Source organism: Neofelis nebulosa, chromosome 13, assembly GCF_028018385.1.
Source record: "Neofelis nebulosa isolate mNeoNeb1 chromosome 13, mNeoNeb1.pri, whole genome shotgun sequence".
NCBI lineage: Eukaryota > Metazoa > Chordata > Mammalia > Carnivora > Felidae > Neofelis > Neofelis nebulosa.
The window spans coordinates 823,651-1,052,932 of record NC_080794.1 but is presented as its reverse complement, the minus strand read 5'-3'; the positions used below and the strand labels follow the sequence as shown (position 1 = coordinate 1,052,932).

The following is a 229,282-nucleotide window of genomic DNA, read 5'->3' as shown; positions in this document are numbered from 1 at the left end:
GGCCAGGCTCATCCTCAGTCATGTCAAGTGGGGATGTGAGCTCACTTTCCATTCCTCGCTTTTAAGAGCAAGGAAAATGTATCTGGAAGCTCCAGCAAACCTCTCCGATTTGCATTAGGCCTGCTAATCATGGAACCTGTCCCTGATGAGGGCAAGAGTCATTAGCATGTAGTTGGAATTTGAAAGCTCCCGAACAGATGTGATTACCAAGGTTAAGAGCATAGAGTAAGAAGAGATGAGGGCCTACAACTACGTCTTGACGTTCCCCAACATGTACAGTTTCAGAAAGGAGCAGCAGCCAACAAAGGAAGGAAAATAGGAGAGAGCCCTGTCTCAGGAACCAAGAGAATAGAGTACTTCACAATGGAAGCAGGGGTGGCCTGGCTGGCTCCGTTGGTGGAGCGTACGACTCACTCTTGATCTTGGGGTTGTAAGTTGGGTGTAGAGATCACTTAAAAATGAAATCTTTAGGGGCACCTGGGTGGCTCAGTCGGCTAAGCATCCGACTTCAGCTCAGGTCATGATTTCACAGTTCATGGGTTCGGGCCCCATGTCAGGCTCTGTGCTGACAGCTCAGAGCCTGGAGCCTGCTTCAGACTCTGTGTCCCCTCCTCTCTCTCTGCCCCTCCCCTGCTCATGATCTCTCTCTCTCTCTCTCTCTCTCTCTCTCTCTCTCTCTCTCTCTCAAAATAAGTAAATAAACTTTAAAAAAGCGTGTTTAAAAATTACTCAACCTTGTATTACTCAGGGAAATGCAAATGTAAAACAATGAGATACTGTTAAACACCCGACCGACTAAGACTAGCAACAATGTAAAAGCCTAACAGTGCCACGTGTTGGTGCATCTGACCCACCTACACTGGTGAGAATGTAAATTTGTAACCTACTTGAGAAGCCATATGGTATTGTGCAACTAAGCTGAAGAGAGGTGAACTCTGTTTTTCCCGGCATTCCTTTCAGCCGCCAGGATACATATATGAAAATGTCCATGGCAACATTGCCTATCATTTCCCAAAGCTGGAAACAAACTAAATGCCCATGAATAGAAGGGATAAATACACTATTGCATAGTCATGCAACGACAACCTTGACTCTAAGAAAACACTAGAGCTAGGGGGCGCCTGCGTGGCTCAGTCGGTTAAGCATCCGACTGCGGCTCAGGTCATGATCTCACACTCCGTGAGTTTGAGCCCCGCTTCGGGCTCTGTGCTGACAGCTCAGAGCCTGGAGCCTGCTACGGATTCTGTGTCTCCCTTTCTCTAACCCTCCCCCATTCATGCTCTGTCTCTCTCTGTCTCAAAAATAAATAAACATTAAAAAACAATTTGAAGGGAAAGACACATCGTTCCTATAGAATGATTGCATTTACATAGGCCTGAAATCAGACCAAGCTAACTGTATAGATGTTAGTGTGTGTTCAAAGATGACAGAGCTGTAAAGGGGGAAGGGTCCTGATCAGGAGGAGGCGCTGGAGGGCCAGGAATGTTCTACTTCTTGACTTAGGTGGTGGTTACCCCGGCGTGCGCTTGAGAACTCTTCGTTATGTGGTACAAAGAAGTTTTATCTCATTATAATTAAAACGTTTCTGAAAGTAAAAAGTAGATGAGAAAGTGGAGTGCGGGGTGCAGATAGCATGAGACACTTGAGAAGGGGCAGAGAGTGAGACCTGTTTGCCGGTTCGCTTTGGTTCGCTCTCTAATGGAAGTTCCTCGGGCAGGGGCTTTCAAATGTTGAGACCTCAACAGACAGTAAAAATGTATTTTGGGGCTCCTGAGTGGCCAAGTCGGTTGAGCATGCGACTCTGGATTTCGGCTCAGGTCATGATCCCAGGGTTGTGGGATCAAGCCCCTCATCAGTCTCCTTGCAGAGCATGGGGGCTGCTTAAGACTCTCTCTCTCTGTCTCCCTCTGCCCCTCTCCCCGCTTGCGCTCTTTCTAAGAGAAAAATAAACCTGCTTCAGGTGAACACGAACCCCGTTTTGGGTGAGCTAGTGCCCCTCTTTGGATAAAAAATGAGCCCTGGGTGAGATCCACTTCTCTCTCTCTCTCTCTCTCTCTCTCTCTCTCTCTCTCTCTCTCTCTCTCTCCTCCCTCCCCTCCCTTCCTCCCTCCCTCCTTTCTTCCCCCCTTCTCTCCCTCTCTCTCTCTCTCTGCCCCTCATGGTATTCTTTCTCTGCCCCTCACTCACTTGTACCCCCTCTAAATAAATAAATAAATGAATAAATAAGCAAATAAATAAAATAAAATATCATATATACAATGTATATACAATATATGTTATATACATGTATAATAATGTATATATGTACATATGTATGTATATAGAAAGACAGATATACATATATATGTACATATATACATACATACATATAATAATTATATAATGACATAATAATATATACATATATGATATATATTTATTTATTAAATAAATATATATTTTATTTTACACTGTGACCTAGTATGCACATATACTGGGTTTTATTAAATTAAGACTCCATTGACTATAAGAGGCACCATTCTTTCATACACCATTTATTTTCACTGCCATCAAATGTTGAACAATGCTTTCTTGTCACTTAGAAGTTTTGTCTATTTCAAACGTTATGTTCATTTAAAAACTTTAAGACTTGCATGGTTCCTCTCCCTTGAGTGAAATGCATTGCGATTGTGTTCTGGAAACTTGAGCTTCGGTTCAACTTTTTGAGTCAGCCATCAGGATTGAAGTTTTCCCTTCTGTGCCCCTAAATAAATGTTGGATAAGGCATCCTAGAAGAGGGCGGGCACCCTTGTCCCCAGGATTTCCTTCCAAGCTGTTCTGCAAGGTTTGAGGTTGGCCCCTTCTTTCTCTTAGGTGTCAACAGAAGGCTTCCAGAAAACACCCAGGCTTCGCATCCCTTCCTTAAACTGTCCTTAAATAGTCTGCTGATGGAAATAATGGGCGGTCGCGGTGAGATGAGACCGTCCTGACACCGGGACTGACTTCATGCGTCACAAGTGCCACCTGGCCAAGAACAGCTATAGTGTCATCCGGCTGTAAGTCCCATCCTCTCTTGATTCCAGAAATGTTCCAAAAAAATTGTCTTAATTAAATCTTAGACTCAACAGTGTAGTGCGTAACAACTTTCTATGTGTATTGTACCGTGATATATAATTGTTAGTATTGGTCACAACCTACTGGTTAATTTCATGGCCCACTAATGAGGCCGGTACATAGAAACAGGACAGCACTACCCAGGGCCCCTCTGAATGCTGGGGAGGGGAGCCCAGATTGGGGGTGGTGGAGGCAAGGGGTGTTGCCCATGGAGATGAGTAGGTAGGAGGGCTGGGATCAGAAGTCCTGGCTCCAGGCCCTTCCCCAGTGCTTACAAGCAGGAGGAAAGAAAAGAAAAGGAGGAAGAGGAGGGAGGTTATAAATAAAAGAATGAGCTTATGAACCAATATGATTTTTTTGGTTCACTCGGGTTTGTATTTTTGCATTAGGTTTTGTCCACAACACTCAGCTTTGACAGAGATGTGATAACCAGAGCAAGCTGCTTAGCCTCTTTGAACTTGAGATTGATTTTGAAAACATGAAGAAGGAAAAACAAACAAACAAAAAACCCGGAGAGTTCAGTGAATGCTGGCTATTTTGTCTGGGTACAATCCCAGCAGCTAGACCTGATCTTCCCCTAGCCCAGCGGTGCTGCTCAGTCTAGCTTCCTGGAGAGGCAGTAGGATGTACAGCTTACTCCCTCCAGCAGTGTAGACACCGAATTCAGATGCTACGAAATGCACATACCTGTCAGAAAGCAATCTGGGCTTTTATTGGGGGATGGGGGGAGGGGAGAGGGTATTTTAATTGGCTTGCTTAGTTTGAGCTGGTGCAAAGGAGGGAGCCCAGGGTTTATTTGCAGAATGTGGAACACTGTGGCCTGAAGAGGTGAAGGGTGCTGTTGATTCCCAGCTGCAGTGAGGTATGCCATGGGCATGGGTAAGTTACTTGGCTTCTCGGAACTTGTTTCCATCCTTGAATGTGGAAAAAAAGAATTGAATTGGAATTTAAGATAGTTAAAATTTCATAATCAAATGGTGTCATGATATAAACTTAGTAATACTAACCGAAAAATCTAATTTGGTAAAATATCTGTTACCAAAAATATGGAAAAGCCAACCAGTTTGCCTAGGGAAATCAAAGATAAAATCAAAAGGTAACAAGGGTTGATGAAATTCGATCATGATGATTGCACAACTCTGAATACACTAAAAACCATTGATCTGTGCACTCTAAATGGGTACATTGTATGGTGGGTGAATTAAATCTCAATTGTTACCAAAATTTTTTTTTTCAAAAGATACGATGTAACTGGCCTATAATTGGCACTCAAACGTTTACTAAGTGAATCAGTAAGTGAATACATAGCAAATGATAGCTACACAATCATGGGAGAAAACATGGCTCCTTTGGCCCTTGACAAGACTTCAACACAACTGCCTACAGGATTTTTTAGGCTCACGTCTTCACTGGAGCAGAGTCACAAATATCAAGTCGAGGCTTCAAGTTTTATATTTTGAATTGTTCTAGTTTCTTTTGCTATTTCCAAAACACAAGATTTATGCTTCCTAAAAGCGTCTCTACAATTGATTGGAAATGTATTTCTTGGCTCAGCTAGTATCCCTAGGTTTATCAGTGAGAATAAAACCACAGGTAAGTATACCAAAAGCAACTTTTACTTGAGAAGAATAAAGTAAAGTGATTTGCAGTGATATCAAGCTAGAATTCAGTGCCCAGAAACGCACTATACTCTGCTGTGCACTTAATCTACCTCCTAATCATAGTCTTTGTTAAGGGCTAGTCCTAGAAAACAGAGAAATTGACAAACCCACCTCTTAAAGGACAGAAAACTAGTATTTCCATAATTAGAGACATTTCTCTTTAATTGTAAACTCTTTTTAAATCCCCCCCCCTCAAAAGAATCCGATCCCTAGATTTCAGAGCTACTAAGAATCTGTCACCCCCAACATTTTGCTCACTCTTTGGAGAACCTTCTCCCATCTTAGCTTATCTCATCTTTCTCTGTTAGCCAGTTTTCCCACATTGGTTATTATTATTATTATTTTAATGTTTGTTGCTTTTGAGAGAGAGAGAGAGACAGAGTTGGGGGGGGGGGGGGCAGAGAGTGAGGGAGACATAGAATCCGAAGCAGGCTCGAGGCTCCCAGCTGTCAGCACAGAGCCTGACGCGGGGCTCGAACTCACAAACCGTGAGATCATGACCTGAGCTGAAGTCGGACGCTTAACCGACTGAGCCACCCAGGCACCCCTTCTCCCACGTGGGTTCCAAGCCTTGTCTCTTTTCTAGACTTGCTAAGAGTTCCCAAACTATGACCATCACTTTGACTCTGACTCGAGACTGTATGACCAGTCAGATCCCACCACCTGAGCACACAGCAGGGCCAGGATCAGGCATGTGGCTCACAGCCGGGGCTCTGAAGACATCTCGTCCTCAGCACTCTGCCTCACAGCACAGTGCCCTGTGCGTCCTCAACAGTGAGGACAGAGCTGCTCGGGCTTCCTCCCAGCCACAGTCAGAGCACACAGAGGGCCTGCCGACTGCCGCTGGGGAGTCCTGAAATGGCCTTCTATCTGTGCGCGGTGCCCATCTGAGCTGCGGTCCGAAAGCGTGCCACGACGAGGCCACCTGGGAGTCTCCCATCAACTGCAGCAGACAGCTTACTGTCCGCATCCCTCGTCTCCCTCTGCTGGGCGCTGAGCGATATTTACATGAATTAGAGGCAGGCCATGAGTTAATTTCCCCTCTCCTTCGCTCTATTTTTGGACTTGTCTCTCAGGGCTTCTTGTTCTGATGACATCGTTCTTACAGCCAGTGGTTCGTACATTCGTTCTGAAGGTCCCATAGATCTTCCCTCACTCCCCCATTCTCTGACCTTCTTTGTGAATAATGAAGAACGTGAAAAGTGAATCCCTTGAGGAGCAGGGAGTAGCCTCTCCCTCTCTCTGCCAGCTGTTTCTTTTCTGTGGGACACCCCCCCCCCCAGTGTAGCAGCAGGATTCAGAGACACTTTGGGGGCAGTGTTCTTCTTTTGGTCTCTGGGACATTTGGAGGTGGGGAGGGGAAGGGGGGGCTGCTAGAAGCCTAATAGAATAATAATAGAGGATAATAAGCACAGGTGTCACTTACAGAATATATACCGTGTGCCAGGCATGGTGCTAGATGCCAGAAACTCCGTGAGAAACTAGATAGAGATGCTCCTTCATTTTTCAGTTAACAGGGAGGCCTTGCTCACGGTGGGTGCTCAGACATCATTGATCTGAAATGTTTGCCTGTAGGTTGAACGTCAGCATTGCCGCTCAAGATCTGCCCAGCTTCTCGTAAGTGTGCACAGCCCCTCAAGAAGTTCCTGAGAACAGTAATGCCATGGATCTAGCCTATGAGCAAATGACAATAACCTAAATTACTTTTCCCCGGTCAGGTGGGGTGACGCAGCATGGCGCCCCGTCCACTGATGCGATATTCTGCAAGTTCAAAGAAGGTGATGTTAAGTGTGGCCCAGGAATTTTAAGATCATATACAATGTTTCATGACACTGAGCCCTACTTCAACTGTGCCCTCTAAGCAGTCATAGGTAGGACCCACTTCTAGAAGTTGTCAGGACTGTTGGATGTAGGGTGAAGATTTTACACTTCCGGGTTTGTTCAACTGGTTACCTCCAGTTTTCAGGTAACAGAGAGGCCAGGCTTCTTATAAGTGCTCAGACACAGGAAATGTTTGCGTCTAAGTTGAATACTAACAATGTGTGCTGAGCCTGCCTGGTAATGTTTTGTTTTGTTCTTGGTGAGTGTGCCCAATATGTCAGGAAATTCCTATGCACATTAATGCCCTAGATCTAGCCTATTAAGGAAAAATTTCTTCCTTTTTTTAAGTTCAATTTATTAAAACAGTGCTCAAGAGGTGCCTGGGTGGCTCAGTCAGTTAAGCGTCCAACTTCGGCTCAGGTCATGATCTCACAGTTCATGGGTTTGAGCCCCGCGTCGGGCTCTGTGCTGACAGCTCAGAGCTGGAGCCTGTTTCCGATTCTGTCGCCCTCTCTCTCTGCTCCTCTCCCGCTCACACTCTGTCTCTGTCTCTCTCTCTCAAAAATAAATATTAAGAAAAAAAGTTTTTTAAATAAAACAATGCTCAAAATCCAGGGTGGTTTGGTTAAGCATCCAACTCCTGATCTCAGCTCAGGTCTCACGTTGTGAGTTCAAGCCCCACATTGAGCTGGGCATGAAGCCTACTCAAAAAAAAATATATTTTTTTAATAAAAAAAAAAAAGCCTCAAAATCCAGTTTTATGGCAAATTTCAACACTTTGTCTAAAACTTAAGGCTATTTTTACTGTGTTATATATTACCTGATCTGATGATTTGGTCTCAAACAAAGCCAGAAAATTGGCAGGGCAAAATGTCTTCCTTAATCATTCTTTTATTGCTTTAAGACCACGTATTTTTATATTGGAGGTCTATATCATGGTTTTCTACCACTTTATGTGCCTGGCCCAACACATGGGAAGGTAGCCGACCTTTCTAGGTATATAACCGTGTACAATGCTGACATCGTGCCGGATAAGCTTAAGCAGGTGCACTGCTCGATGTTCTGCCCATAGGGAAGATTTCCCCTGTCTGCTCTCCAGGTTGTCCCTGAGTGTTGCTACAATGTGCACTGGATAAGCAAGAGATTGCTATTGTGCTGGAGGCTGTTTAAGCCACGTGATCCCAACAGGCCCGAAGCTACTGCAGGCATCAGCGGTAGAGAAGATACAGTAAGAAAGTGATGGCAAGCTCCAGAGGGAGAGTCACAAAGCAGGCTCAGGGTCTGGAATGAGGCTGTCCAATCTGCTACTTAAAAAAAATCGTTCTTGGGGCACCTGGGTGGCTCAAGTCAGATGGGTGTCTGACACCTTCAGGTCATGGTATCATGGTTCGTGAATTCGAACCGGGCTCTGCACTGACAGTGTGGAGCGTGCTTTGGATTCTCTCTCTCCTCCCTCTGCCCCTCCCCTGCACACACACACACACACACACACACACACACACACACACATGCTCTCTCTCTCTAAAAATAAATAAATAAAACATTAAAAAAAAAAAATAGCTCCTGATGTGCTACAGGGCTCTGGAAGAGATCAGATGTTGACCATGGACACCAAGTGGCCATGCGTTCAGAACTGCCTATCATAATAACCTGGCTTCTGTCGGACTCATTAACTCACAGGATCAGGTGAGCCCAGAGACAATCCATCATACGATGGAAATGGTACATCCAAATCGAGCCCAAACAGGACAAGGGAGTATAAGTAAACCACATGAGCAAGTAGCCAGACCCCTGCCACTCACCACGGTTGCACCTGTACCCCTCCCTCAATTTACGTGAATAGCCATTGAGGTAGAGGGTCCCCTATGATCAGGTGAGACGGGAGAAAATACCCAAAACGTGATTTATGATGGTTGCCTCAGTGAGTAAGTTCAAGCCAAAAATGGCAGCTACATTGTAGCCACACTCAGGGGTGACCTTGAAAGTAGACAGGGGAAATCTTCCCTATGGGCAGAACATCGAGCAGTGCACCTGCTTATGTGTGGTGTGTGGTAGGAAGAAAAGCACAAGATGAAAATACACATGGGCTTATAGGTGGTGTTGAATGACCTGGATGATCGTGTCAGGAACCTGGAAGCCCATGACGAGGAGGTCGTGGATGGAGGAATGTGGACGGCCATGAGGGAGTGGACACAAGGTGGGAAGATCTCTGAAGTACATGCTAGGCTCAGCAAAAGTATCCACCTCAGAAGAAGGGCCATTCAACTACGCAGACAAAATGACTCGGCCGGTTGGCGCTAACCAGGCTAATCAGCCACCCCAGAGCAGAGGGGCATAGTGCCAGAGATGGATGCCCGACGTGGGCCCAGTTGCACGGATTGTCACTTACCAAGGCTGTTCTAGCTACCATTGCTTCTAAACGCCCAACCTACCAGTGATTGAAAGCATCTCTGATCCCCCAATATGGCACTATTTTTGATGCAATCAACCACCCACTTGGGAGTTTCCAGCATTGGGCCTATTCTTTTTATTTTTTTAAGTTTTTTTTTTTAATGTTTATTTATTTTTGACGGAGAGAGAGACAGAGCATGAGTGGGGGAGGGGCAGAGAGAGAGGGAGACACAGAATCCGAAGCAGGCTCCAGGCTCTGAGCTGTCAGCACAGAGTCCGAGGCGGGGCTTGAACCCATGAGCTATGAGATCATGACCTGAGCCGCAGTCGGACACTCGACCGACTGAGCCACCCGGGTGCCCCAGCATTGGGCCTTTTCTATCCCGGAAGGGTCCACAGTTTGTCCTCACAGGAGTAAACACTTATTCCAGCCAGGATGGCCTTTTCTGCCCACAGGGGCTCAGCCAGCACCACAACCAGGGAATGAGGAAGTACCTGATCCATGGAGCATCCAACCAGGAGGCCCACTTCACCAAACCCATCCCAGAGCAGGCACAACAGGGCACCAGAAGGCCTGCTCTGGCATTGCTGCTAAGTCAGTATGGAAACAAGGATGCTGTCTTCCAGGTCATACGCGCTGAATCTGAGGTCTCTGTACTGCGTTATATCCGATAGAAAGAATGCAAGGGTCAAAGAACCAAAGGACAGAAGTGAGAGTGGCCCCCTTATCATCTCTTTGACCCAGGGGGGATCTTTGTGCTTCCCATCTCTCCTCCTCTGTGCTCTTTGGGGGTTGAGGGACACATTTCAACCCATGCACCTCCCAATAATCTGCTGTACTCAGCGTCTGCTTCTCAGAGGCCCCAAGTGACACAGAAGGGAAAAAGGTGGGTGAATTGGCCACCCAATTCAGTTTACACAGAGGATTAAGTTAGTTGTCTAGAGGAATCCATTGTCTGATTTCATTGTTTATTATTTCCTTACAGCCCAGAGTCTTTGAAGCATTTTACTACATAGATATCTCTGTCAGGTAGAAAAGATAATCCCAGAGGTTAGAAGGAAGGAGATTTGTTGCCAAACTAGAGCTGTCTGTTACCTGAGAAAAGTGCTGACTTTTCTTCCAGGAACAAGGAAATTTACTTTTTCTCAGCAGACTTTATAAGTGTTGTGGGAGACTATTGCAAAATCGAAACAGATCCATAGATACAGAGAACAAACGGATGGTTGCCAGAGGGAATGGGGTGGGCACAAATGAGTGAAGGGGAGTGGGATGTACAGGCTTCCAGTTAAGGAATGTAGAAGTCACAGGGATAAAAGGTACAGCATAGGGAATACAGTCAATAGGATTGTGACAGCATTGTATGGTGACAGATGGTCGCTACACTTGTGGTGACCACAGCAGAATGTATAGACTTGTCGCATCACTACGTTATACACCTGAGACTAAGGTGGTGTGTGTGTCAACTATATTTCAGTTGGATGGATGGATGGATGGATGGATGGACGGACAGATAGATGATAGATAGATAGAATTTTTAGCATGTTAAAATACTGCTTGTTTGACATACCAGTTATATGCACATTAACATATTAACTGAAGACATCCAGTGGGAAAGAAACCTGTTTAGCTTTGGTTTAACTTGCTCCCAAGAAAAATGATCCAAAATTTGGAAACAGGCAAATGGGATCACTGGGTATCCTTTCAGTGTCCCACTCAAAGTTGGTAGCAAGCTTGCTGGAAGAGCCTTTGTTTGACTTGCTACTCACCTTTGATTAGGATATTTGCAACTCTGAAGGAGATTAACTTGAAGACAATTGATGGTACAGCAAACAATATTTGTCTTATTAGAGTAAAGATAACCTCCAAAAATACCATGCATTGCCTTGTGGGAAATCAACCATGTTAACATAGTAATCTTATTCTACATTTTTAAAAAAAACTCTTCCTTGTTCTTCAATACTTCTGGAACTAGTTTCACCATCCTGCTAGTCCCTCATCAACAATGTAGTTAATAGATCTTCGACACATTTTGATTCTATATTTGTAAGAGGCAGTCATGCTTCGTAAATTATTGGAAATTGTACTTTAACAACTGTTTCCAAAAGTTACTTAGTTGCAGGAACACCACTGGTTTTTGTTGCTGTTGTTGTTGTTGTTTTCTAATCTCTTGCTGCCCATCCCTACTGTTTTCTTTAGGCTAACTTCCTAGAAGTGAAACACTAAAAGGAAGTGCATTTTTCTTTTTCTTTTTTTTTTTGGGGGGGGGGACATTATTGCTAAATAGTCCTCCAAAAGATTGTACAATTAAGAATACCACTGGGGCGCCTGGGTGGCTCAGTCGGTTAAGAGTCCGACTTTGGCTCAGGTCGTGATCTCACGGTCCGTGAGTTCGAGCCCCACATCAGGCTCTGTGCTGACGGCTCAGAGCCTGGAGCCTGCTTCGGATTCTGTGTCTCCCTCTCTCTCTGCCCCTCCCCTGCTCATGCTCTGTCTCTGTCTCAAAAATAAACAAAACGTTAAAAAAAATTAAAAAAAAAAAAAAAGAATACCACTAACAGGTGTATGAGTGTGCTGTCCCTTACATTCTCCACAATAGTGGGCACCATATTTTTAAATACATTGATCCATTTAATACATTGGTTAATATAATTGGTTAATTTAATAGAGAGATTAGAATCTCATGGTTCTGATTAGCACTTAATTATTAGTAAGGTCAATACTTGTTCATATTTTTTGGCCCTGTTTTTCTAGGTGTGTGTTTATTTTTCCTAGGAATTTTAGTTCTATGGAAAAGATTTTTGGTATTTTTATCGAGATTGTGTTAAATTTGGAAACTGACCAGAGAATTTATGATACTGAGATGTTTTACCTAAGAATACTAGATATATTTCCGTTTGTTTTAATCTTTCAGAAGTGTTTTAAAGTATCCTCCTATAAACTTTGAACATATATGTTTATGTTTATTCCTAAATGTATTTTCTATATTATATAATTGTTGCATATCTGAAGGCTTTTAATTTTTGTATGTGGATATTATATTTTGCTATCATAAGGAAACTCTGTTGTTTCAGTTAGCTTTATCATTGATTCTCTGAGACTTTCTAGGGATACTATCATATCTTCTGCAATAGAGATCATTTTACTTCTGTTACCAATTCTCCTAATAGATTTCTTTTCAGAGTTTGCATTGACTAAAACCTCTAGTAGAAAGTGAAATCATGTAGATAGTGGGCATGCTTTCTGGTACCTGATCTTAACAGAAATGCCCCCTCATGATTCCTAAGAAAGATGTTGGGGGGGTACCTGGGTGGCTCAGTCGGTTAGGTGTCTGACTCTTGACTTCAGGTCAGGTCATGAGATCGGGTCACAATCTCACGGTTCGTGAGTTTGATCCCTACACCCAGACTCTGCGCTGGCAGCACGCAGCCTGCTTGGGATTCTTTCTCTCTCTCCCTCTTTGTCTGCCCCTCCCCTGCTTGTGCAATGCGAGGTTCTCTCTAAATAAACAAACTTAAAAAAAAAAAAGAAAGAAAGAAAGAAAATAAAATGTATCCTTCTTCACAGTCAGTGCTTTTTTTGGCTTGAATTCTATTTTGTCTGCCATCAAGATCACAGAACTTGCTTTTTTGTTTGTTTCCATTTTTCTGTCCCCTTTTTTTTTCACCTTTCTTTTATATACAGACTACAGTTGATCTTGCTTTATTAGACACATTGGAAACCTTTCTGTTTCATAGATCAACCTTATCCATTCACATTTATTTATCCATCTTGCGTTAAAATTGCTTTGTATACGTATAATTAGTTGAAATGCTTCTCTACATGTGTTTTCTTTGCTGTTTTATTTTTATTTTTATTATTTTTTTAATGTTTACTCATCTTTGAGAAAGAGAGAAAGACAGAGTGTGAGCAGCTAAGGGGCAGAGAGAGAGAGGGAGACACAGAATCTGAAGCAGGCTCCAGACTCCGAGCTGTCAGCACAGAGCCCGATGCGGGGCTTAAACCCACAAACCGTGAGACATGATCTGAGCTGATGACTGAGCCACCCAGGCACCCCCGCTGTTTTATTTTTTAATTTTCTTTTTTTACTTAAAATGTTTTCATGCTTGTTTCTTTATTTTGAAAGAGAGAGAGCAGGGGAGGGGCGCAGAGAGAGAGAGAGAGAGAGAGAGAGAGAGAGAGAGAGAGACTCAATCAGGCTCCAAGCTGTCAGTGCAGAGTCAGACACAAGGCTTGATCTCTTGAAACATGAGATCATGACCTGAGCCGAAATCAAGAGTCAGATGCTTAACTGACTGAGCCACCCAGGTGCCCTTAAATTTTCTTTTGATATTTAGGAAACTTTGTAATTTTATACTAATGCTTAGTTTTGGGATTCTCTCCTTTATGTTCTTGTTTTTATTTTATTATTCTTTTTTAATTTACATGCAAGTGAGTTGGCATATAATGCAAGCATGATTTCAGGAGTAGAATCTAGTGTTTCATCCCCTGAATATAACACCCAGTGCTCATCCCGACCAGTACCCTCCTCCATGCCCTTTATCCAATCAGCCCATTCCCCCATCCCAGAGCCCCCCAGCAACCCTCCGTCTGTTCTCTGTATTTAAGAGTTTCTTATGTTTTGTACCCTCCCTGTTCTTATATGATTTTTGCTTCCCTTCATTTATGTTCATCTATTTTGTATCTTAAATTACACATATGAGTGAAGTCATATGATATTTGCCTTTCTCCGACTAATTTCGCTTAGCATAATACCCTCCAGTTTACCATGGAATTCTCTCTTTTCTGATGCCCGTCCCCTTTTACTTTCTGATTTGTCCATTTGTATTCATCTCCACTGTTCCCATCTGTTGTCTAGACGATGAGTTTGTTTTGCTTTTTCTTTCTCTCTTCCTTCCCCCTCCTATTTTAGTTGCTTAAGTTTTTACTTAGAACATATCACATTTATATATTACTATTTTATTCTCATTCCCAACTTTGTTTTGGCCTTAAATTTAATTTTTATTACATGCTCATCATCAGCTCGTTTGCTAACAATCTCTCAATCATCTCTTAGTTGAAGGTCACCCTCTCATTGACTCCTCAAGAAAGATTCATAAGTTCCATATTTCCCAAGCTTTTCCATGTTCAAAACGATTTTCCTATACTCTTGGTACTCAAGTATATTTGCAGATACAATCAAGGATCTAGGGATGAGACTCTCCTGGATTTGGCATAGGCCCAAGGTCCAATGACTGGTGCCCTTATAGAGGAAAGAAGGTGAAATTTAAAACACAGAGGAACCTAGGGGAATGCCATGTGAAGACAAAGATAAAGACTGGAGTTACACAGCCCCCAAGGCAAGGGATGCCAGTTTTGTCAGAAGCCACCAACAGTTCAAGGCCAGCCATGGGACAGATTATCCCTCAGAGCCACCAGAAACACCAATGCTGCCATCACCCTGAGTTCAGATTTCTGGCCTCCAGAACTCTGAAAGAATAGATGTCCATTTGTTTTAAGCCACCAAATTCCTGGTAATTCATTATGATAGCCCTGCGAAACGAACATAGACAGCTTGGCTGGTTATAAAATCTCTAGTTCATGCTTTCTTCCCTCGAGTTTCCTTTCTTTCTTTTAAAAACGCTGCTCCATAGCTGCCTACTTTGCATGTTACTTTTGAAGAGTCTGGAGGCTGAAAGCTGTCTCATTCTCTTGCCCTTACAAGTCATTGGATCCTTTTGCCTGGAAGCTTTGAAAACATGTTTTTATTTTTAACGTTTAACCGTTTTGCTATCCTATGTCTGAGAATTGATTGTTCAGTGTCCATTTTCTCCAGTGGCTGTGGGCTTTTTAAACAGTAGACTCAGATTATTTTTATTTTTGGAATGTGTTCTTAGATTATAGGTTTTAATGTTAGTTCTGGTCTATTGTTTTGATTTGCTTCTCCATTATAAGAATCTTGGACCTTCTCAGCTATTTGTTCCCTTTTCTTTTATTGTTTTGCTGCTTCTTTCCAATGCTGCTCTTTAAATTTTTTATTTAAAACATTTTTCCTTGGGTACTTAACCATTTAGTCAATTCTTTTTTTTTTTTAATTAAAAAAAATTTTTTTAAGTTTTATTTATTTTAAGAGACAGGATGAAAAGGGGAGGTGCAGACAGAGGAAGAGAGAGAATCCCAAGCAGGATCTGTGCTGTCAGTGGGGAGCCTGATGTGGGGCTCAAACTCATGAACCATGAGTTCGTGACCTGAGCCAAAACCAAGAATTGGACGCTTAACCGACTGAGCCACCCAGGTGCCCCCTTCATAAAATTTATTTTTTAATATTTATTTTTGAGAGCGGCCTGGGTGGCTCAGTCAGTGAAGCATCTGAGTGCAGCTCAGATCATGATCTTGTCGTTCACGAGTTCGAGCCCCGTGTCAGGCTCTGTGCTGACAGCTCAGAGTCTAGAGCCTGCTTCAGATTCTGTGTCTCCCTCTCTCTCTCTGTCCTTCCCCCACTGGCGCGCTCTCTCAAAAATAAATAAACATTAAAAATACTTAAAAATAAATAAATAATAAATATTTAAGACAGCTCCAGGGAGGGGCAGAGAGGGGGGACAGGGAAGAGGATCCAAAGTGGGCTCTGCGCTGACAGTAGAGAGCCCAACACAGGGCTTGAACTCACGAAATGTGAGATAACGACCTGAACTGAAGTCAGACGCTTAACCAACTGAACCACCCAGGTGCCCCAGAATCTGGCTCATTTTTTAGTTCTGTTCTTTTGGTCACTGGTTTGGCCCACAAGAACTTTCTCCCCACCCCACTGCCCCGCTCCATATTTTCATCTTTAAATTCTCCTTCGCTCTCATGACCTTAGGCCACTTTGAGACCCTTACATCACCCTCTTCTCTTGTTTTCAGTTTTTTAGGAGCCCTCCTGCCCCAGGTATGTTCAAAGCCTTGTGACAGACCTGGACAGATAGCTCTGGTAGAAACTGGTGTTGATTTTTCTATGTAATGGCAAGATGAGGTCTGTAATTACATTATAGGTAAGAGATTTGTGTGTCTTTATTTGTTCTTTTTGTTACTCCATAGAGTTTTGGGGAGCAGGTATGAGAAGCTTCATATTTAATCGGCTTCAATTACCAGACGTTTCCCCTGGCTGCTTTATTTTTTTTATATCCTAGATTCACTTCAGCAAGTTTAGAAATTGCTTCTCGTGGGTTTAGTTGGAATTATGTTAGATCTATAAATTAACGTGAGAAAACCAACTTGGCTGCTAGGCATGTGCTTTGGAAACTGATTGCCAGAATTCAAATCCTGCTGTGCCATCTACTATTTGTGTGATTTGGGGTAAAATGCCTCGCCTCTGGGGGCCACAGCTTCTTCATTTGTTTAAAAACAAAAGACAACAAAACAAGGGATGCCTGGCTGGCTCAGTCGGTTAAGCATCCAGCTCCTGATTTCGGCTCAGGTCGGGATCTCATGGATCATGAGCTCGAGCGCCGTGTTGGGCTCTGCATTGCGGGGAGCCTGCTTGGGATCCGCTCTTCCTCTCTCTCATCCCCTTTCCCTTAAACTAAATAAGCAAACATTAAAAAAAGAAAAAAAAAAAAAAAGACCCACCCCCTAAAAATGTAGTGCGATTATGTGTATAAATTGCTTAACATAGAACCTGGTACATATCGAGTAGTATTCAGTCTACATATCCAGGAAAATATTGCATTTCTTCATTTTATTTAAGTCTTATTTCTACCTAAGCACAGCTTTATTATTGTCTTCACATTTGTCTTCTACATTCTTTTTAATTTCTTAGGTGTTTTACCTTTTTACTGCAATTATGAATGCCATTTTTTGGTAGTGAATTCTCTACCTTCATACCCAGGAAGTGAATTCTCTACCTTCATACCTATTTTTTGCCAATGTTGGGTTCAACGGTCTGGTAGAATTCTCTTATCGCTTCATTATATTTTCAGTTGACTCTCTTTGGTTTTTTTAAGTAAAGAAGGATATAATTTGCCTGTAATGACAATTTCGTCTTTTTCTTGTCCGTAACTACACCTCGCTTATTTTTGTCTCTTGCATTGGGTAGGACCTCCAGCACCACGTTTCACAGTAGCGGTGATAACTGGTATCTATGCTTTATTTCTGGTTTAGATAAGATGGTCTCTGTTGGTTCACTAGTAAGTATGATGTTACCTAATGGCTTGATCGAGATGCTTTTTCTCAGGGCACTGATTGTGCAACGTGGCAGTTCTATTCTTATCATGTTAGTTTAGTAATAATGTGTTTTTTCTAAGTCTTTTAATATTCTGTCGGATATGATTTGCTGTGGTTTTATTAAGGATTTATATGTTGATATTTTCCTGTGTTTTGCTTTTGGTGGTGATCTTTGTTAGATGTAAATATTAAGGCTAATGAATTTCATAAAATGGATTAAGAAGTCTATCTTTTTCTTATGCTTCGGAATAGTTTATATACCAGGGGAACCATTTATTCTTGAAAAATTTGAAAGAAAAGCCCTCGACACAAGTATTTGTAAAACTAAGCAAAAAATTAAAAATAAAAATAAATAGCCCTCAACACAAGAGTTTGTAAAGATAAGAAAAATAAATTTTAAATTTTTCCTCTTTTTTCTACATAGGAGGCTATCTTTTATTGTTTTCTTAACTTTTTAATAAATACTTTTAGCATATTTTTTAAAAAGCTTTGAATGTTTTTCTTTTGTTTTGTTTTGTTTTTGAGAGAGAGAGAGAGTGTGAGCAGGGGAGGGGCAGAGAGAGAGGAGACACAGAATACAAAGCAGGCTCCAGGCTCTGACCTGTCAGCACAGAGCCTGATTCAGGACTCAAACCCACAGACCGTGAGATCATGACCTGAGCCAAAGCTAGATGCTTATGCGACTGAGCCACCCAGATGAAATATTTTTTAATAGACGTTGGAAAATCCAAAAAGACACATACCCTAATACCCTGGCCATTCACTCCTCCATAGAGAAAACCACTGTTCCTTGTGTATCCTTGCAAAGATACTCTGTTAATATATGAGTGTGTGTGAGTATATATATTTTTATTTTTTACTCAAATAGAGCATACTATACATGCAGCTCTGCACCTTGTTTTTTTCATTGTATGTCTTACGGTATGGTTCCAAATTAGCACATGTAGAGTTGCCTCATCCTTTCTAAAGATTGCATGGCCTTCCACTGCCTGGATGTACCCCAATTTATTTAACTGATGCCTAATGCTAGACTATAGTTTCCAGGCTTTAAAAAAAAATTTTTTTTAATGTTTATTTTTTTGAGAGAGAGAGAGGGAGAAAATAGGGGAGAGGGAGAGAGAGAGAGGGAGACACAGAATCTGAAGCAGGCTCCAGGCTCTGAGCTGTCAACACAGAGCCCGATGTGGGGCTTGAACCCATGAGCTATAAGATCACGACCTAAGTTGAAGTCGGAAGCTTAACCCATTGAGCCACCCACGCGCCCCCCCCTTCTTTAAATTACTTTTCCAGTCTTTTGCTATTATAAACAATACTGCAATGAATCTTTGTATAAATTTATCATTCCATACATGTGAGAATGTATATAGAATTTAAATTCCTAGAAGTGACACACCCATTGGAATGGCTAAAATCCCAAACAGTGACAACACCAAATTCTGGCAAGGATGTGGAGGAACAGAAGCTCTCATTCATTGCTGGTGGGGATGTGAAACAATGCAGCCACTTTGGAAGACAGTTTGGCAGTTTCTTACAACACCGAACGTACAATCCAGCGATCTCTCTCCTTTGTGTTTACCAAGAAGAGGTAAAAACTTTTGTTCGTATAAAAACCTGCATGTGGATGTTTATAGCATCTTTCTTCATAATTGCCAAAACTTGGAAGGAACCAAGACTTCCTTCTGTAGGTAACTGGATAAACTTCAGTACAGACGAGGGATTATTATTCAGGGCTGGAAAGAAATAAGCTATCAAGCCATGGAATGACATGGAAGAAACTCAAAGGCCATTACTAACTGAAAGGAGCCAATCTGAAAGGCTACATACTGTACATAGGACATTCTGGAAAAAGGCAAAACTATGAAAACAGTAAAAAAGATCAGTGGTTCCTGGGGCGAGGGGGAAGGAGGGATGGATAGGCAAAGCAGAGGATTTTTAGGCAGTGAAACAATTCTGTATGATGTTGTAATGGTGCATACGTGTCCTTATACATTCATCCAAATGTACAACACCAAGAGTGAACCCTAATGTTAACTATGGACATCCATCAGTGGACTCTGGTGAGGGTGTTGTTAGTGGGGGGATGGGGGGAGGCTGTGCTTGTGTCAAGGCACGGGGCAGGTGGGAAATTCTGTATCTTCCTTTCAATTTTGTTGTGAACCTAAAACTGCTCTGAAAAATAGTCTATTTTTAAAAATCCTGGAAGTGACATTGTGCGATCAAAGGATATATGTATTTACATTGTTAATAGATATAGCAAGTGCTTTCGTGCAGCAATTGACATTTTTCACCAACATGTGGACACCTCACCCTCATCAAGGCAATGCAGTAAAACTTTTTGATCTTTATTCAAATGATTGAGGAGAATCATGGTATCTGCTTGTCATTTTAGTTTTCATGTCTTCTATTATAAATCAGATAGGGACACCTGGGTGGCTGAGTTGGTTAAGCATCCAACTCTTGGGTTTCAGCTCAGGTCACGATCTCAGGGTTGATGAGTTCAAGCCCCGTGTCGGCTCTGGGCTGAGAGCTCAGAGTCTGGAGCCTGCTTCGGATTCTGTGTCTCCCTCTCTCTCTGCCCCTCCCCTGCTCGTGCGCTCTCTCTCTCTCAAAAATAAATATTTTTAAAAAATTGATACCCTACTCCTACTCCAATATGGCTTCATCTTACTTTAATTTACTATATCTGCGACCACTCTGTTTCCAAATAAGGTCACATTCTGAGATACCAGGAGTTAGGATTTCAACATATCTTTTTTGGAGGAACACAATTCAACCCATAACAACCTTCCTCTAGAGTCTTTGGGGAGGGGGTGAGAGAGAACGTAAAAGCGAAAGATGCCGAAACCTTCTGCTTACACTGCATTCAGCCTGCCTGACTCATATTGCTGAGATAGTTACAGCCTCAGCCTTCACTCTAAGCACACAATGCAGATGAGTTACCAAAAACTTCAATCTGGACTTCAGAGGAATTTACAAAACACTTCTGCCCCATGTAGATTGCACCCCTTCCTGGTTCATGCTTGAGGGAACTGTAGGCTCATCTTTCAGCCATTGCCTCGCCACTCCGGTCCTTGACTGGATAACCTGCAAGCTTGAATTAAGAGAAAAAGAAATGTACAAAGAAAGGTCAAATGACAGCCCCACCTCCATCCTTATCAGATCAGAGACCTCACACCAGGAAGATTTTTGTTTGCTTCTTGTGCTGCCCATGGGGCGGGGCAGGGCAGGGCAGGGGTCCTGCTGTCCACATGAGCTCCCTATTCGCCCTTTGAGAGGTACAGGAACCCACAGGTGGAACTGTTCTCGAAGTAATTCCACTGCTCTCAAGTTTCCGTCAAAAGACATCCTTTTTGAATTCAACACCTGTTACCCACTAAACCTATTAAGAGTCTATTCATGGAAGGCCAGATTTTACTGCTTGGTTCAACCACACCTCTACCAAGAGCCTTTCTGTCTGTCATTGGTCAGGATTTGGACTTTTGTTTGTTGTCTCAGGATTAATGCACAGGCTTTTCTTGCTTTTCTATGGTGTTTTATACTATACCCTGCATCCTAGAATTTAGACACCGATGAGAGGCTAACCTAAGTCATGGTTAACTTGGGTGGGGATTCCATGCTCCCCTGGGTCTAAGAGGTTGGAATTTAGAGGAAGGCATGCTTCCTGCTCACTTCCTGCTCATCAGGGCATTTGAAGCACTATTTAATTCCACACCACCTTTCTATGATCAATCAGTACTTCCTCTCAAAAGTCCTACACTCCTTACCTACCCGGGCCCCAAGTAGGGTGAGGTAAGTGAGGGGGTGAAACTTAAAGGGGCCTAAAAAGTGTCCGTAATCAAGATAAATAACACTTTCATGCAAAAATAGAATAATTGGCAAAGTAGGCCAGCTGCTAACTGCCTAATTTTGTGAATAAGGTTTTTAGGGGTGGGATTAACGTGGGAGGAGAGAGGCAGGATTGTGCAAATGCAGAAATGCATTTGAAATTTTGATACATTGCTCATGATGGATTTTTTTGCATTAATTTTGATTTTAAAAAATATTGCATTAAAATATTTATCTTGATTATGGGGGTTTAGGGGTTTTTTTCTCGAATCCATACATTTTGCGATTGAAGCACGTGTCTCTCACTAGCCTTACCCTCGTATCGGCTTTGTAAAATTACGAGTCAACAAAAACTCAAGCCACCTTCTTCAGCCACGCCTCATACATGTTAGAGAATCAGGCTGGTCCCATCCCTAATCCCCCAGCGTACAGATGCCTGCACCTTGAAGTCTCCTTGCGTCCCGGTGGGTTTTAAGATCCTCTCCTCTGGCTTTCCTTGCACGTGCATTAAAATACTACATTGCATTTAGATTGGTCTTCTGCACTCTCAGCAGCCGGGGTGTCTCGACCATGTGTTTTTGCACTTCGGCTCAGGTTAGGAAATGATCTCTTCCTTTCCTCAAAGTTACCCCAATTTCACGGCTCGCCAACCACCTCCTCCAACCACGACGCCTTCCATAACCGCGCTGACCCGCAGCGGTGTCCTCTCCAGCAATGTTCTGCGTCTCAGTCCGTGCTCGGCCCTGGGACGTAGGGTGACAGGACCGGCCCCAGCCAGGGTCGCCGGGGCCGCGGACCCTCCCCGAGCCCAGACCAGCTCGCTGTCGGGCCGCCGCATCCCTTCACCGGTCATCGTGTGATCCGGTCTGCGCGCTCCGCCGAGTCGTCCGGCGTGAGAAAGGGCTCGCAGGCTTTTACGGGAAGGGACTGAGAAGCGCGAAAAAGCTCCCCGCACGATAGTGCGCAGGCGCAGCAGCGCCCGACGCTTTCTTCAGCCCGGTCTTTGGCGCCGCCGGCTCCGCGCCCCGCGCTCGGCAGCCCGGTGGGGGGCGCTGCGGGGAAGGACCCCCGAGGCGGGAGGGGGCTCCTTGGAGGGGGTGTGGTGCGGCGCCAGGGTCGCCGCCCTCGGGGGCGGGGACCCGTGCGGGCGGAGGGCCGCGGCTAGGACGGGCATGGGGCGGGCGCGACCCGGGGCGTGCGCGGGGGCCGGGGGCCCGAGGAGAAGGGTGACGGCGGGTGACAACGGGCGGGGCTGCGGGCGGCGCCGCGTTCACGCCCTCTGCTCGGCCGGGCCGGGAGGGTCCTCGGCCTCTGTGCGCACCGGGCCGGGCAGGCTGAGGCGCACGGGGCGGACGCGGCGCCATGCACGGCCCCCCTGCTTGGCCGCTGCGGCTGCTCGTGTGGCGAAGCCCGGCCGCCAGAACGTGGGCCCCGGACGCCCGTGTCCCGGGGCCCCGGCCGCAGTTGACGGGCCTTTGGCCGGCGCGGCCTTGGGGCGCGAGGCCGCGGCTCCTCGGGGATGCCGGAGCCGCGCGAGGCCCGCGCCGCTGGACTAGCGGCTACCCGAGCGGGGGTCCCCGCGGCCCCGGGGGCGGAGCAGGCCTCGCGCGGCTCCTGGGGCTGTGGGCGCGGCCCCCCGGCGCCTGCAGGTGCTGGGGGCTCGCCGGGCCCGGCGCTGCGCGGCTCCCGCGCGCCGGGCTCCCGGGCGGCCCAGCAGTGGCCGCCCGGATCGGGGACGAGGCCAGGCAGCGCGGGCCGGCTTTGCCTGCGGCCGCGGCGACTCCCAGAGACGACTCGCGAATGCGCTCCGCGGCGGCCAGGCGTTCGGATGCCCGGAAACTTCTGGGGCTGGCGTATCCGGAGCGCGGGAGGCTGGCAGGTAGGGTTTTTTTCTCCGTCCGTTCTCTTCCCAACGCTGGTCAGCACCCCTTACTAAGCGCGTGGTCCCGCGACCGCCGAGAGGGGACACCGCGGGGGCTGCAGAGAGACCCTGGGCCACTTGTAACACTGGGTGTAGGGACGGGCTGGCTTCTTACCTGGAGATCTCCACCAAGAAGGGCTGGGTGGAGCGCTCACCTCCCGGTAACACTGTCGAGCGTTCAGGTTGGCCGAGTTGTGTTTTATGTTTCTCAGCTTGACACATGATACGAGTGGAGCAGTATTTCATTATTGGAAACTTTGGGTCTGTTCTGCTTTGGCATTGCCAGTATTCTCAGAATGGGCCGCGTCCCCCGCCCCCTTCATTGTGAAATTTATTCTAGCCAAAAATATACCTATTTTGTATTATACACTGATACTACTTAAAAACATTTTTTGCCTTAGACAAGTTTATTAAACAGCATTTTTTTTTTTTTGCTATGTGAAGTAAAACAATCTAAACCTTTCAGATTTGTCTCATGTGCTTTTTGCCTCCCTCAATGGTAAGCAGGAAGTTACTAGCTCTTCAAAAAAAAATCAAACACTGCCTACCATCAGTGATCTGTAAACTCCAGAAACTTTGAGCAAACTATAGACCAAACCCCAACTAAATCATAATTGAATAATTTTTTAAAGAAATAAAAGTGAATGTTTTTAAATGTGTATTTTTTTGAGAGAGAGAGCGTGAGCCGGGGGAGGGGCAGAGAGGGGGACAGAAGATCTGAAGCAGGCTTCTTGCTGTCTGCACAGAGCCTGACTTGGGGCTGAACCCACTAATCGAGGGATCACGACCTGAGCCAAAGTCAGACACTCAGCCGACTGAGCCACCCAGGCGCCCCAAAATGAATGTTTCAGAACAATTTTCTATAGCTCCTCGTTTTTCACCATAATTCGGGAAATGTTGGCCTTTTAAGATTTAAAAGTTTCTGAGATTTCCCTACATCTTCATTTCTTTAGTAAATATTTATTGAGCCCCTTCAGTGTCTGGTGGGCCATGGGGTTGCGTGGGTGAGCAGAAAGAAACACAGTTCCTGTTCCTCCTAGGGCTTTCAGCTTAGTGGGGAAGAAACATAAATGAAAGAATCATATGACTGGAGAGAAAACTGCAACCGTGATGAGGGCTTGGGATCGAGGCCTGTGAGGTTGTCAGATGCAGCCCTTGAAACAGTGAGAATCCCACACGCTTTGCCGCAAATCCACTGCTTTAGAAAAGATTTTCCGAGAGAGTCATTTGCAATGTAGGGCAGGTTGGTGCTACGGAGGAGGGCAGCTAGGGAGAGAATGTTTCTCTTCTTACTGTTGAAGCTTAGGGGAATTCTTGGTATCACTGAGGTAGACAGAATTTATGTCATGGCTCAGTTGATTGTATGTAGATTTTGATGGAAATAAAGATCTTTTACTCTATTAAAAGAACATTTTGAGGGGCGCCTGGGTGGCTCAGTCGGTTAAGCGGCCGACTTCGGCTCAGGTCATGATCTCGCGGTCCGTGAGTTCAAGCCCCACGTCAGGCTCTGTGCTGACAGCTCAGAGTCTGGAGCCTGTTTCAGATTCTGTGTCTCCCTCTCTCTGACCCTCCCCTGTTCATGCTCTGTCTCTCTCTGTCTCAAAAATAAATAAACGTTAAAAAAAATTTTTTTTTAAAAAAAAGAACATTTTGAGACTGGAAGATCCCACTGGACTGTGAGATGCTTGAGAATGGCACTGGGTCTAATTCTGTCTAGTTCTTAGCATGTGTGCTGCCTAGAGCAGGGGCTCCGAGTGCCTGAGGTGGAAGAATAAATAATGGTACAACCAGGCCCAGATTGAGGCCCAAATGTAGAGACCCTGAACCCTACAGGGTGTGTCTGCCATTCCCATATGCAACTCAAAGTGAGTGCCAGGAAAACCAGGGGTTTTTAAAGTTTATTTATTAATTAAGAGAGAGAGAGAGAGAGAGCATGCGAGTGAGTGGGGGAAGGGCAGAGAGCGAGGGAGAGAGAGAAGCCCCAGCAGGCTCCACGCTGTCAGCACAGAGCCCCACGTGGGGCTCGATCTCACAAACCGTGAGACGACCTGCGCCGGAACCAAGAGTTGGACACGTAACCGGCTGAGCCACCCGGGTGCCCAGTTTTGTTTTCTTTCTGAGATATGAGGCGCTGAGAAGGTTTTTTAGGTGTCAGGCTTTGCTGGTGCCCACGTGGGCTCGGCACCATGGGTAGCCTCGCCCCGCATCTCGCGTGCCCATCATCCCTGTACCTTCTTACTCTGTTCCCACATGTCCCACCACACTGGTATGTGGAGAAGTAAAGCAAGGGCTGCACCGCCTTTTATTATAAGAAGAGCTGGTTTGATCTGCCTCGCTGAATAATTGTGAACATTTAATCCGAGAAAGGCTGAGGTTGGTTCACTAATTCTTCTAAACAGACAATCAGCACATGTTGTACCTTATAAGGAAATCTGATGGAAAACCCTTACTAGGACATACGGTTTCCTCAAAAGTCATTGTGTATGATATATTGAAGCCAATCTGGATGTTGGCATTTGTGGGATTAAAAGGAAGTGGGGTGTCCTGTCGTCATTAATTTGTAACTTATCATCATAAGGGCAGCCTCAGATGTTGGCACAGCTCTTTGAAATGCTACAGATAAAGAGCTGTGTGCGTGTGCGCGCGCGCGTGTGTGTGTTATAATCAAGAGACCCAAAAAAAAAAAAAAAAAAAAAAAAAACCCGAGTTGCAGAGAAGGAATTCCAATGTTAACATGCTGGATTTTAGGAAAACAAACGCAAACGTCCTTTTTTTAACAATTCAGCCGTACATCTGATTAACGACATTTTCCTCTGTCTTCAGCAATTTGCTGAGTATGCCACCTGAAGTGCGTGACCGGGAGAGTTGGATCTTAAGTAACTTGTGTCAGAAACTGTAACATCAGGGTCTGCCATTTGAACTGTTTCCAGATGTGTGTGTGCAGAGAGCGGTCGTAGCGTCACCCCCCCCCCCCCGGGTCTTCTAGAGGCACTGCAGCCCCTCACCCGCCCCTGTGCCCCCTCCCCTGCTACCCACTTGCTAGAGGAATCCGCAGCCCATCTTCCTACAGCTGTGGCCCACAGCGGTGCTCTCCGGTCTCACTGATAACTCTTCCTCTTATCCCCTTGGCCAGAAGGAGTCTTCAGAGATACAGGAGCTCACTGAGGAGCCCCTAGTGGACTGCTGGGATAAGAAGTCATTTGTCAGAGCCCCTTGCTGCGCCTGGCAGATAGAGGGGGGCGGTGGAGGGCTCTGACCATCCCATTGAGTTAGGGGCAGGGAGCACTGCGCGAGCTGATCTCAGCCGTGAGGTGTGTGGGCCGTTGGGGTCCTGTGGGGTCGTGACCACAGTGCCAACCTGGAGGTGCACACAGAGACACCTTGCCAGGCAGGTTCCCGGTTACACTGTGCAAGATACACCACACCCCTCCACCCACACTGTTCAGTTGAGGCCTCTGTGGAGGACCTGGGAGGGTGCCTCTCACTTAAAATACTGATAAGGGCTGTGTGCTTTGAGATTAGGGCCATTCTGAGAACCCCGTGCCCACCGGGAGCTTTTGCTGAATGTATAAGTTATATTTTATGAAGTGACCAAAAACAATGAAGTGATAAAGCCAGTGAATACGGTAAACAAGGAGCGGATGAGCCGTGCTGAGAGCGACTATTCCCTGAAGTCCCCAGTCAGGACAGAGGCTCTGACAAGGACAGTACTAACTGGCACATGAGGCTGTACCTTTGAAATGAGGATTGCTCCAGAAAGCGGGGGATGTTTGTTTGCTCTGGAGACACCATATATTAGAGAACGCCTTAACGTTCTGTAGCTGTGCTATGAAACGTGTTAGCATTGATTTAAGTGGAAAGTGCATACCAGATTTTAAAAGAACTTGGTATGAAGGAAAAAAAAAGTGAAGTATCATTGTAGGGTTCGCTATTATTTTTATGTAGATTACATGTTGTTGAATAACTTGGGTATATTGGATCAAGTGTGTTGTTAAAATTAATCTTACCCACTCCCTTTTACTCTTTTAATGTGGCGATTAGAAGATTTAAAATTACATAGGTGGCTCAGTCGGTTAAGCGTCCGACTTCAGCTCAGGTCATGACCTCGTGGTCCACGAGTTCGAGCCACATGTCGGGCTTTGTGCTGACAGCTCGGAGCCTGGAGCACCTGCTTCGGATTCTGGGTCTCCCTCTCTCTCTGCCCCTCCTCCACTGGTGCTCTGTCTCTGTCTCTCTCTCTCAAAAACAAATAAACATTAAAAAAATAATAAAATTACATAGGTGGCCATCATGTCCACTGAGCAGAGAGTACTGGAAGCAAAGGCATCCCCCCCCCCCCCCAGTTGCAAATATGACCCAGATGCCTCAGTCTTCAGCACGTGCTGACAGTCTGGAAGGTCTTTGTTCTGCATGAACCTAAGAAGTTTCCTAAATGCTCTGCTTCCTGCTAGTCTGCCAGCCCCTCGCGTCTTCACTTCCTTCCCTATCCAGTTTAGATGCCAGGCTTCTTCACCTCACCCTCGAACCTGGAGTATCTTCTACTCCTTTGTTCCCCATGATACCCACCTTGCATCCACGAAAATGTCTCCCAGATGCCTGAACTCAACATGTCCAAAATCCAAAGTTGCCTTCCTCCCCCAAACTGCCTTTTCTGCTGCCACTTCTCTCAGAGAGTGGGCTGCTGTGTGAACCCCTTTGCCAAAGCCAGAGACATTCTTGACTCCTTGTGATGAGGACAACGGAAGTGATATCTACTATGTATTGTTTGCTAGATATCGGGCACCGTACCAGATGCTTTACATGTATGTACTGAATTTTCTCCTTGTGGTATCTCTATGAAAGAGGTATTATTCTTATTGCCATTTTACAGATGAAGAAACTGAGGCACAGAGAGGTTGAGTGACTCACTGAAGGTCCAACAGCTAGATGGCAGAGCTAGGTCTCAGTTTAGAACCTACCCGCCTAACACGCTTCCCAAATCCGGTCAATTCTCGGGTCCTCTGGAGCCTCGTTCCTAAAAACATCTCCAGTCCTTGTCACCTTCCTTGTCCCCTCTGTCCCCACCCTAGTTCCCCCAGTCCCCCTTGCCTGAAACCCTGGAACACCACGCCCTAAGCAGTCTCCGTCTGCGGTCATGCTGGCCTCCAGTTCTCTCCTTTCACTCTGCAGCCAGAGCGGGACATTTAAAATGCAAAGCTGCCTGTAGCTCTCGCCAGCCTGAAGCCCTCTGACAGCCTGCCATACTGCAAATTCCCTGTTCCACTTCATAATCTGGAGCCCCCCACCTCTCCACTTTATTTCTCAGGGCTGCTTTTGTGTCACGAGGTCCCTATTCCAGCTCTGTCCTGCAGCCCTTCTGCTGCTTCCTGGCCTGCCCCAACCCCAGGCTCATGCCGATTTCTCTGCTTGGAATGTAGGAAGAAGAGGAAGGCTTTGTGTCAGAACAGGGTTCTGTACTATATGAATTGGGTGACCTTGGGCAAGCGCCCTCACCTCTTTGCTGGAGTTGCCTCTAAAATAATGAGAGTAAGAGGGGTGCTGGGAAGATTCAAGGAGATAATGCCTATCAGAGGCTTCAGATCGTGGTGGGGGCTCGTTTTTGTGCTTCGTCTTTAGTCCTGGAACGACACTGGGGATAGCTGTACCGGCCTGATGGTCTAAAAGACTAAATGGTCTAACCACTAAAAGAATGGTTCTATGTCCAGCAGCTGGGGGTCATGCTGTACAGCTTCTTCCACCCACCCCAAAACCTCTGTGCTTTCATGAGTAAACTCTGCATTTTAGGATTTCTTCCCTCCTCCCTTTGAAGAATATTTCTTGCACTTTTTGGATGCCGTGGTTCAGTAGAACGAGGATAATAGGAAGATACCTGAAGAAATCTGTCAAGAGATACATAACAGTTGCTGGGTCCCATCAGGCAAGAGGCTTAACCATGGAAAACAGTTGAAGAATTTCAGAAGGGTTACAGTGTCCTTGGCATGTTGGGTTTAGGGAGGAATCTGGAACGATAGTTCTGGTTCAAATCTAAATTATTCACTAATGTCAAAGACAGCGGTATGTAGGGAAGACGTCCATTAAAAAGAATCCATCTAGGGGCACCTGGGTGGCACAGTCGGTTGGGCGTCCGACTTCAGCCAGGTCACGATCTCGCGGTCCGTGGGTTCGAGCCCCGCGTCAGGCTCTGGGTTGATGGCTCAGAGCCTGGAGCCTGTTTCCGATTCTGTGTCTCCCTCTCTCTCTGCCCCTCCCCTGTTCATGCTCTGTCTCTCTCTGTCCCAAAAATAAATAAATGTTGAAAAAAAAAATTAAAAAAAAAAAAAAAAAAAGAATCCATCTAACTGAAAGCTGAAAAAATCTTTTATTTTACTTTTGTCTACGTTCATTTACTTTTGTCTATTTTATTTTACTTTTGTGTCCTGCATTGTAGGAGAAGGACACAAATGGCAATAAAACAGGCTGATAATCTTTTTTTTTTTTTTTAATTAAAAGGAAAAAGGGAATATCCTGGAATGAGTTTGGATTCAACTAAATTCTTTCCTCTTCGTAATCGTTATTATGACTGTGTCAGAACTCGGGTTCAGAATCTAAATCATGGGGCATTTCATTCACGAACTCCAGATCCTGATTTGGAATCATCCATTTGAATGAAAAGACGGGAGGAGGGAGGGGGAAATGGACCCGTCTGGCACTTCACATGCATTGCACCCGTGGAGGCGTTTGCCAGAGCGAAAGAGCAGACTGGAGAGACTAGCTAGCTACTGATGACAGATGAAACAGAAAGGCCTCTCGGGTTAATCCCTCGTTCCTCAGGACGCCTCTCTCTGGAGCCCACCAGCTCCCTGAGGTTGTGCTGGGCGGAATCCCGAGTAAACGTTCTCTGTGCCTGGTGGGCTTTCAGTCCCTCTGGGCTCTTGTCGTCAGGAGCGTGGCATTTTGAAACAAGACCCCAGGTCTTGCATCAAAATGAAACGGCCCTTGACCAGGTTCACATTATTCAGTTAAACTGTGGTTGTGCGGTAGGAAGCCAGACACAGGAACTTTCTGGCTCTGTGCAAGGAATCATTTCCATGTGGACTTTCCGAGGCGCCAGATATTCCGTTCCTAGTTAGGCTCACTGAGGCGCTTCGGCGTGATAGACTTTTGTGCCTTCTTTGCCCCAGTTCAGTTTATTTGTTTATTCATCCAGCAGATGTTTATTGAACTTCTCCTGTGTCTCTGTCCCCTAGGCGGTGGGGGGATAGCAGTGAACGAAACAGACAAAAATCTTTTAGGTCCTAGTGGAGAGTAGACAGTAAACAAGTGACACTTTTCGTTTAGAATGCCAGAAGGTGGCAAGTGCTAGGAGAAGAAGGAAGGGGGAGTGATGCAGGCAGTGTTTGGGTATTTGTAGTTTAACAAAGGTTGTCAGAAGGTTGTCCGCTAAGGTCTTCTCCAGAACAGGATGTCAGGAGGCCTCGAGGAAGGAAGAGAGCCATTGTGGGAAATGTTCCCTCCCTGAACGCCTCCCCTTTCTCCTAGCGCTCTGCCAGCCAAATAACCGTTGGCACTGAGTCTGCTCTTTGCTCTTTTTTAAGTCTAAACAAATATTTTTGATTGAAGTCTAGTTGATGTGCAAAGTTATATTCGTTCCAGGTGTAATATATTGAATCATCAATTCTGCCCTTTACTCCGTGCCCACCACGATAAATGTAGTCGCCATCTGTCACCAAACAGCATTTAGTACTGTATTATTGACTGTATTCCCCAGACTGTACTCTGCATCTCTGTGGCTTATTTATTTTATAACTGGAAGCTTGTTCCAGTTCATCTCCTAAATCTATCTCTCTCTTTTTTTTTAAATTTTTTGTTTAACGTTTATTCATTTTTGAGAGACAGACAGAGACAGAATATGAGCGGGGAAGGGGCAGAGAGAGAGGACACAGAATCTGAAGCAGGCTCCAGGCTCTGAGCTGTCAGCACAGAGCCCGACACGGGGCTCGAACTCACGAACTGCGAGATCATGACCTGAGCCGAAGACCGACTGTGCCACCCAGGCACCCCTGTATCTGTCTCTTAATACTCTCTCCCACCTTTCCTCTGGTAATCTCCAGTTCTCTGTATTTAAGAGTCTAAAATATTTTGTTTGTCCATTTGTTTTGTTTTTTATGCTCCAAATGTAAGTGAAATCACGTGCTGTTTGTCTTTCTTTGTCTGACTTAAACTTACTCAGCCTACTACCCACTCGGTCCATCCATATTAGAGCAAATGGCAAGCCCTCGTGCTTTTTTATGGCTGAGTAATATTCCACTGTGTGTGTGTGTGTGTGTGTGTGTGTGTGTGTGTGTGCGCGCGCGCACGCACGCGCGTGTACCACACTACCCATTCATCTGTGGATGGACACTTGGTATTGTAAATAATACAATCTGTATTCTTTTTATTGAGGTTATGTGAAAGTAATACCTTTAACTGCAGTGTTAGCATTAGACAAAACACCAAGAGAAGCAATTGCTACTTGCAGGGTGTGAGAGCTCCCATCTCCTGGGGTTCAGTCCATGTCGTGTTCATCTAGGAGCCTCGCCATTGACTTTATAGTGGTGGTACTAGGTGGGTTCCTAATAGGACCAAGCTCAAAAGTACGCAGTAGCACATACCCTGTCCCCCAGTCACCCTGGTCTTAAGAAGGAACTTTTGTTGCCTGCGTCTGATTACTCTCCTGGAGTTGTCCTGTGTGTATGCAAACTTCGAAACCAACAAGAAAATGTTAACATCCGGGTCCTGGGCTGCTTTCACTAACATTGTAGCTTGGTGACGTCAATACCTATAGAGTTGACCCATTCTTTTTAATAACTGTGTAACACTCAGAAAATAAATGCTCCTTTATTGATCTAACTTGTTCCCCATTTGTGGATGTTCCGCTGGTACAAGTAATGCTGTAACGAACATCCGTGAGGGTACATGTTTTGCATACACATAGGGGAGTATACATAGAAGTTAGAATCTTAGAGGCAGAATTGCTGGATCAAAGGGAATGTACATTCACATTTTAACCGGTATGATCGCATCACTCTCCGTTGCATTTGTACCACTTTGCACACCCACTAACAGTGCAAATGCCCCTTTTCCTACAGCTTCTTCCAGCACGGTGTGTTATTGATCTCTGATTTTGCCAATCCAGTAGATGAAAACTGGAATACCTTTGTAGTGTAGATTTGCACTCCCTTATTATGAATGCACTTACCTGTTTTATGTGTTGTTCCTGATTGGGTTTTCTCAGTATCTTCCTTTCTGTTAAGACTCTATCCCACTGTTTTTTAGACGGATGAACAATTGTGTTATTATCTATTGTCCTATCATGCCAGTACTCTGGCGCTTTATTCCCCAAAGCAGTAAGATTAAGAGGGAACATACCACATGTGTCATGGATGACAGCAACTGCTTTCCAAAGGTTATTTAAAGTTTTGAAATACTATACATAATTCAGAGATTTACCTGCGTTGCTTGATCTTCAAGCAAAGATACAGTTCAGATGCCAGGGAATAACCATGTGTAGCATGAATGTAGGAAAAATCTCACCTGAGATAAACACCAAGATCAAGCGGCAGGGAGGGAGGCCAGAACGGATTTTCAGATTTTCACAGTCAGCTCTTGGATATTCCTGGCAAGGAAGACAGGATCAAACCTGGGTAAAAGCAAAAGTCATCTTCTCTGGCTACTTGGGTATGCTCGGTCACCCTCCTCACTCTGTCCCTGGAAGCTCCTTGGTTCTTGCCTTTAGTCAAGGGTCCGGGAGCTGAAAGAAGGAAACCCGCAGCACCTGCTCTGCGCAAGCTCTGAGCAGCGCACGCTCTGAACAGCTGCTGCGGGCAAGATGCTTGGTGAATTCGGCGCCCCGCCCCTCGCCGAAGCACCCCCGGGCCTGAGAACTTCCTGTGTTTTCTAGCCGCAGTTGGGTTTCTGGCCATGTCCAGTGTCATCACCATGTCCGCTCCCTTCTTCCTCGGGAAGATCATCGATGTCATTTACACAAACCCCACCGTGGACTACAGCTATACCCTGACCCGCCTCTGCCTGGCGCTCAGCGGCGTGTTCCTGTGCGGTGCTGCTGCAAACACTGTTCGCGTCTACCTCATGCAGACTTCAGGTAAAAGGGCCCTCATCTTGCCGAGCAAGGCGTTCCAGAGGATTCGCACTGGGGCTCACGTGGGGTTTCGTGCACTCCGGGCCCCCTGTTCCTCTTTTCCCACAGTCCCATCCAGCGGGGACAAAGCCCCATGTCTGGCCAGACGTGGGAGCTGCGAATATTTTTCGATCCGGCACTCACTTCTCAGCTCCCCTGGTACGTGGGTGGAAGGGAGGGAAGCCGCCTGTCTTACGGGAGGTTCGCGGGCGCAGCCCGTGGACAGGAGGCTGGAGTTCTGAGCCTTCTCCAGGGAGCTGTGGAAATCTCGCATGCTCCGTGTTTGTGTTTCCCCTCCAGTGGGCACTGGGGCGATGGTGTTTTACAGCCTTTCCGTGATGAGGCCTAGCTGTTAACAGGCCGGTGACAACCACAGAAATCACAGAGCCCGGGGTGCCCGACTCTTCCGTCGGCTGCTCGCCACTTAGCTCATAAAACGCTCTGCGGATGATTAACCGGCCCTTGCCGTTGCCGAGCTCAGTACAGAAAAGGATTGCCAAGGGGGAACAGAATCAGCTTTGAAGAAGTTAGCGTAGGAAGCCTCATTTGTAAATAGCACTGTTTAAAATGTCTCTCAGCGATCAGCGATCCTCTGTTTTATCCCCGGATCCCCTCCTGCGCATCCACGGTCTCCGCACGGTTCCTGAGGCAGAAAGAGTGCTCGTTACCAGTGTGTGCGTGTCAGTGTGCTGGGGCTCAGAGGGGCCTGTTGCCGGCAGGTGGATGCAGGGCCCCAGACGTGCTGGGAGGAGGTTGACGACAGCGGCCCGAGCCGCTGCCTGTTAGCTGGCTCGACCCAAGCTGATGCCGTTCTTGTTTGCTTTTGCAGGTCAGCGCATTGTGAATAGGTTGAGGGCTTCGTTATTCTCCTCTCTTCTGAGGCAGGAGGTTGCTTTCTTCGACAAGACTCGCACTGGAGAATTGATTAACCGCCTCTCCTCGGACACCGCACTCCTGGGGCGCTCAATTACCGAAAACCTGTCGGATGGGCTCAGGGCCGGGGCCCAGGCTTCCATTGGCATTGGCATGATGGTACGTCGGCCTGGCTGGCATCGGCGCCTTCTGGTCAGGGCTTTGGCCTGTGCCGGGCCTCTCAGTCAGGGGATGAGCTCTAGCTGAGCTGTTCTCATCGCCCCGTAAGCCACTTAGCCAGGAGTGCTGCCACAGAGGCACGGGGGATGTGGGGCTTGCCTCCTGCACCCTTCATTTTTCCAGGATGACTTCTTATCTGGAGCATGCACCATTAACATTTAGGAAAGATTGCATTATTGCCTGGGTTTTCTAAGAATGTGTGAAAGAATGTTGCTGAAAAAAGCAACAGGTGGAAGGAGCGCTTTGAGCGCCAAGCTGTGTGTTAGAGGAAAGGTAAGTAAGTTGCATTCCACCCGCCTCCCCCCGGCCCACACCAAAAAATGCAGTAAAGCTGCTATTGCTGTCTTGACAAGACCAAGGGATGGTTTCCTTTCCTCTTCATAAGGAAGACGATAAATTCTATCCTGTACACGAGTGGGTCTGTACTCCACCGAAGTGAGCCCTCTCTACTCCCGCAGCCCCTTTTCCTGCCTTAACCGGGTGGCTTGAGCACCGTCGTCTGTTTGCCTCGCCTCTTCAAACCCTGTTTCTGTTCAGACCTGTGCTGCTGGCCACTAGAATGTAATGCAAACTACATAGGTCATTTTAAACTTTCTAGTAGCCACATTTTATTATTATTTTTAAATGTTATTTATTTATTTTGAGAGAGAGAGAGAGAGAGTGCGAGCAGGGGAGAGGCAGAGAGAGAGGGAGAGAGAATCCCAAGCAGGCTCTGTGCTGTCAGCGCAGACCCCAAAGCAGGGCTCGATCTCACACACCGTGAGATCCTGACCCGAGCTGAAGTCAAGACTCTGACACTTAACTGATCGAGCCACCCAGGCGCCCCTCTAGTAGACACAATGTAAAAAGCAGAAAGAAATGATTTTTTAAATGTTTATTTGTTATTCTTAAGAGAGAGCGAGAGTGAGAACAAGCAGGGGAGGGGCAGAGAGAGAGGGAGACAGAGAATCGGAAGCAGAGTTTCCACTGTCCGCGCAGAACCTGACGTGGGGTTCGAACTCACAAACTGTGTGCCGAAGTCAGATACTTAACTGACTGGGCCACCCAGATGCCCCAAGATGAGATTAATTTTAATAATGTATTTTACTTAATCCAGCATAACAAAGCATCAGTTCCACATGTAATTTTTGTAACAATTATTAATCTGATATTTAATATTATTTTTTCATGTTAAGATTTCAAAATCCAATGTGTATTTTATACTCATGGAGCATCTCAATCCGGATGCTAAATTTTCATTGGAAATATTTCAGCTGTATTTAGATTTCATAACATTTGCCATTGAAAAGGTAGATTGACATGCCAGAACTTGACCTAAACTTGACCAATAACTGAATAGAAATGAAATATTGGTTTTTAAGTTTAAATTTTAGTGAAAGCTAAACAAATTTAGGGATTCAGTTTCTCAGTCACACTGGCTCCATTTGCAGTGATCAGTGGCCATGTGGCCCTATCATTGTGAGCAGTGCAGTCCTAGATCCCCAGAGTGAAGATTCTAATTGATCCCATCTCCCAGGTGGAGCAGCTTGGGTTTTTGTCCTCTTTGCAGCCACGCAGCGCTCAGTCCAGAGCAGAAGGACGTACTGCCAGCCTGAGCCGGTAAGATCTGATTTATGAAAAGCCGCTGTGAAATCCCGTGTTTTCTCAAGAAGACCCATCCTGCACTAAAGCATCATTCCTAAATATCAATAGTTCTGGGGCTCAGGAAAAGTTGGGAACCTCTTCCTGTAACAGTTTCAGACAGTTCAGAATAAGTCCGATGGCTAATCAGAAGGGGCCTTAGTCTGCTCAGGCTGTCTTAACAAAGTACCACAGAGCGGGTGACATAACCGACAGAGATTTACTTCTTACAATTCTAGAGGTTGGAGTCGAAGGTCAAGGTGCTGGCCAAGTTGGTTCGTTGTGAGTCTCTTCTATTGGCTTGGCTTGTAGGTGGCCGCCATCTTGACGGGTGGTCACATGGCCTTTCCTCAGTGCTTGCGTGCAGGTTCTTAGGGGTCTCTTTTCTTAAGGACCCTGATCTCATCAGGGCCCCACCCTTATGACCTCATTTCACTTTACTTCCTTAGAAGCCCCATCTCCAAATATAGCCACACTAGGGTTAAGACTTCAGCATATAAATTTTGGGGGGGGCACCAACATTCAGCCTCATGAGTTGGCATCACCTGGGACCTGGTCTTTAGCCCTAGAGGAACAAGAGTAGCCTTAGTTTCTCACAAGCTCCCTGGACCTGACCTCTGATGAGTCTGCTGACAAGAACCTAGTAATGTCTATACCAGACTGCAAGTTTAGTAATTTACATTACGGGATCTTCCTTCCTACAGTAAGATGTGTGTTCCTGGGGCGCCTGGGTGGCTCAGTCGGTTGAGTGTCCGACTTCGGCTCAGGTCAGGGCCTTGCAGTTTGTGAGTTCGAGCCCCGTGTCGGGCTCTGTGCCGGCAGCTGAGAGCCTGGAGCCTGCTTCAGAGTCTGTGTCTCCCTCTCTCTGCCCCTTCCCCACTCGTGCTCTGTATCTCTACGTCTCTCAAAAATGAATAAACGTTAAAAAAAAAAAAATGTGTGTTCCTGCTCTTCCAAATGCTCCTTTTTTGGTGACAGGACCCTGCGTTAGGCTTCAAAGACTTATTACCGAGCACGGAACCAGAGCAGAGAGAGGTGGGTGGTGCTGAGACATTCTGATGGCTGTTCCGGCCCCACCGCAGAGGACGCCCCATGCAGTTGGTTTGCTTGAGCTCTGTCAGATTCAGGCCCCGGAACTGTGAGGCCTGCCTTGATTGCATCCCTGCCCCTGCACATGGCCTGCAGGTGACCTGCTGGACTGCACGGCCTGTGTGCTCAGGGTGGATCGGTCCATAAGTGGTCAAAGGTGCCAACCACCTTCCTGCCTCAGGGCCTTTGGGCACTTGCCCTTGTAAGACCCTATTACACCTGCAGTTATCCTCTGTGTGTCTCTCTCTTTTACCCATCTGCTATCTAGCTGTCACTCTGATAAAACTCCACATGGATCAGCTGTCTCCCAGGGGCCTGGAATAGTGTGAGCTGTCTGTAGGCGTTCAGTAACGGGCTGTTGAATGAACGATTGGCTGATCCATTTATCACTGTACGTTTCGGTCTGCGACTTTTCCTCAGCGTTTTAAGAAAGCCTCATGCTGACTATACTATTTCCCGTGCAGATGAGATTTGGCGGATTTTAACCATTTGTTGAAGAGACGCTGGTACCATTGAAAATCCAATCACCGAACTGCAGGGTTGGCAGGAACCCCATTATGTTATGTCTATAGAAGTTGATTATTTCCTCCTTGAGCAGCTCCAGTTGCTAGAAACTTCTTAGGTTGAGTCCACATCCCTCCTGCCGAGACTTCAGTCCTCTGAGCCCTGGAAACAGCTCCAGCTCTTCTTCCACTTGTTAGTCCTACTTTCACCTGATCGTCGATTGATACAGGGTTTTGTGGTGTCTTTGCCGTCTTGGCCATTTCAGTGCGACGTTGCTCTGGTCATTCAGTGCCTTAGAGGGGACCCAGACTTGAATACAGAATTCCTGGTGTGGTCTGGCCAGTGTGGAGCAGCCTGGGCCTCCTTCCTTCACTCCTGTCCTGCCTTCCCCCCCCCTCTCTCGTTGGACAGCATGGTCTAGTGTGCACACAGCACTGTACCGGCTGTGGTCCAGCACTGGACGGTAAAATATTTCCATCCTTTCTTCAGCAGCTTTGTCCGTATTACCCCTGTGTGGTGTGCTCAGTGCTCAGGGGGTTTTATGAAGCTTGAAGGTGTCTGAATAACACACACACACACACACACACACACACACACACACACACACACCTGTAGTAGGTAATGAAAGTGTCTTGCTGCTCTATGTAACAAACACCTAACACCTTTTGGCTTTTGTTTTTGACAGTTTTATGTCTCACCTCAACTGGCCACTTTTGTGTTGAGTGTGGTGCCTCCAATATCCATCCTTGCTGTGATTTATGGACGTTACCTACAGAAGCTAACCAAAGTTATGCAGGATTCCCTGGCACAGACCACTCAGGTAAAAGCCCCTCCCTTACGTGGTCTCCGCTTGGAGGAGATGTGCTTCTGCTTTTCAAAAAAGTACTTAACTTTTCCTTAAGGGAGCCCTCAAGAAGGCTAGAAACCCAGACTAGGTTTCTATAAGCTAGAATCCTATAGATTCTATCCTTCTAGAATAGGCTAGAATCCTAGAAACCTAAAATACCCTGCCTTCTAGACTAGATTACTACACACACCTTGAAGTAGATCCCACTTGACTAAACATTGTGTGAACTCTCTAGTTCTTTACCATCACTGTTTCTTATAGGATCAAAAAGCTCATTATATTTTGAAAATAGTGTCTGTGTGACATTCTGTCCTTCGTTAATTGATAAGTGAAGCTTTGCAATGCTATCCAGTATTGCATTTTTTAAAAACTAAACATAGCTGTTACATTTTCATGTTGCAAAAACCATGGGTGTTTATAATTGAGAACTTGAAAATATCACGAGAAAAAATAACACATATAACTCTACCTATCAGAATGAACGGTATTAACATTTTTGGAGTCTATCCTTTTTATCTATCTTTTTCTCTGTATAAAAATATATTTCACAGGGCACCTGGGTGGCTCAGTCGGTTAAGCATCCAACTCTTGATTTCGACTCACAATCTCACAGTTTTGTGAGTTCGAGCCCCGCACTGGTCTCTGCACTGACCACACAGAGCCTACTTGGGATTCTTTCTGTATCTCCTCTCTCTCTCTCTCTCTCTCTCTCTCTCTCTCTCTCTCTGCCCCTACCCTGCTCGTACTCTCTCTGTCTCTCTCAAAATAAGTCAACTTTAAAAATATATATATACTTCAGTATCTATTAGCCCCCATTTGCCTTTCTATCTACATATATATGGCATTTAAATGTGTAAATATAACAAAAATATATTTGTTTCCAAAAATAAAATTGTTCATATACTCTGCTTTGTAATCTATTTTTAATGTCTTAAAAATGAGAGCCCCATTTTAACTTAGCTCTAGAAATCTTGGAATGTGACTTTCCTCCCCTGAAATGTATTCATTATTCTCCCAGCTAGCTGAGGAAAGTATTGGAAATATAAGAACTGTTCGAGCTTTTGGGAAAGAAATAACAGAAATAGAGAAATACACCAGCAAAGTGGACCACGTGATGCGGTTAGCAAGGAAAGAGGCATTTGCTCGGGCTGGCTTCTTTGGAGCAGTAAGTAGATCATTTTGAAAAGAGTGCAAAGGACAGATGTCACGACTGAAACAGATTTGTATTCCCTTGACTTTGCCGTAAATAGAAAATAATTCTATTCCACTTCAAGATTAGGTCTGAGAGTTCATTTTTGTGAAAGAAGAGGAAACCACTACATGGGACTAAGCGGCGGTGGGTGATGAGACCAGCACGCGTGGGGGCAGGCAGATCCCCAACATGGCCCAGACCAGCCACGTCCGCCTCACCGGGGAACTGTCTAGAAGTGTAGACCCTCAGCTGCACCCCAGGCCTACAAATCCAATGCTCTGGGGCTGCGCCCAGCCACAATCTGTTTTAACAGGCCCCCAGGTCGCTTCTGATGCAGGCAGTTTGAGACCCACTGGGGATTAACCGAAATAACTTCAGTGTGTTTCAAGAAAAAAATATGACAAAAATGATCGCATTGATCACAATGAACTCAAATACAACACTGAACTAGAAAATCACTGCGGGCGGGAAATCTATACCATGTTCAAATGGCAAAGAACTTCAGAGGTGATTCAATAATGGTCATGATTTAGGGACACAGAGGAAACAGGCCCAGATGAGGCAGCATTACCAAAGACCATGTACCTAACAAAGCTCAAGGCAGATCAGAGGCAGGACTCCAACTTCTTGTCTAGCCTTTGCTCAGGGCATCACATTAAGATACATAAATGTAGGGGCGCCTGGGTGGCGCAGTCGGTTAAGCGTCCGACTTCAGCCAGGTCACGATCTCGCAGTCCGTGAGTTCGAGCCCCGCGTCGGGCTCTGGGCTGATGGCTCGGAGCCTGGAGCCTGTTTCCGATTCTGTGTCTCCCTCTCTCTCTGCCCCTCCCCCGTTCATGCTCTGTCTCTGTCTGTCCCAAAAATAAATAAAAAACATTAAAAAAAAAAAAAAAAAAATTAAAAAAAAAGATACATAAATGTATATGCTTGCTGTGCATTCGTCTTGTTGTTAGGCAGGGAGGCCTTAATATCGTGTTTTCCTTTGCAAACCGAGTCCGTTGAGTGAAATAGGAATCTGATGGGTGACTTAGCTTCTAGGTTTTCACGTTGATGAGATCATTTCCTTCAATACTGTGATCTTTCCAAAGTAGTTTTTTATTTGAAATTCAGATTAAAACTTAGTGTTCTGGGAAAACCTTGTTGTGATAGTTAAATGCAAAAAAGAGACTATAGGCCATATTTACGCTTTTTGCATTTAGGTTTCTGGCTCCTACCTGAGGTGTCTTCATTTTCTTCATTTGACAGACGGGGCTCTCCGGGAACCTGATTGTGCTTTCTGTCCTGTACAAAGGAGGGCTGCTGATGGGCAGTGCCCACATGACCGTGGGTGAACTCTCTTCCTTCCTAATGTATGCTTTCTGGGTTGGATTAAGCATTGGAGGTATATAATTTAAATAGGCTTGGGAGTTACAAATTAAAACTCAGCTTATTGTCTCTGCAGTAATAATTTAACTTTGCCATTACACCACCTCTCGTCAGTTAACTTCAACTGAAAAAAACATTTCCTAGAATGTTAGTCCAAATTGCCTCTGAAAGAAGATGTAAAGATATGGGTGCGATCTTGCCATGTAGGTGAGCAGTTCCTTGGCTGGGAAGGTGAGGATTTTCATAGGCCTCTTGTGGCTCATTGAGCTCAGGGTCATACTGGAGCCGTATTTTCCAACTTGTATGTTAACACAGCTTGCTGGCTCTGGTCCTAGGAGGTGGGATCAGCAGGTGGGGGCTCTGGGACCTAGGAGGTGGAAGGAAGGACAGTACTGAACAGGTGTGCACACAAAACCCACGGTTCCTGTGGCTCTGGTAGTTACCCGACTGACAAATCACCGTGAAATAAAATTCCTTTTGTACCAAGTCAACCACATTCAAAACTGATGAATAGTCGTAAGTATAAATCAGAAAGTGTGTGAAGCAGAGTCGCTTGCCTTGGTCAAGAATCTCTCGAAGTTCAGCTTCTGTTGTTGAATCCTGGCCAAAGGGAAGCAAGTTCTTGGAGACAGAGCTGTGTGAAGTCTATGAAAGTTTTCTTTCCTGTACCTCGCCTGCATGCCCAGCCAACAGGGGACAAATTATTTCCTGCCTTTTGTTTTCCTCCTTCCCTGAAAACTGAGATAGAAAGGTTAGATAAATAGCTTGAGGTCTGGCCAGCGGAACTCTGGTATCCCACCGTGGCATCTCAACCCAAGACTTTTATTTTCAGGGTTAAAGCTAGAGGCTTTTCCTTAGACGTTGGCAGGCAAGTGAGGATATTTTCTGGACTGAGATTTTGAGAGATCCCTGAAAAGAGCATGTTAGTTCTGCGGGCTGCTCTGGAAGAAAAACCTGATTCAGACCGGTCAGGGTGCTAAGTGACTTGGGAAGTGAGAGGGTCAGTTCGAGAGGACCCGGTGAGGTGGGGTTGCTCTCCTCTCCACCCCTGGGATGAGCCTGCTGGGCCACAGGGTCTCACACCTGGGTGGTCGTGTTCCTTCAGTCTTCTGTCCTGCCCAACGGTGGATTTACCTTCTACCACGTACCCTCTCTGCGGCCTTTCTTTCACATCCCACGCTTGACTGCAGTCTGCTGTCCTCCCCAGCCTCCCCCAATCTTCTGTTTTCTGCCACAAGCTGCTTTGATCTTTCTTAGTCCCTCCGCTCCTCGCACCTGCTTTTCTCCAAAATTCTTGACCCGACAGAAGCTTTGTTTTGGGGTCTTCACTGCCTTACTTTTTGTCCTGACAAGTTCGCAGCTGTGTCTTATACAGGAGTAGGTGGGAAACATGGTGTACCGGGTGACTGACTGGGAGTTAATTCCCTCCCCCAGTTACGGAAGCTGCTGCTGAGGCTTTGTCTGTGCTCGAGGTTTGAGGGTAACTTTGCTTTCTGAACCACAGGCTGTCCCATGACCTCTGGTCACTGCCTGATACAATACCTGCCATCTGGGGCCAGAGGGAGGAGAAAAGGTGCGGGTGGATGGGTGGGGATCTGTGACCACACGGTTTCCCCACATTTACAACCTAGATAGGTACTTAAGGCTATAGGAACTTGATTCAAGAAGCTGAAACAGATTTTAAATGTTTTTGTGAAGCTCACTGTTGAAAATAATCGCATGATGAATCTGTAAGCAAGAAATTCTATTTTGTTGATTAGAATGTATTTAATAATTAAATGTTAAAGAATGTTTAGATGTTTTCTGCTTAGAATAGCATACTGAAAAACAAATACAACAAATTCTATGTATATTCGAGAGAGGATCAGAAGGGCTGTTTGAAGAAAAGCATGCTTGTTTGTTTTGTGCCAGAGAATGCCCTTACATCTACCTAGCGAACCCCAATATCTCGTTTCTTATTTATTTCTATTGAGGTGAAATTCACCTAACGTAACGTGAACCGTTTTAAAGTCTACAGTCCGGTGGTATTTTGTACATTCACAGGGTTATGCAACCACCGCCTCCCCTTGGTTCCGAAATATCTTCGTCACCCCCCACCCCCAGCCCAAAAAGAAAATCCCATACTCGTTAAGCAGTCGGTTTCCATATCCCTCCCTCCCCCAGCCCCTGGCAACCACAGTTTGCTTTGTGTCTTCCGGTCTTTACTGGAGTTCGCATAAAAGGAATCACATAATATGCGGCCTTGTATGTTTGGCTTGTTTCACTCAGCACGTTTTCACAATTCGCTCACATTGTAGCGTGCTTTGGTCCTTCCTTCCTTTTCACGGCTGAATAATACTCCGTTGTATGGGTGGACCACGTGTTGTGTATCCGGGGCCATTTTGCTTTGTTTTTATTTTCACTATGTTGAACTACCTCCAACTCCTTCCCTCCTTTTTTCTTTTTTTTTTCTTTTTTATTAATAGAAGATTTGTTAGAGGAATTTTAGGTTCACAACAAGATTAAGCAGAGATTATAGGGAGTTCCCACATGTTCCCTGCCTCTATGTGAGCACAGCCTCCCCATCAGCATCCCCCACCAGAGCGGCACATTTGTTATCATTGACAAAGCAACACTGACAGGTGATTATCACCCAAAGTCCAAAGTCCATCGTTTACATTACGTTCACTGGTGTTGTATATCCCATGGGTTGGAACATGCATCTATCATTACAGTATCATACAGAATACTTTCACTGCCCTAAAAGTCCTCTGTGCTCTGCCTATTCCTCCCTTCCCTTAACCCCTGGTGACCACTGATCTTTTTACTGTCTCCATACTTTCACCTCTTCCAGAGCATCATCTAGTTCAGATAGGCATCTTTCATTTCGTAGGTGGCATTTAGTGTTCCTCTGTGCCCTTTCAGGACTTGATCGCTCATTTCGTTTTAGCACGGACTAATATTGCATCGTCCGACGTACCACGGTTTCTTTACCCACCCGCCTACTGAACGACATCTCGATTGCTTCCAGGTTTTGGCAATTATGAATAAAGACGCTCCAAAGATCCACAGGCAGGTTTTTGTGCCGACGTGAGTTTTCCCCCTCTCTGGGTAAACCCAAAGGAGTGAGATTGCTGGGTCGTAGGCAAGAGTATGTTCGGTGTAAGGAACTGCCTTCCAAGGTGGCTGTGCCATCTCGCATTCCCACCAGCAGTGAATGAGAGTTCCCAATGCTCTTCGTCCTCACCAGCTTTAGGTGTCGTCAGAATCTTGGATTTTCATCCTTCCGCTAGGTGTGCAGAAGTATCTCGTTTTATTTGCATTCCCCCGATGACATGTGATGTCACCTGTAGATCTTTAGTGAGGTCTTTGGGTTCAGGTCTTCTGCCCATTTTGTGATCGGGTGGTTTTCTTACTGTTGAGTATTAAGAGTTCTTTGTATATCGTGGATACCTTTGTCAGCTAGGTCTTTTACAAATATTTTCTCCCAGTCTGTGGCTTGCCTTCTCATTCTCTCTGGAGAGCACAAGTTTTTGATTTTAATGAAGTCTAATTTGTCAGTTCTTTCTTTCATGGATCATGTGTTTGGTGTTGTGTCTACAAAGTCATCACCAAGCCCAGAGTCACCTAGGATTTGTCCTATGTTAACTTCTAAGAGTTTTATAGTTTTGTTTTTTACGTTGAAGTCTGTGATCCATTTTGAGTAATTTTTGTGAAGGGCATGAGGTCTGTGTCTAGATTCATTTTTTTTTTTTTTTTTTTTTTTTTTGCATGTGGATGTCTAGTGTTTCCAGCACCACTTGTTGAGAAGACCATCCTTTCTTTATTGAATTGCCTTTGCTCATTTGTCAAAGATCAGTGGACTATATTTATCTGGATCTTTTTCTGCCCGGTGCATTTTTAATTCAACACGAAGAATTTAATCCACTGTATCTTGCACAGATTTCCACAAAAAATGCACCAAAATACCTTAGAAAGAATAGTTGAATTGCATTTTTGTGGCATCCTTACTGCATGTTACAAGTATATGTTCTTGCGGTTGGCATGGCCTAGTGTACTTGGAGTTTGTTTGCTTTAAGTAATTAATTCATTCACAGTTCAAAGGTGACTTTGGGGTACCTAGGTGTCTCAGTCGGTAAAGCATCTGGTTCTTGATCTCAGCTCAGGTATTGATCTCAGGGTCTGAGTTCAGGCCCCGTGTTGGGTTCCGCGCTGCGTGGGGAGCTTATTTAAAAAACAAACAAACACGGGGCGCCTGGGTGGCTCAGTCGGTTAAGCGTCCAACCTCGGGTCAGGTCATGGTCTCACGGTCCGTGAGTTCGAGCCCCGCATCGGGCTCTGTGCTGGCTGCTCAAAGCCTGGAGCCTGCTTCAGATTCTGTGTCTCCCTCTCTCTCTGACCCTCCCCCATTCATGCTCTGTCTCTCTCTCTCTCTCTCAAAAATAAATCAACATTAAAACAAACAAAAACAAAGGTGACTTTAAAAAGAGATTGTTGGAAAATTTAACTTTTCCAAATTCCTTTTCAGTTTTTAGCCTAGTAAAAGTTGTATTTGTCGAGTGCTTGAAATGGGGTTTGATTTTGCAGATATGAATTTAAAATGAATATTGGGATGTTTTATATTCCTTTTAAGTAAGCATTATATTCTATTTGTATTGCTCTGTTTTTTCACTAGGTAGCTTTTCTCTGTAACGTTGTGATTTTAACTCAGTGGTTGATTACTGTGGCTATATGCATTTGTAAATTCCCAATCAAACATGAAATCTGTATTAGAAATCAGTGAAATCGGAGGAGGAGAAGCTGAAGGCAAACAAGGGTATGAGATAGAGGGAATTTTGAGTACAGATTCCCAGGCAGTTGCCTCAAATCCTGTTTGAGAGTGAACAGATGTTATATTAAAAGCAAGTTACCATTACTGTTTGCAGAGGGCTGTAGCAGATGGTTGTTTCCTGGCATTGGTGATGAGTATGTTTGCTTCTTGTCCTTAGGTCTGAGCTCTTTCTACTCGGAGCTGATGAAAGGGCTGGGTGCCGGGGGACGCCTTTGGGAGCTCCTCGAGAGAAAGCCTGAGCTGCCTTTTGACGGTGGGTATCCCACGGGTTTGTTCTTTGCTGGGATTAGACAAATGTTGCTTTGGGGGTGCCTGGGTGGCTCAGTTGGCTGAGCATCCAACTTTTGATTTCAGCTCAGGTCATGATCTCGCAGTTCACGAGTTTGAACCCCCTCCCTTCCCCTCTGTGCTGGCGGCTCAGAGCCTGCTTGGGATTCTCTGCTTCTCCCTTGCTCGCTTGCGCTCTCTCTCTTTCTCTCTCTCAAAATAAATAACTAAACAGTTAAAAAAAAAAAAATGTGGCTTGGGACAGTTAGACCAGCTCTACCTGTGAAGGCTGAGCATGACAAGGATGTTGTCCTTGCCACGTTACAGAAAGGGTGATCAGAGGGGCAGGTAGTGGGAGGGGAAGGACAAAGGAAGCGTGGGGGCTGACCATGCAGTGTGTCAGTCCTGCCGGTGATTTGTTACCACCAGCAGCAGGAAGGAAGCGAGTACCACCCGGGGGTACAGATGGGAAGGGCCCTGGCCAGTCCGCCAGATTTGTCTTCTGTAGGGCTTTTGATGTTTGTGTTGGGGCGAGGGCGGGGCGGGGGGGAAAGGAAGGCAGGTCACATTAAAAGCCTCCAAATTTCTTGGCTTGGGGAGGGGGGTAGGGCTAGCGGATGCTGGTGTTAATTGGCTAGAGCCATCTCCTTCGTCAACTCCTTCTCTAGAAGCTAGTGCTCCGGGGAGCTACGTGACACAGAAGCAGTGGCCACTCCGTCACTCGCTGACTCCCAGGACACTGATTGCTGCTCAGCCCCAGTATTCTCCAGTGTGACAGGCTGGAGGAAGTAAGCCCGGCTGAGGGAGATGGAGTGGCTTCTCCCGAGTCATCGGCAGGGTGAGGAATACGAGGACAGAGCAGCCCTCGGATCCCTCTGGCTCTGCGGCTGGTGTACAATGCTCAGCCCTCTGTCATCCTTCTCTCAAGACATTTAGAGAAGAGAAGATAAACCCTGCACCCGAGGAACTCGAGGTGGCGGCACAGAGGGGGAAGGCAATCGGGTTCGAAACCAGACTGCCCTACGGGTGGACGGTAGCTCCGCTGCCCGTTGGCTTGGGCAGGTGGTTGTCTCTGAGACTCCGTGTCCCGTCGGTAAAACTGGGACAGTCAGCTCTGCCCATCAAGGGCCATGAGGCTCAGACGAACGCAGAGGTATCGTGCCTCGCACAGAGTGCGTGCAGAGCAGGCTCCGGGTGAGCGTTAGACGGAGGCCTCTTCCTGGCTTGCCCGGGAAGGGCTCACAGTCCGGGGGAGTGTGGTGGCCGTGGCCCGGCACCGCCTGGAGTCAGACGAGTGGGAGAATGGAGTTCCGCTGTCCGTTCGATCTTTGCGTTAAGTAACTCGTATTCTGTCTTGTTTCAGAAGGGGTCGTTTTAAACCAGGAAAGTTTCCAGGGCACTCTGGAGTTTCGGAACGTGCATTTCGCCTACCCCACTCGCCCGGAGGTGCCTATATTCCAGGATTTCAGCCTTTGTATCCCATCAGCGTCGGTCACGGCGCTGGTTGGCCCAAGTGGTTCTGGCAAATCAACGGTGCTGTCCCTCCTGCTGAGGTTGTATGACCCCATTTCTGGTGAGTGGGTCATCGCCTGGTAGGGTGGGAGGCCTCTCCAGAGCCCCCCTACCCCTGTGTTCTGGGAGAGGACCAAATTATGCAACGACTTGTAGTGCGAGACTTCTGGATGCCAGAGGGTTTGTTCCCAGGAAAGGAAGCCCCTATACAAATGGGTCCCTCTTAAGAGTACACAGAAGCCCCATCAGGCAGTTTGTAGAGTTCCTGTCTGGCCTCTTCAAGTCCCGAGCGACTTCCTGAATTCTGCCTCCTCTCCTGTGCCGGTGTCTCCTTCTGACGCCCCCATCCTGGGAGAGGACAGGCAGGGCTGCCCCGCAGCTACGGGAAGGTGCCCCACGTGTGGCAGAGCATCACTGCCCAGCAGCCGCGGAGTAAGTGCCTCTCTGTGCCAGCCGCTCAGCTTGTAAAGCTTCTCTGGAAGCCTTCGGGCTGCATCCGCCCGTGAACTGCCCCGTGGCCAGCGTGCAGACGGGTGATCTGGCAGTCCGTGGTTCACTTCTAGTTTGTGACTGCTTTCTTGAAGTCATTTTGAGGTAGTAAGAATTTTTTTAATGGATTTTTCTCGCTCTGGTTTTTATTTTGTTTTTAACTGGATCATAGCATCTTTTAGAGCGGAGAACATGTTATTTTACGTCCTTATGTCCTTTGTCAATTAAGATGTAATTGACATATAATATTATATTAGTTCCTGGTGTACAACCTGATTTGCTGTATGTATATCTTATGGAAGGTCTAGTTAACATCCATCACCACACATAATTATAAAGTCTATATCCTTCTTTACATCAGAGCCTGAAGTAGATAGTCCTTATGTATGGCTTTCATTCTGGATTGAGACAACAAGGATGTTTCTCAACAAGAAAACAACCGCTTGTTAGTAAAAAAAAAAAACCACATCATTAATTTAAAATGAATACGTCTCGTGGCTTTTGTAGCTGTGCTTTTTGGTTAAAACAACGAGAGAGCTGGCTGTGTGCCAGATAAGTATTTGACTTGCGGATCCTGACCCACAGAATAGCCAACTGCATTAAAATGGGTGTTAGCTCCACTGTTTGCCTCTGGAATCCCCATTTTGATTCACTCTACTTGCTATAAAATTCTGAATTGAGAAAAATCCTAGTGAAGTGAATGCAAAGCAAGTCAGAATATTAAGCCTGTGGTTTCTTTATCATAAACTGCCTTATCATAAATCCCAGCCTTGGGTAGACTATATATAAATATATATACACTTGTACTTTTTAAGCCAAAGACCTCAGATGTTTGCCAGTTGGCGAACGTTTACAGCTGGCTTGTAGAATCCCACACCACTGAGAAGGAATGGCATTTCTGAGTCACCATCACCGTCACCACCAAGCATTACTGAGCGTCGTAGAATTAATTCTGTTAGCGAGGGTCGCAGGGTTACATCTGATTATTTAGATGTTCTGCTCTGGTATCAGATTCTCGGTGGCGGATAATGATTCTCCTCCAACTGCGTTTATGCAGGAAGAGATATTTTAAGGAAGAATAAAAGAGCCAAAAAAAAAAAAAAAAAAATCACTGGCGGGGTTAAACTCCCAGGACACGTCTCGTAACTTCACTGCAGAACCAGGCCTTCGAGGTGGTTGCTGACGCTGACGTGGCCCGCAAGCTCCCGGATGAGGCAGCCACCGTCACAGGTGCCAGCTTCAGAGCCGTGCCACCACCGCCAGCGTCTGTGACAGCCAGCGGGCACCTCGCTGCTTGCCCCCTTCCATGCAACTCTCTCCTGAGTCAGTTTCGCACAGGTGCATCTTCTTGCGGGGCCCTGAGTCACTCCAGAAAGGAAGCCATTGCAGCAAAGTGAGCTGCGTGGATGAGCGAGGAGACGGGCCGGTCAGCTACCCGCCGCAGGGAGACGGGAGACACGGAAGTTCCATGAAACATGTTGATTTTAGATTCCGTTTGGAGATTTTGAATGTACTTGTAATCTTTAAAAGAACCGAGTGTGGAATTTTTCCACCAGATCCTTTCTCTGTTGTCATGAGTCATTGGCCCCGTGACACTCCGTGACTTTCCTCTCCTCTCTACAAGGAACTATCAGTCTCGATGGCCATGATATCCGTCAGCTAAATCCAGTCTGGCTGAGATCCAAGATTGGGACAGTGAGTCAGGTAGGAAGAGAGGTTTCTACTTTTATTGTACTTGTCCTTTCACTTTGCTTTTATTATTTATTTTTGCCTTAGACTGACCCTCCCAAAGGAGAAGGAAGTTTTCCAGATGTACCGAACTGAGCTCACCCACGGGTTTTGTAGATTTGGAAACAGAGCTGTATCCTGCAGACCTTAAACACTCGATCCAATCGAAACCGATTTTTATCAAAAGCTGGGGACTAATGTTACTTTGTAGAGCAGATAGTCTAGAGGGTGAGGAGAAAACAATAGAACTTTTCTGCGTTTTACTGACTCCTCCACAGTTCCCGTCTTTGTCACCAGCACAGTCTACGGTTTCCCACAATGGGCTTCAGGGATAGTAAGCAAGCCAAGGTTCGGGCGAGAGCCGGTGTCTCCTTGCAAAGAGGTCGCGGATTTCGAGGCAAAATTGTTAGTGTGATACGGCGGCTTTGATGGGGCTGTTTTCCCGAGACCCTTTGGCGCGGGGAATTTTTGACGCAGCTGTTTATATTTTTATTACCAGGCTATGTGCACAGCAGGCAAATCTGAGCCTCCCCTCAGACCTTACCCCTGCCCCCACTCCCCTAGGCGAGGAGCAGGGGCGGGGGGTTGCTTGGTTGTATAAGTATACCAGCAGTGCATATTGTTTAGGGATGAAGTAAAGAAGCTGGAGGTTTATTTGCTTCTCAGGACTGTTCCACAGGGTTCTGTGAAAATGTCATGTCCCCACCCTGGTTTGTGTATATTTCTAAAAGTAATGAAGAGAGATGGATTCCCCCCTTGATTCTCAGTGGGAAGCCCCCAGCTGGAAAATTCAGGTGGACTCGGCATCTTCCATACCTGACAATTCCTAAGGGGAGGAGCTTGCATTTATGAAGTATCTACCGTGTGCCAGGCACCTGCTGTGGAATCTCATTTCCTGCAGTATAATGATGAAATCAGTCCTGTTCGTGGAACAACATGAATTTTTTAGAAGTCGGCTGGGCGAATTTATGGAGAACGAGGGAGTAGAATTGAGAAAACAGTATACAGCTGACCCTTGAACAACATGGGTTTGAACTGCATGGGACCACTCATATGTGGATTTTTATAGTGCAGGACTGTGAATGTGCTTTCTCTTCCTTATGATTTCCTAATAACATTTTCTTTAGCTTGCTTTATTGGAAGAATACGGTATGGAATACATAGAACATACAAGATACATAGTAATCACCTGCTTTATGTTATCAGTAAGGCTTCCAGTCAGCAGTAGACTATTAGTGGCTAAGTCTTTGGGGAGTCGAAAGTTATACTCAGATTTTTGACTGCACGGGGATCAGCACCCGTCTAACCCTCATGTTACTCAGCGGCCGACTGTGTGTTCTTGGGGAGCAGTTTAATAGTTTCTTAGATATAAGTACTGTATTAAGCTTCACTATATTTACTAGATATGTTTGAAGTCTGTGTTGAAATTTGCAATAAATATGTTGTATTTCCAATTTGCAGGAACCAGTTTTGTTTTCTTGCTCAATTGCCGAGAACATTGCTTACGGTGCGGACAACCCCTCCTCGGTGACTGCCGAGCAGATAGAAAAAGTGGCTGATGTAGCCAATGCAGGTGCTTTCATCCGGAATTTCCCCCAAGGATTCAACACTGTGGTCGGAGAAAAGGGCGTTCTCCTCTCAGGTACCTTTTTGTTACTGCTTTGTAGCGAAAACTTGCTGTTCCAAAGAACTCTCCAGCATTTCGTATGGCAGTATTAATTTCTAATTAGGCTCTTGTCCTTAGAGTTTATGCAATTTGCCTTTCCATTTTCTAAAATTTCTTCTGTATGTGGACTGCTCCCCAGTGTCCTTCACTTTCCACCCCAAAGGTGTTCCCAGATTCCCACGCAGTGTCCCACTGAGTAATAGCCACAGCAGCTTTTTTCTCACCTGAGAAAAAATGTGTTTTGCAACTTGAAATCCTTGAATTTTGCAGAAAAGAAGACAAACACAGGGTAGCAAGATGATCTGTCCAGGGAGGCAGAGGCTGTGAATCAGGAACAGAACTGAAATTGAAGAATTCTTTATTCCCCACTCTGTACTTTGCCCGTTAGACCAGGAGTTTCATTAAAGGGCCAGAGCCAGAGAGTAAATATTTTTAAAAAAGATTTTTTAATGTTTATCTAATTTGGATGGAGAGAGAGAGACAGAGAGAGAGACAGAGAGAGAGACAGAGAGAGAGAGAGAGAAAGTGCAAGTGGGGGAGGAGCAGAGAGAGAGAGGGAGGGAGACACAGAATCTGAAACAGGCTCCAGGCTCTGAGCCATCAGCACAGAGCCTGATGCGGGGCTCGAACTCACAAACTGTGAAATCATGACCTGAGCTGAAGTCGGACACTTAACCGACTGAGCCACCCGGGCGCCCCGGTGGTTTATTCTCTTGGTTTTCTCCTGTTCTGTGCACACACACAGACTGCTCCCTGTGCCTGTTGTCCCCCAGGAAAGGAAAGACAAGAGGACAGCATGAGGACGGAAGGTGTCGGGAGTAGCGCCCTGAGGTAGAACAGCAGAATGACAGGCCCCAGCACCACGGATGCCCTCTGCTCCCGTATCGGCTCCCATCCCCTTCACATACTGTTCAGAGACCCCTTGATGTCTTGAGTTTCTGGTTTCCTTGCCACACGGGATGTTCTGCAAGGGAAGCGGTGCGTGTAGCGGTTAAGAGCATAGGCCTTCGCTGTTGGTTCACACCTCCGCTCTGCCACCTACCAACTATAGACCTCAGACTGATTATTTTCTGCCTTGGTTTTTTGTCTGTGAAAAGGGAATGATTACAGAATCTACTTCATAGGGTTTTTTCAAGATTGAACGAGATAACATCGTAACACATTCAGACAATGCCCGGCACATCGGAACTCCTCAGTAAATGTTAGCTATGATAATAATGTTTGTTACTAATTTTGAGGCTGGTGAGGCGACAGTATATTTTAAACAGAGGTCTCTGTCCCCCGACCCACCTCAGCTGTGACTAACTGGAAGAAGCTGTCTTCAAACTGCCGCGTAGCTGATCAGAAAATCCTATTACCAAGAATTTTTGTTAAGGCTTTCAAGTTTTTAAAAAAAAAAAACATTGTCATTGTCAGGTGGACAGAAACAGCGGATTGCAATTGCCCGTGCTCTGCTTAAGGTAAGCTTCAAGCCACTTGGTCGGGATTTTTTGTTGTTCTTGTTATCATTTTTAATTAGAGAGCTTATCATTTGTAATTTACTACTCTTCTTCCTTTTGTTTTTTTGGAGGGGGAGGCGAGGTATGTGGTTGAGAGTTCTGGTGAAAGATGGGTGGGGAGTGTTCCACCCGGTATGTCTCGTCCCAATTTAACAAGTATTTCTTGGGTATAAGGAGCCCAGGACTATGCTAGAGTTGTTGGAGGGAGAGAAGTTTGGCACATGAACCTTCCGTCCTGAAGTATACAGTCTCATGAGTGAAACCGTGATTAATTCAAAATATCAAACAATACAAGTATGATTCCTTGTATTGTCTATAGTCACCTGTTCAACTTAATAGTAGTACAGACTGGAAATACTTATACAGGACTCCTAAGAAGAGAGGGAAAGCCATTTTAGCTTAAGGCCCCAGACATTGTATTTCTTAGCAAATGATAGCCTTCCCCTTTGTTGTATAACTGTTCTCCTCAGGGTTATAGGTGAGGTTTTACTTTAAAACTTTTTTTTTATGAAAAAAAATTTTAAGTTTACTTATCATTTATTTTTTGAGAGAGAGTGAGAGTACATGAATGAGGGAGGGGGCAAAGACTGAGGGAAAGAGAGAGATTTGTAAGACGGCTCTGTGCTGACAGCACTGAGCTCGATGCAGGGCTGGAACTCACAAACCATGAGATGACCTGAGCCAAAATCAAGAGTCCGACATCTAACCAACTGAGCCACCCAGGTGCCCCTAAAACTTTTTTTTAAATGGTTACTTATTTTGAGAGAGAGAGACAGTGTGTGTGAGTGAGGGAGGGGTGGAGACAGAGAGAGAGAGAGTGAGGGAGGGGCAGAGAGAGAGAATCACAAGCGGGCTCCAGCTGTGAGCTCAGAACCTGATGTAGGGCTCGATCCCACGAGTCGTGAGGTCATGACCTGAGCCAAAATCGAGTCAGACACTTAACCGACTGAGCCACCCCGGTGTCCTCTTAGGTAAGGTTTTAAAAAACAGCTATATTGAAGCATACCATAAAATTCACCAGTTTTAAATGTACTTTTCAGCGACCTTTAGGAAATTTACAATTGTTCAACTGTCACATGGTCCAATTTTAGAACATTTCTATCACCCCAGATTCCCTTATACACACTTGTAGATTTTCTTCTCCCCACCTCTAGTCCCAGGCCATCACCACTGTAATTTCTATTGCCTTGCTGGACATTTGAGATCAATGGAGTCCTACAGTTTGTAGAATTTTGGGTTTGGCTTCTTTCACTTGGCAGAATGTTTTCAAGGTTCATCCCCGTTGTGTCGTATATCAGTACTTTTTTTTTTTTTTTTATTCCTGAGAGTTTGTGTTTTCCTAGTAAAATTGTGTTCCTTTTCTTTTTAACGTTTTTCTTTCTTCAGAATCCCAAAATCCTTCTCCTAGATGAAGCAACCAGGTGAGGATATCTTAATCGTATGTATGATTGTATAAGCCACATTCTTCCTTTACCAAATATTACTCCTTACTTCAAAGTGATACAGCTGAAAAATGCCGTTTTCCCCCCTTCCACTTTAAAGTGACCAAGTGTGACTTAACGAGGCCAGTGGACAGGCTGAGTCGTAAGTTGAGTGTTCTAGTCTCAACCTAGACACGCTTGTGACGAGCCCCGAGTCACTCTACTCAGCAGCGGTCCCGCAAGTTGTGTGGAAATCAAGGGTTCCGAGCTTCCTTTGTAGTATCTTTACACTATAAGAAGTAGATAGTAGACCCAAGAGGTTGTCATTTTGATCGCAGTGAAAATTCACTGCCGGTTCAGGACAGCTGTGTGTGCAACAGGAAACACGTAAATGCGCAGTATGGGTGGCACTGACAGCTTTGCTTTCTCATGTGGGTTTCCTGTTTAAGTGCCCTGGATGCTGAAAATGAGTACCTCGTTCAAGAAGCTCTAGACCGACTCATGGAAGGTAGGACGGTGTTGATTATTGCCCACCGTCTGTCCACCATTAAGAATGCTAATACGGTGGCTGTTCTTGACCAAGGAAAGATCACAGAACGTGGGAGACATGAAGAACTTCTTTCAAAACCCAACGGGATATACAGAAGATTAATGAACAAGCAAAGTTGAGTCCGCATAAAGAAGTAGTTCCCGATGAAGTGAACGCGAGAGACTTTAGAGCGAAACATGGTCACAGGAATAAACGAACTTAGAGAGAGGATGTGAAATCTGGGAGTCACACTGCAAGTTATCTTAAGTATGCCGATTTGTTCCCAGGGTGGGTAAAATATTGTTTTGAGATGCACCTGTTCTCAAGACCTTTTTATTCAGAGTTTTAATCACGGTAACTTTCTAAATGTCTCTAGCACTGAGGTTATTTTCAGGTGTTTTACTTTCTTTTATCTTGGAATACTTTAGTTAATATAACGTGGCACCTCATTTGTTTTTTCTTACCTGCCATTACAGATTGAAACTATTGTCACATGACAATTTTTAAAAGGGGATTTTAAATAAAAGGCTTAATCATTTTAGGTGAGTTTTCCAATCACTGTGTAATCCTCTCGGTAGTATTCTACCTCCTTTGTGTCTAATTTTACTAGAAGATGAAAATCTTCCCTTTTTTTAATTCTGATAATCTCATGAAGTGAACCTCACATACAGACCTACAGAAATCGTAAACATCACATGACAAGATGGGAACGTTTACATTCCATACTTCCTGTATTTTCAGAGGTATGAGAGTTTAGGAATATGTGTTCCTTTGGGATGAGACTGTTTGAATGTGTGTGGCTTTCAAAATCCTTAGCACGCGAAAGCCTGACGAGTTTTAAAAAGGGTTAAGAAGCCTATCCTTTGAATAAGAAAACTTCTATTTTCATTATTCACGCATTTGTTACTGTGGGAAGTGAGGCATGAACTGCCAGGTATTATTAAGAGGTAAAAATGAATTCTACCTTGAAGTCACCCAAAGGCATGTGTTTTGACAATTATCTTTAAAAAATGTATAATTCCTAACCAAATGTTACTTTTCATCAGTCAAATACATTTGAAATTTCACTCAATGAGGCAAAAACCTAAATAATTTTCAACCCTAAAACATTTGAAAAAAGCTTAGTTCTTTCTATTCTGTACAATGTCATGAAACGTTAAGAACTTGTCACTCTTCTAAAAAGAGGACAATAGTCATTTTTATTTATGGTTATAGTTTTATGCACCCAAATGCCTCGGAACTCATAAAGCAATGCTGAGAGCCGTTAGATTTGCCATATTTCAAGCCAGTGCTGTTAATTTGCTGTCGCCTCAAGAAAAAGTGGTTTTTTTTTACATCGACAATGCCAGAATCTAAGAAATAACTATGTTGATGTAATGAAAATAGAGGTTTTCCCTTGTTCTACATATTTATTAGTTCACTGATTATACTGGAAGGAGAAATCACTACTTTATGACAAGCACAGAGTATTAGATTTCATTCTACATAAAGGAGTTTATTATTGAATAAAGTGAACTCAGTGAATGAACGAACTCCATGTTCTTTGAATTAGGAAGCAGTACATCTGTGACAATCATTTTCACAACCTTTACTTGCATTCTTTATACAATTTGCTGTTAGGGTGTGGTTCTCAGAAAGCAGGCAAAACACAACGACAAGGGTGGATCTCTTTGTGCCATAGAGGTATTGACAAAATTGAATTTGATCATTACATTTTATTCTCTAATACAAAAATGTTCAATTGTGTCTTTAGGGAACATTTTATATCCTGGATTAAAATTTATAGTGAACTTTATCTGTGTCTGTCACTTCTTATAGAACTTTATCACATTCAGTTTCTCACTAGAATTTGGCTTTGGAGATTCAGAAGTAAGGAAAAAAACTGACATTACAAATAAAGTAAGTAGTAATTACAAGTTCCCTTCATTTCCTCTTTACCTAAGATTGTTACTGTCTTTTTTATTTTCTATTTATAAACTGTTAGAAGGTGAGGGAGGGATAGTAAAGTATCCCCCAAACTGAGACAGCACTGAGAGACTGGAAAACGAAGCAGGTGACTCCATTCAGTTTACACACAGTTTTATTCAAGGTAACTTACTGATGGGAGTTCGGGTGGACGACCATCCAGGCAGCTGCACAAATATTCTCCGCAAAGTTGAGACCTTAGTCTAGAGATTTTATAGGGCACTATAGTGAGATCAAAGGGCTTGCATGCACCTGACCTCGAACCTGTAATTAGATCTTGTGGCACCATCCGGGCATCGCGCAGGGGAAAGACTATGGTATCTCTACAAGATTTATGGGAGCCCAAAGCAAGCCTCCATCCCTCCCAGCCTTGGCGGTCATTTCTAAGGTATGTATGTCAATCTTCAAGGGGCCTGGAACACAAGGGAGGTCATTGAGCAAACATGAACAAGATGGAGGGCTAAAGGGGGAACCAGTATTGTCAGTAGTCCCACAGAAACATTGTAATTAGTTGCTTCCGTGCAAGAAATAAGTATCCCCTGCCCCTACCACGGACAAGGAACTGTGTGCTATGGAGTGGACAGATTAGCACCTGCCCTCAAGGGGCTTCTGTTCAGAAGGAGAGATGAGGCAGATAAAAATTAATTACAAGAAGCTAGCTAAATATCACAGACGTGTCGCTGCCCATACCGTGGTGGTTCCTACCGCTTTGTCTCCTGAGTGTTTGCACGAGTTACCCCGTTTGATACTTTGACGGTCCTGTAATTTAAATAAATACCTATCGTCCCCTTTTCACAGAAGAGGAAATAAGAATAGGCAAGTTGTAATTAATTCAGCGTTGATGCCATATACAAGAAAAAATTAGACAAATAGGAGCCGGATCATGGCGGGGGCGGGGGGACCTTCAATATCATGCTGAAAATCTTAGTTTTCATCCTACATGTATGGACAGCCATGGAAGGATGTGTATATTCATAGGGGCAATTTAGAAAATAAGCAAAAAAGGACATTTTAGTCACCTGAAATTTTACACGTGAAGATAAAATATCACGTTAATGAGCTTAACATTTTGTTGTCCGCCCTCCCAGGCTCATCTCTATGTGCAAGGCCTTCTCTGACCGCGGACCTGACTGCTGCTCAGGGAACAATCACAAGCTAAATAAACCGTTATAGGCTAAACCCTTGCAAATACAGTTTTATAAATTAGGGCTCTGTTTTGGGAAATCCATTTTATTCCATAAAAATGCCAAAGTGGCTAGAAAATAAAACAAACGTAAATGTTATAAAACATTAAGTATATTAATGAAAGGAGTATAGGACAACTACCTTGTAAATGTTCCTTTGGGGGTGTTCTCCGTGATTTATACATCATGGTAGCATGGTAATCTATTCATTCAACTCATTCGAGAAACATTGATCATCCTCTATTTTGTTAGGTCCTATGCTAATAAAGGACCAGTGCCCCCCTCCTGAAACTAACCTGTGGGTCACCAAAGTGCAGCCTGCTGCCTGATTCATACGGCCTGCAAGCTAAGGATGGTTTTTACAGTTTTAAATGGTTTTTAAAAATTCAAAAGAAAAACATCTCATAACACATCAAAGTTCTCTGAAGTTCAAACTTCAGTGTCCATAAACAGAGTTTTATTGGACCACAGCCAACTTGTGAGCAGTTGCAACAGACCGTACGGCCTGCAAGCAGGTGCTCTCTGGCCCTTGACAGCTTGCTGACTGCAGAACTAATGGAAACAATATGCGTGCTTCCCCGCTCGAAGGACTTGGAAAGCTGCAACGAAATTTAGCATTCTCTCAAGAAGTTCCACTGGCATTAGAGGGCAATTAAATGAATACCTTGGACACTGGCTGGGGCATGGATGATTTCCATGATGAGTTCTCCATTGTTTCCCTGCCTTTCCATTTTAATATTATCACCATTATGTTGGTGATAATGGAAGTCTAACAATTCCGCCACAGTCACGGGATGTAGTTCTGGCTACTATCCTCTTGTTCATTGCAGTGATTACTACCACATAAATCAAAGTTTGGTCTTAACTGGAAGGGCAGTACTTTAGGAAGGGTGTACAGAAGGGAGGAACGGGTTGAGGTTGAGCATCTCACACTTATACTTACATGTCTATACTTAGGAGGTACTTTATTTCAGTTAAAAAAAAAATGGGCTCGTATTGGACATACTATTTTTTGACCAATCTGCTTTTTAAAGTTTGATATTTTCCTATATCCTTTAAGTATTCATTACACATATCTACATGTAGTCTTTTTAACCATATAGAATTCTATAATGCGAATATACTATAAATCTATCATTGGGTATCCTTCTATATTCCTTGCTATTATAAACAATACTATCTTTGTTATGATGTGATTTGTTCAGATAAACTTCTAAAACTTCAGATAAATTTCTAATTGCCAAGTTTAAGGAGCACATACAAGTTATAAGGCTTTTTGATAGACTGTCTGCTTAAAAGACTGTACTAACGTATAAAAATCTCACCAGAAGTGTATACATCAGCGCCTCTTCCCCCCACAGCCTTTCAACATGAGCTATTTTCATTTTTTAAAACCTTCCAGCTAATTCAACTGGCAAATAATACTGATGGATGGTTTGATTTGCATCTCTTAATAATTACTAGTGAAGTTGAAGACCTTTTCATTGTTTTTGGTCATTTGTAGTCTTTGACTTAATGCTAGCTCATGCCCTTCGTACATTTCCATCTTTTCCTATTGGGGTAGCTTGCTTTCTCTTACTGATTTTCTTTAAAGAGTATTATTTATTGGAAATGCTGGTTTTCAGCTTGTTTGCCCTCACTATGTTTGTGTTTTTTGACATCCACAAATATAGTCATATCTATATTATCTAATTCTCACAAGTGAGTACTATTCGTAATCTAATAAAGGCTCAAAAAGGTGACACAGACAGCAAATAGCAGAGGTGATTTGAAGCAAGTCCCATTTGATTCGAGTCTATGCACTCAATTACTACACCAGTCGTTATCAAAATGTCCCCAGATGGCAGCATCACCAACACCTGGAAACTTGTTAGAAATGTAAACACGCAAGCCTTAGCCCAGACCTAGGACTCAGACGCTGTGGGTAGGCAGCAATGCGGCTTAACAAGCCCTCCAGTTGATGAAGCACCCTTGAGTGTGAGAGCCACCGCACTACGCTATCCCCTCCTTCTTGATTTCCCCGTATGAGAGACTATACTATTTAAAATGAGGCCCAAAGTAAGGAAATGAATTTTTTTTTTTTAATTAGGAAATGGCAGCCACTAGGAAAATGTCGCATCCTCGGTAGTGATAAAGAAGCACTCCGCTGCCCCCAAGGCATAGTCCTGAGTATCTACTGTTTCACTGGCCCTCCCCACCATACACTGCGGGAGGCTGACATCCATGGACTGTACTCAGGAGCCACAGTGTACCAGCCTGTTGCAGTGGCGGGAAGTGTGAATGACTCTAGGGTAGCGCTCTTATTTTTGACTTGGGTGATCGGCCAATTTTACCAAGTAGGGCAGAGGTGGTAGGAGAGGGGTCCAAAAGGAAAACAAGAATTTAGCAGGTGTATTGTGAGGAGTCTGCAGGACATGCAGGGCAAAGTGTTAGGAGCCCTCAGTTTTTGACCAAGATCCGGGATAGAGGTGGACTTGGGGTGTTACTAGCGTGGATGAGACAGTGCGGGGCTGAATGGGGAATGACAAACCTAGAGACCAACAAATACAACGCTAAGAGTGAAACCAGTGACAGCTTTTCGGTTTTTCTCCCTTCTCAGCGACGGACACTTTCCAGTTCCCCAAGAGGCTCAGAAAAGACCAGCGTGCAGAGAGGCTTTGCCTTCAGGGTGCTAGCGGGCCAGCCCCACCCACCGGAGTCGAGAAGGGCACCTGGCTTTCCAGTTTCACTTCTCCGGAGGCTAGAGACACCCGCCAGCTGCCTAGAACCCTCCACACTAGTCACCGCTGTGATCACGCCTCGCGGCGGGACCCTACCCTCTGACGTCATTACGGCGCGCCCCCTTCCAAACAGCCCCCACCACGCCCCGCGCCTCGGCGCTGCCCTTTGACGTCTGACCGCGCGCTCTCCCCCGCCACCTCGACCACGCCCCGCGGCTCGGCGCCGTGCTTTTAACGTCATCAGCGCGCGCCCTCCCGCTCCCGGGTGTTCAAGCTCCGCGCGCGAGCCGAGTTTCAGCCCGACAGGCGGAGTATCCGTCGCCTCTCCTTTCCGTCATGTTCCCGGCCGTCTCCTCTCCGCGGACACCGGGGCCCGGGACTCGAAGGGGCCCGCTGGCCGGAGTCGGGCCGGGCTCCACGCCCCGGGCGACAAGCAGGAAAGGTCTATCCCTGGGGTCTGCAGTCAGCTCCCCGGCGCTCTTTTCGCCGGTCGGCCGGCGTAGCTCGCTGAGCTCGCGGTAGGTGATCGTCCCCGGTTGGGTCTGGTGAACAATAGACTTAGTGGGCCTGATGGGGTAGTGTCTCCAGACGCCTTCGGAACGCGGAGGAGGGGGCGGGGAGGTAATGCCAAGGCTGGGGGAACTAGACCTTCGCCATCTTTGCGAGCCTCAGTTTAATTCATCGCTTAAGCCTTCACTTTGCACTTTTCATGGAATTACCTCTGTGTATAAGTGAACAAATTGGATTTCAGTCAGTGGTTACCTGCCTCCTTACTACCCCCGTCTTCCATTGTAAGTCAGTCATGATTCATCTGGTGAAATGGCAATAATAGGCGACCTGAGCCTGCTTCTCTTAAGGCCAAATGAATCAATACGAAAACCCTCGACGACGGTGGGAATGAGGATCTCCAATTCTGGAAAGTGATGTTATGCCTAACATAGTTACTGCCATTAATATCTGCTGACTGATAATTACATGACTTTTAGCAAATGAAGTTATCTTTGCAGCTAAATTAATAGGGGAAAGTCTTTCCTAGCAGTGAGATAAGAATAGTAGTTTTGTTCCCAAATAAAAAGTGTGGCACATCAGTCCACGTCATTCCTTAAACCATACTCTGCATCCCGCTTTCATAATTAATCTAGAACTTTAGAAGGTAACATGTTTCTGAGTAGTTCATCTACGAATTCATCTACGAAAAAAAAATTTTCCTTTGCAAGAAAAGTGTAATATTGGGTCTTGAACTTATAGTTAAAATTTATCTATAGATGCTTGCAATACTTTAAAGGAGAAATGATTTTTAATTTTTTTTTTAAATTTTTTTAACGTTTTATTTATTTTTGAGACAGGGAGAGACAGAGCATGAACAGGGGAGGGTCAGAGAGAGGAAGACACAGAATCTGAAACAGGCTCCAGGCTCTGAGCTGTCAGCACAGAGCCCGACGCGGGGCTGGAACTCACGGAGGCGAGATCATGACCTGAGCCGAAGTCAGCCGCTTAACCGACTGAGCCACCCAGGCGCCCCGATTTTTAATTTTTTTTAAGTTTATTTTACTTACTTTGAGAGAGAGTGTGCACAGGAGGGGCAGAGAGAGAGAGAATCCCAAGGCTCCACACTGTCATCTCAGAGCCCGATGTGGGGCTCAAACTCCCCAACGGTGAGATCATGACCTGAGCAGAAAAGAGGATTCGGTTGTTTAACCCGCTGAGCCACCCGGGTGCTCCAAGGAGACATGATTTTTAAAGAATTCACTGCATCTTTGACTTTTACATCTCGAAAGTGCTCTTCAAAGTGGTGATCTTGTCAGTGTTTTTTTTACTACCTTTGAGAAAAGTAAAGCTGTACTTTATTTAATGCGTTTTGTTTCAAATCTCTTTTTACCTTCCAGTGATCATTTAAAGAAAAATCTTTGTTGTAATACTCTCAAGAAACAAAGCTCACTTAATCCTCATGATAAGAGATGGAATAAATTTTATACTGGTAACTTTACATTATTTTTTGAATGTTGACAAGGTGAAAAGATCTAATTTCTACACTGTATCTGCTATTAAAGAACAGGTAACAGCAGATACTCATGACCCTATTTAATTTCTTAAGTACAGAAATTTGGTAGATTTCATGTAATCCTAGAGCTGATGAGGGCCAAATGGGTGAAGGGGAGCGAGAGGTACAGGCTTCCAGTTAGGAAATGGGTAAATAATGGTGATGAAAAGTACAGCCTAGGGAATATAGTCAACAGTACTGTAATAGGGTTGCGTGGTGACAGATGGTAACTCCTTGTGAGCATAGCATAGAGTTTCGAATCACCATGTTGTACATCTGAAACTAAAGTAACGTGTGTCAGTTATACTTCAATTAAAAAAAATTCTAGGGGCACCTGGGTGGCTCAGGTGGTTAAGCATCTGACTTCGGCTCAGGTCACGATCTCATGGTCTGTGAGTTCAAGCCCTGCGTCAGGCTCTGTGCTGACAGCTCGGAGCTTGGAGCCTGCTTTGGATTCTGTGTCTCCCTCTCTCTCCGCCCTCCCCCACTTGTGCTCTGTCTCTCTCTCTCTCTCTCTCAAAAACAAATAAACATTAAAAAAAAAATTCCAGAGCTGATGAGAGCTGAAAGATGATCTAATCCAATGTTTGTAAAACTTTTTGGCCACAGTGTAGGATAAATTCTAGTTTATATTCTATTTTATTTTTCAGAAATGTTAATTGAGACCCTCACAGTGACCCACAATTTGGAAAATGCTGATCTAGTCCAACCTTTGTATTACATAGCGAAGGATACAGTCATATAAAGAGTTTAAGTGAATGGAGCATGCATCTGATTACTAGAGCATAAGAGTCAGAAGCCAAATTTTCCTATATCCTGTCAGTCTTTTTTTAATGTAAAATATATTTACACAGTACACATGAGCCAGAGTTTTCTTTTACTGCTACAGCTCATTTTTTTTCTTGTTTATCAAAGATCTTTTCTTTATATGAAAATAGTACATAAAAGTAAGCATAACGGAAAATTTTAAATATGATGCAAGTTGTATGGTCTCTTTTCTTTAGAGGAACACCTACACGAATACTGCCACACCACTGTGTAACTGAGTCTATGAACTATGATGTGAAAACATTTGGATCTTCTCTCCCTGTTAAAGTAATGGAAGCCCTAACATTGGCTGAAGGTGAGTGTCATTTCCATTTGCCTATATTAGCAATTCAGAATGAAGCCTGTCCCTGGGTCCGAGATTGAAATTTGTGCTTTTTCTGGTATACCTTCACTTAAATGGGGTAGAAACAGGTAACATTTGGTTTTCCATGAATTGCAAAATATAATAAATTTGAGAAGCAGAATGAGTCCATTGTTAGCACAGATTACTTCTTCAGTGGTCGTAAACACTGCATATGCAAAACTCAGTCCAATTTCAAAATTTGATTGCGAGTGTCATGTTATGAGTATGGGTATAATAACCACTCCGTCATGTTATGAGTATGGGTATAATAACGTTATTGTAAGATCAAGTCTTACCTCCATTTCTGGATCCTTTGTAGTATCCCAGAGGCTATATGTACACATTTATGTTATCAGCGTAAAGTACCTTCAGGAGATTCTGTTGGCAGAGAATTAGAGTGGGAGTTTGGAAGATGCAGTCACGCAAGCGTCAGAAAGGCAACAGTAAGGATAAGGGGTTGGGTGACTGGCAGAACAAAGTTCACAGCATCCTCCATGATCTGCCCAAGTCATTTTTATTTATGATTCAATTCTAGATTTCTGTGATTTTTTTGGAACAGTGTTTTTCAAACTGTAGGTAGTGACTGAAATCAGTTTAGTGGTTCATGGCCAGCACTTAAAAAAATTGAAAGCAAAACATCAGAGTGCGTTTTATGTCATAATGTTACATAAGTTTTGTGTGTTTTACTTAAATTACATGTGAATGCATCATGATATAAAATATATTTCATATTGTGAATGATGGTCAAATAAGTTTAAAGTACTCCATTCTAGAAGGAATATTTCTCATCAACTTGAACTACGTATCTTGCCTGTGAGACCTTGGGAACCCAGGTACAGAGGTTTCCAGACAACTAAACTTCCACTGTAACCTCCATCATGTACTTTTCTTGTTTTAATTATATATAGCATGTATTATATTTTTCTTTAGTCCTCTAAAAATTTCAGCTCAAATAGTATTTAAACCTTTTAACATACTCCTGGTTCATGCCACCAGACTGTTAATAACAAATAGTACACAGCCTCAGAGGAGAGAGTCCCTCAAAATCAAGATGTGTAAACTTAAGGGTGTGTAAACTTGAAGAACTTTTCCGAATATGGAAACCTACCAAGTGCTGTGTGTTAAGTCAGGGACCCCACAGGTTTACCAGTAGAGTCTTTGGAGCTGCTATATTGCTTTCAGGAAATGAAAATATTGAACAGATACTCTAGTTCAGCAAAAGCCCACACTTAGCCTAGGCATGATTTAGTATTTTAGCTTGTAGATTATTGATGCCTTTTATTTTGCCCTTCTACCCTGCTTTAGGCAAAGAGCAGAGATCAAATTAATTAAGTTTCCAGGGCTAACACACTTAACTGAGGTTTACCACCAGTGCTTATGACAGCAATATACTAATTTAGTTTTGTCACTTACTATGGAATGCAACCCTTGATGTCTACGTATAATGAAGTGATTTATCAAACTTTTAAAGAAGGTATTTGAAAGTCATGTTCTTTTGAAGGAATAATTTTTTCTTGAAATTCTTTATATATTTAATGAGAGAGATTATTATTTGCATTGCTGTATCAAAATAAAATTATGAATGTTACTAAATATTGTAGAAAGTAAGATACTTGTTTATGGCCACTATTAAAAGATAGTAAACCTAAGGCCAAAATATAAAAGGCTAAAAGTGGTTATCAAAGTTAAATGGCTCTCTTGTTTTGGATATTAATAACTCTAACTCTTGAATTACTCAAGGGCATTTTTTTCATATGAATGAATCTTTTTTATCTGTGGTAATTACTTTTTTTTTTTTCAATAAAGAATGTATCCATAAAGAAGATCTTGGTATAAGGAATTTTAACAGTTTTTCTTTTCTGTTTCTTTTTTTTTGTTGTTACAGTTTTTCTTACTCGTTCTTTGAGGTTAAATATGTAAGTTATGTACTTTTTTTTTTTAGTTGATGATCAGCTGACTGTTCACATAGATGAAGGTGGATGGGCTTGTCTGGTCTGCAAAGAGAAACTCATTATTTGGAAGATTGCTCTGTCACCTATTACTAAGGTAATGGCTCTTGAGAGAGCTAGAAGGAGAAGAGGAAAGGATTACCAGTTGGCTCTTAATTTTTACTCTAAATTTTTAGAGTTGTTGGAGGACACAATCTGAATTTACTCATTAGATTTGCATTTTCGTAGTGGTATGAATTACAGAGCATACATTCACATTTTTATGTTGGGAAAAAAAGTTTCTCCCCTTTCATAATTTTAAATAGGATCCATGTTATTAAAATTTTTAGTGAGTGTTATGAATGCCATGCCAGTCTGCCTAATGAAGTTGAAGAATAAATACTGCCCACATTAGCTAATGAACTGAGCTTATTTCTTTTTTTAATTTTTTTCTTTTGAGAGAGAGAGTGAGGGAGAATCTTAAGCAGGCTCCATGCTGAGTGCAGAGCTCAGTCCCACGTGATTGATGCTGGGCTCAATCCCATGAACCTGGTGTCATGATCTGCGCTGATATCAAGAGTCGGATGCTTAACTGACTGAGCCATCCAGGCGCCCCTGAGGTTATATATTTCTAAGATAGGACTATGATTCACTGAGTCTACTGAATGGTGTTTAATGGGAAAAAAATGATACCAATTTTAGCAATTGCTAGTTTAACTTTCAGTTGTCGGTTTCTCACATGGGATTATCATTTGCGTTTCTAGGAACTTATCCTCAGCAACCTATTTTCCTGTCTGTTCCAGATGAGGCATACTCTCTTGCAACCACTCACTGGTCACTGTTACTGGGCCATCGTTCTGTTGGACCTGGGGATTCTTGCTTACTTAAACTCTTCATGTCTGCTGGCCTCTGTACTTCTGCCTAGAAGATAGTATTTGTAGTTAAGAGCATAGGTGAGGGAAAGTTGTGGGGGCCATGAAGAGTTAGCAGCAGGAGCCTGATATTTGGCTGAGGCTAAGAAATATTTTCTAGACACCTTGGTATAATTAATTGCTCTGTAGTCATGCTGATTTTAGATGTCAAATAAATCAAGACTAGACTGGGAAAATTCCATAGGAAGCCTACATACTTCTTTAAGGGAAGTATGACTTCTCTTAAGTCTTGCAGACTTTTTTTAGTCTAGAAAGATACTGGGCTAGTTGATGTTCAGAGTCTGGTCTAGCTCTTAAGTTTTTCTGATTCTATATCTCTTAAAATATTTTGCTTTAAAATGACTGAAGGGCCTGATGAAAAGCTGATCAAAAAGATGTGAGAAAAAAGTACGTTTGTAGAATGATATTTCCAGCAATGACTCAGATTCTGAAATGTACAGGGAAGGGAAATCATGAAGTCGGGGTGCATATGCAAAGAATCGGTTTGATGTGAAAGATTTTTTTTTGTTTGGGTTTGTTCTTTAGTTATCTGTTTGCAAAGAGCTTCAGCTGCCACCAAGTGACTTCCACTGGAGTGCTGACTTGGTGGCTCTCTCTTATTCTGCTACCTCAGGTGAAGCACATTCTACTCAGGTAGGTGACTTAAATGCTTGATGTGTGTGTGTGTGTGTGTGTGTGTGTGTGTGTGTGTGTATTTTTTTTTTTTTAATTTAAATAAGGGAAGTTGTAACATTGGAGGAATTATCCAATCAACATTATCCAAGTTGATTCAGAGACATAACTGTAAAGCTACAGGAATCAAGATACTAGTATTGGCAAAGAGGTAGACACCTAAGGGCAACTGAACAGAATAGAGAGTGCAGATACAGATCAACAAAGAGGTGTCCCTTTGGTCTTTAACAGAGCTGCAGTAGCAAGTCAGTGAAGTAAGGGTAGTCTTTGCGGCAAATGGTGCTGGGACCATTGGGCATCCTTATGCAAAAAACAAAACAAAAAAACACCTCATACCGTATACAGAGGTTAACTCAAAATGGATCATAGGTCTAGATGTAAAATGTTTAGAAGAAAACAGGAGAAAATCATGACGTGGCGTTAGACAAAGAGTTTTGGGAAATCACCGAAAGCATGATTCATAAAAGAAAAAAATAGATAAGGCAGACTTTATCAAAATTAGAAACTTGGTGTCAGAGACACTGACAAGAAAATGAAGAGACAAGCTACAGACTGGGAGAGAATCTTTCCAAGTCATATATCCAACAGAGGACTTCTATCTAGAATGTAAAACAAACTCTGAAAGCTTAATAAGAAAACAAACAATGCAGTTTAAAAACAGGGCACAGGACTTGAACAGACACTTTATCAAAGAGGATGTAAGGATGTCACAGAGATGTTCACATCATTAGTCATTAGAGAAATGCAAATCAAAACTAGAGTGAGATATCACAGTACTACATTTTACAGTGGCTGAAATACAAAGTACTTGAACTGGCAAGTGCTGACAAGGATGTAGAGCAACTGGAAATTGTGCATTGTTGGTGGGAACGCAAAGTGGTACAGCTACTTGACTTTCACTTTCTAGTAGTTAAAATACACTTGCTGTTTTGACCCAACAGTTCCATTCTTGGCTGTTTACCTCAGAGAAATTAAAACTTACGTTTACACAAAAAACAGTACATGAATGTTACAGCATTCATATCACATTATTTATGATAGCCAAAGGTGGAAACAACCCAAATGCCCTTTAGCGAGTGAATGAATAAACGAATGGCTTCATCCATAGAATGGAATAGTACTCAGCAGTAAAAAGGAATGAGCTCTTGATACAAGTGACAACCTGGATGTATCTCAGAGACATGCTGAGTGAGATCAATTAGTGCTTAAAGGTTACATTCTGTATAGTTTCATTTGCTTGACATTCTCAGAAAGATGAAACTATGATGATGGAAATAGTGCTTGCCAGGGTTAGGATAGGGGAAAGGTCTGATCATAAAGGGATAGATAGCACTAGGGAGTTTTGGGTGTTAATGGAACTGTGCTGTATTCTTATTGTGGTGGTAGTTACGTGGATCTTTGTGTGTGTTAAAAGTTATAGAACTGCACAGCAAAAGGAAAAGAAAGTCCATTTTATAGTGTGATAATTTTTAAAATACAAAAAAAGAGGTGGTTTTTCCCTCCTAATTTCTCTTAAATAATAAATTGCCCTGTTTTCTTTTTATCAGTGTCACCAGATTGCTAGTTTTAGGGTCCTTCTTTTTACTGTGATTGCTGAGCGTTATGATCTTGTTTCAAGGCTGTTGCTGTCATGGTTGCCACCAGAGAAGGATCCATCCGCTATTGGCCAAGCCTCGCCAGTGAAGACATCTACACAGAGACCTTCGTGGATTTAGGAGGTGATAAGACTTACAGTTTCCTAACAGCAGTGCAGGTATACAATAGATATTCTTTTATATTTATTGGAAAGCTGTAATTTGACTTGGAAGTGAGATGTGAACAACTAAAAATACAGGGTTTTGAATAGACCGTACAGGCCAGAGAGGAATTCAGGAGCCAAGAGAAGAACGTAAGGGTCTAGGATTTGAACAGTTGGGCAAAGGAAAGCCCTTCTCCTAAGACTCTGAAATACCAGTATCGGATAGTAGCCAGCGGTATTCATTTCTTTCAGAAATATTTTCTGATGGTGGCTTTGAAGCCCTTAGACGTTATGAAGTCTGGTTTGCTAAAATACACTCTGTAGGTCGACCAAAGAATAAAATGTGGTACTTGATTTGTTGAACCTGTAATGTGATGAACCTGTAATTTAAAAGTCAGAATTCAGACACTCAATGAAAAAAACAGAATTGCAACTGAAGGTTTCCTATGTAGAATTAGTAGTATTATGTGAATGGATTCGTAAGTAAATCATTTTAATAAAGTTTTCTTTTATTCTTTTAAATCTGTTTTAAGGGAGATGCTAGATCATTTATCTCTGTATCAAAGCATTTTTTGTTAATGTTCTTCATCTTAGTTATAGAAGCTTACTTAACGAATTTCACAATATTTGTTCATAGGGAGAAAGTTTTATTTTGTCCTCATTGGGAAGCCAGCTGATTCGACTGATACCTGAAAGTTTAGGAAAGATTCATCAACATATCCTGCCTCAGGGACAAGGCATGCTTTCAGGAATTGGTCGGAAGGTTTCTTCTCTTTTGGGGATTTTATCTCCAAGTACTGATCTCATCGTAAGTTGATGAAATGACGTTGTTTTATGAGCCTGTTTCTTCATGAAATCATTAAGTTGGAAGTTTCCTATGAAGTTGATATTGCCTCCATATGAACACTAGTGTATGTGAAATAAAACCTTTGATCTTTTCAATGATGCATATTTATTGTGATCAAATGAGATGCCATACTAACCCTCTCACACTGTAACTGTAATATTCTTAAATAAATCATATGGATTCTTTTGAATCTTCGAATTAAAACTGTTTGGTAAAATTATAAATGTGCTTAAGGACCAGTTTTGCTTTTTAGACTTAACCAAAAGTGTGTTCACTCCCATTACTGCAGCTGTTTGTGTGGATGACTCAAATCTGGGTCTGTTGGTTGGGCTTGTGCCTCAGGCTCTGGACTAGTGAAGGGAGGCGGATGGGAGCTCACATTTATGGAGTATGGTGGGTGCTCTGTATTTGTTATCTCAAGTAACAATTACAATCACCTATGATGGAGAGAGCTTTCTCCCCAGTTTGCCAATGAGAATACGGCCTCAGGGATGTCATGTAAGCTGCCTGAGGTTATGTAACGACTCCGTGCCCAGGCACATTAGAATGGAAAGCACATTTTCTTTCTACTGTGCTCTTCCCTTCTAACTTCAGGTTGCTCTCATCATCTGCTTTCTTGATGCTCTTTGAACCTAAAACCTGACCTGTCTGAAAACAAATGGACCATATTCCTTTTTCTCTCCCATTTTCTATACCAAAAGTGTATATAAAACTTACTTCTCTTTTGACCTGTTTATTTCTGTCCATGACCCTGTTTTTTCAGCGACCCAGGTATAAACCTTGATTGTGTGTGTGTGTGTCTCTGTCTCCTTCTTACTTACCAGATACTGTAGATTTGATTTCTGTCATGTCTCATTTTCATCCCTGTCTTTTGCTTCCATTGTTATGCCCTAATCTGTACTCTTGCTAAATTTCCCCTAAGCTCTTGGTGCCAGTTCCGTTCACTCACCGTCAACCTCCTTACCCATTAGTGGCCAGAATCATGGTGACAAGAGAAATGGAGAAAATTAGGGCTTCAGCTCAAAACAGTCGTGTGCCCACCTTAAAAAAAAAACACGTCTGTACTTCATAACCAAGTGTATACTTGAAAAGGCAAAATAATCTGCCTACATGTAACTAACTATACACATCCCTGCCACATTCACTTTCCTGTAACACAGCTCTTGAGTTCAAAAGCCATTGAGAATATCTCCCTTGCTTACTAGGTTTACAAACTCATATTCCCGACTCTCTGCCGTGTGTCCCTCATGTTTCATTTGAGCATTATTTCTACTTGTAACATTGAGCATTATTTCCAATGTGCTGGTTGCTCTTTGAAAGACCTAACAACTTTCCTAACTCCCAACTGTGCTCTTTGTGGGCTGTCTGCTTTCATATTTCTGCCTATGAAAATCTGACCTGGCTTTCAAGGTCCATTTGAGGATCACTCCTTTCTTTGAATCCTAAATGAAGAATTCTGCTAAGATTACTAATAGAATACTCACAAAATATATAAAATTTAGATTTCAGAAAAATAGTTCATTAACATTAGAACTAAAAAAAATCTATAAACTTAACCTTTTTCTTCTCTCCATACAGCTTTCAAGTGTCCTTTGGGATAGAGACAGAGCAAGTTTTTATAGCCTGACAAGTTCAAACATCAGTAAATGGGAATTAGATGATTCTTCAGAAAAACAAGCACATAGTTGGGATATAAACAGAGCTCTGAAGGAAAACATTACTGATGCTATTTGGGTAAGGAACAATAATATTCATTTCTGTAATTCACATTTATGGTTATATGAGAATGCTAGTTTCTCTCATTATTTAGATGACATTGCAATGCACTGTTTTTAGCCATCAGATAAACAGAGAGGGTGCATTCAATCTCTAGAAATAGTGGAACTCACTGATTTACCTAATAATTTTTAAAATGCATCCATTGGGGCGCCTGGGTGGCGCAGTCGGTTAAGCGTCCGACTTCAGCCAGGTCACGATCTCGCGGTCCGTGAGTTCGAGCCCCGCGTCAGGCTCTGGGCTGATGGCTCGGAGCCTGGAGCCTGTTTCCGATTCTGTGTCTCCCTCTCTCTCTGCCCCTCCCCCGTTCATGCTCTGTCTCTCTCTGTCCCAAAAATAAAAAAAAAAAAAAAAAAAAAAAAAAAAGTTGAAAAAAAAAAATTAAAAATAAATAAATAAATAAATAAAATGCATCCATTATTTATTTAATAACTATTTGAACTGTTTAGTAGGTGCTGGGAATACAAAGTTGAAAAGAAATCCTTACACTCCAGGAACTTACGTTATTGATGTTTTCACATAGGGATCTGAGAGTAACTACGAAGCTATTAAAGAAGGGGTCAACGTTCGGTATTTGGATTTGAAGCAGAACTGGTAAGCAGTTAGTTTGTCTCATAAAGAATATAGATCGTTGTTTGGGAAAATAATGTTTATTATAAAATGATGAGCAGTCTTGCTGTCTGTTCTTCTAATGCTAATCCTTTCATACTGTTATACCTCACTCAATGATTTTATGTTTTTTATCTAGAGATGCTGGTTCATTTGACAAATGTAGGCAGTTCTCAGCCTTCAGCTGTGTATTCTTATATTACTTGCCTGCCCTAGTTCAAGACTCATCTTTCCTGCTCTCATGGCTGGGGCTTCTCTTTCTTCGTGCTAAGAAATGCCCTCCCTGCTGCTGTGGGTGCTCCGTGCTGTCCTTCTTCTCTTCTCAGTGGAGATACCAGGCATATTTGTCCACATCTTTTGCTTTAGTAAGCCTGTGTTTGTGGCTGTATTGGAGAAAGGAAGGTGGGGTGAGGTTTTGTCTTGGCAATACACATTAGAACTCAGTTTATAGTCCCAGTGAATTTCCTCTTAGAAACAAGGCTCTAAGTGGTGCTTAAGATCCCAGGTTAGTCTGATAAAGTTAATATATCCTGTCTTACTTAGTTTTAATACCAAAGGTGATATGGAACTTAAAAATCATTCGTAGCATGGCTTCCATGAGAAAGTTCGTAATCAGTGCCAATGTATGACTTGGAATCCTTCAAAACACAACTTACCAGAAGTTAAGGGCAGTTTTTATGTGTTTTAGGGTAATTTAATTTAGTAGAACAAATTCTTATTTCTTGGAAAGATATTATAGTTTTGCTGTATAATTTTTCTCTCTCAGGCTCTTGAGAATGTCAGTAAGATCCTTCTTTATAGTTTCTGAAAACCTTATATAAACTATCAAAGAGGTATAAACAATAGTATATACTGAATTCTCATGTATGGTTCAATTAAATATAGTTTATCTGTTTTCCTTTATCTTTACCAGACTTTCAGAGATTTAGAACTGCTGGTAGGACGCAACCCACGTGGGCATACGATGCAGACATTTTTCCACATACACTTTTCAGAATGGAGACATGGGCTGAAAACAGAAAAGAGAAACATACTTAGGAATTGCTCTACTGGGCCAAACCCGAAGCTCCTTTCCCCCATTTTTGTCATGCTAACAAGATGCTTGTGGGGTTTGCAAGACACGGCTCTTGTTCTCCTTCTGGACCCTCTAGTGATCCATATGCAGTATCTGTGTCTGCATATGTTTCTTCATTTAAGAATAGTGTTTGTTGAGGTGCCTGGGTGGCTCAGTCGGTTAAGTGTCTGACTTCGGCTCAGGTCATGATCTCACGGTTTGTGAGTTCGAGCCCCCGGTCGGGCTCTGTGCTGACAGCTCAGAGCCTGGAGCCTGCTTCGGATTCTGTGTCTCCCTGTCTCTGCCCCTCCCCCACTCACACTCTCTCTCTTTTTCTCTCTCAAAAATAAATAAAAACATCAAAAAAACTTAAAAAAAAAAAAAAAAAGAATAGTGTTTGCCTTCCCAATGCTTATGGATGCTCCTTGATCTGTTGCTCGTTTTGGCCAGGTTTGCAACCAAGGCTTATATTTTCCGTGAGCAGGCTTATAAATTCTTTTACTAGATTATTACTGACACAACTCAGATTCATTTTATTTTATTTTATTTTATTTTATTTTATTTTATTTTATTTTATTATTTTATTTACTTTATTTTATTTTATTTTATTTTATTTTATTTTATTTATTTTATATTTTTTAAGCTAATTTATTTTTGAGAGAGAGGCACAGGTCGGGGAGGGGCAGAGAGAGAGGGAGACACAGAATCTGAAATAGGCTCCAGGCTCTGAGCTGTCAGCACAGAGCCCAGTGCGGGGCTCTAACTCACAAACCATGAGATCATGACCTGAGCCGAAGTCGGACCCTTAACTGATTGAGCCACCTAGGCTCCCCTCAGATAGCTTCATTTCATTCCATTCCATTCCATTCATTTTAATTTTTTTTTTAATGTTTATCTTTGAGAGAGAGAGAGACAGAGTGCGAGTGGGAGAGTAGCAGAGAGAGGGAGACACAGAATCAAAGCAGGCTCCAGGCCCTGAGCTGTCAGCCCAGAGCCCAACGTGGGGCTCAAACTCATGAACCGAACCACAAGATCATGATTTCAGCCAAAGTCGGACGCTTAACTGACTGAGCCACCCAGGTGCCCCTCAGATAGCATTATTCTAGATATGAAGTTGGATTTTTTAAATCATAAATGTATTATGTATGTACTCACATAAAAATTTGTTAAATTTTCGCTGGTTTGCAAAATTTTCATTATCTATTGTTCTGTCATCTCTACTACCTAAAACAGCTTCATGGTTTTTAGAATGTGACAATGTTTTTCTAAAGATGTCAAACCTGGCCTAGCACCACTCTCTAAGGAGTTCTGTTAGATGTGTCTCCATGACTCGGTGGGCGCTCCTTATCACCCAATGATGTAGTCTTTATTTTATTTTTATTTATTTATTTTTTAATGTTAATTTTTAGAGAGAAGGAGAGGTGGAGAGAGAGGGAGAGAGAGAATCCCAAGCAGGTTCCACACTGTCAGTGCAGAGCCCAACACGGGGCTCGAACTCATGAACTGTGAGATCATGACATGAGCAGAAACCAAGAGTTCGACACTTAGCTGACTGAGCCACTGAGGCCCCCTGAGGCAGTCTTTAAAGTAACTTCAACGTAGAGTCTTATCATCGGTGTAACCAACTGTACCTCTGTCCTTGGTATTTTTAAGACTGTATTCTCCAGGAGCTTGCTCGGTTCCTTTTTCGTGTTGTGTTTTGGCAATACTTTTCATCTCTGTGACTTGTTTATTGTATAACTGAAAGTTTGTACTTCCTAGCCCACTTTATGTCACCCATTCCCTCACCCCCCTCCCTTCTGGGGAGTCTTCTTTTGTTTTTGTTCATTTGTTTTGTTTTTAAGATTCTACATGTAAGTGAAATTGTATGGTATTTGTCTTTCTGTGTCTGACTTATTTCACTTAGCATAATACCCTCTAGTTCCATTCATGTTGTCACAGATGGCAGGATCTCATTCTTTTTTATGGCTGGGTAATATTCCGTCGTCTTTATCCATTCATTTGTTAATGGGCACTGGGGTTGATTCCATATCTGAGCTGTTGTAAACAATGCTGAATTAAACATAGGGGTGGGGTGCCTAGGTGGCTCAGTCAGGTAAGCATCTGACTTTGGCTTAGGTCGTGATCTCACCGTTCGTGGGTTCGAGCCCCACATCGGGCTCGCTGCTGTCAGCACAGAGCCCGCTTCAGATCCTTTGTCCTCCTTTCTCTCTGCCCCTCCCCTGCTTGCTCTCTCTCTCTCTCTCTGTCTCAAAATAAAATAAACATAGGGGTGCATATATCTTTTTGAATTAGGGTTTCGTTTTGTTTGGATAAATACCCAATAGTGGAATTATTGGATCATATAGTATTTCAATTTTTAATTTTTCAGGAAACTTCTATACTATTTTCCATAGTGGCTGCACCAGGTTTGCATTACCACCAACAGAGTTTGAGGGCTCCTTTTTCTCCACATCCTCACCAACACTTGTTAATGCTTGTCTTTTTGATTTTAGCCATTCTAATAGGTGTAAGGTATTATCTCATTGTGGTTTTGATATGCATTTCCCTGATGATTACTAATGTTGAGCATCTTTTTATATGGCTGTTGGCCATCTGTGTGTCTTCTTTAGAAAAATGTCTATTCAGGGACACTTGGGTGGCTCAGTTGGTTAAGTATCCATCTTTGGCTCACGTCATGATCTCATGGTTCGTGGGTTCGAACCTGTGTTGGGCTCTGTGCTGAAAGCTTGGAGCCTAGAGCCTGCTTCGGATTCTGTGTCTCCCTCTCTCTCTGCCTCTCTCCCTCCCACACTGTGTCTTCCTCAAAAATAAATAATAAACATTAAAAAAAATGTCTATTCAGGCCCTCTGCCCATTTTTTAATTGGGTTTTTGGGTTTTTGGGTTTTTTGGTGTTAAGTTGTATGTCTTCACATATTTTAGATACTGACCGTTTATCAGATACATTATTTGCAAAATTCCATTCAGTGAGTTGCCTTTTTGTTTTGTTGATTGTTTCTTTTCTCATGCAAAAGCTTTTTATTTTGTTGTAGCCCCAATAACTTTATTTTGCTTTTGTTTCCCTTCCCTGAAGAGGCATACTCATAAATATGTTGCTAAAGCTGCTGCCCCGGAGATTACTGCCTGTGTTTTCTTTTAGGAGTTTTATGATTTCAGGTCTCACATTTAGGTCGTTAATCCATTAGTTCCTTTTTATGCGTAACATTCTTCCATGTCCTGTATTAGCTCTTCAGGTCATTGCCCGTATGTTACAAATTTGGACCGATATTTTTAAATTTCTTTCAAGAGTCCAAGTAGAAGTGATAAAGGTTCAGGAATTGGGTGAAGAAAACAGTGGAAAAGGAGTCAGAGCCACGTTAGGACTGCTTGGTTTGGAGTGGTGTGTCACTGAGTCCCTGGCTGCCACTTTCTTGGTTTTTTTGTTTGGTTCCCCACCCCCCGTTTCTTGTTTTTAGTTGTCAGTAGAGGGCGCTTACCCCCCTGTTAATGTTTCTGAGACTTGAATGGAAGTGGCTAATAATTAACACTACTGAAAGTTCCGGAGGGGTTAAGGGTAGAGACCATTTAATTCTTTTTGAGGGCAACAATTTTGATAGACTTGAGAGGAACATAGAAGCTTTAAGAGAGAAAAAGGTTTGTCTTCACATGAAGATTTCTGTAACTGACTATTACAATTAAAAACAAAATGTTCTTCTGGACCAAAGTAAACTTCAAAGAACAGATTAGGCCAGGGTTTGGCAACCTTTTCTGTGAACGGCCCCAAACTGGCTGTTTCAGGCTTTGGGGGCCATTGTGGCCTTCACTGCAATTATTGTACTCAATCAGTGACAGCACAAAAGCATCCATGGACAGTATAGAAATAGGTGGACGTGGCTGTATTCCGGTAAAACTTCATTTATAAAAACTCACTTGGGCACAGTGCAGCTTGAGGGTTATGCTTTGCCAACCCCTGAATTTGATGATTTGATTTTTTTTTAAATTTTTTTGTAATGTTTATTTTTGAGAGAGGGAGAGAGAGAGAGAGACAGCGTAAGCGGGGGAGGGGCAGAAAGAGAGGGAGACACAGAATCCGAAGCAGGCTCCAGGCTCTGAGCGGTCAGCACAGAGCCCGACATGGGGCTCGAACTCAAAGACCGCGAGATCATGACCTGAGCTGAAGTCAGACGCTTAACTGACTGACCCACCCAGATGCCCCAATTTGATGTTTTTTTAAGTCAGATTTATTGAGCTTATTTTATATACAGTAAAATTCATCCATTTTAGTGTATAATTCAATGAGTTTTGACAAATGCATACTCATTTGGGATACAGTCAAGAAGAGGAATAGTTCCGTCACCCCAAGAATTCCTTCGTGCCCCTTTGTAATCAACCCCTCCTCTTCTTTCAGCCCCTGGCAACTATTGATGTGTTTTCAGTCGCTGGAGTTTTACCTTTTCAGAATGCCATATAAGTAGGATTATATAGTATTCGAGCCTTTTGAGACTGGCATAATGCATTTGACATTCATTCAGTAGTTTCTTCCTTTTTACTGCTGAGTAGTGGCACACTGTGTAGAATTACCAGGGCTCATCAGTTCAGCAGCTGAAGGATCTTGAGCTTCCAGTTTTAGGCAGTTACGAATAAAGCTACTCTACCTATTGGCACACAGGTTTTTGTGTGAACTTAAGTTTCTGTTTGTCTTGGGTAAATATCTAGGAGTGGGATTGCTAGGTCATATGGTCAGTGTATATTTAACTATATGAGAAGACAAGCTGTTTTCCAAAGAGCTATAGATCTTTCTTTCTCATTGATTAGTGATGGGCTCCTGATTTTGGCAGCTGCATGGCACCCGGCGGACAATCCATGTCTCATCTATTACTCTCTGATAACAGTAGAAGATAATGGCCACCAAATGTCTGATGTAGTAACTGTAGAAGTCACTCAGTATAACCCACCTTTTCAGGTAAGATTTCTATCGTAAATTACAGATGACAGTAACATACTCATGAGTAACTCAACTCATACGAGTTGTTTGTCTTAACCATTGCAGGGTCAAATCTTTTTAGGAGATTGATCTGTGGGGCTTGGAAATATTTTTAAATAGCCAGTGTTTAGGCATTGCATTTTGTTTGCCATCTTAGATTTGTTCCTTTGTGCAACCTTAGCTAAATGAGAGTGGAAGCAGCTGACAGGAAGCAGTTGTTTAATATTGTAAGTATTGTTTAATAATGGTGTCTTAAATCAGGAGACTATAGATGCTGGAGAGGATGTGGAGAAACGGGAACCCTCTTGCCCTGTTGGTGGGAATGCAAATTGGTGCAGCCACTCTGGAAAACAGTGTGGAGGTTCCTCAGAAAATTAAAAATAGACCTACCCTATGACCCAGCAGTAGCACTGCTAGGATTTTACCCAAGGGATACAGGAGTACTGAGGCACAGGGGCACTTGTACCCCAATGTTTATAGCAGCACTCTCAACGATAGCCAAATGATGGAAAGAGCCTAAATGTCCATCAACTGATGAATGGATAAAGAAATTGTGGTTTATATGCACAATGGAGTACTACGTGGCAATGAGAAAGAATGAAATATGGCCCTTTGTAGCAACGTGGATGGAACTGGAGAGTGCGATGTTAAGTGAAATAAGCCATACAGAGAAAGACAGATACCATATGTTTTCACTCTTATGTGGATCCTGAGAAACTTAACAGAAACCCATGGGGGAGGGGAAGGGAAAAAAAAAAAAAAAAAAAGAGGTTAGAGTGGGAGAGAGCCAAAGTATAAGAGACTCTTAAAAACTGAGAACAAACTGAGGGTTGATGGGGGGTGGGAGGGAGGGGAGGGTGGTTGATGGGTATTGAGGAGGGCACCTTTTGGGATGAGCACTGGGTGTTGTATGGAAACCAATTTGACAATAAATTTCATATATTGAAAAAAAAATAAGAAAATGAAAAAAAAAAATAATGATGCCTTAACAGGGGTGGCTCTGGTGGTTGAGCATCCGACTTCGGCTCAGGTTCATGGGTTTGAGCCCCGCATCAGGCTCTGTGCTGACAGCTCAGGGCCTGGAGCCTGCTTCGGATTCTGTGTCTCCCTCTCTCTCTGCCCCTTCCCCGCTCATGCTGTCTCTCTCTCTCTCAATTTATATTATATTTAATTCTCATTAAATATAATCTTTAATTTTCAGTCTGAAGACTTGATTATGTGTCGGCTGATGGTCCCAAACTTTTCAAACCAGACTGCTTATCTGTATACTGAGAGTGCCGTCTATGTGTGCTCCACTGGAACTGGGAAGTTTTCTCTTCCTCGGGAGAAAATTGTCTTTAATACACAAGGTATAGTATCAGCTTTAGAAAGGATGATTAACGACTCATTAGTCATTCCTAGCAGTCTTTATTGTCTTTCCATAAGTGTTATTTTAAGCATGATACCTCCAGGTGTTATTGAGACATTCATTCTGTACGATACCAGTGGTAGCTGAAGTCCTAACCCTACGGAAAAACCAAAAGGGTAGTAAATTCCCAAACTGTTTTGGGCAAAAAATAGTAACATTTTCTCCAGAAGAAGCCAGGAAGGAAAGAACCAATGGTAAGAGAAGTAATTGCTTATTCCTAGTTATAATAACTTATCCTGAGTTGCTGTTCTTTAAGGAAGTTTGTCCAGATCTCTGGATAAGAAGAATCCCAGGTGCTGGACTCAAGCAGGGGGACTGGAATGGGGGCGAGGGGAGCCAGCCAAGAGTGGAAAAAAAAAACAGCCAAGTAGGTAGTCTAATTAGGAATTTTAATCTAACGAGATTGGGCATAATGCAAAATCCAAGTTGGGCAGTAAGATGGAACATAGATTTTCTAGTTTAAACACAAGAGCCTTGACTTTGGGTAGGGAGATTGTTATTAAGGCATTGAGCAAGCGTAGACTTTTTTTTCCCCTCCCCTTTGGCTTACTTAGTAAGTAAAAATACAGGGCACCTAGGTGGCTCAGTCAGTTGAGCATCTGACTCTTGATGTTGGCTCAGGTCATGATCTCTCAGTCGTGGGATCGAGCCCTACATCAGGCTCCACACTGGGTGTGGAGCCCGCCTGGGATTCTCTCTCTCCCTCTGCCCTTTCCCCCTGCTCATTCGCTCGCTCTCTCAAATGAAGTTTTTAAAAAGCTGAGTTCTGAGTAGGAATATTGTAAAGGAAAAAAATGTTTTTATTATAGCAAAATTTTTTTTTGCTTAAGGTGGTAGATTGTATTTTATTTTTTTAGAGAGAGAGTGTGTGTGCATGGGAGGGGCAGAGGAAGAGTGAATCTCAAGCAGGCTCTGCGCTGTCAGGGCTCAATCTCACACCCCTGGGATCATGACCTGAGCCGAAAACAAGAGTCAGATACTCGACTGAGCCATCCAGGTGCCCCTAGAGTGGTAGATTTTAGAAAACATTTTTTTTGTTTTGTTACGTATTTTTGTATATTTTTCTTTCTTTTAGGAGATAGTATTTTAGGAGCTGGTTCCTGTGGTGGTCTTCCCATTCTTTTTTCTAGAAACAGTGGGTTGGTGTCTATTACATCAAGGGAAAATGCATCTATATTAGCAGAAGACCTTGAAGAATCCCTAGCATCTTCAGTTGCTGGACCCAGCAATGAGGTAATGCAGTTCCATAAGACTTTCTAGTTTTTATTAGAGTATTCCTTTTAAAAAAAATTTTTAATGTTTATTTTTGAGAGAGAGAGCGTGAGCGGGGAAGGGGCAGAGAGAGAGGGAGAGACAGAATCCGAAGCAGGCTCCAGGCTCTGAGCCGTCCGCACAGAGCCAGACGCGGGGCTCGAACTCATGAACCACAAGATCGTGACCTGAGCCGAAGTCAGATGCTTAACCGAAGGAGTCACCCAGGTGCCCCTAGGTATTTCCCACAAATGTTTTAGTTGAACAGCTTAAAAGAGTTGTGATGAAACATAGTTCTTTTATCTCCCTCATCTCCTCTGTCCTCCTTTCCAGAAGCAACTCCCTTTAGGTCTTTGAGCCGTGTCTTCTGGTGTTTTTTTCCATATTTCTAAGTAACATCGTATGTTGCTATCTCTTAATTTACCGGTTTTAGACACCTCTTGATTTTCTATTATGGAAGGTAAGGATTTAGGGTAACTTACACTCCTTTCTCTGCCTATATTGTCCCAGTATAAATTTTTTTCCTTTAATGACAATGTGAATATTTATGGTTCACTGAGTCAAGTAATGTACTGATTACATTTCCTTCGTTATTCAATTTTATGTGATTCTTGGAGTTTTTGATGGACTAATTTTGTATTTGCTTTCATTCTTTAGTATCTGGCCCATCTTCTAACAGCCTCCAGCAGCGGTTTAAGTGCCTTTCAGTATGGTTTTCCCCATAGTCAAATCTCTAGAAATTCTGTGTCTATGATCACCTTGGAATTTTTCTTTTCATTGTCCACAGATCCCCACCAGGATCTGTCCCTGCACCACCCACACCGATTTGCTTTGTGTCCTCTCTGCTCTGTCATCTGCCTTTCCTTCTGGTTTTTCCATCGCCATGCGTTGTAGTTGGAATCACAGATGTTTGGGTGGTTGTGCTTCCTGCTATTGTGGGATTATATTGAAAGGGAGAGTGGGATACAAATCATCAGTTTTTTTTCTGTCTTGAAACACGGAATACCCTGATCTGTAGATTTGTATCATTCTTTTACAGAAGACTAAATTAATATCATGTGGGGCAATTTCCATTTGAATAGAATGTGAAATATATAGACTATTTCTGTAATTCGAAATTGGAATGACTTGGTAGTTTCAACGGGAAGTAACAATTTTTTTACTTTTATTCTTTTGTAGCCTTGTGGTTTTGTAATACTGCCTTATGTTCTGAAGCTATCTTAGAGCATTCTACTTCTTTAAAATTTTTCTAAATCCCTGTTTAAGCCTGAAATCAACTGTTATTGTTAGTAATATACATTGTGGTGAACTGTGTACGAGCAAACCTATGAAAGGTTGTGTGGCTTATGATGAAACCCCCAGATAGTTTTACTCACAATATAGTCCCTGAGTTATATATATCTTTTTAAAAAAAAAAAATCGTATGAGTCAATTCATATTCTTTATTTTTATTTTTATTCCAGGATAGTTAACATAAAGTGTTACATTAGTTCCAGGTATACAATGTAGTGATTCAGTAATTCTATACATTACTCAGTGCTCCTTATGATAAATGTGCTCTTAATCCCCTTCACCTGTTTTACCCGTCCCCCCACTCACCTCTCCTCTGGTTACCACCAGTTTGTTCTCTGTAGTTGTCGAGTCTATTTTTCACTTTGTCTCTTTTTTTTCTTTGTTCGTTTGTTTTGTTTCCTCCACGTGAGTGAAATCATATGGTATTTGTTTTTCTCTGACTGACTTCATTTAGCATTATACTTCCTAGATCCATCCATGTTGTTGTAAATTGCAAATATTCATTCATTTTTATGGCTGAGTAATATCCCAGTGTGTGTGTGTGTGTGTGTGTGTGTGTGTGTGTGTGTGTGTGTGTATACATCTTCTTTATCCATTCATCTGTTGATGGACACTTGGGCTGCTCCCATAATTTGGCTCTTTTAAGTAATGCTGAACTAAACATAGGAGTTCATATACGTTTTTGAATTAGTGTTTTGTATTCTTTTGGTAAATATCCAGTAGTGTGATTGCTGGATTGAAGGGTAGATCTCCAAGTGTGCGTGTGAGTGGGAGAGGGGCAGCAGGAGAGGCAGATCTTCAGCAGGCTCCACACCCAGTGCAGAGCCAGACTCAGGGCTCCATCCCACGAACCGTGAGATCATGACCTGAGCCGAAATTGAGAGTCAGACACTTAACTGAGCCAGCCAGGCACTCCAGGGTAGTTGTACTTTTAACTTTTTGAGGAGTCTCCATACTACTTTGTACAGTGGCTGCACCAGTTTGCATCCCTACCAACAGGGCACGGGGGTCCCTTTTTTGTCCACATCCTTGCCAACACTTGTCGTTTCTTGTTTTTGATTTTAGCCATTCTGACAGGTGTGAGGTTATATCTCAGTGTGGTTTTGATTAGCATTTCTCTGATGATGAGTGATGTTGAGCATCTTTTCATGCATCTGTTGGCCATCTGTGTGTCTTTGAAGAAATGTCTGTTCATGTCTTCCGCTCATTTTTTTTTTTTAATTTTTTTTTTTTAATTTTTTTTTTTTTCAGCGTTTTTTATTTATTTTTTTGGGGACAGAGAGAGACAGAGCATGAACGGGGGAGGGGCAGAGAGAGAGGGAGACACAGAATCGGAAACAGGCTCCAGGCTCCGAGCCATCAGCCCAGAGCCTGACGCGGGGCTCGAACTCACGGACCGCGAGATCGTGACCTGGCTGAAGTCGGACGCTTAACCGACTGCGCCACCCAGGCGCCCCTCTTCTGCTCATTTTTTAATTGAGTTGTTTGGTTTTGGGTGTTATATCAGTTCTTTATATATTGTGAATAGTAACCCTTTGTCAGATACGTCATTTGCAAATGTCTTCCGTTTAGTAGGTTGTCTTTTAGTTTTATTGTTTCATTTGTTGTGCAGAAGCTTTTTGAGTTAGTCCCAATAGTTTATTTTTGCTTTTGTTACCTTGGCCTCAGCGTACATATCTAGAGAAATGTGGATGTCAGAGAAATTACTGCCTGTGCTCTCTTCTAGGATTTTTATTGTTTCAGGTCTCACGTTTAGGTCCTTAATCAAATTTTGAGTTTCTTTTTGTGTTTAGTATAAGAAAGTAGTCCAGTTTCATTCTTTTGCATGTAGCTGTCCAGTTTTCCCATCACCATTTGTTAGACTTTTTCCCATGCATATTCTTGCCTCCTTTGTCAAAGATAAATTGATCATATAATTGTGCATTTACTTCTGGGCTGTCTATTCTGTTCCATAGATCTGTGTGCCTGTTTTTGTGCCAGTACCATACTGTTTTGATTACTACAGCTTTGTAATTTTTTTTTAAATGTTTATTTTTGAGAGAGAGAGAGACAGAGTGTGAGCAGGGGAGGGGCAGAGAGAGAGGGGTCGGGGGGGGGGCGGGGGGGACACAGAATCTGAAGCAGGCTCCAGGCTCCAGGCTTCGAGCTGTCAGCACAGAGCCCGATGCAGGGCTCGAAGCCACGAACTGTGAGATCGTGGCCTGAGCTAAAGTCGGACACTCAACCGACTGAGCCACCCAGGCGCCCCTGATTACTACAGCTTTGTAGCATAACTTGATAACTAGGATTGTGATACTTCCAATTTTTTCTTTTCCAAGACTGCTTTGGTTATATATACCATTTTGATAAGATTTTTGTTGACCATTTGGCCCATTTTATCTTGTTTCAATGTCTTAAGTATATAAACCACTGGTATAAAGTGTATGGTAAACAGTTTGTGCATCTGTGTTGTTGCTGTCATAGGTGGGTCCAGTTTCTATTCTAAATTCCAGTAATTTAGAATATTCTGATACCTTCACCTCTAAATTACAGTTTTTTATTTGACAGAGTATGGTTTTTGAGGCTTCTACAAAGAATGAAACCATAGCCCAGGAAGATAAAACTAAAGTGTTAAAAGCTGCTTTTCTGCAATACTGCAGGTATGAAAAGTTTTTTAAATTATGGCTTAGTTGATGTCTGAGCACACATTTTACTGACGTGCATTCCTTATTTGTTGACTGGTGAGCAAGTTGGAAGAATGCTGCCACCAAGGAGCAGATGTTTTTCTGAGCTTCGGTGCTTTACCAAACTTACTGTGAACTTGGTAGGCACAAGAGGCTTCCAGCTGGTCTAGGAAAAAACGTGGTGTGACATACCCTCTCCGCTTAATGGATAACAACGTGCTGTTAAAAATGGTGATCGTGGGGGGCGCCTGGGTGGCTCAGTCGGTTGAGTGACTTCAGCTCAGGTCATGATCTCGCGGTTTGTGAGTTGGAGCCTCACGTCGGGCTCTGTTCTGACAGCTCAGAGCCTGGAGCGTGCTTCGGGTTCTGTGTCTCCCTCTCTCTCTGTCCCTCCCCTGCTCATGCTCTGTCTCTCTCACTCTCAAAACTAAATAAATATTTAGAAAAAAAGTTTTAAAAAAAATGGTGATCATGGAAGACCTCTTGCAAACATGTTTTATGTATACTGTGAAGGCAAATAAGTTGCATACAGAGGTTTAGCGATGTTATAAAGAAGTGAGACTTGGCCTATTCATTGGGTTTTGTTCTGTACAAAATCACCCGAGAACTTAGCAGCTTATTTAACATAGCTCATGATTGTGCAGTCTGGCTGTTCAGGGGTTGGGCTCATGTGGACTCGCTGTCTGTGATCAGCTGCCAGCCACCCAGGCTAGACTTGCCCACATTTTGGGGTCTCTGGCTGGTCATCTCTCTGCTCATGTGCCCCCTCATCATCTAGCAGGCTCTCCCCTCTGGGTGTTCTCCTCCTCCCCGTGGCCTCAGTTCTTTCCTAAGATGCAGACATTCCTGCTCATGGGGGTGAGGTGTGCTCTCTTTGCCACCGTGTGCCCTTCCTCATAGTCCCTTGGCCTCGCTGCTCTTCTTCCTTGGCTACAGGCCTCTGCTTATTCATGCCTTCCTCCGGGAGGTTTTCCCTGCCCCTTGGACGGTTTTGGTTTCCCTTCGGTGTGTTCTGTAGCGCTCCCCTTTCTTTGTCATGGGGTACGTGTGACTGCTTGTTTAACTCTCCGGCTCCTTGTGATACCGTATCCTCTATGAAGCCTTGGAGTGTGTTCTCAGTGTCTTGTCTTTCTGCCTCCAGTCCCTGGTGTGTTGTAAGTACTCAACATATATTTGTTGAACTAATAAATGCATAATAGGTGTCTCTCTTTTATTTATGTTTTTAATGTTTGTTTCGAGAGAGAAAGAGAGAGCAAGCGGGGTGGAGGAGAGAGAGAGGGAGACAGAGAATCTCAAGCAGGCTCTGCACTGCCAGGGCAGAGCCAGACGTGGGGCTCAAACTCACGACCCATGAGGCCATGACCTGAGCCGAAATCAAGAGTCAGACATATAACCGACAGAGCCAGCCAGGCGCCCCTCGTGTCCCTTTTAAACAAATGTTGTTAACTTTTAATAATGTTGTTTTAATGTTTTAATAATGTTATTAACTTTGGGCTAAAATACGGGAGTTTCCCAATTAATGTTTATGTGGTGAATTTTGAAAATGTTTGCCTCCTTTAATACTTCTATGTTCCCATTTTATTTCAGAAAAGATCTGAGTCATGCTCAAATGATGGTTGATGAGCTCTTTTCCTCCCACTCTGACTTGGATTCCGACTGTGAACTAGACAGAGCTGTTACCCAAATCAGCGTGGACCTGGTGGATGACTACCCGGCCTCAGACCCACGATGGGCTGAGTCTGTCCCTGAGGGTGACAACTTCTTTTCATATTATGAGTGATCTGTGTTGAGAATATTCTGGTTCCTTTTTTAAGCATCTCTTGAAGCATGTCTTTTTTAGTTTTTAAAACAGTTATTAATTTATTATGTTTTAAAAGGTTGTAATTTACCTTATAGTAGATTTTGGAAAGGGCTCAGAACAGATCTGCCTAATAAAAACTGAAGGAATATCAGAGCAAATCTTGCTTGTTCTACCTGAAGCAGATTAGCCCTACTTAGCTTCCTCTCACATTTTATTTCTAAAAAATTGGTAGCATAGGTAAGCATTTGGCATCTGTGTGCGTGTGTGTGTGTGTATATATATGTATATATGTGTATATATATACACGTATATGTATATTTTGTATACATATATATTTTTTATATATACGTATATATTTTTTAAAGTTTATTCATTTATTTTGAAAGAGTGTGCGCAAGCAGGACGGGGCAGAGAGAGAATTCTGAGCAGGCTTCACTCTGTCAGTGCAGAGCCTGATGCGGGGCTCAGACTCACGAACTGCCAGATCGTGACCTGACCTGAAGTTGGACACTTAACCGACTGAGCCACGCAGGTGCCCCTTTGACACCTGCTTGTTAGCCCCCAAATTAAATGATAATTCTGGCATAATCACTGTATTTGCCTAATAGAAGGTATACATTTTCCTAAGAGCTGCATTGAGCAAATCTCAGTGTATAGAAGTGGGCGTGTCTTGACATTCGGCCCAGGGTTTTCCTCCCTGCCCTGGGGGACCATCCCTCTTAGACTTCTACTGCCGCGTCCCAGCAAACTGTCTCAAACCTCCATTTCTCTCCCTTATTTCTTACTTAGCAAGTTTGCTAAGCCTTATTAGAGGTTTCGGAAGGAAACTTCAGTGCTTACCTTTTTTCTTTGACTTTATTTTGATCTGTCGAGCTTAGAATGATATAAATGATTAAGCTATTGTTAGCTTAATGTTTTTGTGTTTTGAATAAATACACTATAAAATGTATCAAACTCCCAAAATTTCCCTCTAAATTTTTTAAATTCTTGGGTAATGTTACAAATAATTGCATTGAAAGATTGGTGGTTTCCTTTTGTATAGATTTTTTTTGGTTTTATTTTGTATAGATTTTTTTGTATAGATTTTGTATAAGTTTATTTTGTATAGATTTTATTTTAATAGCAGTAGTTATTGTAAACCCAGTATATTATGTGTTTAAATTTTGTTATTGTGTTTCAACAGAAGCACCTGGGTTTAGCAATACGTCGCTGATTATTCTTCACCAGCTAGAAGACAAAATGAAAGCCCATTCTTTCCTTATGGACTTTATTCACCAAGTAAGCATCTAGTCGCTGTGAACAGGGATGGCCAGGACCCTGTGTCTTTTGTCAGCTCTAAGGCAATGGGAGATCCTTGCTTATTGTGAGATGTTTCATTGGGTGGGGACATGACCAGTGTTTTCATTTTCTTTGCTGACTTAAAAGTAAGTAATTCCAGGGCTGGGGGGGGTGACGGGGGCGAGGTATTCAAGTATAAATAGTGCATTGAAAACAGGGTGAAAAGAAGAAAAATAGTGTCTTTCAGCAGAAATGTTTCAGTTTTTCTTATCACTTTCTGTGATGTCCCGCCTTTCATTCAGATCTGTTGTGTGCTTTTATGTAAACTTAGGTTTTCACGAATTGACTTTGTATTATTAAAAAGACCGAACCATATTAAGGTGATGACAGATTTTGATACATGGGCTTTTAATTTTGAAGTGCCATTAGAATCAATTCCCTGTTTAAAGTGTTTTCTTTCAGGAGTATTCCCGTTTATATTGGGTCTAAAATTAGAATATTAAAATTTGCTGCTAGACAGAATTGTTATGCAGAATCATCCACCTCTGCTTTGTTGATCAGTAGTGGCTTCCACGCATATTGTATATATCCACATGAAGAAATTCAATCCCACTTTTGCTTACTTTTTCCAAAATCAGTAATGCCTTGACATTAAAGAGATTCTGATGCTGTCTCAGTAGAACTTCCTGTGGTGACGGGAATGTTCTGTATCTGTGGTCTTCGGTAGTCACTAGTCACAGGCAGCTGCCGAGCACTTGAAATATGACTGATACAGCTGAGGAACTACATTTGTCTTTAATTTAATTTTAATTAACTTAAATTTAAATCACCATTTGGTGGAGAGTGGCTCTCTTATGATTCCAGAAATAGCTTGATTGTTCTTAATTCCACATTCTGCTTCATTATAATGCATGGTTTGGCTCCTGACTACTTTTATTGTCTTGGCAAGAGAACTCCATTTAAGTCGCTCTCTCTCTCTGTCTCTCTGTCTCTCTGTCTCTCTTTTTTTTTTTTAGGGGTTTAGGTGGACTGCAGATTAATGGGGAAAATACAACATTTTCTCCTGATATAATTGTTTGGTCAAGTGTACTAATTAACTATTAGTTAACTATTAGTACCTAACAAACCACCCCCAAATCCTCAAAAGGTGGTGGATTAAAGCAGTTCTTTAGGGTACCTGGGCGACATTTCTGTTGATTTTGGCCGGTACCACGCCTTGAACTGCATTTAGGGTAGGCTGGGCTGGAAGGTCCCCAGGCTTCTCTCGCCTGACGGACAACTGGCCGTCAGTTGGGCCACTTGGTTCTTCTCCATTTAGTCTCCAGTCCTCCTTTCGCCTGGACTGGCTTCCTGTGGTCTCGGGGCAGCACTCACCGGGGATGAACTTAGAAGCTGTGGTCTTGCTCAGGTCTTACCTTAGATGTCACATCGTGTTACTTCCACCAAAGTGACATTGGTCAAAGCAAGTCACCAGGCCAGCCCAGATGAAAAGGATTGAGAAGTGGATTATACCTCTTGACGGGAGGAGTGGCGGTCACGTGGCAGGAAGGTGTCATACTGGGATGGAAGGAGTTCATGCCTTAACATGCCACACCGAGGACACACTGACTGATCAGAGGGGGAGGGAGCCAGGGGGCAGGAGCAGTTACCGCCTCTTTTGGCACAGCCTCCCTGGGCTTCAGACTCCTGCTGGAGTCACTGCGCTCTTGGAAGCAGTGTGCATTGCAAGGTAGTGTCTAGCTGGATCTAAAAATCCCATTCCGGCTATGTGTTTATACTTGCGTTACCTTATTAACGCTTATTATTAATTTATATTCATAATCAGGAAAAACGTGTAACCAGATACTTGTATCTAAGGAAATAATTCTGAACATAAGGCTCTCCTCCTCGGGCCAGATTCAACACCAACAAGGCCGTATCTCATTCCAAAGGGGAGGAGAATTAGTATCCGGGCCTCAGGACAGTATCTTTGCCTCTGGGTTTCCGGTGTTGAGGGAAGCATATATCCTCACACATAGTGCAGAGAACCTTGGAAGCGGGGAGTTAACGTGCTCCTCTTTGCTGTGTGGCTTGAGTGACGTTACTGTGTCGTTACCACTTCACTGGCCGTGCTGCTGCACTGAGGCAAATAGAAGCAGACGAGCAGAACGCCCTCATGTAAAAACTACATTTGCGGTATTTGTGAGGGAGCCAAGAAGGGAATTCAAATCAGAAAGGACAATGGAATTCTTATTTTAAAATAGCCAGGTGAACAGGTTGAATAAATTAAGACAGATTGATTCAGTGACCTGTTCCACGGTCACTAAAAATAATGGGTAAAAAGAAAAAAAATGAATATCTAAGTGTGTTGTGAAAAATAAGATGCTGTCAAAACAAGGTACAGGGGCCCCTGGGTGGCTCGGTTGGTTAAGCGTCCGACTTCAGCTCACGTCACGATCTCCCCATTCGTAGGTTCGAGCCCCACATTGGGCTCTGTACCGACAGCTCAGACCCGGGAGCCTGCTTCAGATTCTGTGTCTCCCTCTCTGTCTGCCCCTCCCCCACTTGTACTCTTGTGTGTGTCTCTCAAAAATAAATAAACAATTTAAAAAAACTAAAAAGCAAAACAAGGTGCTGAACAACATATATAATGTGACTCCTTTGTGTTACAGAAACCAAAATGTCTTCCAGAGTAGAAATGCCACAAAAGCATATAAAGATATGAAGGAAACAACTGCAGGTCCAGTAGGGAATGGGCGGGGGACTTGTACCTCTCCACGCTATTAAGTTTCCTAACCATGTGCAAGTCAGGCTCTCTGCTTTCACCGTGGACAGTGTGGTGGAGAGATTTCCGGAGTGGTGACCCACACCTGCGCTGTTAGTTGAGCCTTAAGGGGAGGAGCATGTTGGGAAGAGAACCCTTTGTTATATATTTTGTATTGTTCTCTTCCATGGGTTAGAGCTTCACGCCGTCTTTCCTGACTTTGCTATTCATTTGGGATGGTAGAGAATGTTCCTGAGAGCCTTGAGGTCCAACCTACAGTATTATCCTTCCTTATGGCCCTGGTTTATCACACCCACTCTCTTTTGGTTGCATTCTCTGAAGGAAGGGTTCTTGGGCGCTGTCCTCTTAGTCGATGTGTCTTTATGTATGATTGCTGTACGTTCTCAGAAGTAAGGGTGTGGCTTTTCTTTAAGCAGTTTAATGAGTGAATTTGGCAGCAAAGTGGCAAGAAATGGTTCTCCAGCCAAGAGAGGTCATGTCCGTCCTCTCGTTGCCCAGGTTCTCTGCTCGCAGAGGCAGGCAGTGAGAGGTGCCGGCAGCACCCTGGACACACAGCATTTCCATGGTCATTCCCAGTGTAGAAACCATCTTCTCCCATTTAGAAAAAGGGAGGAAAGAGCATTTTTACACAGAGAAAAAGGAAAAAGACGCATGAATGTCATCTTTTGTCTTTTGTTTTCAGTTGGCTGATGTTGGAGTGTTTGTTCTTGACATGTGCTTGTTTTTGTGTTTTTAAAAAAAATTTTTTAATGTTTATTTTTGAGAGAGAGAGAGACAGAGACAGAGACAGAGTGCAAGCAGGGGAGGGGAGGACAGAGAGAGGCATAGAATCTGAAACAGGCTCCAGGCTCTGAGCTGTCAGCACAGAGCCTGATGCGGGGCTCAAACTCCGATCGGCGAGATCATGACCTGAACTGAAGTCTGATGCTTAACTGACTGAGCCACCCAGGCACCCCTTGACATGCACTTGTAAACCAAGTTTGTTTACAAAACCAAGTCTTGCCAAGGCACAAGTTGTTTTGGCTTTTCACTGTAATTACCTCTTGTTCTTCTTGTCTTGACTGCTGATGCTCCTAAATGATTCTATTTTGTGGGAAGCAGCCTTCCGCCCTGGGTTTCCTTTTACACACTGCAGGGCTGTCTTTATACTTTAAAAAAAAAAAAAAAGAAGACTAACCTCATGGGGTATTTGCAGAAAACCATTTAGCAAAAGGTAGATTCCTCATTGTTTTTTTGAGCTCGTTGTAATAAATCTAATTCAGAAAAAAAATTTTTTTCTTAATTTTTTTTCTTTTCTTAAAACAAAAATTTTTTTTAATGTTTATTTTTGAGAGGCAGAGTGTGAGCGGGGGAGGGGCAGAGAGAGAGAGAAAACCCCAGAATCTGAAGAGGCTCCAGGCTCTGAGCTGTCAGCACAGAGCCCGACACGGGGCTCGAACTCACAAGCCGTGAGATCATGACCTGAACCGAAGTTGGACGCTTAACCGACTGAGCCACCCAGGCACCCCCCAAAATTTTTTTTTGTTAACCATGTGCATTCATCACGTCTGTCCATAGGAATTCCCTGGGGATTTGGGTTACTGTTTATTTTTGTTTTCTCTGTACTTTATTTAAAATAAACCTCAGCATATAAAAACCAAGTCACTTTGTTAATGAAATAGATCACACTTAAAATGTGGAAGAGTATTCAGTATTTAGATGTCTCTTGGCTTCCTAGTTGGGATGTAACGCTTCATCAAATGAGAAAGCTTAGAAGTCCTGGAACCTAGCAACGCCTGAAACAGGCATCAGGCAGACCAGAGGTAGATGGTGCACAGGATTAAAGACTCTCCCACCCTCCCCATGGCTTTAAGGTTCTGGGAATCAGGTGCTGAAGATGGAAACTGCTGAGTGTCTAGTTCCTGAGGATCTTGAATGTAGGGAAGTTATGTAGAAAAGAGCAATTTTACAATTTTCATAACCATAAGTAAGAAATAAGATGGAGTGATGGAATGGCCCTAATCTCAGAAGAGGAACCATCTGCCCTTTCTTATAGGTGCTCACAGCTCTGGCTGAAGGGTGTGTGTGTATGTGTGTGTGTGGTGTGTGTGTGTGTGTGTGTGTGTGTGTGTGTGTGTGTGTGTGTGTTCGTGTTCAAAACAGCAAAAAGGAGAGGTAGCTGAGGTACTTTTTTGGGGGCAGATGAGGCCAGTGGCTCTGTACCCAGTGTGCTTCTGGGGCAGATAAGACTGCATTACTTTGTACGTTACTGTAAATGCTTTCTAAGAACATGTGTTTGTGTTTTCACCAGGTTGGCTTATTTGGACGTCTTGGCACTTTTGCAGTTCGAGGGATGCCCATGGCAACTCGCCTGTTGCTCTGTGAGCATGCCGAAAAGTTATCAGCCGCCATCGTTCTCAAGAACTACCACTCGAGGCTCTCTGAGCTCGTGAACACAGCAATAATGATTGCTTTAAATAAGAGGGACTGCGAAATCCCATCCAACCTGACCCCCGCAGACGTCTTTTTTAGAGAAGTAAGAGTTGTTATTTTGCCCTTAATGTGGCTTTGTAGAGCTGGGCCCTTGGCCGATCATGCCCCCAACAGAGAAAAAGCTTGAGGCCAAAAAAAATATCTCATTGAAATTTTAAACAGGACTCCATATTTATTCGTCACTTTCCCTACAAATTAGAGCTTGCAAACTTGACTAAGAAGTCTTCCCTACTGTCTGCTGGGTGTTTTCCTTTTGTCTCTCCAAATCCACTCTTGACTCTGCCTCAGAGGACACCTTCGCCAGTGGGTTCCTTTGCCCTGTGGCTTCTTGTTGCCTTTAACAGAGGTGAGGCACTGTTATTCTCTGTTCTGTCATGTCCCCCTCCCCCCAGCCTCATTCCCTCCCTGCTTCCACTGCAGTTTGCTGTGCCTTCTGTCAGAGACTGCGGCTTCCGTCTGGCTGCTCTCCGCGTTCCCGGTAACTGCTGCTTCCCAGTGCCCCTTCACACCTGGGCTTAGTGGTGGCTTCCCTGTCGCTAGCCCTGGGTGCCGCCCCTTCCTCTGCAGATCCCCTTCCTCTGCCAACCGTCCCTTCACTAAACTCTTCTCAGGCACCTGCTAGGATCCTACTATCTACCTTGCTGTTAAAGTCAATTTATTTTCAAAGGAAAAGAAAAACCTGCTGTACACTTTGGAGGGAGAAAAGAGGAAGATGCTGGTCAGCTGGCCATTGTGAAAAAGAGTACTTTTTGGGAGGGAGAGGTTAGATCTGATGCCAGAGCTTGTCCAAAGAGTTGGGGTCTATCCCTAAAACCCTGCTGGAGAGCTGTCCAAGTTAACTGTTGGGAGTGTTGGGTGTTGGGGTCAGTCTAGGTGGAGGTGAAAAGGTCTTGGAATTCTGAAGAGATGGGAATAGTGAAGAATGTGTTCTTAAGATCCGAGTCCGTGAAGTACATGGTGAGGGTGGCGTGGTGGAGAGGAGGGTATATGGATTGGGGCCAACGGCCTCAGGTGATTCTGAGATCCCGAACTAGTCTATAAGAACCATCCGGCTTTTGGAATGGAGGGACTGGAGTATTGTAAGGAGAGTTAGTAGGTTTTAATACATTTGAGGAAGGAAATTCGGAAATGGGTCGTAAGCCTCGCAAGGCCTCAGCTTTGAGAGGATGTTGGGGTTTTGAAGGGACAAAGATAGGACCCTTAAGGCATATAGGTTGCTTTCACAATCAAAGTGTTTGTTGTAACTTTTGTGTCTTTTTTTTTGTCTTTGTTCATACTTAATCTTATACAGCAAAACAAAGTTTTTTTAAAAAAATTCACAAATTATTTGAAAGAATTAAGAGTCGTGTTCTTTTTTCTGCATTTGGATCAAAGTGGAAAGCATACTAGTTAATTCAGTATATATTTTCCAGATAACTGGAAAATAAAGGAGTGATTTGGAAATGAGAAATGATTATCAGTTGGATACATAATTCAGGAATAGTACCTTAGGAATAGCATAGGACAAAACCAAAAATGTGATAGGTTTTTCAAAAAAACACTCCATATGGGAAATGGTAATGTTTAAGACTATGACGTTTACTGGCCTTAAGCTTCCTTTGGGTGTAGTTCTGAATCCCAGGGTTCCATTAAAGCAGAGGTAACTGTTTAAGGGTCAGACTTTCAGGTTAGCATATGAACAGAATTTGAGACCGCTGAGTATGTAACTCCTATCCTAAAGGTGTTGAGCAAATGTTTTGACAATAATTTTCTGCTATCATATCATATATCATATCATATATGCTTTCCCTATCGTTTTCACGTTAACAGTATTAAAAAAAATTCTTAAGTTTGGGGCACCTGGGTGACTTAGTCAGTTAAGCATCTGACTCTTGATTTCAGCACAGGTCATGATCTCATAGTTCGTGAGTTCAAGCTCTCATCGGGCTCTGCCCTGGCAGTGCAGAGCTTACTTGGGATTCTCTCTCTGTCCTGCTTGCTCGATCTCTCTCTCTCAAAATAAATAAGCAAACAAACATGAATTAAATAAATAAGTCAATATTGCACCCTATAAAAAAAATTCTTACACTTAATCTTTTAAATGAAATGAGCCAGAAGTCTCTTGCTAGGGCTGTTAATGTGCCTTTGACTAACATCTGAGAAGGCAGAACAGGGTTTAAAAGACAGTGATTCTGTTTGGGCCACGGTTTGTGTATAGGTCTTGCTCCTTCAACTAGTTTGTATCCTTAAGGGCAGCAAGCCTGATTTCTGTTTTTCCTTATCTCTGAGTGCCCAATGCTATGCAAACTCTGGTGTATTAAGTAGTAAGGTAGGGAAAGTTTAACTGTGGGCTGAAACTGGAAACAAGGGTTTCAGTGCTTTAAGAACAGTTTTGCACCGTTACCTCCGTGTGTTAGTAATGACAAAAATTAGAAAAGAACAGTTAGAAATTATATAATTGACCCTTGAACAATGTGAGGGTTAAGGGTGCCCGAGCCCCCATGTAGTCAAAATGTTTTTTAAAAAATCCTGAAGAAGAGAAAATAAATTCACAGTACTGTAAGGTATCAAAAAACATCTACATGTAAGCAGACCCACGCATTTCAAACCTGTGTTGCTCAAGGATCCCTTGCACAATATTTTCTCTCCCTACTTCTTTTTAAATGTATTTTTTGCCATCAACTGTTTTATTCTGAGTAATGAGCTAAGAATATGCCTTTCTGAGAAAAGCCCGTTGAGTAGATTCTGGGCAGTTGTGATTATTACCCATCGCCATGGTTTTTGTTAAAAGTAGTTGCCTTCTCTGTACTCCCTCAGGTGTCGCAGGTAGACACCATTTGCGAGTGTTTACTGGAGCATGAGGAGCAGGTCTTAAAGGAAACATCTTTGGAATCTGTTGAATGGGCTGAAGTGGTGATCAATGTGAACAGTATTCTCAAGGTACAAAACCACGGTGAAGATTTCAGCAAATCAAAGACCAGAGTGTGGCTGGAAGAGAAAGTGGTTTCCATATTCCAACTCTGTATTGCCAGTAATTTAAAAGTGTTTAGCATTTAATTCAAAAAATGTAGAAAAGTACAGTCGTTTTATTTATCAAGCATTTTGAATGTCTTATGCATATTAAAAGTTTCTATAATCCTGTGTTCTGGATTATAATAAAATAATAACCTTTTATCTGGAGAAAGATACATATATCATGGCAAATGTATTAATGTTATAGTAACTAAGTGTCTTAATTACTCAAGAATTTAATAGTTACATTATTGATTAAAATGTTCCATTTAATCTTAGATAATGTTCTCTATAGCAATGGTTTCCCTACTTTGGTTAGTAAGTTTTCCAAAATTAAAGTTAAGTTATGGAGTAAAACAAATTTCAAATGCAGAAAGAACCAAAAGAATAATTCCTACAGACTTGAGCTGAGTATTTTTTTAGTACTAATAGACTTTGATGTTTCAAATTATCTTTAAGAATTACTGGGACTCATCACTTTCTGCATATGCTGATGCATTTTTTTCTAGGACATGCTACAAGCTGCCTGTCATTATCGACAGAATAGAAACTCCTTATATAGAAAAGAGCCGGTAGAACAAGAACCTGAGTATGTTCCTTGGACAGGTGAGATTGCAAGCTCTGAGCGCAAATGTACTGGTTTATTATTAGCAGTCGTTCAAAATATATTTCTAATGGCGTATCGTTTCTGGAAGCTGTATTATTCCATTAGTGTGGGTTTGTGAGCGAAATGAAAAATAAGTGCCACCTCCAGAATGAGTAATTCTTGTGAAAATTGCTTTATTCTCTTAGAATAATTTGTAGATTTGCCTGTAATTTATGTAACTGATACTTATTATGCGTCCACTAGATTTAAAAAAAAAAATTTGTAAGTAATCTCTACCCCTGACGTGGTGCTTGAATTCACGATCCTGAGATCAAGAGTCACATGCTCTACTAAGCCAGCCAGGCGCCCTTTGTCTTCTAGATTTTAGTGCATATGGTTATTCAAAGAAGGAGGTCCTGGCCCTAGAGGTATTGACAATAGTTAATGTTGATTTAATACAAGAAAGTAAGTGGAGTTAGCACTGAAGGAATTTAGAAGGGAGAGGATTATGTTCACCTGGCTGTGTTGAAGTCTCCGTAGAGAAGATGGGATTTAAGCAGGACATAGCGAGGGATCAGCTGAACCCCTATTGGTTTATTTTTTCCAGCAGCGGTGACATGATAGTTCTTAGGCAGTTGGTCTTTCCCCTAGCCATTGTAGAACCCTTACTTACCATATTACTTTATGTGATCTCATAGCAACGAGTGGTCCTGGGGGCATCCGAACAGTAATCGTGCGCCAGCATGGGATTGTCCTGAAAGTGGTATATCCTCAGGCAGACAGCAACCTCCGAAACATTCTGACAGAGCAGCTGGTAGCACTGATTGATTGCTTCCTGGATGGTTACGTTTCCCAGCTTAAGTCTCTGGACAGATCTGGTGATCAAGAAAGATACAGCAGTCTGGAAATGGAATACCTACAGAAAAGATCAGATCTCCTATCTCCACTTCGTAAGTGCATGATATTTAGCAATGGCTATGGGTCTTTGACGTTGCGGAACGGGTGACGGAGTCCAATCATTAATGTAGCATATTCAGTGTAATATCATTAATCCAACTGTAACCAAGAACGTAAAGCAAAGCATGTATGTACAGCTTTCTGCATTCATTCATTTGTTCGACCTTGTCTTCACACCTTTCCAGGTACGAGTACCATAGATGGTGCTGAAGATGATTTGAAAATGAATAAATTAAAAACAACTGGAGACTGTGCTCAAAGAGCTTATCTCAGACTTTTACATGAATAAGTCGACTGCACAGTAGAGCACGATGAGGGCGGTTAGAGGGTACAGACGGAACAGTGTGGCTGTTCGGCAAAGGACACGTTATTTTCATAGCTAGAGTTAGGAGAAGTAGCTCGTTTTGCTAGTATACCAAGGAAGGGACTAGCATCATGGGTAGGCAGTGATGAAGCAGGGGATTAAATTTGCCTCTCTAATGAGTTTATAAGGATTATGAAACTAAATGCCAGTAAGTGGAAAGGTTTCTATTCCGTTATTTTTTAGAATATAATATGAATTAAAGGTAAAGTTTCAAGTAATACTTTCTATCACATAATAAGTTTTCACTAACAGAAATTTTTTCATCTGTTCTCATTTCTACAGTCACACTAGGCCAGTACCCGTGGGCTGCTTCATTAGCAGAAAAGTACTGTGACTTTGATATCTTAGTGCAAATGTGTGAGCAGACTGACAACCAGACCAGACTCCAGCGCTACATGACCCAGTTTGCTGATCAGGTAACGAGTGTTGGGGACGTAGGAAATTGATGCTGTTGTAAGGTTTTACCATTTCAAATCTTTTTTTTTTTTTTTTTTTTTTTTTTTTTTTATGTTTATTCAAGAGAGAGAGCACGTGTGGGGAGAGGGGTAGAGAGAGAAGGAGAGAGAGAAGTCCAAGCAGGCTCGGAACTGTCAGTGCAGAGCCTGATGCGGGCAGGGCTTGAATTCATGAACCGTGAGATCATGACATGAGCAGAAATCAAGAGTCAGACGCTTAACTGACTGAGCCACCCAGGCGCCCTCGTTTCAAAACTTACTTGGGTGTTTTGTTGGAAGATGATATATAGTTGTTTTGTAGTTACCTTATATACTAATTTGTGCATTAGGGTTTTTTTGTAAATTGGCAGATGATTCCAAATATTGTTGAAAGGTTCTGTGACCTTTGACGAATAAGTTAAAATTTTCATTTCTATTCATATATTTCCAGTCATAATTAAAAAGTACTTAGGTATATGAAAATTGAGAGAATTTTTAAAATTTGAAAAGAAGATCTTAGGAGCACAGGATGCTGCAGCTTTTAGAGAGCTCAGCTTTCCATACACCAAAGATTTGTGCTCTCCTTCTTTGACATCATGCTTCTTTTTTTTTTTTTCTGATTTTTTCTTTAAATGTTTATTTATTTTTGAGGGAGAGAGAGAGAAAGAGCATGAGCAGAGAAGGGGCAGAGAGAGAGAAGGAGACACAGAATCTGAAGCAGGCTTCAGGCTCTGAGCTGTCAGCACACAGCCTGATGCGGGGCTTGAACTCCCGAACCATGAGATCATGACCTGAGCCGAAGTCGGATGCTTAACCGACTGAGCCACCCACGTGGACCACAGGCTTTTTATTTTTCAAAAATCTTTTCACTATGACACTCTCTAGGTGAATTTAAGCTAGTTGATTGTCAAGTAAGCACTGACTTTTTTCTTACTATAAAAGTGAACATAGTATAAAATTCAGAAAGCCCCTATAAACCAGAAAGATTTTAAGAATCATTCAAAATTTCACTACCCAGAGAGGAAGGACCCTTTGTAACATTTGGTTTATGTTGTTCTAATCTTTTCACGCTATATTATTGTGGACAAATATGTTTTGCCAGTTGCTAATCACAAACATTTGTCCTGATATCATTAAATATTTCACAATGTTTTGATGGTATTGTGGTATTTCATGGCCTGCATGTAACTTGCTTTATTTGATCAGGGCCTGATTGTTTGACCTGGCTTATTTAGTATTTCACGATAGCACTAAAGTAAATATTTCTGCGTCCATCATGATTTCTATTCTTTTGTGGATTCTAGTTCTTTGTTGACATTTTTCATCCATTTTTTCTTTCTTTTATTTTCTTTAATGTGTTCAGTACTTCTTTAAAAAATCCTTCTGTACTACCTCTAAAATCTGATCATCCTCAGATTTGTTTCTCTTGCCTACTTCTTGGTCATATTTTTCTGCTTATTATGTCTTATGAATTTCTTGTTGTATTTTGGATATTGTGTGTAAAGGAACCTTAAAGATGAAAATAATGTTTGTTTTTTTTTCTCCTGAGAGGCAGATAAAGTGAGAGGTAGGTCACTCAGTTCATCAAGAACAGAGGTGGGCCAAGATTTGGTTGAGGCTTTTGTTACATTCATTTCATTTCTGGTTTCAAAGTCTTGTGGGACTGGTGTGTTCATGGCAGAATTTCCTTTAGTGGAAATACCTCTTAAATACTGTGTGACTGTAGGACATTTTAATCTTCCCTTCCAGCCTAGCCTTCCATGCTACCCCAGCATCCGGCAAACATCAGGTGGGGAAAACTGGCTAGGCATTTAGACCCTCTCTAGAATCCTGTTTATCATTCCAGTGCACATGGCCTTCTGGCACAGAATTGAACCTCTGGAGGTGTGGAGGCAGCACCTGGGTGGCTCAGTCAGTTAAACGTCCAACTTGGGCTCAGGTCATGATCTCACAAGTTCGTGGGTTTGAGCCCTGCATCGGGTTCTATGCTGACAGCTCAGAGCCTGGAGCCTGCTTCGGATTCTGTGTCTCCCTCTCTTTCTGCCCCTCCCCTGCTCATGCTCTGTCTCTTTTTCTCTCTCAAAAAAAAAAAAATGAATAAACATTAAAAAAAGAATTTGACCCCTGGGAATCTTTCATTCTGCACTGTTGCATAGAACTTTCCTGTGTGTTTTCTAAGATAGGACATGGGGCACGTTGAGCACCTGATGTGATTAGTTTGACCGAGGAACTGAATTTTAACATTTTAACTAGGTTTAAACAGCTGTACATAGCTAATGGCTGTCAAACCATACCACGCACATCTAGAGTTTACATGATCTTAAGCAAGATCCCCTTTCTGAATCTGCATTCCTCTTTTGTTAAACTAAGTTAAGGGTTTTTTTTTTTTTTTAAGGATCCTAGTATATAGAAAATAAATGTTTAAACAGGATCTCTGTTCTGGAATCTAAGACCTTTGAAAAAAATATTAATGTTTTATTATCAGAAATAAACTTTTAAAACTGTATTAATAAATATTATTGGATTCTTTGCTCTTTTATTTGTAGAATTTTTCAGACTTTCTCTTCCGTTGGTATCTGGAGAAAGGAAAGCGAGGCAAATTATTATCTCAACCCATTTCTCAGCATGGAGAGTTGGCAAATTTTTTGCAAGCTCATGAACATCTCAGCTGGTTACATGAAATTAACAGCCAAGAATTAGAAAAGGTAAGAATTGAGTTACATGGAGCAGGTTTAGGCAGTTTTTTACTTAGTTGTTTGGTTTTTTTTTTTTTTTTTACTAGTTTTTATTTTATAGAGAAAGAGCACAAGCAGGGGAGAGGGGCAGAAGTTCAGAGAGAGAGAGAGAATCCCAAACAGCCTCCATGCTCAGCACAGAGCCCAATGTGGGGCTCCATCCCATGACCCTGGGATCATGACCTGAGTTGAAATCAGGAGTCAGACGCTCAAATGACTGAGCCACTCAGGTGCCCCTTTAGTTTTAATTAGTTTAGTTTATAGTGATTAAAATGCTATTTAGAAATTATTTTAAGCATATGTCTCCTTTCTCTGACATAATTTGAATAAAGTATTCTTGTTTATTTATGATGGCATTGCTCTTATTTTTAATGTCTCAAAAAAATGTAGCCTGTTGTGTTTTGACTACTATTAGAGTAAAATAAAGCACAAAAATTGTATTAACATGTAAATAACCATTGACCTTTATTTGCAATGAGTATTAAAATGTTCAAATTATGAGTAAAAACAATACACGAATTAATTTTAAAATTTGTCCTTGACAGGTCGTTGAAGTGACTCTGTAATTGTTACAGAGCAAATGTCTTATACATGTTTCTTTTCCCAATAATTAGTGTCGCTGGTTGGTATTTTATTGTGTAATTACTCTTGGTATATAGAACCAATTAGTTTTTAGGTTTGCTAGTACTGACTTGATCTTTCATTGATACAAATTAGGGGGGAAAACAAGTTTAGGTTGTGCATTAGCCTGTATTTCAACTTGAATTAGCACGCAGGGTCTTATCACTTTTCGTGTTTTGTTGTAGGCTCATGCAACACTTCTGGGTCTGGCAAACATGGAAACACATTACTTTGCAAAGAAAAAAACCCTTCTTGGCTTGAGTAAATTGGCTGCCTTGGCTTCAGACTTTTCAGAGGATGTACTGCAAGAAAAAATTGAAGGTAAAAGAAAGAATTTGAGCATCAAGCATGCTATCAGTGAACTTGTATAATGCACTCCTAGTATTGTTCAATGGTATTCATTAGACACAGGACCCATCTCTTCTTTAAGAGGAATGCTTTCTATTCAGTGGCTTTAGACAATTACATAAGTACATATTTGGGATTCTATTTTTTAGAGAAAGTTTGTATGTTAAATAAGAATTCCTAAAGAATAAAAGTAAATGATTTGACCAGTGCTTTGATTACACCCTTAGTGACTCACATTCTAAGAACAGGAAGAACTGCAAAGAAATCTTTATTCAGTGGGTTTGTTGTAGATAGTAGTTTGTTAAAGCTACTGGTTTCAGAATTCAAAGCTTTTTGGTGTCATAATTGTGAGACTTTTGTTATGTCGTCAGTTAAGAAAATGTTTGGATATATTCTTATTTTTGAGAACCAAGGGGAAGAGGGAGATAGAAATCTAGGAGGAGGATGAGGAAGGGCCCTGGACTGTACTTGAATTGGAAATTTCAGATGGAATCACGATTGTTCAAAATTAAAGTATTTCTTGGGCTGTGTCCACTGAAAAGGCCTAAAAGCAGTGACACCCCAGTGGCAGGAGCGTACCTAGTCCTGTATCATGGCTTCTAACTACTATTTCTCAGTAAAAGGAGATGAGGGTTATTGAGGGAATGATCCTGGGGAGTCTTGTTGGGCCAGAAAGCAAGTTTAATATAGAGATGTCAATACGACAGCCACCACTGGCCAAGTTTGGGGATAATCTAAACACCAAAAAGAATGATAGTAAAACATTTTATTTCACAGTTTAGAAACAAAAAAAAAAATCCATAAATCTACAGTGAGACCCACAAGGGGAGGGGTCAGTGAGAGTTTCCTTTAGGAAAAAAAAGAATACCAACTAATAAGTGTAGAATGGGACTTGGCAGATCACCACCGGCAACCATGGTGACTAATGTGTCATCCAAGGACGCTAAAGCCATTGAGTTTAGGGGTTAGGGGAAAAGGATGGCCTCATGTTTTCAGAGTATCGTGACATGGACCTGACAGGTACCATCATCAGCACTGAGACAGGCTCACCGTAAATACTTCCCAGGGTGATGTCACGTAGCAGTGTGGAATACCACCTTGTGCTATTGTCGTGTCAGAAATGTTCGACCTGAATCTAACCCCAGGGAAGTGATTAGATAGATCCTGTTTTGGGGCATTTTGCAATATAATTGGCTCCGACTCCCAAATTCAGCAGCATGAAAGACAAAAAACTTAAAAAAACAACAAAACAGGAGGCTGTTTTAGATTAAAGTAACCTGAGAGCCATGACAACCAAATGTAGGGAGAGAGGCTGGCTCAGCTCCTCGATCATCCCCCAAATAACCAACCGTGACGCACGTTTTGGGGACAACTGAGGGGATGTGAACATAATTAACATTAGATGGTATTTCTGTATTTGTGTTAAATTTTTCAGCTCTGATAATGATATTGTGATTGAATGCCCTTAGGAGGTACATCCTAAAGTATTTAGAAATGTCATGATGTTTGCAGCTTTCATTTGATTTAGGAGGAAAAGCAAATAGGTAGATTGGGGAACAGGTACATAAAGCCAAGATGGCAGAATGCTAACAGGTAACTGTAGGTATACAGGGTGCACTGTATTCTTCTTTAATAGTTTCTCTAGGGGCGCCTGGGTGGCTCAGTCGGTTGAGCGTCTGACTTCGGCTCAGGTCACGATCTCACGGTTCATGAGTTCGAGCCCCGCGTCGGGCTCTGTGCTGACAGCTCGGAGCCTGGAGCCTGCTTCGGATTCTGTCTCCCTGTCTCTCTGTCCCTCCCCTGCTCGCACTCTGTCTCTCTTTCTCTCAAAAATAAAAAAACGTTAAGAAAATTTTTTTTAATTTTCTGTGGTGTTAGAATTTATTTTTATTTTTCTAATGTTTATTTATTAAAAAAAATTTTTTTTTTAATGCTTTATTTATTTTTGAGAGAGAGAGACAGAGTACAAGCAGGGGAGGGGGAGACACAGAATCCAAAGCAGAGCCTGACTCAGGGCTCAGACTCACAAACCACAGGATCATGACCTGAGCTGAAGTAGGCTGCTTAACCAACTGAGCCACCCAGGCCCCCCTAGAATTCTTTTCTAAATCGGCTGCATGCCCAGCATGGAGCCCATTGTGGACTTGAACTCACAACCCATAGATCAAGAGTCATACACTTAACCAACTGAGCACCCAGGTGCCCCAAGTTTGGAATTTCTCAAAGTAAAAATTGGAAGGGGATCTTAACTCTGTGATCAGGGGTGAAGGGTATACAAACATAGATACTTGTATTTGGTTGCAGGGCTTATGCACAGAGGCCAGCCTTTGAGGTATGGATTCTATTTATACTACCGTCTTTTTTTCTTCAAGGAATGGGAACAATGGAAAGAATCTTGACAGAAATTGGACAGATCTGGTTTCATATGTTTTCTCTGGCTTACTAGCTTTGTGACCTTGGATACCCTCTGAGCCTCAGTTTCCTCAGCTATAAAATGGGTAGTTGTAAGGAGTGGAGACACTGTGTTCCTTGAAAAAAATGTCTTATACGTATTAAGTCCCCAATAAAGTGTAGGGTTAGCATTTAACTTTTATTATTAAAACTATTTTTCCCTGTTTATAAAGGAGATTTTCAATCTTATTTTTAAGCACTAGTAGTGTTTATTGTTCTAGAGAAGTGTGTATATATTCTGCAAGGTTGGCTGATAGTCTGATATGGGAAGTCATATTTTACCTAGTCACCAGAGATAGACCGTGTTATTCAAATCCAGATGGTTGTTTTATCTATTTATTTATATTTGAGAGAGAGAGAGAGAGAGAGAGAGAGCGCGCTCGTACAAGCTGGAGAGAGGGGCAGAGGGAAAGAGCAAAAGAATCTTAAGCAGGCTTTGTGCTCAGCTCAGAGCCTGACACGGGGCTCAATCCCACAAACCGTGAGGTGACCTGAGCTGAAATCAAGAGTCGGACGCTTAACTGACTGAGCCACCCAAGTGTCCCTCAAATCAAGGTTTTATTTCTTGCTCCCCCCCACAACCCACTCACCAGAAATCATTGGAACTGTGGTCACCATTTTACATTTGATCACTTCTTAACTTTTGCTTTCTTAACACAATGGGAATGTTTTGGGGTGTCAGTAATTACCTGCAGACTATCATCACAGTGTATCTAATCCTAGGGAGTAGATTTTTTTTTTTTAATTTTCTGGTTATATAAATAATTCCTTACTGAAATTTGTAAATTACCGGGAAAAAACATAACAAACAAATAGTCTATGTAATCTCACTGCCCCAGAGAGAACTATGGTCACTGTTTCGTGTACCCTCCCAGTCTGCTTCTCTGTGTATGGAAATCGCACAAAAATTATTTAATTTTTACAAAATTAGGATCACATGGAGGGATGTCAGTATTTGAATGAGCATATTTATGCTTTGGTCATTGTACCTGGCGGTGACAACTGTGTTTATGAGAATACATAGCGGTTCTCAGTCCTTGTCTCCTGCAGTCCACATCTTCCTGGGCAAAACCGGGTAATGGGCTGCAGCCTGGATGGCTGATGTCACCTCATCCAGTAGAGCTCACCATTGCTAATTAATAGGTTTGGTGCATAATCTTCCAGGCTTTTTTTCTTGTAATAACTCATGGCGGCTTTTAAATAGATCATTTCCCTTAGTGCAAGATTCTACTAGAAACTGGTGGGAAGAAGCACCTTCTTGAGTTAACATAAAATGGGACCGGGTGGCCCCAGATTTGGGGGACTTGTGTCTTGTGAAATAGCCATCTGTTCTCCAGGCAGTAGGTGTATTTTCATAGCTCTTCTCTTCTCTCCTAACTCTGTCTGGTTATTATGACTGTTTATATGACTTGGATCAAATCATGAATATGTTTTAACATAATCAGGAATCAAAGGCAAGCAGAATTAATAACATTTTAAGATCATCAAATAACGATGAGATTACTGTTAGAGGTGTTCCTTTTTTTTTTTTTTTTTTTAATTCAGATTTGTTTTATGACAGAGCAGAAGTTTACTCCTCTCCCTGCCTCTCATTTTGAATTCTAGAAATGGCTGAGCAGGAGCGCTTTCTACTGCACCAGGAGACCCTGCCGGAACAACTGCTAGCAGAGAAAGAGCTGAGTCTCAGTGCGATGCCGGTGCTGACTGCACCACAGCTCATCAGCGTACGTCTTTGCGAATCCTTGCGCCATTCCTCAGTCTCAAAACAACGTCAGTGTTTCTTGAGTCAGATGGACATTTCCTAAGAGTAGTCCTCTTTCCATTTCCATTTTTCCGGTAACTTTCCCCTTCCTCTAAAATAAGTTGTTAGAAGCTGCTTGAGAACAGGATGCCAGTTGGCAGGAAGCAGATCAGCCTCTGCCTCCCATAGATCTCCAGCTGTTCCTAGAGATGCTTATCCAGGTGACCAGAAGGAAGTACTTGGATTTTCTTTTCTAGCATAGGACATATACATACCATGAGGTACAGTTCAGGCTCTTCCATAAGAAAAATAGTTTAAGGAACTAGATTTACATAGCCTGTGAGTACTGTCCTCCTGCTTTTGTCTGGAACACAACACATTCCTGAGGGCAGGAACACAACAATTCCCTAGATTATGGGCTGCAGCCTCCATGAGACAGTCTCCTTGTTATGTACTGTACTTGTAGCCTTAACTCTGCTTCGCTCTTTGCCCTTCAACAGAGCATCCCAATACAAGAGTGATGTAGGATCACTTTGACATTGCTCTAATTATAGTAACAGAAGACAATTCCAAAACTTCAGTATTTTAGTCATTATTGGTAACATTTCCTGTAATTGAGCCCACAACAGCCTCTCTTTATATAGCATATTGCAAAGAATATGCCCAAAAGAATACTGAAGTATGTTACATTATATTGAACCTAAGAATATGAATTTACTGACGTTTTTAAAGTATATATACCAAATTACACAAATGAAGTACTGTTGAGTGTAGGCATGTTTTAAAAGAAAGTTGATCGTGAGGATAGATGGAATGTGATTTCCAAATGTGACAGTCTTCTTCGTATAAAATACAAATACCTGTGACTTACTTGGAAGACATAATGACTTATTTTCTCCCTAAATTTCTCTAGTCTTAGTTATATGATTACTTAAAATAATCCTCAACCTTATTTGAATTTCCCATAGCTATATATCTGTGAAGAAAACAGAAGAGCTAATGAATATGATTTCAAGAAAGCTTTGGACTTGCTGGAATATATCGATGAGGTAAGGAAAATCACTGGAGATGATCAAAGGCAAGTATCACAATTATATATTTGGTTTGCTGTAGAATTGAAAACGTATTAAAAAAGAAAAGGTAACTTCTTTTAGCCAATCATGACAGTGTGTTAATTAAAAAAGACTTCCGGTGGGGCGCTTGGGTGGCTCAGTCTGTTAAGCGTCCGACTTCGGCTCAGGTCATGATCTTGCAGTCTGTGAGTTCGAGCCCCGCGTCAGGCTCTATGCTGTCAGTTCAGAGCCTGGAGCTTGCTTCGGATTCTGTGTCTCCCTCTCTCTTTGCCTCTCCCCCCTCACACTCTGTCTCTCTCTATCCAAAAATGAATAAACATTAAAAAAATTTTTTTTTTTTTTTTTTTTTTAAATAAAAAAAAATAGAAAAGACTCTCGGGTGCCTGGGTGGCTCAGTCGGTTAAAGCGTCCGACTCTGGCTCAGGTCGTGATCTCACAGTTCATGAGTTCGAGCCCCACATCAGGCTCTGTGCTCACAGCTCAGAGCCTGGAGCCGGCTTCAGATTCTGTTGCCCTCTCTCTCTGCCCCTCCCCCACTTGTTCTCTCTCTCTCAGTCTCTCTCTCTCTCAAAAATAAATAAATGTTTGTTTTTTTTAATTTTAAAAAAGACTCTCTGGTTCAGCTATTCCTAACTCTTGGAATGTGTAGCTCTTTAGAAAAGTTGTCAGGAGAGTCCCTTTCCTGATAATTCTCGCATGTTCCCTGGTGTCTTTTTCTGTGCACAAATAAAAAACACGGCTTTTCAGAGTCCTGAGGTATTTTTTTTTTCTTTCATTTATTAAGTCATTATTAGTTCTTCATTCTGATACGTTGCTTTATCAATATATTTTTCATAGTATTCACCCTAAGAGGAGCTGTTTCTCAGCCTTCTTTGGGGGGAAAAAAAGATTATGATGATAATTCTGTAGGATAAGAATTGGCCTTGCAATTGAAAGTAGTTTGGTAGACTTAAAAAATGTAATGGATTGGCTTTTATGTTACCTTGTTTAAAATCTTAACCTTTTCAGGGTTCCTGATAACATCAGATTATCACAGAATAATCAGAAACTGATTCACACAGAGTTATTAATTGGCTTACTCTTCTGCGTATTAATGTCTTAAAAGGAAATTTTTTTAAATTATGAATCAAAAGTAAAACAATATTTATGTAGAATTAGAAACTGATACAACTCAAATGTAAGCATGTATTTCTTAAAATCAGGACTTAATGAGAATTTTTTTGTTTCACCATAAAGGAGGAAGATGTAAATATAAATGATCTAAAACTGGAAATCCTTTGCAAAGCTCTTCAGAGAGATAAGTAAGTTCTCATAGCATGAATCTAAGGTACGGTTTTGGGAAAGGATCCTTTAGGAAGATTATGATACCATACATCAAACGGTCTTGTAGCCTAATTGTTTTATAACATATATTATGAAAATTGTAATGGTTGCATTAGTAATCTAAATTTTTCATTCAATAATTAAGGGAGAGTTTAAGGACTTAGGACCACTAGGTTAATACGTCTCTACTTTCGATTTTAAAATTTAGACTGTCAGTTCGCACAGAAATGCCTATGTTCCTGATTTTCACACAAGTTGGGCCAATTCTGCCAAACAAGCTGCTGTTGTTTTAAATAAGAAGGTTATTAGAGTATCAGTACTGTCTTGTAAGTTATTGAGACCTCTCACATTATCTCCTTCTTAAGCGGGGAGATTTCTGCTGGAAATGGTGGCAAAGAAAGGTGGTGGCTGTGAAAGACTGAGAATCAAATTGCTTCGGGGAAAAAGAATTTTAAAGAGAACGTGACTTGAGTGTTAACGTCCTTCCCTACCCACAACTTTCCTTTTTATATCGTGCTGAGAAATGACAGTAGAACTATTTTTACGAAAGCATTTCTTCCTCTGATCACTCCCAGATGGTTCACATTGTTCTGCTTGGTCTTGGAGGTCACGCCCTGAAGCATCTAGCTCTGCCACTTGATTCTCCTTCCTAATCTCAAAAAAAGTATGCCATCATTTGGCTGGAATTCTTTTCACGGCTTTATGTTTAAAAACTTTAAGGCATCGTGCGATATATCCATTGATGATACAGAGTGGTGGTTCTGTGTGTGTGTATTTCAGCGGTAGATAATCTCATCTAGATAAGACTTACATAGTATTAGACACCAGTTACCCTTTTACTTTTATGAAAAGCAGAATCTGTTACAATATACTGTAACTATTGTGCCCCGAAGATCATACTTTGGAGTCCTTACTAGATTTGTTATATATTTATAGCGTTTTTTGGGAACAGATACCTCACTGCTTGGTTTTGACATCACATAGGTATGGTTACGTTGGGCAGGTAGCTACTTGAGTGTAACATCTTGTATCTACTATAAAGACTCTAAGTGTGTTCAACATTTAAAGCTCCCTTATTTTAATAATTTGAAACAGTATCACAAAAACTTAAGATTCTCCACCTGACCCCCCAACCCCTCCCCAGCACAACCATTAGAACAAGACTGTGGCAGCAAACAGAAGTCCTTTATTTCAGATATGTTCACGATTTCATTTTCTTCCCATTGCACTTTTGTTTTCTAGCTGGTCCAGTTCAGATGGTAAGGATGATCCAATTGAAGTATCTAAAGGCAGTATATTTGTGAAAATCTTACAGAAACTTTTAAAAGATGGTAAGCAGTTTGTTGACACTAGAAATTCTGGTATCGCTCCTCAGTTTTAGAAATCTGAGAATGGGATTTGCCAAGGTGTCAATGCGAGGGCAGTTTAAGATTAAACAGTACCGTACTCAGAATTCGATTTGTTTAAAATGAAGGAAGGGTTGGGGTGCCTGAGTGGCTCAGTCGGTTAAGCGTCCGACCGACCTCTCCTCAGGTCATGATCTCACGGCTCATGAGTTCAAGCCCCGCGTCAGACTCTGTGCTGACGGCTCGGAGCCTGGAGCCTGCTTTGGATTCTGTGTCTCCCTCTCTCCCTGCCCCTCCCCTGCTCACGCACCCTCTCTCAAAAATACACAAATATTAAAATGAAGGGTTTTTTCCTTTCCTCTCCAATTGGGGGAGCATGTGTCAAGGTGAAGTCTCCATCCACATGGATCCTGGGGGACTCCAGTGGGCAAAGTCTCCGTGCTGATTGGACAAGGAATAGATTCAAGTGTTGGTTGTGATACCAAACATGTATATGATAAATGAGATGTAACTTTTTGTTATATAACTGACCATACTATGCTTAAGAATAAATTACGAATGCTTTTTCAAATCCATTTTGGATGTTAATACTCTAAAATTCATTTTAGGAACAAGATAAAAAGAAACAAGAAGGGAATGTGTTCTGCACATGCTCCCATACTAAAGCAGTGAGCAAAATTCCATTTGCTGATTGAGACACAAATTAGGTAAAGAAGCTTTTATGGACAAAATGCTGTTCTTAGGGAGGTATATGAATTAGAGGATGCAGTTGACCCTTGAACAGTGTGTGGATGAGGGGCACTGATCCCCAGCACAGTTGAAAATCTACGTATAACATTTGACTCCCTAAAAACCTAACTGCTGATGGTCTGCTATTGACCAGAAGCCTTACCAGTAACACAGTTAACACATATTTTATATGTGTGTTATGTACTGTATTCTTATCATAAAGTAAGCTTAGAGAAATGAAAATGTTCTTAAGAAAATCATAAGAAAGAGAAAATACAGTCATAGTACTGTACTGTATTAAAAAAAAAAAATTCGCGGGTAAGTGGACCCTTGCAGTTCAAACCCGTGTTGTTCAGGGCTCAGCTGTATTTTTACTTTTGCCATTTTTTATATTACTGGGAGCTTAATATATGGAGAATGTTAGGTAGAGATGAGCAATTTTGCACATTTTATACCTATGTGACTCGTATTATAGAATTGTATCAAAACGTATGCTACTAAATTCAGGCAATGTGCAAAATAGGCTAACTTAGTGTTCACCAATCTTTTCAAATATAAGGACACTCTCTTTTATATCAAATGGAAAAAATACACAGTGATAAAAAGTTGTAAATTCAGTAGTCCTTCTAAATGGATGGGACTTCTATCCATCATACTGACATTTACACACATTTGAAAGGTTTCTATATATACATATGCAAGATACATTATTTAATCTACGAAAACATGCCAAATCCAGTCCCTGATACATAGTAGTCACTCAATAGACATTTGTCCTTTGAATGCCTGGAAGTATTTTGCAGATTCATAGGACTCATAGCCCCAACTCCTCTGCAATAGATTGTATTCTGCAGTCCTGTGTTTTAATTTTTTTTTAACGTTTATTTATTTTTGAGAGAGACAGAGCGTGAGCAGGGGAGGGACAGAGAGAGAGGGAGACACCGAATCCGAAGCAGGCTCCAGGCTCCGAGCTGTCAGCACAGAACCTGACATGGGGCTCAAACTCACAAACTGTGAGATCATGACCCGAGCCGAAGTCGGTCGCTTAACTGACTGAACCACCCAGACGCCCTTACAGTCCTCTATTTTAAAAAATCACTGGCTTAACCAAGTGAAATGAAGGAGGACCCTTAGAAAAGTTCTATGGAATTAACCACACCAACCAGTATTCTGAGGTTAAAGAGAAGCAAACTCTCAGTGTTTGTGTTTCAGAAGGCTTTTTTTTGGTTTTTTGTTTTTTTTATAGCCCATCTGTATGGGTCTCCTATCCTTAGTTTTCAGATTTTTAGTCTCCTTTTATAAGTGATCCAAAGAAAATGTAATTCTGTGACTAGATTACTTGGAACTTGCTCAGAAATGATTTGAACTTTTCTTCATGAAAAAGGAATACTTGATTGCTCCATATTGACAGATTTAATAGTACATTCATTTTCAAAAATGAGCAAATAATACAAAGGTTGATTAAGACTTTACATTGTCACAAAATAAATAAAAACTAAAAATGAAATAAGGAAGGAATCTAGCAAAAGAACCTATTTTTTTGCTTGAAAGTATTTGAAATGCTTGAAATTCCAAAAGAGCTAAAACGCACCAAAAGGCTTTCTCTTTTCTGTATTTGGAAATGAAGAAATGATATGGCTGACTTCTATGTATGGTTGAAGAGTTGGAAACCATTTGGACCCAAATCCAATGCTGTCCATGAAATTTGTTCTTCTAAAAGTGCCACAGAGGGGCACCTGGGTGGCCGTCGGTTGAGCGTCTGACTCTTGGTTTTGGCTCAGGTCATGATCTCGCAGTTCGTGGGTTCAAGCCCCACTCCGGGCTCTGCAGCTGGTAGCGTGGAGCCTGCTTGGCTTCTCTCTCTCTCTCCCTCCCTCTCTCTGTCCCTCCCCCGCTCAAGCTGTCTCTTTCTCTCTCTCTCAAAAAAAAAGTAAAAAAAAAAAGTGCCAGAGAATTGAATTGTGGCTAAATAAGTGGTGCTCTTTAAAGGTGACTTTGCTGTTTTTGTTATTCTTAGATCTTACTCATAAGGACAACAGGAATGTAAAGTTGTGAAGAATTATTACATTGTGACCAAAGGACAAAAACAAGTAGAAATATTATATTATAGAAATATATATAAGTATATATAAATATATATAATATATATAATACATTCAGACACATTTACATACATACATGTACAAATTAAAGGTATATATATTTATTATATATAACAAGAAGCCAAAGACATTTATTTTTGGAACCTTTTTAATAATATAGTTACTATATACAGTGGTAAATATTTTTAAAGACAGATCCTGAAGATAGTTATAGATAGCCTCATATTTCATAAACTCTGACAACCAACAATTACTTTTGCTTGTGGAAATGTATTCATCCTACAGATATATTTAACTTACCCATACAGAGCTTTTCAGTTTGTTTGGTTTTTTTTTTTTAATATATGAAATTTATTGTCAAATTGGTTTCCATACAACACCCAGTGCTCATCCCAAAAGGTGCCCTCCTCAATACCCATCACTTCAGTTTGTATTTATATATTATTGAAGTGCATTATCCACACAAAATAAAATGCACGTATCATTAAATATGGAGTTTAAATTTTTTTCTAATTAGTCACCAGTATTTAATAGTTGAGAAGAGTTCTTACAAAAGTCTTCTTTTCTTTTCTTTTTTTAATTTTTTTTAATATTTGTTTTTTTGACAGAGAGAGGGAGACAGAGCATGAGCGGGGGAGGGGCAGAGAGAGAGAGGGAGACACAGAATCCGAAGCAGGCTCCAGGCTCTGAGCTGTCAGCACAGAGCCCGACGTGGGGCTCGAACTCACGAGCTGTGAGATCATGACCTGAGCCGAAGTCGGACACTCAACCGACTGAGCCACCCAGGCGCCCCACAAAAGTCTTATTTTCTTAATTCTCTTAAGAATCAAACTCTTTGCCTAAACTGAACTGATCTATTTATCTGGCAACAGTAAACTGGATCTGATGAGCACTGCCCCCTTTGGATGAGGCATTGGCTCTAAGTTTACCAACGTCCCCGAGGCCACCTTCCTCATAACCACCTGCCGGAGTTTTTGGCCCCAGCTGAAACGAAAAGAAATCCACCAAATATTAGTTCTAAACAGAGGGCGTGCCCCGTAAAAATAGAAGCCAAATAAGATGTTACATTTTTTTAGAGAATTGATCTTTTAGAAACTAATGTATTTTCACAAGTTTAATACTGTTTTACAGATAAAAAGTCTTTATTGAAAGTATTTTAATTATAATAAATGATGTATAAATATTTTGAATTTAGCCTCATAACATTCATTAACCAGATTTTTATTATATTACAATTAAGTACAAAAAACGGTGCTAGGCACTTTGAGGGCCTTTGATTTTGAGACCCTTATGCTAATGTAACGGATTATAAAATACTGTCTTATATGAAAATTTTTTTTCCAGTTTTCTTTATCAGGCGAGAAAACTGTACATGCCTTTTTGTAACTACACAGATCTTGATTTCAGCAGTTCTGTCTCATCAGTGCTCATTGGCTTTCTGGCTTTTAGAGGACTAATGAAATGGTTCTTCACCTATCTCACTTTTAACTATAATATATATTTTGAGAGACTGTAGCTAGCTTTCATGACATTGCATTTACTGAATTATTTCCCTATACATATAATTGGATACATATTTAATATATATAACTGTCGAAATATTGGAATATGTAATTATAAGATACTTGAAATACCTGAATACATAATTGTTGGAATATATAATTGTTTGAAGTATTTGTTCTCAGGTGATTGTTAGTTAAAAACTCCCACGTTGAAGAAATAAATGACTTAAACTGTAGAGAAAAATGAAAATATTTCAGGTCTTATTAAAGACTTGAATTAGATTGGCTGTTTTGACCACTAGGGGGAAAAAAACACTCAAGCAACCTCTTCTAAGTAAAGCATGTCGTGTTGTTAGATCTGCAAGTATGTTTGACCCTGGAAGGAATTTAGAACAGAGTATTTCCCAATAGTGGAGTGACATTATATTTTAAATAGAAGCACAGATGCTGTTATCATCAATCATCTTATTTCATTTGAGAGTTTTATCAAAGTAAAAAAGGACTTTCTGTGTTTGTGTTTATAGGCATTCAGCTCAGTGAATACCTGCCAGAGGTGAAAGACCTCCTACAGGCAGACCAGCTTGGGAGCCTCAAGTCTAATCCTTACTTTGAGTTTGTTTTGAAAGCGAACTATGAATATTATGTCCGCGGACAAGTGTAACTTCTGAAAATGGTCACTGCTGCTAACAATTTGTACAGGCTCGTCCTTAGAAAAATCGTAGACCTTAAATATCTAAAAGTTTGTACAGTTTTATAACATGAATCACTGAATTTTTTGTACTTTATTTGGAAACAGCCGTGTGACTGTAGTTTTTTGTTTTTTAGTTACAAGATCTTTTCTCCTTTTGCCGTCGATTCATCACCTGTTATTTCCCTGCTGGCTACCCTTCTCATTCCATCGAGGGCTCTGGAGTTCTTGTTCTAGTTGTGGCTGTTTGTTTGCACAAAGCACTTCTAGGCCTCAGTCCCTATAACTCTGAACATGACAGGATTGCACTGATTGTCTGTGAGATTGCTGTCGCTCTGGAGACTGTGCACTGAGGAGAATTGGGAGTCTGGTATCCGTTTGGGTTAGGGCTGCTGCGAAATGTCCAGGAAGACAGATGTCAGATTTGGTGACTTGCTGTAGGACCGAAAGACAAAACAAGTGGGCATAATTCCTGTGAGTTTGAGAACTGCTTAATTCACTGGGAAAATACTATCCATTTCCATGTAAATAGAGTATTAGAGTAGTGAGTAAAACACTTAAGTGGTAACCTGCCTGCAAGTTACCATATGGTAAATTTGTAGTATTAAAGTTAGTTATGGCCTTTCAGTATGGGGATTCAAGCTGTATTTTCAAGGTGATTTACACTGAATTCCTGCTTTGCCACAGTCTGGCTAACATAGAGCATGTGTTACGCTAGAAGCCGTTACGGGTTTTCTTAACACGGCATCTGATTTACTGAAAAGTAGTGGCTCTCAGAGCTTCATTGTTCTGACTAGTGTCATTACTCAGTTTTTCTCAGCTTTAAATAAAGACTAGAGGTTGGACAGGGTGTTGCTGGCGTATTCAGATTCTGGCCCAGTTGAATGCTCACTAAACAACTCGCTCCAACAGCTGAAAAGGTCAGAAGTTAAATATGGTAAAGAGTCCGGTGCCTGGTTTCACAAAGTGCGGCCACCGTGCCTCTCTTCCCGTGCCCTCTCCCCCTCTAGGCTTCAAATCCAGCCTTTGAACATGTTGGCAAGAACAGGTTAATGGAGCTCATTACATTAATAACCAGAGGAAAGACACTAGCAGTCTTGTCTTTTTCTGTTTGCAGCTTGTGTGCTGGGACAGCATGAGGGTCCCGGTTAGGAGTATATGGAAGGGTGCGGTGCTAAGGGAAGGTCGGAAGAACCTGTCAGGTGGCAGGGAAGAGATGGTTGAACTCTTGTGTTCTAAGCCGAGGCTTTGCTTTTACATAGACATTAACGGTTCTTGCCCGTATGATCCTTTTTAGATACTCGTGTGCTCTGGGAACACAAGATGGTGCCCCTTCACATGCTACCACAAATCTAAGTATCCCTAATGTGACAGGAAAGCCAGTCTGACGGTGACCCTGGCCCCATTGATTGCCTGATGTCAAATTGCTGCTCTCACGGTGTAATGCATAGTTGTCTTATGTTGAGGGAGGAGAAGCCTCACTCTTCTAGCTCTGTCTCTTAGCCTGGCACCAAAATGGTTGGGTTTTTTAAAATTAATAAAATTAAGGTCTAAGGTTTTAAGTAACTTTTCTAAATTTTAAAAAGTTGTTTCACAGTGTAGTTTTTATCAAAGAATTACTGATTTTTGTATAAATTGAGTAATAAAGGCACATTATAAAGGTGAGCGTGTTTTCTAAGGAAAGAGAACATCACTGCCTTGGGAAGGGGTTTTTTTCACTCCTGTCTTTGCTCTTCTGAAAGTCACAGTTTGCAGCCTCAATTACATGAAGCAACGCAGTTTTTGATAGCAGCCAGCTTCGTGCTCTGGTATGTTTCGTTTTAAGACTTTGTGAATGTATCAAGGGTGAAGGTAGAACCTGAGATACACGTAAGGGACTTGCTGAAACCCTTAGCGAAGTAAAAGGCTACAGACACCCTCTGTCACAGGGATTTTGTTTTTGAAGAAGCCCTCGAAATCGGATTCTTGCTTTGACTTCGGGGTCCGAATCAAAATGCTGAAGTCTGTCACCCGCCAGGCACACGAGGCCCCGCGCGAAGGGCACACGGCACATTTCGCCTTCGAGGTGGATTGCTCTCTCTAGTAGCGGGAACAGACGGAAAGCCACGTCACAATGTCGTCAGGCTCCTCCTTGATCTCTTGTGATCCATCACACTTGTACATCTTGAGGCTGATAACTACAGAAAAAGGTAGTCCCACCTTTTTATCCCTGGACCTTTTATTGGAGAATGCCTGAAGAGAAAGTAGTTTTACGTACTCCTATGTAAAATCCACTCATTAAGTACAAAAATGCAATTTTAAAAAATAATTTTGTGTAATTCTAAAATTATGAAAAGCTGTAGAAAATGTAAAACCTATTTTTTTTTTAAAGTATGTGGAAGAACATAAACCCCTGTAATACCACCAGCCAGAAATCATTTCAGTTACCAGCTTAGAATGCATTTTAGAGGCACCTGGCTGGCTCTGTTGGAAGAGCGTGCATCTCTGGATCTCGGCGTCATGAGTTCCAGCTCCATGTTGGGTGTAGAGAGAGATTACTTAAATAAACTTAAAAAAAAAAGAAAAATGTATCTTAGACTATTTGGGACTGTCCATATTTTATAACCCAATGTATATTATGAGCATCTCCATATATCCTTAATCCAATGTTTCCCAACCTTTTTCCCATTGGCATCCCTAAGGGATCTTTGTAGACACTTTTGCCCTAATCACTCCACCCCCATCCCTCCATGAAAATTTAATACTGCAGATAGATAGATAGATAGATAGACAGACATACACACACACACATAATGTACTATGCCTTTGGAGGCCACAAATCATTATAATATCTAAGTTTTTTTCACACCCCCCAAGAAACAGTTTCCCCACTTTGAGAAAGCATGATTTTTCAAGATAAAATTTTCTAATGAGTGCCTGACGCTTTACCACATGGCTATGCCATGGTTTATTTAACAGTTCTCCCTTCTTAATGATCTTAACATTTGAGTTCATGGTTTGGGTTTGGGTTGGGTTTTTTGGGTTTTTTTTGTTTTTTTTTTTTTTTTTGCCATTTTAAATAATAGAATAAATCTTTCTACAAAAATCTTTGTGCGCTCCAAGTTCCTTTAAAATTACATGACTTTTCCTATTCAGTTTGTGATGATGCTTATACACGTTTAGTGAACAGTTGTAATCATTTTGAATGTCCTTTGCTCACCTACCCACCTACCTACCACCCCCACCCCCACCTCCTCCAGACACTCAAAAGAAAGATATTGTACTATTTATTGAGCACTTCTGTCCCAGGCACTTCTGTCCAAGTCAGTCTTAAGGAGTAGGTAGTACCCTCAGTTGAGAATACAGAGTCTTTCTTGAAATGACCTGCCCAAGGCCACACAGCCATTCAGAAGGGGTGAGGGGCATACCCAGAAATGCCAAGTGCAGATTTTTCACCAGGTTCTTATGCCAGATATTAGGAGGTAGTGGGGGCAGAACGAGAGGTGACGGCCCTTAGAGGTGGCCAGGGCGGAAGCCGTGACTTCATTTCTGGATGTCCTTGGCTCCTGTTGGAAAAGATCCCTTGAGGATCTTTTATATTTCCAGAAGGAAACCAAGTGTTGGGGAGGATTGAAGGAAGGGAGAAAGGGGTCCCACCCCCAACTGCTCCTGATGGGAGGGGGAGTCGCCCAAGCCCCAGCTGTGGGACCCCGGGGGCCCTGTGGTCTGACTCACCGAGCCTTACTTTTCTGAGTTTTAACATTGAATGGCATGACTAGTACGGGTCTTATTTCCCTCAGAATAGTTACAAGCATCCAAGGGAACCATGTGAAAGCACATAAAGCGTTCTATGAATTCGTATTTGAATCAGTAGGAAATAACAATGGGAGGCTGAGACGCAGCAAGGTGGCTCACAGATGAGTGAGGAACTGAGGGGACAGGGCTCTGGAGAAGACAGCTGAGCGGCAGCCCAAGGCCCCGTCAGAGTGTCAAGAGCCGGGGAAAACTTAGAAGCCGACGCTCTCTGTCAAGCATTCCCTCCGTGGCTGAGCTTTACTTGGCGATAGTTCTCAAAAGGCTACGCGGGCAGCCACCAGCTTACTAGGCGAGAGCAGAGCACTGCTGTGTTCCCCAAAACCGTACATGTATGGAGGTGGCCTTTCCACTCACCCGTTAGGTCTGTTCCCTAGGCCAATGAGAACTCAACAAGACCAGGATGGGATTGGGTGGCCCCGTGGTGACCCGTCAAGAGACCATTTAAACAGCCCCAACCGTGGACGGAGAGCAGATGTCCAGCCTGTGTTCTCGGGCCCCAGCTGCCGAGGTTTCCTTCCCTTGGGTTTTCTTCATAGCTTTTCACGTGTCTTTGACACCGATAGACTCCGGGCTCAGAAAAGCTTGCTGTAGGAGAGAGAGGAACCACACTGAGCAAGAGGTTTGGAAGATACTGGCAGCCCAGTTCCCCTTTTTAAAAAAGCAACAAGTTCTTAGGTATCCTTGCTACTTTCAGGCCAGAATTTAAGCTTTACCCCTCAAAATTGTGCATACAGTGCATTTGCAGGGTTTTTTTGGATTTTTGTTTTGTTTTTTTTTGGGGGGGGGGGCGTCTTTTTGTTTGTTTCCTTCCTAGCATCTTCACTACCCACTGACAGCAGGACAGAAGGTATTAAAAAGGACACGTAGCTCTGTCTGTTACTCACTCGTTCTCTGCAACAACTGAAAAAGCCACATGTGAAAGAAACTACAGCAGCTTTTAGCTGACTCTTCATACTCCCGACATAGGCCCCCTGCTAAACAAACTTCATTTTTTAATGGACTTTGATGGTTTAGGAAGAGCTGCCATGATGTGGGCTACCGGGGAGGGTTACATGTGCCTTTATATCTGTCCTCCGGGGAATCCACACCTGTCCCCCTTGCCCAGCTCCACGACCAAGTGCGAACTGCAACTATTTTGGGAACACTTAAGCCCATCAGAAAAATGAATGGTTCCATTCGCGCTGGCACCACAGCACCGATGTACCCGCTCCAAGCATGTCACTGAGTTCATCACAGAAAACGGTCTCTCCTTCTGCCTTCGATGGCAGGGTTAGGACTGCGCTTGTTCCCCAACCCCCACCCCCACCCCTGCCGAAAATGCGAGTCCGGCACCGACTGGATAACCTCTTCTGCCCCTCGCTCCACCTTACCATAAGTAGATCCAAATCCTTCTAGAAAATCTGAAAGGCATATCCCCATGTATCAGTGGTATAAATAGAACCGCTTCAGCAGGCTCTGGAGGGTGAGTTGCTCCAAGGCGGACTGGGAAGCGGCCTGGCCTTGGCAAGGCTGCACCCTCTAAATAGAAAGATGAGTTTGTTCAGCCTTTGCAGAAGGAAAAATTGCTACCCATCCTAGAGTGCAATGTCCTTGTCCTCTTTACTGGGAGGAAGGTCGAGCAAGGTCTCATTTAGTAAGGGCGCTTCGCCCATTCCACCACCGGGTGGGGAGTTGTGACCCCTGCCTTTCAGCCCCAGGACAGGGACACTCTTAGTCCCACCAGGGAGGTGGGGGTTTGGGGGCTCAGCCCAGCCCCCCCAACCTGGGGCAGGTTCAGTCCGGGAGGAAGAGAACACCCACCACCAGCACCACCAAATTCACTCCCTTCACGAACACCCGAGTGCGCTGTGTGTCACTGAGAGGAACAGCTCCGGCTGCCCTGGCGTTGTGCCTGGCGCGGCCAGGGCCGCCGCCCGGGCCTGTCCCCGGGAGCCCTCCTCCTCCTCCTCCTCCTCCTCCTCCTCCTCCTCCTCCTCCTCCTCCTCCTCCTCCCCGCCTCTCCGCCCTCTCCTCCCGCCGCCAGCTGTCTGGCCCGCGACAGCTGCGCGCCCTCCCACCGCCGGTGGCCCTCTCCGCGGTGGGGGCGGGTCAGCCCTCCGAATCGGGGAGCTCAGGGGTGGGAAGGGAGAGGCGAAGTTCACCGGGGAGCGGGGGTCGCCTTCCTTCCCTTCCTGTGACCGCTTCTCCCATCCTCTCTTGTCCCACCACTGGGACACGGCTCCCTCCTCCCTGTAGCCGCACGTGGGGCTCTGAGGGTCTGAGTAAACCCAAAGAAGGGATGAAATGTGGGAGGCACCCTCCGGAGCGCCCTGTGCGAGCAGAGCGGACAGGGTGGGGAGGCCTCGCGGACAGGTGCAGCTCCGGGAGCGCAGGCGCACACGCGCACCCACTGGCGCTCGCGGTGACCCTCGCCCCACCCCATCCCCTCGGGCGGGCAACTGGGCCGGGTCGGGAGGGGCCGACCGGCCGGGGAGACACTCCATATACGGCCCGGCCCGCGTTACCTGGGCTCGGGCCAGGCCGCTCCTTCTTTGGTCAGCGCAGGGGACCCGGGCGGGGACCCAGGCCGCGAGCCGGCTGGGGGACGGGGCTCCAGTGCCCAACACCCAAATATGGCTCGAGAAGGGGAGCGACATTCCTGCGGGGCGGCGCGGTGGGGGAGCGCCCGCGGGCTATATAAAACCTGAGCGCGAGGACCAGCGGCCACCGCAGCGGACAGCGCCGAGAGAAGCCTCGCTTCCCTCCCGCGGCGACCAGGGCCCGAGCCGGAGAGCAGCAGGTGTAGCCACCCGCCCAGGTAGGGCGGGAGTGGGGGAGGGGGCCGGGGACAGGAGAACAATAGGACAGGGGGACAAGGTGACAGGGCACCACCGAGGGGAGCCTGGAGAACTCCGGGGTAGAACCCAACCGACTCACCCGATCAGCCCCAAGGCCTGCTTTCTGCCCGCCCACCCCGTGGCTGGGTCCTCAGAGCCACACGCGCTTTACAGAGGAGGCCCGAGGCCATCAGCTTTGGGAAACATCTCCAAATTTATCCCCAGCCCCTTTGGGCTCCTTTACCTGGCGTTCCGTATGTGCCGGGTGGATTAGAGGTTTTGCTTTAGTCGTCCCAAGGGCAATGCCTTCCCGAGGCAGGCCGGAGCCCGAGAGCAGCAAGGGCCGCAATTCTCTGGGGTCGCCATCAGGCGAAACGGTGCCTCTGTTCTGAGGTTGGAATGTCGTGGGGGTCCGGAATGGGCCACTCCTCTCTGGACGGAGCACCAAAGCCCTTCCCACGGGCATCTCCTTCGGCCCCCACGCTCGCCCGGCGAGCAGGTATCGCCCGCCTCGACCGCCCAGACGAGGCCGCCGAGGCGCCGAGGCCTGGGGCGCCAGCGCCCGGCTCCTGCGTCAGGTAGCCTGCAGCGAAGGCAGAGGTGTCCGGGCGGACACTGTGCCGGGGTTCCCGGGGTGGAGAAATTCTCCGAGATTCTCCGCAGCGCGGCCCTGAGCCCGGGGAGCGAAGCCCGCCAGGGTGCCCTTGGCCGCTCCCCTGGCCGGCGGCGCGCGGCTCGGGGCTGGGGACGTCCGTCGGTCCCCGGGAAGGGAGGGCGCTCGGGCCGTCGGGGACTCCTGCGCTGTCGCGTCGTGCGTCTCCACGGCCTTCTTCTCCTTTACAGAAACCAGACACCATGTGTGACGAAGACGAGACCACCGCCCTCGTGTGCGACAATGGCTCCGGCCTGGTGAAAGCCGGCTTCGCCGGCGACGACGCCCCTAGGGCCGTGTTCCCTTCCATCGTGGGCCGCCCTCGCCACCAGGTCAGGCTGCCCGTCCGCGGAGGGAGCCGGGCGGAGGTCCCCCCCACTCCCCCCCCCGCGTAGGCCAGCCGCGGTCGCGGGAGTCGCCGTAACGTGGGCGTGGTGTCCCCGCTCCGCAGGGCGTCATGGTGGGTATGGGTCAGAAAGATTCCTACGTGGGCGACGAGGCGCAGAGCAAGAGAGGCATCCTGACCCTGAAGTACCCCATTGAGCACGGCATCATCACCAACTGGGACGACATGGAGAAGATCTGGCACCACACCTTCTACAACGAGCTCCGCGTGGCCCCCGAGGAGCACCCCACCCTGCTCACCGAGGCCCCCCTCAACCCCAAGGCCAACCGCGAGAAGATGACCCAGATCATGTTTGAGACCTTCAACGTGCCCGCCATGTACGTGGCCATCCAGGCCGTGCTGTCCCTCTACGCCTCCGGCCGTACCACCGGTGAGTGCGCGCGGGGCCGCCCCGCTCCCCCGCTCCCGCCCGCCGCGCGCGCCCGCGCCCGGCCTCGGGGGCGCGCGCTCACCCCCGCCGTGTGCCCCGCCCCGCCCCCCGCGCAGGCATCGTGCTCGACTCCGGCGACGGCGTCACCCACAACGTGCCCATCTATGAGGGCTACGCCCTGCCGCACGCCATCATGCGCCTGGACTTGGCCGGCCGCGACCTCACCGACTACCTGATGAAGATCCTCACTGAGCGCGGCTACTCCTTCGTGACCACAGGTGCGCGGCGCTCCGGGCTCCCCGGGCGGGCGGGGTGGCGCGCGGGCCCCGGGGCCCTGCGCTGAGGGCGCCTCTCCTGCCCCTGCCCCCCCACAGCTGAGCGCGAGATCGTGCGCGACATCAAGGAGAAGCTGTGCTACGTGGCCCTGGACTTCGAGAACGAGATGGCGACGGCCGCCTCCTCCTCCTCCCTGGAGAAGAGCTACGAGCTGCCCGACGGACAGGTCATCACCATCGGTAACGAGCGCTTCCGTTGCCCGGAGACGCTCTTCCAGCCCTCCTTCATCGGTGAGTCCCGCTCGCCGGCCTCCCCGGGAGCCCCGGGGCCCCGCCCGGTCCCCGGCTCGCACCCGCCGGCTCACGCTCCTCCCTGCGGCCCCCAGGCATGGAGTCGGCGGGCATCCACGAGACCACCTACAACAGCATCATGAAGTGCGACATCGACATCAGGAAGGACCTGTACGCCAACAACGTCATGTCGGGGGGCACCACCATGTACCCGGGTATCGCTGACCGCATGCAGAAGGAGATCACGGCGCTGGCCCCCAGCACCATGAAGATCAAGGTTGGCGGCGGCCCGCGCCCCCTGCCCGCGGGTGGGCCCCGGGGTGCGGCCCTCGCCGGCCTGACGCGCTCCCTGTCTTACAGATCATCGCCCCGCCTGAGCGCAAGTACTCGGTGTGGATCGGCGGCTCCATCCTGGCCTCGCTGTCCACCTTCCAGCAGATGTGGATCACCAAGCAGGAGTACGACGAGGCTGGCCCCTCCATCGTCCACCGCAAATGCTTCTAGACCCCATTCCACCAACAGCGTGCGAATTCTCCTCAGGACGACAAATCTGCTCAGGTTGCAGGTGGCTGACCTCGAGTCACCGCGCAGCAACTTCGTCTCTAACAACTTGAGTTGCCGCAGCCGCAATCCGACACAATGTTTATAACGTGTACATACATTAACTTATTTACCTCATTTTGTTATTTTTAAAACAAAGCCCTGTGGAAGGAAATGGAAAACTTGAAGCATTAAACTCAGCCATTCTGTCTGTTGCGTAAAGTTGTTCCTTGTGTTTATTTGCCGGGGCGGGGGGAGTCGCAGGGGGCAAGGGAGGAAGAGGGACCCCCACCTTCCTGCGTGACTTTTCACAATACTCGGTATGAGCGCGCTCCTTGCGACGCCTTAGTTAAGTCTTCCCTTGCTCGCGGTCTCCCCCTCTGGATCAGATCCATTCCCAAACACTGGCAGGCCCGCCCCTCTGGTAGGTGGTGAGGCCATCTCTCCCACCGCGGGCTCTGGGGTGGCCGCCGGCGGGCGGGTGGCTCTGGCCAGCGGCCGGCGGCGGGCGCTGTCCACGGTGCTGGCGCCGGGAGCCGCCCCTCAGAGCGCATTTCCGTCCCACCTTAAGGGATCGGCCTTCCCTACTGCATCTGGAGATCTAACTGAAAAAGTGGTGCGCTGCATTTAATGAACCAGCTTTCATCTGCAAGGGAAGGCGGTCACTTCTCTTCCCGACTGGGAAGTCCTTTGCTTGGTGCCAAGGCGACGGAAGTGCCTCTTCCAGGGTGGGGGCTGGGGAGGAGCGCCGCCCAGAGGTGGGAGGAGGGTAAGGGACACATGCGCTTTCCAGAAAGGGCGGCGCGTGCAGGGCTGGGCCGGGCACGGAGGGCAGCCCAGCAAGGAGGGGTCTGCGGCGAGTGGAGCTGAGACTGGCACTGGCACTGGTGCCAGTGGAGCGGGAGTAGTGAAGAGGAGTAAACAAGGAAGAAGGAAGACGACCGCCCTCCTTCCCAGCCACTCGCAATGTTCCAAAAGGCACGAAATATACTAACAGAGTAGGAATTTCTATGGGACAGCACAGCCGTCTTCTTTAAAACAAAAACAGAACTACCTTAATGGCTTCTAGTCAAGATTACCAAGGACGGTGGTACCTAAATAAAATCGATTTTGACTCAGGCAGGTAATAAACTCTTTTGGAGATAGGCTTATAAGTAGAATTAACAATATGCAATGTTATATGCCACATAGCCATGTGTTTATTCATTCTCTCCTTTCCTTTTTGAAAAGGTTCTGAAATCCTTGAGGCCTCTAAGGTGGGAATGACTGCCAAATGCAGAGATCAAGAAAATCAATAACTCGGTAGAATTTAAAATGTTAATAAAACAAGCATATGATACTATGTGTTATTGCCCACCAAGGGTGGATAGATGTTTAAAATGGGCTACATCCTAGTCTCTCAGAGGAATCTAGGTTTTACTGATAACAGTAAATATACATAGGCATACATGATCAAACAAAACACACACACAGCCCGAATAATCATGTAGCCAGCAGCCTGGAAAAAATGTCAGAATTACACGAGTTAGCTAATTGTCATGTTGTTGGTTTTTTAATTTAAAAAAGATTTGTTTCTGAGAGAGAGAGAGAGCGAGCACGAGTGGGAGACAGGCAGAGAGAGAGGGAGACAGAGGGTCCAAAGTGGGCTCTGTGCTGACAGCAGAGAGCCCGATGCTCACGTTAAGTGTTTTTTAACCAAAACCCAACATCACTTAATTAAGACTTCAGTAAGGTGTGTAAGGGGGTAACAACACATTTTCCCGGTGATCATAATCATTACATAGCTCATGATCATTTAGGATTCACAGAAGTTTTCGATATAATCTGGTAACATTTCCTCATGCATTGCCTCTGACATTTCTATGGACAAAACGTGCAGAAACTATCAATTGTGTGGTTTCACTGGGAATGTGCCAAATCTAAAAATTACCTTTCCTTTACTGACACTTCTAACAAACAAATAAACAAACAAACAACAGGCATTTTATTGGCGTTCTGTACTTTCCTATCAGGTCATATTACCTATGTTTGTCCTGAAAGAGAGTGGTGGGTGTGGTGTAATAAAGAATGAGTCTGTTGAGAATATATATCTAGAGCGTATACAAATGTCTGTGCTGGGTGAGGGGAGAAAGAACTATTCCCAGCAGCTCTATGAGTGTCTGTAGTAGTAACAGTCGAAAAGTCCCTGTGTGGTGGCAATACCCTTAGCGCTAGAGTGAATAATGTTACATCTGATTCCCCACCGAAAAGCCATCTCGGGGAATACATTGCTGGAGCAGTGAGAGAATTGAAAGCAACAAAGAATCCACCCCCCCCCACCCCCCGTTGCTTTTGGTGTGTTTCCCTAGACTTGGCAGTAGGCTTATCGGGGATCTTATTTCCTTCTCACAAACCTTGATAAATTGCCACCAATTTGTTTTCGCTGAATCTATGTTACCAGTGTTCTGTCGAAGAAGGAAGGAACAGAGAAGAAAATGGGCAGTGAGTGTGTGTCGGGATTGAAATGAAGGATGAGGGCGCCTGGGAGGCTCGGTCAGTTAAGCGTCTGACCCTGGATTTCGGCTCAGATCACGATGGCACGGTTTTGTGGGTTCGAGCCCCCCCCCGTCAGTCTCCACAGTGTGGAGCCTGCTTGGGATTGTCTGTCTCCCTCTCTGCCTGCCCCTCCCCCGTTCACGCTGTCTCTGTCTCTCTCTCTCAAAATAAATAAATAAACTTAAAAAGATTAAGGCTGAGAGGGAGAATTGAAAGTAGTCAGTACCACGGCACATGCTAGGCTCTATCACTTAAACCTTTGGAAGCTCGAATTAGACCGGGGAATATCAGGGTCCCTCCCAGCTGCATCTGTCCCGTGACCCATCACCCCAGATGTCGTAGAACCCACCAAAGGTTAATAAAATATTTTATTGCCCACGTACCATGTGCAAGGGGTACAGAGAGGGCTAAGATATGGTCCCATCCTTACGCGTTTGGGGCCCTGATCCCCAGGATCACCAGGCACCTTATGCCTTGACTCTGATCACCACGAAGGCTGTTGGAGCCGCTCTGTGGGCTGTGAGGGAGGCCGGCACACGCCGCACTGGGAGCCATCAGATGCTGTGGACGCAGTGGCTGTTTTTGTTGCCTGTTCAGTCAATTGCCACCATGAGGCCGGCTTCCCTCCCATTGTTTTCCGACAAGGCTCGATGGGTTCCAAATATGGTTCTTATGGGGATACACATCCCTCATGGTACTCAAGCAGGTTGTCCTGCCTGTGGTGTTGGGGACACAGAGTAGCACGGCCCCTTACCTGGGGGTGCCTCAGCCCCGAGGGCGGGAGGTGGGGAGGGGCTCATGTCACAGACTGGCACGGCCATGTGGGCATTTGTGTGGTCAGCCTGCCTACCTGACTGCCTCCTTCTCCTCTGCGTCTCGCTTCTGTCACTTTCATTTCCTTCCTGCCCTGCACTGTCCTTTGGAAGGCATCCATTTTAGCACCATGGAGATGTCATAGTTCTTTTGTGTAATTACCGTAAGCCGATGATAAGCCCTGAGACCTCTAAGTGACCCTTCCCCCATTATCAGTTTCTTAATGGCTTATCCTGACGTTGAACAGGTCCTGGGGGTGATTAGTGAGCGAGTAAAAGCTCGGGGAAGGTGCAAAGAGGACATTGGTGGTTCTCATATGTGTCAATAGAATCAGGATTGCCTTTTATGTGATAACGATTGGAGTTTCTTAAGCCTCATCATTGTGCAGAGTTGCTGGTCACCACAGCTGGCCTCAGGAACGGCAGATTATAGCATGGGTCAAGGGACAGCTGTGACACCCTTGGATCCTCATCACACCGTGTCCTCAGTTCCTTCACGGTACCTATGTTGGGCTCTTGTGGCTGCTGTAACAAATCACCACGAAGTAGGTGACTTGGAACAACAGGAATTGCCTTCTTCACGGTTCTGGAAACTACAAGTTCAAGGTCAGGGTGGCGGTGGGGATTGGTTTCTCTCTCCTTGGCTTGTAGATGGCCATCTTCTTCCTGTGTCTTCATTTCATCCTCCCTCTTTCCATGTCTGGGTCCAAATTTCCTCCTTAGAGAACACCAGTTATGTTGGATTTAGTGTCCACCCTAATGCCTTCATTTTAATTTAATTATCTCTTTAAAGACCCCCATCTTCAGGGGCCCCTGCGTGGCTCAGTCCGTTAAGTGTCTGACTTCAGCTCAGGTCATGATCTCACGGTTCATGGGTTCGAGCCCCGCGTCGGGCCCTGTGCTGACCGCTCGGAGCCTGGAGGCTGCTTCGGATTCTGTGTTTCCCTCGCTCTCTGCCCCTCGTCCGCTCACATTCTATCTCTCTCTCTCAAAAATAAACATTAAAAAAAATAAAAATAAAGACACCATCTCCAAATATAGTCACATTCAGAGGTACTGGGTGTGTTAGGACTTCAACATATGAATGCGTGAGGATACACAATTCAGCCCAAAATAGGGAGCAACAATTTGACCCACTATGGTACCTAAGAGGCCCTGTAACAATTAAGTTATATTAACATCAATAATTAATTTTTTTTTAAATTTTCTAATGTTTATTTTTGAGGGAGAGACAGAGTGAGAGCCATTGGAAGGGGAGGGAGAGGAGACACAGAATCCGAAGCAGGCTCCAGGCTCTTAGCTGTCGGCACAGAGCCCGACGCGGGGCTTGAACTCATGAACTGGAGATTCTTACGTGAGTCGAAGTCGGACACTTAACGGAGGGAGCCCCCCAGGTGCCCCTACATTAGTAATTCATTATAATAGGTCCTGCAGCTCTTATGCTAATATTGTGTCTTATGCTATATGAAGCACCTTCAAATGCATGAACTCATTTGAGTTTATAAGGTAGCTAGAGAGTGTGGTTCCACTTTCATAAATGATAAAGGTGAGGTGTCAAGATTGAATGACTTGCCTAAGTTTATAAATTAGGAAAAGGGAGGGGCGCCTGGGTGGCTTAGTTGACTGAGTGTCCGACTCTTGATTTCAGCTCAGGTCCGGATCCCAGGGTCATGGGATCCAGCCCCAAGTTGGGCTCTGCAGTGAGTATGGAGCCTTCTTGGGATTCTCTCTTTCTCTCTCTCTCTCTTTCCCTCTGCCCCTCTCCCCTGCTCTCTCGTTCTCTCAATAAATAAATAGATAAATAAATAAATAAATAAATAAATAAATAAATTAGGAAATGTGGTAGAGCAAAGACTTGAACGTGGAACTCTCGACTCTACTCTTTTATTTTCAATATATAAAACTTGGTGTTTTATATGTATTTCTTATAAACAGCATATGGTTACGTAGTTTTTCCAGCTTGACAATTTTGTCTTTTAATTGAAACACTTGACCCGTGTGGTATCTGATGTAATTGCTGACATATTTGGGTTAAGTCTACCATTTTATTTTGTGCCATTAGATTCGGCTGTTCAAAGTCTAAAATTAATCACTTCTCCCTCCTGCTACAACATGAGACCCTCTGAGGACTGTCATTCCAACAATTTACCTTCCTCCTGACTTGTCATGTATTTTCATTCTATCTTTTTAAACCCGCAGGCGCGCCTGGGTGGCTCAGTCCATTAAGTGTCAGACTTTTGCTCATGTCATGATGTCCCGGTGTTTTGTGAGTTCGAGCCCCACACCCAGCCCTGTGCTGACAGCTCAGAGCCTGGTGCCTGCTTCAGAATCTGTGTCTCCCTCTCTCTCTGTTCCTCCCCTGCTTGCACTCTGTCTCTCTCAAAAATAAAGATTAAAAAAAATTATAACCCCCCAGACATTATCATTTGTTATACATCAGTCATGGCTTTAACTTCCTCAAAGTATTATAATTGTCAGTTTAGATTTACTTGTATATTAATAATTTTCTTTGCCCATTTCTTCCTCTTTATGGATCCTTTCCAAGTGGGGTCGTTTTTTTCTACCTGAAGCACAAAGTCTTTACAATGTCTTTCATGAGACTCTGTTGGTTGCAATATATCTCACTTTTTGTTTGTTTCTCCCTCATTCTTGAAAGATTTTTTTTTTTTCTGAATACAGAATTCCTGGTTGACAGTTACTTCTTTCAGCATATTGAAAATGACATTTCTCTATCTTCTGAGTGCCATTTTTGCTGTCGAGAAGTCAACAGTCATCCTGGGGTTTCTTTGAGGCAATTTGCATTTCCCTCTCCCTGCCTCTCAGTATTTTTATTTTGTTTTGCTTCGTTTTTTTTTTTTTTTAAAGATTTCTCCTTGTCTTTGGTATTCTGCAGTTTCTCTATGATGTACCTAATTGTGGATTTATTTTTTTACTTCCTTAGAATTTATGAGCTTTTTGAATATGTGGATTGGTGTCTTTTCAACAGGTGTGGGAAGTCACCAACCATTATTTTTTTCAAATACTGGCTCCGGTCCCATTTTTTCCCTCCTTTCGTTCTGAAGAATTGATCAATTGGGCTTCACCAAAATTTAAATGCTTGTTCATCAAAGGACACCATTTAAAAAATGAATAGCCAAACCTAATACTGGGAGGAAACATCTGCAAAACATATTTGACAAAGGTGTGATATCCAGGCTATAGAAAGAACCCCTACACTTCAATAACAAACAGATAAAAATGCAATAAAATGGGCAAAATAGTTTGAATAGACACTTCACAAAAGAAGATCTGTAAATGGCTAATAAGATAAGCGCATGATCATACTTGTTAGGATGGCTATAGTAAAAACACACAGAAAACCAACTACAACAGAATAACAAGTGTTGGTAAGAATGTGGAGAAATTGGGACTCTTGATCATTGCTGATAGTACTGCAAAATGGTGTAGCCTCTGTGGAAAACATTATGGCAATTCCCCAAAAAAAAAATTAAAGATAGAATCCAGCGATTTCTATTTCTGGGCACATCCCCAAAGCAATACAAGCAGGGACTCAAAGACGTATTTGCACAACCGCGTTCATAGCGCCATGGTTCACAAGAGTCGCAAGATAGAAGCAGCCCACGTGTCCATTGATGGATGATTGGATACACAAAATATGGTATACGCGTACAATGGAATATTATTCACCCTTAAAAGGGAAGGAAATTCTCACACATTCTACAACATGGAGGAACTCTGAGAGCATTACACTAAGTGAAAGAAAACAGTCCCGTGAAGACAAATAACGTATGATTCCACTTATATGATGTACCTAGTGTAGTCAAATGCATAGAGGAAGAAAGTAAAAGGGTGGTTTCCAGAGACTGGGGGGAGAAGGGAAGGGAGGGTCAGTGTTTAATGGGCACCAAGTTTCAGTTGGGGAAGATGAAAAAGTTCTGGAGATGGATGGTGGTGGGGGTTGCACAATAAGGTGAATGAACTTCATGCCACAGAACCGTACACTGACAGATGGTTCAAATAAAACATTTTATGTTATATATATTTTGCTGTAATTATTGAGGGTGAGCACTGTCCTCAGAGCGGGCTTTTCCTCAAGTCCCTGCCCCCTGGGCACTGTGTTTGCCATACCCTCATCCCAGCCTTGGGCTGAGTGTCTGTATTTTTTCCAAAGGGCATTTTGGGTAATTCCTCCAACTGATCTTCCAACCCACTAATTCTTCCTCTTACTTAATCTATCATGAAGTTCCTTTGTTCACTTTCAAGTCTCTGTTATTAACTTTCTCACTGATAGAAATTTTTAGAAATTGCTTTGTTCTTTTCCAAATCAACGAGGTCATGTTTTTATACTTTCTGTTCCCAGGGGATATTTGTTAGCTTTTCTCTTGCTTCCTTGATGGAGCACGCATAATTTTGTTTCATTTTGCTTTTGGTTTTGGTTTTTCACAACGTGTACCTAATAATCCCGGCAGCTGGAGTCTTGGAGTTTGTTTCTGTTATCCGTTGTTTCGATTCTTGTCCATACTACCTTTTTTCCATGTGTTTTCTTGTTAACAATGCCATGGTCACCGTCCTGAAAGAATTACTGGTAGAATACTTGGAAACAGAATAAAAGTGACTCTCTCCAGAAACGATTTGTATTTGCTTCTGCCAGAGAGCGCCTAGGCTACTAGTAATCTGCAATGATGGTAAAATTCACAGCCTGATGTCTTTTGGTCCTCCCAGGTGATATGGATTGGGACTACGGACACACGTGAGGGCTCGGCTGTGTTCACAATTTCTCTGAAATCCGCACCCCACACCACTACCACCACATGCTCAGTGTCAAGGCCACTTACCCTCAGGGACTTGAGTGTCAGCGCGGGGTAGGGCTTACTTCTGGGTAACTTCTTCACTCCCACCCTGTGGTGTAGCCCTTAGGGGCCCCAGGCTTTACAAAGCTGTTAAACCCCAAGTGCAAGGTAATCAAGATAAACCCTCTCCAGGAAAGAGCTGTTCCTAGAATTGCTGCGTTTCTGGCTTCCCTTAGATTTTGGCCCTAGTAATTCTTTACTATCTTGTCAACTCTTCAGAGCCTGTAAGATTTTTTAAATACTTTATCTGGCTTTTTTTTTTTTTTAAGCTGTTTTCAACAGGAGTGTTGATTCTGAGAATTTAGCCTGCCATGTTCTCTAAAAATAGAACTCAACGTCTCTTACTTCTCAGGCTTGGCTTTAGCCACCTCTGAAAAACAGCACAAACCTCATATACAAGCTTCAGGAATTTTGCCTCAAGTTCTGCTGCCTTATTTTAAGGCTGTTATTTTTTCCTTAGACCTAAAAGTGCTCTGGCTCTGAAATATTCCCCAGGATGACAGGGTACCAGCTGGGAGGCAGAGGTGCCTGGAGCCCTTGCAGCCCCTATGAGAACGTGCCACGTGTCACCAGGGATCAGCTGAACCACGAGAAACAAAACCAAAATGAATGAAGGGCGACGGGGACAAAGGAACTAGGTCAAAGTGATAAGTCATCACAGCAGTTTCTGCAAGGTTGATGTTGATGGGCGATTTTTTCCCCTGCCTTTTTTATGCCTCAATATTTCTTCCAACTTTATTTTTCTTCAGGAAATGCATTATGTCAATATTAAATATAGCCAAGAAGAAAATGAAAAACAAAACAAAACAAACAAACAGAAGAGAAAAGGCCCCCATAGCCCAGTAGCCCTGGTTAGTATTTCCGGCAGCAGGGACAAGTTTGGGCAGATCCATTCACAACCCGGCTGGTGACCAGAGGCTGGGCTCCTGAGACAGATGGAGGAACCTTGGGGTTTGGGCTGGGCAGTGGATCACAGGGCCACTGTGTCATGCAAGAGCCCAAGGCGGCACCTGCTGAAAGGAGCTAAACTTGCTGAGCTCCAGAGCAGTCCTGGGTGAACTTGGCAGACAGCAGTGAGGAAAGAGTCCCTGGGGTCCCAGAGACTGAATTCTAGTCCTGGTTCCAAACGCTTAAAAGGGATGCCTTACATGCTTCACATCTATCTCTGGAAGGTTCTCTGGAACCTGGATTTGCCTCTAATTTTTTAGACTCTAGAGTGTAGTGCCGAGCACACGGGTGGAGAGCAGGATGGCGAGGTGGGGGTGCGGGGGCGTGGGTGTAGAGTCAGGTGCGCTCAGACCACCAGGGACACTGAGGCTTGAATCCGGCGGCCTGGGTCTGCCACCTCAGGGGAGCCCCGTGTTTCTTCCCACACCGCACGGGCACTGGAGGCCAGGAATCTGAAAGCCAGGGTCTCAGGGCCTCTCAAATTCAAGGGACTTCATAGAGGAAGACACTCTGGTCTGGGCCAGGATGAGGGGGAGGACTGTCCTCAGAGGGGGCTCTTCCTCAAGTGTCTGAGCCCCGGGGCACTGTGTTTGCCACACCCTCATCCCAGCCCGGAGCCGAATGTCTCTATTTTTTCCAAAGGGCAATGTGGCCACTGTGAGGCAAACAGATTTGTCCCAGGCCACGGGAGAACACAGGGTCATGGTCCACTGCCAGGGAAGTATCCTTTTCCTCCACCCAACTTCCTGGTTGTCCAAGGAGACAGACGTGGGGGCTGTCCTCATAAGTCTGAGAAATCAAGACATCCCCAACCTAGTCCTGATTCTTTTTTTTTTTTTTTATAATTGCATCTTGCCTTTTTACAAAAGGTTTTATTTATTTTTGAGACAGAGAGTGTGAACCGGGGAGGGGCAGAGGGAAGGGGTGGGGGTGCGGCGCGGGACAGAGGATCTAAAGCAGGCTCCGAGCTGAAACCACGGAGCCCCATGCGGGGCCCAAACTCACAAATTGTGAGATGGTGACCCGAGCTGAAGTCGGACGCTTAACTGACTGAGCCACCGAGGCGCCCCCTGCTCGTTCCTTAGCCCATTTTCCGAAAGGATCCCGAGCGCTGTCACTGTTGCCTGCTTAGGGGCATACCCACCAGTCAGCAATTAATGTGCTGATTCATTCAACAAACACTTACTGAGCACTTCCTGTGTGCCAGGCACGGTGCTAGGGGATAAAAGGGTGAGCCAAAGGACTCAGGGGCTCAGTCCTCAGGGGCCTTACGGGATCAGGGTGAAGGGAGACATGTCCGTTACATAACACAAATCAACGTAAGTCTGTAAATCTGGCACATGCGACGAAAGAGAGGTGCGGCGTGTGACAATACAGAGTGAGCCAAGGGCCACACAGAAGGGTTCAATGAACAAGTGCAGGTGGAGGTACGTCTGAAGGGTCGAGAGAAGTTAGCAGGCCAAGGGCAAAGGAGCAGCTCATTCAAGACCAGGGTGGGGTGGAGGGTGGAGCCCCCAGGCCCCAGGAGGGCCGGGCGAGGCTCGGGTGTAGGGCGGTGCGGGGTGAGGGTGCAGCGGGAGGCGCCCCCAGCTTGAGCAGACCCTCCCTTGCAGAGGATGTAGTTTTTCCTTAATCTAAGAGTGGAAAGCCACTGACGTGTTTTAGGCAGAGACAGAGAGAAAACCGGGCATCACCGGAGGCGGCGGGACGGACGCCACGACGGCTCTCGGGCCCCTGACCCACTTTCACCCACAGTCATGGGAACACGGGAGCCAGTGTGAGCTGTGGCTCGTGCGGCAGCCAGGCAGTTGGCGGTCCCGGAGCAGGAGCGGCAGGTGGGGAGGGCAGGGCGGGCCTGGGGCCTGAGGTGGGGGCGGGGACTGGGGCCTGAGGTGGGGGCGGGGCCTGGCTCCTGAGGTGGGGGCGGGGCCTGGGGCCTGAGATGCGGGTACATTCTGGGTCCTGAGTTGGGGATGGGGCCTGGGTCCTGAGATGGGGGTACATCCTGGGTCCTGAGGTGGGGGTGGGGCCTGGGTCCTGAAGTGGGGGCGGGGACTGGGGCCTGAGGTGGGGGTGGGGCCTGGGGCCTGAGGTGGGATGCCCCTGGGCTGAAGCCTTTTCACTTCCTCCCAGTCTATCCCCACCTTGGAGCTGGCACAGCGGGTCATTAGAACTGGAATGTTCTCCGTAGAAAATCCGGAAAGAGCACACGAGAACGAGAGTTCGTGCTATTTTGGCGTTTCCTCGTCAGGCACTAATGCAGAGGAATCTTAAATGGTAAATGAGCCTTGGGGGAAACCTGCCTCAAATAGCACCGCTCTATCCAGTGTCTGCTCTGAGGACGTTGCTCTGTGCACTGAGGAGGGGAGAGGGGGAGGGAGGGGGCGGAGCAAGATAGGGAAAGGCGAGGTGGGGGGAAGGGGGAAAGGGAGGAAGGGGAGAAGGCAAAGGGGGAAAAGGGATGGGGCCGAGGAGGAGGAGGAGGAGGAGGGGGGGGGAGGGGAGGAGGGCCGCAGCTGTCTGCCCAGCGCCACCGCCTGCCACCCGGTGAGTCACGGTGCCAGCTCCCACCGCCTGCCTCTATTTTTATATCAGCGCCTGCTCATATCTGACTCGTTAAATAAGCCTCCCAACTGGAGGAGGGGAATCTGATGGCAGAGAATGAGGACCGAGGGAATAATGTAGAAGTCTAAATAGGAATTATAAAGCGATCCCTCTCTCTTATTAGGAGATCTTCGCCTTTTTAACAACCAGGCGCTTTAAGCTGCTGCCGCACAGGGGAGGGGAGACCTGGGAGGCCTTGGGCAGCGGCCACACGAATGATCCCAGGATCCCAGCAGCCGGAGCTCTGGCCCCAGAGGGTGGTGGCAGCTGCGGGAGGGGCTGGGGAAGGTGCGCCCATCGCACCTGCCGGTGACACCCAGCACAATAGGCCCCGTCCGCAGCCAGCGGGAAGGCTGTGCCCTCCCACCCAGCAAGCCAGCGGGAGCGCACCGCAGATGGTCACAGACAAATGCGAGAGACTGGGGCTGGCGGTCACATGGGGGAGGGGGCCACCGGCCCGCAAGCCAGGTCACCTTGCGCAAGTAATTCAGCGGCCCCGAGCCTCAGTTCCCTCAGCTGTGAAATGGGGGGGGGGGGGGTTAGTGCGCTCAGCCTCGTGGGGTTGGAGGATTGCAGGGACACCCCGTGTCCGAGTCGGGTGCGCCCAGGGGGCTGCAGGGCCCTGGGCTTCCTCTGGCGGTGTCCGCAGAAGAGCTCTGCTCCCCCGCGCCTGCTAGAGAATGAGTGCTGCTTTCTCTGGGATCTGTGATGGGTAGGTACGCCAGCCTTTCTGAGCAGGGGTCAAGGGCAAGAGGCTCTCTGCCAATGTGTCTTTGAGCCTCTCTGGATTATCTTCCATTTGGAGACTCTCCGGGATGACATTCCTCCTCTGACGTTCGGTTATGTGACGCATCCTGATCAGAGACGTCTGTTTGAGCCCTGCCTTCTGAAGTTCACCTGCTTGCGTCAGATAGTGGGGTGAATATTGATGACGTCAATCCTGGTGCTTTAGAGGTGCTGGGCAGAGGAGAGTTAGAGCTCGCTCTTGCCAGGAAGAACTGGGGGAGCTGGGACCTGTGCGTCCTTTTTGCCATGCTTTGCACCGAAAGCACAGCTAGAACTCACGTGTGTCCGTGTGTCCTTGTGTCCCCAGGATCGACGCCGGTCCCACGGTTCTTTCCCGGCTCCTGGGCCTGGTGAGAAGAGGTGTGAGCATTTCTGGTCTCTCCGTGGCAAGGATCCCCACGTTCAGAGCAAGATCCTGGTGACCCAGGGGCCCAGGACCTGCCTGCGCCCTGAGGCTGCGGGCCAGGTAGGCTGAGCCCCGGACCCAGTGCAGCTCCAGTGCCCCGAGAGTCATGCCTGTAGGAGCAGGTGCCTGGCCGCTGGCACAGTCTTCTCCTTTCAGGGGACCCCCAGAACAGGCAGCTGCCCTCTCCTTCATACACTGCCTGACCCTAGAAGGAAGCCCAGGGACACTGACAAGGAGCCTGTTTTCTCCCCCTTTCTTCTTGTCCAACTAGGCACAGATTTAAACTCAAACTTTATTTTATTTAATTTTTTTTTTACATTTATTTAATTTTGAGAAACAGAGTGAGACAAAGCGTGAGCGGGGGAGGGGCAGAGAGAGAAGGAGACACAATCTGAAGCAGGCTCCAGGCTCTGAGCAAACGGTCAGCACAGAGCCTGACGCGGGGCTCGAACCCACAGACTGTGAGATCATGACCTGAGCCGAAGTCGACTGAGCCATGCAGGCAGCCCTGAACTCAAACCTGAAGGCCAAGAGTGGCCCTGGTAGGCCCTGGGGAACAGTCCAGAGCATCCAGATGCTGCCAGTCAGGCTCCATGCACACGCTGTCCTCTCCTGCCCTGCCCTCCCCTCCCCCTTCCCCTACCTATCTGAGCACTGTGGCAGGAGCCCAGGGCCCCATTCTCCCAGACACAGCCTCAGGTGCCTGGCTCCCACATGCTCACCCCACCGCAAGAAACCCCCCCCCCTTCCCATCCTGTGTGTGGTCATTTTCCCTTTCCTGTGTAGTTCGCGGCCCCAGGGGACATCGCGGCCTGGCTGGAATGGCTGAGACACTCTCCCCCTCAGAAAGGGGCCCCAGGGCCCATGTGGTTCCTCCCTCCAGGGCTGGCTCAGTGAGGGGCTGCCGGGGGAGCAGCAGCAGGCCTTACAGAGTGTCGCCCATCGTGGACTAGAGGGAGGGGACCCTCTCTTGTGGCCAAGGAGCACCCTGCCCAAGAGGAAAGCTAGCCGTAGTCCCATTCTGCCGGTTTGAAAGACGAGGCCCAGAGTCGATCACACAGTCCCAGGCTGTTCTTCCTCCATCACGGGCCCGTCACTTCCCTTGAGCCACGGGACTGCCCCCCCCCCCCCAGAACGCCTTGGCGGAGATTGTGGAGGAGTCTAGGGTAACCCTGGAAACGGGGAGCCGTCAGGCCGCTTCCTGGTGAAAAAGACAAGAGGACACATTCTCTCTTAGATCGCTTCAATCAGAGTCAGTGTTGAGGACCCAGCCGCCCACCTTCCTTAGGCAGGGTTTTAATTTTTCAGTCTTCCTGGTGGCCTGCGCTCCCTGATTTTTCCATGTCGCGGGGTTTGTTATCCTCTGGGAGCTTGGGAGCTGGCTCGGGAGCCTGGGGGCAGGAAGGAGGGTGTGGGGAGCGGGCAGCCTTCCTGGGCTGGGCTCGCTGTGACAGCTCACCCCACATGCCTGCCACGGGCCACATGCCTGCCATTCCCCCTGGCGCGCTCATCCTCTCAATATAGGGCGCTTCTGGCACACCCAGGCAGGGGGCCTCTGGCTCTGGGGCCGGACACCCTGCTGCTTTAGGGCAAGGCCAGTGGGGACAGGCTGGGCCAGGTATCAGCTTTCTTCCTCTCCTTGCATGGCCAGGGCCTGCAGCCTGCCTTCTGATTTGCGTGTATTATTAGGTCCCAGGGACTCCGGCGGCCATGGGTGAGCCTCAGTGGTTGGGGGGGTGGGGAGCGCGATCTGGTCCTGGAGGGAGTTTATCCCTGAACCTGAGCTTGGTTGGGGGTCCCCAGGGCCGCCTCCGGGGAAAATGAAGAAGGTGCCTTTCCTTGTTCCCTTGCTGTGTGCCCCCACCTGCCCCCGAGCTCACACGTGGGCCTGCCTGGCCCCACTGCCCCCTTGTGCCCCCCACCCACCCCGGGGCTTGTTTCTGTAATATAAATTGACCTAGTTTGTGGCTGATCTGGGCTTAATTGCTTTCTCTCTCTGGTAACATATGGGCATGTTTACTAGGGCGGTTAATGTCATGGCTCTACAAGGAGAGTTAATTTGGGAAATGGGGGCCGTACTGCCCCGGAGGGTGCAGGAGGAGGCCCCTCCCAGGGCACAGAGCCCACCCGGCCCCGCGCTCGGGGGTCCCTGAGCTGCCAAGCTTTGGGATGGAGGGATGCACGCAGTTTTGCTTCCTGCCCCAGCCCCCGAACTATTTGACAATGGCTGGTGGCAGCAGACAGGCTGTGTACCTCTGCCACCAGAAGTGACCGGCGTCTTTAGGCGACGGGAGGAGAGGATACGCGCCCCTTTCACTGGCTGCGTTTAGCGGGAGAGAAGCCTGCCCTCTGCCTCTCCAGGGGCTTACAGCCAAGGTCGGGCCTCATGGGCAGGGCGCTTTGATTTTCTGTCTTCCTTCCTTCTTCCCTCCCTTCCTCCCTCACTTCCTTCCTTCTTTCCTCCCTTTGTTCCTTCCTTCCTCCCTCCCTCCTTCCTTCCCTCCTTCTTTCCTTTCTCCCTTCCTCCCTTCCCTCCTTCTTTCCTTCCTCCTTCCCTCCCTCCTTCCTCCCTCACTTCCTCCCTTCCTTCCTTCCTCTCTCTCTTCCCTCCTTCCTCCCTCCTTCCTTCCTCCCTCCCTCCTTTCTTCCTCCCTCCCTTCCTTCTTCCCTTCCTCCCTCCCTCCTTCCTTCCCTCCTTCTTTCCTTTCTCCCTTCCTTCCTTCCCTCCTTCCTCCCTTCCTCCCTCACTTCCTCCCTTCCCTCCTTCTTTCCTCCCTCCCTCCCTCCTTCCCTCCTCCCTCTCTCCTTCCTTCCCTCCCTCCTTTCTTTCTTCCTCCCTTCCTCCCTCCCTTCCTCCCTCACTTCCTCCCCTCCTTCCTTACTTCTTCCCTCCCTCCCTTCCCTCCTTCCTCCCTTCCTCCCTCACTTCCTTCCTTCCCTCCTTCTTTCTTCCCTTTGTTCCTTCCTTCCTTCCCTCCTTCCTTCCCTCCTTCCTTCCTTCCTCCCTCCCTCCTTCCTTCCTCCTTCACTTCCTTCCTTTCTTCCCTCCTCCCTTCCTTCTTTCACTCCTTCCTTCCTCCCTCCCTCCCTCCCTCCCTCCCTCCCTTCCTCCCTTCCCTCCTTCCTCCCTTCCTCCTTCACTTCCTTCCTTTCTTCCTTCCTTCCTTCCTTCCTTCCTTCCTTCCTTCCTTCCTTCCAGGCTGAGTTATCCTGGTTCCCCCGACCTCACTCTGGGACAATTCCTCTATGACTCAGTGCTCCCACCTTGGGCTTTATCTTCTGCATCTGTAAAACAAGGGACAAAATAGTCACCTCCAGGGTCCCTTTCTGTCCTGAAGCTCTGAAGCCAGCCTACAGTTACTGCTCTGGGACACATAGGGCTCCCGAATGCCATCTTGGCCCGTGGTAGTCCTGGGAGATCCTCGGCCCGCCTCCCCTCTAGAAGCTCGGTGCCCTCCCTGGCTGGCACTGCCCCACCTCTAAATGAGTTAATGCAGGGCTTTTCTTGTTTGCAGGGCTGTTCCCCTGCCAACTGAGAACTCCAGTCTCGGGCCAGTCTGCACACTGTGGGGAAAAAAGGCCAATTGTAAAAACTCCCCTCACATAGACGAGGGCGGGGGTGGTGGGCAGTAAATAAGAGAGGTTAAATTCCTCTGCCTGAGCTATGCCCAGGAACTAGGGTGGGAGGGAAGGGGAGAAGAGGAGAGGGGGCAGTGGCAGGAGCTCTGCACGGGGGAGATGATCCCTCTGACACTCAGCTTGGAGCCGGGAAAACTCTCCATGTCTCCAAATCTTTAGGAAAGGCCCACAAAGTGCGTTACTATTAACTGAACTCCAGAATTTTCTTTGGGTTTTAGCAGCTTCCCATGAATGTCCTTTCTGCTCCAGGACCCCACCCAGGGAGCCCTGGTGCATCTAATTATCATGATTTCTTTTTTAGAAAAAAATTTTTAATGTTTATTTATTTTTGAGAGACAGAGAGAGACAGCATGAGCAGGGGAAGGGCAGAGAGAGAAGGAGACACAGACTAGGAAGCAGGCTCCAGGCTCCAAGCCATCAGCACAGACCCCGTCGCGGGGCTCGAACTCACAAACCGTGAGATCATGACCTGAGCCAAAGTCGGACGCTTAACCGACTGAGCCACCCAAGGGGCCACCATAGGGGAGCTCTCAATTTGGGTTTCTCTCATGTTTTTCTCATGATCAGACACACGTTATGAGGAAAGAATATGAAAGAGGCCAAGTGCCCTTTCCATCACATCCTAGAGAGGGACGCATGAGATCCACATGTCATCCTTGGTGGCATTTACCCTCCTCGCGTGGCCAAGGGGGTGTCTGCCAGCTTTCTCCACCCGAAGTGGCTGTTTTGTACTTTCCCTACGGTGTTTTCCGGAACCCAGGCTTAGAGCTTAGAGGAGGGGATGAAGCTCCACCCACAGCCCGGAGTGGAGAGTCTCCCCATATATTGCTTGGAATCTTTCATAAGGAGGGGCTGCCCCTCTTCACTCCTTATTCACAAATTCAGTCGTAATCTACATCCGTGTGGAGACATCTATATTTTATGCTTTGGGCTATGATCCAATGCCACGTTATTTATTTTGCTGTCAAATCATTCTGGCCTTGGCCGTCAGGTGCTCTTTCGGGTTGGCTCCCCTTTCCTCTGGCATCACAAACTGCTGTTCATCAAGCACTTCCTTACTTGCTCCTACTGTGATCTGCTCCAGCCACGTGGTGTATTCCCACCCCCCCCCCCCCCCGGCTCTAGAACCAACCACTTCGCCAAGGAGCCGTGGTGCCTTTTCCTGGGTCTTTAGAAACCAAGATCTGGCGCTGGGGTGCTCGTTGTTCCTGGGGTGTTTGTTCTCGCTTCTAGGCCCTCTGGGTAGGCAGCGCTCGGGAATACTGATGTGTGTGTACGTTAGCCCACGTATACGTACATCTGTAACTGTTTCCACGTATGCGTTTGCATCTATGTGACATATGTGTTAGGTTAAACGTGGCTTCTTACTTGTATCTCTGACTCTAACGGAGTTTTTTTTTTTTTTTTAATTTTTTTTTTCAACGGTTTTTATTTATTTTTGGGACAGAGAGAGACAGAGCATGAACGGGGAAGGGGCAGAGAGAGAGGGAGACACACAGAATTGGAAACAGGCTCCAAGCTCCGAGCCATCAGCCCAGAGCCTGACGCGGGGCTCGAACTCACAGACCGCGAGATCGTGACCTGGCTGAAGTCGGACGCTTAACCGACTGCGCCACCCAGGCGCCCCTCTAACGGAGTTTTAAATGATGCATGATTTGAATGAAGCTGGCTAGCTCAGAGAAAAGTATGGACATGAAAACAAGAGTCTCTATTCCTGAGCTGTAGAGGGAGGATATTGGATTTTGCGCGGGATGGAATGAAGCTTCAAGTCTATCTTCCTTCTTTCTGTGTTTTTTAAAAATTTTTTTTAATGATTTTATTTATTTTTGAGACAGAGACAGACAGAGCATGAGCAGGGGAGGGGCAGAGAGAGAGGAAGACACAGAATCTGAAGCCGGCTCCAGGCTCCGAGCTGTCAGCACAGAGCCCGACGCGGGGCTCGAACCCACAGACTGTGAGATCATGACCTGAGCCGAAGCCGGACGCTCAACCGACTGAGCCACCCAGGCGCCCCAAGCCTATCTTATTTCAATCTTAGGAGACCACACAAGCCCAGCTGACATCTAGCTGACAGAGAGAACATTTAATTGCTTTGTTCACTTTTCAGCCGGTTGTCTGCCATCGCATAGAGACAGATGGAGATAGACTGAAATGACACATCCTCACGTAAAGAAAGTGAAAAGTTCCCTCCTTCCAGAGCCAGCTCTATTAAGGGTAGGAAGACAGTGCTGTCCAAGCAGCTGGGTGTGGGTCCTCTGGGCATGTCTTTCCCCCCTACTGTGCCTGGGGGGGGGACTTGACAATCTTAGATTCCGACACCTTCAGCAGACAAGCTATCCTTGCTCTGAAACTTCTGGATACCCTGGGTAGGTCATTAGGGCCCACAGACCCCCTTGCCTGGGTGGGGAAGCACCACAAGGATCACAAGAAACCTGGTCTTCCCTCCTTTAGGCAAAAGCCAGTCCAGACCAGGCAAGGTTGGCTTTCTGGTTCCCCAGTCTGAAGGTGGCCCAGGCTTTACCGTTATGCTGAGCTCTGCCTTCAACTTTGGGACAGACGGCAGTGACTGGCTGTCAGCCACCATGACCTGTTTAATTTTGGTTTTTTTTTTAATGTTTATTCATTTATTTTTGGGTGGGGGTGTAGAGGAAGGGGCAGAGAGAAAGAGGGAGGGAGGGAATCCTAAGCAGGCTCTGTGCTGTCAGTGCAGAGCCTGATGGGGGGCTCGAACCCACGGACCATGAGATCATGACCTGAGCCAACATCAGGACTGAGCCACCTAGGTCCCCCCCCCCCATGACCTGTTTAAAGGGACTTTGTGGCAGGTGGTGGGGCACAGCTGGCTGCAAGAGCCCCGCTCCCCTTACCAGCTCCCCCTCCTCTGCAGGGGCACGAAGGGCTCCAGCTTCTTGTCTCCCTCTTTAAGTCAGGACAGAGGACCTATCTGAGGGACATGCAGGGCTCATAGGTTCTGGAAGCTTCTAAATTAAAGGGAAAGGAATCTTGGCTTGAAGCACCAAGCATCTTTTTTTTTTTTAATGTTTATTTTTGAGAGAGAGAGAGAGACAGACAGACAGAGCACGAGTGGGGAAGGGCAGAGAGAGAGAGTGAGACAGGGAGACACAGAATCCAAAGCAGGCTCCAGGCTCCGAGCTGTCAGCATACGCCCAACACGGGGCTCGAACTCATGAACCGTGAGATCATGACCTGAGCCGAAGTCAGACGCTTAACCAACTGAGCCACCTGGGCACCCCCTGAAGCGCAGAGAGTCTTTAGAGATGTGACTTGTAAAACAGAGAAAGGCATGATAAGTCTGCCTTCTGCTTTAAACCTCTTAGAGAAGGGCTCACCAGGCCTGGGGGAGAGAACAAGCGAAAGGGAGACATCTGTTTTGCCCTGACAAGCCCACTGTCCCCTGGAGAAGGTGAGATGCGCAAGAAACCACACCAGAGGTAGGAGTCCTGGCCTATGAGACCTCTGTGGGCTCTCCGGAGGCTGTGGGAGCAGGCAGTGGGTGACATTTGGGAGCAGACCCTGAATCTGGAAGCCATGAATCTTAGAGGTCGCTTCCCAGATGTGTGATCTTGGGGCGGTGGGGGGGGGGGGGGGGAGGGAGGGTTCACTTCACCATCCCCAGCCTCCACTTCCTTGTCCATAAACAGAAAAATATTTGCAAGGATATTGTGAGAACTGACGTGGTGATGTCTGTGTAGCCTTGGCTGGTTGTGAAATACCATTCGGTTCCTGGTAGCAGCCATCCCCGCTATTTAAAAGAGAAGGCCAGATTCTCCCCGTTTTGGCTACTGGCTCTCGTGTCAGTTTGATCTATGCCCTCACTGGGATTTTTCGATCACTCCTTTACCTGCTGGCACAAGATACTCCAGGCTGCCCTTGTGTATTTTCTGTCCTAGTCCTAGACTCAGCCATTTCTCCAGGGAGTTTGGGTTCCTTTTATCGGAGAATGGTCTTAGGACGCAGAGTTCTGGGGCTGGCTGTGCTTATTGCTACGTGGGTATCATTGCTTAGAGGGCCTCTCAGCTGGCAGAGCAAGAAAGTATGCACTCTACACCCTGTGTATACACACAACTGAATATCGCTGTATTCGGCAACGCGTATATTAAACGCGTTGCCTAACGCGTTCGTGCGTGAAACGAGTTCGTTCGTGAAACGAGTTCGTGTCTCCAGCTGTAGTACATTACCTGACAAACAGCCAAGTGACCAAGATAATATGCTGATGTGCGTAACCTTGGTGTGATGAAAATGGCCCCTTCCATCTGTGCTCTTCCTCCAAAAAATGCACGACCCCCGTATAATTAGGAGAAAGACGTCAGACGAAATCCCAACCGAAGGGCAGTCTACGAAATACCTGACCAGCACTTCTCAAGACTGTCAAGGTTATCAAAAACGAGGGAAGTCTGAGAAAATGTCACAACTAAGAGGAACCCAAGGAGACCCGAGAATTAAAGGAAATAGGGGATCCTGGAACAGAACAGGGACACTGGATAAAAACTAAGGAAATCTAGGGGCGCCTGGGTGGCTCCATGGATTAAGCGTCTGACTTCAGCTCAGGTCATGATCTCAGGGTTCGTGGGTTCGAGCCCCACGTCGGGCTCTGTGCTGACGGCTCGGAGCCTGGAGCCTCCTTCGGATTCTGTGTCTCCCTCTCTCTCCGCCCCTCCCCCACTCATGCTCTGTCTCTCTCAAAAATGAATAAACGTTAGAAAAAATTTTAAACAAAACAAAAAACTAGGGAAATCTGAAGAATGAACTTTAGTTAATAATAATGTATCAGTGTTAGTTCATTGTAACAAATGTTCCACACTAATTTAAGATGCTAATAACGGGTATTGGGTATGAAGTATATGGGAACCTTCTATACTATCTCCATAACTTCTCTGTAAATCAAAAACTACTTTAAGGGCACCTGGGTGGCTTGGTTGAGCGTCCAATTCTTGATTTCAGCTCAGGTCGGGATCTCACGGTTCATGGGATCGAGCCTTACATCAGACTCTGCGTTGACAGCTCAGAGCCTGCTTGAGATTCTCTCTCTCTAATCTCTCCATCCCTCCCCAGCTCCTGTGCGTGCTCTCTTTCAAGTGTCTCTCAAATAAATAAACCTTAAAAAATACTCTAAAATTCAAAATTTCTTTAAAAAATAAAAGAGAAGGCCAAGGCCACCTGCTCTGGCTGCTTGGGTCATCTTCCAGGATGCCTGCTCCCTTGGGAACGCAACTACAACTTTGTGCCCATCTGTTCTTGCCTCAACTTGTAGCAAACTGGGCTCCTTACCTGTTCCCTTGGAAGCACAAGAGCCTATCATGGGGTGATGGACAGAATAACAGCCCCCAAAGATCTTGCAATCCCAGGACCTGTACCCCCTGTTAGCTTCTATGGCCAAATGAGCCTTCGCAGATGTGAGCAAGGTAAGGATCTTGAGATGGGGAGGGTATCCTGGATTATCCAAAATAGTCACAAGAGTCCTTACAGGAGGGAGGCAGGGGTTCTGAGTGAGAGAAGGAGACGTGATGGTTGAGGGCAGAGACGGGAGTACCACAGGGCCAGAAGGGGACCAAGAGCCAAGGAAAGACGCCTCTGAGGAAATGGAATCTTCCCTTACAGCCTCCAGAAGGAATGCAGACCCGCCAACCCCTTGATTTGAGATCCACTTAGACTTCTGACCTCCAGAAATGCAAGGCGGTAAGTTCATATTGTTCAAGCCACTAAGTTTGGGGTGACTCACTATTAGACAGCCACAATAGGAAATTACAAGGGTCAAGAAAAGTGATCCTTTCTGGGGCTGACTTCCCTCTTCCTGGCACAGGCCAACTTGCCACAAAAGCAAGAGTCCCTGTGGTAAAGGAGGCAAATTTGCCTTAGGATTGGCATCACAAACACCTGCACTGCGTACAGGTGACCCGGGAGTTTGGAACAGCCGAGGGTAATTGACATTGATGCTTACGCTGGGTTTCCACCACCTCCACATTCACAGCAAATTTATCACCTGCAACCGTACTTGATGGAAGCGAACTGGCTTTCCTTTCTTTGAAGTTCTTGCCAACTTCTTTTTGGAAGGCAGTAATTATCTGCCTTTGCTATTTAGGGCATCTTTATTTCCTGAATATCAGGATGAGAACAGTAGTCGGCAGATAAATTCTCTGCAACCTGAAGACTTATTTTCATGCGTTGCTTTTCCTTTCTAAATAATAAAGTGTCTCAAGGGAAAGGCTTCCCCGACTGGGGCATGCGGGTCTGTGTGTGCGCGTGCCTGTGAGGGTGTGGGTTCCATGTATTCGAAACCTCTCCAGAAATAGACGAACCAAACTTTCCATGAGACTGAAGAAGCTTTGAAAACAACAAGCCTACATTATTCTCTGTGCATCATTGCTGGTTTAAGATTGGAGCAGAAATACACCCCTTTAGATGAGGCTCCTCGGCCAGCAGAACGTCCACAAAAACAAGTCTGGGGCGGGCACCTGGGTGGCTCAGTCAGTAAAGCCTCTGACTTTGGCTCAGGTCATGATCTCACAGTTTGTGAGTTCGAGCCCCGTGTAAGGCTCTGTGCTGACAGCTCAGAGCCTGGAGCCTGCTTCAGACACTGTGTCTCCCTCTCTCTCCGCCCCTCCCCCACGTGTGTTCGCTTTCTCTCTCTCTCTCTCTCTCAAAAATAAATAAACATTTAAAAAAAAAAGTGGCATTATGTCACAAATGTAACCAGTGGAAATGCCTAAAGCTACATGTCGCCTACACCGGGAAAATGGCACTTTAGAGTCTGTAAAACAGCACTCGCACACATCATCGAAAACCTGTAATGTAGATGCTATTATTTTCATTTTATAAATAATCACTACTCTTTTGGTCTTTTCTGAGAGCTTGAGACACGGCAGGGGCTGTGCTATGCTTCCTGCCTGGTATAGTGGTTGGGAGCCCTGGATGTGACTCCTAGCTTCCCCCTTTTACCCTCTCCCTTTACCAGCTGAATGGCTTTGCCCACATTGCTTAGCCTCTGTGGCTCAGTTTCCTCCACTGTAGGAGAGAATAACTGTATTTGCCCTCAGGAGATTCCCATGAGACTGACACGAGATGATGTTTGTAAGGGTCTTAGAACGGTGCCCCCCATGGTGGAAGGCCTCACAGCATCCCTTTGAAGCAGGTGTGTGTCCTAAACCCACGTCAGGTGTATCATTTGCCTCACTCTGGGGCCTAGAACTGTGGTTGGATTAGCTTGTGTCATCTGTAGTCTTTGGCTAATGGTCAGTTGATTTTCAACAAAAGGGCCAAGGCAATTCAATGGGGGGAAAGAACAGGCTTTTCAACAATGGTTCTGGGACAACTGGGTATCCATGTATGAAAGAATGAATTTGGACCCCTACCTCACGCCATACACAAAAATTAACTCTACCAGTTTCTTTGTGGATTTTTCTCATCCACCTGCTGTGTAAGGGTCACTCAGCTAGTCCCCACCCTGCCAGAGGGCATTGTTCCATTCATAGCTGTAGACGCAGTGTGTTCATGAGAGGAAGTGAGTTGCCATCTTGAACTGGAAGTCCAAAATTTAAAAATGTGTGCCTCAAACGACACCATCAACAAAGTAAAAAGACAACCCACAGAATGGAAGAAAGTATTTACAATTATATATCTGATAAGGGACAGTTTTGGCCTCAGCTTACCCATAACCAGTGTTGTGGTTGGACTGGCTTTTATGGTTCATAATATTGCAAGATGCGCTTCAGCAACAACCAGCAGGAAGCGATGAAAAAATAGTTTATTACTTCCAACACCTGGAAATTACACAGCATACCTGGGGCCACATAGAAAGTTTGTTGGGGGAGAGAGTGCACAAATCAGGAGTTGTGCTTTTATTGGGATCAAGGGTGGGGGCCTAGGATTTCACAGGCTCACCGTTTGTTGGTAAGTTTAAACCATAAGAGTGGACATGTAAGGTACAGGAAGGGAAGAGACAAGTGACTCAAATGGCCAGTTACCAAAATTAACCAAGATGTCTGAAACAATGGAGCCTCAGTGAAGGGAGGTGACCTGGCTTTTAATCTAATCATCTAATCAGGCTGGCAATATGTTTATTCAAGAGAGTCATCTTTGAAATGGATACTTAAGCCATGAAAGCGAAAGTCAAGCACTTGAATTACAAAAAAGGGAAAAAGCAAACAAACAAACAAACAAGTAGGGCTTGCGCTGCAGGGACTTGTATCCAGAATAGATAAATAACTTAACATTCAACAATAAAAAATAAATCCCCTCATTAAAAACGGGGAAAGGATTTGAATGGATTTTTCTCCCGAAAACAAAACAGCACAAAATCCAACTGCCAGTAAGCACTTGACGCTCAACATCGTTTGTCATTATGGAAATGTAAACCAAAACCACAATGAGATACCACTGCATACCCACTAGGATGTGAATAAAGACAGACAATATCAAGTATTGGCACAGACGTGGGGAAATGGGAACTCATGCGTGGCCGGTGGGAATGTAAAATGGGGTAGCCACTTTGGAAAACAGTTTTGCAGCTCATCAGAAAGTTAAACGTAGCATTGTCCGATGACCCGGAAATTCTGCTCCTTGATTTACATCCAAACGACGCTTAAGCAAATACATGCTCATGAATGGTCATAGCAGCACCATTCATAACAGCCAAAGAGTGAAAATAACCCAACTGGCTATTAACAGATGAATGGATAAACAAAATGTAGTCCATCCATACACGTGGAATATTATTCGGCCACAAAAAAGACTGTAGCACGGACACATGCTCTAATGTACCTGAACTTTGAAAACCTTATTCTAAGCGAAAGAAGCCAGACCCGAAAGGTCACATATTGTATGATCCCATTTATATAAAAATATCCAGGATGAATAAATCCATAAAAACAGAAAGTAGGTGGAGTCCAGGAGCTGGGGGGTGGGGGGGTGGGGAGAGGAGTAATGGGGAGTAATGGAGAGTAATGGGGAGTAGGTATGGGGTTTTGGAGTAACGATAATGTTTTGGAACTAGATAGAGGTGGTGACCGCACACCATTGTGGGTGTACTAAAGGCCACTAACTTGTTCACTAAAACGGTTGATCTGGGGGCGCCTGGCTGGCTCAGTTAAGCGTCCGACTTGGGCTCAGGTCATGATCTCACGGTTCTTGAGTTCGAGCCCCACATCAGGCTCCACGCTGACAGCTCAGAGCCTGGAGCCTGCTTTGGATTCTGTGCCTCCCTCTCTCTCTGCCCCTCCCTCACTCATGATCTGTCTGTCTCCCTCAAAAATAAACATTAACAATTGTTTTTTTTTGTTTTTTTTTGTTTTTTTTTTTATAACATTTTTTATTTATTTTTGGGACAGAGAGAGACAGAGCATGAACGGGGGAGGGGCAGAGAGAGAGGGAGACACAGAATCGGAAACAGGCTCCAGGCTCCGAGCCATCAGCCCAGAGCCTGACGCGGGGCTCGAACTCACGGACCGCGAGATCGTGACCTGGCTGAAGTCGGACGCTTAACCGACTGCGCCACCCAGGCGCCCCAAAAATCAACCTTTTTAAAAACAATTGTTAAGGGGCGCCTGGGTGGCGCAGTCGGTTAAGCGTCCGACTTCAGCCAGGTCACGATCTCGCGGTCCGTGAGTTCGAGCCCCGCGTCAGGCTCTGGGCTGATGGCTCGGAGCCTGGAGCCTGTTTCCGATTCTGTGTCTCCCTCTCTCTCTGCCCCTCCCCCGTTCATGCTCTGTCTCTCTCTGTCCCAAAAATAAATAAAAAACCTTGGAAAAAAAAAAAAAAAAAGGTTGATTTTTATGGAGGTTCCTCAAAAATTAAAGCCAGCACCACTACTGGTGACCCAGCAATTGCACTACTAGGTATTTATCCAAAGGGCGCAAAAATGCTGATTTGAAGGGGCACATACAGCCCAATGTTCACAGCAGCACTATCAACAATAGCCCAAATGTGGAAAGAGCCCAAATGTCCATTGACTGATGAATGGATAAAGATGTGGTATATATATGCGATGGAATACTACTAGGGGATGAAAAAGAATGAAATCTTGCCATTTGCAACAACGTGGATGGAGGGCTTTATGCTAAGAGAAATTAGAGAAAGAATTTTGAGAATTCTTGAGAAAGAATGTGGAATTTGAGAAATACAACAGATGAACATAGGGGAAGGGAAGGAAAACTAAGATAAAAATAGAGAGGGGGGCAATCCATAAGAGACTCTTAAATAGAACAAACGGAGGGTTGCTGGAGGGGAGGGTGGGTTAAATGGGGGAATGGGCACCAAGGAGGGCCCATTTTGAGATGAGCACTGGGTGTCCTATGTAAGAGATGTATCACTGGGTTCTACTCCTGAAGCCAAGACTACACTGTAGGTCGTATGTTAACTAACTTGAATTTAAATTTAAAAAATAATACAACAAGGTGGTTGATTTATGTTATGTTCATTTCATCTCAATAAGAAAAATGAGAAAAAAAAAAGAAAAATTAGGATAGTCATTATTCTTGGCGGATCTAATGCCTGAAAGAGGACTCTGGAGGCATCTGAATTGCTGGAAATGTGACCAGTAGCCCATTTGGTCTTAAGAAAGTTCCATTGCTCACACCAGAGACCTTAGAAGTCAAATCTAAATTCCAAAAGTCGACTCAACTGCCGAATCTTAAAGCAGAATGCAACAGGTAATACTGAGGGACTATTTTACAAGAAAACAGATGGCAAGGAGAATGGACGTGAGTGTTTAATATTGGAAAGATTCCCTCTGCCCTTGTTTATTAACACCATGCTAACTGCTGTAAAATATCCTCCAAAGGAATTTTCGTGGAAATTCCTAAGAGAATTCTAAGAGAATCTAGTCCTGTGCCAGGTTGTTTGTGAGCATGAGTTCGTGCACAGAGAGCCCTCCCGTCACCGTGGTGTGGGAGGAATTCGTGGCGATCTCTATAGCCCCAGGAGGACATTCTGTTTGGATTTGTACTGTGCTCCTGTCATCACAGACTCTAAGAAGGAGCTCGGGGTAGCACAGGCTTCCGTATCTCAGTACAGGAAGCACATGTGGGGGATGCACCTTGCTGGATGGAACCTTCCTACCCCCACCATGTTCCTGCCACTGGGTCACTTCCAGCCCCCCCCCCCATTTTCCTGCCATTGGGTCACTTCTGGGTCCCCCCAACCATGTTCCTGCCACTGGGTCACTTCTGGGTACCCCCCCCCCCGTTTTTCTCCCACTGGGTCACTTCCGGGTCCCCCCCCCCCCCCCGCTGGGTCACTTCTGCCCCCCTCCCCGTTTTTCTCCCACTGGGTCACTTCCAGGTCCCCCCCACCACCACCACCATGTTCCTGCCACTGGGTCACTTCCGGGTCCCCCCCACCATGTTCCTGCCACTGGGTCACTTCTGGTCCTCACATAAGCCCATCTCTTTCCCGCCTTGAGGCCTCAGCTCCTGCTGTCTCTATTTTCTATGGACCCAACTTCCCCAAGGTCTGGGAATGTTGGCTCCTTCCCATCCTTGGGAGAGCGGTTGAAGCACCACCTTGCAGAGAGGCTGTCTCAAGGGGCCGAGACTTTGCGTTAATCAGGTGTGGTAAGGCACGCAGACATGGGGATGACTGTGGAGAAAAAAAGGGTTTTATTCTGGCAATTTCCCAGAAATAGACACCCCAAGCTCTGCAGGGCCACTCAGGAAGCACCAGGTTTTAACAGGACACAGAGGGAGCAAAGGGGAAAATGTGGGCACGAGCCATTATTACGGTTTCTGTGGGAAGGAAAGTGGCTGATTTGAATGGTGTCTGTGGACTCTGGGGCAGGGGCGTCCCTGGCTGTCTTGCCAGGGAGTCGGGCAGGTGGCAGGGATCCTGAGTGTGACAGCCCCATAGAGGAGGAGGTCAGAGGTGTGGGCTCTGGGTCAGTAGGTTCACATCGGAAAAGCACCCCCTTGGGGCAAGTTGTTTACTGTGTGTAGGGGTTGTGTGACCCTGGAAGGGGCAGTCCCTCCAGGTCAGCAAGGCCCCAGGTGTGACAGCATCAGAGCACAGAAAATACAAGACATGGTTACTACGGAAGCCTTCCCAGGATGATAATGCTTATTATATTTCCTACCTTTCTTCCGGTTTGGTCTGTTTCCTTTGCTAAAACGGAAGCTCTGGGGGGGAGGAGCCATGTCTGTCTTCTCTTTCCCCGTGTATCCCCGGTGGCTAAAACTCAGTAGATGCCGGCCACCTGGGTGGCCCAGTTGGTCGAGCGTCCAACTCGTGATTTCCGCTCAGGTCACGATCCCAGCGCGGAGCCTGCGTAAGACTCTCTCTGTCTCCTTCTGCTTCTCTCTTCCACGCACGCTCCTCTCTCTCTATGAAATCGAGAGATTTCTTTTTTTTTTCTTTAAACTTTTATTTATTTTTCAGACAGAGAGAGATACAGCATGAACAGGGGAGGGGCAGAGAGAGAGGGAAACACAGAATCGGAAGCAGGCTCCAGGCTCTGAGCCATCAGCCCAGAGCCCGACGCGGGGCTCAAACCCGCGGACCGGGAGATCGTGACCTGAGCCGAAGTCGGACGCTTAACCGACTGAGCCACCCAGGCGCCCCTGAAATCGAGAGATTTCAAATCAAATGAATCAAATCAAATGAATCAAATAACTAAAATAAAGTAAAACTTAGATGCTCAATAAATAGTGAATTAATGAATACATGAATCAAATTGTGTGGGTGTGGGCAATCTCTGAAATTTTAAGGTCTGTTATGCTAATACCCCAACGGTGCATCTATCTATCTATCTATCTATCTATTTATTTATTTTCATTATTTTCTCTTTAAGTATTTTTTTTTTTGAGAGAGAGACCGTGCAAACAGGGGACGAGCAGAGAGAGAGGGAGGGAGAGAGAGAGAGAGAGAGAGAGAGAGAATCCCAAGCTGGCTCCATTCGGTCAGCGCGGAGCCCAACGCGGGGCTTGAACTCATGAACCACGAGATCATGACCTGAGCCGAAATCAAGAGTTGGAGGCTTAACCGACTGAGCCACCCAGGCGCCCCTGTAATTTTTTCTGTTAATTGGACGGACTGCTCTCAGTTGCTGACTGTTCCAGAATGTTGTCCTGCCCCACAAGCTGTCAGATCTCCCGAATGTTTTGACAAATGTTCCCAGTCATGACTTCAGCGATGGGGGGGCGGGGGGGGGACTGAATGGGATGAAGGTAGGCCAGAACACCTGCCACTCCTGTCCTATTTTCATACCAGCTCCTTTCCCTTTTTTTTTTTCCAGTGGCATTTTTTGCTGCGAAAATGGCAAGACTGTGGGAAGGTTGCACTTTCACTAAAGGGACGTGTCGTCTCCAGCTGAATATTTTCTAGACCAAGCCTTCTAATGGGAAATAATGCTTGTGCTAATTCCTGTAGAATTAACTCCCTGGCCACATAATTCTCCAAACTGGCCTAATGTGCAGCTGGCATGTCCCCAAACGTGGACGAATTCCCTTTGGCTGTGGCGTCAAAGTAGAGGTTTCAAATTAGGCTGTGGAGTCTCCTGGGACGGGAAGGAAATGAGGACTCAAGACAGGTAAGCGGCCAACCCCTAGCTGCAGAAGGGAAGAAAAGAATAAAAAAGTGAAGAGAAGGGGCAGGTGGGTATGTGTGGGCCCCTCTCACACTGGGGTTATGATCACTTTTCTCTTTAGAAATGAGATAGGCAGGGCGCCTGGGTGGCTCAGTCGGTTGAGCGGCTGATTTCGGCTCAGGTCACGATCTCGCGGTCCGTGAGTTCGAGCCCCGCGTCAGGCAGCTCAGAGCCTGGACCCTGTTTCAGATTCTGTGTCTGCATCTCTCTCTGCCACTCCCCCGTTCGTGCTCTGTCTTTCTCTGTCTCAAAAATAAAAATGTTAAATAAAAATGTATCAAAACTCAGATGGATCGGGGGCACCTGGGTGGCTCACTCAGTTGAGTGTCCGACTCTTGGTTTCAGATCAGGTCATGATCCCAGGGTCATGGGATCGAACCCCTCATTGGGCTTCATGCTGAGTGTGGAGACTGCTTAAGGTTCTCTCTCTTAGTCTCCCTCTGCACCTCCCCCCTGCTCATGCGCTTGTGTGCTGTCTCTCTCTCTCTCTCTCTCAAATAAAAAAAAATTAATTAAAAAAACTCAGATGGACTGAAGGGTGGGTAGCGGAATGGGTAGTTGATAAAGCAAGTAGAGTGAAATGTTAGTGATAGACCCCACCCCCACTGTCTCCGCCCAGCTAACCTCTGTAAATGTACGGTGCTCCCCCTTCGTATCATCCCCTCACTTTTAAGGTGAGGTCACAGAGGCCCAGAGAAATTCCACTACTTGCCCAAATCTCACTGCTTCCGTCCTCCCGCCTAGGTTCACGTCACTCTGAGCTCTGCGGCCCCTTCTCCCTTCTCGCCCAACCAGCAAGGGTGCCCTAAGAGCTGCGGAAACCCATCGAGTGCTCTCTCTCAGCCCCGCGCACGGAAAGACACTTGAGGGAAGCAAGTGTCTCATCCCTGGTGACAAGGGCTTTTCCTGCCAGCGTGAAACCCGAAACCCGACGCCAGCCAAGGACGACGGCACGCTAACTGATAATGTGTAAATAACTTCAAATCCACTTCAACTTGCGGTTCAGAAAGGAGCTGCCCTGCAATGAGGGGCCGTGAAACGTGATTACAGCAGAGAAACCAGCCCAGAAATGGGCAAGGAGACGGTTCTCGCAAGCTCGTAGGAAAAGTGGGTGTGCTGTTCAACAAACGGGCGAAGGGTTAGTCCCAAGAGGACAAATTTAGCAAGTAAGCATATTCTACACACACTCCACCAAAAGTAAAGTTCAATGTCACTAGTAAACAAAGAAATACAAACACTGCTTTTTTTCATCTATCACAATTCTTTTTTTTTTTTTTTAATTATTTTTGAGAGACAGAGAGAGACAGCGTGAGCGGGGGAGGGGCAGAGAGAGAGGAAGACCCCGAATCCGAAGCAGGCTCCAGGCTCTGAGCTGTCAGCACAGAGCCCGACGCGGGGCTGGAACTTGATGCATTTTTTTTTAAGTTTATTTATTTATTTTGAGAGAGAGGGAGCCAGAGGTAGGGAAAGACAGAGAGAGAGGGAGAGAGGGAATCCTAAGCAGGCTCCTCACTGTCAGTGGAGATCCCAACACAGGGCTCGATCTCACGAACAGTGAAATCATGACCTCTATGTGAAATCAAGAGTCGGATGCTTAACCAAGTCACCCGGGTGCCCCCCAAAAAGAAAAGCAAAGCTGGATGCATCACGATTCCAGACTTCAAGTTATATTACAAAGCTGTAGGAATCAAAGCAGTATGGTACTGGCACAAAAATAGACCCATAGATCAATAGAACAGAATAGAAAACCCAGAAATAAAGCCACAACTATATGGTCAGTTAATCTTTGACAAAGCAGGAAAGAGTAGCCAATGGGAAAAGGACAGTCTGTTCAACAATCGGTGTTGGGAAAACTGGACAGCAACATGCAAAAGAAAGAAACTGGATCCCTTTCTTACATCATGCACAAAAATAAATTCAAAATGGATCAAAGACCTAAATGTGAGACCTGAAACCACAAAAATCCTAGCAGAGAGAACAGACAGTAACTTCTTTGATATTGGCCAAAGCAATTTTTTTCTAGCTATATGTCTCCTGAGGCAAGGGAAATGAAAGCAGAAATAAGCTATTGGGACCTCATCACAATAAAAAGCTTCTGCACAGTGAAGGAAACAATCAACAAAACTAAAAGGCAGCCCACGGAATGGGAGAAGATATTTGCTAATGACTTACCCGATAAAGGGTTAGTATCCAAAATTTGTAAAGAACTTACAAAACTCAACACCCAAAAAACAAATAATCCAATTAAAAATGGGCAGAAGACACGAACAGACATTTTTCCAAAGAAGACATCCAGATGGCCAACAGACACATGAAAAGATGCTCATCAGAGAAATGCAAATCAAAACTCCTGTGAGATATCACCTCATACCTGTCAGAATGGCTAAAATCAACAACACAAGAGAAAACAGGTGTTGGGCAGGATGTGGTGAAAAAAGGAAATCTCCTGGATTGTCGTTGGGAATGCAAACTGGTGCAGCCACTATGGAAAACAGTATGGAGGTTCCTCAAAAAAATTAAAAATAGAACTACCCCACTGTCCAGCAGTTACATTACTGGGTATACCCAGTATACAAAAACACTAATTCAAAGGGATACGTGCACCCTGATGTTGATTGTGGCATTATCTACAATAGCCAAACTATGAAAGTAGCCCGGGTGTCCATTGACTGATGAATGGATAAAGAAGAAATGGTACACACACACACACACACACACACACACACACACGCTGGAATATTACTCACCCATCAAAAGAACGAAACCTTGCCATTTGCAACAACATGGATGGAACTAGAGAGTATAATGCTAAGTGAAATAGGTCAGTCAGAGGAAGTCAAATACCATATGATTTCATTCATAGGTGGAACTTAAGAAATAAAACAAGTGAGCCAAGGGGAAAAAGAGAGAGACAAACCAAGAAACAGTTCTCTTAACTATGGAGAACAAACTGGTGGTTGAAGAGGGGAGGTGGGAGGGGAATGAGGGGAATAGGGGATGGGGATTAAGGAGTGCCCTTGTCGTGGGGCGCCTGGATGGCTCCATCGGTTAAGGAGCCGACTTCGGCTCAGGTCATGATCTCGCGGTCCGTGAGTTCGAGCCCCGCGTCGGGCTCTGGGCTGACGGCTCGGAGCCTGGAGCCCGTTTCCGATTCCGTGTCTCCCTCTTTCTCTCTGCCCCTCCCCCGTTCATGCTCTGTCTCTCTCGGTCTCAAAAATAAATAAACGTTTAAAAAAATTAAAGAAAAAAAAGGAGTGCGCTTGTCGTGATGAGCACAGGGTGATGTATGGAATTTCTGAATCACCGTATTGTACACCGGAACCTCATATAACACTGTATTGTTAACTAAATGGAATTAAAATAAAAACTTAAAAAAAAAAAGATGTTACATGAACAAAGAGAGAGAGAGAGAGAGAGAGAGAGATTGGGTGTTGTTGGCAAAACAGGCTCAAGTTCCCAACCCAGGAAGTTCTGTCCTCTTGGAGTGGTGGGAAAACAGACTCTTCCAAGTGTGTGTTCGTGTGTGTGCACGCCTGTGCACGTGTGCGTGTGTCTTGTGTGTGTGTGTGTGTGTGTGCAAGCTTGGCATGGATTCCAAGACCCCAGTTTAGAAGTCAAAGACAAGAATATTCTCTCTCAGTTCAGCCTCTCCTGAGGCAGCAAAACTCAGCCTCTTATTGATGAAAGAGTCATAGGGCGGGAAGGAAGTACCAAGAATAGTATTTCAAGATAGTCATTCTTCTCCTTCGTGAAGATCAACGTATGTAGGGGCGTGTGGGTGACTCAGTCGGTTAAGCGTCCAACTTCAGCTCGGGTCATGATCTCACGGTCTGTGAGTTCCAGCCCCGCGTCGGGCTCTGTGCTGACGGCTCGGAGCCTGGAGCCCGCTTCGGATTCTGTGTCTCCCTCTCTCTCTCTGCCCCTCCCCCGCTCATGCTCTGTCTCTCTCTCAAAAATGAATAAACATTAAAAAGAAAAAACCCGGGGCGCCTGGGTGGCGCAGTCGGTTAAGCGTCCGACTTCAGCCAGGTCACGATCTCGCGGTCCGTGAGTTCGAGCCCCGCGTCAGGCTCTGGGCCGATGGCTCGGAGCCTGGAGCCTGTTTCCGATTCTGTGTCTCCCTCTCTCTCTGCCCCTCCCCCGTTCATGCTCTGTCTCTCTCTGTCCCAAAAATAAATAAAAAACGTTGAAAAAAAAAATTTAAAAAAAAAAAAAAAAGAAAAAACCCAGTTCAACAGATGTAATGATTCATGTATCTCAGAGGATGTGCAGAGAATAAGAAAAAAGCTGAAAGAAATAGAATTAAGCCAGCTTCAGCACTATTTCATCTTTTTAAGGGAAGATTACGTGTGTCATTTTTGTGGAAGCCACTTTTCCTTATGGCCCTATGGCCTTCCTGATTGGAGTAGAGGGAAAGAGCGCTCCCCTAGGAGTGGTACTGATTTTGATCATGTCTTTGAGGGACCTGGTTGAGAGATGGACCGGAATGTAAACAAGTGATTCATCCCGTGGAATCCGGCCCTTGGCTCAGCCTCCGTTATCAATGTGTGTGCGGATCGTTTTCCACAGCCAGGGAGGAAAAACACTCTGTACCCTCTCGCAAAATAAAAATAATACAGATACTGTGTCGAGTTTTGGTCCCCAAAGAACCAAATCTTGAGCCTTTCTTGTAAGTCTAGACTCTGGGCAGAAACAACCTCATCCCTGGCTTTCAGAGTTGATGTCTGAGGATGTAACACAATTTGTGGATGGTAACTGTGTGCGGAGTTTTAGTTTTTCCACCATGAAAACACAGACATAACCATGGTCATCTTGTGGCGTCTTTAATGTTAGATACTTGTTTGTTGTTTGTTTTTCTATTATTGGATGAGGTAGTGTTGCTGAAGTCTGACTCCCTTGCCCCTTTTGCATAAACAAACTTCTTTTTGGGGGGGCGCCTGGGTAGCTCAGCCGGTTGAACGTCCAAGCCTTCGTTTCGGCTCAGGTCACAATCCCACGGTTTGTGAGATCGAGCCCTACGTCAGGCTCTGCGCTGACAGTGCAGATTCTCTCTCTCTCCCTCTCTCTCTCCCTCCCTCTCCTCCTCCTCTCTCTCTCTCTCTCAAAATAAACGAATAAATATTTTTTTAAAAGCCTCTTTTTTTGCGTTTGGAACACTTTTCATTTCTAAACCTTCCCTTGACAGATACCATTCGGGAGTCTGATTTCAGTTTTCAAGAAGCCAGGTAACGTGTCCCTCTTTGCGGAGCCACACAGAACATCTGAGTGGCCCCAGGGCCCGGGTGCCTGCTTTGCCACGGCTGCATCCCTGGGCTGAACTCTCCTTCCCCGTGAACTGGTGTCAGGGTCCTTGTCTGCCCAGGCCCGAGGGACAGATATGGCCTCATTGGAAGGATGGGAGCATCGTGGGTCTGCCTCACTTGGTCCCTGTGTATTTCACGAGGTAGAGCTTAATCTCAAAGAAGCCTCTACCCCTGGGACCGTAGGTAGGCAAGGAGGTATTGTGCGAGTCCCGGGGGACTTTGGTGACCTTCACACTATCCGTCACTTGGGGCCACTTGTAGGGCAACCGTGTATTTGGGAGAAAATATTGAGACGCCTGGCCTGATACCGGGACCACATTTGGCAGAGTCTGCATGGGAAACCCAGGAAGCCGTCCAGGGAGGCGTCTTAGCTCCGGTGGGAAGCCATCACATCAGTGTGTCTCTGGTTCATTGTCAAAGCCCTGGGTTCCTAAGGGCCCTGCCTCGGCACCCATGGTCGTCTGGCGTGTCTTTGCCTTAATTGAAAGAGCCTTTTCCCAATGGAAGGATTTACTAGCAGAGCACACGCCGTGTCCCTGTGTCACCTCCAGGGTGAGAACCCGAGTGCTGAAATCACCCACATGTGCCCCGTTCGGCTCGGGGGAAGGAGAAGAGCTGCTCACAGCTTGGGAAGGTGCGGACCGAGGTGTCTTTCCTGTGAAGCAGCTGCTGCTCGGCTAGTGGTGTGGATGCTTTCTGGTAACCTGGTAACCACCTGTGTTTTGGTCTATCGATTAGACTCCTCCTTTCCTCCCTGCGCTGTCAGTCACACTGCTGTGTGTCACCCGTCCCCCTCCCTCCCCCCCCCCCCCCCAAAACAGGGACCCGGCACATGAGCCAGCTTGAGCCAAGTTGGAAACAGCGGCTAGTCCTGGATGAGCAGGTGATCCAAACCCGTCCAATGAGAGTCCTTGCCTAGACCGGTCTGTGGTGTTCAGAGAGGGACGCTGGCTTCTTCTGGGCCTGGGGATGCCAAACAGGTGGGGTGGGGGGAGGGATCCAGGAAGCTGTGGCCCTGGGGTGGGGGCTGGGGGAGGGAGAGTCAGGTGGCGATGCTCAGACTCCATCTGGGGACCGGGCTCCTACGCCTCAGTGCGTCCTCCCTGCTGGGGTCTACAGATGCCTCCCCACTGGTGTTTGTTTGGCTTGAACCGCTTCGATTTGGGTTTCTGTCACTTTCAACCAAAAGAGTCCGGGCCAAGAGTCTCGTCCTGAGGCAGTTGCCCGGGTGGTCAAAGGCACAGATTGCAGCTTTAGGCTTCCTCAGTCCGGATCTTGGTCCCGCTTCTCGAGATGGGTAGCTGGCCGGCACTGAGGCACCCTAGCCTGTCTCCTTGGCCGGAAGATGGGCCAGCGTCTCTGCTTTAGCTCCGGAGCCCCTTTCCCGAGCCACGGGACACACTGTGCAGCGTTCGTGATGGCCTCTCACAAAATGACCGTATGCCGGCGTTCACGATGTGCAAGTCCTCGCGGGAAGCGTCAGGGGTTCCTTCACTTATTTATGCCGACAGTGTCTTGTTCTAAAAGGGATTTATGCCTTTGTGATAGCTGCCGCAAGATTCTGAAAGATGAAATGGAAATGAGTGAAGAAATTGGGGCATCGAGGGTTGGGAAGCTAAGGTAAACCTAGGAGTGAGATTAGTTAGCCAGGCAGGTTCAGATGAACCAGAAATATAATTCTTTTTTTTTTTTTTTAATGTTTATTTATTTTTGAGACAGAGAGAGACAGAGCATGAACGGGGGAGGGACAGAGAGAGAGGGAGGCACAGAATCCGAAGCAGGCTCCGGGCTCTGAGTCGTCAGCCCAGAGCCCGACGCGGGGCTCGAACTCACAGAGCGTGAGATCGTGACCTGAGCCAAAGTCGGACGCTCAACCGACTGAGCCACCCAGGCGCCCCCAGAAGTGTAATTCTGAGCTCACCAGCAGCTTATGCGAAGAGGGAGCTGCGAGCAGGTATAGGACTCTCGTGTCTTCATCCTGATGTTTTCACATCTTGGGGCCTCGATGACCTAGTGAAGGCCCTGCCTGCCCCAGGCCCCCAAACCCGCCGAGATTATTCAAACTAGCCAATCCCAAACCTGCTTACCCTGCCTCAGTGGAAGCCACCAGGAAGGCTCCGGGCGACGGAACGTCACCTGCGCTCCGTCCACCGCCTCACTGACCTGGTGTTCCCTCATTTCTAGTTTTAATCCATGGGTATAAAAACTGCTTCCTTCGTGACAGATATTTCCACGTCTGTGTATCTTATCACACCCGCGTACAGCAAATCCCTGGCAGGTTCTGCAGCAGTGACTCAGGGTGTCCGTGGTATCCAGTGAGAAAGAGAAGTGCAATTATTCAGTAAAGCGAGGCCAAAGGCAGTTGTCTCCGGTAGCCCTCTTAAAGAGGACGTTGCGTCCTGGACTGAGCAAAGTCCTCAAAGACAAATGCATAATTTGAGAGGAGGCTTTCAGCGGCAAGTAAGGACACTGGCTGAAATAGGCTTAAAGACCACAGTTCAGGGGCGCCTGGGTGGCGCAGTCGGTTAAGCGTCCGACTTCAGCCAGGTCACGATCTCGCGGTCTGTGAGTTCGAGCCCCGCGTCAGGCTCTGGGCTGATGGCTCGGAGCCTGGAGCCTGTTTCCGGTTCTGTGTCTCCCTCTCTCTCTGCCCCTCCCCCGTTCATGCTATGTCTCTCTCTGTCCCAAAAATAAATAAAAAACGTTGAAAAAAAAAATTTAAAAAAAAAGACCACAGTTCAGAGGTGAGAGCGGTGCCATGGAATTTAGAGCCTCAGGAGAGGCTGGTTTCTTTGTGATTCTTTTTTTTTGTTGTTGTTGTTGTTTCATCCCTGAGCGCTCTCTGAGACACGAAAAGTTCCATTTGTCTTGATGTGGTAGGAAAACATTTCGAAATATTAGCTGCTCGTTTAAAAAAATTTTTTTTAACGTTTATTTTTGAGGGAGAGACAGAGGGTGAGTGGGGGAGGGGCAGAGAGAGACGAGAATCGGGAGAGGGCTCCAGGCTCTATAGGTGGGGCTCGAACTCATGAACCGTGAGGGCCTGACCTGAGCCAAAGTCAGATGCTTAACCGACTGAGCCACCCAGGTGCCCCTTTAAAAGGCTGCTCATTTTTATTCTTGGTATTCCTTTGTATCCCATGGCCCTTCTTTCCAACATTAGAGGCCAAGTTCAGAGTCAGAAAACAATCAAATTCTTAGCCTTGACACTAAAGAAAATAGGCTTGTGAGGACCAGAGAGAAGTAATGTCTTGAAAACTGAGGATTTCAATTGGCAAGAGCCGGGCTTTAAGGGAGATCAAAGGTCTCAGAACTGAAGAGCTGTTTGAAGTTTGCCTATAAATGACAGGAAGACGCTTGCAAGTGACATTTGGGAGAACGCTTACCTATAGCTTATTTTCTTCACCACAGAATGAGGACAGGCAAGCTCTTTGGGGCTGCAGGAAAAGAGGTTTTCCAAGTTTCGGATGGTAGGGTAGTGGGGAGGCCACCTATGCCGTCAGTTTCAGAGAAGAAACTCTGTGGCAGGCACACCCAGGCTGAATGAGCCATGATCATGACCCCTCGATATGTTGATAATGACCCCCGAGCCCTGGGACGTGGCCAGCACGAACCAGAGCGTGGAGCAGGATCTAAGTGGGGTCTTCAGGGGGGTGAGGTGGTCAGGCTGGATCCGGGAAAGGTCCTGAGACCCCCGGAGGTCCCCACAAGTGCTGAGAGAGCTGGGGGTCCTGGGGAGGAGGTTGTGGCTCCTTGCAGAGCTGGAAAGGACGCACAGTTGTGGGAATGAGGTCCCCACAGAAGGGCCACGTGGGCACAGGTGGACTGAGCTCAGCACCTCCTCATCAGCACTCACCTGAGTCCCCCCAGGGCCTTGCCACATCCCCAGGGGAGAGGAGGGCAGAAACATCCGATTTTAAGTCGTAAACTGACTTCACAGTCATTAACGAAATTTACCTGGAAATAACAAGATTCTTTTTGCTCTTGGGAGAAAACAGGGACTCAAGAAAAAGTATAGCATGGTTATAGAAAATACGGTTTCGGTTTTGCACAGCTGAGCTAGCTGCCAAGTTCTAGGGAAACGCTCTCTCTCTCTGTGGGGTATTTTGGTATTTAGTATCTCAGCGGTTGTTTCACTCCCAGCTAATACCCAGTTATTATGACCTTTTTTTAATGTTTATTTATTTTTGAGAGAGAGAGAGCATGGGGGTGGGGGGAAGGGACAGTGAGGGGGACAGAGGATCCCAAGCGGGCTCTTTGCTGACAGCAGACAGCCTGATGTGGGGCTTGAACTCACGAACTGAGAGATTATGACCTGAACTGAAGTCAGACGCTTAACCAACCAACCCACCCAGGCGTTGCTGGCTATTACTGATTATTAACATGAGTCTCAAATTTTCTCTGTCTATATTTTCTTGATTTTGTTATTTTTCGATAATGAGCATTATTGCAATGGTATTTATTCATTCAATAAGCACTATTGAGGACTTCTAGACAGCTAAAGCATTGTGCCCCAGTTTGGATCAGGTTCAGTTGTGAGTAAGAGACACAAAATAACAGTGGCTTAAATAAGATAAAATGGCTTTCTCTTTCCTCTGAAAGCCTGAGGATAGACCATCCAGGACTGGAATTGTGGCTCTACTCCACAAAGTTCTCAGACACCCAGGGCCATCTCTCTTGCTTCGCGTGGTTTTAATTTGCATCATCAATGATGCAAATGTGGTCCAATGTGGCTGCACAGGTCCGGTTGTCACACACACATTCCAGCTAGCAGGAAGGAGGGAGGCAAAGGACGTGACTAGCTGTCTTACGGAAAGCCCCTGGAAGCTGCTATTTAGTGCTTCATTGGTCAAAACTTGGCCAAAATGCATCGCTTCAAGGGTAACCCAGAAAAGTCATTTTTATTCTGAGCGGCCCTGTGCTCAACTAAAATGTGGGCATTCCATAAAGGTGTAAGAAAGGAGAATGGTTTGGGGGGCGGATAACGGGCACAGTTCTTTAGGGATGCTTTATTTATGTCTATCCAATTCAGCAAACATTTATTGAGCAATTATTAGGAGCCAGGTACTGGCGGGACAGGTCCTGGAAGTGTCCTCCCTGGCGAGCCCTTATCCTCTCCTTGCTGTGCTCCCTCTGATGAGGCAATCATTTCCTCTCCTCCTTCGGATCTGATTTGGCTTTGCAGAGATAGAACTAAAAAATATGTATATATTTTTTTATTTATTTATTTTTTGCGGGGCCCCTGAGTGGCTGTCAGTGGAGCGTCTGTCCGACTTCAGCTCAGGGCATGATCTCATGGTTTGTCGGTTCGAGCCCCGCATCGGGCTCCCTGCTGTCGGCACAGAGCCCACTTCAGATCCTCTGTCCCCGCCCCCTCTCTGCCCCTCCCCTGCTCATGCTCTCTCAAAAATAAATAAAACATTTAAAAAATAATGAGAACAAAAGTTTTTTTTTTTCTGCTAGCCCTATCGCCCCGATGTTGAACTCTGATAGGTAAGTGATTCTGTTTTACCCGCCTGATGCTTTGATTCTTTATGAAGAATCCCCTAGCCTCCATTTAAATTACCTCCAGGCCTTGAGGGTGAATCATCAGTATTAAATCTCTCAGACTCAGAGTCACAGACTCTTAAAGCTAGAAGGGTCTCAGGGAGCGCCGAGCCCGAAGCCTTCTGTAGACACAGGAGGACCCGTCAAGCCCAGAGGCGGGCAGAAGCTTGCCGGGGCTCTCAGGTGCCCGGGGTTCGCGGCCCTCCAGCCCCCACTGCCTCCCTCCACCGATGGCTCCTGGCAGAGAGCAGCACGCTGGGCAATCCCAGGCCTCAGTCACACGTCACCCAGGCAGTGCTGGGGGAGGAGGTCGTAACTGACTGACGTAACAGTAACTGACGCTTCATCCTGTTCCTTAATCCCCAGGTGACCTGTCCCAGTTCTGCAGATGCGCATTTCTGAGCCCTGCATGAGGGAAAACTCAGATTTGGATTTGTATCCTCTTGCTCCCCGGGCCCCTCCCCCACCTCTCCCTGCTCCTCCCTCCCAGCCGCCTCATTGTCACCCCTGCAGCCCTTGCCTACCAGTGCTTGCTACCGCTGGGTGCAGGGGGAGGGCCAGGGTGGCTCGGCACCCTGCCCATCGCAACCTCTCCCGGGGAGGCCCCCACCTGTGACTTGTTGTCCTGGAAGTGACACTCCCAAGTCATAAGTGATGGAGTGTATGGAGGCAGGATTATCCCTCTACTAGGGATAATGACTTGGATGCCAGTGACCTCTCTTGAGTGGGACGGAAGGGCTGAAGTTAGGCCCCGGGGCGCTGGGGATCAGCCCGGCCCTGACACACTGGGGGAGGCGGTCTCAGAGGTGCCCCGGCCTCTCCCCTGCCCCCTGCCAGGGGACAGGGTGCTAACTGCCAGTCATACCACCTCCCGCCTTCATGTCCCAGCAGAGGGAATGGGGTGGAGTGAGGGATGGGGTGAGGCTTCCTTGATGGGGCGGGGTGGGGGGAGGGGAGAGCCTGCCAGACCAGAGGCAGGACCCTGGTGGGATCTGAAGGGACAGAGCAGCCCCACCAGAGAGAGCATCACCCAGAGAGAGAGCCACTACCCTCAGCCTCCTTTGCCAACGGGGGTCACCCCCCCCACCCCCACTCCCCGGCGAGCCTGGCTCCTGGTCCCTCCCTGGCCCCTTCCCTGCAGCACCGTCCCTGGTCCCTGTCCCCAAAGTGGTGTCTAGCGGGTCAGGAGGCAAGAGCAGAAGCGCAGCCACCCTACCCACCAGCCAGCTCCCTGGGCACCACTGGGGCCTCCGGCCTGAATCCTGGGGCGCTGCAGCCGGCGGCCAGAGCTGTGCCCTCCGTGTGCCAGCACAAGACATGTACAGATGGGGCGGCGGAACAGGTCAGGAAATGAAGAGTAAGGGAGCATCGCAATCCCACAGATACAAAACCAGCCCCCTGCCTGCCTCTCCCTGGGGAAACGGATCCCGGTTCATCTCACTCAGGAGCTTGGCATCTGGCCTGGGGTGAGTTGGGGCTCTCTGAGCCCTCTGGTCTGGACCCTCCTTCAATGCACCGGGTGGGGGGTGGGGCACACATGTCCCTGAATGGGGGGGGGAAGGGTGGTGTCTCATCTGTTCCACCAGGAGGCAGCGAGGTGATAGGAGCCCCCCCTCCCCCCCCCCCCCGCCTTCTCCCCCCTGCTTTGTTGCCGCCGCATCTGTCTCTTGTGCAGGTCAGAATTCCTCGCAGAAAATCTAACGAAAGGAGAAAAGCACATTTTCAAGCCCGAACAAGAAAGATGCTTCCCGGAAGTTATGACGTCATTGCATCTGGGGGCACTGCGCTTTTGTGGTGAAGAAAAAGGATGGTTAGTATTCCTGTTAGATGCAGACTGGTGGGTGGGTGGGTGGGCGGGTGGCCAATTTCTCGCGCATCATCCTAAGTGGAAGGCGTAGCTGCTTCTCCGCCCAGCTATTCTCCTGGAGTTCATTTGCAAAAAAACTTGCTCTGAGTTTTCCTACAGGAAAAGAACGTAGCCTATTATTTTATGAGAAGGGGAAACACAGGCCACAAATCCCTGGTCCTCTTGGCCCTCGTCTACCACACCCTTCCCGATCCCTGGCCACGTGGCTGCCCGGGAGGAACCCGCTGGTCGATGCTCACCCCCACAGGACGGCATGAAACATTTCCCTGACTCCCAGCCCGCTTACGGGTAATGTTTTCAGGGCACAGACGAGAGTGGGGTGAAGCGTGTTTCCAGGTCCCGCTCCCCAACAGACCCGTCCTAATCTGGCGCCTTTTGGATGCGATGGGAGTGACATCATAGGTCCGGCTACAAAAATGGCCCCAGGTCGCCCGTAGACTGAGCCCCCCAAAATTGTAGAGCCAGAGGTCTGTTGGGCCACCTGTCAGATGGACCCTTAAGGCCACAGACACAGCCTCAGTGGGGTTCCCCCTGGAGCATATACTCCTACTGTTTCTTCCTCTGTTTCCCAATCCTTATCAGAAACCTCAGGGTCTCAGGTCAGGGGAGGGCTGTGGGGAGGTGGGATTAGACTTGGTCAGTGAATCTTTTTTTTTTTTTTTTTTTTTAATTTTTTCAATGTTTATTTATTTTTGAGAGAGAGAGAGAGAGAGAGAGAGCACGGGGGAGGGGTAGAGCGAGAGGGAGACACAGAATCCAAAGCAGGCTCCAGGCTCTGAGCTGTCAGCACAGAGCCTGACGCGGGGCTCAAACTCACGGACCGTGGGATCATGACCTGAGCCGAAGTCAGACGCTTAACGGACTGAACCACCCAGGCGCCCCAGCCTGTGTTTTCTTTTTTATGCTACGTGAGAATATCACGCATTACAGAGCCACGGCCTTTGGTCTTTGAGTGAGCTCGCGCTTGAGGAAAAGTGTTCGATATTCCAGAGACGGTACCTGTTCCTTCCTCGCCCGCGTGAGTCAGGAATCCTTGTCTCTGGCAGACGGAATGTACACCATCTCCTTGACTGAGAATTCTACTCTGGAAATAAACACATTTGTACACCTGACTTGGATCCTCTGTTCCCCTCTCTCTGCCCCTCCCCTGCTTGCCTGCTCTCTCTCAAAAATAAACACTTTCTGGGGCACCTGGGTGGCTCGGTGGCTCGGTCAGTTAAGCGTCTGACTTCGGCTCAGGTCATGATCTTGCGGTCCGTGAGTTCGAGCCCCGCGTTGGGCTCTGTGCTGATGGCTCAGAGCCTGGAGCCTGTTTCAGATTCTGTGTCTCCCTCTCTCTCTGCCCCTCCCCCGTTCATGCTCTGTCTCTCTCTGTCTCAAAAATAAATAAACGTTAAAAAAAGTTAAAAAAAAATAAACATTTTCCAGGGGCACCTGGGTGGCTCAGTTGGTGGTGTCCGACTTCAGCTCAGGTCATGATCTCGCGGTCTGCGAGTTCGAGCCCCGCGTCGGGCCCTGTGCTGACCGCTCGGAGCCTGGAGCCTGCTTCGGATTCTGTGTCTCCCTCTCTCTCTCTGCCCCTCCCCCACTTGCACTCTGATTCTCTCTCTCTCTCAAAAAAATTGAATAAATAAATAAGCATTTGTTTTTAACCAAGATGCCGATTCGAATTCAGTAGATCTGAGATGGTCAGAGATTCTGGCTTATAACCAGGTCCCTGGTGATGCGAGGCCGCCGGCCTGTTCCACGGAGGGAAGGCGGTGTCTCCCCATGTGTGGTCCTCAGGCCGTCTGCATCGGAGTCCCTGGAAGCACCTGGGCTCCCCTACAGCCAGAATCTAGGGGAGGACCCCCCGGCACCCGCAGTTCAGTAAAAGCCCCAGACGACTCCGGTGCAGACGGACGCCGGTGAGCAGCTGCTGTAGGGACGAGAAACACGGTCACTCGTGGCAGAGCCGAGGTTGCAATGGCCCATGGGCTTGTGCCGCTGCCGTGTGTGATGGTGTGCTCCTTCTGTGCCCCCAAGTTTTGGCCTCCTGACTCCCCAGAATAGATCTGCTTCATGGGATGGCTACCGTAATTAGCCAATAAGGTCAGATCTGGGTGTAAAGAGGCCCTAGGGGGAACTGGGGCCTGAAGGAAAAATGACTCAGGAGAGCATCGGAGCTGGGGCAGGATGGGGAAGGACCCTCACCCTGCTTTGTTTCATGGAGCCTCCCCTGTACCTCCAGCACTCGGCCCAGAGCAACCACCTGGGCAGGCAAGGAGGCCAGGGGACCCACGGGAACCGTGCACAGCCGGCAGGCCTGAGTCCGGATGCCGACAGGAGATGCAGCCTTGGGGGCTGGGCCAGCCCTGCGGGTCCCCCATAAAGCACTGCCGAGAAATGCAGGCCAGCCCGGCACACGCTGCCCCTGCCCCAGCCCCCAGCAGGACCCATGCTGGGTGCTTTGCATCCACGCTCGGTGCCCCGCCCCCCGCCTTCTCCCTCTCCCCCTTCATCCCTGGAATACGTGGGGCGCAGCTGCTAAATGTTGAGTGGGCACTAAAGAGAGAAGAGCCAGCAGAGGTCACAGAGTATGGGCCGACACAGACAGCTGAGCAAGCTCCTAGATCCGCTGTGATGAGTGCGGCAAGGGTGGTGGGGTTGTGTGCTGCGGTGCAGGGGGAGGCGGCTGCTGGAAGCGGCAGTTGCCCGGAGTCAGCTCTGGAAGCTGGACAGTTTGATATTCTAAGGCGGAAGGTCTTTCCACCCGTAAGCAGCACGGCACCGGGGCACTTAGGCTGAGCGAGGGCTAGGGGAAGATGAGGCCAGAGAGGCAGGCAAGGGCCAGATCAGGAAAGGCTTTCTGAGTCCTGCCAAGGAGGCTGGCTTTTCTTCTCGCAGGAGCCCCCCATCCGGTCATCAGCAGGGGAGCCTTGAGTGAGGTCCCCGAGGCGGCGGCGGCCGTGAGGAGGAGATCCTGGAGAAAGCATGCACGGCTGACCGCCTTGGAAAGAAGGGCCGTGTTGGTGAATCCGTCCTGCGCTTGAACTAGTAGAGATTTTGGCAGACTGAAGTGCCCGTCACGGGTCAGTTTTTCTCTTACTGCCCTTCGAACCCCATTTGAAAAAAAGATATTGGTGCCCCGGATAGATCTGTTCAGTGAGGACAAAGAGGCCGTCCATCCACCACGAAGAGGGAAATGTTAGCAGTGGTGGCGCCCAGCCCTCAGTTCATTTGCAAACAATTGACAGGGAAAATACTCCCCGAGGTCAGAGAAATGGTTAGTATAGTCATGACTAAAGAAAACAGAAAAAAAACTGACCTTAAAAAATCCCAATAGGAAAGCAGGCAACGGGCATGTACAAACAAATCATAATTATACATATTGTTTTATTTTAGAGAGAGAGAGAGAGAGAGTGCATGAGTGGGGGAGAGAGGCAGAGAGAGAGAGAGAGAGAGAGAGAAACAGAGAATCCCAAGCAGGCTCCACACTCAGCACAGAGCCCGACGCGGGTCTTGATCCCATGACCCTGGGATCACGACCTGAGCCCAAATCAAGTGTCAGATGCTCAGTCAACTAAGCCACCCAGGTGGCCCCCCCGAAACAAATCACGATTTAAGATACATATTCTGTAGAAGCACGAAGGACATAAAATAAACACACAAACCAAAACACGTGAAAAATGTTTAACACTGTTCGTGATCAAAGTCACGGCCACGTAGGCACTGAGAGTTGGCGCTCTTCGCGTATCAAATTGGCGATATTTAAGGAGCTAACACGCAACTCTGGACTGAGAAGACTTAGTGGTGTGGGCAGCCTCCCAGCCATCCCGGTGGGGGGGGGGGAGGGGGGGAGGGAAACGGGGAAACTTTTCCGCAAGCAATTTAGACAATTAAACCCCAAAGCCATAACAGTGCCCTGTCTGTGATTTTACTTCCAGGAATCTATCTTAAGGGAATAATGAACGAGGCTGCAGGGATGGATGTACAAGGACACCGTAGTGCTATTTATGATAAGCCTAAATTGGAAGAGGTAAGTCATGGATCGAGGCTAGCCCAGTTTGATAAGCTATGTTGCGTGGTGTAGGATGGACCACTGAACAACCACTAGACTTGAACCGATCGAGGGAAATGCCCACGGGGCATCTCACATAAAACCAGTATATTAAACCACAGAATCGGCAGGGTCCCAGTTTTATTGTTTAAAATGAGCATACACTTAAATAAGTGTTAGAAGGGCACACAACCAAATGGGGGAGATTATGAGGATTTTCTTTTAGTGCGATTTCCCCCTTTCCCTGTATTTGGCAGTTTTCTACAACGAATGTTTTCCTAATTATGTTTGAAAACTTAGTCTACGAAGCCTCCTCGCCCCATCGAGTGACACGGTCCTCAATGCCACAGCAGGTTGAGGCTGGCCTCAAGCTGTGGTTTGGGGCAGGTGGGGTGGCAGGTGGCCCTTTGTGGGCCAGGTTCGCAGAGTGTCACCGCATCATCGGTCCCCGCGGAGGGCCTGTGACCACAGAAAGGAACTCCACCAAACCCAAACTCACGTCTCCCTATCTCAGCGTCCTACCTGCCAGGTCCCCAAATTACCCGCAGCCAGCCCCATTCCGTATGAAGGAAGTGCACTGGAAGGAAGGTTGCAGTTAAATTACTTACTCTTGTAAATTTTGCCCAAACCAAGGACTTTCTAAAAACATTGCTAGAGGGGCACCTGGGTGGCTCAGTCGGTTGAGCGTCTGACTTCAGCTCAGGTCATGGTCTCATGGTTCATGAGTTTGAGGCCCACATCGGGCTCTGTGCTGACAGCTCAGAGCCTGGAGCCTGCTTCGGATTCTGTGTCTCCCTCTCTCTCTGTTCCTCCGCCACTGGCGCCGTCTCTCTCTCTCTCTCTCTCTCCAATTAAAAAAAACAAAACCAAAAGGACAGAGTTTGGAGAGCTTCCTGGTTGTGAACACATGGGAATTTGGGGAGAGTGGTATCCTCAGAGAGGGCACGGGACCTCCTCACCCTTTCCCCATACCTTGCCCTACGTGTTTCTTCCATCTGACTGCTCCTTGTATAATGAATCGGTGATCTAGTACATGAGATGTTTTTCTCTGAATTCTGTGAGAGGCTCTAGCAAATTGATCAAACCCAAGGACGGGGTCACTGGAACCTCTAATCTATAGCTAGTTGGTCAGAGGCACAGGTAACAGCCTGGGCTTGCGACAGGCATCTGAAGTGGGGGGCAGTCCTTTGGGACTGAGCCCTTACCCTGTGGGATCTGACACCATCTACACTAGGTAGAGAGCATCAGAATTGAGTCGAACTGTAGTACACCCAGCTGGTGTCTGAGAATCGCTTATTGGCGGTGAGAGGAAGAACCACACACGGGTCGGGACGGGCATTAGCATCATCAGATATGAAGCCAGCCCCTGAGGAGCTCAGGTTCTCGTTCAGAGCCCCAAACCTGCAGGACCCACAGCATTTTGTCCCAAGCTAGATTCCTAAGTCTTCCAGGGCACCAAATGAGCAGGGACCCTGGAGGCGGCCTCCGAGTCAGAAAAGCTCGGTCCCTTAGAAAGTTGAACCCTATTCATACGAGGTCCTTGGAGTCACGGCTCTGGGGTCTCTGTCCGGGATGGGTCCTCACACACCTGAAAACTCGGCCGATGAGAGCAGGCCTTTGTTCCTACTTTCCCAGTGGGGCAGTTGGAAGGAGAAATGGGGGAATCGGCACGTTTGTTCAAAGGACTTGCTGAAGTCTGAAGGCTCGGATTCCTGAGCTCTGAGTGGAAGCCAGACCCTTGTGGGGAAGGACAGACACAGGGAAGGTATTTTTCTTGGATTCCTGGAGTGGGTTTGGGAACCAAGGTCATCAAGTGGATGGAGATCATGATTTACATTGTAGTTGAGGAGCGGGTGGGTGGGTGGAAATTGGGGTCACCTAAGAGACAGAAGCCATGCAATTTGCTTCGTATATGGCCGGCCACTTCTCGAGCAGGAGGCTTTGTTCTATCACCCAGTTGTCTGCGCTGCCGGCAGGAAAGCAATTTCGGGCACTCATTTAGAAATCAACATCCTTCCTGCAGCAAGTGCATACTCGCCCCGAGAAGGATCTGGCTCATTACATTTCTCCGGGGACCAGAAACCTTCTCCCAGGCTTGCGCTCACCCAGCACGGCTCTTGCATGACTCAGGCAGGGACAGGCGCAGGGCACACTGTTTCAGGACATAGGTGGCCTTGTAGACGGCAAACGCCTGGCGGAGCCCTGCTTCCCCCCCCCCCCGCCCCCCCATTGCTGTGGCCCAGCCCCGCCCTCACTTCTTACAGAGCTGAGGGATGGGGCTAGAAGCTGACTCTGTTGCCCATTTCAGTTGGGTCTTGCCCTCCACCCCCCACCTCTGGGGACATAGCCAGTGATAAATAGTATCACAATAAGGCCACCAGCGTGGTGGTGTCACGTGGGTTAAATCAATTCTTCGAACAGCCTCCTGCTTAGCGCACAGGCCCAGGCACGCAGAGGGCTTAGTGGACGGTTGGCCAATCGGTCTCTTTGATCCCCTAGATCTCCGAAGTGCATGCTGGGTCTTTTCAGACCACCGCTTTACATGCTACCTGGGATTACGCAGAATACCACCGGGTAAGGATTTTCGCAGTTAGGATTAATCCTGCTGGCCACCCTTCAAATAAATTCCGCGGCCAAGTCCTCTTCTGTTTCTCTGGAGAAGCCAAATCTGGACCATCAGCCCCGTCAGTGAGAAGGTGCTGAGCCCGAGGCCCGAGCCCCTACCCGCCACATACACAGATCTGTTTCTGTCATGGGCTTGGTTCAATGCAAAACATTCGTGCAAAGCAATCGCTGAAGAGCTTAAAACATTTCTCCTCTTTCTCGTCTCCGCTGACCCCTGTATGTCCAGGCAGCCCCTGAGTCCCTCTGGAGATGTTTGGAGCTATTTATAAACGTGACACAGGATGATGCCTGGCTTGGCAAGCGGATCACACAGAACTTGAAGTTTTGGGAGGAGGAAACAGATACCCCGGTCCGAATCTGGCCATGATATCATTTACCTTCTAGTTCGTGGTGGCCCGCTGCCCGGGAAATGCCATCCGATCCCTTGAGGGATCCAGGGCTCCATGGGAAGTTCAGTCCCTGAGGACCCCAGCTGGTCGGTTTGGAAACGTCTGGACCTATAACACGCACGAGGGTTGGAGAAGACGCTAGCACTCGGTTTTCTTTGTCAAGTGATGCCCCCAGAGAAGCGCTCGTGCATTATAATGAAAACCGGAGTTTCTCTTTGCCTCACCGTCCTCTGCATTGTCCTTTTAGGCAAAAGCATAATCCAGGGCAGAGCAAGATGCTTTATGAGTTTCAGACTTCAGACCCAGGTAGTCTATAACTGCATTCTAAAGATGCCCCCGGATATAATTTGCAACCCTTTGTGGTGATTTAAAATTTTTGAAATGTTTATTTATTTTTGAGAGAGAGAGAAAGAGAGAGAGAGAGAGCGCTAGCAGGGGAGGGGCAGAGAGAGAGGGGACAGAGGGTCCCATGTGGGTTCTGCACTGACAACACAGAGCCTGACATGGGGCTCGGACTCAGGAAATGTGAGATCATGGCCTGAGCCAAAGTCGAACGCTCAATCGACTGAGCACCCCGGAACCCTTTTTGGTGATTTTAAAAGAATCACAGATGATACCCTAGATCTAGATAATAGGAATATTAAACAAGATTGGAACCAGGCTGGCATGTCATTAAAAAACATTTTTTTTTAATGTTTATTCATTTCTGAGAGACAGAGACAGAGCATGAGTAGGGGAGGGGCAGAGAGAGAGGGAGACACAGAATCCGGAGCAGGCTCCAGGCTCCGAGCTGTCAGCACAGAGCCCGACGCGGGGCTCGAACCCACGAACCGTGAGATCATGAGCTGAGCCGAAGCCGGACGCTCAACCGACTGAGCCACCCAGGCGCCCGTCATTTTTTTTTTTTAAAGGAAAATAGAGTAGATCCCGAGAAACTGTAGGTCTGTGTGACATTGCTTTCCAGAAAACTGCTGAGATTCATTGTCAAATATATGATTTCGACTATGAGGAAAAGCATAAGGAGATTTCTGGGAGTCTGCACTCGTTCAGAAAGAGCAGGTAAGTCATGCCAAAGTGATGCCATCCCTTGTTCAGATTGTAGTGCTCAGTCAGTACCTCCGAGGGATCCCACAAGGGTGTTTGTTTCATATGGCATCCGACATAAAACCCTATGCATGAAATGGAGAAATGTGGGTTGGGTAGTGACCCACGTGGACAGGTGAGAGATGGGTTGCTTGAACAATGATGTTTGGAAACTGGATCGATACCGTAGTAGAGGGTGGAGTATTCTGTTCTAGCTTCTCAATGTTTGGAAATGGAAAACCTGCTTGCTAAATTCGTAGACACTTCGAAAGCGACAGGGCAACTAGTCGGCAGACATCCAAACTTGACATCCAAGCTTGACAGCCTGAAATGGCGGGCTCAGATCAATGGGCAAAATGCCAACCAGGATGAATGCCAAGGTTGGATTTAGATTTTTAAATGCGAGAGAAACACGTTGGCAATTCATGAGAAGAATCACTGGGGAGTTAAGTAGAACACATTGCTACGTGATTAAAAGAGATACACAATCCCGCACTACCTTCCTGAAGCATCCGTGTCAAGATCATGTTCAAGCCATAGTCCATGAAAATCAGTTTTCACCTAGTTTCTGTTAGTCCGCATCTCAGTTCAAGTCTGGGCTCTGCATTTTAAGATCCGGGAACAGTGATGAATTCTGGAACGTTGAGCTGGGTGACCAGAATAAGGAGGCATGTGGAATGCCATACCAAGGAGGGTGAAGGAAACTTTTTTTAGAGTTTATTTATTATTTTGAGAGAGAGAGAGCATGAGAATGTGTGCTTATGTGCACACAGGCTGGAGAGGGACAGGGAGAGAGGGAAAGAGAGAACCCTAAGCGGGCTCCCCACCATCAGCCCAGAGCCCGACGCGGGGCTCGAACTCATGAACCGTGAGATCATGATCCGCACTGAAGTCGGACGCTTAACTGACTGAGCCACCCAGGCTCCCCAACAAAGGAAACTTTTTCATTTTTAAAACATGTGTTTTAGTTTTTTACTGCAGAAAAACAAACACGTGTTATAAAAATTGGGAAAAGTAAGGAGCGGTGGAGAAGAGACACTCGTCTTCTCCCCAGGGAAGAGTTGCTTTTATACTGGAGAAGGTGAGGCCTGTGGAGAGGGGGAGGGGGAGCAGGGTGGACGGAGGGGGACACTTGGTTGAGAGTCAGGGCTTGGCCTCTGAGGTTCAGTTTCCTCCTTATCCAAATGAAGGGCTTGATTAGGTGACCCTTCAGGCCACTTCTAATGTCGCCAATGACTTACTGATAGGACAGACTGTCTCCTAAACACTTTGAAGGGCTGGGAGGTAATCCAAGATTGATCGATACACTTCCAGGTTCCCGAAGATAATACTAGAATCATAAGGACAGGTAAACTAAAAACTCGGGAGAGTTTATTATTAATTAAACATTCATTAGGGGCGGCCTGGGTGGCTCAGTGGGACAAGCGTCTGATTTCGGCTCAGGTCACGATCTCACAGTTTGGTTCCTGAGTTCGAGCCCCGCGTTGGGCTCTGTGCTGACAGTGCAGAGCCTGCTTGGGCTTCTCCGTCTCCCTCTCTCTCTCTGCCCCTCCCCTGCTCGCTCCCTTGCTCTCTTAAAAATACACAAATAAACTTTAAAAAAAGCGATTTCCGTTGAAATTGCTGTCACAGCTGCAGCCTTGGAAGGCAAGATCTCCCGAACGAAGTGCAGGGAGAGTGATGCATCGGGCGGTCGTGCTTGGTCCCCGTTCTCATAGTCACAGGCTGCTGGGAAAGAAGCAGGGGGCCCTTCAGAGCTGTTCCCATAGCCCCTCCCGGCACTTCCCCAGCCACTAGTGGCCTGTGCTCCTTCAGGCTTTCACTGTCATCCCTGCCTTGACCCTGTGTCCTTGAAGTGTTTGTCCAGCTCTGGTTTCTTCTCAAACGCCCCTCTGCAGAGAAGCCTTCCTCCCACTTTATATTTTCTCCCATACCAGGAATCATTCTGTCAACTCGGCCACTTGTGGGTTCCCTTTGTCCGCGTGGAGGGCAGGCTTTGTTCATGTCGTAACATCTGTTCCTACACCAGTGCTGACCCCACATCGGAGGCTCGGGCCATATTCATTTTTTGAGAGAGCATGAGTGGGGGAGGGACGGGGAGAGAGGGAGACACAGAATCCGAAGCAGGCTGAGCTGTCAGCACAGAGCCCGACGCGGGGCTCGAACTCACGGACCGTGAGATCATGACCTGAGCCCGAAGTCGGATGCTTACCTGATTGAGCCACCCAGGTGCCCCTCTTTGACCTTGGTTTCTGACACAGGGCTCTTAAATCCCTTAGAATTTCTTGGATGATACATGTGTCTGTTCTTTTTTTTTTTCGAGAGAGAGAGCCTGGGGGAGAGGGGCAGAGAGAAAGAGACAAAGAGAGAGACAATATCTCAAGCACTGAGATATTGTGGATATCTCCACTGAGTGTGGAGCCCAATGGAGGGCTCAATCCCACGACCCTGGAATCATGACCTGGGCCGAAATCAAGAGGAGGACGCTTCACTTACTGAGACACCCAGGTGCCCCTGGAGTGTCTGTTGTTCTTTTTTTTTTTTTTTTTTTTTTTTAATTTTTTTTTTTCAACATTTTTTTTTTAATTTATTTTTGGGACAGAGAGATACAGAGCATGAACGGGGGAGGGGCAGAGAGAGAGGGAGACACAGAGTCGGAAACAGGCTCCAGGCTCCGAGCCATCAGCCCAGAGCCTGACGCGGGGCTCGAACTCACGGACCGCGAGATCGTGACCTGGCTGAAGTCGGACGCTTAACCGACTGCGCCACCCAGGCGCCCCTGGAGTGTCTGTTGTTCTAATGAGGTGACTCTGAGTGGGCTTCAGGATGGAGGCTGGTGACCCGCAAGACCAATCTAAGACCACGATTAGAACCTTGCAACTTTCAGCCCTGCCTGCCATCCTCTGGGAAGGGGAGAGAGGCTGGAGGTTGAGTTAATCATCCATCTTGCCTACATGAAAAAGTCTCTACAAAAATCCCAAACCTATGGGGTTCTGAGAGTTTCTAGGTTGATAAACACATCTATATGCCAGCAGAAGCACACTCCAGCTCCATGGGGACAGAAGATCCTGGACTCCAGACCCTTCTGGATATTGCCTTATGTGTCTTTTCATCTGGCTGCTCATTGGTATCCTTTATCATACCCTTTTTAACAGACCATCAAATGTTAGTACGTGTTGCCCTGAGCTCTGTGAGCCATTCTATCCCGCAAATGATCAAATCCAAGGAGAGGGGTCACAGGAACCTCTGATTTGCAGCCAGGTGGCACAGAAGTTGTAGGTAACTTGGGGACAGGTGGTGACCTGCGATTGGCCTCTGAAGTGGGGGCCATTTACGGGACTGAGCCCTTAACCTATGGGATCTGAGGCTGACTCCAGGTAGATAATATCAGAATTGAATTGTAGGACACCCAGCTGGCGTCACAGAATTGCTTGGTGTGTAAACACCTATGCATGTTGGTGTCAGTAGAGTTCTGAGTGTGGTGGTCACGTGAGAGTAAAAGAGAAACACGCAGGGTGTTTTCTCCAACTGGTCCCCTCCCTTCCCCTTCTCCTTGTGACCTGGAAGCTATGTGTTGGGATGACCTTGGGACGGCTGTGTCACAAGATGGGGAGATCCAGGGTCCCTGACTCACTGCTGGGAGGACAGCCCCCTCTTTGAGTGAGAAACAGGCTTCTATTGTTTTCAAATATGGAGATTTTGGAATCTGTCTGCTGTAGAAGCTGGCCTGACCAGGTAGGAAATGCTCGAAGGAACTACTACCCTTCTGCAGATGAGATGAACAGTGAGTAAAAACTTTAGCAAATATTCTTGTTTTTCTAGAGGGCGAGGATTGACACCTAGGATTCCATCTAAAACAAAACCCTAGGGGTTCCTGGGTGGCTCAATCGGTTGAGCATCCGACTTCGGCCCAGGTCATGATCTCGCGGTTCATGAGTTCGAGCCCCGCGTCGGGCTCTGTGCTGACAGCTCGGAGCCTGGAGCCTGCTTCGGATTCTGTGCCTCCCTTTCTCTCTGCCCCTCCCCCACCTGCCCTGCGACTCTCTCTCTCTCAAAATAAATAAACACTAAAAAATTTTTTTTATTTTTTTTTAATTTTTATTTAAAAAAAAATTTTTTTTTCAACGTTTTTTATTTATTTTTGGGACAGAGAGAGACAGAGCATGAACGGGGGAGGTACAGAGAGAGGGAGACACAGAATCAGAAACAGGCTCCAGGCTCCGAGCCATCAGCCCAGAGCCTGACGCGGGGCTCAAACTCACGGACCGCGAGATCGTGACCTGGCTGAAGTCGGACGCTTAACAGACTGCGCCACCCAGGCGCCCCTAAAAAATTTTTTTTAAAGGAAACTCTATTTCTATCTGTTTCACCCATTTAAGCTCCCTTGGTCAGACTTTCTTTAGCAAAAGATTTCCATGTGTTTTCTTTAAGGCGTAAAATGTCAAAGCTTCTAGCATTTATGGAGTGCTTGTGAAGCCCTCAGTGTGCGTCTCCCTGAATCCTCCACAACGTCTCTGTGACACGAGTGTTATCATTCCTATCTCTCAGGGTTTGGCAGCTTAGGCTCAGAGAGACAGACGCCTCACCCAGGGGCACGCTGGGAGTAGGTGGGGAAGCTGGGTGTTCAGCCCAGCTCTGTCCAACTGCAGGGCCCTAGATACTAACTGGTAAGTGACCTCACTGATCTAATTGAGTCTTCCACTAAACAACCGAATCCCCAACAAGGATTTTCTGTGGTCCACACCTAAGCAGCCGGTCACATTTCGGGCCCAATTCAATTTGTAAGAAAGTTCTTCTTTATCCGGGGATCAAAACTGCCTCCCAGGCCGCCAATAAATGCTTAATGAATCAGGCCACCACGGTTCTACACTAGGACCACTAGATTATGTATGCATCTTTCCATTTTAAGAAGTCAAAGGATCTGTACAGGAAAAGGAAAGAGCTCAAGAAGAGCTGCCAACCAGCCATCACTGACTGCAGAGAGAGGTGCTTATTATAAAGTCGTGTATTTCGACATCATGGCAAGGACGGAAGTGCAGTGCTGGCTATTGATTTCCCTGCAGTCCCCTTGTGCCGGACTTTCATTGCTATTTTAAAATGTTTTAAAAATGTTTATCCATTATTGACAGCGAGCGAGAGAGAAACACGGAGGGTGAGTGGGGGAGGGGCAGAGAGGGAGACAGGATCTGGATCAGGCTGCAGGCTCTGAGCTGTCAGCACAGAGCCCGACGCGGGGCTCGAACTCACGAACTGCGAGATCATGACTTGAGCTGAAGTCAGTCGCCCAACCGACCGAGCCACCCAGGCGCCCCTCATCGCTATTTTAACACCCTGTATCTCTAAATTATATATCTGAAACGTCTTTATTGGGAATCATGAACAACAGTGCTCTCCTGGTTCATCTTTGGGGTTTATGTCAGGTAGGCTCTCCCAGAATATATATATATATATATATATATATATATATATATATACTCATTTAATGAGTAAAATGAAAGAGAAAATTCTGGTCCCAGCTTTGACAATAAGTGTATGATCTTGCAAAACTTATTTACCTTCACTAAATGACCTTATACAAAATTTTTTTAATGTTTATTTTTGAGAGGGGGGGAGGGGCGGAGAGAGAGGGACACAGAATCCGAAGCAGGCTCCGGGCTCTGAGCTGTCAGCACAGAGCCCGACATGGGGCTTGAACCTGTGAACCAGGAGATCATGACCTGAGCCGAAGTCCGACACTTAACTGACTGAGCCACCTTCACTAAATGACCTTATAAACGTATTCTCGGTTTTAAAGACTAGAGGAATGTGGAGTAACCAATATTTAAGCAACGTCAGGAGATCCATGAAAGGAGATGTGTTCCATCTACTCCCACCCACTCCTGCCAACAGGGATTCGAATTTAACTTTGTAGCAATGATCAGAAGGTTCAAACACTTTTTCTCTACTATCTACACTTTTCCACCAAGAGTCCTTTGCTCCACTGTGTACTTGTGCTTATTAATCTCTAATATTGAGAAGGTAGCGTGCCCAGTTCACAAGATCACCCTCGCTCTGGACACCAGCTTCAAGTTTGGGACACCCCAGGTTTGATAATTCCTTAGAAGAACTCACAGAACTCACTGAAAGCCAATGGTTGCAATATAACAACAAAAGGAAGTGTTGCGTGGGGCAGTCCGGGAGGGTTCCAGAAGCAGGGCTTCTGGTTGTTCCCTCCCCATGGTGTCACGGGCAGTGCTAACTGCTCCCAGCAATGATGGGTGACGTTATTTGTGGAATATTGCCAACCAAGGAAGTTCACCCACGCCTCAGTCTCTATGGGGGCTCCTTCGTCAGCTGTGTATGTAGCTGGTCTCAGTTTCCAGATCTTTTGGAAGTTGAGCTGGTATTGCAGGACTTAAAAGCACCCCTCATAAATCACATTGTTAGACATTCTGGTAGGGTCCAAGACGCCCAAGCAAACAAAGACACTCAGCGGTCAGGACATTCCAAGAGCTTGGAGATTACCCACCAGGGGCTGAGAGCAAAGGCCAGGCCTCCTTCTGGGCCAGGTTAAGTCCTTACTATGCCTGTGGAAAAGTTTCCTTTTAGAGAAGTTTGTGAAGGCCAATGTTTACAAACTATCTTGGCTTTTTTTTTTTTTTAAGTTTATTTATTTATTTTGAGGCGGATTGGGGCAGAGAGAAAGAGAGAGAGAGAGAGAGATTGAGAATCTCAAGCAGGCTCCTCACTGTCAGCTTGGCACCTGGTGTGGGGTTCGAAATCACCAACTGTGAGATCATGAGCTGAGCTGAAACTAAGAGTCAGACGCTTAACCCCCTGAGCCATCCAGGTGGCCCTAGAATATCTCGTTTCCTGTCTGAGACTCAACAGAGTCCACTGTATCATCAAAAAGCAAATGCATTTTGAACATCCACCATGGTGCTTGGAAAATCCTGTGCCAATTGTCCACAAAGTTTACCCTGCCATTCTGAGCCCTGTCTCATCTATCGGCAGACATGTTTACGCGCCCCAGCAGCCCAGGCTAGATGAGGCAATGGAGGTGTTATCGCCCCTTGACCACATAGGGCTGAAGCTTTAACCTGGCTTCTGACCAGCCATTTTCGTCATGTTGCCAACTCCCAGGGTTCTGAAAAGAAGGCACGACGAGATGTGCCACAGTGTCAGCAGCCACACAATCAGTAGTTGACTTGTAGTTCACTCAAGTCCCTTTCACATACGCGCTTTCCCCTCTGCAGGCTCAGAAAATGGGCAACTCTCTGACTCTCCTGAGTCACGTTTTTGGGCGATAAAGCTTAATCGGCTCTGAAAGTTGAGTGGACTTTGCCATCCCAGTGGATCTCCAGAACCGGCAAAGTCTATGCTGTGGACTGAACTGTGTTCCCTCCAAATTCTTATGTTGAAGCCCTAACCCCCCTGAGCCGACTCAGACAGTAGACTTTCCCCCAAGCAGTCAATGTGACTCTCTTACAAATTCAGAAAGAACGTGTTTCAGAGGTTCATTTAAACTCTCAGGGGAGAGGGGCGCCTGGGTGGCGCAGTCGGTTAAGCGTCCGACTTCAGCCAGGTCACGATCTCGTGGTCCGTGAGTTCGAGCCCCGCGTCAGGCTCTGGGCCGATGGCTCGGAACCTGGAGCCTGTTTCCGATTCTGTGTCTCCCTCTCTCTCTGCCCCTCCCCCGTTCATGCTCTGTCTCTCTCTGTCCCAAAAATAAATAAAAAACGTTGAAAAAAAAATTTAAACTCTCAGGGGAGAGATCTGCACGATGGTGAAGGCTATTCTCTGTCAGGCTTTTAAAATGAGCAGCTTACGTTGGCTACGCTCATTGCCTCACGACTCACATACTGTTTATTTATTTTTTAAGGTTATTTATTTATTTTGAGACAGAGAATCCCAAGCAGGCTCCACGCTGTCAGCTTGGAGCCTGACGTGGGGCTCGAACTCACAAACCGTGAGATCGTGACCTGAGCTGAAATCAAGAGTTCGACGCTTCATTGACTGAGCCACCCAGGCACCCCACACACTATTTATTTAAAAAAAAAAAAAAATATATATATATATATATATATATATATATATATATAATTTAAGTATAGGTGGCATACGATGTTATATTAGTTTCAGATGCACAAAAGTGATTTGACAATTCTAAGATTTGGCTTTTATCTCGTCTCTTCATTGAAACTTCATTTCTGAAGCTCATTCAACTCTTGCCAGTCTGATTTTTTTTTTTTTTTTTTTTCCATCCGTCACTATCCTAAGTTACTCAGCACACGGTCATCCTGGGCTGCTGCTTTCTGATAAAAAAGAGCTCCCGTCTCCTGGTGGCTTATTAAATGCACATGCAGCTTCCATTACTTCACACACTGTGATTGTATCCAATCCTCACCAGACCTTTCTACTGCATCTATTTTGTGCCTACGGACACTGACGCACAAGGAGGTTAAGGTACTTGACCAAGGTCACATAGGGGCAAAGCCAAGATTCAAACTCAGGCAATCTGGCCCCAGTGCCCGGCATACTTACTTCTCCATACCACATTGTCCCCACCCTCTTTATTCTCTGCCTCAGGGTACCTGGCCAACTGCTCCTCAGCCAAATTCCTTTTGTCTTAATCATCCCTTCTAGTAACGCGCGCGTTAACTCTAGAGTCGGGGGCGTGCTTGGGTTCTGGTTTCATCGGCTACTTACCACCCACGTAATCTTGGTCAAGTTTTTTTTATTAGGGCTAGTCCCCAGTTTTACCATCTCTAAAGTGGACGTAATAAGTCTATTTGACAGAGTTGTTTTGAGAATTAATTGAGATAATGTGAGCAGAAAGCCTGATATTAGTAGGCATTTGTTAGATACCTGAGAGTATAGTTTGCCTCACGAATACGAGATGGGGCTTCTTTTCCTGGGATCCATTAGCTAGCACGGGGACAGGATGACAGGCAGGCAAATGTCTTGTGTGTACATCTATTTTTTTCTGGGGAAAGAGCCTATAGCTTTATTTATATTCCCAGAAGAGTATGCGACCCCCACCCCCGCCAACTGGAAACCACTGAATGCTAGTGGGCCTGGAAGTTGAGTCCTGAGTCTTTCACATTTCCAGACCTGGGTCTTTTAGGTTTCCTCCCCCGAGCACAGTGCTGGACACACAGCAGGCTCTCCGTGACGTGCACGGAACCGAATTCGACTGCAGTTCGGCAGTGGATGTCAAGGCCTTGGATGGTGGGGTCCCTCGTGTTGCCAACCTGTTTTCTTCCATACAAAGATGCCCACTGTGAAAAGATTTCCCAAATCGCTTCTTTTGTCCAACAACAGTAATCCAAAGCGGACTATTCCAAATGTTGCATTGGAAAAGGACTCTAGTGACATCACATCATGCTGTGACGTCTATGGTTGGCGGATTGCCACCTGGGTGGAGGGGGTGGCTGTGTGCACGGCAAGTCTGTATTGGCCCTCTTTGCCCTTCCCTCACTCAAACACCGTGACATAATAACGGCTGCCATGTAAAGAGTGGAAACACAAGCTATTCATTCTTATTTTTATCCATCTACTTGGGGATTGTTATGCCCACCCTCAATTCAAAAAGGGCTCAAGTGTACTTAGGTATCGATTTCCCATTGAGATATTTAATATATCTTGCCTTCCTACGTAAGATCTGTGAGGTTTACGTTACATACCCCTGCGAGTCTCACTGAATTAAAAAAAAAGAAGTCTACATGTTACATCAGTTCGGAAGAATTAATGATTTTCAAACCGAAAAGGACTCATGCATGAAGAAAGGATTCATAATGGGTTTAAGTGAGCATCCAAAATACACCATGCGATAGGATAAGATCAGTAAAAGAGGCGACCAAAAGGAAATTAAAATAGAACAAAGTGACGGGAGGTTGGTGCACGAGAGTGGGCCACACGTTTGCCCCTGTCTCTGAACTTGACACACTCGAAGCCAAGCAAAACCACAGAAGTTTCAGTGCCCAAATGGTAAAAATAAGTCAATGCGTCAACAGAGGACCGAGACAGATTTCTCCTGTGAGATTTCACAAGGGGATCATGGGTAAAGGGGCAGACAGGGCATTTCGACTCCCTTGCATGGATTTAAAAGAAAGTTGCATCTGGCTGTTTCTTGGAGAATCCACCCGTGAAGCCAGGGCTCTAACACCACATATAACGCCTCTGTGAGACACCAGAGAAATGCTCTTGAAGCACACTCGTCCCATGGGTTGGCTAGAAAACAAGGCAAAGATTTAGAGGGGGGAAATAATCACTTAGAGCGGTGAAATGAGTGCATACCCATTAGGCAATCCTCCGTGAAAAATACGTTCTTGTTCCCAAGCCTAATAGAGTTGGGGGCTCTATTCTCTGGGGTGGGGGTGGGGGGACCTGGAATATAGATTTTCTGTGCTGCTTACCTAAGTGGACAGTAGAATGTCCATCCTTCCATGAACATTATGAAGCCGCAGGGGGAAAAAAAAAGGCATCCTGGTCTACACGGGGGTGGGCTGACAGTATATGCAGGTAGGGCCAAGGATTTCTTCAGAAACACACACAAATAAGCAACCTGGGGCTCAGCGTTCAACATCGTGGAGCACTCTTTCAAAGCAGGCGTTACCATTGCAGCCAGATGAGACTGTGTTCTGACAAATTGCCGTGGTAATCACACTGTGTTTCTGGATGTGATGGCTTATTATGTAGTAGTCAAGGTAATTGGGGGTATTTTTGTTTCTTTGCTAGATGGGACCAAGCGTAGGAAGATCAGGGACAGGGGATTGCTCCGGAGGGGGCCAGAGGCTCTGTGCTAGAAGTCAAGCAAAGAGAGAGAGAAGGAGGCGGGGAGAGGGAGGGAGAAGAGGGAGGAAGAGCTTGTAGGGCTGTTCAGCGAACGAACTAGAACAGTCGGTGAAAGGCAGCAGAGGTGGAGGAAGGGCAGAGGACATAGGGGTGGCCACAGTATGAATGTTTGTGTCCCTCTCAAATTTGTATGTCGAAACCAATGCCCCCCAACCCCCGCCCACTTATGCTCCTTACTTCCCACCCTTCCAGTTGGTATTAGGAGATGGGGCCTCTGGGAGGTGACTTGGGGCTGGAATCACCTCAGCCCTGGATGGGCTGAGACAGGGGTCTCTCACCTGACAGCCCGCCCCAGGGCTGAGGAGCCACTCAGAGGAGCTCAACTAGTGGTCAAGCTCAGGGTCTGTGGTCAGTGGGTCCTGGAGCAGAAGCTCTAGGCCCGTTCTCGGTAAGTGAAGGACTTTGGGTGGTTTCCCTCCCCCTTCGTGGGACTCCTGAAGCCGCTGGCCAGGAAGGAGTCTAACTTCTCTTCTGCAGAGACCGTGCAAATGGCTGGCGTTCTCTGCACGGCCACCCTCTGCCTGTTAACGGGGCTGCAGGCCCGAATTCTCGGTAGGAATTCAAGCTACACACTGTGTTTCGTCTTTTCATTCTTCCCGTGGCTGGTAGGGCCTTGAGACAGAAGGTTATGCCGACCAGGAACAATCCAGGCCAACAAATGCTTGGTCTAGATCTTGTTCCTGTGAAAGGAATTCTCTGTGTGTCCTTTTGTGTACGACAATTCCTGGCTACGTGCGTTGTAGACAAGGAGGGAAGGAAGGCAGTTAAACAGTCCTGAGGTGTCCTGGGGGATTTTTTTTTTTTTTTAATGTTATTTTTCTAGACTCTCTTATTTAGAGTCTGGAAGAGCCCACAGCTCTGACAGCTCTTTCCCACGCCACGGGCCCAGCTTCCCCTTCAGCTGAGGATCGGGGGAGGCCTTGTGGGTGTAGCACCTCAGCTAGGCCTGCCCCTGACTGTATAGACCCCTTATCTGATCAGGTCCTTGCTCTCTGCAGGGCCGCCAAGGGGAGTCGGTGCTTGTGAGCGTGGCCCCAACTGGGCTGATAAGGTGGCGGGTGAGAGGACGGGCACAGGAAATACGGCCTGATAGACGTGATCACACCAGCGAGTGATTGCGCGTGGGGCACCCGGTCACAAAGATGACATTTTGACTGGGACTGGGAGAACAGACATGCCGTTAGCAGGAACTGGGACGCCAGAAGAAGGGATGGGCGGGGCGAGGACGGTGGTAGATACGACGAACACTGAGCTCGAAGTGGTAGCCAGCTGGGCGCGAGGGGAGGACGGACGGTGACCCGGAAGGCGGTGTGGCCCCCCCCAGAGTGGGGGCGGGGCACCGGGGCATGGATGCCGTGATGCAGAGGGGTCACCGCTGCTATGCGATCCCTCGCGCGGGGGCGGCATGAGGAGAGCGGAGGGGAAAGAATGGGGGGAATCCGTGGCTTAAAAAGGGAGACGGAGAAACAGGAAGCTGCCAAGCAAACTGGGAAACCCATCCGAGAGGAGGAGTCAGGACCGTCCGGTGTGTTGAACAAAGCGCCTAATTGCTCGGCAGACAAATCCGCTCTGCTCATTTTAGAAGAAAAGACACATATTTAAAAACTTGCCTGGGTGGCTTCCAGAAGCTCTGGACGGGCTGGAAAACACAGCTGTGGAGCTCTCAGAGGAAGAATAGCCACGGAGACCGCCACTGCCCTGGAGCCCTGGGTGTGCGGCTCCCATCCCTGACTCGGCTGGCTCTGGACACTGGGGTTTCTCCAAGCGCTGTGGCCACTGCTGCCCCAGGAACTCAGCCTTGAAACTGACACGGTGGCCAGAGAGCCTCCTGGTCCCTGCTTCCGATGCAACAGGAAACCCTGATGGCAAGCCTCGGGACAGGAGTATCTGATGAACAGAGTTTAGGGTCTCGTAACTGCACTCCAGCCGCAAGAGAGGGTCTGGGAGAATATCTAGCATTTGTAGCTTCTCCATTGGGAGGTGGAGTTGTAAAAAGGGCAGGGTGGACGGGCGACTTCTGAGTATGTTCGTGTTTGGAGAGGGGGTGGAGGGGAGGGCTCGGGAGAACTGGGAGCAGAGCCCATGACCTGAAAAGAACATCTTGGAAGAAAGGACAAGTGAAGTGGAGAGAGCTCTTGGAAGACGGCCTCCCTGTGCTAAAGAAGGACGAGGTGATTGACCCAGGATGGGGTGGCACCCTGAGGGGGAGATAGTGCCAGATGCTTGGGGAGGGCTCTGGGAAGCAGGGAGCCCAGAGAATCAGCCATGCATTTTTGTGACCAGACTGAGTCACTAGCAGGTCTTTTTTTTTTTTTTTTTTTTTTTTTACGTTTATTTATTTTTGAGACAGAGAGAGACAGAGCATGAACAGGGGAGGGGCAGAGAGAGAGGGAGACACAGAATCGGAAGCAGGCTCCAGGCTCTGAGCCATCAGCCCAGAGCCCGACGCGGGGCTCGAACTCACGGACCGCGAGATCGTGACCTGAGTTGAAGTCGGACTAGCAGGTCTTAATAACGAATCTGTACGCCTATGTAGCAAATAGCTATTATTTTCCTATAGTCTCCCAGGATTCAGCATTGCTTTCTATTGGCTCCCCAGTCACCCTGGTGGAGAGGCTCTCCCAGGGCTGCCTCTCACTGAAGCCTCCCTCTGCCAAAGTCAAGGGGCCAGATCTTCCCCCTCTTGTCCATCCGGGCCCCTGCAGCCTGGCCTCCGAGGTCTCCTTGAGGCCTGCCTGTTTTCCACCTTCTCTGTGTCTTCTGTGAGCTTCTTAGGTCATTCCTAAAATTTCCCTCTTGCTTAAGAAACCAGTTCCCAGGGGCACCTGGGTGGCTCAGGCGGTTATGCGTCCAACTTCGGCTCAGGTCATGATCTCATGGCTCACGAGTTCAAGCCCCGCGTCGGGCTCTCTGCCAGCTCAGAGCCTGGAGCCTGCTTCGGATTCTGTGGCTCCCTCTCTCTCTGCCCCTCCCCTGCTTGCGCACTGTGTCTCTCTCTCAACGATAAATAAGTATTAAAAAAACAAAAAGCAGCTCCAAGTCCACAACGTTTGCCACAGTTGTATCTTGTACTCACTGTTTACAGGTCCTAACCCCACCTGCAAACATGATGGACACTCTCATCCACATCAGCAGCTTTCTGTGCTGTATGAACATTCTTTTTTTTTTTTTTATTAATTTTTTTAATGTTTATTTTTGAGAGAGAGGGAGACAGACAGAGTGTGAGTGGTGGAGGGAGAGAGAGAGAGAGGGAGACACAGAACCTGAAGCAGGCTCCAGGCTCCGAGCCGTCAGCACAGAGCCCGATACGGGGCTCGAACTCACAAACTGTGAGATCGTGACCTGAGCCGAGGTCAGATGCTCAACCGACTGAGCCACCCAGGCGCCCCGATTGTATTCAAATTCTTAACAGCTGTACCATACTTAAGATCAACTATATCCCACGTTTTTATACCCCTCACACGTGCTGTCAAATTAGAACATTCTCATCTAGTTCTTCTTAGACACAAAGACAAACCTCCACGTGGGCACACGCAGTTTTGTGTGCCTATCACTCCTCCTTCTGAGGAGTCACTCCATCCTTATTTCCTGGGCTGTCAATCTCAGCCTGCCACCCTATCCCCATCGACAGAGATGGGCACGTTTCCCAGGCTTGGCCGATCATGTCACTTCCTACACCTGCCAACGGCTAAGCATGTGACCAGAGAATCTTTGTTCTCTTATGCTGGTGGTCCTCAGCTAAGACAACATAAGGCTACAAGGGGTTCTTCCTCAGCTATGTGGAAGAAGTCCATTTACATTGGGGTGGGGGTGGGGGTGGGGGTGGGAAAGGCCAGCCCCAGGAGGAAAGCAGAGCTCAAAGACAGGAAGAAATGGAATCCCAATGAAATTGACTGGGACTCTGGGTTTAGCTCGGCCAGAGTCAGTAAATGTCCTTTCTGTTTAAGCTGGCTGAATTGGTTTTTATCACTTCCAAGTGGACGAGCCCTGATGAATAATAACACTTTAAAAAATTAGAATCAAAGTAGCACGCTTAAGTGTGCACACAGGTAAAGCAAAACAAATCGGGGCACCTGCGTGGCTCAGTTAAGCGTCCAGCTCTCGATTTCACGAACCATGTGATCAGACCCCGTGCGTTGGGCTGCATGCTGACAAGGCATAGGATTCTCTCTCTCCCTCTCTCTCTGCCTCTCCCTCACTTGGGCGTGCTCTCACTCTCAGATAATACACTTAAAAAAAAAATAAAACAAATCATTTCTAGTTCTATTTTTCAGCTATACAAAAAACAAACAAACAAAAAAACAACCCAGTATATTACCTTGTAAAGTAGGACCGCAAAGTTCTCTACCCAGCACTCAGGGAAGTTAGTTGCTGCCCTTTTCATGCAGGGGTGAAGTTTATTTCTCTCTGAATCTGGGCTGGACTTGTGGTTTATTTGAGTATTAGATGCAGGAGAAGAGATGGATATGACCTTCCCAGGCCTTCCAGCTTGCCATTACCCTCTCAGAAGACAGGGGCGAGTGGAAAAGCCAGTCTAGCCTCCTGAGGATGAGGCCACAGGGAGGGGACCAAACGAGGCCAGTGCACAGCCAGCCCCACCAGCAGGCATGTGAGGCCTTCATGAACTCAACTCTCCCTCCGGCTAAAGGCCACTGTACAGTGAGTCTAGACCAGCAAGGCGAAACCAGAACTGCCCGGCTAGCCCACAGAGTTGTGAGAAACAAGCAATCTTTGTAATGTTAAACCACTAAGTTTTGGGGTGCTTAATCACGCAGCCAAGGCTGAGACAGCTTGCGTTCTGCATTTTTCATACAACTGCACATTGTCATTTCCCCCGGGTTATTAATATATTTGTTACTATTCTTTGGGTCGCAACCATCCCAAACCACCCCTGGCCACTTCCACAAAAGTGAAATGCATTAGAAGGTTCCTGGGGGGTGTCTCAAGGATCAAAAGGCAAAGTTGGGGAAGAGAGAAGTCAGGGCCTCTGTGGGGAGGTCAACAGCCAGGGCTCATGCAGTGGTCCATCCAGAAAACTGCCCTTAACAATCCAGGGGTAATGACTCCTGGACTGCTCATTTCAAGTTCTCAGGACAGTCTGACTTGTCCCATTTGGGCAGTGTTGACCTCTGGATCAGTCGGCTTCCATGAGGGGCTGGGGCAGAATATGAATGAAGACAGAAGCAAAAATAGCAGATGAAGGGGGCCTGGGAGGCTCAGTCAGTTATGCATCGGACTTCCGCTCAGGTCATGATCTCATGGCTCACGAGTTCAAGCCCCGCGTGGGGCTCTCTGCCAGCTCGGAGCCTGGAGCCTGCTTCAGATTCTGCGCCTCCCTTTCTCTCTCTGCCCCTCCCCTGCTCGCACTGTCTCTCCATCTTTCAAAAGTAAACATTAAAAAAAAATTTTTTTTAATTGTAGATGAAAAAAAAAAAATAGGTGAATGGAGGAAAACCCACTACGGAAGCCAGACCGGTGTAACTCACTCATGGATGGCCTAGGCCTGCTTTTCAACTGTTTTAAGTATTTTGATTTTCCAAAACTGCTTTCAAATCTTTTTTTGTTACGAATGTATCAAGGCTCCTTTTAACAGAGGGTAAGGATCTGCGTGGGGCCACACTTGAAACTGTAACGACTGCAGCAACAGTGTCTACTGCCGCACGAGGCAACTGAATCTGTCCAGGCTTTTGGTGCAGACGTCTCTGAGAGGGTGGATTGGCGGGTTTAATGAAGTTGAAAAAAATGTTTGGGGTGCCGAGAAGAAAGGAATTCGTACTAACACGTGGAAAGGGGTTAAAACCACAGTAACAGGTGCTGTGGGAACACAGGAAGGAAGCAAGAGCGACCGCGGGGACTCGTTTCTGGGAGAGGAGAGCAGCGCAGGGGTGTCAGGAGGGGAGCGTAGAGGGTGCGACCCCGGGGGCGCTGCACCGTTCACTGGACGGGGCAGCAACCCCAGCCCCTAGCTGACGCCTCCGGCGGTGGCGGGCGCCTGGGACGGCGCCTGCTGGGGACACGGGCGCCTGGGCCGGGTGGGCCGGGGACGTGGGCCTGGGGCCCCGGGCTGGCAGCGCGCTGCACCCCCGCGCCTCGCGCTCGGCACCGAAGCGGCCGCCCCCACGCAGCGGGCGGGGGCCGAGACCGGGAGCGCGCGGGGGAGGCGTCTGCTCCCGGGGACTGAGGCGGCGCCTTCCCCTGCCGGCTGCCGCAGGGACGCGGGCCGCCGCGCCGTCGGCGACATCTTGCTCGGCAGGAAAGCGCGGGGGAGAGCGGGCCGCTCGGAGCTGCTGCGCCACGCGCGCGGAGGACGGGCCGGGGACGCAGGGCCAGGCCGGCGCGGGACCGAGGAGGTAAGCTCGGAGGGCGCCCCGAGGACCCCCCGCCCTTGCTTTGCCTCACTCCTGCCCCCGCCGGTCCCCGGCCTCCCGCGGCCCTGTCACACCAGCCCGCGGCCTCTGGCCGCCGTCTCCCGGGGTGACCCCCCAGCCCCCGCAGTCCTGGCCGCTGCGCCCTCCTCCTGGAGCCTCCCGCGCGGTACCCCGCCGGGGCCGTCAGGACAGGGTCACGGGACAAGGCGCTACCTGGCCGGGTCCTCCCAGTCCCCGCCCCTTCCCGGGGCCGGCCGCCCGCTCCCTCCGCCCCCTCACCTCCGCCCCCGCCCGGGCCCGGCCCCCTCTGTCCGCGCCCCGCCCCTCCGCCCGCGCCCCGCCCCCGCCCGCCCCGTCCGGGCGGGGCTCCGGGTTTAAACGTCGCGGCGGGCCGGGTCGGCGGGAGGGGCGGGGCGGGTCTCTGTGTCGTGTCCCCGGCTCCGTAGGCGGCGGCGGCGGAGCGGAGCCGCGCGCGCTCAAGCCCGCGGGAGGCACCATGTCCCCGGGGAGCGGGGTGAAGAGCGAGTACATGAAGCGCTACCGGGAGCCGCGCTGGGAAGAGTACGGGCCGTGCTACCGGGAGCTGCTGCACTACCGCCTGGGCCGCCGGCTGCTGGAGCAGGCGCACGCGCCCTGGCTCTGGGACGACTGGGGCCCGGCCGGCGCCTCGGACGACTCGGCGTCGTCGGCGTCGTCGGGCGCCGGGGGCCCCGCGCCCCAGTTCGCCCCCGCCTCGCCGCCGCCGCCGCCCGCGGAACCCGCGGCGCGGGAGGGGCCGGAACGGCGGGCGCGCGGGCCGGCGGAGGAGCAGGGCGCGGAGGCGGCGGAGGCCGGGGAGGCCCGGGACGCGGCGAGCGCGGAGGAGGCGGCGGACGGGGCTCTGCCAGGTACCGGGCCGGGAGGGGAGACGCGAGGGGGCCGGGAGGGGGCTGCCCCTGGCGTCCGAGCTGCCCAGCTCCGTGTCTCGCAGCGCTCAGGGCAAGCCCTTCCTATTTATTCATTTTTTGTTTTGTTTTCTGGTAGACGGAGAATGCGCCTCCCAGGCCGAAATAAGGGTGGTGTCAGCCCCGCCTCCGCCCTCCCGCCCTTATTTCCGTCATCTGGTGGCTCTGGGTTGAGACCGCTGTGAACTGGGTTGAAGTGGCGCTGAGCTCCGGGTCTTCCTCCGAGGGCCGTGGTTGCCTTAGTGAGCTCCGAAATCCCATCTATTTATATCTAAGCACCTTTCTCCCCCCCCGTAGAGGAGCCCAGCTTCCATCAGATTCTCAGAGGGGACCGAGCCCGAGAGGTTAAGGTCGCTGAGCCCAGCTTTCAGTCTTATCAATGGGGCCGCTGTTTTTCTGTGTTAAGTCCCTGACCTCGCTGCATTGTCCCTAAAGAGTATTTTGAATTTGTTGACGCAGGCGCTTGCGTAACTCCTGGTTGGTGGGAGAATATTCGTTGTAAGTGCGAGGTGCTCTCCGCTTCTTGCCCACCCACTCGTCCCCCGTGCGCGCACCCCTCATCAAAAGGCTGCCGCGGGGTAGAGGTGGAGCCGTAGCTGGAAGATGGCCCTCGGGTGCTGTGCGTCTACGGTTCCTGCCCTGGTCCTCCTCCACCTCCTTTCCTGGCCAGACGCTGGCAGAGTTGGGGTCTCAGCGCGGGAGGCCGGATGGAAGGAAGGTCGCTGGTGCTTAGGGCCGGGTTAAATGCCTCAGGATGCAGCCTGGAGTAACCAGGGGTTCCTTCCTGCTACTTTCTAGCGTTGGCCAGACACTCCCCCCACCCCTCCCCCAGTCCCAATTCTCCACCCCCGTCCCGGGTCACTCGATTTTAAAGAGGCTTTGGCGAGAAAAGTAACCAAAATGTATTGACAGCTTATTATATACCTCCAGTCGCTGATCGTAGAATGTATATTTTCTCGCTCAGCGTTCAAAACCATTCTAAGCGGTAGGGGTGTAATTTTTATCTCCGTTTCATAGATGAAGAAATGGAAGCTGGGGAGAGATGATCAGTGACTTCAGTTTTGTTTGTTTACGGCACTGTGAAGCGGGGAATAATCAGCTTTTCAGTCTCTCGTCGCAGCCCCTCTGCAAGAGGCTGGAAGAGAGAAAACTGAATCTTTCAGTCACAGAGCCAGCCTGCTTTGTTGCTCTTCTGTCATCTTCAGCCATTCTCAGTGCACCCTAGAGCTGCCTTTCCACCCTCACATAACCTGTAAATTCCCCAAGATTTGTGGCCGTGTAGTAGCTTCCCTAGCTAGCTTCTAGTAGCTTCCTAGCTTCAGTGATCCCTGGAGGAAATCTGAATAACAGAAGGCAGAGGGGGCAGGGGCACATGCCTTCTGGTTTAGTCCTGCGGACACTGGTCTACCAGCTAAACTGTGAGATGTACTTGAGGTGCCTGTGTTTGCCCGAGTTCATGATTATTTCGGTTTCCTTAGAGACACAGAATCCTCCTGGTGGCTGAGGTCAGTTACTTCTTATCTGCCGATATTTCTGGCTTAGGCATCAGGCAGAAGAAAGGATGTTTGTTGTGGCCAGGCCTCTCGGTGGCAGGACCATTTGCTTTGCTCCTGCCTGTTGATTCCTATGTCTGGCAAGACTGAAAATCCTTGTTTTTACGTGGATGGTTTTATATACCAGAAGGATGAGTACTCTTGAGTTTCTATGAAACAAACCTTTGGTTCTTGTTTTTACTGAAGCCGTATGTACACATAGAAGCATATAGTTCTGTATGGCTTGTTACAAGGATCCAGCAGACACACAGGCCAGCCCTCTGTTCCTTAGACGACCACTTGCAGCGCCTCTGGCTTTTCCTTTGGTGTTGATTTTTCTCCGGGTGACAAGGCTTTTGTTGACACTCCTTAATTTTTTTTTCTTTCAGTCTTTAGCATTATCTATTGGCTTTCCTTCTTTTTAACTCCCTCCTAACCCATACACACGGGCCCTCCCCGCACCTGCTCAACAGTCGTCATGGAGTTTGTTACACCTACGACTGTATCTACCATATTGTGCCTGGAAAATGTGCCAAGCCGCCCTGTGTTGTTTGCCGTGACTCCTTTTTCTTTCTTTCACAATACAACCAACACATCAGGTTCGCTCTCGCTCTCGACGTCTTAAGACATCCCTCCCTGCGTCTCTGACCTACATCTGGCCTGGTTGCTGCTCTCTCTTGCCTGCCTGGTTCCATGTTGGGCGGGCCCTTGGCTACCACCCCAGGGACTCACTCCTTGGCTTCTCTTACGTAGGAGCCCTTGTGTGGCTCTCACATCATCTGCCTTCTTGGTTTACCCCTCCCGTTGGAACTTATCTTCTAGTAGCTTCCTGAGAAAGGGTATGTGCGAGGTTAATTTTCTGAGAGCTGGCATGTCAAACAATGTCAACAACAGCTTGTCAAACTATATGTCAAACAATAGCTTGTATTTCCGCCCTCGTGATTTGGTGAGTCTGTGGCTGAGCCTGGAATTCTAGGTTGGAAGTACTGTCTCTAAAGAGTCTGGAGGCATTTGCTGTGTTGTGGTGTAACTTGCGGTATTGCCCTAGGGTCCTGTGGTCTCCTGATTCTTGATAACGTGTCCCCACCCTCAGGAAGCTTTTAGGGTCTTCCCTTTGTGCTTTGCGTTCTGAAATTTCTCCTTGATCTAGGTCTGTCTTCCTCCAGTGTGCTTGTGAGCCCTTGCAGTGAAACTCCTGCTTTGTCATTTTGGTAGGTTTTCTTTTTTCACCTCTATTTCTGTTCCTGTTCCTTTTTTCTCGAACTCCTTAGTTGGATGTTAGACTTCATGAATTTTGCCTCATCTGTCTTTTTCTTCTGTTTTTTTTCTGGGCAATATTCTCAACCTTATCTTACAACTCTTTCTTTCTTTCTTTCTTTCTTTCTTTCTTTCTTTCTTTCTTTCTTTCTTTCTTTCATTTTAGAGAGAGTGAGAGACAGCGAGCGTGAGCAGGGGAGAGGGGCAGTGGGAGAGAGAGAGAGAATCTTAAGCAGGCTGCATGCTCAGTGTGGTGCCCCCCCCGCCCCCCCCCCACCCCTCTTCTATTACTTTTTTTTTTTTTTTCATCTGTGGGATTCTATTTATTTTTAAGTTAATTTTGTTCTCTGGACTTGCTACCTTCCCTCCCTACCTTCTTTCCCCCTCCCTTCCTCTTTTTATTCCTTTGTTATAAAGTTCATTTATTTATTTTTGAGAGCGTGAGTGGGGGAGGGGCAGAGAGATGTGAGGCTTGAACTCACGGAAACAGGAGATCACGACCCCTGAGCAGAAACCAAGAGTCCTACGCTTAACCAGCTGAGCCACCCAGGCGTCCCTCTTTTTATTCCTTCGTAAAAAATAGTATTCTCTTCTCAACTCGTGCGTATAGTGTCTTTTATTATCTTGCTGAGGATATTACTAGAAGTTTTTTTTATGTATTTTCTTCTCATTGTATTTCTACGGCCTAGTTTCTGGTTCCCCACCCTCTCCCCACTTGCATTTCCTTTTGCTTTTAACCCTGTATTTCATGTTAGAGACCTTTTTGAAATGTCTGATGATCCTTGGCTTCTCACTCTTATTTAAGAGATGGGTATGAAGAAGCTGTCAGGACGTTTTATGCATGTGATGGGTGTTACAGGAGTGTTCACTGTGGTATGCCTTGAAGCATGCTTTGGAGAGTCCTCTGAACTGTCTCTAATTCCTTCATATGTCTCCTTTTCACTTAAATTTTATTTTTTAGCAAATTTACACATATGCATAATTTTTTAAAAATATGCTTAAAATGAAAAAAAAGAAATCTGACCTATTTCCCACCCATGCCCCTCGCTCCCGCGGATGCTCCTTCCAACTCTTTTTAGCTTTCCTTTCAGCGATGCCCACCCTCTTCTCATCTAGAGGCTTTTTATTTTATTTTCTTATTTTTTTTAACGTTTGTTTATTTTTGAGAGACAGAGCACCAGCAGGGGAGGGGCGGAGAGAGAGGGAGACACAGAATCCGAAGCAGGCTCCGGGTTCTGAGCTGTCAGCACAGAGCCCGACGCGGGGCTCAAACTCTTGAACCAGGAGGTCATTCCCTGAGCCGAAGTCAGATGCTTAACTGAGTGAGCCACCCAGACACCCCTCCGTTGGTTGTTTAAATTTTATTTTAAACATTATATATTGACTTCCCATCATGGGAGATGATGTAGCTTAAGATCTTGGCTCTGCCACACCCGCTCCCTGACATTTACCAGCACCCAGTTTGTCCCACAGTATTAACTACGTGACTATTTTGCTTAAAGCACGATTCTGTGTTTGAATTATTGTGGCTATGTACAGGCGGGCCGTGTAGCATATTCTGACTACATTTTCTTTTAATTTATGTTTTTCCTGAAGTTAATCATTGTTTTACCTTTGTGTGTGTGTGCGTGCGCGCGCGTGTGTGTGTGTGTTTATATTCCCATGACTACTTCACCCTGAAATAGTCCGGTAGTATTTTAAAACTTGGCATATGCTAGACACATTAGGTGTTCTATTCATTTATTTTTCTTTTTTCCCTTGGAGACTTTTTTTTTTTTTTTTTTTTTGAACCCCCATCCTCCTATTCCAATTTAGACATTGTGCTGTCAGTCTGGGACTTCTCTTCACTGTTTCAGTATTTTTTTGCTCACATCCTTTCTCTGATCTCTCTTGTACATCTCAAGTGTTCGTTCGTGTGGCTTATCCCTTCCTTCTGGGGTAACGTGTCCTCTGTAAGTCCTGAGAAATGTTGCATGGGAATAGAAATTTTGTGACCTTGCATGACCGAAAATGCCTGTATTATATCCAAAGGCTGGATTGATATTTTGCAAGGTAGAGAACTATAGATGAGAAATTTCAGCGTTTAAAGGTATTATTATATTGCATCCTAGTTTTTGGTCTTGCGTTTTAGAAGTACCATGCCATTCCAACACCTTGTGTATGTGACCTCTTTTTTGGGGGGGCGGAGAGAGCAGTTTTTAATAGATTCTCTTTATCCTAGGTGTTCTAACAGTCTATGTCTTCGTTTTTTTTTTTTTTAAGTAAGGTCTACACCCAAGGGGCTTGAATACCAAGATCAAAGTCGCATGCTCTACTAACTGAGCCAGCCAGGTGCCCTTTATGTGTATGTCTTTTTTTAAAAAAAGTTTTTTAATGTTTATTTTAGAGAGAGAGACAGAGAGACAGAGCACAAGTGGGGGGAGGGGCAGAGAGCAAGGGAGACACAGGCTCCAGGCTCCGAGCTGTCAGCACAGAGCCCGACACCGGGCTCGAACTCATGAAGTGTGAGATCATGACCTGCGCTGAAGTCAGATGTTTAACCGACTGAGCCACCCAGGCACCCCTGTCTTTTATCATTTATTGGGCTGACAAGTTGGTGGGCCTTTTTAGTCTGGAAACTTTTCGTTTAGTTCGGTAATATTTTCTAGTACTGTTTAAATAATTTCCTGTGCTCTATTTACTTTTTCTTTCTATATTTACTTTTAGTTGGATGGTGTAACTCCTGGATCAAACCTCTAGCATTTTTATTTAAAACTTTTTTGATATTGGAATTTTGGGTTCTGTTTTCTGGAAGAACTCTTTAATTGTATCCTCCAATCTTTATATTGAAAATTTTAGTTCTACCATCTAATTTTGGAAAGATTACCAAAGATTTTTTTTCTTTTGTCCCAAGTTTTATTTTTAAAAAGTAAAAAAAAAATGCGGGCACCTGGGTGACTCAGTGGGTTGAGCATCTGACTTTGGCTCAGGTCATGATCTCATGGTTCATGGGTTCGAGTCCTGAGTCGGGCTCTGTGCTGACAGCTGGGAGCCTGGAGCCTGCTTCAGATTCTGTGTCTTCCTCTTTCTCTCTGCCCCTTCCCCACTCGCTCACCTCTCTCTCTCTCTCTCTCTCTCTCAAAAATAAACATTAAAAAAAAAAAAAAAACAAACATCCTGTTCTTGGATTTCTTTTAACTCAAAAAAAAAAAAGCCATAATTGAGAGGTCTGTTATATTTCATAGTCTTTTTGTATACTTTGGACTTTCTCTTTTTAGAGGATGTACTCAGATGTTTGCTCTTAGCCTGTCTGCTCGCATGTAAGAGTGAGACTTGAAGAGCTTTCCAGGAGCTCTGGCTGTGGGGGTGGTTGTTGACTAATTGGATGAGGACGAGCTGTTTCTCTGGGGGGGGGGGACTTAAACATAATAAGTACCCATTTTTCTTGCGTTCACCTCCCCAGATGGCAACCCTCCAGTCTCCTGCCTGGGGCGCGGTACAAGCCTGGCTGTCAGCATTCGGGGAACAAGAGGTGGGGAAAGGGAGGAGGGGCCTTGTTCTTTACCACATAAACCTGTTTTTCAAGAAGGTGTCGCCCTTTACTTTTCCTGTGCCTCGTATCTCAAGCCCCTACCCACTCTGCTTCTCCATCTCTGGGGAGTAACCCACATGCCTTCTGAGCCAGGAGAGGGGCAATCATGTGGCATACCGACTGGAGGAAAGACTTTGCAGGAAGTGTCAACAACGACATAACCGAGTGACCCTGAAAACTAGTGGCTTAAAATTCCACTGCCCATTTATTACTGCCCACGGTTTCTGTGGGTTGGAACTTGCCCTGGGCACAGGGGATGCCTTGTTTCCACTCTGTGCCGTCTACAGCCTCTGCTGGAAGGTGCCAGGGCTGGGGGCTGGCTGCTAGGGCACTCGCTTGTGACATCTTCATGCACCTGGCCTTCCTCATAATGTGCCGGCTGGCCTCCAAGGGCAACTGTTCCTGAGAGAGAGCAGGGCACGTGCTGGGCTGCCCTTTGTGACTTATCACCAGAAGCCATGGACCACTTCTTTCACCCCATTCCTCGCTTATGAAAGTCTGCCCGGGTTCAAGGGGAAGCATCCACCCCACCCCACCAATCTCAACAGGCACGTTCATATTATGTTGTCAGAAGAGCATGTGGGTTGGGGGGCCTGGGCGGCTTAGTGGTTTCAGCGCCCGGCTTCAGCTCAGGTCGTGATCTTACAGTCTGTGGGTTCGAGTCCTGCGTCAGATGTGCTGACAGCTGGGAGCCTGGAGCCTGCTTCAGATTCTGTGTCTCCCTCTCTCTCTGCCCCTCCCCTGTTCACTCTCTGTCTCTCTCTCTGTCTCTGTCTCAAAAATAAACATACATTAAAAAAAAAAAAAAAAGAGCATGTGGGCTGGGACACTGATTAATGCTGGACCTTTGGAAAAGGCATTCCATTACACTGGCCTTCTGCCTCATTTTCTATTTCCTTTTGGGGTTCAGTGTGTGTCCTGTGGGACTTTCTCCCGCAGGGAGTTAGGATTCGTCCTACTCAGTTCTCAAGGTCACTTCTACGTCCTCATCTATGTTCCAGCTTCCAGAATTGTATGGACACCTGCTGCCTGGTGTCATTGTCTCCCTTGCTTTTTGTCCTATGGGTTATGCATTTTTTCCTTCACTTCAGTGGGCTTTTGGGAGGAAGGGACTATATGCACATGTCATCAGTACGTATTAAGCCTAAATTCCATTTGCTGTATTTTTACTTAGATTTACTAAAAAAAAATTTTTTTAATCTTTATTTTTGAGAGAGAGAGAGACAGAGAGAGAACAGGTGGGGGAGGGTCAGAGAGAGAGGGACACAGAATCTGAAGCAGGCTTCAGGCTCTAGGCTGTCAGCACAGAGCCCAACGTGGGGCTCGAACTCACAAACTGCGAGATCATGACCTGAGCCAAAGTCGGACGCTTAACTGTTTAACTGACTGAACCACCCAGGCGCCCACTTAGGTTTATTTTTTACTTCCTTCTTGATCAGTCTTGCCAGAGACTTGTGAATTTTATTAGTTTTTTTCCCCCCCAAACTAACTCTAGACTCTGTGGATTTTCTTTATTAATATGTCTTTATTGATCCATGATCTTTTCTTCCCTTATGCTTTGTAAGATGGGTGCTTAGCATTGATTTTTTTTTTTTTTAACCTGCCTTTCTTTTTGGATATGTTGATTTCAGGTTGTAAATTTCCCCACAGTTACTGCTTTAGCTATACTGTCAGTTGAGTAGGATGAATCTTAACTCTCTGCAGGAGAAAGACCCGAGTTTTGTTATATAGTATTTTATTTAAGCAAAATCATTATGATTCTTAAAATACATGAAAAAATTAATAAACCTTAACATTTATGTATATAATACAAACATAAGGAAATGTATTTTTCTTTAAAAAAAAAAAAAAAGGACTGTATCCTAAAAGCATACTACAAACGTTACACTTAATGAAGAAACTTCAGAAGCATTTCTAATAAGGTCAGGATTAAGGACAGAATGCCTTCCATCACCACTTTTTTTTTAATTGTTAAAAATTATGGTAAAATCTGCATAACACGCTCTGCCATTTAACCATTGGTAAGTGTGGCATTGAGTGCATTCCCATCTTTGTGCAACCATATGATTTATTTTTGATCCGTGCGTTATTTAGAAATGTTTTTAAATTTCAAAACTGGAGATTTTTAAAAGTTACTTATTTTGGGGGCGCCCGGTGGCTCAGTCGGTTGAGTGTCCGACTTCGGCTCAGGTCATGATCTCACGGTTCGTGAGTTCAAGCCCCACATCGGGCTCTGTGCTGACAGCTCAGAGCCTGGAGCCTGCTTCTGATTCTGTGTCTCCCTCTCTCTCTGCCCATCCCCACTCATGCTGTCTCTGTCTCTGTCTTAAAAATAAATAAAACATTTAAAAAGTTAAAAAAAAAAGTTACTTTTTTTGTTGTTTTATCAAGGTGATTTACACTATAATTACACCATAATTACCTACTATATAGAGGGTACATTCTGTGTGATTTCAATTTTGTAAATGTATTAAGATTTGCTTTAGAGACTCAGATGCGTAAATTCTTGTAAATGTTCCACTTCACCACATTATATATTCTGTAGTTATGGGATGCAGGGTTGTATGTATAGCCATTTGGTCAAATGTGTTAATTCTGTTGTTCAGATTCTTCAAAACAGACCCTCCAATAAAACTGAGCGGCCCGGTGGACGTGTTCTCTCTTTGTATCATCCGGCACGGTAGTTCCTAGCCACGTGGGGTTATTGAGCACTTAAACTCTGATCGGCTTAACTGAGGAATCGAATCTTTACTTTTATTTAATTTTCCTTTACGCTCATAGTTGATAGCCACGCGTATTGGCTAGCACAGCCCTATACCAAGACTGAATTTATTTTTGACTGTCCTGTCAGCTCCTGAGAAAGGGGCATTCTAATCCTCTCCCACAATGGCGATGACTGCTGTTTTTGTTCCTCTGAGAAGGTCTTTGGTTTCAACTTCAGCCCTCCAGGTAAGATCTTGACCCGTATGTTCACATGCACTCACCTGACAGCAGGCAAGAGTTTCATAAATATTAATATTGGGCTGATAGGTTCTGTCTCTTCTGCATTTTCCGTCCTTGTCTCCTGCTGCTGCAGACGTACTTGGGTTGGTCTTTTTCTTTTAAGTGTTACGGAGAGTAAACGCAACGATTTGATAGCCTATAAATGGAAAATTGCTCCCGCTGGCCCTTCCTTCTTGTCTTCTGTCCTTACGAGGCCGCCCATCTTTTGCAGTACATTCATAAGCGCGTTTGCAAAATTATTTGTAGGGATAACTTGGCCCAGGGTCTCTAGAGAAGAGTTGACTTCTTTGTACCGGGCGCCTGTGGACCCTCGGGATTTTTAACATCAGTCTTTGTTTATCTGTGGGGGGGAGGGCTGGTCCGGTAGCTCACGGTTAGCAGAACTAGCCTCCACCCTGTCTAGTATGCAGCCCACCGTGACCTGGTGCCCCGACCCTGCATCCCCCTCTGTCAGCAGTAGGCGGCCTGCTTGCCCAATGCCTAGTCTCTTCCCCCTCGTCTGACGGACCCCCCCCCCCCCCCCCGCGGTGTTGAACACTGTTCACGGCTGCCTCCTTTACCAACGCTCTTCCCGTAGTTTCTCTCCTGGTGAGTTTTTCTCCTTTTCTAGCAATTCTTTCTCCCTCTTAGGCTCTCCTCCTTCAGCCTGGCTGCTCCTTAAATAATGGTGGCCCTAGGGGCCTGACTCACTGTCCCCTCCTCTGATTCCACGTTGCTTCCTGGATGATCTGTTCCACGTCCAGACCTCAGCTCCCACCTGCTGGCTCACTACCTTGTCTCCTGGCTTCATGGGCTGAGTTGTTCCAGAAGTATCTCCCATCCGACGCCGCAAGTATCCTGTCTTTATCCTTGGGTGGACCTCTGTCAGAGGATAGCAGGACCATCCCCACTAAACATCTGTGGGAGCTGTGGACTCCTCTTTGCTCCCAGGGCCGCGGGGTGTCTGTCGTCTTCACCGGTCTGTCACAGTGTTGCTGGGCCATCTGCTCTGGAGAGGCCTCGGTACCACCCGCTCGCTGTTCTGATCAGTGTGTAGTTCACAGATGCCCAGTGAGTCTGAGCACCTGCCAGGCTCGGTGGGCCCCCTTCTGGTCCTTTCTCTCCCCCTCTCCACCCCTACCGTGACTCCTGGGCAGTCATGTGACTCCACTTGCCCCCACTTCCCACCTCACCCCCAGACTCTGCCGTTGTTTGCTAGCTGGCCTTTCTGTCCTCGCCTCTCTCACCCATCCTTCACGTTGGTAGCTGGAGGCCATATCCGTAAAATGCAAATAGGGCCATGTCGCTTTTTCAGCTTACAATCCTTTAGTGATTCTTCATCATTTTCAGGATAAAATGAAACTCCTGAGTTTGGTGTGGAAAGTCTCCTCCTTTGCCACCCGCCCCATGCCTTCATCCACAGACTCTCTCTGGACCTGTCATTTTGAACTATTTATATTCCCTTTTCTTTCCGGGCCTTTGAACAAGACATTCCCTCTTGTTGGGACTCTCTTTTTCTCTTTTCTTCCTGACTAGTTTGTCCTTTAACCTAAATCATTATTCCCTTCTCTGGGCAGGCATCTCTGGAAGACCTGGGTTAGACACATACAGACCAGGAGAGGAAGAGAAGGAAGGGAACTTTGGTAGAGTCAAGGTCATTGCTGAAGATAGAAGATAGAAATGACAGATGACAATCTGTCAAGACTTCCCACTTGTGCCCCAGTATCTTGACTTCCTATTCAGGGGCTTACTCTAAAGGGAATGTGGGCAATAAATAAATAAATAAATAAATAAATAAATAAATAAAGGGAATGTGGGCAAAATAAATAAATAAATATAAATAAATAAATAAAGGGAATGTAGGCAGAAGCAAGAAAAGAATCACAACCAGAAATAGGAAGGGACAAGAATGTGTCCTAAAGAGGTGATGAGGTTTTAGAATAGCAATCTGTAAATCATCACGTAGAGCCAAGTTCTGGAGCATTTGAAGTGAGGGGTATCCTTAAGACCTAAACAGCTCGGGTAAGTGAAATGGAGTTGTAGATGCATAAGGAGCCATTATTCAAAAGACTGAAATTAAATCACTCTATTGCACCATACACACAAATTAACTCAAGTGGATTAAAGACTCGGATGTAAGACCTGAAACCATAAAATTCCTAGAAGAAAACATGGGCAGTGAGCTCCCTGGCAATTGGTCTTAGCAATGTTTTTTTTTTTCGGATCTGATTCCAAAGGCAAAGGAAACAAAAGCAAAAATAAATGGGACTACAACAAGCTGAAAAACCGTGCAGCAAGGGAAAGCATCAACGGAATAAAAAGGCAGCCCATTGAATGGGAGAAGATACTTGCCTAAAGGGTTAAATATCCAAAATACATCAAGAACTCACACAACTCAACAACAAAGCACCAGACAACCCAAGTGAAAACATGTGCATGGGGTGTGAATAGACATTCTTCCAGAGAAGATACACAGATGGCCGGTAGGCATGTGTCAGGATGTTAAACATCAGTCATTAGCAGGGCAGCGCAAATCAAAACCACAATCAGATATCTCCTCACACCTGTTAGAATTGCTATTACCAAAAAGGCAAGAGATGACAGGTGTTGTGAGGATGTGGAGGAAAGGGAACCCTCCTATACTTGGTGGGGATGTAAGTTGGTACAGCCACTATGGCAGACAATATGGAGGGAGATTCCGCAAAAAGGTAAGAGGAGAACTAACCATATTATCCAACCATTTCCCTTCTGGGTATTAAGCTGAGGAATACAAAAACACTAATTCGAAACGATATAGGCACCCCCATGTTTATTCTAGCATGAGTTACAATAGGCAAGATAGAGAAACAACCCTAAGTGTCCACCGGTTGACACTGATGAGTGGGTAAAGAAGATAAGGGATATATACACACAATGGAGTGTTCATTACCCAGCCACAAAAAGAAGAAGGAAATCTTCCATTTGGGACACCACGGGTGGGTCTAGCAGGTTTCAGACCAAGTGAAAGAAGTCAGATGGAGAAAGACAGATGCCATGTGATCTCACCTAGAAAACAAGACAAAGGAACAAAACAAAAGCAAACTCCTAGATCCAGAGAACAAGTTGGCGGTTACCAGAGGCGAAGGGAGTTGGGGGAAGGCTGGGTGGCTGAGGGGACTCAACTGCATGGTGATGGATGGTAACTAGACTTAGCGTGGTGATCAGTCTGTAGTTTCTACAAATACCAAATTATAGTGTTGTGCACCTAAAGTTCATATGATGTTATATGCCGATCTTATGTCAGTAAAAACCACCGAACAAAAAAAATGGAAATTGGGGCCGAAATGAAACATGGGATCACGAAGCGTTGAAACAACATCATATAACTTTTACAACAAATAAAGGGTCTATAAAAAGTAATGAGTGACCAAATGATAAAATGTTGTTAAGGGAAGTAGGTATGTTTTAGAGTACATCCTTCATGTCTGACGTTCACCTCAGAAAGGGCAGTCCCATTTTCCTTCAGGATTGCTCCAGCTCTGCTGGCAGGCTTGAGGGCTGTGTAGACCCTGGGCCCTGATTCATGCAGTCATTTCTATCGCAAGTGTTGGGGAAGCCCTCTTAAAACAGGAGCCCACACCTCCAGCTCTTCATGCTGGGAATCCATAGTGAGTAACTATGGAAACCGCTCCCTATTGTGACTGAGGACTGTTCAAACTAAGGTGGGCAGCTTGCTCTTTCTTACAGCATGTTAAGAGCCACAGGGAGCTCTCCATATTCATGGCACCTCAAAAAGAAATGAAATTGAGCCCGTTAAGAGCCGTAAGGAGGTTTCCGTAATCATGGTGCACCAGAAAGAAACGGGATCCCGGAACTTGAGTTGAGTGACTTAACACCTAACCTTTTACATCTGCTGAGAGATTACCACAAATCCCGATCTGTTTCTGAAGTGAGGCCTTGATGATTGGACTTCCCTTGGGGTTGTGGAGAAAGCCATTAGGCTGTGGTGCTTTTTAGGTTTTAATATTTAATTGGGATGCTTGATATCGGACTGTGAGCGAGAGTTGTGGCTTTTGAATAGGTTTGGCCCAGCCTTGGTGGATTTGCTGTTGATTTTAAAATGGGTTAGACCATTTGAAAGGTATAACCCTGACTTGGTTTTGTATTTCTTCCTTACTTGGACTCGTGAATTGAGCTGTTACGGCATGAAGCGTTATGAATTTCACAACCCAGCTCTTTGAAGTGATTATATAGAAACGTGATTTTAAAGCATTCTCGTCTTGTTTTATCTCCTTTTTTTTTTTTTTTTTCAAAAGCACTGCCAGTGAAAGACATAAAAGAAAAACCTGAACAACAGGTCAGAGCAAAAGAGACTGACAAGTTACCCAGCAGTACTGAACCTCGACAGCAACCAAGTGCCTTATTTGCTAGAGGAAATAGGAAAGCAGCCAAAAGTCCTCAAAGATCATCAACTAAAATAAAGGAGAAGAAGCATCCGTTTGCTCTTTATGGGTGGGGAGAAAAACAGACCGATACAGGAAGCCAAAAAACTCACAACGTCTGCGCGTCTGCCCCCGTGCATGAGGTGGGTTCGTGGGCACCTGGCCGTCACTGCTTTTCCTTGGAGGCTGGGGGTTGGGCTGCGTTCCCGTCATCGGGTGTCCTATTCTGTGATCACCGCGGTGCTTTGGGGTCATGGTAGATCTTAGGAGATGGCAGGGTGGGCCAAGGAAAGCCTGGAATTTGGGCATCTGATTGGCAAACTGATTGAGGGTGTCAGCTCCCTGGAGATCGAGGGGTGTTGCTGGGAATTAGCCGGGATTCGGAAGATTTACCAACATGGAACCAGGAGAAGAAGTGGCTGGAGTCAGGGTTTTCAAGTTCCGGGTGGGGGGGCGGGGCGCAGGTGCAGAGGAGGAGCCCAGCGGGGCTGGTGGCTGCCCGTGTAGATGTGCCGTGGGCCTCTTGACAGGTTTCTGGTTCCTGTGGCTTTGATAACTAGTATTCCTCGACTCCCTTGTTATCTTTTGTTAGATTGATTCTGTAGTTCTTGGCACCTACTGTAGATTCCCTTTGGCTCTTTGAGTTCAATTCGGATGATTGTGTTTTCCCCTGCTCATCCACAGCCAGTGCCTTTTACTCATTGGAGCCTTAGTTGTCCTCTTTTTTTTTTTTTTTCATGTTTATTTACTTATTTTTGAGAGAGAGAGCACAAGCTGGGGAGAGAGAGAGGGAAGCTCAGAATCCGAAGCAGGCTCCAGGCTCAGCTGTCGGCACAGAGCCCGACCCGGGGCTTGAACCCACGAACCGTGAGCTCATGACCTGAGCCGAAGTCAGACACTTAACCGACTGAGCCACCGAGGTGCCCCCAGTTGTCCTCTCAGTCCCGAGAACACGTCTGACCAGAGGTCTTCATGTGTGCAGCCATAAAGCAATTACATATGTTAGCACTGACATGACTAAGTCGGCCTAAAGCAAAGAACGAATGAAAAGAAGCAGAAAATACAAAGAATTTGAATTCTGATGAATTACCATGATCAGATTTTTGCTGAACAGACTTCTCAACGAAACCTAGCAGATGGTGTTATTTGGAGTGATATTTGAGACAATGGAGCTGTGGTTTAACAAAAGACTCTGGCTATTATTGCATGGGATTAAGTTCAACAGAGTTCGTCTGTAGCATGAAACGTCTTAAGTGGTAAAAGTCCTTTAATGGAATACTTATCCAGGCTTACTGCTAAGCATCTTCAATAATTTTCCAGAGCCAGTTTCTAGAGACACGTGCAAATTAGTTGCTTACCACTTATACCTAAAATTTAATGTCCGTTTTTTATTGTTTAGCGTCTTGGTCACTGACCAGGGGCAAGGGAATGGCTTTTCTGGAGGAGCTGTTATACCTAGGAGAAAGGGATACGATGAAGCCGGGCTGGCCTCTGCCCTGCTTCAGGTGACCCGGGGGTAGTAAATATTCATCGCAAATATTCTTGAAAATGAGTATAAAAGCCACGTAAGTTGTTATACTTTTATTTTAGAAGTAACAATACTCTTTTTATTTTTGAGTAATTTAGATTCATGAATCAGCATTACGAGCCAAGAACAGAAGACAGGTGGAAAAAAGGAAACTGGTCACTCAGAGGCAGCGCGCTCACTCTGTAGACGTGGAGAAAAACCGAAAGATAAAGCCTTCCTCCTCAGAGAACCCATGGATGACAGAGTACATGAGATGCTATTCAGCAAGAGCTTAAAGGCCGAAACAGTTGCTGGGACAGCCTCTTCAAAAGAGTGTAAATGAAAAAAAAAGAAGAAACAAAACAAAAGAAAACAGACATAGATTTAAGAAACCAGCTGATTATGCAAGGTTTTCCGTAGGGAATGTCCAAAAGATTGCTCTATTTCAGTGAACCCTGGTCACCTACCTCAGCAGTAGGGCGACAGTTGAAGCCATAGATATTTGGTTATTTATGAAGCTCAGTCCCTAATATTTGATATTCTTATAAGGGTTTTTGTTTTAAAGCATCTTAATCTTTTCAGATACCGCCACCGAATGCCTTTAAATGGCTATTGATGCTTAACATTCAGTATTCTCTGTCAGTGTAGCCGGAGCCTGTTTTCATCCTGTCCTGAGTAACTTTCCAGATTCCATAGTGAGGAAGATCATTCCGACCTGTAGCTTAAGACTCATTTTCCTTACGCGTGGTTTTCTGCGTGAAAGAACGGCTCATCGAAAGGGAGTTTCGACACTAACATCGATTCCTTGTATAGTGACGCCAGAACCCCCGCAGTTCCTGAAAAAGTAAACTTACTCGTCTTTCAATTATGGCACCACTTTACACAGACCGTGATATTTAAGAATTATCTGGGCTGGGTGAGGGTCCTCTTTTCCCTTTAAATTGTCATCTGGGCACTTTCTATCTCATACAGATTTTAATAGATCAAATGCAGTCCCGTACGTAAAGTGCCAGTGCGGTGTGTCGAGAGGAGTACTGAACTTCTTTTGTGAAACTTTTCTTTTTATTATTGCAACTTTCTTCACACGTAACGGGGGAAGCAGCTCCTTGCTGCGGTCCAGCCTTTTGGCATATACGCGCCGCGGACTCTTGCCTCTTCTTTAATAGTTGGCCGTGACATTTAGAACTTCCCGTGTGAAATTTCACTTAGCGATGTTGAGGTGGTCTTGCGCACGGGGGTGGGGTGGGGGGGTGGGGTGGGGTGGGGGGGGATGACATCCAGATACCAGTTAGAGATGTGGCTTGCCCCTACTTTCCCCACTCTTTCCTCTACAGAACTCATTCCTAACAAAGCCTTGACGATGTACGTTGTTCAGACTTCCGCTGAAATGCATTTCTCCCGGATTCCTAGCCAGTGGAATGAGACGATGGTGGTGTTTGTCTAGGCACGGATGTTGAGCATGTAAAGAAAGCGCTCCTTCCCTGGTACATTTCCTTTGGGGTAGAACAAAATGGTTTTAAGGAATGCTGGTTTCCACCCAGCCGATACAGGAATCTACAGGAAGGAAGCGTGCCGAATTCTCTGGAAGAGGGGAAAAAGGTCCTTTGCCTGGGCCAGGTTAGCACCTGTAGATGGGTGAATAAAATTTGCTATTAGGTGTGAGGTTGAACATTCCCTTGCTGTTTTTACTCTGGATCTTTGAAGTGTTGTCAATTTTTACTCTTTTTTTTTTTTTTTTTTTAAAGTAGGCTCCAGGCCCAGTGTGGGGCTAGAACTCATGACCCCGAGACCAAGAGTATGCTCTACGAATTGAGCCAACCAAGCCCCCCATAGTCAATGTTTAGAACACAAATATGTTGTATTCCACATAAAGTCTTCACACGATGTCCTCTTACAACTGTGTAAGCTTTGAAAACTCAAGAATCAGGAGCTTTAAAAAAAAGAAAAAAGACTTTTTAAATACTTGCATCGTTCTGAGGTGAATCCTTTTACATAGAGAGCTCTCCTAATCATTGAGATGGGTATTTAACAGGAAGTTCTATATGTTGGTCCAAAACCACCCTGCTAATAATCCTGGTGAACGTTACTGTCATTATTAAAGTCCTTAAACACTGCAGGGACCTAACGATCAAATTAACGGGGCATTGTGATGGTGCAGCTGTGAAAACTGTTCCTTCCAAAGCCCTTCGTGCACGTTTGTGTTTAGGCATCCAGCTCAAGCGTTCCTGTTGCACCTGACAATCTCCGGGAAGATGGCCTTGGGTGTAGGTCAGGTTCCACACTGACGGGCTGCCTTAGAAACCCAGCTTCCTCTCGGCTTTACCAAGCCGGACTCCCTCCCCTTTAGGGAACAGACTCGTATTTAATGTGCTTCCTTACTACTGGCAACTCCAGATGGAGACAAAACCTAGAAGGCAATATTGGCCAGTTTTACCCCTTTTTTAAGTAGAAGACCAATGGACAGGATTTTTAAAGTACTTTTCATGTGCATGAACAATGAGTACATCAGCCTGAATTAACTGTGAGTCCCCTTCCCATGTCCAAGTCATTAGTTGGTGAGGGTGTCTTTTTAGGGGTGAAAATCACCTTTGGAGCCCATGAAGTTTTTTAAGCGGTAACCATTTGATGGTCTGACTGTTCCCTTCGTTCTAGAAACTTAATGTTCCTAATTCTTATAAATCGTGTTCTTAATTCTTGGGACAGCGTGGAAGACAGCAAACTAGTTTAAAATTACCTTTCATGTTGAAAAGTCTGAAACTGAAAATCCAGTGAGAATATGAAATAAAATAATCGCTGCCTAAGATTCTCTTTTTTAAATTTTGGTTTTAAAATTAAAAGTTTGCCATAAACATGGTTTCTGTGTTACTTTTATTAAAAGCAGTAATCGGATACTAAGTAACATGTAGCAACTCCGCTGGACCAAGGCAAATGACAAGTAAATAGAAATCTATTTCTTTTTTTGAAAAAATAGTTTGAAATACTTTTTTAAGTGTATCTTTATTTATTTTGAGAGACAGAGCAAGCAGGGGACGGACAGAGAGAGAGGGAGACAGAATCCCAAGCAGGCGCCGCACTGCCAGCACAGAGCCCGATGCGGGGCTCGAACTCGCAAACCACGAGATCATGACCTGAGCCAAACTCAAAGAGTCGGACGCTTAACCGACTGAACACCCAGGCGCCCCTACTCTTTCATTTTAAACCTAAAAGGCTGCTCTTATTTAGGAGGTATCAAAATACTCGGTACCTCTGGGTTTTATACACACACACACACACACACACACACACACTCCTATATACATAAACTCCACCGCGGTGACATTTCTAAGTACATATATACATTTTTTAAAAGTTTACTAAAGGTATAATAGGGTATAGATTCTCTTAATTGCTCATGATGTAGTAGGCACCTATTTATGGTACTTCATATGTAATACCTTTGTCATTGTTTCATTAAATAAAAATTGCCAATAACTTGAAAGGTGTGTGTGTGAGGTCACTCAAACTCTGTAAACTGCACGGAAGAATGGTGTCCGTGAGCCATTAGACGTCACCACCCCCCCCCCCAAAAAAAAAAAAAACAAAACTCTCCTCCCCAAACAGAATTTTGTGCAATTGGCAGTGTTAAAAAAAAAAAAAAAAATTCTAGTGATAACCTTCCTCCTTTGACTTGAAATGCTGTACTGAGCATAAACTTTAAAAATGGAATGTTATCGTACTTGGTATTTAAAATGTTCAAAAGTATTGTTGGCAAGGAGGGAGAGAGGCGAAGCATATGTTAGAAGTGAAAACAACTTTTCTGAGTAAAAAATAGTTTTCCACTGGATTAGATACAAAATGGTGCTAATGTTTCTTTATCTTGATTCTGTGTTTGGTTTGATACTAAAATGCTAATGCCTGACTCATAAGGCCCCTGCTATATAGTTTGGTGATAAGTTAACATTTAAAAAGCAATACTGGGGTGCCTGGGTGGCTCAGTTGGTTAAGAAGCAAAACTAAAAATGTGACCTGATCATTTCAAATGCTTTTGAAGTGGAGTTTTTGGACAGCAGAGTGAATAGGGAGTAATACAGTGTAAGAACACACTTAATCCCGAATTCTAGGCAAGGAGCTATGTCGAGATTATTGGCCCAGATTTGCTCCCTTCAAGCCTAGTAGCGTAAAAGGGAAATAAGTTACTTCTTTAATGCTTATTTCCATTTTGAAAGTCAGGACACCTCCATGAAGACATTGGAAGCCTCTCTTGAGATTTCTTTTACAATTTGCAAAACTGTACTTAAGAACAGTCCCTCCCGCCTCACCCCCCCCTCCCGCCATGCTGTTTTATGGTTATTTTGAGTAGTGCCTTCCCTTTAACATTCTGAGGAATATAAGGCCTGCTTACAATCCCCAAGCTCAGGCGATGAGAATTCTGGGTTGTCTTTTCGAAGAACTACGTATTTGCTTGTAGCTTCTATGTAATATCGCAATTACTTGGAAAAATGTGAATAAATTTAGGATTATGGGCTGAAACTTCTATGGGAAATACTTCTGAGTAGTAGACCAATGGCTGTGTGTACGATGCGTGATCACATTGACTCCTGAACGGGGTTTTTTTTCCCTCCGACAAATGTTACCAAGATACATTACTCCCAGGAAAAGATGCTTTCTGGATATCCGCTTTGAGTTGAACGATAAGTGTTTCGTCATCTTTTCACTCACGTCTTCCCATTTTGAAAATTACAAAAGCAATAATGCGTGCATGCTTAGAATCATTCAAAAAGAGGTACGGCGTAAAAGGTGGAAGTTCTTTTCGATACCACCCCTGCGCCGAAATTCCTTCTTCGAGGAAACCCCGGGTCAGGTTGCGTAGGTAAGCCTGAAGACCTTCTTCCCTAGGCACTTATCTGTGGAGCCACACAGACTCTTTCTTCGGTGCACAAATACGCAATAGTGCCATACGCCTTCTAGACCTTTCTCTCAATATCGCGGGGAAGGCTTGTTGTTCAGGGTTACGTGGAGTTAACACACGCCTTCCTTTTCCTTCTCGCTGAACACGGCTGCGAAGCCCGGACAGAATGTATGGCACCACCACTGGACGACACAAAGAAGTAAGTAGCACCAAGCAGGTTGGGGAGAACCCCAGAATTCCAAGCACCCCCGAGGTGGTGAGTGTGCCAGCTTCGTGTTCCTCTGGTTCTCCCAGCCGGAACGCAACGCAGCCCCAGATGCAGCCGTGGGCACGGTGGTGCCGGGATCCTAGAGAAGCCGGGCTTGAGGAACAAACACAAATGCTAGAGCCCAGAAAGAGTGGAGGAAATGCCCGCTTTCTTCCCCTCCTTGGTCTCCATGTTTCAGGCGGGGCCTCCCTCGGCTGCCAACAGGAGGCCTGCGGGAGCCAAGAGTCTGAGGGAAGGGAATTTCTCTTTCATTTGGTAGAGCTGTGGCACCAAGGAGGTAAGGCTGAGCCCGTGTGCTCGCCCTCCTCTCTGAAGGACGGGGCTCGGTTACAGGAGTGGGCCGGAAGTGGTGGGCTAGAGGACCCATAAAGTGCTGGGGAGAGAGTAGCGAGGGAAGAGCTCACACAAGTGACTCCACGGAGTTATTCTCGAGCTCTGGCTCAGCCCCGTTCGTGCTGTGCACCCGAGGAGCTGAACCTAACTAGCGTACCAAGCACATCTGAGACCTGAGCTGATAGGAAGATTCCCTCCCTGGGTCTCCCAGTGGTCCCAAGATGGTGACAGATCCAAATAGCACTGCAAAGGCTTTGAAAACCGCACTGACGTGAGAACTAGCACTCACAGAACTTATGGCCCAAACCTAACCAGATTGATTACTTGCCAAGACAAAGCTCAGCGTTCTCCATAGGATTGGCTCCCACCTCCTCATGCAGCATTCAAAATGCCTAGGATTACTGTATAGTTCAACACAAGTCATCCATTCCGATCAACAGAGAAGAAAGGAAAAAATTCAGGGTCAGGTCATAGTGATGAGGGACCATAAGGCAAGTTGAGGGCCAAGCACAAGCTAGCACAACCCTCGCCCCCCCGCCCCCGCCCCACCAAGGTGGGATAAGTGTGATGTTCCTCAGGCACTCCTGGCTGCCCAAGAACAAAGGAAAGGACAGAAAGCAAATGGTTAAACTGCTAGTCTCCATCAGTTTACAAATATCTCATCAACAGATCTCCAGGAACTCCCCACTACCTTAATGATAATGCTTCGCTAGAGGGAAAAACAACCTTAGCTTGACAATAGCTAGGCCTCCAGTAATCTGTAACTCCTCTTTAGCATATGGAAATCCCTTTAAGAAACTGACTCTTGACTTTACCTCCCCCCCAAACTCCACAGTAGGTAAGCAGTCACTCTGCACTCTGCACCCAGGGCAGCTCTTCCTGCCCACGGGTCCTGTCCCCATGCTTTAATGAAATCACCTTTTGTACCAAAGACGTCTTCAAGAGTTCTTTCTTGGCCATCGGCTCCAGACCCCACAAACCCCACCATCACCCCCAAACCCCATCAGTAGGAGTCACAGCACGAGAAGAGCAAGCATAATGCTTTATAAACATCTGCGGAAATGAGGGGCTGACAACCTCCCGAGTAAGCTGAGTGAACGGGAAACGGGTCCAACCCAAAGAAATCCAAGCCAGACACGTCATAAACAGTCGAAAACTAAAAGACATCTTGAAAGCAGCCGGAGAAAACGAAACGTTACCTATAGGGGATAGTTCAAATGACAGTCCATTTTTTCGTCACAAACTAAGGAGGCCAGAAAAAATGACACATTTCTTAAAGTGCTGAAAATAACTGAGAACTCAGGATTCTCTATCCTGTGGAATATCCCTCAGGAAGGAAGGTAAAATGGAGACATCTTCAGATGAGAATAGCTAAGAGAATTCATAGCTCGCAGATCTGCTTTAAAGGAAGAGCCAAAAGATGTTTCTTCAGACCGAAGAGGAAACTTGGACCATTGGGAGTGAAGGAGAAGCAACAGTGATAATATTCGGTCTTTGGCCCTCAGTTCCCGAAACAGTTCCAGAACCTTAAAGGCTTGTCTTCATGACAAGCCCGTTTCAATCACACCTGGAATTTGGGTTAATGAAGTGACTTTGGGAAGTACCCAAGGACGGGGGCCGGTTGCCCGAGGAACTCCTGCGATTAGGGGGTTGGAACTGCCAACCTCTGCCCTGACCTCTGGGGAGGGGAGGGGGCTGGAGATTGAGTTCAGTCACCGAGGACCAACCCTCAATCATGCCTGTGTCATGAGGCCTTCACAAAAACTCAGAAGGACAGGGTTTAGAGAACTTCTGGGTTGGTGAACACAGGGAGATGTGGGAAAAGCGGTGTGCCCAGAGAGCGTGGTAACACCACACCCCGTCCCCCATGCCTTGCCCTGCATGCCTCTTCCATCTGGCTGTTCCTGAGTTCTACCCTCTTACAATAAACCAATAATCTAGTGAGTAAATTGTCCTGATTTCTGTGAGCCACTGAAGCAATTTATTATCACCAAAAACATTCCTTAAACGTGTCCGCCATTTTTATTGTCCCTTTGGAGAACATAGTGTTTATACCCTGAGGTCTCCTCATGTTGCTCTCCTTTGCTGACTTTGAAGTGAACTTCGTTCTCACGGTGCGAGAATCCATGTTAGGGCTTAGAGCTCGTATAATCCAACCTCCTCATTTAAAAAGAGTCAGGGGAGGTCAGAGAGGAAACTGAATTGCTCAGACACCTCCCCCACGGTAAAATGGAGCCTGTGGATAATGGAGCGACCTGTGAGATCAGGACCTAAGCTGAAATCAAGAGTTGGATGCTCAACCCCCTGAGCCACCCAGGTGCCCTGGAAGTTTTCCGCTATTATTTCTTCAAATACATTTTCTGCCCACTTTTGTCTCTCTTCTCCTTCGGGGATGCCTATAATGTGAATATTGTTATGCTTGACGGAGTCACTGAATGCCCTAAGTCCATCCTCGTTTTACATAATTTTTTTTCTCTTACCTGCTCAGCTTTCCTACTTTCCATTACTCTTTCCTCCAGGTCGCTGATTCGTTCTTCTGCTTCATCTAGTAAACTGTTCCATCTGGTATGTTTTTAATTTTTTTTTATTGTGTTCTTTATCTCTGATTGGTTCGTTTTTATCCAATCGTTAAGGGTCTTGCTGATGCCCTCCACTCTTTTCCCAAGTCCAGTGAGTATCTTTTTTTTTTTAATGTTTATTTTTGAGAGAGTGCAAGTGGGGGGAGGGGCAGAGAGAGGGGGACAGAGGATCCCAAGCAGGCTCTGTGCTGACAGCAGCGAGCCCAATGTAGGGCTTGAGCTCATGAACTGTGAGATCATGACCTGAGCCAAGGTCTGACGCTCAACCGACTGAGCCCCCCCCCCTACCCCCCCGGCCAGTGAATATCTTTATGATCATTACCTTAAATTCTCTCAGGCGTATTATCTCCATTTTGTTTAGGTCTCTCGCCGATTCTGTCCCATTCTTTTGTTTGGGACATATTCCTCTGCCTCCTCGTTTTGTCTAGCTTTCTGTACCTGCTTCTGTGTGGTAGGAAAGACGGCTATGTCTCCTGCCCTTGAAAGTAATGGTCTTCTGAAGAAGGGGTCCTGCAGTCCCCTGTTGTGCAGGGTCCCCTGTTCGCTAGAACCTGCTGTTTCAGGGGTTTCTCCTGTGGGTCCTGTGTGCACCCTGCACTAAACTGTGGCGGCACTTTTCCTGTGTTGTCCCCCGGGGAAGCTTTTGTTGGTGGGTGGGGCCTGAAGTCAGACCAATTGTCTGCCTCCAATCCACTGCTGGGGCCTCCGTCTGACTGGCGTGTGTCGTTCTTTCTCTCTCTGGGGCAGGGGTCACTGTGGAGTGGTGCTGGCCACTGTAGGGACTGCTCGCGCTCCCACCAGGACTGTGATAGTGCTGTGTGTGGACCCTGGTCAAGAGTGTGTCCGAGAGGGCGGGTCCACCAAAGCATAGCACAGAGGGGCAGTACTGGGGGGTTGGGTGGAGGGTGCGTGTGGGCTGGGGGGGTGGTGGGTGCCAGCAAGTTTGGCCTCCCTGCTGTCCCTGTGCACGGGGAGCCCTGCGGTGCCTGGATTGAGGCAGGCTGTCCAGGATGGTGGATTGAGGGAGGCACAGCATGGGTGGGGACAGCAGCGGTGCTAGCAAGTTCTACGGGGGGCTGTGTGTTTCTGCTGGCGGGGGGGGGGGGCGGGAAATGGTGCCTTCTGCTTCCTTTATTCCTGGAGGAAGTCCCCAGTGCTTTCTGTCCCTCTGGGGCATGCTCTGAGATTAGTAAATAACTCTCCCTCCCATATGCCCCAGGTGTTTCTCAAACTGCCACAGGGTCTCCGCGGGCTATTTGTTGTGCTTTTTTTTTTAAATGCTTATTTATTTATTTATTTATTTAGAGAGAGAGAGAGAGAGAGAGAATGAGCGGAAGAGGGGCAGAGAGAGAGAGGGAGGGAGAGAATCCCAGGCAGGACCTGAGCTGTCAGCACAGAGCCCAACCTTGGGGCTTAAGCTCAGGACCCGTGAGATCACGACCTGAGCCAAAACCAAGAGTTAGGCGCTTAACCCGTGAGCCACCCAGGTGTCCCTGTTGTGCTGTCATTTTCAGGGCGGGGACTCCGCTTCTTCGTGCCCACCTGCTCTCCCAGAGCGGAGCCCACTAATTGTTTTAATCATAGTTTTAAGTCCCACTGGTTGTAAGGATTCCTGAAATTTGGCCCTTTTGGTTTTCGAAGCCAAACGCTGTGGGGATTCATCTTCCTTGCGTGGGCTCCCCGGTGTGGGGGTCTGTTTCTCTCCCCTCTCTGTGCCCACGGCATCCCTCCCTCCCATGAACAGTCCCGAGGGTCCATTTAATTCTCAAGCCTTGACCCTTCCTACCCTCTTTTATGTGGCCTCTTTCCTACCTTCGGTTGTGAAGTTTGCTCTGCCCATCTCTGGATTATTTTTCTGGGTTATTCGCACTGAGGTGCCACTGAGTTGTATCCATGGGATGGGTGGGCCTAGAGTCCTCCTCTGCCATCTTCCCCAGAAGCCTCTCTCTTTTTTTAAAACCAATTAAAATATAGTTACATTAAAATACTAAAGAAAGAAAGCAAAGACATGTTACATCGGTTTCAGGGGTACGACACAGGGATTCAATAAGTCTGTACATCACGCCGTGCTCACCACGAGTATGGCCACCGTCTGTCATCACACAACGCCGTTACATTACCATTTACTCTCTTCCCTACGTTGTACCTTTCATTCCTGTGACTTAGTCATTCTGTAAGCTGGGAGCCTGTCCTTCCCACTCCCCTTCACCCATTTTGCTCCCTCCCGCCCCCTCTCCTCCGACAACTACCGGTCTGTTCTCTGCATGCATGGGACTCTTTCTGCTTTGTGTGTGTGTGTATGTGTGTGTGCGCGCGCGTGTGTGCATGTGTTATATTCCACATAGAAGTGAAAGCATAGGCTATTTGTCTTTCTCTGCCTTACTTCACTTAGCGTAACACTCTAGGTCCACCCACGTCGTTGCCAGTGGCGAGATTGCACCTTTTTTTTTTTTTTTAAGGCTGAGTGATATTCCGCTGTGAATAGACACCACATCTTCTTTACCCGTTCATCTATCAATGGAAACTTTGGCTGCTTCCGTGTCTTGGTTATTATGAGTAACAATAAACAGTAAACATAAAGGTGTATATATCTTGTTGAATTAGTGGTTTTGTATCCTTGGGGTGAATACCCAGAAGTGGAATTACTGGGTCGGATGGTGTTTCTTTTTCACAATTTTTTTTATAATTTTTTTTAATGTTTTTTATTTATTTTTGAGACACAGAGAGACAAAGTGTGAACGGGGGAGGGGCAGAGAGAGAGGGAGACACAGAATCGGAAGCAGGCTCCAGGCTCTGAGCCATCAGCCCAGAGCCCGACGCAGGGCTCGAACTCACGGACCGCGAGATTGTGACCTGAGCCGAAGTCGGACGCTTAACCGACTGAGCCACCCAGGCGCCCCATCTTTTTCACAACTTTTGAGGAACCCCCATACTGTTTTCCACAGCGGTCGCACCAATTTGCATTTCCACCAACAGTGGATGAGAGTTCCTTTTTCTCCCACATCTTCACCAGCACTTGTTATTCTTGTCTTTTTTATCCTAGCCATTCTGACAGGTGTAAGATATCTCAGTGTGGTTTTGAGTTTCTGTGGTGATTAGTGATATTGACACTCTAGCAATTTCATAGAACCCAGGGAGGGTGTCATGGGACCCTCCAATTTATAGTTGGTCAGACAGAAGAACAGGGAACAATCTGGAGTTGTGATCAGCGTCTGCAGTGGAGACAGAAGGGCTGTCTCGTGGGACTGAGCCCTTAACCCGTGGGGTCTGATGCTATTTTCAGGTAGATAGTGTCAGAATTGAGTTGAATTGTAGCCTACCGCTGGTGTCACAAAACTGCCTGATGTGCGGAAAACCCCCAAATCTAGTGTCAGAAGTGAAGTCGTTAGTGCCCTGGTTAGAGTACTGAGAGTAGAGAAGACACATATTAGGAATTTTTCCTCAGCACCTAACAACAGCGAGACGCCTGGGCGGCTCAGTGGGTTAAGCGACCGACTTCGGCTCAGGTCACGATCTCGCGGTTCGTGAGCTCGAGCCCTGCGTCGGGCTCTGTGCCGACAGCTCGGAGCCTGGCGCCTGCTTCGGGTTCTGTGTCTCCCCCTCTCTCTGCCCCTCCCCTGCTCACGCTCTGTGTCCCTCTGCCTCTCAATAATAAATAAACGTTAGAAGAAAAAAAAAAAAAGAACCTAACAACAGTGCTTTAAAATACATGAGCTTCTGTCCTAATAGTGCTGTCATGGACACAGTGAATGTTCCTAAAACCCAGCGGACCTCTGTAAGAAACGTGGCCAGCATCGTCCCTACAAAATGACAGCATGCGAGAAGAGGAGGAATCTCTCTGTAAGGCCAGGGAAAGCGGGGCTCTGACAGGAAAGAGTGGCTGTGGGGGGGCAGACTGCGTTGAGCTGCCAGAAAAAGGTGAGAACTGCAAAGAAGATCACGCTTGGGTAAAATATATGAAGGCAAATCTGATCATCGAAAAGAGAAGTAGGCAAATTTCTAGTTCTAGTTGGAGAGTTCGACGCTATCGGTAAGAGAACTAGACAGAAAATAAGCGAAGATGTTAGAAGAGCTAAACAACATCATTAATCAAATAACTGACATTTGTAGAACACTCTACCCAGCAACAGAAAAACATTTTTCAAGAGCACATGGAACGTTCATCAAGACAGGCCATATCCGAGTTCATAAAATAAACAGTGCCAAATGCAAAATAATTGAAACCACGTAAAGTGTATTTCTGACTCTAATGGAATCAAACTGGAAATCAGTGAGAGGACGATAACAGGAAAATCTCAGATCGGTTGGAAGTTAAACCATATACTCATAAAAATCCATCAAAGAAGTCTCAAAAGCAATTTAAAAATACTTCAAATGAGGTTGCCCCCGGGTGGCTCAGTCGGTTGGACGACCGACATCCGCTCAGGTCATGATCTCACCGTCGGTGGGGTCGAGCCCCGAGTCGGGCTCCGTGCTGACAGCTCGGAGCCTGGAGCCTGCTTCGGATTCTGTGTTCTCTCTCTCTCTCTCTGCCCCTCCACTGCTCATGCTCCGTCTCTCTCTCTCTCTCTCTCTCTCTCTCTCTCTCTCCCCCCCACAAAAATAAACGTTAAAAAATTATAAAAAAATACTGACATGAAAGAAAAATGAAATTACAACATATTAGAATTTGTGGGCACAGCTAACAGCACAGTGCCTAGAAGGGAATTTAGAGCCTTGAGTACTAATATTAGGAAAGAAGATCTCAGATCAGTAACCTACACTTCCAGTTGTTAAGCAACTGGAAAAGGATGAGCCAAATGAACCCACATGAGTAGAATGAAAGACAAAGAGTGGAAATCGATGAAATTGAAAACAAAAACCGAGAAAATAAATGGCAGGTTTTGCAAAAAGAATAAGAAAGTTGATGAACATCTAGCCAGACTGACAGAAAAGAACAAGTCATGTATTACCAGTATCAGGGATAAAATGTGGTTAATTTGCAGTTTACTTGATAAGAGTGAGGCTAGCATCTTTTCATGTTTATTAATCATCTATTTCTTTGATGAATATCCTGTTTATGCACTTTGCCCAGTGAAGAGCCCTTACTGATTTAAATGTCACATCAGATTTTTTCATAAATTGCCATGGATGCATGAGGTTTCTAAATGCTTGCTCTTCTGTGGATCAATCTGTCTACATCTGAGCTCCTGCCACGGGTTTAATTTAATTTTGCAGTATACTTTAGTATCTGGTGTTGCAAGCCTCTCTACACCCATCTTGTTCTTTGCTTTTCTTGGCAATCTTCTTTTTTTTTTTTTTATACGAACGTTGGGATGAACTTACCAATTCTAAAATTCCATATGGGAGGTTTAAAAAGACTTTTTTTTTTTTTTTAACGTGTATTCATTTTTGAGACAGAGACAGAGTGAAAGCAGGGGAGGAGCAGAGAGAGGGAGAGACACACACACAGAATCCGAAGCAGGCTCCAGGCTCTGAGCTGTCAGCACAGAGCCGGCCGCGAGGCTTGAACCCACGAACTGTGAGATCATGACCTGAGCCGAAGTCAGATACCCAATCACACCTGAGCCACCCAGGTGCCTCCATGTGGGAGTTTTATTAAGGCTGCATTAAATTTGCTAATTTTGAAGGATTCATATCTTAATAATACTGGGTCTTTCTATCCCCAAATATAGTATGTCTCCATTTAACTTAGTCTTCTTATATTTATTTCAACAGTCTTCAGCAAAAATGTCTTGCACGTTTCTTGCTGGATCTCTCCCACCCCCTTCCAGCAAATTTCCTAAATGGTTCTTTCCTATATATAGGAAAGGGGTTAAAGTGAAAGGAACGCTATTACTTTTTTGATAAATGAGGGAAGGAGAATGTAGGCGAGGACTAAGAAATTAATGCTGTCGAATTGAGTATTTTGGAATTACCTCCAAAGAACCAGGGAATTGGAAATGACCCAATTGCTTATCAGTTAGGAACTGGTTAAAGAAACATGGTCTATGCACACAAGGGAAGCTTTAGTGAGAAGAAAGCTCTCAGTGTTTAGGCAAAGAGCTCAAGGATACAGTATAGATGGAGAGTAGGTCATACGTTACCTTTTATTTAAGAAAAAAAAAAGAATAAAAAATATCTGTCTCTATATCAAGAAACTGGAAAGAGGCATGAACTAACAAGTGGTTACCTATAGAGGTGAGGGAAGGAATGGAGTGGTGGTTGGGGAGAGAGGCCAATGTTTACGTTTCATACCGTTTTGATTTTTGAACGATAAGAACGTATTCGGTATTTAAAGAAGTCCTAGAGAGAACACAAACTAAATACCCCTCTCCAAAGACATGTCCTCCCACTGAAGATTCGTCTTTGTTACATTTTAGCTTTTCCATAAATACTGTAGCAGTCACGAAGAAAGTATACTTCCACTCCGCAAATAGCAGTCTATCCAGCAGCACTGTTACGAAGTATACACTGAGATTTAAAAAAAAAAATTTTTTTTTTACATTTATTCATTTTTGAGACACAGAGAGCAACAGAGCATGAGCAGGGGAGGGGCAGAGAGAGAGGGAGACACAGAATTCGAAGCAGGCTCCAGGCTCTGAGCTGTCAGCACAGAGCCCGATGCGGGGCTCGAACTCACAAACTGCGAGTTCATGACCTGAGCCGAAGTCGGATGCGTAACGGACTGAGCCACCCAGGCGCCCCTACACTGGGATTTTTGAATAGTGAGATATAAATCCTGAATTTTCACTAAAAGGACTAACCTTTTCTAGGTTAATAATGACAAAATATAAACCTTGTTGTTGTTGTTTTCTAAAGTGTGGATTTAAGATTGGGCCTCTGGCTCTAGGAGCGGGAGTATAAATTGGCGTTAAGTTCACTGGAGGGCAATTTGGCCTTATCGGAACACATCTTTGACGTGGCAGGTCCACTCTTAAGCACTTCCTGGTATATCCCTGAGTGCAGGTGTGCTGGCCGAGGGAATTCACCAGGGTAGCACGGCGGGCAGACTGCCTGCCTCTCGCCATGAACTAGACCAATGCGGGGGGGGGGGGGGGGGGGCGGTGGTGGTGCGGGGATGAAGAAAGGAAAGTGCCCAGCAGTCCTGAAGCATACAGGCTCCCTGCACCATTGCTAACTGTTCACAGATGTACGGGGTAGCCTGGGGCAGGAATCTTGCTATGTGTATATGGTTTCAGTTTGTGTTGAACTATGACAGTCTGACCCGGGCCAGAGTAACTACTTCTAACCATTGACCTTGCCATTAAGTTATCTTTTAGTTTTTATGGCGTAGGTGTTGACTAATATCCCTGATGACAGCATCGGTTTCTCTCTCACATTCTTATGGCTTGAGGATTTCACAACTGGGGCGTTACCTTGCCTTTGTGCTGCCCTGCTATTGAGAGGAACCCTGGGAAGTTGGGATCAAACGCTTGCTTCCTGCCAAGAGCCTCCTCAAGTGGCTCACCACGCTCGGATGGCCACCTGCTTCTTGGGCGGGCCCCGCACGCCGGCTCAGCACCCGGGGCTTTTGCACCCTGCTCACTGGTGCCTGATTCCTGCCACCCTTCCTGCTTTCTACAACACCCGCTGGACTGGACTTTTACTTTACCCGCAGCCGAGTACTCTGCTGTGTCACCCAGTGACAGAACAGACCCGACATGGGGGTAAAATCTCGCGCCAATGGGAGAGCCCTGTGAGCAAATCTCAGACTTGGGCTACAGTTGAGGCCACTAGACAGGTCCCAAGATATAACTACATTTGGTAAAAGTTTGAAGCAACAGGCTCGCACCTCCCGCCAAAATTACTTCTGGAAATAAAAAGGGGAAAAGTAGAATAATCCGATAGGTATAGATTAAGTGAAATCCTAAGTAAGGCGATCTTTTACTCTTGCTCGAAGACTAAGTGAAATAAATAGAGATGAGAAGCAGCAGAGGCTACGACTAGCCTGGGTCCAGAGTTTATTGTGCGTGCGCGCGCGTGCACGCACACACACACACACACACACACACACGGCGCAGGAATGTGGCTACAGGAAATACACGAAATGTTGTGGTGAGGGATGTAAGCCCCAGGTATAAGGCTACGACTAGCCTGGGTCCAGAGTTTATTGTGCGCACGCGCGCACACACACACACACACACACACACACGGCGCAGGAATGTGGCCACAGGAAATACACGAAATGTTGCGGTGAGGGATGTAAGCCCCAGGTATAAGGTAGAGGACACTCTCATGAGGGGGGCGACTGCCATTAGCACAGGCCTCACAGGCACATTCTTACCTTTGCCAAAGAAATATTTAACTCGCAAACAACCTCAGGACTGGACAGCTTTAACAGCCAATGAGAAGATTGTGACAAGCATTCTGAAAAGAGTTAGCATGCGCTTTCGGTCACGCACTTTTCACCTGCTAATATTTTCAACTTACTGAAGGCAGGGCCAAAAAGCAAGTTATCAAACTTGTAAGTTTTTTTTTTTTTTTTGTAAATCAAAACATGGTGTCACAAGGATGACATCAATATCTTCCCCACCTCTAACGATTTGGCACTAAAGTTTTTTTTTATTTTTTATTTTTTAAATGTTTATTTTTTGAGAGAGAGAGGGAGAGGGCACCTGAGGAGGAGGGCAGAGAGAGGGGGAGACACAGAATCTGAAACAGGTTCCAGGCTCTGAGCTGTCAGCACAGAGCCTGACGCGGGGCTCGAACCCACGAACCGGGAGATCAGGACCTGACCCGAAGCTGGTTGCTTAACCGAGCCACCCAGGCGCTTCAAGTACTAAAGGTTATTATTCTTTTAATGTGTATTTATTTTTGAGAGGCAGAGTGCAAGTGGGGGAGGGAGAGAGAGAGAGAGAGAGAGAGAGAGAGACAAAATCTAAAGCAGGCTCCAGGCTCCAAGCTGTCAGCACAGAGCCTGACACGGAGCTTGAACTCACGGACTGAGAGATCATGACCTGAGCCAAAGTCGGACACTTAACTAAGCCACCCAGGCGCCCCACTAAAGATTATTTTTAAAATAAAAAATTTTATGGGGTGCCTGGGTGGCGCAGTCGGTTAAGCGTCCGACTTCAGCCAGGTCACGATCTCGCGGTCCGTGAGTTCGAGCCCCGCGTCAGGCTCTGGGCTGATGGCTCGGAGCCTGGGGCCTGTTTCCGATTCTGTGTCTCCCTCTCTCTCTGCCCCTCCCCCGTTCATGCTCTGTCTCTCTCTGTCCCAAAAATAAAAATAAAAAACGTTGAAAAAAAAAGATTAAAAAAAAAAAATAAATAAAATAAAATAAAATAAAAAATTTTACTATGTAAAATAATAACTATAAGTTCTTAAAAACTCCAGTAAATGTGTGTTTGAAATTTTGAGGGAAGAAAGGATTCCTAATCAACACAAATCCCAGTGCCTTTTCCGACTGCTGTGTGGTGGGGTCCACAGCCTGCACCCAGGGCCTCCTGTTCACTTCCTAGGGGTGGCTGGCTGCTACCCTCTGCCCTTTGGGCCCTAACTGCAAAGGGCTGTTTTGAAGGCTAAATCAGGGGTTAATGTGAAAATACTTTTACGCTGCAAAAAACCGCAGCGCTCTCTCCAGGGCTTAATGTTATGGACATTTTAATTGACAGTATTAAAAATGAGCTCGCTAAACTAAGTTTTCTGGTAGTTTCACGAGTAAGCGTTTTTATTTTACAATTTTTTTTTTTTTACAGATTTTAATCTCTACACCGAACGTGGGGCTTGAACTCACAACCCTCTGATCAAGAGTCACGTGCTCTACTAAGCCAGCCAGGTGCCCCAATAAACTTTTTTTAACCTTTATTTATTTTTGAGACAGAGAGAGACAGAGCATGAATGGGGGACGGTCAGAGAGAGAGGGAGACACAGAATCCGAAACAGGCTCCAGGCTCTGAGCCATCAGCACAGAGCCCGACGCGGGGCCGGAACTCACGAACCGCGAGATCATGACCTGAGCCGAAGTCAGACGCTTAACCAACTGAGCCACCCAGGCGCCCCCAATAAACTCTTTTTTAAAGAATCAGTGGTCACCACCACCACCACCTGTCCTGCCAGCCATCTGTGGTTTCAGTTACCTGTGGTCACTCTGGTCCAAAGCAGCCCCGAGCATTTAGGACCCAGCATACAATCCTTAGACAGCTGAGCATGCCTAGGCCTGAAAGCAGGGGCTTATGGGTGATCATACGCTCGATGGCTTCCCACAGCCCTCAAGCCTAAAGCTCGGTGACTGCAGCAGCAGGTTGGTGACGACGGTGCGTGGACCTTGGCCACCTGCTTGCCCCCGGGCTGTGCCGCGAGGTGCCAAGAGGCCAGCCAAGGGTACACAGAATGCTAGCCCAAACAACAAAACCTGCTGCCCCAGAGTCAAAGCTCTTGCCCCTAGAATTAAAAATAACTGGGTACCTATGTTCATTACCCAACTTTTGGAAAGGGTGTAGGCTGCACCAGGAGATACGATTCTAGACACTTTTATGTGCCTTAGAGAAGAAATTTTGGTGTGACTCATCAGCTTCATGAACTTGGATGTGCAAATGTCTCTCCAGGTTTGGGAAGTTCTCAGCCACTACCCTAAATAAGCGTTCTCCCCCTCCTCCCTCCCTCCGTCTGGGACTCCAGTGACGCGTCGATTGTTTCTTAATGGCGTCCTGTAAGTCCCGTAGACTTTCTTCATCCCTTTTCATTCTCCCTTTGCTTCTCTGACTGGGTAATTTCACACCACTTGCCTCCAGGCTCGTGGATTCTGTCTTCTGTTCAGCCCGGTCTGCTATTGAAGCTCTCTACTGAATTCTTTGGTGTAATAATTGTATTCTCCAGCTCCAAAATTTTTTTTTTTTTTTTTTTTTTGGTTTTTAGGTTTTCTCTTTGTTGGACTCATTTTGTTCCTGTATTTTCCTGATTTTGTTACCGTTTGTGTCCTCCTGAGCATCTTTAGAACAACTGTTTTGAATTCTTGATCAGGCGACTCATAGATCTCCATTCCTTTGGGGTCAGTTGCTGGAAGTTTATGGTATTCCTTTGGTGGTGTTATGATCCCCCTATTCTCTGTGATCCCCGTTACCTTGTGTAGGCGTTTGAGGAAGCAGTCACCTCTTCCAGACTTTGTGGACCGGCTTCAGTAAGGAAAGACCTTCACCTGCGAGTGGGGGCCGCTGGAGCAGGCTGTGTCTCCAAGGCTAGCAGCGCAGGGTACCAAGTGCAAGGGCATGTGGCAGCTCCAGGTCTGATGCTGCACTGGTTCGGGTTGCAGTGCTACGAGGTCCATAGCATCAAGCGCATGAGCCTCGGCGGACGCCGTGGGGGTTCCGCAGTGGCTTCCAGGGCTGTTTGGATCCTCAGTGCCGCCTCCAGGTTGAGAAGCTAGGGACCAGGGCAGGCAGTGGTGGTGGCCAGGCTAGTGGTGTGCACACACTTGGCTGTGGAAGCCAGCCGCAGCTGCCCGTGTGGTGGCAGGGGCTGGGGCCGCAGCCAGCAGCAAGGGCTCGGGCCAACTGCGGGTCCATAAGCAAGCAGCTGGGGGTCCCTGGCTGTCGGCGTGCACTTCCATGGTGGTAGGATCGGCCAGTGATGAGAGGCTGGCAGTCTGCAAACGCACCGCTGGTGGGGCTAGCCACGAGGGTGCTCATGGCAGTGGGAGTCAGCTATGGCCGGGGGGCGGGGGTAGGGGATCCGGGCTGGCATCTTGCACTCTTAGGCCTGGGCAGGCTGCCAGTGCAGATTTGGGGCTCTGGTGGGGGCACTGGGAAGGGGCAGAGCGGGACTCAGGCATCTGGCCCTGGGGCAAAAAAGGACGAAATGTGTAGGGGCTCCGTGCAGGTGGGAGGGCTGTTTACTTCTTCAGTGGTGAAAGCCGCGGGGTCCTCCGTAAGAGCAGGTCACTGGCAACCGTGGTTACTCTTGCAGAGTGGCTGCTACTATAGCCCTTGTCCCCCTGCCTCGTTCTTAGCCATGGCCGTAGGTCTCAGTGTTGCTCGTGTCTGGGGGCGGGGGGACCCGAAGTGTGTCCTTTGTGTGGTGCCCCAAAAGGCTGGGGCGTTCTCTCGGTGCTGAGCCAGTGCTGGAGGCACTCATCCTTGGAGGATGAGGTGACAGAGGCCAAATGAAGTTCTTCCTTCCCTTTTTTTGTAGTTATTCTCAGGTTGTTTGTCCCACTATGCTGGAGTTTTTCCGTGGACTCCTGAGATCGCTTGGAATGGATTTTGTGGACCGTTGTCTAATGTTGTCTAAGTCGGTCTTTGTTGGGGGACAGGGGCTGGGGACTTCTATTTCACCGTCTCGGTGCTCTCATCTGGAAAGGCGAGCTAGGAGTTATGAAACTCCCTCCCAGACAGAAAGGAATTTAAGCAGGATCGTATGACCACCTTTTGGAGAGTCTGAAAAAGGGGATCTTGCAGTGGACAGACTGGACATCCAAGTACTTTAGAAAGCCTTGGGGACAGACCTGA

The 229,282-nt window shown here is 46.1% G+C and overlaps 4 protein-coding genes and 3 long non-coding RNA genes across 21 annotated transcripts; 6 read left to right on the top strand and 1 right to left on the bottom strand.

The window, feature by feature from the left end:
* Positions 1-19,251: 19,251 nt before the first annotated feature.
* Positions 19,252-21,846, bottom strand: LOC131492502 (uncharacterized). The gene is made up of 2 exons (XR_009252078.1): positions 21,412-21,846; positions 19,252-20,235 (listed from the first exon to the last, which is right to left on the bottom strand). It is a non-coding gene; the product is annotated as an uncharacterized LOC131492502 (long non-coding RNA).
* Positions 21,847-22,040: 194 nt separating this feature from the next.
* Positions 22,041-56,471, top strand: ABCB10 (ATP binding cassette subfamily B member 10). Of its 2 annotated transcripts, none has more exons than XM_058696092.1 (13): positions 22,041-22,848; positions 32,810-33,010; positions 33,876-34,078; positions 38,037-38,171; positions 39,217-39,363; positions 40,636-40,771; positions 45,723-45,818; positions 47,199-47,405; positions 49,458-49,537; positions 51,023-51,203; positions 52,644-52,687; positions 54,113-54,147; positions 54,597-56,471. In XM_058696092.1, exons 1-13 carry the CDS (start codon positions 22,332-22,334, stop codon positions 54,814-54,816), a joined length of 2,202 nt encoding a protein of 733 aa, XP_058552075.1. In that variant the 5' UTR covers positions 22,041-22,331; the 3' UTR covers positions 54,817-56,471. The 2 variants fall into 2 exon arrangements, with proteins under 2 accessions (XP_058552075.1, XP_058552074.1); XM_058696091.1 differs by having other exon boundaries at positions 22,046-22,848; positions 47,196-47,405.
* A 4,317-nt stretch (positions 56,472-60,788) lies between these two features.
* On the top strand, positions 60,789-117,673 carry NUP133 (nucleoporin 133). Of its 3 annotated transcripts, XM_058696090.1 has the most exons (27): positions 60,789-61,063; positions 63,591-63,709; positions 65,700-65,803; positions 67,143-67,250; positions 68,908-69,042; positions 69,665-69,835; positions 71,453-71,608; positions 72,174-72,244; positions 78,110-78,257; positions 79,480-79,627; positions 80,762-80,919; positions 84,778-84,869; positions 86,481-86,644; positions 87,878-87,972; positions 93,027-93,251; positions 96,005-96,127; positions 96,709-96,805; positions 97,484-97,735; positions 98,389-98,522; positions 101,087-101,245; positions 102,082-102,217; positions 106,301-106,419; positions 107,405-107,485; positions 108,746-108,810; positions 110,075-110,163; positions 112,925-112,997; positions 115,036-115,122. In XM_058696090.1, the coding sequence occupies exons 1-26, from the start codon at positions 60,882-60,884 to the stop codon at positions 112,960-112,962; spliced, it is 3,369 nt and encodes a 1,122-aa protein (XP_058552073.1). In that variant the 5' UTR covers positions 60,789-60,881; the 3' UTR covers positions 112,963-112,997; positions 115,036-115,122. The 3 variants fall into 3 exon arrangements, with proteins under 3 accessions (XP_058552073.1, XP_058552072.1, XP_058552071.1); XM_058696089.1 differs by lacking the exon at positions 112,925-112,997 and having other exon boundaries at positions 115,036-117,673; XM_058696088.1 differs by lacking the exons at positions 112,925-112,997; positions 115,036-115,122 and adding an exon at positions 110,366-110,753.
* A 3,986-nt stretch (positions 117,674-121,659) lies between these two features.
* On the top strand, positions 121,660-124,566 carry ACTA1 (actin alpha 1, skeletal muscle). The gene is made up of 7 exons (XM_058696086.1): positions 121,660-121,791; positions 122,654-122,794; positions 122,914-123,238; positions 123,355-123,516; positions 123,613-123,804; positions 123,900-124,081; positions 124,165-124,566. Exons 2-7 carry the CDS (start codon positions 122,666-122,668, stop codon positions 124,306-124,308), a joined length of 1,134 nt encoding a protein of 377 aa, XP_058552069.1. The 5' UTR covers positions 121,660-121,791; positions 122,654-122,665; the 3' UTR covers positions 124,309-124,566.
* A 10,593-nt stretch (positions 124,567-135,159) lies between these two features.
* LOC131492498 (uncharacterized) lies at positions 135,160-155,755 on the top strand. Of its 3 annotated transcripts, none has more exons than XR_009252076.1 (5): positions 135,160-135,324; positions 137,187-137,345; positions 146,544-146,621; positions 154,165-154,458; positions 155,260-155,755. It is a non-coding gene; the product is annotated as an uncharacterized LOC131492498 (long non-coding RNA). The 3 variants fall into 3 exon arrangements; XR_009252075.1 differs by lacking the exon at positions 135,160-135,324 and adding an exon at positions 135,590-135,766; XR_009252077.1 differs by lacking the exon at positions 135,160-135,324 and adding an exon at positions 135,926-136,036.
* A 10,569-nt stretch (positions 155,756-166,324) lies between these two features.
* LOC131492348 (uncharacterized) lies at positions 166,325-172,077 on the top strand. The gene is made up of 4 exons (XR_009252022.1): positions 166,325-166,831; positions 167,041-167,175; positions 171,159-171,250; positions 171,529-172,077. It is a non-coding gene; the product is annotated as an uncharacterized LOC131492348 (long non-coding RNA).
* Positions 172,078-192,560: 20,483 nt separating this feature from the next.
* Positions 192,561-212,264, top strand: CCSAP (centriole, cilia and spindle associated protein). 10 transcript variants are annotated; one of them, XM_058696081.1, is made up of 4 exons: positions 192,565-193,459; positions 207,154-207,422; positions 208,906-209,121; positions 210,121-212,264. In XM_058696081.1, the coding sequence occupies exons 1-3, from the start codon at positions 193,069-193,071 to the stop codon at positions 209,080-209,082; spliced, it is 837 nt and encodes a 278-aa protein (XP_058552064.1). In that variant the 5' UTR covers positions 192,565-193,068; the 3' UTR covers positions 209,083-209,121; positions 210,121-212,264. The 10 variants fall into 10 exon arrangements, 5 of the variants coding, with proteins under 5 accessions (XP_058552065.1, XP_058552066.1, XP_058552067.1 ...); XR_009252071.1 differs by having other exon boundaries at positions 192,566-193,459; positions 208,906-209,630; XR_009252070.1 differs by having other exon boundaries at positions 192,566-193,459; positions 208,906-209,702.
* Positions 212,265-229,282: the final 17,018 nt, after the last annotated feature.

What these genes read in the sequence shown, in the direction of transcription:
- ABCB10 (XM_058696091.1), top strand. Translation starts at nt 22,332, where the DNA reads ATGCACGGCCCCCCTGCTTGGCCGCTGCGGCTGCTCGTGTGGCGAAGC. An exon ending in GGAGCGCGGGAGGCTGGCAG is followed by an intron (nt 22,849 to 32,809) that starts GTAGGGTTTTTT and finishes TGTGTTTTCTAG; the next exon opens with CCGCAGTTGGGTTTCTGGCC. An exon ending in GGTTGGATTAAGCATTGGAG is followed by an intron (nt 40,772 to 45,722) that starts GTATATAATTTA and finishes TCTTGTCCTTAG; the next exon opens with GTCTGAGCTCTTTCTACTCG.
- NUP133 (XM_058696088.1), top strand. Translation starts at nt 60,882, where the DNA reads ATGTTCCCGGCCGTCTCCTCTCCGCGGACACCGGGGCCCGGGACTCGA. An exon ending in GTTTCCTAACAGCAGTGCAG is followed by an intron (nt 69,043 to 69,664) that starts GTATACAATAGA and finishes ATTTGTTCATAG; the next exon opens with GGAGAAAGTTTTATTTTGTC. An exon ending in GGCTGAGTCTGTCCCTGAGG is followed by an intron (nt 86,645 to 87,877) that starts GTGACAACTTCT and finishes GTGTTTCAACAG; the next exon opens with AAGCACCTGGGTTTAGCAAT.
- ACTA1 (XM_058696086.1), top strand. Translation starts at nt 122,666, where the DNA reads ATGTGTGACGAAGACGAGACCACCGCCCTCGTGTGCGACAATGGCTCC. An exon ending in TGGGCCGCCCTCGCCACCAG is followed by an intron (nt 122,795 to 122,913) that starts GTCAGGCTGCCC and finishes CCCGCTCCGCAG; the next exon opens with GGCGTCATGGTGGGTATGGG. An exon ending in CTACTCCTTCGTGACCACAG is followed by an intron (nt 123,517 to 123,612) that starts GTGCGCGGCGCT and finishes GCCCCCCCACAG; the next exon opens with CTGAGCGCGAGATCGTGCGC.
- CCSAP (XM_058696081.1), top strand. Translation starts at nt 193,069, where the DNA reads ATGTCCCCGGGGAGCGGGGTGAAGAGCGAGTACATGAAGCGCTACCGG. An exon ending in GGCGGACGGGGCTCTGCCAG is followed by an intron (nt 193,460 to 207,153) that starts GTACCGGGCCGG and finishes TTTTTTCAAAAG; the next exon opens with CACTGCCAGTGAAAGACATA. An exon ending in CGTCTGCCCCCGTGCATGAG is followed by an intron (nt 207,423 to 208,905) that starts GTGGGTTCGTGG and finishes TGAGTAATTTAG; the next exon opens with ATTCATGAATCAGCATTACG.